We start from the raw sequence: 288,358 nt of genomic DNA on the forward strand, positions 1-288,358 counted from the left end.
AGCCAGTCAGCTGTAACTGTCTGCAGGAGGCTGATAGTTTTTTGTTTGTTTTTTTGAGTTTCCAATGATTTAAAATACTCCAGGGAGATGTATAATTTGTAAAGAAAGCTCCCCAAATGTGAATTATTGGGCTTTGGTTCATTGTATGGATCTGGAATTAAATAGTTAAAGCTATGGCATGTTTCAGAGGCACCTTGTTATTAAATTATAAGGTACCTTATAACACACAGGAAAGTGATTACTAAAACACATTTGCCTTCCTATGCAATGTGTGTATATTTAAAAAACCTCGTCATCTGCTCTTTGAGTTGTAAAATCTCTTTCTCTTTTCCTTCTATCCATGCAAGCAAAATCACTGTTTTTCTGAATGCTCAGAGGCATTTAGCAGTGCCCTGCATCATGGAACTGTTCCATAACAAAGGGACCTTTTTATTGCATTTGCTAGTAAGATGGTTACTTCGAAAATGTTATGAAAAATGCCTTGAGAGCATCATGTGGCCATGAAGGTGCCCCCATAAAGGGTTTCTCATTTTCCATTTGTGTTTTAAATTTCTTGCCCGAGCTTTGCTCAGTATCCTCTTCTCTGAACTTGAACTAGCAAGCTTTAGGAGCTATAGAAACATTTTAGACCATATTTCTAGACATTGCATCAACAAGTGAAAAAGAGGGAAAATTTGACCCATTACAGGCCATATTTGAGGTTTTGGGTATCTCCTCTCCCTTCAAATAATTGCAGAGAACAGCAGAATGGATACACAAGAGGAATAAATATATTAAGCTTCATCTGGTTAACGTATAGTTAAGAATCTGAGATACTGCATTTCAGTAAACATATATTTTAGTAGTGCACTCTTAAGTGCACTACTAAAACCCTGTGGTGATCACTAGGAGTGTAACCTCTTTATTGCCCCACAATAAAAACATAAAAAGCCTTTGAAAGGGAAATTAGTCATGAGTGAAAGATAGTAGGGTTCTGAATTTGGTGCTGAAGGACAGTGGCTATTTTCCTTGCCTTCTACTAGATTACTGGATAGAGAGAAATTTCTCACTATTTCAGGAGGGTTGGACCCCATTGCCTGTTATCTTCTTTCATCAGAACTGGTTGCATGACTTTATATAAGATACAATAAAATATCAGAAATAATCTGTTCGTTTTCATGAGTAAAAGAAAAACATTCAGCCATTGCAGTTCACTATAATGTCTATTCTACAACATTTCTGAGTTATACAAATAGCCAAATATCTGGATAAACTTGTTTCTTTATATTTTTCCCCATGATGCATCAAGGAAGTTCTGCCATTTGGGAGGAATATTGCATTTTGCAGAATAGATGCCTCTGTGTCTACCACAAGGACCCGCCAGGCTGAAGAAGGAGACATATGCAGTATGGAGCTATTTTATACTGAGAGACTGGCAGCTGGGCTCTTTGCATCCTCTGAGGAATGAAGGAAAAATGCTTTAAGACTTGCAGGTCAAATACTAACTGGTTGGGGGAAAAGGTCCAGCAAGAGACAAACCAAGAGGAGAAGAATGGATGGACTAAGGCAGTGGAAGGAAGAGTTTCAAAGCACACACAGAAGAAGCAGAATGCAACAGATCTGGGAACATGAAATATTTTTGCCAAAACTTTGGCAAAGAACAATTTGTGATCTGTAACCTGTCAGGAATGTTCTATAATGAAGCCCCCACCCCAAGATTTCCTGATGGGTCTTCGTGCTATTTTACTGTAAAATTTCACAAGCAATATTCTAGCAGTGGGACTTCTCCCTGCTTTTCCTTCCATTATAGCAGCTTGCGTGTCTGAGATTTCTGGATGATATAAAGGGCCTGCCTAATTACCAAGATTCTGAGCCCACCATGTTCCTAAGGGAAAAAATGTTTTCCTAAATCAGGCCCATACTGCGGTTTTGATTCTAGCACATAGGGTGAAATTAAATGCAGCTTAATATTTGTCTCGTTACAGTTTGATAACTTGCTGAAAGTGCCCAACGACCAAATTGAATTTAGGCAGCAAATCAGGTCTGTAAGCACATTACAAAAATGAACACAGTGGGCACTGGCTTATGTCATTATTCAAATGTCTGGCGGCACGTCAAGCATGGACGTTTGATTTGCCCGTAATATATTGGAATTTGATAAGCATATTAGCCACTGCTGCATTTACCATATCTTGTACGGCACATTACAGACTCCATGTACAAATTGCTAAACAATTATTGTAAACCGCTCTGGCCAGATCTGGTATCTGATGAGCGGTATATAAGAAATGAGAAATAAAAAATGAGAAATAGATTACTGATAAGAAAAAGATCATAATAGTAGGTTAGAGGAGCCTCAGTAGCCTGTCTCTAGCTCAGGGGCATTTAGCTAGAACCATTTCATCCTATTGTTGTAAGGCTGAGAGGAAGTGGTTTAGGGTAGTTAAAGACCAGCAAACACAGGGCAGGAGAGAAGTGCTGTATAACTTCTACTTTCACTTCCTGCCTACCCCATTACTTCTAGTGTTGTGGGAAAAAACAACATGACTGGAATGACCTGAAGGTTAGGAAGGTGAACAAAATTTACCTTCTGAAAGGCACATTTAAAACTGCTCACTAAACCGTTTTGAGAGCTGAAAGTGGTACCATTAGTCACAATACTAAGCTGTTATTTGGAAAAGCACAATGCATGAACGGCTTTGGTAGACTTATTCTTCTGAACATTTTCTCTGACAGAATAAGACTAGATATAAAAATCATTTCTAGAAAAAAAAACCTGGCAAGCCTTTAAAGGCTATGTTACAAAATCAGAGAAATACTCACCAGAAAGGCAGACTTGAATTCCTAGCTACCTACTGCATATTTTTGCAAGACAATGTGAAATTATTCCCCCCCCCCCCAAAAAAAAAAAAAATCAGTCTGATCAGGAGTACCTCAGCTTCAGCATCAATAACGTGTGGGCTGTAAGATGCCTGACTTATTTTGAAATAAATATAATCCTTGGGTATGGTTTGAAATAAATATAATCCTCGGGTATGGTTTTGGTTTATACTAAAATTTCTCAGGCACGCTCTATCCCCACTGCATCTGAAGTGCCTACCCACACATAACATGGTACAATGTGTTTCATCCAGAATCTAATTACCACCATTCCCCATCCTTCACATCATAGATCTGGGCTCACGTTGCTTTAAGCCTAACACCCACAGGCTGAAACCCCTACACAGATCCCTCCTCCACCCATCAAGAGCCACCAAATGTTGGTTGATACAACTGCCTGGCAAAAAGTTCACCCTGGAACAAGAACATTCCTCCTCTACACTTGCTACATCTACAAGAAAACTAACTGTAATCATGACCTACTCACAGATGAATATGCAGACATCCTGTGCCTCACAGAAACCTGGGCACAAGATGCTGTTAACTCCTAATTTAACCAAATCTGTTCCCCAGACTACATCTTTGCACATACCCTATGCCAGTCAAAAAGGGACAGGGAGTAGCCATCATGTCCAGAAAAATCCTTAAGCCTAACACCAGTCCCAACATGAAAACTTGTTGATATTGAAACCATTCTCCTCCAGATGGACACTCACCCCAAGTGGGGACTGTTTTTACTATGTCACCCACTATCAAGTAACCATAATGCCCTATATGACTTCCTTCAACTAATATAGGAAATTATCTTAGAACTCTGGTACTGGGTGACTTCAAATACATGTTGACGAGCTTCACCTTGACCTTCTGCAAGTGTTCCTTACCTCCTTAGAAAGACAGCTAATCAACAAATCAATCCACAGGGCTGAACACATCATTGGCTTGTTGCTGGCATTGCTACAGTTACTTAAAGAATGTGAGATGGCAAATATATAAACTACCTAAATCTCCTGATCTAATCACAAAATGGTAGGTTTGATATTCAACTAACCCCTATTCACAAACCAATCCAGGAAAAACCTACAAAACTGGTCTGCCCAACATCTTGATCCAGAATCCTATTTGCCTTAAAGGGTCTACCTGAGGGTACCCAGTCTACTACAACCCTAGTAGACGCTTGAAACAATGATGTAAAATCCACCTTGGGCCCCTTGAAAAACAATCACCACTATGAATTCCAAACCATCCCTTTGGTTTACACAGAATCTGCTTGAAATGAAAAGAATCAGAAGAAGACTAGAATGGAAATGGTGGAAATCAAGACACAAGATGACAGAAATGATTGCAGAAGACACCAGATAGCCTACAACCAAGCAATCACAGCAGCAAAAAGAGCTTACCATACCAGATCAACCAAGCAGAAAACTCACCTACAGAGCTATTCCGAACCAAAAACAATCTCTTGTAATCTCAGTCACTCTTTCTTACTTTCATTGTACTGAGGCTTACTTAAATAAGCTAGGCTCATTTTCACAGAGCTCACCTGTATCCAAACAGAAATGGAAAAAATGCCAGCACAAAAACCAACACTGGTAAAATAGACCCTGTCATGACCATCTTCTGCTCATTATCAGTAGAAACCACTAATTCCCTACTGTCCACTCTCAGACCTACCACTTACTTGGAGGACCCCTGTCCATCCTGACTTATTAAAGATGGACTGCTCCACCGCATCTGGCCATAGCAAACACTTCACTCACGGAAACCAAAATTCCAAGCTGCCTAAAAAGAGCAATTGTGAAACCCACCCTGAAGAAGACTAACCTGGATACCACTGACCAACTACTAACCAATCTCAAACCTCCCCCTCCTAAGAAAAATCATTCAAAAAGCTATGCTATCACAGCTATTGGATCATCCTGCGCATTAAAAACATCCTGGATCCCTTCCAGTGAGGTTTTAGGCCTCACTACAACTCAGAAACTTTACTCTTATGCTAGTGTACAAACTCTGACACTAAAATAACCAGAGGAAATCAGCTTTACTCATTCTTCTGGACCTTTCCTCAATGTTTGACACTGTAGATTATGATCATCTCCTGAGTCCTCACCCACGGGCCGATACAGTAAAAATCGCGGGAGAGTGGGCGAGTGCCCGCTCTCCCGGCGTGCGCATAGGACACTCTTCTGTGCGCACGATACAGTAAAGTAATTTATTTAAATTAGGGTTCGTGGCAAAAAGAGGGGCTAGGGACACTAGCATGTCCCTAGTGCCTCTTTTTGGACAGGAGCGGCGGCTGTCAGCGGGTTTGACAGCCGACGCTCAATTTTGCCGGCGTAGGTTCTCGAGCCCGCTGACAGCCAGGGGTTCGGAAACTGGACGCTGGCAAAATTTAGTGTCCGGTTTACAACCTGCGAGCCAGGGCCCATTTCAATTTTTTTTTTTTTTTTTTTTTTTTACTTTTTTTAACTTTTGGGGCCTCCGACTTAATATTGCCATGATATTAAGTCGGAGGGTGTACAGGAAAGCAGTTTTTTACTGCTTTTCTGTGCACTTCCCCGGTGCCGGCAGAAATTAACGCCTTCCTTTGGGTAGGTGCTAATTTCTGAAAGCAAAATGTGTGGCTTGGCTGCACATTTTACTTACTGTATCGCACAGGAATACCTAATAGGGCCATCAACATGCATTTGCATGTTGATGGCCCTATTAGGTTCGGGGGGGGGGGGGGGGGGTTGGACACGCGTTTTCAATGTGCTACTACCCCTTACTGAATAAGGGGTAAAGCTAGTGCGTCAAAAACGTGCGTCCAATCGCGGGTTAATAGTGCGCTCCACCGGAGCGCACTGTACTGTATCAGCCTGCCAGATAAGTTGGATTGGTTTAACCCTCACTTGGTTCACGTCCTACCTCTAAGACTGCACCCAAACTATCTCCATAGGAACAGCTCTTTCTGAAACCCACTCATTCTCCTGCAGAGTACATTAACACTCCATCCTCTCATCCACATTATGACCCTGTCTTGGGTTCACTAGAAAGGAGTTTTTGTCAAGGTGAAGTTCCTTCCATCAGAGGAAGGTCATGACAAGTTCAATAAAGTAACATAGTTAAATAGTAATGTTGGCAGAAAAGGACCAATTGGTCCATCCAGTCTGGCAGCAAGCTTCTTCTAGTAGAATCTGCCAAGTTGTGCAGGTTATCCCAGTGTTTCTCTTAAGGATAGTATCTGCCACTCCATGCAGTTATATCCAAGCTTTATGAAAATGGTAGTAATATTTACAATCAAAACCAAACCACTGTCAAACCCATAACAAAATTACTGCTAGCAACATTTTTACTGGATGAGGAGCCTTCTTGAAAATTCAGACAATGCTGCTTGATGTGCTTTGCTTTTGGACTTGGCCGTAGGAACATGTGCTTTTCCCCTTATGTTGTGCAGTGGAGAAGAGCTGGAAGCTGGAGACAAAAATTATGCTGGAGAGTTGAGGCGTGGTTTCTGCTAGCAGTAACTGAGAGCCAGCCAGAAGGACCAGGACTCCAAGAAGGAAGGGGTGTCTATCCTGTCTGGGGAAGCCCACAGTTGGAGAGGTATTGAAGATGTCTGAGGATCTGTGAATTTTAGCCCAAAGCCTTTGGGTTAACAGAAAAGAGAGAGAGAGCTGATTTGAATATGGATTCTAAAGAGCTCAAGTCATTTAGAGACTACGTTTTTCTTTTTTTTTTTTTCTTTTTTCTGCTTAGACTGGATGCTGAGTTTTGTCTGTGTTTCTCCCACTGGAACTTTGAGTACTTTTGGACCTTGTAATAAATTCTATTTTGCTTTGGAACAACCATTGGGTTATACCTAATCCCTCTGTATGAATTCATAAGGAATTGCCACATCACCCATTATTCCTACATGGATGACATCCATCTCCTAATCTCTTTAGTTAATAACCAAGATGAAACCATGTTATGGCCACCGGTGGTGGCAAGCCGCGACCGGAGCCCCTCTGTGCGTGCTGAGCCTATTTTGCATAGGCTCGGAGGCGCGCGCAAGCCCCGGGATGCGCGTAAGTCCCGGGGCTTTGCAAAGGGGGTGTGTCGGGGGCGTGTCGGGTGGGCAGCACAAATACAATATGCATACAATATGCCCGGGGCGGGGCGGGAGGCATGTCGGGGGTGTGACACCAGCCCGGGGGCATGGTCGAGGCCTCCAGAACAGCCCCCAGGTTGGGTGATGGCGCGCCAGCAGCCCGCTGGCGCGCGCAGATTTACACCTGCTTTCGGCAGGTGTAAATCTGCCAACAAAGGTAGGGGGGGTTTAGATAGGGCCGGGGGGGGGGGGGTCGGTTAGGTATGGGAAGGGAGGGGAAGGTGAGGGGAGGTGGAAGGAAAGTTCCCTCCGAGGCCGCTCCGATTTCGGAGCGGCCTCGGAGGGAACAGGCAGCGTGTGCCGGGCTCGGCGTGCGCAGGTTGCACAAATGTGCACCCCCTTGCGCGCGCCAACCCCGGATTTTATAAGATACACTCGGCTACGTGCATATCTTATAAAATCCAGCGTACTTTTGTTCGTGCCTGGTGCACGAACAAAAGTACGCGCGCGCGTAAATTTATAAAATCTACCCCCTTTCTTTAACTAAAGTTGTCAAGGAACTTATTGATTTTTCCATGGATGACAAAACCCGCCATATTTCTTCTAAGGTAATCTTGGTAGATTTTAACAAGGGTGGATTACAAACTATTTGTATATCCCGTCGCTCACCTCCTACCTCCACGGGTTTAACTCTGTCACTTGCTTGTAGCTGTGCCTTGATGTTAAAATCCCTGGAGCCCTCAGGTGTTGGGCTCTCCGAAGGTAACGGCGTAACTTCCCCGTCCCTTCTCTGGGTAACTGCCCCAGCCTCAGCAGATCTTGTTTCCAATACGGCCTCCGTCAGGGGCTCTAACTCTGCTAGTTTTCCAAGCGGGGCATCCGGAGTTTTAGGCGCACCGGGACTCAGTGATGTTTCAGCCAAGGGGCTTGGCGTCTGCTCCCCGCTGTAACCCCAAGCGGCTCCTCCTTCCGGCAATGGCTGCGTGAGTCCAGCGAAGATCTCCTCTATCTGGGGCTGTCTAGTATCATGAACTGGCGTAGAGGTAGTGTCTTTTATTTTAGCTTTTCGTTTTGTGTGTGGCATATTGTACCACACACACTAAGAGAATCTTCCTAAAGGAAATTTAGAGGAAAAAGACGCCTCCGGAGCTCGATCTAACGCTGTGCACTAGGGATGTGAATCATGAGATCGATCGTCTTAACGATCGATTTTGGCTGGGGGGGGGGGCATCTGATTGTTTTAGTTTTTTAGGTTAAAAAATAGTTTTATCGGGGGAGGGGGGAAGGCGGGAAAACCGGCACACCAAAACAACCCTAAAACCCACCCTGACCCTTTAAAATAAATCCTCCACCCTCCCGAACCCCCCCAAAATGTTTTAAATGACCTGGGGTCCAGTGGCGGGGGGGGTCCCGGCGTGATCTCCCGCTCTCTGGCCACGGCTGTGTTAAGAGAAATGGCTCCGGTGGCCCTTTGCCCTTATCATATGACAGGGCAAAGGTAGCGCCGGCGCCATTTTGGTTCCTGTGACCCGACATCACGAGTGCAGGAGATCACTCCCGGACCCCTGCTAGATCCCCAGGGACTTTTGGCCAGCTTGGGGGGCCTCCTGACCCCCACAAGACTTGCCAAAAGTCCAGTGGGGGTCCAGGAGCGACCTTCTGCACTTGGGCTGATTTGCCAATATTCAAAATGCGCCGGCGCTACCTTTGCCCTCACTATGTCGACATAGTGAGGGCAAATTGGTGCCGGCACTACCTTTGCCCTCACTATGTTGACATAGTGAGGGCAAAGGTAGCGCCGGCACCATTTTGAATATTGGCAATACGGCCCGAGAGCAGAAGGTCGCTCCTGGACCCCCGCTGGACTTTTGGCAAGTCTTGTGGGGGTCAGGAGGCCCCCCCAAGCTGGCCAAAAGCCGATTTGCCAATATTCAAAATGGTGCCGGCACTACCTTTGCCCTCACTATGTCGACATAGTGAGGGCAAAGGTAGCGCCAGCGCATTTTGAATATTGGCAAATCAGCCCAAGTGCAGAAGGTCGCTCCCGGACCCCCACTGGACTTTTGGCAAGTCTTGTGGGGGTCAGGAGGCCCCCCAAGCTGGCCAAAAGTCCCTGGGGGTCCAGCGAGGGTCCGGGAGCGATCTCCTGCACTCGTGACGTCGGGTCACAGGAACCAAAATGGCGCCAGCGCTATCTTTGCACTGTCATATGGTAAGGGCAAAGGGCCACCGGCGCCATTTTTCTTAACGCAGCCATGGTCCGAGAGTGGGAGATCGCACCGGGACCCCCCCCCACTGGACCCCAGGTAATTTAAAACATTTTGGGGGGGTTCGGGAGGGTGGGGGATTTCTTTTAAAGGGTCGGGGTGGGTTTTAGGGTTGTTTTGGTGTGCCAGTTTTCCCGCCCTTCCCCCCTCCCCCGATTTACGATTTTTGACGATAAATCGGGGGAATTGTTATTGTATCGTGGCTCTAATGATTTTTGACGATTTAAAATATATCTGACGATTGTTTTAAATTGTCAAAAAACGATTCACATCCCTACTGTGCACTATCTGGCGGTCATTTTGGTCTCGGTGAGAACCGACTTCTTCCTAACTGTATGGGTTCCTCCCTATATTCTGGTGATGCTTTGGCAGTGGTATGTGTAACCAAAGGCTGAGAGAAAGTAGGAGCCAGGGAAACCATTTGCCGGGGTCGTCTTGCTTCCTTTGCGCGCTGTTGTAAACGTCGGTCGATACGGCCTGCCAAGTCAATGAGTGCGTCCAAATCCTCAGGAATCTCCCGGCCTGCTAGTTCATCCTTGATGCGGGGAGACAACCCTTCAAGGAATATGCCCCGTAGACAGTCAGGATGCCATCCTAGTTCGGAGGTTAGGGTGCGAAATTCTATCGCGAAGTCAGCCAGAATACGGGTACCCTGATGCAGATTGAGTTCAGAAGAAGCCGTGGATAGCTGTCCCGGCTCATCAAACACCTGATGGAAGGTCTGGACGAATCTCAAAATGGGATCCCCACGTTCCCAGAGGGGAGCGGCCCAGGCCATTGCTTTCCCATCCAACAAAGAAATGATGAAAGATGTCTTCACCTGGTCAGTAGGGAATTGTTGCCCTTGCAAGGAAAATCTGATGAAACATTGATTCAGGAAACTTCGACACTGTTTAGCTTCTCCTGAAAAGCAGGAGGAGTAGGCATGTGGGAAACTGAAGTAGAGATACTTGGAATCGTTGGTGCAGGAGTGGCCGCCTCTGCTCCATGAGCAAAATCGAGACGACGGACCAGGTGTTCCACAATGGTGGTTAACGCCTCCAGACTCTGCTGCTGTTGTTGCTGTTGTTGTCGTTGCTGCATAAGCTGTTGGGCTCGGCCTGGAATAGCCTGGAGACCAGTCAAATCCACTGGATCCATGGTCTTTGCAATCTGTTATGATAGTGGATCCTTGGTCCGGGACGAGGGATGACACCCACCAGTAGCGCCTAGGTGTGCTCGTCTCCAGAAGGTGGAATGTACTGCAGCACAATCCCGCAAGAAGTCCCAAGGTAGGCGGCAAGCAACAAGGTCAGAGTTCCAGGCAAGGGTCCAAGGCAGGCGGCAAACGACACAGTCCGAGTTCCAGGCAAGGATCTAAGGCAGGCGGCAAACAACACAGTCCGGGTTCCAGGCAAGGGTCTATGGCAGGTGGCAACAACACAGTCCAAGTTCCAGGCAAGTATCTAAGGCAGGCAGCAAACAACACAGTTCGAGTTCCAGGCAAGGGTCTAATGCAGACGGCAAACAACCCAGTCCGGGTTCCAATCCGAGTCGAGCCAGGAGACAGAGAATCCAAACCACAGGTCAGGGCAGGCAGCGAATGACGAGGTCCAATTCCAGGCAAAGGTCCAAGACAGGCGGCGAGCAGCAAGGTCCAATCTAATCCGAGTCAAGCCAGAAGACAGGAAAACCAGAAGAACAGCAGACTACCACTGAAACCTGTTGCAAAGGCATCTTCCATTCTTCAGAGGTAGTTTAAATCCCCCTGGCTGATGATGTCATCTTCCGGGGCCGGCCTAGTCTTGGCATCACGGCCCCTTTAAGAGGCGGGGCTTGCCGCGTCCTTACCAACGCTGCTCCACGACGTCCGGAGGCAGTCGCGCCATGGCCTATGCGCTGCTGCCCGCCATGATCGGGACCCTGTGCCAGCAAAGTGGAGGAGGTAGGGGGGCCGGTAAACGCGGCCGGGACCCACAACAGTAACACTGTTCAACATATACATGTTGCCTTTATGTAAATTAGTAGCAGGACTTGGGATAAACTATTACATCTACGCAGATCAAATTTTAATACCAATTAAAGATTCTATCAAAAATTAATTGAAATTATGGAATACATATCTTTCTTCTATTAAACAAGTTTTATTGCATATGAGTCTCTGTTTAAACGAAACTAAAATGGAAATATTATTAGTATATAATAAACTAAATGAACATATCAACTACAAAATCAATGATCTAAAAGGTAATCAAGCAATAGGTAATCATGTAAAAAATTTAGGAGTGATTATAGACTCTGAACTAAGTTTTAAAAATTCTATCACTTCACTAACCGAAGATGGCTTCTTTAAGCTTCACATACTTAAAAAACTCAAACCACTCCTACATGCTAACGATTTTAGGACTGTCCTACAAGCACTGATTTTCCTGAAAAAAGACTACTGTAATGCACTATTCTTAGGCCTTCCAGCATCCACTACCAGACCTCTTCAGATCCTTCAAAATGTGGCTGCAAGAATTCTAACAAGAGCTAGAAAATATGATCATATCACACCCATTTTGAAAGAACTACACTGGCTACCAATCACCTATCGAATACAGTTTAAAATACATTAATGCATAAAACATTGTATAATGGAAAAATTGAATGGCTTAATGCCACCCTACATTTTCACACACCACAAAGAAACTTGCTTTCATCAAACAAAGACTATTATCTATACCATCTCCGAAATTGGCCCACCTAAACGCAATAAGAGAGCGAGCTCTTTCTTTAGCAGGTTCAAAACTATGGAATTCCACACCAATAGAATTGAGAGCTAAGGCAAATCCATTGACTTTTAAAAAGAAACTAAAAACCTGGCTATTTCAGCAAGCTTTTCCTGATTGAATAATGTCTTTCTTTTCTTTTTAATATTTTACTATTTATGATTATTGTTTTTGTATTTCTAATATATTAACTATCAGGCCGATTTAGTACGGTGCATTCAGGCTAAGCGCACCGTTATCCCCCTTTTGGACGCGTTTTCCACGTGCTATTATTACCGCTTAAACATTAAGGGGTAATAGCGCGTGGAAAACGCGCGTCCAACCCCCCCCCCCCCCCCAGAAACTAATAGCGCCCTCAACATGCAAATGCATGTTGATGAGCCTATTAATTAGTCCCACGTGATACAGAAAGTAAAACGAGCAGCCAAGCCATACATTTTACTCTCAGAAATTAACGCCTGCCCAAAGGCAGGAATTAATTTTGGTAGGCACCGGGCAAGTGTACAGAAAAGCAGAAAAAACTGCTTTTCTGTACACCCTCCAACTATATGTCCCATAAAAGAAACTGGGAAATGCATCCATCACTCACATGATTCCTGACTTCCGGTAGTTACAGGAGGAACATTAACTGCATACCATTGTTTGGGGTCCTTATGTATGTAAATCCCTATTTTAACTTATCCACTTCCCATCTCAAGGGGAAATTAACCCAATCACCTTGTAATGTACCAGAGAAATCTAAGACCTCTGACTTGTTGAGGTTGAGGTTCAGTCCGGAGTTGCCATACCACCTGAACAAATCTAAGGTCCTCAGTAAAAATTCTCTCGCTTTAGGAAGGAACAATAAAATATCATCTGCAAAAAGCAAAACTTTGGAGAAGGGAATATTCCCCAATTTACCTGCTTCATCTGTCAACTTTGTCAAAAGTTGGACCAGAGGTTCGAGTGTTAATATAAATAACATTGGGGAGAGTGGGCACCCCTGTCTAGTACCTCTAGTAAGTGAGAAGGACTCAGATAAACAATTATTTGGTGGCAGGGTTAGAATATGACCTGGATGGCATCAAGAATATGGCCTATACCAAATTTAGGGAGAATAGTAAGAATTCCCAGGAGACCCTATCAAAAGCCTTTTCGGCATCAAAACTGATGAGCACAGGGTATTGAATCCCCAGCCTCCTCCAGCTTTCTAACAACATTAAAATCCTTCTAACATTTAGTCCAGCCCGTCTCCCAGGAACAAATCCCACTTGCCCCTTGACTATAAGATAGGAAAGAAACATCTTAAGCCTGTTAGCAATCACCTTAGCGTAAAGCTTGATGTCTAGGTTCAACAAAGAGATAGGGCAATATGAAGAAGCCAGAGAGGGGGGTCTTTCCCTGGTTTAGGTAGTACTATTATGTTGGCACTTTTGAGGGAATCAGGCATTGACCCCCCGTTGAACCATCACATCAAACAAATTTTAAGTGCCAAAGATGATTGCTGGGGAAGGGCCTTATAACATTGTGCAGTCATCCCATCTGGTCCAGGAGACTTCAACACTGACAATTCCCCTATGGCCTGTTGGATTTCTCCTACTTGAAACGGCCTATTCAAAAGCTCTATTTGTTCCTCTGATAGTGAGGGAAGGTTAACCATACCTAAAGAATGGGCCATACTCTTAGTGTCACCCCTCTCCGCTATATTAACTTTTGGTAATAGTCTCTGAAAGCCCTGCATATCTCCCCAGAGGAAGTAAGCATCTTACCATTGTTGGTCTGTATATGTGTAACAAAAGCTGCCTACTGCTTAGACTGTACTATGTTTGCCAACATTCTTCCCGACTTATTGCCATATTACAAAAATGTATGCTGCAAATTAGTAAGAGATGAATTAGCTCGCTGAAACCAATCATTTAACATCTTAGAGGTTGTCCAGTATTCTTCCTTTACTTTTGTGGAACGATCTCTTGCTAAGCGCCTATGCATTCATTGGAGGGACTCTGTAAGATGTAAATTGTCCTTATCTAATTCTTTTTGCTTGCATGCTATGTAACTAATTATCTCCCCTCTCAATACTGCCTTTGCCGTCTCCCATACAGAATAGGGTTATCCATGAGGGGGCGATTATTGCTCTCATTTTCTGTCCATTTCTCCACTATGATTCAAATTGTTTATCTTGGGACAACCATCTCAGCAACCTCCACAGGCTTATCCCCTAAATTGACCAAGGGGGTCAATTCATATATCACAGACCCATGATCTGATATTGTGATTGGGTTAATTTCTGATCTGATTAACTTTGAAAATATAGATTGAGAGAAAAGAATATAATCGATCCTTGTTTGGGTGTCATGGGCCCTAGCAATGTGTGAAAAACCTACTTCTCCTGGGTGGAGTATGCACCAGGCATCCACACTTGTAACTGTTTACAGAGAAAGGGAATACCTTTGTGAGACCCCAAAATTGAGGCAGGAGAGGCAGCCTATCTAATAATACTTCCCTAATCCTCCATTCAATTTCTCATGTTATTGTTCTATGTAAAGCCTGTTGCGATATTATGTTCAAATGTGAACCGATGGGATGTTCCCAACGACCGTCGGTATATAAAAATACTAAATAAATAATATAAATAAATAAATAAATAATACCCCATTGACAATACAATTAAAGTCTCCTCCTATTGTTAAGGGTGCTGATCCCAAGGAAACTAAGATAGAGACCACTTTGGTAAAAAATTCATGGTCATATCCGTTCGGAGCATAAATTGGTGCTAATCGCACCGGTTTCCCGAGACAAGCCCACTAATAGCGACCATGGGGATCTATACACGTTTGTTCTACCTGAAAGGAAACCAACTTGTGAAGTAAAATCGCCACCCCACACTGTTTTGAAGTTCCCTGTGCAGCAAAAACCTTTGCGATATTAAGACAGAGGAACCAAAAGGTTTAAAAAAAATAAAAAAAACCCCCATTAATGCTCAATTAATGAGCGTCCGTTTTCCTAACCTGTGGCTGTGCATCGGTTAGGAAAAGGGACGCTCATAAAACTGAGTGTCCGTTTTCCAAATCTGCTGACAGCCACCTCTCCTGGGCGCCCACTGCCAAGGAAGCGCTAGGGGTGCACATTCATCCCTAGTGCCTCCTTGGCAGCACGATCCATCAATTAAATATTGAATCACGCACCCAGGAGAGGTGCCTGGGCACCTCAACACTGAGCACCCGTTTTCCGCACTCATTTATTGCATCGGTCTCTTTCTGCGTGTATGTATACATGAGTACAGGGGCAACCTGCAAAATTTCAAAGCAGACTTCTGCACATATGTCTGATTGAAAGTTTGGTTTAAAGTCCGTGAGACAAACTACCTGCAGACTTTAGCCCTATATTGGCCTTCATAAAATTACTTTCCCTGTATCCTTGAGCCATGCACTTGCTGGCACCAGAAGACAATATTTCTTAACATTACTATAGTGGAATTTATTATTTTCTTAAGAAGCCAATTTTGAAAGACAATACATTAGCATCAAGCTTACCTAAAGATCTTAATTGCAGCATTGATGTTCTCATCTGACTTGTGTAAGGGGGTTCTCAAAACTGATTCTGTTATACACACACACACACACACACACATCCCAAAAAGCTATAAAAAGTTTTACAGTTTCACTTTATTGCAGATCTTACAGATCATACAGCCTATGGTATGTCTTTAACCCACTTTACAGACACCAACACGCCACTGTCTGGTGTCGATTTTCATGGTTCATCATGGAGACGAGATGGGTGGCAATGAAATTGAAAGAGTTTCTGTTAAATTTGCTCTCTTTGAAATCCTTTCGATCCAAAATGTGCCAACCTTTTAACTGCCTGACATTAGCCTTTTGATCTGTATGTTGTACTGATAATACCATTCCTTAATCCTCTCAGTCTCAAGGGAGAGGAGCCTACTCCTAAACCTAAGCAACTGTTTCAGGCTGGCTACAGCAATGCTTTCAGCTAGTGAATTCAGCAATGACTCTTGAAGTGAATAATGCCGAACATAGGTGTCTGATGTATCTAAACATTAGATGGAAATTACAATGATACAGTACACAAAAAATAAATCATTATATGTTAAAGCATGTCAAATGTTTAAAGGCTGGTTGAATTGAGAATTATACTTATTAGAAAGTGTAAAGCTAAGGGTCAACAAATATGTTGAAGGTAGTACTTTTTTTTATAGGACTAATTCAGTGTCTCTCTGACAAGCTTATTTCTACCCATTCCAGTACACTAAAACGGCAACCACAATATATAGTGGAAAGTTTAGGAGTTTGGTTTATATATAATTATGTATATCTAATTGATTGGAAGAGCACAACAGTTTGTTTTTGTATCGTGTGGTTGAAATCTTCATAAATTGAAAATGTAAAAAAAAAAATATATATATATATATAAATGTATATAAAATATATTAAAGATGATTCTTACTCACAAAATCTGTTTGATGATAGACAGCAGCATAGTTAAATTTAGGTCCAGTTTTAAGGATTAGTTAAAAAAAGATGTACCCTTTTACATTCACACACACATAATTAAAAATATATAGTTTTTCCAAAAAGGTTGACTCGAAACTTTCTCAGTTTCTATTAGGGATGTGAATCGTTTTTTGACGATTTAAAATATCGTCCGATATATTTTAAATCATCAAAAATCGTTAGGGCCACGATACAATACCAATTCCCCCGATTTATCGTTAAAAAATCGTAAATCGGGGGAAGGGGGAGGGCAGGAAAACCGGCACACTAAAACCCCCTAAAACCCACCCCCGACCCTTTAAATTAAATCCCCCACCCTCCCGAACCCCCCCCCCCCAAATGCTTTAAATTACCTGGGGATCCAGCGGTGGTCCAGAACGGCGGCGGTCCGGAACGGCCCCCTCAATTGAATCCTGTTGTCTTCAGCCGGCGCCATTTTGCAAAATGGCTGCCGCAAAATGGCGGCGGCCATAGACAAAAACGATTTGACGTTCAGCTGAACGACCTCCTGCAGTCGATCTCTTGCCGGTGCCATTTTCCGTACGGAAAACGATTCGCGGGAAGAAATCGCTTCCTGAACCCCGCTGGACTCCCAGAAACTTTTGGCCAGCTTGGGGGGGCCTCCTGACCCCCACAAGACTTGCCAAAAGTCCAGCGGGGGTCCAGAACGACCTCCTGCGTCGAATCGTTTTTGTCTATGGCCGCCGCCATTTTGCGGCGGCCATTTTGCAAAATGGCGCCGGCTGAAGACAACAGGATTCAATTGAGGGGGCCGTTCTGGACCGCCGCCGTTCTGGACCACCACTGGATCCCCAGGTAATTTAAAACATTTGGGGGGGGGGGGTTCGGGAGGGTGGGGGATTTAATTTAAAGGGTCGGGGGTGGGTTTTAGGGGGTTTTAGTGTGTCGGCTCACGATTTTAACGATTTTCACGATAGTTTACACACCCAAACGGCAACAATACGATTCCCTCCCCCTCCCAGCCGAAATCGATCGTTAAGACGATCGAGGACACGATTCACATCTCTAGTTTCTATTAATACTTCATAATAACAAAACAAATTCTGCAAAAAAAATGCTGCAAATCAATTAAGCCTATGAAATTTTGAAACAGGGCAAGTTTTACCCCAGGCAGTAATGTATTTATTTATTTGGGGGTTTTTTTTGGGTGTTTTATATACCATCATTCCAAGATAAGATCACAGCAATTTACAATCTGTCCCAGGGCGAAAGCGTGGAATAAAATGTAGGAGCGTGCAAAGGAAAAATGTTTTTCATTCTGCTTTTTGTTTTCTTTATGATTTCTTCTATTTTTCATTTTGTTTCTTAGCATGCACTATATGGTTTTACATTAAATGTTGTTTTTCTGTATTCTTCAGATGGAAAAATGACACAAAATGAAAGAACAATTGTTGTCATTTCCCTGTCATTTGAAAATGACAGAACATCTTTAATAAAATGGCATCTGCTATGAGGCTCAAGCTTTAAACCTGGCCTGAAGAGCATGTTACTGTTAGTTATATGTGAATTTTTACTTGATTCAGTTAAACTGAGGTCCATGAGTAGAGAAAGATAGAGCACCTCTCTATAAAGTCAATATGACATGCTTTATATATACCACTGAAAGTGAGGATACTTTCAAGTCATTTACAAATTAACTCCTCTTGTTGGCACCTTTCATCGATTCAAATGATAGAAATTCATCAGTCCTATCAAATTTGCAGTTAATTCCTCTGACTGTGTATGTAACCCTTCCCAAACACACCCAGAGTTGAAATTAGGGCCCTAATGTGAATTGAAAAATGAAACTGTTAGCTGGATAGTGGGCCATGTCCCGAAATACCCACACAATCCCCAAACTAGACGTACAAACAGTTATCCAGCTATCTTGCGTCTAGTCAGCACAGTGAGTGGGACTTTCAAAGCCTGCTATTTGCTCTACTGGACATTTCAGCAGCTTTTGACACCATAAATCACACCCACCTCCTTGCCCGCCTAACTGACATTGGCCTTTCCGGCACAGCCCTTAAGTGGTTCTCATCCTACCTCGACAATAGGAAATTCACCGTAAAAATAGGCAATGCTGAGTCCTCCCACTACGCCCTCGCCCAAGGAGTCCCCCAAGGCTCCTCCCTCTCTTCTAACCTCTTTAACATTTACCTCACCCCCTTGTGCAAACTCTTATCAGAACTTGGCCTCAAATTCTTTCTCTATGCTGATGATGTGCAAATCATCATACCCATTCAAGGCTCCCTATCTGACACCCTTGAATCCTGGGGAAACCATCTCGCTGCCATCAACTCCTTACTTACCAACCTCCACCTTGCTCTAAACACTGCCAAAACTGAACTCCTCCTCATATCCCATCACCCCCCTACTAATCCCGCACTCTCAATTGACTCTGCTATCAAGATTCCTCATGCACAGCCCTGCGCAAGGAACCTGGGGGTCCTAATCGACCAACAACTGAACTTCAAAAAACATATCAGTGCCATACTCAAAGAGGGTTTCTTCAAACTTAAAGTCTTAAAAAACCTGAAACCTCTCCTTCACGCTAGTGACTTCCGCACTGTCGTCCAGGCTACACTGGCATCCAAGATGGATTACTGTAACTCCCTCTTTCTTGGCCTACCCTACTCCTCCTTAAAGCCCCTCCAAATGCTACAGAACACTGTAGCCAGAACCCTCTCCAACGCTCAGAAATACGACCATATTTCCCCTATACTGAAGGACCTACACTGGCTCCCTATTCCCTCCCGCATCCTCTTTAAATCCCTGACCATTATACATAAAGCCTTATATTCCCATCACTCCAACTGGCTGGCAGATCCCCTCCAATTTGCCTGCTCGAATCGACCGACAAGGACCACTAACAAAGGGTCCCTCCATGTGCCATCCCTAAAGAAAGCACACCTCACAGCTACAAGTGATCGGGCGCTGTCCATTGCTGGACCTATGCACTGGAACTCACTCCCAACCCACCTCAGACTTGAACCTTGCATCACCAAATTCAGAGCCCAGCTCAAAACCTGGCTATTCAAACAAGCCTTTCCCCAACACCCTTGATGAATATTGAATTGTGATGGATCATGACCTGAATTTGACTATGACCTTGTTCTTATGACATTATAGTTCACTTGTTGTTTGTTCCTATGCTTCTCTGCTCTCCTTATGGTTTTTTGTACCCCTTACCCTTCCCCTGTTACTTGTAATTTCCGTTGCTTTTGTTCCATGTAAACCGAGGTGATGTTTCGACTAACATCGGTATAGAAGACTTTTAAATAAATAAATAAATAAATAAATAAATAAATAAATAAATACAATGGCTAAAAGACCTCATGTAGTAAAGTTTGAAAACACCACTCCACGCATGAGGAATATTTTTACTAATTGTCCAATTATTTCTTTATATATCAGGAATCAGTATCAGAGATAAATGTGCCGTTACAATCCCCAGGCTCTTGCCTGCAATGGGCTACAACCAGTATCATCAACAGGCACCAGATTTTACGTCATTTACTGTTTCCTATATCGCACTTTATTCAATTTAAATACAATATTCTTCTTATTTTTTATTTTAAATCTTTACTACTTGTATTTAAACACTTTTGCCAAAAACTTCCACCATAATTAGTACTTTGAGCTTTGAAGATTTTTACTCTACAGGCTCTCACGTTTTTTATTTTGCCTGCTGCAGTTTTACTTTTCCCGCTGTGTTTTCTTCATTCAATTCACCCAACATTGACAATGTTTCGGCGTCACCCGATGCCTTCTTCAGGGGATACTTCTTTATCTATGATTAAAAAAACATAAATCTCACCAACATTCCTTTTAAAAAGCTTTTTAATTTTTAATCAACCCCAGCAGCACAACTCACCCTTTAACTATAGCCCACAAGGCTTAATCTCACAGCTCCTGCATCATGACGACAAACGCTCATTTTCCCCACCAGAAGACCAATGTCTTAAAGAGCAGCGCCTCCTCACTCTGAACCAATCAAAACACTTTTACTACGTCTATCTGAACACTGACCAATCCACTTCTTTGTTTAACCCTGACGGCTGTACAGTCCCTAATTTAAAGATCTATCACTGTTCGCTCTGGAGCAACCATGAGTTCACATCACCCCCTCTCGTTCCACCTTGCATAACCTCCAAAACTGTGGAGTACAGTTCTTCAAAATCATGTCCCTTGTCTAAACAATGTTGGACCAACGGAGCTTAAACTTTCTTACATTTTAAAGCACTCTTGTGCTCAATTAAACGTGATTTTAGTTGTCTCATAGTTTTACCTATATATAGTAACTCACACTGCGTATATCAATTTGCTGGACTGACACATCGTTCTTATTTTTGGTTTATAGCTTCATTTGGATAGAGACAGTCCTATATTTGGATAGAGACAGTCCTTCATTTGGATAGAGACAGTCCTATATTTGAATGTGCTTGTGCACACACTGAACACGATTGGCAAGGAGAGTGACCAACTTGCTCCAAGTTTGGAGTCACATGCTCTTGGTAAAAAGAACGGACCACTTGATCTTTAATGTTACTGCCTCATTGAAAGGCTATCGGTTTCTCCTTGAACACCGAATAAAGATGGAGTACGTGCCAGTGTCTTTTAATGTTCCATGCTACTTCATAAATGGCCAGTGAATATGCTAGAACACAAGTGAGATTCTGTCAATTTCCTTTTTGTATTGGATTCAACAACAAATCTCTATTGTTCCAACGTGCTCTTTTCATCGCCCTATTGATCACTTTTAAAGGATATCCTGTTTGTACAAATTTCAGCCTCATATCCTTTGCTCTTATTTTATATTCTTGCATTGTGGAGCGTAAAAGTCTAAGCCACAAAAATTGGCCGAATGGGATGCTATCCTTTAAACGCCAGGGATGGCAGCTGTCATAATTCAGTAGGATATTGCGGTCTGATGGCTTGCAATAAATTGTGAAAAAAAACTGATTATCACATAAAGAGATTTGAATGTCCAGAAAAGGCACTGTAGTATCTCCAAAATGATGAGTAAACTGCAAATTAGGATCACAAGAATGTAACCAATCCATAAACTGCACAAATTTATCCTTGCCACCATTTCATTGAACAAGAATATCATCAATGAATCTTCTCCAACATAATATATCATTCTTATACAGTGACTGTTGTATCCAAATCTGTTCGAAATGTCCCACATAAAGACTGGCAACACTTGGTACCATCTTGGCCCCTATTGCTGTGCCCCCTATTTGCTGATAGTAAACCTCATCAAATAAAAAAAAGTTTTCTTTCAAAGCCACAGTGGCCAGATCTACAACAAATTGGACTGGAATCCGTGACCCAATTCCTTCTAATATTAATCTCTCATGGATCACACGCAACGCTACTTCCTGAGGGATATTCGTATACAGCGATACAATATCAATGGTCACTAGTGATATTCCTGACAAAGGAAGATCTATCTCTTGCAAAGTTTTGATCAGATCACCCAAATCCCTAATATAAGATGGTAACTGCGAGTTACCATTTGGATAATTAGTAAAAAATATTCCTCATAATTCTGAACTTAACCAGATAAATGATGCTCAATATTGATTTCAAAATGTCTATATCATTCAAGCCTTTAATTGTCAGTTTTTCCAAAAGATCCCATTAAAACATAGAATATGATAGGGGATAAGGACCAGAAGATCCAACTAATCTGTCCAATTTACTTCCTGGTTCAGTGCCAGACCCTCGTTGGTCTCTGGTTTTCTCCTCACTTCTTCTCAACTAAGGATCTTGCCTGTTTTTTCCAGGCTTTGTTTAATTCCATTACTGGTTTTGTTTCCTTCATTTTTCCTGGAAGGTCATTCTGTATGGTTTATGGTTTATTCAAATTTATATACTGCGACGACATAAATTTCATATCAGTTTACAATAAAATGTACATAATCATATTGTCATACTGTATATCAGAACTTTGCCATTGGATTTTTTAATCATTTTTATCCATGACTTAAATATGCAGTAGCGATTCCTATAATATCCTGACAATAGCTGTTAAATAGCAATAAAAACAGATGATAAATTCAGTGCTATGGACATTGCCAATATTCAAACATTTTTATTATACTTGCTTAAAGCAAGGATGGCCAACTTTGGTCCTTGAAGGTCATAAAAAGGTTTGTTTTCCAGGACAGTCAACCTATGCAAAACTAGTAAATGATGCACAACAATCAAACCTTTTCCAATGGAAAGGAAGCTGTAGGAACATGATTTGAAACACCAAGTGGAAGAGTCAGGAGCAATGTCAAGAAATATTTCTTTAGGGAAAGAGTGGTGGATGCCTGGAATGACCTCCTGGAAGAGGTGGTGAAAACAGGAATAGTAATGGAATTCAAAAGGGCACTGAACAAACACAGAGGATCCCTGCTGGCTAGAGAATGGAAATGAAGAAATTGGGTAACGTCTAGTAGAGATGTGAATCGTGTTCCAGATCGTCTTAACGATCAGATTCGGCTGCGGGGGGGCTCGAATCTGATCGTTAAGATATGTGAATTGGAATCGTTTCCGATTCCAATTCACATTTTTTTAGGAGGCCCGCACCGCAAAAAAAAACAAAACACATCCGACCCTTTAAATCGACCTCCCGACCTGACCCATCGCTAATTATTTTTTTACGGAGGCCCGCGCCGCAAAAAAAACAAAAAAAACCATCCGACCCTTTAAATCGACCCCCCCCCCTCCCGACCCGACCCATCGCTAATTATTTTTTTACGGAGGCCCGCGCTGCAAAAAAACCAAAAAAACCCATCCGACCATTTAAATCAACCCCCCACTCCCGACCCGACCCATCGCTATTTTTTTTTTACGGAGGCCCGTGCCGCAAAAAAAAAAAAAACATCTGACCCTTTAAATCGACCCCCCCTCCCGACCCCCCCAAAACCTTTTAAAGTTACCTGGTGGTCCAGGGGGGCCTCGGGAGACCTCGGGGAGAGATCCAGGGGGGCCTCGGGGAGAGGAGAGATCCAGGGGGGCCTCAGGGAAAGATTTCCCAGGCATCACCTGTTCTAAAAAAAAAAAAAAAATGGCGCCGATGCCCCTTTGCCCTTACCATGTGACAGGGTATCCGTGCCATTGGCCGGCCCCTGTCACATGGTAAGAGCACTGGATGGCGCCGGCCATCTTTACTCATCAGCTGATGAGTAAAGATGGCCGGTGCCATCTTTAAACATGGCGCCAGCCATCAGCTCATAGTATAATTATGGGCTGTGAGTAAAGATGGCACCGGACATCCAGTGCTCCTACCATGTGACAGGGGCCCCCTGGATCTCTCCTCTCCCCGAGGCCCCCCTGGCTCTCTCCCCGAGGCCCCCCGAGGACCCCCTGGACCACCAGGTAACTTTAAAAGGTTTTGGGGGGGTCGGGAGGGGGGGATCGATTTAAAGGGTCGGATGGGTTTTTTGGGGTTTTTTTGCGGCGCGGGCCTCCGTAAAAAAATAATTAGCGATGGGTCGGGGAGGGGAGGGGGTCGATTTAAAGGGTCAGATGGTTTTTTTTTTTTTTTTGCTGCGCGGGCCTCCGTAAAAAAAAATAGCGATGGGTCGGGTCGGGTCGATTTAAAGGGTCAGGGTGGGTTTAGGGGCTTTTTTGGTGTGCCCTATTTAATGATACAATACAAATGCCCCTGACGATAAATCGTGGGCATTTGTATTGTATCGTGCACTCTAACGATTTTGGATGATTTTAAAATTATCTGACGATAATTTTAATCATTCAAAAACGATTCACATCCCTAACGTCTAGTACACCTTGGGGGCAGCCTGCATGGAATGGCAGTTGCTAATATCCTTAAAGGAAGTATTGGGGGAAACCTGCACAGAAGAGCAGTTCCTACCCTTAACAAAAATCTTGAGGATAGCCCGCATGAAGCGGCAGTTTCTACCAACACCAAAAAAACATTTCTGAGAAGATTTTATGGACTGTATTGATCCATATTGCTAACATTTAGATGTAATATTTCTGAATGGGGGTAACCTGCATGAAGCAGCAGTTACTATCCTTAATAGAGGGCATGGAGGGGGAGGAACCCTGTACGGAGCGGTTATTACCACCCAAATGACTTGCTGGGCAGACTGGATGGACCTTTTTGGTCTCTGTCTGCCGTCATTTACTATGTTACTATGTTATTTAAATGGCCATCAGAATCTACAAACATACCTCACATATGTTGTGTTGTATGGCAATACTGGAATGTAGATTTGTTTGTTGGCCCTTAGGATCTAGAGTTCACTGTTCCTGACTTAGGATAATAATAATATTCACAGTTTTCATGATTGTGAAGTCTTTACCAAATTTTTTCTTGGCTCATCCAAATGTTTGGTGAGCTTACTTTAAAGGAGTTGTAGTACCTATACTTCTTGGTTTGTGTTTTATATTATAAATTGCACACACTGAGAGGATAACTTTAAACCTAGCATGCGCATGCCCATATATGCAGATATATGGATGCATGCATGCATGCATACATATTGCATATCGTGCGTGTAAATGTGAGTGCACTATATAAAATTCACTTAAATCTACCCAACAGCATGCTCATGTATCTAAAAGATTGTAGAGCATATAGAAAGACATGATTTAATGGAACCCAGTCAACACGGATTTACCCAAGGGAAGTCTTGCCTAACAAACCTGCTTCATTTTTTGAAGGGGTTAATAAACATGTGGATAAAGGTGAACTGGTAGATGTAGTGTATTTGGATTTTCAGAAGGCATTTGACAAAGTCCCTCATGAGAGGCTTCTACGAAAACTAAAAAGTCATGGGATAGGAGGCGATGTCCTTTCGTGGATTAAAAACTGGTTAAAAGACAGGAAACAGAGAGTAGGACCGAATGGTCAATTTTTGTCAGTGGAAAAGGGTAAACAGTGAAGTGCCTCAGGGATTTGTACTTGGACCGGTGCTTTTCAATATATATACAAATGATCTGGAAAGGAATATGACGAGTGACATTATCAAATTTGTGGATGATACAAAATTATTCAGAGTAGTTAAATCACAAGCAGACTGTGATTAGGGGTGTGCATTCGTTTTGAACTTAAATGTAAAACGCAACTTATTTTTTTTTTAACTTAAAAAAGTGATGAGGTGAAAACGATCGGATTTCCAACTTATTCAACATAGCTATGTTGAATACGTTGGAAATCGCGATTGTTGATCCTAAATAAAAATTTAAACCCCTCATCCTCCTTAATCCCCCCCCCCCAAGACTTACCACAACTCCCTGGTGATCCAGCGGGGAGTCAGGACACCATTTCTGAACTCCTTTGCGAGGAGCACGTGACATCGGCGCCACGTCGGAGTGACGCGGCGTCACGTGATTCCCCGCGGGTTCACTCCGGGACCCTCGTTGGGCCCAAAAGGAACTTTTGGCCAGCTTGGGGGGGCCTCCTGACCCCACCAAGCTGCAAAGGAGTTCAGAAATGGTGTCCTGACTCCCCGCTGGATCACCAGGGAGTTGTGGTAAGTATTGGGGGGGGGACTAAGGAGGGTGAGGGGTTTAAATTTTTATTTGCACGTATGGACATAGACTCAACTTATGGAATTCTCCATATGTCCATATTGACTGCAAATGGGACCCCCTTTCGACTTATGGACTTATGAACATAAACGTTTGCTCTGCACATCCCTAACTGTGATACATTACAGGAGGACCTTGCAAGACTGGAAGATTGGGCATCCAAATGGCAGATGAAATTTAATGTGGACAAGTGCAAGGTGTTGCATATAGGGAAAAATAACCCTTGCTGTAGTTACACGATGTTAGGTTCCATATTAGGAGCTACCACCCAAGAAAGAGATCTAGGCGTCATAGTAGATAATACATTGAAACCGTTGGCTCAGTGTGCTGCAGCAGTCAAAAAAGCAAATAGAATGTTAGGAATTATTAGGAAGGGAATGGCTAATAAAACGGAAAATGTCATAATGCCTCTATATCGCTCCATGGTGAGACCACACCTTGAATACTGTGTACAATTCTGGTCGCCGTATCTCAAAAAAGATATAGTTGCAATGGAAAAGGTACAGAGAAGGGCAATCAAAATGATAAAGGGGATGGAACAGCTCCCCTATAAGGAAAGGCTGAAGAGGTTAGGGCTTTTCAGCTTGGAGAAGAGACGGCTGAGGGGGGATATAATAGAGGTCTTTAAGATCATGAGAGGTCTTGAACGAGTAGATGTGACTCAGTTATTTACACTTTCGAATAATAGAAGGACTAGGGGGCATTCCATGAAGTTAGCAAGTAGCACATTTAAGACTAATCGGAGACAATTCTTTTTCACTCAACGCACAATAAAGCTCTGGAATTTGTTGCCAGAGGATGTGGTTAGTGCAGTTAGTGTAGCTGGGTTCAAAAAAGGTTTGGATAAGTTCTTGGAAGAGAAGTCCATTAACTGCTATTAATCAAGTTTACTTAGGGAATAGCCACTGCTATTAATTGCATCAGTAGCATGGGATCTTCTTGGTGTTTGGGTAATTGCCAGGTTCTTGTGACCTGGTTTGGCCTCTGTTGGAAACAGGATGCTGGGCTTGATGGACCCTTGGTCTGACCCAGCATGGCAATTTCTTATGTTCTTAAGATGCACAGCATGTATTTTCAACATAGCCAATAAGTCGTGCTTTAACACTTATCTGGCTATCTTATTTAGCCGGATAAGTAGCGGTTCTTGAGACTTATCTGGCTATCTTACTCAGCCGGATAAGTAGCGGTTGAGACTTATCTAGCTAAGTGGCAGCAAATCTCCAGAGAAGTCAAAATTTATCTAGAGAAGTGGCACAAATCTCCTATACATGAGTATTTATGTGTAGATTTCACTCGCGTATTTTCCTTAGCACATGTCAACTTTTACGTGTGTAAATCATCAAATTTTGTAACATGCACATGTGAAGGAAATTTCCAGTTTTACCAGTTAGTCCACAGGTTTGCCCAGTCTATCCCCAGGTCATCAAGACTCTCCTGGTTCTTCAGCCTGAACTCCCCCCAGTTTACTTTAACCCCTCACCCAGTCAGTATTTGGCTATAAAGAATGTTATTCTCAATTACGCCAGATAATTAGCAAGTGTAAATATGCATAGGTAACAGGTTATAAAATAGCAACTTATACGTGTATATGTTGGCTTCATCCCATAATGCCCCTGGCCCGTCTCTTTTTTATATGAGCAAATTTATTTGCACACTACTTGCACGTGTACATTTTGTTGCGCCCCTGCCTGCGGTACCCGTGAACAGAGCCTTACCTCCACTGCCCCTCACAGCTCGGAGCCGCTGCTGCCTTCGTGGTTGGAGCCGCTGACGATCAGGCCTCATGCGGCCTGGAAGCCATCGCTGCTATTTCGGGCCTGCCTGCCCCTGGACGCCACTTCCCTCACGGGCAGGAGGCCGCCCTCTAGGTTCTTCGCAACTGGGTGCCACCTCCAGCCCTGCCCTCTGACCTGGCAGGGATGCTGCATACGTTGCCTGCCTCTGGGCCCTCCTCCTATGCGGCTAGAATGCCGCCAACATGGCCTGCTTTCTCCTGCTCTGGAGGGCCACTCTCCAGGGTCCTGCAGCCTGCCTCTGGCCTTTCTTAGGCACTCAGCCGTGCCTCTCTCCTCCTTTTAAAGGGCTAGCAACAGGAAGTGGCTGCAGCCCCACCGACTGTCAGTCTCCGCTCTCTTTCTAGGTCTGCACTATAAGAGGGCCTCGCTCCATTCCTTCATTGTCTTCACATCTATCCAGATGCTCCTGAAGAGTTCTCTTCAGCCCGATGCCTGTTCCAAGTCCTGAGGTCCGTGATTCCAGATCCTGATGTCTGCTCCATGTCCTGATGATCATGACTCTGAATCCTGATGTCTGTACCATGTCTTGATGTCCGTTCCATGTCCTGATGTTCGTGACTCCGAATCCTGATATCTGTTCCATGTCTATGCTCCGTGAGTCCATTCCTGAGAGATGTCCATGAGTCCATTCCAAGATGTCCATGAGTCCATTCTAAGATGTCCATGAATCCATTCCAAGATGTCCATGAGTCCATTCCAAGATGTCCGTGACTCCATTCCAGAGAGAAGTCCATTCCAGAGAGACGTCCGTGACTTCATTCCAGTGTCTCCATTCCAGAGTGACATCCGTGATTTCATTCCAGCCATGTCTGAGATTTCTCTCCAGTCCTGTCTGGCTTCCTTGATGTTCCATGTTTCCTTGATGTTCCAAGTCTCCTTGTGTCCCAAGTTCCATCATGTATCTGGTCCTAATGCTCCAGGTCCTGTAGGACCCATGCCACCGGAGATTCCCTGTTTTTAGTCTAAATTGCCAAGCTCGAAGGTTTTATCGTGTTTTCCTAGTCCTGACTCCGGAGAATCCGAGGGGTCGCTGCAACCCTGCGCTAAGAGACTTCCTGAGCCTGTCCTGTTCTCCTTGTGGTCCGTGACCTGTCATCTGGCTGTGTAGGGTGCGATGGAGATACTGTGGTTTGCGACCAGCCCCACGTGCTGTGTAAGGCGTCCGAGGGTCTGGCTCATCCCTCCTTGTTTCCTGTCCTCATCTCCACGTCCAAGTCTCCAAGTCTTCATGTCTACATCCAAGTCTCCATGTCTACGTCCACATCTACGTCCAAGTCTCCAAGTCTACGTCCAAGTCTCCACATCTGCGTCCAAGTCTCCATGTCTACGTCCAAGTCTCCACGTCTACGTCCAAGTCTCCACGTCTACGTCCAGTCTTCCAAGCTCCGTCCAGCCCTGCTCCTATGCCACCCATTCCTCCACACACACCTCACCACGGGTGCGTCTCGTGTCCCGACCTGAGCTGCCCCATGGCCCAAGGGCTCTGCTCTCCCATGAGCAAGTGATGCATGCCGAGCCCACACCATCGACTCCCAAAGGCTGTGCTTGCAACACGTTTAAGGTTTATAAAATAGCATTTACACAAAGATGTGCTATTTGTGCCTGTATCTACTAATTTGTACATGAACAACTCTTTGAAAATTAAATTTTAGAAATTTACTATTAGTATTTATAACATGCATGATCAAGCACAAAAAATAGTATAGAAATGTAACTATTATGTCTAATAATTAATGGAAAAAAGCTTAAAGGAAAGTATTTTACACCATCTTAAATCTTTATATAAAAAAATAATTTGCTTTGCCTTGATGAAGAGAATAATGTTCCCAAGTGTTAGTCAAGTAATGTATTAAGTTCTTCCATCCAATAAGAACGGTATCACATTACATTTTTTATTTATTGACCTTTGTTTCTGAGCAAAGAAACACTGATACTGAAAACCCCCTGCAAAAGAAGAGTATGATAGAGAAGTTCCCTTGAAACCTGTTCTATACTCATCAAATAACCAGTTAACCTTATTTTAGCTTTAATTGTGCCTGCCGCATCAAATGTATGCTTTTTCCTGTTGTTAAGCAGTCTCCAAGACAATTACAGATGACTAAGAAGTTATGCAGTACTTGCAGAGGGCAACTCTGCAGTGGGTGGCAATATCATTAATTTAATCTGATCATCTTTAAGTCAACCTACCTTCAAAGAGCACATTCTTCTAACTAGCTGCTACTTTAAAGCAAACCATGGCCAACTTTAAAAGCCGAAGACAGGCATTTTTTAAGAAGCAAACTCCTGGCACGTTTCCTAAGCACATATTAGATAATGTATCATTGTTGTAGCCTATAGGCAGGATTTAGTTCTGTTCTGGTCAGGCAAGCTATCCCCTTCCAATATGGGCAGATAAGATTGAAAACAAGATTGTTGTAATATGGGCTGTGTGAGATCCGTCAGAATTTTTTTTTTTTTTATTTGAAGAGAGAAAGGTCAACAAACAAGTTACAGGTTTATTGGACTAACTTAACTTCAGGCATTTGAGACTGGTTTTCCAGAGATAAAGTCCCTTGGTCAGGCCAGTGCAGGGAAATCAGCAACACTAGAGCTGGTTGTCTGTTCCCATGCTCTCTGCAATTTCCTCTACCTCTTTCCTATTGAAGAAGGCTGGAGGAAGTTGAAAAGGAGACAGATTTCCTGGGAAATAAATCCATACATTTTGTTATTTAGTAGTCTTTCCATTAAACTTCTAATACTTCTATTTCAGCATAAACAAACCTTTCTGTAAAAATGCATAAAACTGCTCTTCTGTGGTCCTCGGTGCTCATCAAGTGTTTTATGGGGGTGTTAAAAACTTGCTGCTCTTTTAACCAATCACCTTTTTATTGTTCTAAGTTCTAATCAAACACTCTAAGGAGCCTGTGAGAGAAATTAGCAGGCCTGTATGTAGCTTCTGTGTGGGAAGGAAAGGGGAACACGTGGGACTGTCTGATTTAAACATAAATGAAAGCATATTTGTAGCCTTTACTTGCACAGAAAGATCTCTTGTTAACAGCTCTACTGCTCAAGGAGGCATTTCAACTTGTTATTGGCAATCATGGTGATATGCTCAGGCCACTTCTTAGCCTGTTTACTAAATTCTGCAGGACAATAATACCATTTTATCATTGCAATTTGAAATATAGTGGTTGGCTGTGATGAGAGCTCGCACATGAAGAAATTGTGGCTTACAAGCCAGGTAGGTTCATGGATTCTGATTCACGCATCACAGGTTTTGAATTAATTCATCTTTTCTGGAGGACTCCCCATCAGAGCAAACCAGAAACCACAATACCAAAGGGAATTATTATATTGCAGAGTATCAAGTAAGCTCTCAGTGGTGGTGGTGTGAGGAGACCTGTGTATCACTTGGGAGAGTGATTCTAAGTAGGGGGAGAAACATCTGTGCAGTCCCAGGGAATCCCTCTTTCTTGGTGGATAGAGATGCAATTCCCACCTCCCCACCCTGTCACCCTAAATGATGGGAAATGGAGATTGAACCATGGTAGTCATTGAGATTTACATTTCCTGTGAGCATTTAGATCCAGATCTTATTTGTTCAAGCACCCTTGGTTATAAAAGAATAAGATTAATTTAAAAAAAAAAAAAAATCATACCTGCCTCTATTTATGAAATACTCAACAAATCAAAAATAATAAATATGCTATTTAAGAAGGAATATGGAGCCATTAAAATGATACTCTGCTAAGTGGAACAAGGAACAGGAATGCTTGTAGACGAGTCTACGGTACCATATTTATGGGTCAAAGAAAGGTCAGTTAGGCCTCAATGTTCCTGCTTTTTTTTTTTTTTTTTTTAGCACTGACAGCCCTATGGCCAATGGCCATTATTTGTAAGGTTTTCAACAATAAGGAACTGGAATATGGACATCCTTTGGGTTTCCAATAGGCATAGTGCTGAGCTTTAGCCAATGGTATTCCCTCAGTGTGAGCAAAGGGTTAAGTTTGGGAAGCACTTTGCTCTGCAGTTGCTCACTACTCCTTGGTATTCTGGGTAATTACTGGGGCTTAAGCTGGACCACACCTTAGATAAACCTGTAATGCTGGAGGTTTCTGCAAACATTTTCTTCTCTACAAGCTGTGGCTTGCCTCTCACATATATTTGCGCTCTGTTTTCAACTTGCTATTTTTTTCCCCCTTTGGCTAGTTTGTACATAGCAGAACCAACAAATCTGGTTGTGTTGATTTAGTTCCATACCTTGTCGTCGTTTGTGTGAGACAGCCATGCCCGAAATGTTGGTAACTAATACCGTCAGGGCCAGGTCACTTGATTTTTCTATGATAAGAAAAAAAAAAAAAGAAAAGTTCAATGGAAGGTGAGAATTCAGTTTGTCTGAATAAATTTGCACCCACGTTCCCTGAAACAATCACATTTAGAGCAATTAACATCAGGTGCAGCACATATAAAATGTCCTGAGGATTTTCCCCTTTCCTCCCCTCCCCCCAACTATAAATAAAGGTTCAATTATGTACTTGCAAACCTAAACTTTCAAAAGAGGAAACAAGTCATTGAAGCCTTTCCATAATCTAACCCTGGCAAAATATAAGAAATGAACTGAAACACAGAAATTCAAGTTTACCAACTGTAGTCTTTAATGTAAATGGCACTAAAGCAGATTAGTAAATGCAGTCTCCAGCATCCCACAACACACATATGCAACTCTTCCAAGAAGCAAAATGCACATGCACATCCAAGCAAGCTTCAGACTATGGTATGCAGGCTTGTAGCACACTGATGTACCCTCATCCTCTGCTTTCTCTCAGAGTAAGTCTGGTAAAGTCTCCTGCAGCCGGAAGCTGGTTGGCAGGCTGCAATTTGCAAAATATCACACATCCCTGATTAACGTTAGTGAGGACATTATAAAGCAGAGGCCCCTTTGTAGAGAACGAGAACCTTACAGCTTTAATAGAAATGATCTCACACCTTATTTTATTTTGAGCCAGTAATTTTAATACACAGTATAGTGACGGTTCAACATTCTTATGATGCAGTGCAATAGACCAATGTTTTTTTTCTTTATAGAGGACAATTTTTCAAAACCATCTATGTGGGTAAATGGCTGAAGATTGGCCATCCTCTAACCATCAAAGAGCAGGGTTCTGCAACGTGCACACTCTTGGCCACATTTAGAAGGAGTCATTTCCCCATGGGAAAAAAACCTTGGTAAAAGTGGCCCTACAGGTGATGCTTTACCTGTTTATTACAAAGTGCTTCAGAAATATTGTGAAGTGTTTGGCCATGGGTATGGCCAAGCATCTCGTCTTTCCCAGTCTGGAAACATAGCGCACTATGTAACCATGTGCAAGTGTATACTGCATGAAGTCAGATTTGGTGTAAATTGAAGCCAATGCAGGGAGATGATCTCTAAGAGGTAGATTATAAAAGCCTTGCGTGCACGTAAGTAGGCCACATGGGAGCTACGCAAATTTTAAATAGCCAGGAAGGACGCGCATACATTCATGTACGCACATCCTGAAAAAAATAGGCGGAAACGGGCATGGGCATTCCAGCACTGACACGCGTAACCCCTAATTTTCATCAGCCATCGCGTGTGTGTTACACATGTAACTTTGCTACAGCAGGCATAGGAGTTGGGTGAACATCAGGGCGGGGGAGGGGGGAGGGAGAGAAAGATAAAAAAGTTTTGTATAAGGCATAACCTGACCCTCAGTATATGAACCATTGTAAGGGGGCACTTAGATTCAGGGTGAGTTTTCGGGAGGTGGGTTGAGTATTCAGAGGTATTCGTTGTAAAACTGACATCATTAAAGAATTTTAGACTTTATAAGCGATGAAAATTCTAACAAGAGGAGTTAATTTGCATACTACAGTCTCTGCGAGCTGCATTGTACCAATCAACTCCTTTTCATCAGGCGTTTTCTTTGGGTCAGTTTTGTTCTTCGCCCTGGACTTTCTTGTGGCATGCTTCAAGGGTCTGTTTTGTCACCTTGGTTTTTTTTTTTTTTTTTTTATGTTTTATGGCATTCCTGTGTAAGTTTTTCACTAAACAAGGTGCACAATATTATTTATTTGCAGTCAACATGCAGATCATTTCTTCGATATGTAATAGAGGGCTTGAGGAGCAAGATAAGATTAATAGGTGTCTTGAGGAAGTGTGACAATGCTGTTAAGAAATCTGAAATCCTGTTAACTGAGATTCAGGAATCAAATGAAGAATTTTCCATATCCTTAGCTGGGCAAACGTTTCCTGAAAGACATTGTGTGTGAGAAATGGGAATCAAAATGAATTCAAAGTTGACCATGCAGTCAAAGGTGGCCTCAGTGATGGCCGCAGCTTTTTACCATCTGCATATGGTTAGATAAATCAGGACATAACTTACTCCTAAAGATCAGACTGTTATGAATCTGGGCCGCGGTTGGCCACTAACAGCCCCCCTCTCACCTCGTGGCCCGCTCTGTTCCGCGGTCGGCCGCATCAGGGTCTTCTCTCGGTGTCCTTGCCACGAGGAAGACGCTGGCTGCTCTCCCTGCCTGGCTCCGCCCCCTAGATGCGCATGCACGCGTCTCTCTCCTGGATTTAACGGGGCTGTGGCGGGAAACCTCGGCCCGGCCCCTAAAGACGCATCATCAGCTGGGGACTATTTAAGAAAGTCCCAGCTCACCTCTGCTTTGCCTTGCAACGAGGTTCGCTCTCTGGAGTTGTCTAGTTGCTGTTCCTGCTTGTTCCTGTTCCAGTGTGTTCCTGACCCCTAGTCCTGCTTGTTCCTGCTCCAGCTTGCTCCTGATTCCTGTTCCAGCTTGTTCCTGGTTCCTGCTCCATTCCAGCCTGCTCCTGTCTTCCGTTCCGTCTTGCCTAGACCAGTTCCTGCTCCCCTTGGCTCGTCTTCCTGGCTCCTGACTTCAGTACGTCCTCTGGTATTCTGCTTCACTGCCTGTCTTGACCCCTGGCTTGTCTCTGGTTCCTGCTATCTTCCGCCAGCCCTGACTGTTGGTCCGTCTCCATGTTTTGCTCTGTTGCTGCCTGCCTTGACTCGGACAGTCCTTTGGACTCTCTTTCCAGGAGACCCCACCTAAGTCCAAGCAGCCCGGGTTCCCAAGGGCTCCTCCCAGGGGGTCCTCGGGCTTCCAGTGGTGAAGTTCCTGCTGGTCTCCTGGCTTCAGTCTGCTTCCCAGCTCATGACTTCTGGAGTTCTCCTCAGACCCTCATCCCCAGGTGACCGCGTCTAAGTACAAGCGACTCAGATCCCCAAGGGCTCCTCCCGGGAGGACCTCGAGCTTCCAGTGATGAAGATCCTGTTGGTCACCTGGCTTGATCCGCCTCCTGGCTTCCACTTCCGCTGTGGGCCTTCCCTCAGCGCAGCTTCTTCATCTTCTAGCTGGCCCAAGGGTCCACGTTCGTAACACAGACAATGCTTGTTCAGGCATTACTTGTCAGTACTTTGGAATGTTGCAGTGTGGCATTTGAAAAATTAACTAAGAAATTGTTGGAAGGTTTTCAGCTTTTTCAGCATACATTAGTCTGATTGGTGGGAAGATCACAAGCTAGGGAGTCATAAGAACATGCCATATTGGGTCAGACCAAGGGTCCATCAAGCCCAGCATCCTGTTTCCAACAGTGGCCAATCCAGGCCATAAGAACCTGGCAAGTACCCAAAAACTAAGGCCGGATTTTAAAAGTGTTACGCGCATAAGTTATGCGCGTAACACTTTTAAAACCCCCTGCGCGTATCTTATAAAATCCCGCGTACATAGATTTATAAAATCTACCCCTAAGTCTATTCCATGTTACCATTGCTAGTAATAGCAGTGGCTATTTTCTAAGTCAACTTAATTAATAGCAGGTAATGGACTTCTCCTCCAAGAACTTATCCAATCCTTTTTTAAACACAGCTATACTAACTGCACTAACCACATCCTCTGGCAACAAATTCCAGAATTTAATTGTGCGTTGAGTGAAAAAGAATTTTCTCCGATTAGTTTTAAATGTGCCTCATGCTAACTTCATGGAGTGCCCCCTAGTATTTCTATTATCCGAATATTCATCATGTCCATTGTTGCGGGCAGGGATGTAGGGTGACTACTAAAGTTGGTGGTGCTCCAGAAAATTTGTGGCTGACATATGACTGAAAAACAATCTCAGCATTTTCTCCAGACCACAAAATGTTAATTGGATGTTTATGTTATCTTTTTCATACAGTTCTTACATTAATTTTAGTATTAGAAGACCATCAAGGGGATGAGGGCTTGAGAACCATCGGAGATTGGGGATGAGATTTGAGAGCTCTAGGGCCACTGGGAGAAGTTGATGACAAATAATTAAAACTAATAAGGATGGAAAAATTCCTCACGCTCTATACCTGGGAACCTTTGATTTCCAGTCATGCTGAGCTTGTAAGCAGCACAAACTTTCTTCACACACACATACAAACACACATACACACACACAAAACTTAGACAGACTTCCATTAACTCACATACACACACACACACACACACACACACAAAACCAAGAAGGAGAGAGGTGGGATGCTGGTGGGCACTAAATGCCAGCACTCAAACAGCAACAACCCTACTTATGAAAAGGCAACACTGCAAATTTTACGAGGCCCTAAAACACCAATACACCTCCTGTTAGGAAAAAAAAAATAAACCAGACCCTATAGATCCCTATAGAGAAATTACATGCTAGCTGAATACCTCACTTTGGTCACACATGCAAAACACAGACAGACCTTCACCAAATTCTGAATAAAGAGACCACAAAGTAGAAATAGAAACATGCAGACCAATATTGAACTGGAAACCACTACAAGCCAGACTCTGCAGAGCAACAATGGAAAAAAAATGAAGCATCATTCCTCATAAAATATCAAACAAAATCAAGAAATATGAAACATCAATCATAATACTAAGTAAAGTCATATTAATAAAAATAATAAATATTTTAAAGCAGGTGACAAATAGAACATCCAATAATGAAAAAATCATATACATTTTTTAACATTTCCCAAACACTGCGCATTTGCAAATGACAAGGATAAAGGAAGTCATGATCCAAAAATCATCCCTCTTTATGAAGGGCTACTATGATCTGTGAGCTAAGGTATTGCTTGTCTCCTAAGGGAAATGATGGGATAGCCTTTTCCTCAAACCCCTCAGGGTCATACAAGGAGATTGGGGGTAGCACTCTGGATTGGTATTTATATTTGTGTGAGAGATGAGAGTGGGTGTGTCTGAGAATGACTGTGAATGTATGATAAGGGGGTTCAATCTGTGGTGGTTAAAAGAAAATTGAATGAGTCGTTTACATGTTGTTTTGGAGCTAATATGATTGAACTTGCTGTTTCATTTATGCAATGCTGTATGTATAATTACTCAATAAAAGGAATTAAAAAATAAATTCACAAACACCAATAATATATTTCAAAACAGCAGACATATCAAATAACACCCAATAATTAAAACTAATAAGGAACTTTTGATTTCCAGATGCCCTGAGATCGTCATAGATTAGTGAGGAGGAAGGAGTGTGTTGCTGCATACAGACTTACACACACATACTGATTTGCTGACACACTCACATGCTGTCCGTCACAGACACACAGGTTCTCTGTTAGTCACATGCTTACCCAGACATATGCTATCAGTCACACACTCACAGACATTCTCTCACACACTTGCCTCAACAGACACACACATACTTTCAAATACTGCCTCGCTGTCACACTCACATGCTGTCTATCACAAATACACAGGTTATCTCTCACTCACATGCACACACATACTCTCTCTGTCACATGCTCACAAACACACATGCTCTCAATCACACACTCACATACATATGCTTTCACACACACCACATACATGCTCTCTGCACACATGCTCTCAATATTCACACACGCATTCTTTCACTCCCTCCCACCTCAGGAAGCATATAAGCCAGCAACAACGTCCTCCTTTATTCCCCACGGCCCAGGGCTTGTTGCTCTGCATCCTGCTCCTATGTGCGTACAGCCTGGCTCCATCTGTTGCTGCTCCTCAGCCGCTTGTGGGATGGGCTCCGCTCATAGCCCATTGAATGTCGCCACTCCACTGCCGCAGGCGGGATGGGCTCCGTTCACAGCCCACCGGGTGTCCTTGCTCCTTGGCCGCTTATGTACCGGGGTGGGGAAGAGCTAGAGAAGAGGTAGTGTCAAAGAGGTAGTGCACTGCACACCCTGTTTCAAAGTTGGTGGTGCCTGTGCAACCCTGTGCACTATAGACTCTATGCCTATGGTTGCAGGAGATTCATTGGTTGCCAGTTGTATATTACATTACATTCAGAATACTTACATTGGTGTTCACATGTTTAAAAAGTCTATGGGTCCAGTCTATCTTTTGGTTTTGGATAGTCTGTTGAAATATGTACCTGCAAGAATGTTGCAGTCTTCACAACAGAAGTTGTTATGTGTTCCACAGAAGTTGTTATGTTTTCCAGATGTGCATGATGTATATCAGCAACAATCAAGGTACAGAAAGTTTTTTGGTGGTGGTGCTAAAAATTTGGAATAGCCCCCAGATGGAATTATGACTAATTACAGACTATTATTACTGTTCTGTCCCCAGCAGTGGGTACATGTTTGTATCTGTATATACTGTAGTTTAACTGTGTTTAGTGCAATCCTTCCTTCTGAGGATTCTTGATACTGAAACACTTTTTGGAACCCATGATAAAAGTCTATGAACCTTGCCTTTAAGAGGAGCCTTTGCCCTTAAGGGAAGCTCCCTCCCCCCTCCACTTTTTCTCACTATCGGAAGAGCCTGAATGCCCCTCAATCTAACTTGAGTCTTCCTAGGTGCCTTATAGGCTCAAGGGACTGCCCTTCTTGCTCCCCCTGTGTCACATGGTTCTTAGGCTCGCTGCCATTGGACCTTGCCCCCTGCCCCCAGCTTTTGGAGGAGTTTCCTTTAGCAGCTCTCAATGAAAGTTCAGTTCACCCCAAGCTTCCTTCCGAGCCACCAGTGCTCTGTAAAACTTCCTGAAATGATCGAGTTTTTACCTTTTCTTTTACTGCCTTCTTCTGAAGACTAAATCAGCCTCATATCCCTCATGCTTCCTACCTCTACCATAAACCAACTCCTGCAACATAAAGGCCTCCTTCTCCCTCCTCCTCCCTCCTGCTACCCCATCTCCAATTATCAAAGATCTTTGCCTTGGGGCTTACGTTTGAGATGCAACAATTGTAAGTAGAATCTACCTGTACAATAAATAATTTCAAACTTAAAGAATCTGTCTTGAGGACTGATTGGAGAAAAAGTTTAGCTGTCTGGATGGCAAACTCGGATGTCTGCCTGATCCAGAATAATTACAAAAAAAAAAATTAAAGCATAGCTATTTTCTGCTACTTTTAATTAATTGAGGATGAGTAATGAAAGAATTGACACTGTGGACTGGATTTATGGATGGGGAGTTGTGGTTTTAAACAAGGATTGGAGGGATTAAGAATTTAAATTAATTGAATTGTAAGAAATGTGTCTGTTTTATTTTCACTCTTGATTGCATGGCTTTATGGATTGCAAGATCCAAGACAGTTTGGTTTAACCAAAGGTAAAACTTGTCATATGAATCTGATCAATTTCTTTGATTGGCTAACCAAAGAGTTGGATCAAGGGAGAGCTCTAGATGAAGTGTACTTGGATTTCAGTAAAGCCTTTGATTTATTTCTGTACAGGAGGCTGATAAATAAATTGTGTGCCCTTAGTATGGATCCTAGAGTGATTGACAGGGTTAGAAATTGGCTGAATGGAAAGCAACAAAGGGTAGTGGTAAATGGACTTTTCTCCGGGGGTGTTTCTAGTGGTGTGCTTCAAGGATCAGGTCCTTGCATCAGTTCTTTTCAACATTTTTGTGAGTGATATAGCAGAAGGATTATTGGGAAATGTTTGTCTTTTTGCCAATGATACCAAAATCTGAAACAGGGTGGACAGTGAGGAAAGTGTGAAAGACATGAGGAGGGATCTAGCCAAGCTCAAGGAATGGTGTAAGGTCTGGCAGCTAAGATTTAATGCTAAAAAATGCAGAGTTGTGCATTTAGGATACAAAAACCCAAGGGAAAGATACAGTATTGGAGGTGAAATTCTTTAAGCACAAAAGAGGAGTGGGATCCAGGGGTGATTGTACTGATGATCCTAAGGTGGCCAAACAGGTGGATAAAGCAACGGCAAAAGCCAGAAAGATGCTTGGCTGCATAGGGAGAGGCATGGTCAGTTAAAAAAGGGAGGTGATATTGCCCTTGTATAGGTCCCTGATGAGACCTCACTTGGAATACTGTGTACAATTCTGGAGACCGCAGGTTGGAGTCAGTTCAGAGGATGACTACTAAAATGGTCAATGGTCTTCATTCTAATTCATATGGGGATAGACTTAACGATCTAAAAATGTACACCATAGAGGAAAGGCAAGTTAGGGGAGATATAGAGACATTTGAATATCTCACAGGTTTCCATGCACAGAAGGTGAGCCTCTTTCAACAGATAAGAGGACCTAGAATGCGGAGACAAAAACAGTATCTGAATTCAAGAAAGCAGGGGATAAATACAGGGGATCCCTAAGGGAGTGGTGGGAATTATAAAACTAAATTAAGTGGGTGAACGGGCAGACTAGATAGGTCTTTTTCTGCTGTCATGTTTATGTTGTACATCACTTTGGATCATTTCTTGAGAAATGCGATTCATAAATTGAAATAAATAAATAAACAAAGAGAATCGGTTATTGGAAAAGCCCTTTATTAAATAATGCCCGACTCTGGCCGAGTTTCGCTCTTTTACATAGAGCTGCCTCAGGGGCAACTGAAAACAAATATAAAAACATTTCAAATTGCACATCAAATTAAAATCAATAAACAACATATATAGGTGTACAAACACGACAAAATAAAACATACAAATGTGATTAAAAACATAATGGTACGCAGAAAATACGTGGAGTAAGACATGTAAAACCATACTATAAAACACTATGGGGTAGATTTAAAAAATGTGTGCGATTGCGTACTTTTGTTCGTGCACCAGGCGCGAACAAAAGTACGCTGGATTTTATAAGATACGCATGTAGTCGCGCGTATCTTATAAAATCCGGGGTCGGCGCGTGCAAGGGGGTGCACATTTGTGCAACCTGCACGCGCTGAGCCCAGCGCGCGCTGACTGTTCCCTCCGAGGCCGCTCCGATTTCGGAGCGGCCTCGGAGGGAACTTTCCTTCGCCCTCCCCCCACCTTCCCTTCCCTTCCCCTACCTAACCCACCCCCCTGGCCCTATCTAAACCCCCCCCTACTTTTGTTGGCAAAGTTACGCCTGCTGAAAGCAGGCGTAACTTTGCACGCGCCGGCCTGCAGCCCCGCTCCGTGTTCCGGTCCCGGGGGCTGGTCCGGAGGCCATGGCCACACCCCCGGAACACCCCCGGGCCGAAACCACGCCCACGTCGCTGCCCCCGAAACGCTGCGTCATGCGCGACACGCCCCCAAAATGCCGCGTCGCTCAGGACACGCCCCGACACACCCCTGACACGCCCCTTTTACAAAGCTCCGGGACTTACGCGCGTCCCGGGGCTTTGCGTGCGCCGGCGGCCTATGCAAAATAGGCACGCCGGTGCGCGGTGCGCGTAAATCCAGCCAGATTTACGCACACATGGCATTTAAAATCCGCCCCTATGTATATACATAGACAATGTGATACTGGAGAGGTGGACTTTGTGTTGGGAAAACAGTGTTCTGATCATGCAAAAGAATCAGTCTTGATTAAAAAGTAAAAACATGTGAAAAAAATAAATAAAAGAAAAAAACGAAAAAAGAAGAAAAAAAGAAAAAAGAAGAAAAAAGGAAAAATGTATAAATTGAAATGCTTACTCAATTCAGGCAGGACTGAGAATGTACCTGCAGGGCCAATGTCACAGTACCATATATAAGCACCTAATACCTATATAGAATAAGTTAATTATATTTTTAAAAACCTAACTAAAAATTAAAAATTAAAAACTTCAAATTGAAGGCTTCCTGCAAAATTGATTATTTACCTGTCACGTTTTGGAACACTGCTTTCTAAGAGCAGCTTTTATTAAAAGCAACCTCAACTGAGAAATGCTGATTTAGTGCATTGAGCGTGGCTGAAAAAATAAATAAATAAATAAATAAATAAATAAATAAGATATTCAAAACCTAAGACCAAGAGTAAAACTGATATTGGTAATATTACAACTATAAAAATGCATAATCAATTCTGAATAGCTGATAAAAAATAACTAAAATCATAATCACAAAACATCACCATAAAAAAAATAATTACACACGTAAAAACTATACACAGGTTTCTTAATATTATCACTAACGTAAGCCCAAAGTTCAAAGTTAAAAATTAAAAAACAAAAAAAATAATAACCAATGCACAGACCACAATTTATATTATAAAAGGAAAATTGTTTCTATTATAATAAAATGTGCTTATAGAGCACTACTAAAAAATATTGCTCTAAGAGGAACAACATAGTGGGCTGAATTCGGCATCAAACTACAGACACACACTTGGATATTAAAAAATTCAAAACTGTGCGTGGGCTGTATTATGACCATATCCACAGTAATTTATAAAATAAAAACCACAAATTAGCAATTGCCTATAGTAAAAAATATAAATGGTATAATAAATGGGATTTATTCCAAAACCCTTTAAAAAAACTACCAAAGGTCCAATTGAAAGAGACAACACAATATGGCCGGCAGGAAGCCTTCAATTTGAAGTATTTAATTTTTAATTTTTAGTTAGGTTTTTTTTAATATAATTAACTTTTTCTATATAGGTATTAGGTGCTTATATATGGTACTGTGACATTGGCCCTGCAGGTACATTCTCAGTCCTGCCTGAATTGAGTAAGCATTTCAATTAATACATTTTTCCTTTTTTCTTCTTTTCTTCGTTTTTTTATTTTATTTATTTTTTTCACATGTTTTTGCTTTTTAATCAAGACTGATTCTTTTGCATGATCAGAACACTGTTTTCCTAACACAAAGTCCACCTCTCCAGTATCACATTGTCTATGTATAAACATAGTGTTTTATAGTAACGGGCGGATTTTAAAAGCCCTGCTCGCACGCCGGCGCACCGATTTTCCATAGGCCGCCGGCGCGCGCAGAGCCCCGGGACGCGTATAGGTCCCGGGGTTTTTGGAAGGGGGCGTGTCGGGGGCGGGACCCGATGACACGGCGTTTCGGGGGCGGGACCGGGGGTGTGGTTTCAGCCCGGGGCGTTTCGGGGCGTGGCCGCACCCTCCGGAACCGCCCCCGGGTTGAGGTGTGGATTTACGTCTCCCTCCAAGAGGCGTAAATCCGTGGATAAAGGTAGGGGGGGTTTAGATAGGGCCGGGGGGGGGGGTTAGGTAGGGGAAGGGAGGGGAAGGTGAGGGGAGGGCGAAAGAAAGTTCCCTCCGAGGCCGCTCCGATTTCGGAGTGGCCTCGGAGGGAACGGTGACAGGCTGCGCGGCTCGGCACGCGCCAGCTGCCCAAAATCGGCAGCCTTGCGCGCGCCAATCCAGGATTTTAGAAGATACGTGCGACTACGCGCGTATCTTATAAAATCCAGCGTACTTTTGTTTGCGCCTGGTGCCTAAACAAAAGTACGCGAACGCGCTTTTTTAAAAAATCTACCCCATGGTTTTACATGTCTTACTCCACATATTTTCTGCATACCATTATGTTTTGTTTTTTTTTATAATTTATATCTTTATTGAGTTTTCAAAATTAATACATGAAACAAATGATAATCTCATTATAATTCAACCTAAACAATATTAATTCAATAATTCTACCTATTTTTTAACAAAACAGAAACAATTACCCAATCATCTGCTAGTAAATAGAGGCTCGGAAAATAAAGGGAGTATATTAGGAAACAAAAGACAATTTCTTATAATAACATCATCCACAGTGAGTTCTGATTACATTTTACTATTCACTAGAAAGTGGGGAAGATGTGACTACTCTCCTTTGCTCTATGAAATTCTTTAATTGATCTGGTGAGAAAAACACAAAAAGATCCTGTTCCTTTTTTAACATACATTTGCAAGGGAATCTAAGAGTATAGGAATAACCCAAGGAGATTGCCTCCTGCCGGAAAACCAAAAATTCTTTTCTTTTCTGCTGGGTAGCATAAGACAAATCTGGAAAGATTTTTACCACATTATCCCAAAATGATATGGGATAGGCGGAGAAATATTTTTTCATTACCTTATTCAGGTCTGATAATTTTTGAAAGGTAATTAGTAATGCCCCCCTGTCTATTATTCTCTCAGAATTTTCCAGAAAATTGGAAAGGTTACCTTGAAATGGTAACTCCAAAGTATTCACCGCCGGATTTTTCTTAGGTAAAAAATAACACAAGTTAATTATAGGTAATTCTTCTATAGGAAATAAGAATACTTCATGAAATAATTGATGCAATGTCTCCATTGGCGTTTGTCCTACAATCCTTGGAAAATTTAATATCCTTAAATTTAATCTTTTGGAGTTATTTTCATAGGTTTCTAATCTTCTGGACAGATATTCTCTGTCTTTTGCTACCACAGCATGAAACTCCTGATTCTTTTTCTCTAATTCTTCTAATTTCTGGATTCTTTCGGTGGATTTTTTAACCTCCTCACGAATATCTTTAACCTCCTGAGAATAATTCCCTGCAATACCATCAATCTTTTTCTCTAACCCCTTCATATTACTATTCATTTTAGTCATCAAGTCCCACAACAGTTCTAGTGTCACCACTTGAGGAGGTGTTATGATCTCAATTGCCTCACCTCCGGATGCAGTACTTAATCCCACAGTCTCGGCTATCTGAATTGGTCGAGCCTCCAGAATATCTGTTGGCTCAAGATCAATTCCTTCCGCTACTGGAGGAGTCTCACCTTGGTTAACCAAGTATAACCTGGTCCCGGTAGTTGTCATCTGCTCTGCTACATCCCCCGGGGAGGTCTCACTTCCTCTCTGCGGTGGTGGCCTCAGATTTGGGCTCAGCGACGCCTCCTCTATTGTCTCAGTGTTTTCTCCCATTAACACTGAGTCTGCAGTATCCTTAGTTGCCGGATAGGTCAGAGCTGCATTGGACATATAGCGAATTATCTCCTGCTGGATAGGAGATAGGAGAGGTGCCGGGGAGTAAACCCTTACCCTCCCCTTCCGTTTTGGAGGCATGAAGCTTAATTACAGTCGTTACAGGATTCGCTAGACGTACCAAACACTGTGGTTTTAGAGCCTCTATAACAGCCGAGTGAAGCAGAGGGTCCGGCCTAACCGACCTGCACCGGACTAAGCCGGACAAAGCCGCGCACGCCCCTTAGGCGCGCGCAGCTTTGGTGGTGCGCCGGCGGCTGCGGTGCGCCGGAAAAGCGCCGCTTTTGTAGGCGCTGAGTCCCCAGTAATGACGTCAGTAGGGCGGGAAAAGCAGATTTTTCAAGCGTCTCACCAATTAACTCTCCTCTGCGCTCAGGCTCGGCTGCAGCCTGAGAATCGCCAGGCACCGCTTTTGTAGGCGCTGAGTCCCCAGTAATGACGTCAGTAGGGCGGGAAAAGCAGATTTTTCAAGCGTCTCACCAATTAACTCTCCTCTGCGCTCAGGCTCGGCTCTACCATTATGTTTTTAATCACATTTGTATATTTTATTTTAAGTCTTGTGTTTGTACACCTATATATGTTGTTTATTGATTTTAATTTGATGTGCAGTTTGAAATGTTTTTATATTTGTTTTCAGTTGCCCCTGAGGCAGCTCTATGTAAAAGAGCAAAACTCGGCCAGAGTCGGGCATTATTTAATAAAGGGCTTTTCCAACAACCGATTCTCTTTGTTTCTACTGCTACACAGCCAACTGGATCGGCTTCCGCTTTGCTTCTTGAATAAATAAATAAATCTGTTGTGGGCTACTTACTAGGTAGTGGACCAGCCAAGGGCTATGGGAAAGGTATATATTGTTGGGGGTTGAGGGGAGTAGAGTGAGAAAGGTGAATTTTGGGTACAGGAGAGATATGATGATGATGGTGATAGTGGGAGGGGGGGAGGGAGATATTTCTGGCAGGGGGGCAGACTGGATAGGAGTGGGGAGAAAAAGAGACGGGGGGGGGCTATTTTTGGTCAGGAGGAGAAAGAAAGGGGAATGTTTACATAGCAGGGGGAGAAAGAGAGAGGAGGGCTGTTTCTGTGCAGGGGGGGGAGAGAGAGAATGGGGCTGTTTCTGGGAAGGGGTGATGAGGAGAGGCGGCTATTGCTGAGCAGGGAGTGGTGGAGGGAGATGGAGCTATTGCTGGAGGAAAGAGAAATGGGGTGTTGTTGGGCAGGTGAAGGGGGAGAGGGGGGCTGTTGACAGGGGAGAAGGGGCTATTTCTGGGCAGAGGAAGAGAGAGGGTAGGGATGTGAATCGTGTCCTCGATCGTCTTAACGATCGATTTCGGCTGGGAGGGGGAGGGAATCGTATTGTTGCCGTTTGGGGGGGTAAAATATCGTGAAAAATCGTTAAAAATCGTTAAAAATCGAAATCGAAAAATCGAAAAACCGGCACATTAAAACCCCCTAAAACCCACCCCCGACCCTTTAAATTAAATCCCCCACCCTCCCGAACCCCCCCCCAAATAACTTAAATAACCTGCGGGTCCAGCGGCGGTCCGGAACGGCAGCGGTCCGGAACGGGCTCCTGCTCCTGAATCTTGTCGTCTTCAGCCGGCGCCATTTTCCAAAATGGCGCCAAAAAATGGCGGCGGCCATAGACGAAAAAGATTGGACGGCAGGAGGTCCTTCCGGACCCCCGCTGGACTTTTGGCAAGTCTCGTGGGGGTCAGGAGGCCCCCCACAAGCTGGCCAAAAGTTCCTGGAGGTCCAGCGGGGGTCAGGGAGCGATTTCCCGCTGCGAATCGTTTTCGTACGGAAAATGGTGCCGGCAGGAGATCGACTGCAGGAGGTCGTTCAGCGAGGCGCCGGAACCCTCGCTGAACGACCTCCTGCAGTCGATCTCCTGCCGGCGCCATTTTCCGTACGAAAACGATTCGCGGCGGGAAATCACTCCCTGACCCCCGCTGGACCTCCAGGAACTTTTGGCCAGCTTGTGGGGGGCCTCCTGACCCCCACGAGACTTGCCAAAAGTCCAGCGGGGGTCCGGAAGGACCTCCTGCCGTCCAATCTTTTTCGTCTATGGCCGCCGCCATTTTTCGGCGCCATTTTGGAAAATGGCGCCGGCTGAAGACGACAAGATTCAGGAGCAGGAGCCCGTTCCGGACCGCTGCCGTTCCGGACCGCCGCTGGACCCGCAGGTTATTTAAGTTATTGGGGGGGGGGGTTCGGGAGGGTGGGGGATTTAATTTAAAGGGTCGGGGGTGGGTTTTAGGGGGTTTTAGTGTGCCGGCTCACGATTCTAACGATTTATAACGATAAATCGTTAGAATCTGTATTGTATTGTGTTCCATAACGGTTTAAGACGATATTAAAATTATCGGACGATAATTTTAATCGTCCTAAAACGATTCACATCCCTAAGAGAGGGCGGCTGCTGCTTGGTGGGGTGAGAAGGCCACTGCTGGGAGGGGGAGGGAAGGTTCTGTTACTGGGCAGGGGGTGGAGAGAGATAGGGGGCTGCTGCTAGGTCGGGGTGGGGGAGAGGGAACAGCTGCTGCTGTGCAGGTCTGAGCAGGGAGAAAGGGGGCTGCTGTTGGGTGGAGGCGGAGGAGAGATAGGAGGCTGTTGCTGGAGCTGCCACAAGTATGTCAGCAGGGAGTATGGGGGCGTACTTCTAAATATCTGCCCTGGGTGTTCAAAAAGCTGATCTCAGAAGAGAAATAACTTGATATGTCCATTAACAAAATTAATCTAAGAAGCCATGTTTTCACAAACTGAATCCATTGTCGTGAATATTTATAATTTTTTTGTAATTTTTTATTTATTTCAGCTATTACGCAGTGTTTTTTGCCCAGGGCACCATACAACAGTGAGCTAACAGAGAGATGGAAGCAACACAGCGAAAAGGGAGAAGAGGAAGGTGGGCATTAAGGAATTCCTGTTGGATCAGATAGGTTTGCTCATTCCTAGTAGTTGAGTAGGAGGGGTCTCGTCTAGAATATCAGTTTTGATATTGCACTAATGATTAATAAACTGTTGTTTTTACATTTAAATTAGTGGCATAGAAAATATTTTAATAACAGTTGGAAGGATGCTGAGAGAATTCGATGATTGAACAAAATGAGATGGGGAAAATTGGCAAACGTATTTGGAAAAAAGGCTTCCAAAATAGACGAGCAACATATAAACTACAGGGGGAGCTTATAGAAACAGGAAAGGAATTAGGCAGGCACCTGTATAGATAATAAACAGGTAAGGCATGCAGTGCCAAGAAGAAACAAAACTCTTTTAAAAAAGCAGTCAGAATTTAAACATTGCATGCTGACAGATAATGCTACTTGACCTGATGCATCATGTTTTAGCCGTGTTGGCGTGCATCAGAGGACACAGTTAACACCTGGTTCTAACTGGAATGCTGGATTAAGGGAGAAGTGGCAGCCCGAGGACAAGAAGGCATGCCAGAAACCATGTGTACCAGTCCAATTAGCTACCTAATATTAAAAATTGTGTCCTCTGATGTAAGCAAATATAGCTGAACTGTGATGGGTGTGATAAATTAGATATAGTGGTGTGATGTGTTTTGCAGACTAACAATGTGTGTGCTTTGTTCCCGACAGAACAATTTTTTTCTCTGGTAAAAATCTGTAAAAGCCATCCGACAGATGTAAGTTTTTTTTGTTTTGGTGATGATTTGTTTTCCTTACTAATTTTTATTTTTTTTTTTGTAACTCTTATATGAGTCATCATGACCACAACATTATGTTCCATACAGCATATGTCTGACCTAGGATTCTGTTATCAGTGCCTAAAAATGGAAATGGATTTAAAAAAAAAAAAATCAAAATGCTTTGAAGTTGCTACTTAATAAAAAATGTTATAATTTGAGATACTGGAGCAACATTCACATGGAAGAAAACAAAGGAAGCACGATGAAGTACAAAGGAAGCAAGAGGATTCCAGAGAACAGTTATACGTGTTACATTTACATGTGTAACTCCTTTGAAAATTACCTCCTAAAATTTGCCGATATTTGTGTGCAAATCATATGCGTGTAACTCAATTTCACGAAAAATTTGTGCTCATTTGATGTTCAGCCCTATCTGCCACACTATTCAACATATACATGCTGCCGTTATGCCACCTGCTAGCTGGTCTGGACATCTCACACTACATATATGCTGATGACATTCAATTAATACTTCCAATTAATGACTCAATTGAGAAAACATTAACCTTAGCCAACATGTATCTAGATATAATAAAACAGCTCTTAAACCAGATGGAATTAGTTATTAACATAGAGAAAACAGAATTCCTACACCCAATCACAATCAATAACAACCAAAAAATACAACTAGCAGAGAAAGTACGAAACCTTGGAGTGATTATTGATACGGAACTCAGTATGAAACAACATATATCTCTAAAAGTAGGAGAAGGTTACGCCAAACTTATGACTCTCAGAAGACTTAAACCACTACTAACACCAAATGACTTCCAGTCAGTACTACAAGCATTAATTTTTTCAAGTACCGATTACTGTAATGCCCTTCTACTAGGATTACCCCACACCACGATAAGACCTCTACAGGTATTACAAAACACAGCTGCAAGAATTTTAACCGGTAAAAGTAAAAGAGACCATATCACCAAAACCCTAAGGGGTAGATTTAAAAAAAAAAGTGCGTTCGTGTACTTTTGTTGGCGCACCAGGCGCCAACAAAAGTACACTGGATTTTATAAGATATGCACATAGCCGCGCATATCTTATAAAATCCTGGATCGGCGTGCGCAAGGCTGCCGATTTTGGTCAGCCAGCGTGCGCCGAGCCGCGCAGCCTGCCTCCATTCCCTCCCCTCCCCTCACCTTCCCCTCCCTTCCCCTACCTAACCCACCCCCCCCGGCCATATCTAAACCCCCCCACACCTTTATCCATGGATTTACGCCTCCCGGAGGGAGGCGTAAATCCACACGCGCCGAGACCCAACCCGGGGGCAGTTTCGGAGGGCGAGGCCACACCCCCGGAACGCCCCAGGCCGAAACCACGCCCCGGGCCCGCCCCCAAAACGCCGCATCCCGCCCCCAAAACGCCACGTCGTTCGGCCCCGCCCCCGACATGCCCCCTTCAGAAAACCCAGGGACCTACGTGCGTCCCGGGGCTCTGCGCGCGCCGGCGGCCTATGCAAAATAGGCACGCAAGGCCCTGCTCGCGTAAATCCGGGCGGATTTACGCGAGCAGGGCTTTTAAAATCCGCCCGTTTGTATATGTTAATGGCTTACTAGAATTCCTTACCTCAGAAGAAATTTTCACGATAAATTTAATTAAAGAATGGTCAGACCAGGGTACATCACCAATGTTAAGTGAATTCAAAGCCGAAAGCTTAGCTGAAGTATTAATGAAAACAAGATCTAATATATTCCCCATACGGTGAGTAGAAGCTTGAACCAATTGAGACCACCCTAAAGATGATAAGATTTCAAGAAACAATTGGACTTGACTATCCTGAGTAGCATGGTTAAAAGGTAAATTGAAGTCACCAAGAATCAAGAACATTGACTTAACAAACTCAGAAACAGCCACAACCTCATGGCTCAACATTACCAAAGACATAGCAAATAAAATAAACCCTACCATCATAAAGTCAATAAAAAACCCAAAACATCACAATCAATGGTACAATGACAGCATAAGATCAGCCAAACACGAACTCAGGAAAAAGGAGAGATCCTGGCTCAAGAATAAAACTGCCCCATTGCTCAATGCATACCGATCCCAATTAGCAAATTATAAAAAACTTATCCATAATGCAAAGAAAGACTTCTACTCAACCAAAATAAATAAATACCATCAGAACCCCAGAATGCTTTTCACCAACGTGCAAAACCTCACCAAACCACCAAATGAAACAAGAATACCTTCCAGCATAAACAAAAGCAACAAATTTGTGGAATAATTCACTGATAAAATAAAAAAACTAATAAACAACTCCAACACCACCAATACACACACACAAACCCCAATATCATCTCTGAAAATAACAACAACTTGGCATAAGTGTGACCCCCACCTCCTCACTGGAAATCCAAAAAATAATCAAAAAAATGAATCCAGCAAACCATCCCATTGATAGCATCCCCATACAAACAATCGTAATTACAAAGATATTGTTATGCTCTTCCTCTTCTTCATCTCTACCCTCACCTTCTGATCTTGCCTCTATTATTTATTCAGTTTATCAACCCCTTCTTGCTACCATTACTCCCTAATGTCTATTAGGGATGTGAATCGTGTGCCACACGATTGAAATCGTGTGGCAGGAGAAGAAAATCGTGTTAGGCACGATTATTTCGTTGAAAAATCGTTAAAAATCGTTTTTTCCGATTAGTGCGCACTAACGGGAGTTAGTGCGCATTAACAGAAATTGATACAATTTGACACTTTTCAGGTCAGTTAAGGTCAGTTTAGGAATGAATATGTATTCCTATTGGCTGCCCTCTTATTTATTCATGTTACCAAGGTTCCCACTGACAGTATATTGGGGGTGGGAAATGGAAACAGTTGGTAGCTTGACAAAAAAAGTAATGTGATCAGTCAATGTGACTAGAACTTGTGCCCTAACCCTGATACCAGGGGTGTTGTGATCTTCCTGCACACAGTGCCCTAACCCTGGCACCAGGGGTGTTGTGATCTTCATGTACACACAGTGCCCTATCCCTATTAATACCAGGAGTGTTGTGATCTTCCTGCACACAGTGCCCTAACCCTGGCACCAGGGGTGTTGTGGTCTTCCTGCACACAGTGCCCTATCCCTATTAATACCAGGAGTGTTGTGATCTTCCTGCACACAGTGCCCTAACCCTGATACCAGGGGTGTTGTGATCTTCCTGCACACAGTGCCCTAACCCTGGCACCAGGGGTGTTGTGATCTTCATGTACACAGAGTGCCCTATCCCTATTAAAACCAGGAGTGTTGTGATCTTCCTGCACACAGTGCCCTAACCCTGGCACCAGGGGGTGTTGTGATCTTCCTGCACACAGTGCCCTATCCTATACCAGGAGTGTTGTGATCTTCCTGGACACAGTGCCCTAACCCTGACACCAGGGGTGTTGTGATCTTCCTGCACACAGTGCCCTATCCCTATTAATACCAGGAGTGTTGTGATCTTCCTGCACACAGTGCCCTAACCCTGACACCAGGGGTGTTGTGATCTTCCTGCACACAGTGCCCCTATCCTATACCAGGAGTGTTGTGATCTTCCTGGACACAGTGCCCTAACCCTGACACCAGGGGTGTTGTGATCTTCCTGCACACAGTGCCCTATCCCTATTAATACCAGGAGTGTTGTGATCTTCCTGCACACAGTGCCCTAACCCTGACACCAGGGGTGTTGTGATCTTCCTGCATGCAGTGCCCTATCCCGCCTGCATTACTAGTGAGAGACTTGCTTCACAGACAGGGGGGAGCTTCCTGACCCTCACTCCTCCCCTCCCCATGTCCCAGCCAGTGAATGGTGTGTGGGTGAGGGGGGGGGGGGAGGATGGTGAAGGGTGAGACAGCTCCTTCCCTGCATTACTAGTGAGAGGCTGGCTTCACAGACAGGGGGGGGCTGCCTGACCCTCACTCCTCCCCTCCCCATGTCCCAGCCAGTGAATGGTGTGTGGGTGAGGGGGGGGGGAGGATGGTGAAGGGTGAGACAGCTCCTTCCCTGCATTACTAGTGAGAGGCTGGCTTCACAGACAGGGGGGAGCTTCCTGACAAAAATAACAAAATAATAAACAAACAAGTTCTAGTCACATGAGTGATGATCATCACGTTACTTTTTTTGTCAAGCTTCCAACTGTTTCCATTTCACATCCCCCCAACCATTACCTCAGTGGGAACCTTGGTAACATCAATAGATAAGAGCACAGCCAGCCAATAGGAATACATATTCATTCCTAAGTGACCTTTACTGACCTGGGAAGTGTCAACACTTTGTTTCATTTTCTGTTGGTGTTCGTGAGTTTCCAGTTCCATTTCCCATCCCCCCAACCATCACCCTCAGTGGGAACCTTGGTAACATCAATAGATAAGAGGGCAGCCAGCCAATAGGAACACACATATTCATTCCTACTGACCTTTACTGACTGGAAAGTGTCAATTTGTATCATTTTCTGTTAGTGCGCACTAATGGGAGTTAGTGAGCACTAACTGGGAGTTAGTGCGCACTAACTGGGGTAGGGTAGTGTGCACTAACTGGGAGTTAGTGCGCACTAACTCCCGTTAGTGTGCACTAACACGATTTTAACGATTTTTAACGATAAATCGTTTAGAATTTCTATTGTATTGTGTTTCTATAACGATTTTAAGACGATATTAACATTATTCGGAACGATAATTTTTAATCGTTGAAAAACGATTCACATCCCTAATGTCTATTGTAAACATTGCCCTCCTTTATATAACGGATCCGGGCAGTTTGAAAGGCGCCAAGCCAGCAGGCGCTTGTGATGGGGAGGGCTACCCACCAGTGTGATCACCTTGTAACAGCTAACATCCAAGGTAAAAAGACAAAAAAAATTGAAAAAACTGCCTTTGAAACTGAGAAGAGATTCTGTGGGGAAAGCCATGATTCTGAGACCCTGCCCCCTCCCCTGACATCATCGCAAATGAATCCGGGCAGTTTGAAAGGCACCAAGCCAGCAGGCCCACCGCGCGCCGAAGGGGTGCAACAAAGGGGCACTCCCCTTTGTGCAACCCTTCGTGCAACCCTTTGTGTTATTTGTTTAATATGGCTCCTTGTTATACCTTTTGGTTAATTGTTAAGAACTTTGATTTTGATGATTTTATTTTTGTAATCTCTTAGCCTCAGGAACAAAAATTTTAGATTGTAAAGCCCTTTTAGGGGATAGTGAATTACCTATTGTACCTTATTGTAAACCGATGTGATATCTCTTTTGAAATGAACATCGGTATATAAAAATCGTAAAATAATAAATAAATAAATAAATATAATTGCCTCCTATATGTATATATATATTGTATATATTGTTAATATTGTTGTATATGTATATAATATATATATATTATATATATTGTTCATTGCCTCCTTTATATATATATATTTATAATGTTACAATAATGTCTATTGTAACATTGCCTCCTTTATATAATCAATCTTATACCTGGCTCCCTTTATAAGCCTTTGTAACCAGTTATTATTCCATGTTCCTTGTAAACGTTTGCTGTTCCATGTTCAGTGTAAAAGCTTCACCTTGTTTCCTGGTGTCATTCTCTTAGTTCTATGTGAACCGATACGATGTGCAAATGGATATCGGTATATAAAAACCACTAAATAAATAAATAAATAAATAAATAAATAAACTGATCAACAACCCAATAACTAAAACAATAACGGACATAGTTAACCTCTCTCTCACCAAAGGGAAATACCCTGAATGCTTAAATCAGCAATCATTAAACCATTAATAAAAAAGAACAACCTAGACCTGGAGAACATTCAAAACTACCGACCTATATCAAACTTACCTTTCATTGCAAAAATCATAGAAAAAATCGTTCACTCCAGCTCTCTGACTACCTTGAAATGAATAACATACGTCACCCCTTGCAATTTGGATTCAGGAAAAATTTAAAGCACTGAATCATTACTCCTGTCACTAACTGACACATACTTCGAGGATTCAACAAAGGAAGAAGTTACATATTAATCCTCCTGGATTTATCAGCCATCCTTCGACACAATCAACCATTCCATCTTACTCGACAGATTATCCAAAATAGGAGCAATTGGTACTATACTAAAATGGTTCTCCTCCTATTTATCACAAAGAAGTTTCCAAGTAATATTCAACAACAACCTATCAAATAAAGTAAACCTAATCACAGGAGTCCCACAAGGATCTGCACTATCAGCAACACTCTTCAACATATATCTTCTACCAATTTGTCATACACTGGATCGCCTAGGTCTGACTCATTTCCTATATCCTGACGATATCAAATATTGGTTCCAATATAGAATACGCTGAAGAAACTAATGATAGATAACCATCTATCTCTCAGAAATCAAACAGTGTCTGTCCAACCTAAAACTCATAATAAACATTGAGAAAACCGAAATTAATCATCCTAGACAAAAAAAACCGACGCACCCATGCAACCCACTCAAAACAGAAAACCCAAAAACACTAATATCTCCTGTTAACCATGCTCAAAACCTAGGAATCACCATGGACAAGAACTATCATACAAAACCCACATAACAAATAAATAAAGGAAGGATATCACAAATTACTTACACTCAGATGTCTTAAACCTTTCCTGGCACAGGATGATTTCAGAAAGTCCTGCAACTACTCATATTTTCCAGTCTAGATTACTGCAATGCCCTACTCCTTGGCCTACCATTAGCTACCATCCGTCCACTCCAAATCCTACAGAACACAGCCGCCAGAATCCTAACAGGGTCAAAGAAACACAAGCATATTACTCCAACCCTCATTTCTCTACACTGGCTCCCAATAAAATACAGAATAGACTACAAAGTTCTAACAATCCTCCATAAAATAATCACAGGACAGCAAAACTACTGGCTGAGCAAATCCATTGAAATCCATGCTCCAAAATGGAACTTACGCTCAACAAACAAAGGCCTCCTCAAAATCCCTTACACAAGAACCACTCATCTGAACACAACCTGTGAGAGAGCTATATCCATCGCCAGCCCTGCACTATGGAACTCAATACCAACCAAAATAAGAACTCACCAAACATCAAAACTTTTAAAAAAAGAGTTGAAAACCTGGCTTTTCACCAGAGCCTACTCAAACTCACTCAATCATCACACTACAAGATTCCCACCCAGCCCCAACACCAAGAAGATTTTCCACATCCTTCGATCAACATAATAACCTCTAAGGCAATGGGCAACTGCCCTACCATCATATACAAATAACTTCTTAAGTATAGCTTGAACCGTAAATACCTGCTGTAAACTGACCTAACTGGACAAACCATCCAACATTTATACTTTCTTGTCCACTGGCGGAGACTCACCTCAACTATAAAACCCATTCTACGCCGTACGAGAACTTTTTTTTTAGTATGTAATAACTAACACACAACCTGCTGTAACTATTGTTACCTAATATGATCACTGTAAAACGCTCTGAGTTAACTATGTTTACCTAATATGATTACTGTAAACTGTTCTGATGGCAAAACCAAATGACGATATATATAAAACATGTTAATAAATATATAAATAAAACATGTTATTTAAATCAGCCTTTGCTAGCAATAATTGTTCAAGAACAACGAAACATTAGACTGTAAGAGTTTGGGAGGACAATAAACTAAACAGATAGAAAAACCTGAAGTATATACCAAAAGTAATTCCTGGTGTAAGGATCCACTAAGATTTTGAGATTAATATTCCATGAATTTTATAGATGATAAGTAACCTGCCCCCTCGACCTTTTAGGCGAGGTTGTGAGATAAAGGAGTAACCTGGGGGACACATCTGGTTTAGAATAACTAAATCAGAGTCAAGAAGCCAACTTTCTGTAATACAAAAAAAATCAGGTTTTTCTATCTCAATCATGTCAAACTGAAATTTTCTTTTAAAAACTGAGCATTAATATACAATATTTTAACATCTGAGCATGAGGGAATGGAACCGACAGTAGAAATTGACACATGTACAAGACATGCAAACCTATGAGAAAAATCTTTTTTTCGAACAAATTTAGAAAGATCACCGTAAATACCCCTACCTGAAATAACTGGAATAGGAAATGAATCAATACCAGAAGTAAGAGAATCACTTGCATTTACATTAAGATATCGATTAAATGCACTCCTCTCGCATGAAGGAGCGCAAAAAGGAGCTCCTTTGTCTGCTCCTTCGTTCGCGTGTGCGCCTCCAGCGTCCCTCACGGCTCTTCACCCCCCCCCCCCCGTTCTGGTGACATCATTGGGGGCGTGGCTCACAGCACGATCGGTTGTAAACAGGGTTGCTGAAGGTGGGAGCAAAGTCCTGCTGTTTTCTAACTCTCCTCTCACAGAGGGGCCAGAGAGAGGAGAAAAGCCTGTTGGTCCGGGGAGAGGAGGAAATGCTGGGTCTGGAACAAGGCTTCCTCCGGCATCCCTCACCGGCTCTTCACCCCCCCCCCCCCCCCATTCTGGTGACATCATCAGCCATGAGGGTCGGCGTGTGGAAGCAGGAGGCTGACGTTCTCCCCAGAATCGGAGCTGCATATAGAAAGGAGGTGAGGCAGCAGAGGTCAAAGCTGCCTGAGATCCGACGGCGCAACAGTCCAATTGTGTTGCAATCACTAAATTGAAGAAAAAAAAAACTGCTCACAAAAAAAAAAAAAAGGCGTTCTGGAAGGGACAGAGTTGGGGCACAGTTCGGATTCACATGAGTACTTTAAATTATAAAAAAAAAAAAAGCAACATAAATCCACACGTACAACTTACCCCATGCCAGGAGCTGGTATACCTTTGTGCAGGGAAGTTTGTATGAGAGTTTTCACAGCTAGTTGGGCAGATGGGCCAAACTAGATAGGTTATACCATCAGGTTTCTCTGTTTCTATGAATGTATGCATATTTTGAAAAATCTGTGAAAGTCTACGGGTAGAAAGTCTACTCCCATCTTTCAAAATTACTCTCTTTAAGGATTGATGCCCCTACATGTAAATTAGTTAGACAAGTTAAGACAAGAACAAGAGTATTTTCTGTGGTAGCTCCCACACTGTGGAATAAACTTCCGGCTAACATTAGGAAAGATTTAAACTATCTTCACTTCAAAAGAGAGTGATCCCTGAGATAAAGTTCACTGGATATTCCTTATAACAGACTTTTATGTGGTTTAGCATATAGATTCTGTAATTGGTGAATATTGGGTGTGGGTTTTGTTTGTCTGAGAGGTATGATTCCATTATGTGGATTTTATTTTATGTATGATTTATAATTATATTGTATTGTTGAGATATGATTTCATTATTTTTATTTTTGATATTGTTTAATGCTCTGTTGTGAGGTATTCTTTTCATTTTTATTATGTATTCAATTAAGTTTTGTACACTCTTTTGGATGGCCTTGACAAAGCTGGTAGGATGATTTAAAATGCTTTAAACAAATTGATGTTATCTTAAACTAGGAGTGTAATGTAATTTAAGTTGCAGGATTTTTGGTAGACTTTTAGTGAACTTATGTGCAATGTTTCTATCCATATAAATGAACTGGGTAGAAAAACTGTGCAGATTTTCCTGCAAAAAAGTTGTGGTATAGTTTTCTTTTTTGCGAAAATGTGCCTGTGAACACATTTTTGCCACACTAAATTTTGCTGAATTCAGAATTCATGAGCTCCTTTGCATGATATTGCATCACAGCAGTTCATTAATTTGGAATTATAGAAAGATTTTGCATGTAGTAGACTACATACAAAATTTTATTATTTGCAAATGCACAAAAATTTCAGACACTTTTTATGCTAAATGCCATAATTGTGCACATACTTGCAAATTACTCATACAATTTCCGCATTTAGCATGTGAAATACTGTTTGCAAAGTTTTGCATGGTTTAGTACTCTGGCATCTGGGTATGACCGCATGCCTTGTCGACAGAAGGGCCATTGCATTTAGAATGCTGTTGCCTCACCTGCACATATATCCAAGCTCACAAAAGGCAAACTATACTCCAGATCTACATATCTTACCAAGTTGTACCACTGTCTCATATGACTGGGATACATTACAAGCTGGCAAGGTATGTTGCTTCCGTTCGTACACCATGGTCTCTGTGAACAGAGGACATTTCTCAATTTTCAGGATTGCTCATTTGGCCTCAAGTATCCTTTGGCTACCCAGTATTACACTTACACATGAAGACACTTGGGAAGATTTTCTTTCCAGAACAAATTGGTAGCCTGTTGAGGTTCTGCAACTACATCACCCTTGGCCTTGTTCTGAACTTCTCCACTTTCCTGATTACTCATTTAGTGTCTTTGTCATCATTACAGAAGGAAAAAGAGAAAGTGAGCAAACTAGACTAGTCTACTCTGCTCAAGAACTGATTTATTACTTAAGAGCTGATACTTTCATTCCCCACTTGAGTACCCTAATGGAGGGTAGAAGACACTAAAGGAGGACTTCTTTATTACAGCAGAGAATAATGATACTTGTGATGTTTATGCCCACAGGATCAGCTCATCATAAAAGAACTAGAGCTACAGTTGTGCTCATAAGTTTAAACCCCTGGCAGAATTTATAAGATGTGCAGCATTTTAAGAAAACATGAGTGGTTATTTTTTAATGTGTTTCATATTAAACTATTATGCATCACAGAATAGCACAATCATTAAACAAGCCATAGCAATAAGGGAAATAATAAAATGGTCCTGTTCAAAAGTTTGCATACTCTTGAATATTTTTGTTACGCTCGCTGCCCTTGGCAGCTGCGCGGTGTGACCCTCTCACCTCTCTACACAAGCTTCAGGCTCCAGCTCCTCGTCACTGGTGGCAGTGGGCCGCCGGTCCCGACCTCAGACTTCCACCAGCGCCTCCGGCCCTGCTCCGCTTCCCGGGACTTGCAGCATGGATACCTCCATTCTTCAGGCCCTCTCCTCAGGGTTCGCAGAGAGAGACGCCTCTGGCAGCACCACGCCCCTTCCCTAGGAGCGCACGCGCACCAGTGAAACCTTTGAAGGGCCCGTGGCGGGAACCTGGCTGCGGACCCGGATGTTGACATCAGTTCCCTCAACATATAAAAACTCAGGCAGCGCTCCTCAGTGTTGCCTTTGCAACAGGTCTCCTCTGTTTCCTGATCAGGTCCTGAGTGCTCTTTGCTTCTTCGTGTCTCCTGATCGTGTTCCTGTGTCTTCGGTTCCTGGTTCCTATGTTCGTCTTGTCTTCGTCTATTGGATCAACTACCTGGTTCTGACCTCTGCTACGCCTGACTTTGCCTGCCTTCTCCAAGCCTGACCTCTGCTATGCCTGACCTCGCCTGCCTTCTCCAAGCCTGACCTCTGCTACGCCTGACCTCGCCTACCTTCTCCAAGCCTGATCTCTCCAAGCCTGACCTCTGCTATGCCTGACCTCACCTGCCTTCTCCAAGCCTGACCTCTGCTATGCCTGACCTCGCCTACCTTTTCCAAGCCTGATCTCTCCAAGCCTGACCTCTGCTACGCTGACCTCACCTGCCTTCTCCAAGCCTGACCTTTGCTATGCCTGACCTCGCCTGCCTTCTCCGAGCCTGACCTCTGCTACGTCTGACTACACCTGCTTTCTCCGAGCCTTGACCATTGCTATGTTTGACCTCGCCTGCCTTCCCCGTGCCTTGACCCTTGCTACATTTGACCATTGCCTGCCTTCTCAGTGCCCTGACCATTGCTACATCTGACCACGCCTGCCTTCTCTGTGCCTTTGACTATTGCTACAAACGACTTTGCCTCAGACTTTCTTGAGTACAGAGTTCCACTTTCCTTGCTACACCTTCCAAGTGCTTTCCAAGGAGGAGGAGTAGCCTAGTGGTTAGAGCAGTGGGTTACGAACCAGACCAGGGTGCGAGTCCTGCTGTTGCTCCTTGTGACCTTGGGCAAGTCACTTTACCCTCCATTGCCTCAGGTATAAACTTAGGGCCTCATTTTCTAAGTATCGCAGGCCTGCGATACTTTAGGGAATGAGGGGCAGGGGGCTGAAACGGGGGCAGGCCTGCGCTAGCTGACAGCGATTGCACCGTCGTGGTGCGATTGCTGCCAGTTTCGCACCCAATAGCGTCACCATAGAAGGTGTAGCTATTGGACGTGAAAAGGGTCTTACCTTTGCGGAGTTGGCCCCGGTGACGCCCCGACTCCTCCTCTCCCGAAACGTCCCTTATCACGTGCGATCCCTCTGGAAAATGAGGCCCTTAGATTGTAAGCCCTCTGGGGATAGGGAAATACCTACAGTACCTGAATATAATCCACTTTGAAGTGCTGTGAAAAGTGGAATATAAATAAAAAAAAAAAAAAGTGCTGCCAGCTTCCATTCAAGCTTGACAGTGATGCCTCTGCCCCAATCCTCTGGACACAGACTATTAAGGCTTTGCTCAGGCACATTCAGTTCATTCTTGTCCCTTGGTGCTTGAATTTCTGTTCCAAGCCAGGGATAGGATCATGCTGGCTGCTGTCTCTGGGCTGAGCCATTTCCTACCTGTACTTAACCTTGAAACCCTCCTAAGTTCTGCTGGCCCCGGCACCCAAAAGCTCAACCCAAGGGGAACGTGGCTGGTATAGGTGAATCTCCAGTGGCCTCCAGCTTTAGCCCACTCTGCCTGCTGACGGTGGGGACCCATAGGCCTGCTGACGGTGGGGACCCATAGGCCCTATGGGTTGCTTCAACCCCACCTCAGCCCAAGGATCCACCTCCTTTGCAACAATTTTGGCTGATAATACACACTCAAGTTGACACACATAAGCTGAGATGGCAATGAAGGGTAGGTATCCACATCTGTGCCTTGTTTAATTGTAATTAAGGTATGTGTACAAATAGTCAATGAGTTTCTTAGCTCTCGAGAAATCTTTGTGCATTTCATTGAGGGCTACACTGACTTTGGCGGTTACTGAAGCATAGGGAAAGCAAAAAATTGTCAAAAGATCTGCAAGCAAAAGTAGTTCAACTTTATAAATCTGGAAAATTATATAAAATAATATACAAAGATTTGAAACTGCCAATCAATACTGTTCAAATTCTGATCAAAAGTAGAAAATTATGAGTTCTGTTAATACCAAGGTAGATAACGTTCTCTTAAATCAAATTGATCACCCCAAATATGATATTTTTCATTTCCCCAGAAAAACGTAAAGGAGGGGGGTCTATTAATAATCTGTAAAAAAAAAGAGCTCAAACTTAAACCATACAAAATTGATATCTACCCTCCCCCCCCCTCCCCCCACGAGGTGGCAGTACTAAAATCTACACAACTCAATATAGGCAAGGTCTATTGCCCACCTGGAACACTCCAAAAGACTTCTCCCCCCCAATTGAAATTTTCAAAAAAGTGTTTCCATCTCTTTAATCCACCCTAATCATATGTTGTGAATCTGCCCACATGCCGCAGACTCCCCACCTACCTGCCATAGTCTGACACATGTGGCAGACTCCCCACCTACCTGCCATAGTTTCACGGCAGTCCGTCGCTGCTGCCATCCCCTGCAGCCCGGAGGCCACAGCAGTTCCTGCCCTGCTCGGCAGGGCTGGTCCCGCTGCTGCTGAAGTCACCCCTGTGGCATGGTACCGCCGCTGAGATCCCTCCTGTGCAGCCAGGGGAAGCCGCTGCTGTCCCGTTGACATCCGTGGCCTGGAGGCCGCTTCTGAAGCCTGCCGGTCTGCCTCCATGGCCAGGAGCCACGACGTCATCGCTGGGGTCCTCGTCCGTCGGCAGGAGGCCGCCCTGAAGCCTGCCTGCTCCTTCCGGCGCTGTTTCCTCCATGCGGCTGGGTGCCGCTGTCCAGGGTCCTGTCTCTTCTTCCTGCTTCCTCTTAGGTGCCGGCGCATTCCTTTTCACTGCATTTAAAGGGCCCGCGGCTGGATATGCCCCGGGCTCCACCTGATGACAACTTCCTGCTTTAGCCCTATAAAGGGGTTCCTCTTCAGTCACTCCTGGCCTTCAGATCGGGTTCCACAGTTGTCTGTGTCTTCTGACCACTCCAGGTCCTCCGTGGTCTTCTCCTGCTTTGATGGCTTCGTCTTCATGTTCCTGATGTTCTTTGTCCAGGTCTTCAGTCGTCTTCATGATCCTGATGTCCTTCGACCGGGCCTCCAGATGTCTTCAGGTTCCTGATGTCCTTCGTTCGTATCGTCTGATGTCCGATGTCCTTCCTGATGCCTTTGTCTTCGCCTCTGCCTCCATGACTTGGTTCCCTGATGTCCACTTTCCTGGCATGCCGTTGTTGTGGTCCGCAACCAGTCTCACGGGTGGACTGTGTAGGGCACCTCACGGTACAAAGGTCATCCTCATTTCCGCAGTGCAAACCTCCGGAAGACTTCTGCTTCAGTCCTAGGTTTTTAATCCTTGAGAATCGTTGAATCCTGTGCTTGAATCTTGACCTGGTCTTCGGAGCCTATTGTAATTCACGTCCGTCTGTCTGGCGTGGTCCGCAACCAGTCCCGCGGAGTGGATTGTGTAGGGTGCGCCCTGGTGCAGGCCTCTTCATTATCTTCGTCATGTTCCGGTATCAGCTTCCACTATCCCTCCTGGAGTCTGCTTCAAGCCCAGCGTGGTCCGCGACCAGTCCCACGGGTGGACTGTGTAGGGCGCGCTGCATCGCAGTCTCGACCCAGCACTTTGATCCTTGCCTTCGTCTACAGTGCCTTGATCCTTGCCTTCATCTCAGTGTCCTCGCTTGAGTCTTTGTCTATAGTGTCCTCACCTGAGTCTTCAGTCCAAAGTCTTCTGTGTTCTAAGGACTCCGTCTGCCCTTGTCCTCTGTCCGGCCTGCCGCCTCTTGCCGTACCCAGTGGCAGGTCCAAAAGGGCTTGGAATGGTCATAGGACTGTTCATCGATCAACATTGCGATGTTGGTCTTCCTGGGGTGAGCCGGTCCGGTAGAGGGACAGACCTTGTCTCCCTCATCTTCGCTTCAGCTTTGCCCTGCTTTCCTTTACCCATGCTCGCACCAGCTCACCTCCCACGGTGTGTCTTGGGGCTCCTCCCTGAGTCATGCCGTGGTCCCATGGGCTCACAACACCTGCTTAAGAAACGACTGTGCCCTCGGTTCGTAACAGCAGCCAAGGCCGCGCTTGTAACAGGATCCGAAGGCCTCCAAGCCCTCGTAATGTAACAGGATCCGAAGGCCATGAGCTCAGTGAGCTGTGCCTGATGGGCTCCAGTATTCTTTGGCTTTTTGGCCTTGATTTTTGCCTGGAAATTCATTCTTCAGTTTCTGGACTTTCTTCAACTTGCTTTTGCCCAGAGAATTTTTTGCTCTTAGCTTCCTGGACATTTAATGCTTGCTTTAGTCAAATTTTTGTTGTTGTTGTTGTTGTTGCTGTTTCTCCGCTACAGCTGTCTGGTTCCCATGACCTGCAGGAGGTGCCTGCATCCAGGCCGTCTCTGTGTTCTTGTCCTGGAACTTACTCGACTGGCAGGAGACGCCTGCCACGGTTCCAGTGTTCATCTCCATTCTTCCACTCCGATGTGGTCCAGCTCCCTTGGTTTCATATGACCTGCAGGAGGCGCCTGCACCCAGGTTCCACATCCAGATCCTGCCGTACAAGATAATGGTGCTTGCTTTGAGTTGACCTGCAGCCATTTTAAAAAAAACCAGAGCAACTGGGGATTATTCGTGCCCATGGAAGCCCCCCCCCCCCCACCCTGACGAGTTAATAAGAAGGGGATGGAGGGGGGTGGGTGGATAGTTAGAGGGAATCCTGGGAGCCTTTTATTTTTGCAGGTTTCAGGAGGAGGGATCCAGAGTGGGTGGCTTTTTTTTTTTTTTTTTAAGATGTATCAACGGTGACAGTGGTGGCTTCAAAACAAAACAAAAGAAAAATGAACAACATTTCATTCATCTTTCTTTCTTTTCATTTCAAAAACAAAACTTAGAAGATGTAAGGTATAATAGAATGGAATATTACTGGTGAGAAAAATGTAGGGTGAGAAAGACTGCAGTGAGAATATTGTTACAGAAAATGGTTGCAGTTCCACAGTGATAAACACTTGTGCTAATGTGCTGGACCCATGGAGCTCATGATTCAAAATATGATTCAAAGCAGGTACAGAATTAAAAAATGCATTGTCTTATTGGACTAAGAATTAGCATAGAACTTTGTAATATAATCACCATCTTTAGAAAAATGAAAGCACAGTATCTGCTTCTGATGCTTGAGAAGTGTTGAGTATTGAGAGAGAAGACATTTGCCTTCTGTGGAATAACAACTTTTCCATGTCAGAAAGGTTGAACAGGTACAGTTTATAATTAAAAAGGGAATAAAGTTATTAGTTATAATACTCTGTGAGGTGACAGCGAGGGCAAGAAGAGGGCAAGGACGGGGTTGTGCCTCTCACTCTCCAGTTGTAGACTCTTCCTTTCAGCAAAGCTGAGGCGGAGCTGGAGTCCGCAATGCCACTCCCCCGCTTGCTTCTGTCTCTTCTTCAAATGCATTCAGAGTGGATAATAGCCTGGAAACCACTTCTAACAAAAATTTCAGCAATGCACCAAATATATCCCCTCCCTCTATCGTTTTCATACACTTTCCTTTCAGAAAACAAACAAAAAAAGAAAAACGACAATGGTGTACTCATTTACCAAAAAAAAACAAAAAAAAACCCCCATGTGCTATTGAGAGTTAAAGCTCTCTGTGAATTGAGAAGAGAATCCTATTCACCTGCACGGAAATATTACCTCATGATCAGGCAGGTAAAGGCACGGTCAGTGACAAAACAGAAGCAGAGTAAGGGGATCAAGCTTACAGCCTGACATTTACTTCCCTTTGTCCCTTGTATTGGTTTTATTTTGTTTTTAAAGATCATATAGAGAATGTTTAAAGGAAGTGAATTCATATCTCCAAATATTCATTGACTGAAAGTGCTGGCTGTTGTTGATGGTCTCCTAATATGTTTTAGTCTGCTTCTCACAGCACAAATAAAGAACAGACAGTTCCACCTGGCTACAGTCAGAAAGATAAATAAATAAAGCTCTAAATTAATGGTGCCTTGCTCATACCAGGCCTGATAAATCTGCCACCAGAGGAAAATTGTGTCATTAAGGGCCTGATTTTTTTTTCTACGAGGGTAAGTCAGTAAGTAAGTCACAAACATACATGGGATTAATATTCATGAATTTATTTAAATGCAAAAGATGAATTATTTACTGTGAAATTTAACAGAATATAGTCACAGTTTTTCTGGAAAAACCAACTACTTTTCAACGTAATCGCCGCGAACATTTATACATTTGACGCAGTGTTTGAAAAGGTCCGTCAAAATCTTCTGCATAAAGTCTTTTGGCTGGCATCGTAACCAGCGCTTCACCTCTTGTTCCACTTCTTCAATCGCTGGTGAAAAGTTTACCACCGAGATGGCTTTTCAGTTGCCAAACAGTGAAAATCGCTGGGTGCCAAATCTGGACTGTAGGGTGGATGTTCAAGAACTTCCCAGTGCAGGTTCACAATTGTCTGACGAGTCTCATTCGAAGTGTGTGGTCTGGCATTATCGTGAAGAATCAGCACTCTTCTTTTTTCCAGATCTGGGCGTTTTCTAACAATAGCTCCTTTAAGCTTTAATAGAGTAGCACAGTAGGAAGCCGAATTAATAGATTCACCATGCTTCTGAAAACTGGTTAAGAGTATCCCATCTCAGTCCCAAAACACAGTAGGCATCACCTTTCCTGCAGAAGGCACAAGCTTGAACTTTCTCGGTGTCGGTGATAGTGGATGCTTCCACTGCATGGAATCGCGTTTCGCTTCTGGTTGATAGTGGTGCACCCACGACTCATCACCAGTAACAATACGTGCCATCATTGATTCACCTTCATTTGCATAACGGCAGAGATTTTCTAAACAGACACCCATCCGGTTGTTCTTATTGTCTTCGGTCAGCTGTTTGGGAACCCATCTTGCACAGACTTTGCGAAAGTTCAATGCATCGTGCACTAAGGAATATGCTAATCCGTGAGAACACCCAATTTCTTTGGCAACTTCGTTAATTGTTACCCTCCGGTTAGTGCGAACCATCTCTTCAACCTGCTTCACAGTTGCCTCTGTCGCAATCTCTACAGGTCGACCAGGTCTGGTTTCGTTGTTCACATTGGCACGTCCTTGTGCAAATTTATTGGTCCAGTTATAAATTGCTTTACGCGAGAGACATTTCTCTCCATATACTGGATACATTTCTTTATGAATGTCTTTTGCCACTAAGCCCTTAGCCCATAAAAATCGGACAACAGCACGTTGTTCTTCGACCGTACAATCTGCAACACGGCAGCCATTTTCCTTGTGTACACAACCCCTGCGCATGCACAGTTTAAATATCTATTTGTGTACATAAGCACTTCTAAGGTGCTGCCATCTATGGAATATGACATTACAGATATATGTTTTATTATCTTAGTAGAGAGATTTGTAACTTACTTACTGACTTACCCTTGTAATTTTTTTTCTTTTTATTATTATCATAGGCACAGAATGGGAGAAAAGCCTTGGTAAGCCAAGCCCTACATAAGTCATGAGGGTAACATGGCATAATTGCCTAGACATGTCTTGTACAGTGCAGGTCTGCAGGATAATATTCTTGCTCCTTGCATTATTATTAACTTATTATTACTTTGTTCTTTCACCGCCTGTTAATTGTAAACCGGCATGATGCGATATTCATCGCGAATGCCGGTATAGAAAAACTTAAAATAAATAAATAAAAAATAAATAAATCTGCCCACTGTTTGATGAATGTCAACATGCAGGGCCATCCTTATGCATGCAAAAGTTGCGCAGCTGGAGGGGGCTCCCCACTGCCGTCGCACCGCACAGACCTAAAGATGGCTCCGTAGTGTGGGCCAGTGGCAGGAGGAGGGAGATGGGTCGGGTGCATGGGGTCCACCTTTTCCCTACACTGGCTCCCTCCCATAGCTGGAGAAACTGTGGAGGACCATCCATACTGTAAAGCACTACCAGACAAATACAGCATTGTACAGATACGCATAAGAGATAGCACAGCAAGGTAGAAAGTGCAGAGTTGGGAGTTGGTGGTGGAGCTGAAAACCAAGAGATAAGAGCAAGTTGCCGGATGAATGGAATTCATGGGAGAGAGAAGAGAAGAAGATAGGTCATGAGTGAACGCATTTATGTGCGCGTAAGAGAGATGCTTGAACTGTATGCGGGAGCGGACAGGGAGCCGGTGTAGCGACTTGAGAAGAGGAGTTACGTGGTCATAGCGACACTGAAGGAAGATAATTCGTGCAGCTGAATTCTGAATAGATTGCAGTGGAGAAAGACAGTCCAGCGGAAAGTCTGGATCATTCATGGGTCTGGCTGCTGGGAATAGATGGTGGTGGCAGTTTGTCAGGCCTTGCAGGGTCTGCGATAAGCCTCACATTTCATTACTGCTCCTGTCCTACTCCAGCCTAAAGATGGCCCTGCTAACGTGTTTTTTCATTTTTGGCTGCCCTTGTCAGCTTTGCATACTGAATCCTAATGGTTAGAGGGATTGGGTGGGGAACCAGGGAAACCTGACTCTCTCAATGACACTGCTTGTGACTTTTGGTAAATGGCTTTATCTCATTTTGCTCAGGATCCCACTTTGATTAAAAGCTCCCTGGATCAGGGACTTAAGTACCTGAATACTTATTAACATTATCCAGTATTTCTTATGTCCCGTAGTGCTATAAATATTGGGGTAGATTTTAAAAGAAGCATGCGCAGCCTACATGTGCGCCCGATTTTATAACATGCGTGTGCAGGTGCGCGCATGTTTTAAAATCGGGGGTCGGCACATGCAAGGGGGTGCACAATTATGCACCTTGCGCATGCCGAGCCGCACTGCCTTCCCCTGTTCCCCTAACCTGACCTTCCCACCCCTTCCCCTAACCTTCATCCCCTAGCCTAGCCCCCCCAAAAAATTATTATCTTGGCTTTTGTGCCTGCCTCTGGGCAGGCGCAAGTTGCACGCGCCGGCAGCTTGCCAGCACGTGATCCTTCGACACAGCTGCAATGGCCGCTCTGTCAGAGGCCTCTGGCCCCGCCCCCACCCCGCCCCAGCCCACCCCTTTAGTAAAACCCGGGACTTACACGCATCCCGGGGCCTTTTTAAAATAGGCCCAGTGGGGTAGATTTTGAAAAACTGCGCGGTCGCGTACTCTTGTTTGCGCAGCAGGCGCAAACAAAAGTACGCTGGATTTTATAAGATACGCGCGTAGCCATGCGTATCTTCTAAAATCCTGGATCGGCACGCGCAAGGCTGCCGATTTTGGGCAGCCTGCGCGCGCCGAGCCGTGCAGCCTGCCTCCGTTCCCTCCGAGGCCGCTCTGAAATCGGAGCGGCCTCGGAGGGAACTCTGTTTCGCCCTCCCCTCACCTTCCCCTCCGTTCCTCTATCTAACCCACCCCCCCGGCCCTATTCAACCCCCCCCTACCTTTATCCATGGATTTACGCCTCCCGGAGGGAGACGTAAATCCACGGGCACCAGCGGGCTGCTGGTGCGCCGAGACTGGACCCGGGGGCGGTTCCGGAGGGTGCGGCCACAGCCCCGGAATGCCCCGGCCCGAAACCACGCCCCCGGGCCCGCCCCCAAAATGCCGCGCCCCGCCCCCAAAACGCCGCGCCGTTCGGCCCCGCCCCCGACACTCCCCTTCCGAAAACCCCGGGACCTACACGCGTCCCGGGGTTCTGCGCGCGCCGGCGGCCTATGGAAAAAGGCGCGCCGGCGCACAAGGCCCTGCTCGCGTAAATCCGGGCGGATTTATGCGAGCAGGGCTTTGAAAATCCGTCCGAATGCGCGTAACCCTTTTAAAATCCGGCCCATTATTATTATTGTTATATTATTATATTTCCAATGGGGCATATGCTAATATAGTCCCCATTCTTTTTCTTGGCTTCTGTTGGCAAGTATGCCCCATGGAAAGCATAATGCATCTGTCTATTTGTATGCTTCAATTCTGGTCATCATTTTTTATTTCATTGCTATGGTTTGCACATACTAATGCAAAAAAAAAAAAAAAAAAAAGAACAATCCATAGATTTTAGTTTAAAATTCATTCTAAATTTCTCATTGGTAAATGTGAACAGAAACCTTTGCAGTTGTTCGCAAATAGCATTTGAAAAGAAATAGCATTTGAAAAGAAACCCACTTTGCCAATCATGGAAACTAATGTCTGCCTAAATCTTTCAGAAAGCCCTCGACCTAGTGCTCTTCAGTAAGCTAGGTCAGCCCAGGTTTGTCAAAATTTCTATTGTTCTTAAAAGAAGTCTGATGAGGCAGAAAAACCACAAAATGCTTTAATGGCTAGTCATCTGCTTTAGATCTTTACTATAAGATAAAGGTAACAATAAATCGAGGTGAATGACTACACCAGAATGCATGTATGTACACACTGAAAAAAGATTAGTAAAAGAATACAATAAAAAGGCCATGAGGACACTATTGGGCAGGCCAGATTTTTTTTTTAAATCTTGCTAATAATGAGGAAGGTTCATCATCTATATATTGTGCAGTGCTTAAAAGCTATGTACAGCTTGCAGTCAAATTCATTCTCTGGCTCTTATCCATAATAACTTTTGCTGCCCAACCATTACAAAAAAAAAAAAAAAAAATGCACTAAGCAGCCACTGTGTACATCTCTCCTGCCACCACTGGAAGCAGCTAGGGTCAAAATAGGTCGCAAATAACATCTCATTGTTAAATAGCATCTTATGGGTTTATGCAGGTCACATGACATCATTTGGAACCTTACTGCCAATGCAGACCAATAGGTTGCAGTGTGACTACGATGTGAGGCGAGACTCTTGCTTTTATGGCCATACCCATAAAAGCAGGGGAATGTTAGGGGAGAGTTTCTTAAAGATTTGTAAAGATAATGCTTTTAACCATAAAATAAGTATCCAACACAAGATGAGTACTTGCAGTGATTCTGACCCAAATAATGCTTATGGCTTAATGGATTATTTCTTTTAAAGAAGAGTATACAGCTTGGGGTAGATTTTATAAATGTACGGCCCGCGCGTACTTTTGTTCACGCACCAGGCGCAAAACCAAAAGTACGCCGGATTTTATAAGATACGCGCATAGCCCGCGCGTATCTTATAAATCCGGGGTCGGCGCACGCAAGGGGGGGCACATTTGTGCAACCTTACGCGCGCCGAGCCTGCGCGTGCTGCCCGTTCCCTCCAGAGGCCGCTCCAAAATCAGAGCGGCCTCGGAGGGAACTTTCCTCTTCGGCCTCCCCCCACCTTCTCCCCTCCCTTCCCCTACCTAACCCACCCCCCCGCAGCCCTATCTGCACCCCCCCCCCCACCTTTATCGTGAAAGTTATGCCTGCTCCAGGCAGGCGTAACTCTCGCATGCCGATTGGCCGCCGCCGCGCAATTCCCCAGCCTGGGAGTGATTTTGAAGGCCTCGGCCACGCCCCCGAAATGCCCCTGGGCTGGCAACTCGCCCTGACATGCCCCCGGAACACCCCGAACATCACGCCGCCCCAACATGCCCCCTAGCAATGCCCTGGGACTTACACGCATCCCGGGGCTTGCGCGCTGCCAAGACTATGCAAAATAGGCTTGGCGCGCGCAGGGTTTTTTTTTAAAGGGTTACGTGCATAACCCTTTTAAACTTATGCGCGTAACCCTTTAAAATCTACCTCCTTATTTTTTGCTTTTAAAGAAAAGTATTTAGCTTATTTTGTAAAAGTTTATTTCCATCTACTGCCTTTATCCATCAAAACCTGCCATTCCTCTGATGGTACCACCTTAGGGGTCTTTTTGCCACTCTGCCTAGATGCCTTATTTATTTATTTATTTATTTATTTTATTTTATTTGTGTACCTTCATTCTATAAGCAATCATGGTGGTTTATGACAGGGATAAAAATCTAAATAGACAATGGTTTATAACAGAAACAATTTACTTAGAAACAACATCTAAATTAAAAGTTACGAATTACCTATCCAGTATTCTATGGTTTTTTGTATGTCTCTCAATTTGCATTTCTACTTTCATAGGTAAGTTTAAATAGCCATGTTTTGAGATCTTTCTTAAACAACTTGAAATCACTGTATATCTGTATTCATATGTATAGAATTCCATAATTTTAGGCCCTGCTATAGAGCTAATTCTCTCTCTTACTTCACTTAAGTGTGCAGTTTGCAGTGATGGCATGTTTAGGAGTTCCATATTGGCAAATTGTAGATTACGTTGAGGGGTATAAAGACATAAATATGCACTTAACCAGTCTGAATTTTCTATGTTGACAATTTTATAGAGTATATATAATACTTTATATTGTATTCTGAATTTAAAAGATAACCAGTGTAGTGAAATAAGTATTGGAGTAATATGATCATGTTTTCTGTTGTCCTTGCAGTGGCATTTTGGAGTAATTGCAAGGATCTTGTTGTGCTTGCTAGTAAATCCTAGTAAGAGTGCATTATAATACTCAAGATTAGAGAATATTAAGGTTTGAAGTACTGTACAAAAGTTCTCATGGCTTAGTAACGTTTCAAACGCCATAGTAGATATAATTTATTATATCCATCTCTAATTTTATTGTTAATCTGTTTCTTCATAGTAAGGTTACTATCCGGTATTATACCTGAGTCCCGTGCTTGATCAATCAATTCTATTTGATCGGGATCTATTGCAAAGTGTATAGGAGTTTTTAGCGGGAACTTTCCTATTAATAGAAATATTTCTGTTTTTTGTTTCCTAAGTACCAATTTCATATGTGTTAGTAAGTTATTATAGTTCCCCCCTCACCTTCGCTTGCTAACCAACTCTCCCTCTGCCCCCTCTCTCTAACCTTTGCCTCCTGCCAGCCTTCCTTTCCTGATTTTTTTTCCCCCCTAACAACTACCAGCAATTCCTAGGAATGCTTATTTATTGAACCTTGTATATTACCCTCTCCTTTGTTACTGTTTGCTCATTCCTCCCCCTCCCATTTATTGTTTACACCCAGTTGAACTGCTCATCTAAATTAGCTATTTTTACCTCGTTACTGTGTTTAACTGTTCTTTTGTTCACTGTAAAGGCAATGCCTATTCCCTGGTTCCAAGTTACTTGTAACCGACACGATGTGCAAACGGTTGTTGGTATATAAAACTGTTTAAATAAATAAAATAAATAAATATTGCTGAGAAATACACTTCTAGCAACTTCAACAAGTGGTTCAATGGACATTTCACAGGAACTAGAAAACTAGACATTGTCAGCGTAGATGGAATAAATTATGCCTGGCCTGTATAGCAATCTACATAGTAGCAGCATGTAGACGTTATAAAAGGGTAGCTGACAGGGAAGACCCCTGCAGCACCTCTGTATCCATGTTGATTGTATTGAGGAAATTACCAATTCTTACCTGAAAGGAATTGTTTTGTAAAAAAGAATGTGAACCAGCAAAAGTTTTGTCAACTAATCTAATTTCTGTCATTCTTTGAATCATGATATCATGATCTATGGTATCAAATGCAGCAGACAGATCTAGTAATAAAAGTATGTATGATTAACCTGCATCAAAACCCTGTAAGGCAGTATCTGTCAATACTAATAATGTTTCAGTATTATAGTTCTTTCTAAAACCAAATTGAGTTGGAAATTATATATTATTTGATTCAAGATGTTCAACCAATTGGGTGTGCACAACTTTTTCAATTATCTGCAATAAATGGTAGGGTTGAAACAGGTCTAAAATTATTCAAGATGTTAATATCCATGCTTTTGTTTTTCAGAATCGGTATGAAAGAAGCATATTTCAGTGATGATGGAATCTCACCAACCATTAATGATACGTTTACCATGTTTGTAATACATGTGAAACTGTTTGCATTATTGTCTTTAATGATTTATGGGGATCGTGTCCAGTGGATGATTGACTCGGTTCATATTTTTTATAACTTACTAAATTTCTAACTCAGACGTGGTTTTGAATGATGACCAATAATGGGGTTGTTAAGATCGTGGTTTTGTGGACCCATGGCCCAAGGTGGAGGTTGGTAACTACCTGAGGGGAAGGCCCCACAGGTCCTCACCATCGAGAGGAGAGGTCAGCTGCAGCAGGAACACGACTATAGTTCAGTAAAGTGAGAACATCCTGCGTCACTGCCACGTGATCGCAGGTACCTGCACTGAGATATACTGAGAGGTATCCCGAGGAGCGGGACAGAGGCACAGTTCGAAGGAGTCACAGTACTTAGGCAGGACTGAGGATACGATGTATCAGAGAAGGAAGCTCCAAGGCAGAGGTGCGCTGGCAGGCCCCGGGGAGTGCGGAAACAGGATCTCTGAAGGAATAATGCGGAGACTGTCTCGAGGGGCGGGACAGCGCAGCAAGAGAGTCTACAGTGTGATGACGTAGGGGCTGCCCCGAGGAGCAGGGAAGCACAGAGTCAAGTCTCTGATGTAGTGATGTAAGCTGCCCCGAGGAGCAGGAAGCATAAAGTCACTGGTGTAATGACATAGAGACTGCCTTGAGGAGCGGGGAACTGTAGAGTCAAAGCCTCTGATGAAGTGACGTAGAGGCTGCTCCAAGGAGCGGGGTAGCATAGAGTCAAACTCTCCGGTATAGTAAGATAGAGACTGCCCCGAGGAGCTGGGTGTTGAGTCCATCAGTCGCAGACGGCTGTGACCACTCTGCCTCACCTCTTTTTTGCCCTTCTCCTCCTCCATGGGTAAGATGGCTGCCTCTGGTGCTGAGTGCCGAAACCCTCGGTGTCTCCAACTCAGCATGGGCATCCCCGTCCGCCATGCTCCTTCCCGTGGCCTCCTAGGGCGCGCATGCGCACGCTGCCTACGCTTATCTACATGTCATGGCGGGAACCTTGGGGGCGTCCCCACCGCATGACGTCAATACCTCCAGGTATTTAAGCCTCCGCTCCTTTCCTAACAAACGAGTTAGCAAGGACTTCGGTTAACTACTCTGACCGCTTCTAAGCTGCATGCTTAGAACTCCTCGCTAACCCTCCAGGGTATCTCGCTCCTGAAGAAGCTCTGGGCTCCCGCTCCTCAAGGGCCTCTCGCTTTCAACTACTACTCCTCGAGGGCCTCTCGCTTTCAACTACCCTATAGGGCTCATCATCTTTACTCATCAGCCCTATAGGGCTGATGAGTAAAGATGGCCGGCGCCATCTTTAAAGATGGCGCCGGCCATCCAGTGCTCCTACCATGTGACAGGGGCCGGCCAATGGCACGGATACCCTGTCACATAGTAAGGGCAAAGGGGCATCGGTGCCATTTTTTTTTTAGAACAGCTGATGCCTGGAACGGGAAAATCTTTCCCCGAGGCCCCCCCTGGATCTCTCCTCTCCCCGAGGCCCCCCTGGATCTCTCCCTGAGGCCCCCCGAGGCCCCCCTGGACCACCAGGTAATTTTAAAAGGTTTTGGGGGGGTCGGGAGGGTCGGGTCGATTTAAAGGGTCGGGTGGGTTGATTTTTTTTTTTTTAGCGGTGCGGGCCTCCGGGCTAAGGGGGGGTCAATTTAAAGGGTCGGGTGGGTTTTTTTTTATCGGGCCATCAGAGCCATTTTAATTAGTGGCAGCCAAAATGGCGCCGATGGCCCGAGAGCGGGAGATCGTGCCGGGACCCCCCCCCCCCCCCCCACTGGACCACCAGGTAACTTAACATTTTGGGGGGGTTCGGGAGGGTGGGGGAGGGTAAGGAATTGGTTTTAAAGGGTCGGGTGGGTTTAGGGGTTGTTTTGGTGTGCCGGTTTTCCCGCCCTCCCCCAAATAATTCCCGTGCCCTATTTAACGATACAATACAAATGCCCCTGACGATAAATCGGGGGCATTTGTATTGTATCGTGCACTCTAACAATTTAGAACGATTTTAAAATTATCTGACGATAATTTTAATCGTTCAAAAACGATTCACATCCCTAGTGCACACCAATTTCAAGAATTTGGAGTACCTCAGTACTTTATTAGACACATCTATCCAACAGAGGAGTACAATTCACTGCTAAATTTTGGAGAGCTTTATGTCAAAAATGTGACATCGCCTTGGACTTAACCTCCGCTTACCACACTCAGTCTAATGGTCAGACTGAAAGAATGAACAGAACACTGAAACAATTTCTGTGATCTTATGTCAATTCAAGACAGAGCGACTGGGCTGAACTACTGCCTTGGGCAGAATTTGCTATCACTCACATCCTGCTACTTCCACGGGGTCTTCTCCCTTCCAACTCGTCTATGGACAACAACCGCTTCCTCCTCTGCCAATTCCATTATCAGTGGCTTCTCCTGCCACACAGGCTACTGCAGCAGAGTTATCTCAACTTTGGAAGCAAATGAAGGAGTTACTCCTCAGAGCAGGACAGAAAGCAAAAAAGATCTACGATGCTTACCATCGAGAGGCACCACAGTTTCAGCCAGAAGGCAAAGTCTGGTTGAGTACCAAGTTTCTCCGTCTTAAACTACCTTCAGCACGTTTTGCACCTCGCTACATTGAACCCTTTTCTATCCTTCGGCAATTGGAAAATCTAACATACAGTTTGAAACTACACAACGTCTTCCATGTCTCTCTGTTAAAACCGTTGATGCTCTCCGAGTTCTCTAAAAAGACCCCAGAACCAACTAATCTGGACACCGAGGACGATATCGAATATGCTGAGGATGACATCTTGGATGTCCATAAGAGAGGCAAGACATGGGAGTACCTCATCCCCTGAGAAGGCTATGGACCAGAAGAAAACTCATGGGAGCCTCTGGCCAACATCATGGATAAGGACATGGTACGTCAATTCCACCTTGCACACCCACGAAAACCTAGACCACCAGGAAGAGGTCCTGGAGGGGGTCCTTTGAAGGGGGTACTGTTGCGTCTGTCAGCACTCGGCACTGGAGGCAGCCATCTTACCCATGGAGGAGGAGAAGGGCAAAAAAAGAGGTGAGGCAGAGCGGTCACAGCTGTCTGGGACCAACGGATGCAACAGTACCCCCTGGAGCCGGTGCAAAAAGTTCAGAGATTAACAGTAGAGGATAGTGGTCTTTCAGGGTGATCTTGTTCAAACCCCCGTAATTGATGTAAGGGCAGAGTGATCCATCTTTTTTCCCTACAAAGAAAAAACCCGAGCCGGCGGGAGATTTGGAGGGTCCAAATAAACCCCTTGGCCAGGTTCTCGTGGATGTATTCAGACATGGCCTGAGTTTTGGTGAGCAATAGTGGGTAAATCCTTCCCCAAGGAAGCTCGGTGTTGGGTAGAAGATTAATAGCGCAATCGTATGCTCGATGCGGAGGCAGAGTGTCTCCGGCCTTTTTAGAGAACATATCTGCATAGGACGAGTAATGTGAAGGAAGGCCAGGAAGTGAAATTGAAGTACTCAGGCATGGTAGAGGCGAGATGGGATCCAGGAAATTGGTATGGCAAAAGGATCCCCAGCGAGAAAGCTGTAAGGTGGTCCAATCAAACTGGGGGGGTATGTTGCTGTAGCTATGGTAGGCCTAGAGCCATCAGATGTATGGGCCTTGTCCAAAATGTGGAAGGAGATGGACTCCACGTGCAGGGAACCAGTGCGGAGAAGAATAGGAGCTGTGGGGTGAGTAACTTGACCAGGCAATGGCTCTTCATGAATGGACGAAAGAAGTAGAGGAACTGGGGAGCAGATGGTGGGAATCTGGAGGTGCTCCGTCAGTTGATATAAGATAAAATTTCCACCAGTATCAGAGTCCACAAGAGCCAAGGTTTGGAACTCTTGATTATCCAGCTTGATGGATACAGAAGGTCAATGGAGGAGAAGGGGAAGTCAGGCCTAGGAGCAGTCCCTCCTGCTGAACCTAGGCCTGGGAGTTTCCCAGACAGACAGGGCATGTGGCTAAGGCATGACTGGGACTTGCCACAGTATAAGCAGAGACCTGATTGCTGATGACGACGTTTGTGAGGCGAAAGTTTGCTTCTGCCCATTTGCATGGGTTCTTCCTCAGGTTTGTTTTGGAGCGCATCTAACCTGGGTGAGGAAGAGCATTTACGATGAGATGAGCTGGATGTAGATCCTCTGGAGGACCGGGTCTCCCTTGAACGTTCCTGGAGGCGTCGGTCAATTCACCCGGCTAGGTCGATTAAAGAGTCCCAGGATGAGGGCAACCCTCGAGCTGCCAGCTCATCTTTAATTTGAGAGCTCAGTCCTTCGAGAAAAATGGAGCGGAGACAATCAAGGTCCCAATGGAGTTCAGATGCCAGTGTCCGGAATTCTATGACATAATCTGCCAAGGACCTGGTGCCCTGAAGGAGATGAAGAAGCATGGATCTGGATGCAGATTTTCTGCCAGGATCATCAAAGACGGAGCGAAATAAGGCAAGGAAACCCGGGTAAAATCTCGGCATGTTCCCATAGAGGAGATGCCCAGGCCAAGGCCTTACCATCCAGAAGAGAGAGGATGTAAGTGGTCTTGGTAATCACATCTGGGAAATAAGCTGGTTGCAGGCAAAAGTGCATGTTACATTGGTTCAGGAACGCTCTGCACAACAGGGGATTCCCAGAGAATCATGGAGGTGCCGGGAAAGGAACGGTCATTTGAGGAACCGGCATGGAGGTAGAAGCATTGAGCTTGGAGGAAGTTGTGGTTGCTGTGGTATCCAAGCGGAGGATGCTAGTGCTTCCAAGGTTTTTTGTTGCTGCTAGTGCTTCAAAGGTTTTTTGTTGCTCGATGATCTTTTGCGCCAGGCCAGGAATGGCCTGTATAGATGAGACCTCTTCCGGGTCCATGGACTTGGCAATCTGTTAGGATTTGTGGGTTTCGTGGACCCTTGGCCCGAGGTAGAGATTGGTACTACCTGAGGGGAAGGCCCCACAGGTCCTCACTGTCGGGAGGCGAGGACAGCTTTAGCGGGAACACGACTATAGTTCAGTAAAATGAGAATGTCCTTCGTCACTGCCACGTGATCGCAGGTGCCTGCACTGAGATATACTGTGAGGCGCCCCAAAGAGCGGGACGGAGAGCCACAGTTCAAAGAAGTCACAGTACTTAGGCAGGACTGAGGATACGATGAACCACAGAAGGAAGCTCCAAGGCAGAGGTGCATTGGCAGGCCCCGAGGAGCGGGGAGCATGGAGACAGGATCTCTGAAGGAGTAATGCGGAGACTGTCCCGAGGGGCGGGAGAGCACAGCAACAAAGTCTCTGGTGTGATGACATGGGGCTGCCCTAAGGAGTGGGGAAGCGCAGAGTCAAGTCTCTGATGAAGTGATGTAGGCTGCCCCGAGGAGCAGGGACCATAGAGTAATATCACTGGTGTAATGAGCGGGGAAGTGTAGAGTCAGTCTCTGATGAAGTGACGTAGAGGCTGCCCCGAGGAGCAGGGTAGCGTAGAGTCAAAGTCTCAAATGTAGTAAGGTAGAGACTGCCTTGAGGGGTGGGGAAGCATAGAGATGGGATCTCTGAAAGGCAGTGCTGAGGCAACCCCGAGGAGTGGAGAAGCAAGTCGGCAGGATCTCTGGTGAATGCAGGAGCTACTCCTAGGAGCGGGGAAGCCTGGAGACCAGGTCTCCCGAAGAAAGTGCAAGCAGGCTCCTGAGGAGCAGGTACCCGAGCCAGAGTCCAGATCAGCTGGTAGAGATCCAAAGCAGGAACCACGGGTCTGGAGAAACAGGAAACAAGTACCCGAGAGGTGAAGGAACTCGTTTCCAAGTCACTTTGCATAGGCCAAAGGAGGTGCTTAAGTATCCCAAGTAATGATGTCATCAGTTGGGGACGGCCCTGAGATTCCCACCAATGGGACGGCCCTGAGATTCCAAGTAATGATGTCATCAGTTGGGGACGGCCCTGAGATTCCCACCAATGGGACGGCCCTGAGATTCCCACCAATGGTCCTAGGAAGGCCCGGAGTCTGAGCATGGGCTGGCAGCGTCTCAGCTGCCATGTGGAGCAAGGAGGACCAGGAACTGTGTGGCGACAATGGCTGGCCAGAGCTGCAAGTTCCCCTGGAGTGGAGGGCCAGGCATGGCAGGATGTGAGTTGGGTCGGCTGCAGCTGCCCATGGCTGACAGTCATAACAGAGGTATCACTTCACAGGCTTGTAAGGTTATTCTGGACTCTTAATTGTGTAAAGTTATTTGTTATTTTTCCACTTTTATCACTAAAAAAGTTTGCAAATTCATTACGTTTATATAAGGAGATCTCAATTTCATATGTTTGTGAGTCTGAATGATCTTTTGTTAAATTTTTCACCACAGAAAACAGAAGATTGAGATTGAATTTCAAATCATGGATTTTCTTGGTATATACTGTTCTATACTTAGTTCTATATAATGTTCTATACTTAGTCAAGTGTGTTCTGTACATTCCTAAACTCTGTGGGGAAGGCATTTTTCACCATATTCTCTTTTTTTCTAAGAGATATCTTGAATTCTCTGATTTCAAGGGTAATCCGTGGCATATTTTTCCTTTTCTCAGGGATAGTTTTTGTAATGACAGGACTAATTAGCAATCATCAATGTTGCGTCAATCCAAGATTTAGCTGCTATATGAACGTTGTCATAGAATATTTTGTTGAGAGCTCCAGGTAACTTCTCTGCTAGGTCTTCTGTTTTCATAGCCCATACCCCAGATGTACCAGCTTGGGGGTCTTGCTGCCACTCTGCTGAGCTGCTATCTCTGGAGCCTAGAGTGGCAGACCCAGAGGAGCTGAGGCAGACAGAGAGGTATATAGATGAGACTTTCAGGGACATAGCTGCTAAGTTCCAACTCCAGTCTGGCAGCCCTGGTGCTGCCTTGGAGGAGGAAGGTCTCCTGGTTGGAGATCATCAACCTGGTGCAGCAGGAAATGATCCTGTAGCAAGGACCTGCTCTCCAGATGATGCATTGTACTCTCGCACCGAGGATATGTCTCCCAGGGCTACTGCCCATGACGGAAGGGTTAGGTCTGTCATCATAGTTGGTGATTTGATTATTAGAAATGTAGACAGCTGGGTGGCTGGTGGGAGTGAGGATCACTTGGTAACTTGCCTGCCTGGTGCGAAGGTGGCAGACCTCACGTGTCATGTACCAAAACAGCACTAAATGTCAGTACTCAAACAATGGCAATTCTACTTATGTAAAGGCAACACGCAAATATTACACCAGACTCTAAAACATCAATACACCTTTTATTAGGAAAACAGAACAAATCAGGCTGCTACAGATCCCCACACAAAAAAAATACAAACTAGCAGAATATCTCAGATTTGACTTCACTGTAAAAGAAAAAGTCTGGGTCCCATTGTTTAGGTTTGGGCTTGAGCCTAGGCCTAGGTCGGACCCCGGGGCTCAGCCCGAGGATGAGTCCCATCAACGAGGCTCAGGACCAGACCTTCTGGTGTTTTCTTCTTCTGTCAATGAACAATGATGCTCTGCGGTGGAAGGATGAGCTTCAGTGATATCACTAGGGAGCCTTCCGCCCAACTGGACGGCACCATATTGGTGTGTGGCTGTACACTTCAATTGCTATACACCAATATGGTGCCGTCCTGTTGGAAGGAAGGTCTTTCATCGACAGAAGAAGAACGATAACACCGTAAGGTCTGGTCCTGAGCCTCTGAGCTTGGACCTAGCCATGGGCTTGGCCCCGGGGTTTTGGCCTAGTACTAGGCCTGGGCTTTGACCGGGCCTCAGTGTTAAGCCAGGGCCTAGGACTGAGCATCTGTGATGAGATCTGAAAAGTCTTATTTGACTCTGTGAAATCTTTTATTAGTAACAAAAACAATGCCAATAAATATCCGGAAGCAAACACTACTTTAGAACTCAGTTCTGACTGACAATTTTCCTCATACACAACTTCTACTACCTTCAGCTCCTCCAGATTATATCTGGAATGAATTTGAAATTGAAACAAGTACAGAAATCCTAAATATTATTACTAAAATGAAACCCTCCACACATCCATTATCACCTTGTTCTACTGAACTAATCAAATTAATAAAAGACGACATAGCACTATTCATCGCAAATATTCGGGTTGATACAGTAAGGCCGCGTTAGAAAGAGTGCGGCAGTGCCGGGCGCACCCTCGTTTGCCCCACGCACTGTTCTGATCACATACCGCTCGATACTCTATTTAAATTGCTTGCAAATGCAAGCCGCGTCTGCAAAGCGTTAGGCCCGCGCAACCGATTTTGCTGTATATGCGCTTAATACAGCGCCTATACAGTATCCTGGGTGCGCTGGTGCCTGTCATTTCAAATGACATTTGAAATGACAGGCACCAGGAAGTGGATCCCAACTTTAATCCATGAAAACCTAAAAACCTAAAATCCCCTCCTCCCGAGGCGGCTCGACATGTGCCAACTTACCTTTTGTTGTTTTTCAGCCCTTTCAGCCTTCTCTGCCGTCCTCCAGAGGGGGGGCAGCCGGCGGCGAAAGCGACTTGCAGCAGTGTGTCCCCCCCCCCCCCCCGGTCCCGGTTCTCCTGGCTCTCGATGATGTTCTAGCAGGTACTCCAGCTCGACTTCTGGCTGACAGCTACCCCCTCCTCCCCCCCCAAGACTGCTGAGTTACGGCCTTGAAACCAAAGCGAAGCGTACTTTCCTGGGCTTGAGCGCCATCATGCCCGCCCATCCCTGTGCTTTCATTGGCATGAGCGCCCAAATTGATGGGCGCTCATGCCAATGAAATCACAGGGACGGCCATGACGTGACAGACTGCGGGTTCCTTTCGTAGCCCAGGCCGGTGCCAGCCAAAGAAAGGGAAAGGAGACCACGGCCCACAACTGGACCCCAGATAGGTGGCAGCAGGAAATAAAAGGAGACAGTGGGCTACCTCCAGCGCTCACGTCACCAGCGGCCAAGAAATTAAAAGAAGAGCGCGGGTGCAGCCAAGGGGAAAAAAAAAAAAGACGTCATGCCCACCCATCCCTGTGCTTTCATTGGCTTGAGCGTCCAAATTGACGGGTGCTCAAGCCAATGAAAGCACAGGGACGGGCGGGCGTGATGTCACGGCCGTCCCTGTGCTTTCATTGGCATGAGCACCCATCTATTTGGGTGCTCATGCCAATAAGGGGGGGGGGGGGGTAGCTGTCAGCCAGAAGTCGAGCTGGAGTACCTGCGGGAACATCGTCGAGAGCCAGGAGAACCGGGACCTGCGCGGGGGGGGGGGGGGGGGGCCGCGCCGCTGCAAGCCGCTTTTGCCGCTGGCTGCCCCCTCCGGAGGACAGCAGAGAAGGTTGAAGGGGCTGATAGCAACAAAAAGTAAGTTGATAACATGTCGAGTTGCTTCGGGAGGAGGGGATTTTAGTTTTTTAGGTTTCGTTTTGGGGGAAAGTTTGCTGTCTACCCTTACCCCTGCCTCTAATGCAGGGGTAAGGGTAGGCAGTAAATGAGCAGGTTAAACGCGCGGCAAAACGGCAGGGTAAAATAGCGATAGTCGGGGCGCGCGTTACTGTATGGGAGGGAATAGCTAATTTGATCGTTTACATCTGATATACATGCCGCGTGCGGAAGGGGTTACCCGGGGATTTAAAGAGGCGGTGAGGATGGGTTAAAGGGGATAGTGTATCGCAGGAAGGGCTAACGCGGCCGGAAAGTGAGTAGAAAGCGGGTTAGAAGCAGGGTAACCGCGGCCCCACTTTACTGTATCGGCCATTGTAAATTCATCACTGACTTCAGGTATTTTTCCAAAGTGTTTGAAAATTGCAATTGTTACACCAATTTTTAAAAAAATCCAAATATTACTAGTCCAGAACTCAAAAACGTCCATCCAGCCTCTTCTCTGCCCTTCCTTGTAAAAGTCATGGAATCAGTTATTTTAAAACAACTTACAAATTACTGAGATACACACTCCATACTTGATCAATACCAATTTGGATTCAGACAAAATCATAGCACAGAAATGCTTCTGTTATCGAGCACTGACATTATTCATCGAGGCTTTGACCAAGGTACATCTTACATCTCAGTTTTCCTAGACTTATCAGCAGCATTTGAAACTGTCAATCATGAAATATTAATTAATAGACTTGCCAATATAGGAATTTCAGGCACTGTAAAATCTTAGTTTAAATCCTACCTCTTCAATAGAACTCAGTAAATACATATAAATCATACATTTTCCTATACATTTCCTCTGAAAACAGGAGTATCTCAGGGATCTGCCCTTTCAACCATTCTGTTTAAAATCTACCTTATTCCGCTTTGTCAACTGCTTTCTACTCTAGGTGTAACCTATCGAATATATGTAGATGATGTTCAATTTTTCTTCCCCACACATACAAATTGGAATTCCACTGCTCAATTCCTACATCTTTGTCTTTCATCAATTAGTAAATGGCTGGTTCATAACAGATTTAGTCTCAACCTCACAAAAACAGAAATTATGATACTTGGCCACTCAATTTTGTGATACTCCAAAAAGTTTCACATATGACAGTATAACTATTCCAATTTCAAACAATATCTGGATTCTTGGTATTATATTGGACCCAAAGTTATACATGCAATCTCACATTAAAACTGTTGTAAAGTCCTCATTCTACAAATTACGATTACTAAGATACATTAAACCATTATTAAATCCATCTGATTTTTATACCATACTTCAATCCCTAATATTAACAAACATTGATTATTGTTAACTCTCTCTATGAAGGACTAGCATTAACTACAATATGACCTTTACAATTAATACAGAATGCTGCAACAAGGCTATTGTCAAACACAAAAAGAAATGAGCTTATCACCCCAATATTATTCAATCTATACTGGCTCCCAATAAAATGGCGGATAAGATACAAAATCTTTACATAGCATTGTCCACAATAACAACAGTGACTGGCTATCAGCCAGCCTGCACATATACACACCAGTAAGAAATTTAAGATCTAAATATCAATTATTACTAAACACTCCATCACCGAAATCCACCAGCTTAGTTATGACACGAGAAAGGGTTTTTTTCTATCTCTGGACCAATCCTCTGGAACTCAAGGCCATCCACTCTACGAATTATGGCAGATGCTAAAGAGTTCAAAAAGGCATTAAAAAGTTACTTATTTAAACAAGCTTTTCCAGATTTATGCAAGAATGCATAAGACTACCATACCTTGGATTGGATGATTTATTTTGCATATTAATGTCCACATTTTGATTTATTTTATTTTATTTTAGTGCAATTGTATTTTATTTCTAATTTATTTTAGGTGATTTATTGTCCTTTTATCATGTTTAAATTATTATATATGTTTTGTTGTAACCTGCCCCGAACCTTGAAGGGTGTGGGATATAAATTCTTTTAAATAAATAAATAAATAAATAAATAAATAAATCAATCAATCAATCCAGCCTCGGGCCAGGCCCTGATGTCAGGCCTAAGCCAAGTAACAAGGCATGGGGTGTGCTGCCAAATGTTCAATGATCTGGAGGTTCTTATGACAAATGCAGATATCAAGATGTGTGCAGGTTGCATTCAAAAATTCTATAGCTATTTTCAGTACTTTTCACAATTCCTCTGTTCCCCGACATGGGTCCATGTTTCACCGTGGCTTCATCGGGAGGAACAATACTGTAAAATAAAATAAATGTTGAAAGAGCATTTAAATGAACCAAGCAAACAGGTAAAACAATAGACCAAAATGGCTACAATGAATCAGAAAGTGTACATACCATACTGCAATATATAATTTGAAAGCGTCTGAAAAAAATAAAACGTTAAAAATTTAAGAAATTGAAACCAAGAGTCTGTGAGATCTAAAGACCTAGTGAAGTTGCATAATACATTACTGGGACTACTGAATAGGAATAATGTAGTCTAACATTGGATAAGTATAGAAAACTTTTACAAATGAGGGTACATACTACTTTTACATGTAGGTCACTATTGCTGGGTAGAAAAATCTAAAATGAGAAACAGGAAAGGACCAGGTTGAAAAAACTGCAAAAGATGACATACCCTCCCTGCAGGGAGAAAATCACTATGTGAGAATTAACTGACCTTTGCATTTTATCATGGTTTGTATCTTATTCTGTTCTAGGCTATCTTAAACATGTAGGTATCTGCTTAAGGTTAGTGTCTGAAAAATAATGAAGATGGGTGAGTTAAACACAACGGTGTAATATCACTAAGCTTAGCCTCGAGGCCCGAGCCAAAATGAGAGGACCTGGCCTTAGGCAGGCACTGTGTCGGACTCAGGTTTAGGCATTGGGCCTAGGCCTAGGCCTGGGCCCTGTCGACAGGATTTGGCCTCTGTCTGGGCCCTAGTGTCAGACCCAGCCCCGAGCTTCAGCAATGGAACCCAACTTCGTCCAGGCCCTGGCATCAGGCCTAGGCCTAGGCCTGGGCCCTGTCGACAGGATTTGGCCTCTGTCTGGGCCCTAGTGTCAGACCCAGCCCCGAGCTTCAGCAATGGAACCCAACTTCGTCCAGGCCCTGGCATCAGGCCTGGGCCTAGTCCCAGGTCTTGGCAATGGGACCTGGCTTTGGGCTGGGCACCGGATATAGGACTGGGTCAAGATCTGGTCTCACTGGAGGCTCTTTTTTTTTTTTTTTAAATGCAGGTATTTTCATCTGAGGTTAATTTTCAGTTCATTACATTCAGAAGCATCAACAAATGGACTCATTCGTCGCGTTTTACTAATTCATTTAAAACTAATGCAAATCCCAATTTTGCTACTGCTGTTAAACATTGGTTGAGATTAGGGACTGAATACAATTGGCCTGAACCTATTTTCATGCAAAGTTGAATGTTATCTGCAAAAAGATGGCATTTGATACTGAAGGATTAGATGAATTTAAACATTGAAGGGGACTGTACCCAAGCATTGTACCTAGAGGTACTCTACGGGTAAGGTCTTTTGGTGAGGAAGATATATTGTGCCATGTGACAGACTGAGATCTGTTCTTCAAGAAGGATTCAAACCATTAGAGGTTATGCCTTCAAAATGCTGATTTCTTGAAAAGATACAAAGAAGGGTAACAGAAAGATTACAAAGGTTGAGGCTCTTCAGCTTGGAAAAGACAGTTGAAAAGGGGATATAAAAGTTTATAAAAAGGTGAAGGGGTGAAATGGATAAATGAAAGACACTTATTTACCTTTTCAAATAATGCTCAAGGGGACACTCCATGAATAACCAGAAGATTTAAAGCACTCAGCACTCAATCAAGCTAGGGAATCCAATGCCGGCAGACATGGTCAAGGTAACTAGCATAGCAGGGTTTAAAAGAGGTTTGGACAATTTCCTGGAGGGAAAAGTCCATAACCCTTATTAGCCAGGTAGACGAGGGTAAGCCATCTCTATGCTTGCGAGCGGGAAACAAAAAATAGATCTACATTTTGGGATCTGCCAGGACTGTCCACTGTCAGACAGGATGCTGGGTTCAACTGACCACGATCTGACCCAGCAAGGCGTGTTCTTATTATTCTGAGCTTGACACACTCTCCAAGAATGCAATGTCATGTAAAATATCATTTCCTTTGCAATAAAATTTCAGCCATGCAAACAAATGGCAGGCTGATGGGAAGAGTCAGGCTGATAACTGTTTAAATCAAAATAATACCCCAAGGGTATCATGTTATATCTTTATATCATTTATTTTCATCTACACTGGTAACCAAATGATTTTCAAGTATATAGCTTGTGATTATTATTTATAGCACAGGACACAATCATAAAACATTTTAATATACATTATATGGATAGGCTATGTTAAATTCGCACTGCAATTCTAAGGTAATACTAATAATTTTGATCCCTGTTTTCAAGAAAACAGAGGTATAATTTCTTTCCATTGTGCCCTCTGTATCTGAGCTTTTCCAGGGTGCCTGAGTGGTAAGTATTTTAGCTTGGAAATGTGTACAGACTTCATAAAACAAGGCAGTACAGAAATGGAATGCAACAAAGGGGTCATTTACAAAGCCAGAGGGGAAAATACTACAGAGAATTACCAAGCTGCAGTACTCAGTACTGCAATTTAGGAAATCATGCAGTATTTCCCTTGGCAGTAAAATACCATGAAGAAAAGTATCACGGGTTAGTGGGACCCAAATGTGCCATTTTGTTAAAGAGCCATAGCTGCCCGAATGATCACCCCCCATGTGTTGAATATCCTTCCCGGATGTGGGCGGAGCAAGTTATGCCCTCCCTCCGCCCATATCCGGGGAGGATATTCCACAAATGGGGGTGGAGTCTGCAGCCGATGCCATTTTGATTCAGATGGCACATGGTCTGGAGCCAAGGGGGCGCGCCAGTCTCACCTAGAACAACAGATTTTTAAAGGTATGCCTGGAGTGTTGCAGTCCCGGTCGCTAGGCTAGCGACCGGGTCCTTACCTTTCTCCTGCCTCCCCCGGTCTCGCTGCAATCCGTTGCTCCTGGGGCCTGCAGGGCCGCATGGCAGCGTCTCTCTCCACGTGGAGACGCTGCCGAAGGACGATTCTGACTCCTCCCACTGCCAGGCAACGCGCGCGCGTGAGCAGGGGGCTCTTAAAGGTCCAGCACCCGGAAGTGCTGAACCGCCCTGTTCCTGACGTCAGACGCTGGCTGGCTATTTAAACCATCGTCTGACTTCCTTGCTTTGCCTTTGCAACGAGGTCGCTCTCCTGAGTGCTTAGTTGCTTCCCAGCGTTGCTTTCAGCTCTGGTTCCTGCTTGTTCCAGCCGTGCCTTGCTTCCAGCTCTGGTTCCTGCTTGTTCCAGCCGTGCCTTGCTTCCAGCTCCGGTTCCAGCTTGTTCCAGCCGTGCCTTGCTTCCAGCTCTGGTTCCTGCTTGTTCCAGCCGTGCCTTGCTTCCAGCTCCGGTTCCAGCTTGTTCCAGCCGTGCCTTGCTTCCAGCTCCGGTTCCAGCTTGTCCCAGCCGTGCCTTGCTTCCAGGTCAGGTTCTGTTTGGTCCTGCTGTGCCTTGGCTCCAGCTCTGGGCTCCACTTGCTGTCTACATATCCTGACTCCAGCTCCGGTTCCTGATTCTCCTTTGTCTTCAGCCAGCCACGAACCTTGGTCTTCTTCACGATTCTCCTTTGTCTTCAGCCAGCCATGAACCTTGGTCTTCTTCACGATTCTCCTTTGTCTTCAGCCAGCCACGAACCTTGGTCTTCTTCACGATTCTCCTTTGTCTTCAGCCAGCCACGAACCTTGGTCTTCTTCACGATTCTCCTTTGTCTTCTGCCAGCCTCGAACCTTGGACTCTTTCACGATTCTCCTAAGTCCCAGCGACTCGGACCCCTACGGGCTCCTCCTGGGGGGGTCTCGGGTTTCCAGGGTGAAGACGCCACCAGTCCGCTCCAGCTGAGTACCGCCTCCCGGCTTATTAACTCCTGTGGACGCTGTCCACCTCAGCCGGCCCAAGGGTCCACTATTGACTTTACTCATAACATAACAGTTTGCAAAGGCCATGGACTCGGCGGACTCCGCTCCTATGCAGGCCATCCCTGGCATGGCCCAAAGAATCCAGCAGCAACAGCAATGTCTGGAAGTCTTGGCTGCTACGGTGGATCGCCTAGCCAGTCGCTTGGACGCCAATCCTCCACCGCTGGCACCACCCCCGCCTCCACTGGCGGTTCAAGCTCCCGCACAGACTCAGCTTCCAGCGCCTACTCGATACTCCGGGGATGCCAGATCGTGCAGGGCGTTTTTGAATCAGTGCTTCATCCGCTTCACGTTGCTACCAGGGCAGTTCCCGTCTGATGCCGTCAAGGTAGCATATATTTTGTCTCTGCTCGATGGGAGGGCTATGCTATGGGCCTCTCCCATGTGGGAGAAACAGGACGCCATGCTGCACAACTTGCAGGATTTCGTGACTCACTTCAAACAGACTTTTGATGAGCCAGCTCGTGCTACCACTGCTACCACTGAAATTCTACAGCTACGACAAGGATCCCGCTCTCTGGCGGAGTACGCTATTGAATTTCGTACTCTGGCGATGGAACTCGGCTGGCAGGATGACTGTTTGCGGGGTATTTTCCTGGAAGGTCTTGCAGGTCGTATCAAAGACGAGCTGATGGCTCGCGACCTGCCCCTCACTCTGAACGGGGTGATAGACTTGGCCGGGAGGATTGACCGGCGATTGCAGCAACGAGCTAAGGAGGGTCGAGTTCCTCGTCGGCCTGTCTCATTGGCACCCTCCTTCTCCAGGTCTCTGACTGTACCTCACAAGACACCATCAGCCTCCCACAGCTCCTCAGAGGAACTTATGCAGCTTGGACGGGCACCGCTAACCGAGGAGGAGAAGACACGACGCCGCACTCTGGGCCTGTGCTTATACTGCGGCACTAAGGGTCATTTCCTGGGTCAATGTCCTGCGAGACCGGGAAATGCTCGAGTCTAGGGAGAGATGAGGAGGTTCCCCTAGGCTATGTTAATGCTACTCCTCAATGTACAGTTCCTATAACGCTGGAATATCCAGGTGGCTCCTTGCAGACTCTAGCTTTCATTGATTCCGGAGCCGGAGGGAACTTTATCTGGAGAGAACTGGTACACCAATTAGGACTACCTACTAAGTGCCGGATACCTCCGTTACGGGTTACCTCTATCCGGGGAACCCCTCTACCTGGATCCATTTCTGAAACCACGATGCCTCTCACTTTACGGACGGGAGTGCTTCACACTGAGACAATCTCCTTTTTGCTACTGGATAAATCGGTGCACCCTGTGGTCCTGGGACTCCCTTGGTTGCAACAACATGCTCCGGTGATCCATTGGGACTCTCTCCAAATTGCGCAATGGAGTCCTTCCTGTTTCCAGAATTGCCTGGATCCCGTTCCTAGACCGGAGATATTACTCTCTCACTCTGCCCTGGACCTTCCTTTGCCGTACCAGGATTACGCTGACGTGTTCTCCAAACAAAAAGCTGAACTGCTTCCATGCCATCGGCCCTTCGACTGTGCCATTGATTTACTACCTGGTTCCACTCCCCCGCGGGGTAGGGTATACCCTCTTTCTCTGCCAGAAACCCATGCAATGTCAGACTACATTACGGAGAATCTTGCCAAAGGGTTCATTCGCCCTTCGCACTCTCCTGCAGGAGCAGGATTCTTTTTTGTGTCCAAAAAAGATGGCTCCCTCCGGCCGTGCATAGACTATCGAGGTCTGAACTCCATCACTAAGAAAGATCGCTATCCCTTGCCTCTGATCCCAGAACTGCTCGATAGACTTCAGGGGGCCAAGATCTTTACAAAATTGGATTTACGTGGAGCATACAATTTGGTTCGTATTCGTCCCGGTGACGAGTGGAAGACAGCGTTCAACACGCGAGATGGACATTACGAATACTTAGTAATGCCTTTCGGCTTATGTAATGCCCCTGCTGTCTTCCAGAATCTGATGAATGAGGTACTCCGAGAGATGCTTCATTCTTTCGTCATAGTGTACCTTGATGACGTTCTGATCTATTCCCAAGATCTCTCCTCCCATCGCCAACACGTCAAACAGGTCTTACAGGCTCTAAGAGACAATCATCTATACGCTAAATTTGAAAAATGTCAGTTTGAGCGCGAGTCGCTTCCGTTCTTGGGATATATTGTTTCCTCGTCCGGTTTCCAGATGGACCCAGAGAAGGTGGCGGCCATTGTCAAATGGCCTCGCCCGTCTGGCCTGAAGGCGCTACAGCGATTCCTTGGATTCGCCAATTTTTACAGGCATTTTATACCACATTACTCCCAGAAGGTAGCTCCTCTCACGGCGCTTACTCGCAAAGGGGTTAACGCTCACGATTGGTCCACTACCGCCTCGGCTGCCTTTGAAGACTTAAAACAAGCATTCCTAGACGCTTCCTGCCTACGACACCCAGATCCACAACGACCCTTCATCCTGGAGGTCGATGCCTCGAATCTGGCTGTTGGAGCGGTGCTCAGTCAACACGATACTTCGGGCAAATTGATGCCATGTTCTTACTTCTCTAAAAAGTTTTCGCCTGCTGAATGTAACTATGGCATCGGAGACAAAGAACTCTTAGCCATCAAGTTGGCCTTCGAGGAGTGGAGGCAATGGCTGGAGGGGGCTAATCATCCGGTGACAGTGTACACTGATCACAAAAATTTATTGTACTTGGCCCAAGCTCAACGACTAAACTCGCGGCAAGCAAGATGGTCACTCTTCTTCAGTCGTTTCAATTTCATCCTCAAGTTTCGACCAGCTGAGAAGAACGTTCGAGCCGATGCTCTATCTCGTACCTATCAGCCGGAAGAAGAGGACGACTCTCCACGAACCATCCTGGATCCTGCCTGTGTTCAAATAACTACCACTTCCATTGCTTCCTCAAATAAGACTACCGTTCCTAAGAGGCTTCGGAGGAAAGTCTTGTCTTGGGGCCATGACTCCTTGACCGGGGGACATGCTGGTAGACTAAGAACATTGGATCTTATAAATCGTTTCTATTGGTGGCCTGGTCTTCGACGTGATGTTTCCCTTTACGTGAATTCTTGCCCCACTTGCGCCCTGCAGAAACCGCTTAATGGCCCTCCGAGAGGGTTTCTACAACCGTTACCTATACCCACGGAACCCTGGACACATATTGCTACTGATTTTATGGTGGAACTCCCGCCTTCGCAAGGCAAGACTGTGGTATGGGTCACGGTGGACCGCTTCTCTAAAATGGCTCACTTTGTGCCTTTGCCCAAATTACCTTCCGCCACTGAACTGGCTTCTCTGTTCACACACCATGTATTCCGTATTCATGGTCTGCCTCAGGACATTGTATCTGACAGAGGCCCTCAATTCACAGCCAGGTATTGGAAAGCCTTATGCAAAAAATTTAAGATCCAGCTGAGTTTCTCCTCCGCTTTCCACCCGCAAAGTAATGGGCAAACCGAACGCATGAATCGTTCATTAAAGTTGTTCCTACGAGCGTTCATTAACCACAAACAAGATAATTGGGTGGAGCTTTTGCCTTGGGCAGAATTCGCCTATAATAATCAAATACATACGGCGACGGGGAAATCCCCTTTTCAAATTGTGTACGGTAAACAGCTCAAACCACCGTTACCTCTACCAGTACCAACCTCCTCACCAGCTGCTCAATTGACCGCGGACCAATTGAGTAAACTTTGGTCCTCTACTCAACACCGACTTCAGAAAGTCGCACGCACTTCTAAACGCTACTATGATCGACACCGAAAACCGGCATTCGCTTTTTTCCCAGGCGATCGAGTGTGGCTTAGTACAAAGAACATTCATCTGAGGCAACCTTCCAAGAAGCTCTCACCCAAGTTCTGTGGTCCTTTCCGCGTTGCAGAGCGGGTAGGGCTGGTCTCTTACCGTCTACGACTCCCAACCACTTTACGCATTCATGATGTCTTTCACGTCTCCCTCTTAAAACCAGTGATTCTTTCCAGATTCCACCCCAGGCCTCTTGAGGACGCTTCCATCACTACGGATGAGGATCCTACGTTTCAGGTACGAGAGGTCCTGGATGCTCGCTTCGCCAACAGACGTTGGGAATATTTGCTAGCCTGGGAAGGTTGTGGAGACGAAGACAATACGTGGGAGCCCTGCCCGCAACATCTTGGACAAGACTCTTCTGCAGCAATATCATCTGGACCATCCTGACAGGCCAAGCCCTCTGAAGAGGGGGCGTAAAGGGGGGGGTACTGTTGCAGTCCCGGTCGCTAGGCTAGCGACCGGGTCCTTACCTTTCTCCTGCCTCCCCGGTCTCGCTGCAATCCGTTGCTCCTGGGGCCTGCAGGGCCGCATGGCAGCGTCTCTCTCCACGTGGAGACGCTGCCGAAGGACGATTCTGACTCCTCCCACTGCCAGGCAACGCGCGCGCGTGAGCAGGGGGCTCTTAAAGGTCCAGCACCCGGAAGTGCTGAACCGCCCTGTTCCTGACGTCAGACGCTGGCTGGCTATTTAAACCATCATCTGACTTCCTTGCTTTGCCTTTGCAACGAGGTCGCTCTCCTGAGTGCTTAGTTGCTTCCCAGCGTTGCTTTCAGCTCTGGTTCCTGCTTGTTCCAGCCGTGCCTTGCTTCCAGCTCTGGTTCCTGCTTGTTCCAGCCGTGCCTTGCTTCCAGCTCCGGTTCCTGCTTGTTCCAGCCGTGCCTTGCTTCCAGCTCTGGTTCCTGCTTGTTCCAGCCGTGCCTTGCTTCCAGCTCCAGTTCCAGCTTGTTCCAGCCGTGCCTTGCTTCCAGCTCTGGTTCCTGCTTGTTCCAGCCGTGCCTTGCTTCCAGCTCCGGTTCCAGCTTGTTCCAGCCGTGCCTTGCTTCCAGCTCCGGTTCCAGCTTGTCCCAGCCGTGCCTTGCTTCCAGGTCAGGTTCTGTTTGGTCCTGCTGTGCCTTGGCTCCAGCTCTGGGCTCCACTTGCTGTCTACATATCCTGACTCCAGCTCCGGTTCCTGATTCTCCTTTGTCTTCAGCCAGCCACGAACCTTGGTCTTCTTCACGATTCTCCTTTGTCTTCAGCCAGCCACGAACCTTGGTCTTCTTCACGATTCTCCTTTGTCTTCAGCCAGCCACGAACCTTGGTCTTCTTCACGATTCTCCTTTGTCTTCAGCCAGCCACGAACCTTGGTCTTCTTCACGATTCTCCTTTGTCTTCTGCCAGCCTCGAACCTTGGACTCTTTCACGATTCTCCTAAGTCCCAGCGACTCGGACCCCTACGGGCTCCTCCTGGGGGGGTCTCGGGTTTCCAGGGTGAAGACGCCACCAGTCCGCTCCAGCTGAGTACCGCCTCCCGGCTTATTAACTCCTGTGGACGCTGTCCACCTCAGCCGGCCCAAGGGTCCACTATTGACTTTACTCATAACATAACATGGAGGTTGAGCTACAGTGGGTCAGGGAGTTTGGGGGGGGGGGAGTTTGGAGCCTGAGGGGGTTATTATTGTAAAGGTGTGGCATTGGAAAGGGGGAGGGGAATTTGCCACACGAGTGCACTGTTATTTCTTTTTACTTTAAGGCTGCCTCTAGAGGCTTGGGGTGGGGCAAGGGTCTCACAAGACTCCTCAGGGGGATTTTAAGGCATTGGGGGGACGAGTTGTTCGACCCTCTAGGAGCATTGGGATGCACTTTACTCTCCCTATTGCTCCCAAGGAAAGTTAACGACAACTCCTGAGTTGTGTTATGTTTAAGGATGGATGTGAACCCCTGGGCTGAGATGAGCGATGTCTCCACCCACAGGGAGGAGCCCTGTGAGCCTCACCATCAGCAGGCACCTTCTCAGTGACGTGGGACACATCTAGGAATGAAGACTTTATTAAATAGAAAGGAAGAATTAGTCTCCACAGAAATGGAAATGTTCGTACAGTCCTGGGCAATGGGAATTACCCAGAGTGAGACACAGCTGAGAAGATCCGGTAGTGGCCCGCGAAGCAGGGTATGCCGAGGATGTCTGTACAGTTATAAGTTGAAGAACTGGTAGCGATGCCGGAACCCGGAAGTGGCTCCTATAGATGGTATGTAGGTATCCTACCACAGAAGGAAGGCGGTAGTGGCCCGAGGATCGGGGTACACTGTGTGGAGTCTTCAATGTATAGTAGAAGTCAGTAGCAGTACTCAGTAGGAGGTTCCTGGAGCGAGATAGAGACCAGAGAGCAGGTTCAGTAGCAGTCAGGCAGGAAGGCCCTCCAAGGAGTGGATAGCCGGGAATGCAGGGGAGCCCCCGAGAAGTGGGTACTCAGAGCGTCCGTATGCCAAGACTGAGTCAGGAACAGGAAGTCCTTGAAGTGGAGAATTCAGCAAGACGGAACTCCTTGCTAACTCGAGGAAGGCAACGGCAGGTCAGATTAAATGCACTGACGGGTTGACATCATCGGGTGGGGATGCCCCCGAGGTTCCCGCCATGACTTGTTCAAATAAGGCCCTTGCACAAGCGTCTAGGTAACTCTGGGTCCAAGATGGCGGTCGACAGCGCCCACGCTGTCCCGGGAACATCGGAGAGGTCGGGGTGGACTGGTAGAGACTGCAATTCTTCCCAGACTTGATGGAGCGGGGAAAAAAGAGGTGAGCATGAGAGGTCGCAGCTGTCTGCGACCGACAGGCATAGCAAGTTGTAGCTAATTTCCAGGAAAATAATGCAGCTTGCAAATTGCCAGGCATGCTACATTATTTTATTTACATAAAATTGCTTAGTAGGAAAATAGTAGTTTGAGATCTATCTAAATGTTTGGGTACCTGCCAGATACTTGTGACTTGGTTTGGCTGCTGTTAGGAAATAGGGCTTGATGGACCCTCGGTCTGACCCAGCATGGCAACTTCTTATGCCTTTAGAAAGCATTTGCAAGCCAAGCAGCTCATTACCATTTAAGTGACATTTGGAGTAAAATAACATGCATTATTGAAAATACCGTGTATTATTGCCCCGCAAAGAACTTACCACATGGTGACCTCCTGGCTTTAGTAAATAAACCTCTCAAACCCAGCAAAGTGCCAAGAAACCCACACTTACACAACAGAACTAATTTCCCAGCATCTGCCAAAACAGAAAACTCTTAACACAGAGATGTTGGAGGGAAAAGGGGAGCAAGTTCTTGCTCACCCATTGAAATACATGTGCCTAGTTAGTCTTTAAGGGGGAAAAAAAGTTTAATTTTTTATCTCATCCCTCTCAAGAAAGCACTAGAAAACAATGTTGCTCACCCAACAATTTGCTGAGCATTCACAGGTTGTAGAAATGCCAGTGGGTACTAGAGCTAGCTATGCTGGTTTAGGTAGGGTAAGATAATATAGTAATATAGCAAATGACAGCAGTTGCAGAGTAAAATGGTCTATCCAGTCTGCCCTGTTGAGCTTCATCTAATTTGGATACATGCAAATGTAATATATCTTATGCAACAGAACACCAACTCTCCCATATCTCTTACATAGCCTCTCAAGCCTTTTTTTTTTTTTTTAACTACTGTCCTTCTCATCTGTCCCAAGCATGACCAAAATCTGCTATTGTGAGGTGGTGGCAGCTGTTTTTCTTTATTGACAACACATTAGTTTCTTTATTCACAGCTATAGTTTGTGATGAGAGAGAATGCAAAAACAACTTCAGCAACTGTACTGCTCTCACAAAACATGCTCTGCCTTCACATGGGTTGCTGAACAGCTAGTTAAACCTTTTTCCCAACTTCAGATACCAAATCAACTCAGTTCATGATTACCAAAACATTTACTGGAATGATGAACAATACAGCACTCAGTGAGAATGAGAAGAAATCATAAGTAACCACACAGACTCTTGAAATAGTTACAGCTGATGAAGATTATCTGGAAGCCCCAGTTCAGTCTGCATGAGGCAAACTGCTGTTGAAATACAAGCTGTGGATGCTTTTTTTTCATATTTTCTATTTTCTCTCCCTTTCATTTGTGACTAATTTTGTGGCTTGTAACCTTTTACAGATTTTTGTTTGTTACCTATATTTTGTATTTGATTGTGCACTATGTTTTTTTCTTTCCTGGGTTAAGTGTTTGCTTGACTTATATGTTTTGTAAAATTGCAATAAATAAAAAGAAAAAAATGATGCTTTTCTCAGGAGCTTGTGGCTAAGGATTGAGAATGAGCTGCTAGCTTGCCAAAAGCGTTTTCCCCTAATGATAATCCCTCCAGGTAATAAACTGTCTCATGCTGTCATGGGTTAGGGGACCAAAAAAAAAAAAAAATAGGGAGAAGAGCACAGAAAAAGAAAGGGCAGAACAGGAATAGATCCAATTAGGAAGTTCAAAACATTCAAACATTCAATGACCAATCAGGATAAAGAACTTATACCCTGCAGAAAATCTAAGCTAAGCAATATCCCAGGGTGGCAGCGCAATAAACATATAAATACACTGTAGAGAGAGAACAGCAACATTGCTCATCTTTACCAGTTAAATTATTCCACAATGGGCCCTGTTCAAGTTCCAGGCAAGGGTAATAAAAGAGAGAGACACACAGAAAAATGTAGGAGGGGATACCTCCTTAATGAAATAAAATACTAGAAACCTACCAATCTATAGACTTCCTGCCTTTCTCTACTAGGTTGACTGCAGGAGCTCTCTGTTGTGATGGTGCAGAAAAGGTAAAGGCGGTTTAATATAAATAAATAAATAAAATGTTACGCGCCCCGCCCGCGGCCATCCCACGCGCGGGCCTGCTCACCTTCATGGTTCCACAGCGGGTCCCGGGATGACCTCCCTCGCGGTAGTTGCCAGTCCTGCCAGGCCCCGGTGTCCTGCGGCGGTTGTCGCTGGGCCTTCCACTGCACGCTGGGCCTCACGCCGAGGTTCGGCGTTCTCGGCCATGTTAGCCACGCCCATACGCGCGGGTGCGTGCGGATTGCCCGGACGCCTGTAGGGCCAAGGGCGGGTCTTAGCTCCGCGGCGCGCCCTGATTGATTCCCCAGTATAAGGAAATTCTGTCGCTGCTTCCTTGCCTTAGCATGTGGTGCAGTGCCTAAGGTGAAAAGACCTTGATCTGAAGGTTGTGGGTTCAAGTCCCACTCTGGTGCTTCCAAGAATTGATTCCAAGATCATGGGTCCCAGCCCACACATCCATGAATCCAAAAACACTTATTCCAAGCTGGTGGGTCCCAGCTCCCACTTCAAGAATTCCAAGAACATCTACTTTGACTGCAACCAGAATATTTCTGCCTTGTTTAGCTGCTTGCCCTGGACCTTGATTCTGTCTGTGATGGTTCCATCTGGTCTTCTGTGTTCCCGCTGATGGCCAGAGACATGGCCCGGCAGGATGGAGATTGAGCACTGGGTTGGTTTGTTCTAAGATTGCCTCTGTGTTTGTTCCTGTTGCAGGATTCTCCTGAACTGTTGCTGCATCCTAGTTCCTGTGTTTGTCTGTCTACCCAGGTAGTAATCTTGGACTGTCTTACTGGTACTGACCTCAGCCTGTTCCTGACTGGCCTGCCACAAAGACCACAGCCTGTGTCTGACCTCTGGACATTGACCTTTGCCTGCTTGACCTCAACTCCAGATTCTGGCTCTGTTCCTCACCTTGTCATCACCAACTCTGTTCTGGTTCTCCCTGATCCAACCAGCAGCCACCTTTGAACCTGATCGCACTCCCCCTGTCTCTGTGGGCACGTCGGACTTTCACTTTCTTAGGAAACCCTGCAAGGCCCACCTATGGCCAAGCGGCCCAGGTCCCTATGGGCTCCTCCCGGGGGGGATCTCGGGCTTCCAGTGGTGAAGCTCTTCCTAGCCTCTGTGTCCTCCAGTGCACTGCCCCCTGGGGGCAGTTACGTCCTTTTCCCTTTCAGGAGGCATTCCACCTCTGCCCCAGGACAAGGGTCCACCCCTGAGTGCATCAGGTTGCCAAGGCCATGGACTCGGTGGAGTCTCCCTCCTCCAGGGCCCTACCAGGACTGGCCGCCACATGAAGCAACATCATCAAGCTTTAGAGACGCTGACCTCTTTGATTGAAGAACTGTGCTCTCAGCTACAAGATATAGCAATGGCCAACCCGGTGGGCCTCTCAGCCACTATGCTTCCCAAAGCAACCCTGGCACTTCCTGCACCCCCCAGGTATAATGGAAATCCACACTCCTGTCATGGTTTCCTTACTCAGTGCTTTATGTAGTTTGCACTACAACCCTCGTTGTTTTTGAAGGAGATCACTAAAGTCACCTTCATCCTGTCCTGTTTGGAAGGGAAGGCTCTGGCGTGGGCCTCTCCCTTATGAAAACGTTCTGATCCCATCCTCTCCAAGCTATTTGACTTCATTACCCTTCCAGGGTTACCTCCGCAGTATTCTGACTTCAGCGATGTGTTCTCTAAGCAGAAAGCAAACACCTTGCCTCCATTACACAAGTTCAACTGTCCTATTGAACTCCTGCTGGACACTTCGCCTCCCAAAGGCAGAACCTATCCATTGTCCCTGCCTGAGACTCAGGCTATGTCGGAATATATTAAAGAGAATCTAGAGAAAGCCTTTATCCATCCATCTGATTCCCCCGCAGGAGCGGGGTTCTTCTTCATGAAGAAAAAGGATGGTGGGCTACGTCCCTGTATCGATTACAGGGGTCTCAATGCGATAACTCATAAGGATCGATATCTGCTACCCCTCATTAGCGAACTGTTCGATCACCTAGAAGGGGCACGAATTTTCTCCAAACTGGACCTGAGAGGTGCGTACAACTTGGTATGCATCCAACCTGATGACATCTGTAAGACAGCGTTTAATACCAGAGACGGCAACTACGAATACGTGGTAATGCCTTTTGGGCTATATAATGCTCCAGCCATCTTCCAACCCCTCATGAATGAAATCTTCCTAGATTTCCTGTATAATTTCGTAGTCGTGTACCTCGACGACATTTTAATCTTCTCTAAGGACTTAGAATCCCACCGTGAACACGTCCGTATCATTCTCAAATGTCTGAGAGAGAACCAACTGTGCACAAAACTGGAGAATTGTTTGTTTGAGCGGAATCGCTTACCCTTTTTGGGATACATCATCTCTGATCATGGATTCTCAATGGACCCAGAGAAACTTCAGGGAATCCATGACTGGCCTCAGCCAGTAGGCCTTCAAGCGCAACTCTTTCTAGGCTTCACCAATTATTACCAGAGCTTCATTGCGAATTACTCTTCCATAGTTGCCCCACTCATTGCTATGACTAGGAAAGGGGTCAACACCCGAGTTTGGATACCCAAAGCAATCGCTGCCTTCCTGAGGATTAAGGAAGCCTTCAGCTCTGGCCCTTGTATCTTTCATCCGGATCCCAAACGTCCCTTTGTTGTGGAGGTCGATGCTTCAGCAATCGGCGCCGGAGCCGTTTTGAGCCAACACTCCCCCACAGTTAAGCTAACTCCCTGCTCGTTCTATTCTCATAAGTTTTCCCCCACGGAACAATGTTACACCGTGGGTGACCACAAACTCCTTGCGGTCAAACTAACGCTTCAAGAATGGCACCCTAGGTTGGAAGGGGCACAGCATAAGTTTACCATCTTCACTGACCACAAGAACCTCAAACATCTTAAAGAGCTCAACTTTTGAACCCCCGTCAGGCTATATGGGCCTTATTCTTCGAAAGGTTTGACTTCAACCTATGCTTCTGTCCTGGTTCCAAGAACCTGCGTGCTGATGCGCTGTCCAGATCATTCGAGCCTGAGGACGTCCCGGAAGTTCCTAGCTTCATCATTGACCCTGCTTGTATTTCCCTTGCTGCAACTACCACAGTCCCTTTTGGGAAGACCGTCGTTCCCCAATGGCTACGTGAACGCGTCTTAAAATGGGCTCACGACTCTAAACTGGCAGGCCACCCTGGTCGTGCCAGGACACTGGAAATGCTGCGAAGGCACTATTGGTGGCCTACAATGGTGCAAGATTCACAAAACTATGTGGACTCATGTCCCATTTGTGCCCAGCAAAAGCCACCAACAGGGAAACCTTGGGGCTTGCCCCAGCCCCTTCCAGCACCTACCGAGCCTTGGTCCAGCATTTCGATGGACTTTATTACTGATCTACCTCCTTCCCAGAATAACACGGAGATTTGGGTCGTCATCAACCGCTTCTTGAAAATGGGTCATTTTATCCCCTTGCCGGGTCTTCCTTCAGCCCCGAACTGGCAAAGCTCTTCCTGAAGAATATCTTTCGCCTCCACGGACTCCCCAAGGAGATTGTATCCGATCGGGGACCACAGTTTGCCGCCAAGTATTGGTGTTCCTTGTGCCAAAAGTTTGACATTTCTCTGAGTTATACGTTGGCCTACCATCCTCAGGCCAATGGGCAGGCCGAAAGGACTAATCGGCCCTTGAAGACATTCCTACGCTCTTATGAAAATGACCAGCAAAACAATTGGTCGGATCTCCTCCCCTGGGCTGAGCTGTTGCACAATACCCATGTCGCGGCAGCCACCGACACATCCCCATTTGCAGTAGTTTTTGGACGGCAGCCCCGATTGCCTCTTCCTGTTCCTCTGACGGTTCCGCCCCAGCGGCTCAAGCCATGGCTCAAAACATTCGCCAAGTGTGGACCTGAGTAAAGGAGCGACTTTCACGAGCTGCTGAAACTGCCAAGCTTACTTCTGATCTTCATAGACGACCCGCTCCACTCTTTCGACCTGGCCAGAAAGTGTGGCTGAGTGCTCGACACATTCCACTGAGACTTCCCTCTCACCGTCTGTCTCCAAAATACATCAAACCATTTCTTGTGATCCGATGAGTGGGAGCTGTTTCTTATCAACTCCAGCTACCTCGTTCAGTGGGTATCCACGACACGTTTCACGTGTCATTGTTAAAGCTGTTGGTCCTGTCCTGGCCCTCACACAAAGACCCTCCTGCTCCGCGTATCTCTGCAGAACTTGACACTTCTCTCCAGGTAAGAGAGGTCCTCGATGTCCGGCGATGCCGAGGCAAGTGAGAATACCTCTTAGCTTGGGAGGTCCATGGGGCCAAGGAGAATTCGTGGGAACCCTCCCAAAACATCCTTGATAAGGTTCTTCTGAGGACCTTCCATAGATTGCACCCTGAGAAACTACAGCCGCGTAGGGGGAGGCCTAGAAGGGGGGGTACTGTTATGCGCCCCGCCCATGGCCGTCCCACGTGTGGGCTTGCTCACTTTCATGGTTCCACAGTGGGTCCCAGGATGACCTCCCTTGTGGTAGTTGCCAGTCCTGCCAGGCCCCGGCGTCCCACGGCGGCGGTTGCTGGGCCTTCCACTGCACGCCGGGCCTCACGCCAAGGTTCGGCATCCTCGCCATGTTGGCCACACCCATGCGTGCGTGCGGACTGCCCGGATTCATGTAGGGCCAAGGGCGGGTCTTAGCTCCGCGGTGCACCCTGATTGATTCCCCGATATAAGGAAGTTCCTGTCACTGCTACTTTCGCTTAGTATGTTGCGCAGTGCCTAAGGTCAAGAGACCTTAATCCAAAAGTTGTGGGTTCAAGTCCCACTCTGCCGCTTCCAAGAATTGATTCCAAGCTTGTGGGTCCTAGCTCTTGCATCCATGAATCCATGAATCCAAGAACACTTGATTCCAAGCTTGTGGGTCCCAGCTTCCACTTCAAGAATTCAAAGAACATCTACCTTGACTAGAATTGGAATATCTCTGCCTTGTTCAGCTGCTCACCCTGGACCTCACTCCAGTCAATTGGTTCTGTTCCTGCCAGAGATGTGGCCTGGCAGGATGAAGATTGAGCATTGCTTTGGGTCTGTTTGTTCTATGATTGTCTCTGATCCTAGTCTCCAGATCCATTCCTGTGTTCATCTGTCTACCCAGGTAGTTTCCTGACCTGCCTGTCTTTGGCTTCTGTTTTGCTGACCACTCCTTGTACTGACCTGTGGACATTGACCTTTGCCTGCCTGATCTCGTTTCCAGATTCTGGTTCTGTTCCTCACCTTGTCATACCAACTCTGTTCTGGTTCTCCCCGTTCCAACCAGCAGCCACCTTTGAACCTGATTGTGCTGCCCCTGTCTCCATGGGCATGCTGGACTTTCACTCTCTTAGGAGACCCTGCGAGGCCCACCTAAGTCCAAGTGGCCCGGGGACCTCCGGCTTCCAGTGGTGAAGCTCTTCCTAGCCTCTGTCTCCTCCAGTGCTCCGCCCCAGGGGTGGAGCACTGGAGGAAACATTCCACCTCTGCCCCAGGACAAGGGTCCACACCCGAGCACAACATAAAACTCTCCATTTGGAGATTACTCTGTTTCCCTATTGCCATATAGTTGTTAGTCTATGCTAACTGTTCTCATTTTTTCAATAAAATATATATGTAGCCCCTATTTTAGTGGTCACTATGAAGGCAAGGGACACATTCAGTATTAGGGCTTAGTCCTTGCAATGTCCCACTAAATACTGGCATGAATTATCCAAAATGGGGGAGGAGAGCCCTCCAGGCCTCCAAGACATAGTATAAATGTCTCTTGAGTGGATGTAAGCTTAGGCTTTTAGCCTCTGTAGTGATGTCCAAGAGACAGGCTGAAGTAAAGCAAGACAGACCAGTTGCCTTAGGTAGGGATTATTATTCACACAATTATCTTGATAAAAGAGCCAACTCTGGCCGAGTTTTGCACAAGGCTGCTTCAGGGGCTTTTGGGGAGATAATGTTATGTGTGATTTTCCAAGATGTAATTATGGAAGATTGTGCTGAATGAAATCACAGCGGATTAAACTTCAACCATATGATGTGTGCATCTGTATTTCAGTTAGCAATCTACTCCACCATTGTTGGCTGCTTTTAGAAAAAGCTTTTTCTCCCCGAAAGTCCCTGAAGCAGCCTTGTGCGAAACTCGGCCAGAGTTGGTCTCTTATCAAGATAATTGTGTGAATAAATAATCCCTACCCAAGACAACTGGTCTGTCTTGCTTTACCTTTGCTGTCTGACTTTGACAGACTGTTATATATCTGCTAGGGAGTTAGCAATCTGCTAGAGATTCCGCTAGGGAGTAGCAATCTGTTACAAATCTGGTGTTAATTAGACTGCGAGCTTGTAGTGTCTCAGATATCGTCTTGCTAAGGAGTAGCAATCTGTAATGACTCTGATATAGTAGTGGGTGGATCCCTGGGCCGATGGCAGATGACTACGCCCCCGGGAGGATACCCCGAGAGGGACCACCGACTAGGCTTGAGTATGGAGACAGACACACATTAGTTCTTTTATTAAACAGGTTATTAGAAACCACCAGAGGTGGCAGTAGTGAGCTGATATGCCCGGCAGGGCTGTAGTCCCTCAGGTACTGGAACAACGATCCCAGGATGGCTGAGCTGTTGAGAAACTGTAGAAAGTGAGTAGGCAGAGTAGGCAGAGTTCATGAACAGAACTAGATGACAACATTCACATAAGGTCTCAAGTAAGCTCAGGAGCTGGAAAGGATTAGGCCCTCGAGAAGCGAGTACCTGGTTCCAGGGAAAGCTCTGAGAGAGCGATGGTAACTCACAATTGTTTGTAGCAGTGATAGCTTCCAGGCCGTAGAGAATCTTCAGAGTGTTCAGGAACATGGGCCCTCGAGGAGCGAGTACCGGTTCCTATCTGTAATCTGAAAATAAAGAAAAGAGCGAGGCCCCCGAGGAGCGGGTACCTCTGGTAAGCCTGAGGAGGCAGAGTAGCTTGGATAGGGAAACCTTGTCTGTAACCTTATCCCTTCCCTTGCTAACTCAGGGCCTCATTTTCTAAAGTATCGCAGGCCTGCGATACTTTAGGGAATGAGGGGCGGGGGGCCGAAACGGGGGGGCGGGTCTGCGCTAGCCGGCAGCGATCGCACCGTCGCGGTGTGATTGCTGCCGGTTTCGCACCCAATAGCGCCACCATAGAAGGTGTAGCTATTGGACGCGAACTCGGGCGCGAAAAGGGCCTTACCTTTTCTTCATCTGCGGCGTCTTCGCGGAGTTGGCCCCGGTGACGCCCCGACCCCTCCTCTTCTAGGGCCGACTCCGCCCCCATTTTGGTATCGCGTGCGATCCGGATGGAAAATGAGGCCCTCCGTTTGTTAGCATTTACAAAGACCTTTAAATATTGGAAGCAGATGACGTCATCTCAGGGGGAAGCCCCTGAGGTTCGCGCCCTTGCTGGTACAAGAGTCAGGACGCGCGCGCGCGCCCTAGGCATCAGGACAAGATGGCGGAGTTGCAGCGTCGAGCCGGTCCAGGGATGCCGGAGGGAGACGGCATGGATACGCCGCGGCAGCAGGCCATCCATCAGACCCAGAGGGAGTCGCCACAGAGGTAAAAAGGACGGAGTGAAGACGTCGAGCAGCGACGGTCGCAACACAGACCACCTTCTTGTGGGATCTTCCCTTCAAGAGACAGGCTGGACACATGAATAAGTTGTTCCAAACTAAAAAGTTTTCTTTTCAGCTTGTTCAAAGGTAATTCATTGATACATCTATAATCATGCCAATAAATATGTTCCAAACTTAGTCTCTTCCCTGGAATCCTGTGAATGGAATATAAGGCTTTCCAGGGGGCACTGGAATGGGTTCTCCCCTTTGAAATACCTGTGGTCCTCTGACTGAAATCTCCAAACTTCTCCTTGGCAAACTCCACTGCTTAGTCCCAGGTCCCCTTTTCAGCTCTGCATTACAGTTAGTATCCATTCCTTTTCTCCTCAGCTCTTTTAGACAGTGCTGGGAATGATCCAAAAAATACTGTGAAGCATGGCACAAATCTTTTTATTTTCCTTCTCCTCATTCCTCTGCAGCATAGGAAAGGGTGGACAAGAAGCTTTCCTCCCAAACGAAAATCACCAAACACCAATAAGAACACAGAGATCCACTTCCTAACCACTGGGTGTAGGTCAGAAGATGTGGGGTTTCTCTCTTCCTAATCTACTCGGCAAAAGGTTGTAGCCAGTACTGGTTAAGGAACAGGGGATGCATGAGTTAAAATTCCAGTTTATCTTCGCTTGTGCGCTGATTCATGATTGTATAGGCGCTGTTGCGGCGGGGACCCTTTCCTGGCAGTCAGGAGACACCTCCCAACATGATGCAGTCATTCCCCGTTGGCATCATGGCTGCACACCACAGCACAGTGTGCGAAACAGCTGGGCGATGCTCCTCCCCTCACGTTGACACCTTCCCGAGGGGCCCTGTGCCAGCACGGGAAAATTAGTATTTAGCCCGGCATTTCAGCCCTAGCAATGCCTCGGCTACAGGCTTGCTTGTGCTGGTGCCTTTTCTTGGTGATTCTGCATTCCCTCGAGACCTGGACTGTTTTCTAGACTTCCCTGCCTATTGCCTGCCTCTGATCTGGACTGCCCATTGGATTTGTGTGTCTGCCTCCTGTCTCTGACCTGGACTGCCCACTGGATTGGTTTGTCTGCCACTTGCCTCTGACCTGGACTGCCCTTCGGCTTTGTGTGTCTGCCGCCTGCCATTGACCCGGACTGACTATTGGATTCTGTTTGCCTGCTGCCTGCCTCCGACCCGGATTGAGTATTGGATTCTGTTTGCCCGCCGCTGTCTCTGACCTGGACTACGTATCGGATTCTGTGTCTTAAGCACCTCAGCCAAATCTCGGTGCTGACTTAACTAAGGTAAGGCTGTTACACTATCACATGGGTCCACGAAACGTAACAGGCGTACGCATGCTTGTTTTAAAATTTGCTTGATAGATTTAAATATTGAGGCCAGATGAATTCTCTGACTTCAGAGTATCAGACCCATCAGTGTATAATGCACTTCAGAAGAGATTTTCTCTTTATCATTATGAAAGACATTTTGCTTCGAGAGGGTAATTTCAATAGTGTACCTAAGTCAACACATATGTGCATAAGTGAACACACATAAAGTTACATCTGTATTTTATAAACTATGGGGGACCAGATTCACAGTTCATAAAATACGCATATCTCCGCTCCCTTACATATGCATGTACGTGCACAAGTATGTGCATACTTTTTATGCATGGAGTAAGTATGTATGTACTTTCCGTGCATATCATTTCTGTTTGTAGCAAAGTACGGAGATACTGGCAATTACAACCCTACAGATATCTGTATCCTGACAAGTCTCATAGTGGCGGAGGAGGGCCTGTTCTTCCTGATCCCTGGCATTAGGAGGAGGTAGGGGAGGATGGCACACTCCTGGCTGGCCCTCCTTTGCCAATTTGCTGTGCCACCTGCCCCCCATGAGGTAGGAACTTTCAAGGAGGGAGACTCAGGAGCAACTGTGTATATGTAGGGGCTAGGTGGGTGCTGTGGGAAACTAAGGGGGAAACTTGTAGGCTAGTCTGCCTCAGATGGTGGATTACAAAGGAAGGAAACAAAGGCTGTTCAGGAGTAGTGAGGCAGCAGAGAGATATCTTGCCCTAAAGTTACCTAAATCCTTAGTGAATGTGCACTTCTTAGATAGTACACATCATGGCTCATCAGTATTACAAATTAAGTAGAGGTTGAGGTGACAGTTGGTTGCTATTGATATCTGTCTCATCTCTTGCATTCACTTACGCACGCAGATCCAGTAATGCAAATGCATTTGAAGGTTATCCTCAGAGAGCCTAACTTTCAAACCTAACTGCAGTACAGCATTTGCATGTGTAAGTGGATAATGAGGAGATTAGTGCTAGTATTTTATAAACTGTATGGAGCGAGCTGCGCAGTTTATAAAATATTGTGTAGTTCTGCTCCAGGACACATGAATATTCTAATGCAAAAATATGCATACTTTCTCTATTTTATCTATTTATTTATTTCTTTTGTATACCGATGTTAGATTGAGATATCAAATCGGTTTCCAGATAACAGGTTGAATAGGGCGAGAACTGCCCTATTTTACATTGTAACAAGATAATTAAATTAATTAAACAATTAATAAATTAATAAAGTTAATAGATGAAACATTGTAACAGTTGAAATATAAATAAATGAGGGTATAGAGTTATGGCATATAGCCTATATACAATATGTACATTATGACTTAGTTACGAATAGAGAGGGAGACAGGGAGAAGGGAGGAAAGGAAGGGGGAGAGGGAGGGAAAGGTGGGGGGAGAGGTGGTGAAGGGGGGAGGGGAGGTTTTGCGATAGTGTAGGGTAGTAGTCAAGCGGGGGGTCTTTCAAGAACATGTATTTTAGGATGTTGGGATTCAGGAGGGAAGGCTTTCAAGAACAGCCATGTTTTGAGCTGTTTTTTAAAGACTTGAGGTGAGGGTTCATTTCTGAGATGTGTGGGGAGGGAGTTCCAGAGGGTAGGGCCAGCTATTGTAATGGCTCGTTTGCGTGTTGTATTGAGGTGAGCATTTTTTAGATTTGGGATGGAGAGGAGACCTGAGTTGGAGGATCTGAGAGATCTTTGTGTGATATAAGGTTGGATGGTGTTGTTTAGCCAGACCATTTTGTTGTTGTTTATTTTTTTGTGTATAAGGGTGAGAGTTTTATACTGGATTCTTTGTGTGATGGGGAGCCAGTGGAGATCTTTGAGAGTGGGTGTGATGTGGGAGGATTTTCTGTGGTTGGTGATAATTCTGGCGGCGGAGTTTTGTAGGATTTGGAGGGGCTTGATGTGTATTTCTGGTAGTCCAAGCAGGAGGGAATTGCAGTAATCGAGTTTTGAGAAAATAATTGATTGCAGTACTGTTCGGAAATCATGCAGTTGGAGGAGAGGTTTGAGTTTTTTAAGAGTTTGAAGTTTGAAAAATCCATCTTTGATTGTATTGGATATGTGTCGTTTAAAGTTGAGTTGGCTGTCGATGGTTACTCCTAGGTTTTTTGTGGATGGAGTGAGTGAGGTTCTTGATAAGTTTGGCATCCCCGTGTTGTTTGAGCTTCCTGGGTTGTTTGACATCCCCGTGTTGTTTGAGCTTCCTGGGTTGTTTGAGGGGGTGCTCACAATGGGGGAAGCGGGACGGTCGTCCTGGATGTGAATGATTTCTGTTTTGGCTTGGTTGAGGCAGAGTGATAGTTGGGATAGCAGTTGTGATAGTTTTGAACTGAGTTTGTTCCATCTTTCCATGGTGAGTTCAATGGATTTGGTTATGGGGAGTAGAATTTGAATGTCGTTTGCATAGACGAAGAAGGTGAGGTTGGCATCTGAGAAGTATTTGCATAGTGGGAGGAGGTAGATATTGAAGAGGGTCGAGGATAGTGAAGAACCTTGAGGGACGCCATGGGTGAAGGGCACTTGGGCGGATTCAGATGAGTTTGTCTTGACAATGAAGGATCTGTTAGAGAGGTATGATTTGAACAAATTGAGAGTAGTGTCTTGCAGACCGATTTCTTTAAGCCTGGTGAGGAGTGTTCTGTGGTTGATGGTGTCAAAGGCGGCTGATATATCGAGAAGGATCAGGAGGAATGTTTTGCCTCTGTCACGACCTCTGAGGATGGTGTCGGTGAGAGAGAGGAGGAGAGTTTCTGTGCTGTAGAATTTTCTGAAGCCGTGCTGTGTTGGGTGGAGAAAGTTGTGGGCGTCAAGGTGGTCTGTGAGTTGATTGTTGACAGTTTTCTCGATGATTTTTGCTAGGAATGGGAGGTTGGAGACTGGTCTGTAGTTTACAGGATCTGATTTGTCGAGTTGCGGTTTTTTGATAATTGGTTTGATGATGGCGTTTTTGAGTTTGTCTGGGAAGATTCCTTGCTCTAGAGATAGGTTGATGATTTGGGTTATAGGTTTGGTAATAATCTCTTTGATAAGTTTTAGGGTTTTGATGGGGATGGAGTCTACGGGGTGGGAAGCTGGTTTGGTTTTTTTGATGATGGGTTCAATTTCTGTAGATGCTACAGGTGTGAATTGGGTCCATGAGTGGATGGGTGGAGGGATGTTTGTTGAGTCGTTGTGGGATTGGGGAATCTTGGCAATGATGTTGTCGACTTTGTCCTTGAAAAATTGAGCTAGTTTGTCACTGGAGATGTTGTTGGAGTTAGGCATTGTGTCATTCTGGATAGGGTTGGTGAGTTCTTTGACGTATGAGAAGAGGGTCCTCGGGATGAATTGGTATTCATGAATTCTAGATGTGTAGAAATTGCGTTTTGCTGTGTTAAGGTCAGCTGTATATTTGTGTAGTAGAGTTCTGTATTTGTCTTTCAGGTTTGTTGTAGGTGTTCGTCTCCATTGTTTTTTGGTTTGTCTCAGTGTTCGTTTGGATGTTTTCGGTTCAGGGGTGTACCAAGGAGCATTTTGTTTAGTAGATGGTCTGATTTCCTTTTTTATTGTGGGGCATAATGTGTTGGCTATGTCAGCGTTGATGGAGATCCAGGAGTTTGTAGCTGAGTTGGCATCATGTAGGTTAATTGTTTTTAGTGCTTCCGGGAGCAGCTCTGCTAGGTCTTCACTGGAGCAAGGTTTGGTGTATTCAATGAAGCAGGAGTCTGTTTTCACTGTGGTTGATTGATGTTGAAGCTTGGCTTGAATGAAGTAGTGGTCGGACCATGGAGTTGGAGTTGTAGTGGGTGGTTCAGTTGCAGATATTTTATTGTTAATGAAGATCAAATCAAGGGTGTGCCCAGATTTCTGAGTGGGGGTGTTAATGATTTGGGAGAATCCAAGGGCAGTCATGGTGGAAAGAAGCATTTCGCAGGTGGGAGATGGTGGGTGGGTGTCAATATGGAGATTGAAGTCTCCTAGTATGATGGCTGGTTCTTGTAGGTTGATGTGTGTTGTGATGGCTTCGACCAGGGGGGAGAGGTTGTGCTGTAAGCAGCCAGGTGGAGCGTAGAGGAGAAGTATTTGTAGATGTTTCGATTTAAATAGGTTGGTCTCGAAAGGAGGAGGTAAGTTTAGAGGAAAAGAGGAGAATTTAAGTTTTTTGTGGCCAAGGAATAGTAGACCACCTCCTTTTCTTTTGCTTCTAGGTATGGAGAATATGTTGTATGAGTTTCTGGGCAGTTGATTGAGTAGGACTGTGTCAGTGTGTTTGAGCCATGATTCAGTTATACAGAATATGTCTGGTTGGTAGGTATTTTATAAACATAGTCATGCATATTTTGTGCGCAAAAAAAATAACATGTACGCATAATAACCCTGATATATATATAGAGGCAGGTATTGTATAAACTATACATGTGCACTGTTTTGAAAATGCTTACTTGCACATATACTTGAAATCACTAGTTCGCCGAAATCTCTGCCAGTTCACCCAGTCTGTCCCCATTCACCTAGACCCTCTAGTACTTCACCATGAACCCTACCAGTTCATCCAGACATCCAATTTCACTTAAGTGAGTCAATTAGCACGTGTAAAAATGTATGAATAAGGGCAGTAATGTATACGCGTATATTTTATATTTATTTGATGCACTTGTAACCCGCAACATCCAAAACCATTTTGATTAATACAGAGCAAAAAATATCTCTTACGAAATAGCAATTACTGCACATACTTCTGAACTCCACCCTGGATTGCCCCTTTCCATCCACTGGTATGTGCAAAATGGAAAATACGTGCATGCTCTCGATGCTCATAAAATAAATAGCATATACACAAGTACACGCTGCGTATGCGTGTATGCACTATTTTTACGCGCAAAACCTTTTTGAAAATTTACTCCTTATTGCTCTGAGAAACTTCACAACATTCCAGATATATTCAGCTGGCTAGGAACATGGCACACATTATCAGCACATTCATCATTTTTGCACCAGCCACATCTTGAGAGCAATTTCAGTTAGCAATATACAAATATCTACCAGTTCAAGGTGTCAATTCAAAAATAGCCCAAATAATGACCTTATTGAGAAAGGCCTCTGTTGCCATAGCTTTAATATCCTTCCATATTTAACATACGTTAACCAGAGATTCCCAAACTTCTTCTGGGGGACCCCCCAGCTCCTCAGGTTTTCAGGATATCCACATGAATATGCATGAGATAAAATTAGCATGCCATGGAGGGAATGATTGCAAATTAGAATATACATTTGACAAATATTAAATAGATAAAGAGCTATGTCATCTTTTTAATACAGACACTAAGAATATATAGCACATTGAAGAGCACCAAGGATTATACATGCAGAAATGGGGAATGGGCACACATACCTTTATGAAAAGTACGTATGTACATGCATCTCACATAGATTTTTTTCCCTTATTTTATTAAAGTGTGTGCATATAAATAATGTGACAAACAATTCCCAACATGTACATAAGAATATAAGATATGCCATACTGGGTCAGACCAAAGGTCCATCAAGACCAATATCCCGTTTTCAACAGTGGCTAATCCAAGTCACAAGTACATGGCAAGATCCCAAACATTAAATACAGCCCAAGCTACTAATGCTGGTAACAAGCAATACTACTGGGGAAATTCTGCGCAAAAAAATAAAAAATTCTGCAACAAAAAATTGAAAATTCTGTGCACACATTTTCTAAATTCTGCAAAATTCTGCACATTTATTTTTCAAAATAACACAATATTTTTTGCAAATTATTCTGCATTTCAGTGCAATGAATGTCCCTGGCAACCTGGCTCATTTGCCAGCAGTGTCAATTGCTGCTGCTGGCAGATGAGCAAGCTGGCAGGGACTGCTGCAGTTGTTGCTAACCTCTCCACCTGAGTATCCCTGCTCACTGACTCTCTTACATATCAGACATATGCTTTCTCTCACATGTTCTGTCTCCCCACATTCAACTCTCTCTCTCTCTCACACACACACACACACACACACACACACACTCCCAGGCAGACACCTACCCACTGGCTAACAACAAACACAAGGGCTCAAACATACACTCTCAGGGCCAGGGCCTCTTCTTTAGCCCCTCTCTTTCCCCCTCCCCCCTCCCCCCTCCCCCTTCTTTCTCTCTTTCCCCATTCTCTCTTTCTCTGTCTCCCTTCCCCTCTGTCTCCCTTCCCCTCTGTTCCCCTCCCTTCTCTCTCTCCCTCTTTTCCTCCTTGCTTGCTTACCTCGAGTCGCCGGTGCCGTGCTGCGATGCCCCCACTCTCCGTGCACCACCTGACTTCCCCTCTTCTCCTCCCCTCTTCTCCTCCTCTCTTTTTCCCCCTCTTCTCCTTTCCCCCTTCTCTCTTTCTCCCTTCCCCCTCCCCTCTGTTCCACTCCCTTCTCTTTCTCCCTCTTCTCCTCTCTTTTTTCCCTCTTCTTTCTCTCTTCCCCCTTCCTTCTCTCTTTCTCTTTCTCTTTCCCACTCCCCTCTGTTCCCCTCCCTTCTCTCTCTCCCTCTTCTCCTCCTCCTTGCTGCATGCTCCTCAAGCTGCAGGTGCTGTGCTGTGATGCGATGCCCCCACTCTCCGTGTGCCACCTGACGTCGCTGTTCCAGATTGGCCGCTGTCCGTGCGCGGCATGCTTCCGATTTTTTTTATCCTTTTCCGGCGTGGGAGGAAATCGTGAGGGTAGCGAGGGAGGAAATCGCGAGGGCAGTGAGGGAGGAAATCTGTGCGGCGGCGATGAAATCTGCGTGAACTGCGACGAAATCTGCGCGGCGGCGATGAAATCTGTGGGAACTGCAATGAGAGAAGAAATCTGCAAGGTCAGGGAGGAAATCTGCACGAAGGAGGAATTCTGCGCAAATTCTGCATTCCGCGGTAGCGCAGAAATCCCTGAGGAGTACAAGCAATAGCTGTTCCTTATTAATTAATAGCAGTTTATATATGTCTCCTCCAGGAACGTATCCAAACCTTTTTTAAACCCAGCTACACTAACTGCCTTAACCAGATCCTCTAGCAATGAATTTCAGAGCTTAAAGAATTTTTTACAATTTGTTAAAAATGGTAACTGCAGTCGACGTAGAGATGTTGATTTTGTCTGTTTTCTTAATTTAAAAATTTAATAAAAATGTTTAAAAAAAAGTGCTACTTTCTAACCTCATGGAGTGCCTACTAGTCCTTCTATTATCTGAAAGAGTAAATAACCAATTCAGATTTACCCGTTCAAGTTCTTTCATGATTTTGTAGACCTCTATCATATCCACCCTCAGCCGTCTCTTCTCCAAGCGGAATAGCTCTAACCTCTTTAGCCTTTCCTTATAGGGGAACCATTCCAAGACCCTTATCATTTTGGTTGCCCTTCTCTGTACTTTCTCCAGTGCAACTATATCCTTTTTTAGATGCGGCGACCAGAATTGCATACAGTATTCAAGGTATGGTCTCACCATAGAGCCATACAGAGGCATTATGACATTTTCCGTTTTATTCACCATTCCCTTTCTAATAATTCCTAACATTCTGTTTGCTTTTTTTGACCGTCACAGAACACTGAAACGACGATTTCAACGTATTATCCACTATGATGCTTAGATTTCTTTCCTGGGTGGTAACTCCTAGGGGCAGATTTTATAAATCTGCGCACACGCGTACTTTTGTTCGCATACCAGGCGCGAACAAGAGTACGTGGGATTTCAATAGATACGCGCGTAGCCGCGTGTATCCATTAAAATCCGGGGTCGGTGCGCGCAAGGCTGCCCAAAATCGGCAGCCAGCGCGCGCCGAGCCGCGCAGCCTGCCTCCGTTCCCTCCGAGGCCGCTCCGAAATCGGAGCGGCCTCGGAGGGAACTTTCCTTCGCCCTCCCCCCACCTTCCCCTCCCTTCCCCTACCTAACCCACCCCCCCAGCCCTATCTAAACCTCCCCCCACCTCTATCCTGAAAGTTATGCCTGCTGGAAGCAGGCGTAACTTTGCGCGCGCCGGGCCGGCTGCTGCGCTCCATGTTCCGGTCTGGGGGCTGGTCCAGGGGCCGCTGTCACGCCCCCGGAACGCCCCTGGGCCGGAACCACGCCCCCAGACACGCCCCCGAAATGCTGCGTCCCTCCCGACACGCCCCCGAAATGCCGTGTCACTCCCGGCACGCCCCCCCCCCCCCGATATGCCCCCCGACACGCCCCTCCATGAAGCCCCGGGACTTACGCGCGTCCCGGGGCTTGCGCGCGCCGCTGAGCCTATGCAAAATGGGCTCGGCGCGCGCAGGGGGTGTTTGGGGTAGGTTTTCGGGGGGTACGTGTGTATCTTACGCATGTACCCCTTTGAAAATCTACCCCCTAATATGGAACCTAACATTGTGTAACTACAGCAAGAGTTATTTTTCCCTATATGCATCACCTTGCACTTGTACACATTAAATTTCATCTGCCATTTTGATATCCAAACTTCCACAATCTGCTTGAGGTTTAACTACTCTGAATAATTTTGGTCATCTGCAAATTTGATCATCTCACTCATTGTACCCCTTTCCAGCACGGATCCAAGTACAGATCCCTGAGGCACTCCACTATTTACCTTTTTCCACTGTGAAAACAAGACCATTTAATCCCACTCTCTGTTTCCTGTCTTTTAACTAGTTTGCAATCCACAAAAGGACATGGCCTCCTATCTCAGTTTTATTAGAAGTCTCTCATGAGGGACTTTGTCAAACGCCTTCTGAAAATCCAAATACACCACATCTACCGGTTCACCTTTATCTACCCCTTCAAAAAAATGTAGCAGATTTTTGAGGCAAGACTTTCCCTGAGTAAATCTATGCTGACAGTATTCCATTAAATCATGTCTATCTAAATGTTCTTTTTTGCCTGGCACTAAAGTCAGGCTCACTGGTCTATTGTTTCCTGGATCACCTTATAGACCAACTAATCACAATATCCAGTCCAAAAGTAGCCTTGCATATATTTTACGCATGAAAGTAAAGTAGAACTGACTTATATAAGTCTTTATTTACATGAGTAAGTCCGTCAATATTAAAACATGCGCGCATAAATGAAATTAACCATTTTGCCAATAAGTCCTCTAGTTTACCCAGTACTTCTGCAGGTCAATCTGCTTGGTTCTTCAGCCTGAACTGTCCCCATTCCACCCAGACCTCCCATCCTGTCAGTAATATGCAATGTCACCTTCGCCAGATAATTATCAGGTGTAAAAATTCACAAGTAAATTGGAAAATAGCAACATGCGCATAAGTATTGACCTTGGCCTGGCATGCTCCTAGATTGCCTCTTATCTACATGCATCTATGTGCACGTGAAAGTAAAAATACGCGCGAGTTTTCGACTTTTATAGAATATGGAGTATGCGAGTAAAGGCTACTTAAGCAGGTATATGTTAAGTTTTATGCACGGAACGTTTTGAAAATTCATCTTTATGTGCATGCAGTTTCTGCAAAACTGATGGAAAGTGAGCAATGTCATAAAATTCTGTCATGGTTTGCTATATATGAGCAGGAAAAGAAATATATTGATTTGATCTCCTGAAAAAAGCACTAAAAAGCTATGTAATACAGAGCACAGGTCCCAACTCTGTGGATACTGTTGGTTTTGAGCATCCCCAATACTGACCAAACTCATTCACTGTGACCAGGGAGGCACAATATGTGTTGCATTTAGCACTCTCAATCATTTTCAAAAGTCAGCTTCCATGATAGAGTGAGGTGGCAGACTGGCTTATTCCCATTGTGACCCCAAGAGGGGTCTGGAAGCTGCCAATGGCAAAAAAAAAAAGCAAGGGCAATAGTGACTTTGAGATGGATTGGAAATGCATGACCTCTCTGTGTGGAAGACCAGTACCTTTCACAGATATAAAATGATTTCCATATTAACCCTGAACCTGTGAATCCCTTAGAAGAACATAAGATATGCCATACTGGGTCAGACCAATGGTCCTTCAAGCCCAGTATCCTGTGTCCAACAGTGGACAACCAAGTAGCTAGATCCCAAGCTACTAAGCCTGAGTGATAAATAGCAGTTTATGGACTTCTGCTCTAGGAACTTATCTAAACCTTTTTTAAACCCAGTTACACAAACTGCCGTAACCACATCCTCTGGCAATGAATTCCAGAACTTAATTATTTGTTGAGTGAAAAAGAATTTTCTCTGATTTGTTTTAAATGTGCTACTTGCTAACTTCTTGGAGTGCAGCCTAATCCTTGTATTATCCAAAAGAGTAAATAACCAATTCATTTTATCCATTCAAGTCCTTTCATGATTTTGTAGACTTCTATCATATCCCCCCTCAGACATCTCTTCTCTTCGTGGCCCATAGGCTGCCACCGGTGTTTCCTGGTGGCAGGTGCCACCCCCGGACATCCTCTTCACGGCTGGACACCGACGACGACATTGGGGCCTGTTCCGCAGCCCTCCTCCAGCTTCTGAGCTTCACTGATGGCTGCAGGTCACTGTCCAGGGTCCTGCTCCCTGCTACAGCTCCTCCTAGGGGGCAAGCCTGCGGTTCTCTTCCCTATTTAAAGGGACAGTAAGGGTGCGGTACCCTGGGCCCCACCTGTAAGGTCCTCCCAGAGAGTTAACTCTTAGCCCTACAAAAGGGCTCAGTTGCCACTTCCACTTCGTCTTGGAATCGGGTCGTCTACAGCTCCTTATCCAGTGCTTGATCCAGATCCCATGTCCTGGTTGACTGCACCCTGAGACTACCGTTCCATCCGGTGTCTGAGGTGGCTGGGGCCTAGATCCGGAAGAACACTCGCTCAGGTTGATCCTTCGCCAGGTTGTCACTCTAGTGGCTCTTGTTCCAAGTGCCTTCAGTTCCAGCGTCCTTGTGTCTTCAGTGTCTCCTATGTCTCCGGTTTCCTCGTCTCTCCTTCCAAGGTAGTACCTCTGGACTGTCTTCTCGGTACTGACCTTTTGCCTGTTCTTCGACCATCCTTGCCTGCCGCCTGTCCGGACCTATGCCTGTGACCTGACTAGGCTGATTGCCTTCTGGAACCAGACCTTGCCTTGGCTAACTATTCTGGACTGATCTCATGGTTCTGACCCTTGCTTTCCTTTTGGACTCTCCTTGCTGGCCTCCTGTGACCTCCGGCCTTCCTCCTTGGACAACGACCACGCACCAGTGTGGTAGTGGGCACTCTCCCGAACTGTCTCTTCTGAGATCCTGTGAGGTCCTCCTGAGACCATCTCCTTCTGTACTCTACCCCTGGTGGCAGGCGCCCTCCGGGTCCGACCCGAAGGCCGTACCAACTCTGCCCTAGGCCAAGGGTCTACTTCATGCCAACACTTCAGCCTTTCCTCATAGGAGAGCTGTTCCATCCCTTTATCATTTTGGTCATCCTTCTCTGAACTTTATCCAGTGCAACTTTATCTTTTTTGAGAAGCGGTGACCAAAACCGCACACAGAATTCAAGGTGCGGTCTCACCATGGAGCGATACAGAGGCATTATGACATCCACCATTTTATTCGCCATTCCCTTCCTAATAATTCCTAACATTCTGGTTGCTTTTTTGACAGCCACAGCACATTGATTCTCTGACAGGCCCAAAAGCTGGGTCTTGGGCCTATATATCCTCTCCATGAGGTACCTACTGTTCCTCTGTTGCCTCTACCACTGCTGATGCAGATTCCATAGAATTCACACATTTACAGCATTCATAGCAGAAGTGTTACCCATCACCAGCACACTCAGACCCACCTCCCAAACACCAGCCACACACACTCTTCAAACACATCCACACATACTCTCCTAAAACAGTTACATATACCCTAAGGCATGCAGACACACAAACAGAGGAGACAGACACAGCCTCAGGCACACTGATTCACAGAGAAGACACTGACAAATACACAAGAAATTACAAAAAGAATACAGAAACAGCATACAGTTTATGAGAACCTGTCATAATGATTGTATAAAAAAACAACAACCCAAAACAACCTCAAAACAACAAAAAACAATCTCATATAACTCCCTCCTATTTCCATTATATAGGACTAACCAATCCAATCCGTCCACTAGCTCCCAAAAGACAAGTGAGGTTTAAATTTTGTTGGTTAAATAGCAAGTGTAAAGACGTGTCATGTTTGATGGTGTATGAATTTAGTACATTTATAAAATACATAAATGTACTTGCATGTGCTTGCCAATTACACTTCGGAATGCCTTGGTGATGCCTTGTTTTATGCATAGACTGGTACACATGAAAGGTGACTTTCCCATGTGTACCCTGACTTTCCCACGTGTACAAACCCGTGTTTATATTTTAAAATTGCCTTCAGAAAGTTTAGTACTACATATTCTGGGAGGAGCATGGCCTTCTTCCCCTCAGAGAGGTGAAACCTGTCTCACAGAGATTTAGTTTGTATTGCTTAATTACCTTTTTATAAAATCACTTCCTCCTGGGGGTGTTTTAATGAGACTTGACTAATTTTTGTGTTACTATTATGACTGCTACCAACTTTATCTTGAGTGTATTAGCTGGCACTGATGATTTATGAGCCTCAGCACCCTTGATCTGTAGGGCAAAATGATTTCCTCTTGGAACTGTTTTTATGTGTAGAAAAGTTTCTCAAACTCAAGTGGACTTTTATTAAGTGAAGCTCAGAGGTGTGCAGGAAATTTGGTATTGATACACAGGCATCTCTCTGTGTATCATGCTGCAAGGTGACCAATATCTCATTTTCTGCAAGAGGAGAAAGAATGCCATGGGTTCAATATCCCCATGAAGTAAAAAGTCATGGGATAGGAGGCGATGTCCTTTCGTGGATTACAAACTGGCTAAAAGACAGGAAACAAAATAAGATTAAATGGACAATTTTCTCAGTGGAGGGGGAATGGGCAGTGGAGTGCCTCAGGGATCTGTACTGGGACCCTTACTTTTCAATATATTTATAAATGATCTGGAAAGAAATACGACAAGTGAGATAATCAAATTTGCAGATGACACAAAATTGTTCAGAGTAGTTAAATTACAAGCGGATTGTGATAAATTGCAGGAAGACCTTGTGAGACTGGAAAATTGGGCATCCAAATGGCAGATGAAATTTAATGTGGATAAGTGCAAGGTGATGCATATAGGGAAAAATAACCCATGCTATAATTACACAATGTTGGGTTCCATATTAGGTGCTACAACCCAAGAAAGAGATCTAGACGTCATAGTGGATAACACATTGAAATCGTCGGTACAGTGTGCTGCAGCAGTCAAAAAAGCAAACAGAATGTTGGGAATTATTAGAAAAGGAATGATGAATAAAACAGAAAATATCATAATGCCTCTGTATCGCTCCATGGTGAGACCGCACTTGAATACTGTGTACAATTCTGGTCGCCGCATCTCAAAAAAGATATAGTTGCGATAGAAAAGGTACAGAGAAGGGCGACCAAAAATTATAAAGGGGATGGAACAGCTCCCCTAGATTGAAAGACTAAAGAGGTTAGGACTGTTCAGCTTGAAGATAGAAATGTTTAAAATCATGAGAGGTCTAGAATGGGTAAATGTGAATTGGTTATTTACTCTTTTGGATAATAGAAGGACTAGGGGGCACTCCATGAAGTTAGCATGTGGCACATTTAAAAATAATCGGAGAAAGTTCTTTTTCACTCAACACACAATTAAACTCTGGAATTTGTTGCCAGGGGATGTGGTTAGTGCAGTTAATGTAGCTGGGTTTAAAAAAGGATTGGATAAGTTCTTGGAGAAGTCCATTACCTGCTATTAAATCAGTTGACTTGGAAAATAATCACTGTTATTACTAGCAACAGTAACATGGGATAGACTTAGTTTTTGGGTACTTGCCAGGTTCTTATGGCCTGGATTGGCCACTGTTGGAAACAGGATGCTGGGCTTAATGGACCCATGGTTTGACCCAGTATGGCATGTTCTTATGTAAGGCATTTGTCTGCATGCGTGATTCAGGAATTTTGCTGGAGAGGCTCCTCTGAGCAATTCAATTAATATTTGGACAAAAGAAATAAAAATGGGAAATACTGTAAATAAGTACTGTTTATTAAAGCTAATGACATCTTTTTTCTTATGAAAGCCAGATCATTCTGTATTACGTCAATATAATCTACAGTGTAACACGTCTCTCCAAGAGCAAAAACTAGAAGAATAAAGTCATTTTTAGAAAGAAAATGCCATTGTTACAAAGCCAACTGTCAGTTGTACAGACATCAGCTTAATGATATACAGTATGTCATCACAATTATCTCTGTATATTTAATGTATAATAGATGCCTTAATTACAGCATGGAAATTTAGACCTATGTTGCAATAAACCAGCTCTTTGCCCTACAGGCCAGGAATGTAAAAGTTTAGCCTTGGTGAAAAAAAAGGATTAACCTATTTCACTAAATACACTCTAATACCTTAACTATAATCTCTCCTTCTGTGCCTCTCCCAATTTCTGATTAAGAGTTTTTGGAGGAAAGTGGTAGATTTCTTATTCATACATATAGGTTTATGATGGATACGGTCTCATTAATGTATTACTTGCAGAGTAAGATTTCTATTCTCAGAAAATTGAGCTTAGGATGCTATTGTTATGGCCGCCAAGGAATTCCTATGAATGGAATAGACTAGAGAGAGGGAGCATATGGTAAGTATAATATGCTAACTGAAGGCGTGGACCCTTGGACTGAGATGGAGTTGGTGCAACCTGCAGGGAGGAGACCTGCAGATCCCCACCATCAGCAGAAGGATTTGCATGAAGCCGAGGCCCAACTGGAGCTTCGCCTTTTCCAGCCCATGTTCCCCTCGGATTAAATCTTTGAGTGCTGGGGCTGGCAGGTGGGGTCCTCTGCTGATGAGGTCGCAGGGTTGGAGCGAATGTAGTGAAAGTGAATCTGGAAGCAGGCAGTGGTCAGTGGCAGGTGGTGTTCAGGAATGTCCAGGAGGCAGGCAGTGTTCAGTGGCAGGCGGCGTTCAGGAATGTCCAGGAGACGGAAGGTGGTCAATACCGGGTATCTGTGAAGAAGACAATGCTGGAAATGAAGACAAGGATCATAGGAACTGAAGACGCTGAAGACAAGGACCACAGGAGCTGAAGATGCTGAGGACAAGGACGCTAAAGCAACTCACACTACTGATCAGTAGGGAGATCCGTTGCTGAGGCGAGGACTTTAGTGAAGCAAGGGCCTTGTATAGGCCAGAGCTTGTGAGATCATCAGTGGGCACTGCAGGGGATTTCCCACCGTGGGTCCTTTAAAAATGGTGATGTCGGGCACGTGAATGCCTAGGGGAGGCCAAGGAGAATGTCGGCAGTGTTCTGCCACAAGCCACATTGGGATCATCTGTCCCAATGGAAAGTGGGGGCCTGCTGCGCAGCTGTATTGGGGCTCCTTGGCAGTGTCAGGGGATGATGGCAGTGGCTTGGAGCCAAAGGTAAGTGTGGTGGTTTGTTGGGGGGGGGGGGGGGGGGGGTACTCACGGACTGCCAAGCGCAACAGTCTTGCCTTAGGTACATATTAGAAGAAACTCTTTTGCAAATAATGCCCTTACTGATTCACTACAAAATGGATTTCTGCGTTAATGTGCAAAATACATGTTATTTATTGCAGTTCCCATTATTTATAACAGGGCCTATTAACTATATAATGCACATTTTTGCACTTTGGTGAATCAGCTTAGCTGGCAGTTAGCGAAGCATCAAAGTCCATAAATGCCTGATATGAAGGATTAATGGCAGGAAAAAGAAAAAAACATGATCTCTGTATGAAGCTTGGGTAAAGTCTCCTATGAACTATGGAGCACAGTTATGGCCATCTTGCTACAGTGAGGGTATGGATGAGACTGACAAAGAGCAGCACCAAACGTCATAGTGTAGCCTCCTACTTCAGTGTTAGGGCAGACTTGGTGCAGGGGGTACACTCAGTCCCGGGACTAAGTACCAGCTCTCTTGCACCAGTCCTTTCCATTTCGGGGTGTAGAATCTCTCGATGGAGGGGGAGGCTTATCCTTCTGGACCCAATGAGTACAGGGGAACAGGGACCCAATTTTGATCCAGTCACACTCCCGCTTTCTGCTTTGTACTCATGGTCCATTGATTCAGATGGTAGATGCTTTCTCTTGGAAAAATGAGGCAGGATATTGGAGGTGGTATTCAAATAAAATTTACTGTAACAAAAATAAACTGTACAATTTAGAAAAAAACAAAGTCCACGAATCTTCCAAAAAGAAACACATAAAGTCACAGTGCCTGGTCTCTGCTGATGTTCTGTGAGACAGTAATCCCTATGAGGTAGGTACTTCTGAAAGACCCTCACACTTAGGCAACTGGAAGTGGGCTTCTGGCATGAAGACTAAGGTCTCAGTCTCTCTGATGGTCCTCAAACTCTGGATCTTGAAAGGCAAAGTCCCAAAATACAATCAACTGCTTCTCTCAAAAATGTCTCTTCTTTCTCTAAGCCCCCGCCCCTCCGGAGTGTATTCGTAGCGACCCTCCCGCTGTGGTGGCAGAGGCAGCGTTGGTATAGCAAATGCAATGGGTATAGCAATGGTGGTATCAGAGGAGTCACAAACTGTAATTGCCCAGAGGGGGAAAGGATAGAAAAGGAATTCTCCCCAGTATTAGGAATAGGGGCCCGGAACCCACCCAGCAAGTCTCCCAGGGGAAGAGAGAGAAGGCAGAACCCAAATAGAAAAAAAAACCTTTGAATTCAAGCAGATAAAAGTTTTACAAATTCTGAGCTATGACTCAGATTTATTATCACAAGTTTAAACAGTGAGAAACAAGTAATGGAAATACCATAAAGGTACTGTAAGCTTTCCACAGTTAACACAACTTGGTTTTCTTTTAATTTCCAGTTAACAAGTTTTTTAAATGAAGAGAACCGGTTCTTCTAACAATCAACTAAGTATGTTTTGAGTATTAACTGCTACACTCTCTATAGGAAGAATTTAGTAATTAATGCTACTATGAAGAAAGTGGATCTTTGTGTCCCAATTCTGTCTTGCAGGTGCAGCAGGACAGAATCAGCACTCTAACTGCAGGTAAGTAGATAACAAGTGTTTTGCGTTGTTTCCTTTCTGTGTTGTTTGACTCTATGGGGCAGACTTTTAATCTTACGCGCGCGCAGGGTACATTTGTGCGTGCTACCCGGCGCGCACAAACGTACACCCGATTTTATAACATGTGTGCTCTGCCGTGCGCATGTTATAAAATCCGGAGTTGGCGCACGCAAGGGGGGGGGTGCACACTTGTGCACCTTGCGCGCCGAGCCCTAGGGGAGGGCCTGATGGCTTTCCCTGTTCCCTCCGAAATCGGAGCGACCTCGGAGGGAACTTTCCTTTCACTCCCCCCCCACCTTCCCCTCCCTTCCCCTATCTAACCCAACCCCCCCCCCCCCCGCCCTATCTAACCCCCCACCCAACTTTATTGCAGGAGTTACGCCTGCCTCTTGCGCACGCCGGCCAACTGGCCAGCGTGCCAATCCCCGGCAAAGCCGCTGTGCCGGAGGACTCGGGACCGCCCCTGGACCACCTCCCCACCCCAGCCCCGCCCCCGACCCGCTCCTTTTTTCAAAGCCCCGGGACATACATGCGTCCCGGGGCTTGCGCGCACAGGGGTAGGTTTCAAAGGGTTACGCGCGTAACCCTTTGAAAGTCTACCCCTAAATGTCTATTTAACCCTTTTCTCTTTCTCTGTGTCTTTCCAGCGAACTCTCCAGTCCCTGTGAACTTCGAGGCTTTTGTACTGCATGTTCTTCACTTATGTCTCAGGCACAATTACTTGTGACAGCTGCTGCAGTGATTCTGTACTCTCTTTCTTTATGACGCGGAAAAAAAATGTTTCAGTCTAGATAGGCTTTGTGGCAAGTCTACACTTAGCTGACTTTATTTAGGATGAATCTTCGTACCCTCTGCCGCTGATAGGGGGCGTGGCTTGCTGCAACTTTGTTATGGGCGTGGCTTGAGTGCCAGAGGGTCCCAGATGTTGCTCCCCGACTATGATCCTCGTGCTGTATTGGGTACGTTGTCTCTGGAGCAGTCAGAAACCTATCTATATCCTCTTTATTTGTGATAATGTAACTTTATACCCTGATTTCTTCTTTTTCCTCCTCTCTATCCGTTTTTAATGTAAACCGATGTGATGTCCACACGAACTTCGGTATATAAAAGTGTTAAATAAATAATAATAAACAAATAACAAAATAGCATGCTCCTCCACTATACTAGTCGTGTTTATCTTCCGTCAGTGTTTATTCACGGCAGCTTACAGGAACTGGGCTAGTTGATTGTGGAAAACCAAAGATAATTAAATATCCTTATTCTAGCTAGCACAGAGGAATTAAATTCAGATGCTCACTCGTGTATGGTGAGGCTCATTTTCACACCTTCTTTCATTCACTTCTCACACTATTACCACAGTGCGCTGAGTAAATGTTCAGATGCTCATCAATATGTAGTCACAACCAGTGGCTGTATATTTATATATGTAATCTGAGAAGGTGCAACCAAGTATTTTCATATCGGGGATGTTATAAGTATTAAAGCACTATATTTAGTATATATATGTATTTCAGTGTACTCTGCCTATATTATAACCCTGCTGCAGAGTGATGACTCAGTGTCAGATAAATAACCTCTCACTTTAGAAGCAGCTCTGCTGTTTGTCACCCCTTTCTTTTCTCTTAACTTTCTCAGTGGGTTCGGTTATAAGCTTTGCTATAAGCAGGCTTACAGTTTCATATATCCAGTAGGGATGTGAATCGTGTCCTCGATCGTCTTAACGATCGATTTCGGCTGGGAGGGGGAGGGAATCGTATTGTTGCCGTTTGGGGGGGTAAAATATCGTGAAAAATCGTTAAAAATCGTTAAAAATCGAAAAATCGAAAAACCGGCACATTAAAACCCCCTAAAACCCACCCCCGACCCTTTAAATTAAATCCCCCACCAAATAACTTAAATAACCTGCGGGTCCAGCGGCGGTCCGGAACGGCAGCGGTCCGGAACGGGCTCCTGCTCTGAATCTTGTCGTCTTCAGCCGGCGCCATTTTCCAAAATGGCGCCGAAAAATGGCGGCGGCCATAGACGAAAAAGATTGGACGGCAGGAGGTCCTTCCGGACCCCCGCTGGACTTTTGGCAAGTCTCGTGGGGGTCAGGAGGCCCCCCACAAGCTGGCCAAAAGTTCCTGGAGGTCCAGCGGGGGTCAGGGAGCGATTTCCCGCCGCGAATCGTTTTCGTACGGAAAATGGCGCCGGCAGGAGATCGACTGCAGGAGGTCGTTCAGCGAGGCGCCGGAACCCTCGCTGAACGACCTCCTGCAGTCGATCTCCTGCCGGCGCCATTTTCCGTACGAAAACGATTCGCGGCGGGAAATCGCTCCCTGACCCCCGCTGGACCTCCAGGAACTTTTGGCCAGCTTGTGGGGGGCCTCCTGACCCCCATGAGACTTGCCAAAAGTCCAGCGGGGGTCCGGAAGGACCTCCTGCCGTCCAATCTTTTTCGTCTATGGCCGCCGCCATTTTCGGCGCCATTTTGGAAAATGGCGCCAGCTGAAGACGACAAGATTCAGAGCAGGAGCCCATTCCGGACCGCTGCCGTTCCGGACCGCCGCTGGACCCGCAGGTTATTTAAGTTATTTGGGGGGGGGGTTCGGGAGGGTGGGGGATTTAATTTAAAGGGTCGGGGGTGGGTTTTAGGGGGTTTTAGTGTGCCGGCTCACGATTCTAACGATTTATAACGATAAATCGTTAGAATCTGTATTGTATTGTGTTCCATAACGGTTTAAGACGATATTAAAATTATCGGACGATAATTTTAATCGTCCTAAAACGATTCACATCCCTAATATCCAGTCTGGCTCTCACTGCAGCACACCACTACAGTAAACTAGACCTTCTCCTGAGACATACTCTGGCTCTCCTAGATCAGTTTAATTTGAGAGAACATACTTCTTTAGAAGAAAAGTGCATCCTCCTATATTATGAGAGCTGTAGCCCTCTCCTTCAGGCCGATACAGTAAAGTGTGGCCACGGTTACCCTGCTTCTAACCCGTTTTCTACTCACAATTTGGCTGCGTTAGTCCAACCTGCGTTTCACTATCCCTTTTAACCCATCCTTACCGTTTCTTTAAATCAACGGGAAACCCTTTCCGCCCGCGGCATGTATATGATATGTAAACGATCGGATTAGCTATTCCCTCCCATACAGTAACGTGCGCCCCGATTATCGCCTTTTTAACCTGTAGTTTTGCCACGTGTTTAACCTGCTAATTTACCGCCTACCCTTACCCCTGTGTTAGTGTGGAGCGTCAGGCAAGCCCCGGCAGAGAGAGACAGCAATAGGCAGGCTCCGGTCAAAATCGACTCTTCATGTTATTAAAGCAAATGTGAATAAAGTGCAACAAAAGTAAACTTACTACATGTGAATGACAAACAGTCCTCTCTCCCCCCCTCCCGAGGCACGCAGCCAGCGGTGAAAGCCGCTTCCAGCAGCCCCTGCCAGCGAAGGTGGATGAACGCACGCCTATACGTGCAATTTGGGCGTTCAAGCCAGCGAAAGTGCATGACCGAATGCCATGACGTCACGGCGTTCGGTCATGCACTTTTGCTGCCTTCAGCGCTCGCCTGTATGTTCAATTTGGGCGCTCAAGCCAGTGAAAGTGCATGACGAACGCCGTGATGTCAGAGGTCACGGCGTGCGCCCATTCACCATCGCCAGCGAGGGCTGCTGGAAGCCGCCTCTCGATCCGCCCCGGGCTGCTCTCGCTCTCACCGCCAGCTGCCCCTGGGAGGATGGGAGAGAGGACTGGGGCTGCCCCGGAGACCAGCACTCATGTATAGCGCCTATACAGTAAAATGGATTGCGCTTCATGGACATGCATTGGACGCGGCTTGCATTTGCATGCCATTTAAATACAGTATCGAGCGGTATGTGATCCAGACTGTGCGTGCGGCAAACGCGGGTGCGCCCGGCACTAACGCACCTCTTTCTACCGCACCTTACTGTATCGGCCTGCTTGTTAGAAAAAAACAAGATCACTTATTATTATATATTTCTTCAAAGCAAGCCATAACAGTAGCATATACAGCAATATGTAGATACAGTAATTGGAAAATCACTCACTTTATCCACATTACATTTGCCAAATTTCCAGTCACCTCTTATAATGCTATCAATGGCTAATGAAAATTCAGCGTGATACAGCCAAGTTAATTTAATATTGATGATTAGAGGTGTGAATCGTGTGATCGATCGTCTTAACGATCGATTTTGGCTGGGGGGGAGGGAAATCTTATCGTCGGGTTTTTTTATTTTAAAAAATCGTTAAAAATCGTAAATCAGGGGAGGGCGGGAAAACCGGCACACCAAAAAAACCCTAAATCCCACCCCGAACCTTTAAAAGAAATCCCCCACCCTCCCGAACCCCCCCAAAATGTTTTAAATTACCTGGGGTCCATTGGGGGTTCCCGACACAATCTCCCTCTCTCTCTCTGGCCACGGCTGCGTTGAGAAATGGCGCCGGTGGCCCTTTGCCCTTATCATGTGACAGGGCAAAGGTAGCGCCGGCGCCATTTTGTTTCCTGGCTCCCAACGTCACGCCTGCTGGAGATCGCCCCCGGACCCCCGCTGGACCCCCAGGGACCTTTGGCCAGCTTGGGGGGGGGCCTCCTGACCCCCACAAGACTTGCCAAAAGTCCAGCGGGGGTCCGGGAGCGACCTCTTGCATGCGGGCCGTATTGCCAATCTTCAAAATGGCGCCGGCGCTACCTTTGCCCTCACTATGTCATACGGGCGACCATAGGGCCATGTGACTGTATCTACATGTACTGTATCTACTGTATCTACATTACTGTATCTACATGTACTGTATCTACATGTATGACATAGTGAGGGCAAAGGTAGTGCAGGCGCCATTTTGAAGATTGGCAATACGGCCCGTGTGCAAAAGATCGTTCCCGGACCCCCGCTGGACTTTTGGCAAGTCTTGTGGGGGTCAGGAGGCCCCCCCAAGCTGGCCAAAAGTCCCTGGGGGTCCAGCGGGGGTCCGGGGGCGATCTCCAGCAGGCGTGACGTCGGGAGCCAGGAAACAAAATGGCGCCGGCACTACCTTTGCCCTGTCACATGATAAGGGGAAAGGGCCACCGGCGCCATTTCTCAACGCAGCCGTGGCCAGAGAGAGAGAGGGAGATCGCGTCGGGAACCCCCAATGGACCCCAGGTAATTTAAAACATTTTGGGGGGGTTCGGGAGGGTGGGGGATTTCTTTTAAAGGTTCGGGGTGGGTTTTAGGGTTTTTTTGGTGTGCCGGTTTTCTCGCGCCCTATTTAACGATACAATACAAATGCCCCTGACGATAAATCGGGGGCATTTGTATTGTATCTGCACTCTAACGAGTTTGGACGATTTTAAAATTATCTGACGATAATTTTAATCGTTCAAAAACGATTCACATCCCTATTGATGATTAAACTGCCTACCCTGAACCTTACCTGGAATTTACCTTATTTTTAAAACAAATATCACACTAACACAGTCACACATTTATTTATTTATTTATTTAGAACTTTTCTATACCGATTTTCCAGTAACAGAATTACTGATCAATTCGGTTTACATTTTGAACAATAACAACAGTGACAAGTAAATGTCTTACAAGGAACAGGAAGAAAATAACTTGGAAATAAATATGTGGGTTGATAACATAAAAAGTACTATATACTAGAGATGTGAATCGTGTCCTCGATCGTCTTAACGATCGATTTCGGCTGGGAGGGGGAGGGAATCGTATTGTTGCCGTTTGGGTGTGTAAACTATCGTGAAAAATCGTTAAAATCGTGAGCCGGCACACTAAACCCCCCTAAAACCCACCCCGACCCTTTAAATTAAATCCCCCACCCTCCCGAACCCCCCCAAATGCTTTAAATTACCTGGGGATCCGGCGGTGGTCCAGAACGGCGGCGGTCCGGAACGGTCCCCTCAATAGAATCGTGTTGTCTTCAGCCGGCGCCATTTTTCAAAATGGCCGCCGCAAAATGGCGGCGGCCATAGACAAAAGCGATTCGACGGAGGAGGTCGTTCCGGACCCCCGCTGGACTTTTGGTAAGTCTTGTGGGGGTCAGGAGGCCCCCCCAAGCTGGCCAAAAGTTTCCTGGGAGTCCAGCGGGGTTCCGGGATCGATTTCTTGCCGCAAATCATTTTCGTACGGAAAATGGCGCCGGCAGGAGATCGACTGCAGGAGGTCGTTCATCGGGGGTTCCGGACCGCCGCTGAACGACCTCCTGCACTCGATCTCCTGCCGGCGCCATTTTCCGTACGAAAACGATTCGCGGCAAGAAATCGCTCCCAGAACCCCGCTGGACTCCCAGGAAACGTTTGGCCAGCTTGGGGGGGCCTCCTGACCCCCACAAGACTTGCCAAAAGTCCAGCGGGGGTCCGGAACGACCTCCTCCGTCGAATCGTTTTTGTCTATGGCCGCCGCCATTTTGCGGCGGCCATTTTGAAAAACGGCGCCGGCTGAAGACAACACGATTCTATTGAGGGGGCCGTTCTGGACCGCCGCCGTTCTGGACCACCGCCGGATCCCCAGGTAATTTAAAGCATTGGGGGGGGGGTTCGGGAGGGTGGGGGATTTAATTTAAAGGGTCGGGGGTGGGTTTTAGGGGGTTTTAGTGTGCCGGTTTTCCTGCCCTCCCCTTCCCCCGATTTATGATTTTTTAACGATAAATCGGGGGAATTGGTATTGTATCGTGGCCCTAACGATTTTTGACGATTTAAAATATATCGGACGATATTTTAAATCGTCAAAAAACGATTCACATCCCTACTATATACAAAGCCTAAAGGTGGGTAGAGGCACTAAACAATGGCGTGGGACTGTCAAGAGGGAGGGTATTGGGTTTTGGAGTGCCAAGGAGTTGGAGTTGGTTAGAAGAATTCTTTTGGTATTCCTTGTGGTATTTTTGGGGTATTCTTTGGGGTTTCAAAGAAGTTCCAGAGCTGAACTTGGATAGTTCTTGTGAAATTCTCTTGTTGGTTGTTTAAAATAAATTGAAGTTCTTATATAGCTCTTTTGTAGGATGAATGAACATAACCTTGAGGGGTCCTTGGCAGATATTATTCAGCAAGCTGATGTTATGGAAAAGCTTGATGGAAGAGCCACGTCTTTAGTTTTTTTTTGAAAATAATGGGGCATTGTATTGATTTGAGTTCTGGTGGGAGACTATTCCAGAGTTTGGGACCAGCTGTGGAGAATGCTCTTTTGCTTAACGTTGATTTCATTGGTGGAGTCTGGAGGTTGTTTCTGTAGGCTTGTCTCACTGATCTAGTAGATGTGTGGAGTTGTAAAGGGATTTTGAGCTCAAGTGGTGTTAATAGTTAATAGTTAATAGTGGTGTTAATGGACATTAATAGTGACATTAGCACTGGAATATGACAAAGAGTGGCTATTTCATTTAAGCCTACGTCATAGGGATGATATGTTTTTGGGTTGCAAGATAAGAGTTTACCCAGAAGTTTCGCAAGAAACACAAAAAAGAAGAAAAGCCTTCCTGCTATTAAGATTTCAAGTTTTGCATATAGAGGGGGTATTTTACTTAAAATGTCCCTGTAAGTGTGTTATAAAACACTGTAACAATACATATATTTTCTTCGACCCACCCCAATTAACCCAGTTCTTAGTAGGGAAAACTATACCAACTAAGCTGTCTCTAATATTGAAACTGTAAGTCCCCCATAGTAAATATGATCTTGGATCTCCTAGAGCTATTTGGAATAGATTAAGATTTATTCTTATATTTTCTTAGAGTTGTGTATAACCTGCCCCCCCCCCCCCCCCTCATATTGGGGACTTTACATACAGAGACTTTAATTATTTAATTCTTATATTGGAGATTTCCTTGTACTGATGATTTTGAAAAATCTCTGTAATTCTTAGTTCAAGATAGCATTCTTGATGAATATCTTTAAAAGCATAAATAATAATTAAAAAAAAAAAAATATATATATATGTAGAGGGTCCTCTTTCTCCATTTCTGTTCATCTCCAGAGCAGAGCCTCTGAAACCCTACAGAACGCTTCCAAAAACATAGGATGTATTTAGTTAGGCATCTCTGCCTTGGCCAATATGGATCTTCAGGTCCACCTTTGGCACTCTGGGGTACATTTGACAAATTCTGAGACCTTAGACCACCTTTGGCTGCCAGGAGAAGCCCCTCTAACTTAGGCCCAATGCTTATTTTGTCACAATTTTAACTTTAAAAGTGGTCTGGGACCCCCCACCCCCAAAAAAATTTTTTTTGATTTTAGTAAAATTCAATTGAGGCTATAAATCCAAGGCGGGAGATCAGGCAGGCTTTCCTCACCTACACGCTGCTTTATTTAAAAAAAAAAAAAAAATTCATTGCTCAGATCCATTTTCATAAACTTTTAAAATTTCTTCTGACCTTTGACCAGGAAGTACCTCCTCCAGGTCCCTTCTGGTTGATGACTCAGAATTGTCAATTCTCCTGCAGCTTTATTGCACACACACTGCCTCACTGAATATAAAAAATTCATAGCATTTAGATAGAACCATAACAGCTCTCTTAGACAGATTTCTAGCAGCTCTCTCTCTCTCTCCTTGCAGGAACTCAGATTACAGTCATGTGAGCCATAACATTCCCAACCATCAGACCCCCAGCAACACAGGGAGGGGAGCAGGAGCTCTTACATCTGCCTGCACATCTTCCCCATGCAGCAACATACCCAGTGAGAGAACTGGGGGAAAAAAACATGCCACATCCCAGCAATGTTTTCTTAGAGCCCAGGTTTCAGGTCAGTAAAAAAAAAAAATCTTTACCCCCTTATTTCTATATTGTATAAATCTGCCTGGCAACAAGCACCAAAGGTCAGGTAAGATGCTCATGTTTCCCAAGCCCCAGCTAAAGGGAGAGTTGCATCATTACTGACACTGACAGACAGCACAGAAGGAACATGTGCAAAAGAGGAACCAGTGTGTGCCAGCCTGACAACAGATAGCAGAGAGCATGAAGCAGTTTGCCTAGGTGTCGAGGTAAAATGCAGAACTAGAGCTGGCACATTTGTGGTCATGGTCCATGGTAAATGACAAATTACAAAGAGGTCTGGGTAATGCATGATGGAAGGGGGAGCAATGGAAGGGTATGGAGCCTATAGCAAGAATACTGTATATAAGAAACAGATGTAATAGCTGGCTCTCTGAAGGAGTTTGGAGAGCAGTCAGACACTGCTCTCTGTATAACTGTTCTCTTTCTTTTCACCAGAACCTTGTAAACCAAAGACAAATTTCCTTTACAATAAAGATTTCATTATTGGCCATGTTTGGTTCTCCTGTCTATTGGTAGTGGGGACTAAACTCACAATATTTTAAACCTCTGATTACATTTCAAACAGATGCAAAAGCCACCTCAGTTCAGCTAGGCATAGGGCAGGCAGAGCACCCAGACTCTCTTTCCCTCAGGCAAGGGGGGGAGAGGGGCCTTCCTGAAATTGGAAACATCCAAAAAACCCAGAAAAACTTCTCTTCTGAAAAGTTTACCTCTTCCACAAAAACTCATCCCTTTTCTTCTCCAAGCCAGGGGTGCCTAGCTAGGGACCATTGTCAACTTCTACTCAACTAAAACACCCTCTCTCTTTTGCATATGATCAACTCCAATTTATAGGGCAGAGCTGACCAATCCCAGTCTTGGGAGCAGGAAACTTTTGGGGATGGTCTAAAAAACTGCAAGTCCCTAGTATTGGTCAAAAGGGTAAAACTTATTATTAAGGGATCGGAATATCCCTTACAATAGTACGAGCAATGATCATGTTCAGGAAAGACTAGAAAGTCATTGCATGTTCACTATGATATTCACTATGACAATAGGTCAAGTAGGATAAGGTACCATTATATTATATTTAAGAGGACCATGCAAGCATTTATACAATATATTTAAAGTAGAGGGGCATTGTAGGACCAGAGGACATAGACTAAAACTGATTAAGCATAATTTTACATTAAAATTAAGTGAAGCATTTTTAAAGTTGATTTACAAAGCTGCAGAAAAGCCTACTCTTGGATTTATTTGAGGCTTCTTCCATAGACAAATGCTAACAAGATTGATACATACAGGGATGCATAAAGAGTAAAATGGTTTATCTACAAACTTGGAAGTCAACTGAACATGATGGACAAATGAGGGTAATTTTCAAACAGTCCAAAAAGCGATAAAGACTTACATGTGTAAGTTTGCTTTGCAAACACTTGGGTAATTAGCCGAGTATCTCACATGACATTGCAGAGAATTATACCTGCTCTTGGAAGATGTAACTTGTACGATGTAATTTTACGAGCATACTTTTTAAAATAGAAAAGTATAAATCCCAACTCTGCTCTCCAGAATGCCTCTCTGCAGTTCATGAAACAGTATGCATGGAATTGGCTTATGTGCATGCTTTCATGCAAAATGAGCCCTGGTCTATTTTAGTAGAGCTATTTATGTGCTTAAAAGTGGGCTTTATGTATGAAAATACTATAGTTTTAAAAATTCAATCCATTCAGTCTAGTTATATCACTATAGTGCAGGGCTACTCAACCTAGTCCTCAGGGCACACCTAGGTAGTCAGGTTTTCAGGATATCCACAATGAATATGCATGAAATAGATTTACATGCATTGCTTCAACTGTCTGCAAATCTATCTCATGCATATTCATTGTAGATATCCTGAAAACCTGATTGGCTAGGTGTGCCCAAGGACTGGATTGAGAAACCCTGCTATAGTGGCCAAATAAAAATGATAAACACAAACGAAATCATTTTTTGATAGAGGTTGTTACTAGCATTAGTCTATTTTATCTAAAATTGGATCTAAACCTGTTGGGCAAACTCAGTGAACTATGTTGGTCTGTATCTGCTGTCACCTACCGTGTTACTATCATAGATCCTGTATTAATTATGAACATACAGACAATGTGGTAGTTTATATTAGGGGTGTACACAGTCAAAATTTTCATATTTGGTTAATTTGGGAGTCTTTTTCCATTTTTTGTTTTTGTGTTTTATTTTATTTGTATATTTATTATTTATTTATTTGCAATTTCCCTTATAGTCCGCTTCTTCCTAAAACAATTTGTCCAGAGCAGATAACACCCTTTACAATCATCAAATTGCAAACAATAAAAACATAAGACATAATCTTAAAAAAATCACAGAGAACAAATTAAATCTGAGCTCATACAAAGCTAAAACTTTGTCATTATAAACTGACTCAGGCATGTGCCTCTCCAAATAACACGGCCTTTACCTGTTTTCTAAAACTCTTCAACCCCTGCATCACTCTCGCTTTTATTGGTTGCCCATTCCATGCCGAAACCACCCTATGTGAGAAAGCTCTAGACCTCATACGCTCATATCTACATTCACTGACTGAAGGAATCTCCAGCAAGTGCATTCCTTCTGAGCACAGTGGCCCCACCGGGATTTAACCAACTGACTCGCTCTCTTAAAACACAAGGTTGATCACTCTTAAGAAGTTTAAAAATTATTACTAATAATCTAAATCTTGCCCTCCATTTTATTAGTAACCAATGTAAGTCCTCTAGTGCAGGAGTAATATGTCCCGTACGTGACAAGCCATTAATGTTGGACTAACTGTAGCACATAAATAAGTTTGACTGGGAAGCCCATATATAGAAAAGCTACAGTGTGGCTCAAAACTAATGAGCGAAAACATTTTGCTGGTTGGCCTCACCAGTTTTTTTCTATTTAATTTTAAACAAATCCTGCAACCTGTTTGTCAAAAATGAATTAAAATGGACATTTTCAGTTATTCTCCCTCAGTTTTGGTTTGTTTGACATGAACTGAAAACAGGCTTATTCATCCTGCTTTAAACATTCATTTCAAATGAATGCATATCCCTAGTTTATATCCATCCTCAGAGTAGCATTTCAAGGTCTGTGCTCCATGTAACATTCCCTTCCTGTTGATCTTACAAGTTGGTAGACTTACAGGAATAGCTTAAATTGCCAATTAATGACCTAAACATGACAAAAAAAAAAAAAAAATTAAGAAAAGCCACCTGGTAAAGGAAAAGGTTCTGTCTAGCCCTATTTTGGGATTGAATCTAGCTTTCTCTGGCTCCCATCTCTGCCAGCTCAGGGAGTTCTTGTGATGGATTAGTGCTGATCTGTACAGATTGCTCACACCTGCAATTCAAACTAAGCCCCCGTTCCGCTCTGTGCAATCAGGCATGCCCAGGTAAGACCATCAGCTTCCAAAATGACATGCAAACAGACCCAGCTGACAGGTCTGACCAGACACCTGGGAGCGAGAGACAAGGCGGAATTACAATATTAAACCGGCACCTATAAAAGTTAAAAGAGCAATCATTTGTTTAAGAAGTCCAAGCCATCCTAGACAAGAAACTTTGCAGGAAGTAGACTTCAAAGCTTGCTAATGGCCACATTGAAGCTGCAGAGTTAGCAGAGCACTCCAATGAATATTTTGCTTCTGTTTGCTGTTATTTAAAATACTGTTTATTAGAGCTGTTTAATTTATGTTACTTTAGAAAGGAAATATTTTGCAAAGTTTGTCGATGTTTTAAGGCAGAGGTTCACCAGCGTTTCCCCCTCAGGTCCTATAAATTGCTGAATTCTTCTTGCAAGGAATTTATAAAGGTTCATGGGCAGTATGTGTATATTCTTGCAGTTGTAGAAATATTGGACAATGGACAAAGGTGGGGGTGCAGAGAGTGGGGAGGGGGTGAGAGTAAAATATAAACTTCATATGGCAGCTAAAACTTTTAGAATTGCATGTAGGTTCAGATAGTAAAATGTTGAAATTTTTGTACCCCAGTTGGCAATTTGCTTTGACAAAGTACACAAGATTCATTACAAACTTGTTCCTCATGCACAGGTGAGCACATTATTCCAGGTCTGCTTTTACATGGCATGACGTTCTCTATATTGTAATCATGGCCTTGCTAACCTGTGTGTAATTCAGAGGAGGGCAAAGAAATTATGCCCAGAAGTAAACCTCCATTGGGTAGAGTTGCATATCCCCCTTCTCCCCTCTTGGTCTGGCCCAAATTGCTTTCTGACCAACATGAGAGAAAAGTGTCTCCAGCTGGTATCTATTTATGCCGCTGAGGAATTTTGCAAAATGTAGTCCAAGAGAATACAAAATATACAGATAATGCATTTATTTATTTATTTTAGATTTATATTCCGCTTGTGCATTGTTTCATATTTTTGTTTTATTTTTTGTTAATTTTGGAATAGGAAAACATTTTTTTTTCTGTTTTGCATTTAGAAACATTTTTGGTCCAGTGTACATTTAGTAAAAATCTTGCTGTGCTCTGATTCATAAAACTGATTTTCTTGCTATTTGACTGTAATAGCATTTTATTTCAGGTGGGCTAGGCTAAGGTGATGTGATTAGTGCTAGCAGCAATGCTATAGCTGTGCTTATCAAGACGACAGGCAATACAAACCTTGAGTCCCCTTAATATCAGTGTTTCTTTAATTAAAGAATTGCCATCATGCGGAGTCATTGTCTAATTTAGCACTAAAGTGAAAAATAGGATGAAAATATTTTGATATATAATGTTAAACACAATTGTAGAAGCATAATCTATTTCCTAGCACATATTTAGATACTGGGAGCTGTTAAAAGTAATTTTTGGCTGAATATATAAAATCTGATTATTTAGCTTTTGTTTCAGATATTGTAATGGATTATTTTAGAGTAACACTAGATAGTGATCATAATTACACAATATTAGGAAACTACTTTCTACAAATTGTCAGATTCCCATTGTGTCACCAGTGATTTATCCTAAAATTACTGACTGATAAACACAATTATTTCCTGTGGCCTTCTGGGTGCACCCTACAGAGCCAGCTGTTATCTCCCCGGATGGAGCTCTCCATCCCTAGTTGGCTCTCTTCTTCTTATCAATCTAAACTAGTGTGAGGGTCTATAGATGCAGGAACAAACACACACACAAAGGCTTGATTTACTAAGCTTTTCTTCCCCAGAGTTACAGAATGGGATAAAAAAAAGAAAAAGAAAAAGCCTGAATCAGTCATTAAAAAATTGCACCAGTTTATAACCATACAGGACAAATAGGTATCCTGTAAAGGCTTATTGCTAGCATTTAAAGACAAGTTTACTTTTTTTGTTTTAATTTGTTCCACTGTTAGTCAGTTGTGTGATGTTTTTCTGGTCTCACGGTCCAATTTGGACCACTGCAAAAGTTTGCAGGAACGTATGCATTGCCCCAATTTGTGCTAGCACTCATGGCAGTCTCAGGAACTGGTATGCAGCCCTGGTGCACTAGGATGAATAAATGATGTTGACCTCAGACATGCGCCATAGAAGGTACAAACTAAACTATTACAGGGATCGAATGGGTAAAGGAGGAGAAGAAGGAGCTACAACACTACGGTAGAAGCAATTGTTTGGGCCAGAATTTTGTTTGGATGGTAATAGAGGAAAGATTATAATAATGTATGAACATAAGCTAGTAAAGGCCTGAACAATTCTGAACCCAAGGGAAAATCTAAAAAACCTAATGCAGAGCCTTGGGGAACTCCAGTATTAAGTTCAATTTTGTCAGATATGGTGTTACTAACATGTACTTGATAGAACCGGTTGTTCAGGTAAGATGAGAACCATTTTAATGTGATCTCTGTTAGGCCTATTTCTGCTAATCTATGAAGTAAAATCTGATGGTTTACAGTGTCAAACCCTGCGGACAGGTCTAATAGGATTAAAAGATATGCTTGTCCGTTGTCCATTCCTCTTAGAACTGTATCTTATAAGGAGAGAAGTACAGTTTCGGTACTAAAATGACGTCTGAAACCAAATTGTGTGGGATAAAGTATATCATTTGAGTCTAAGTGTATAGTAAACTGTTTGTAAACTATCTTTTCTATTAATTTTGATACGAAGGAGAGATTCGACACTGGCCTATAATTATTCAACATAGTTGGATTGAGATTTTTTTTTTTTTAATAGGTCTAAGGACTGCGCCTTTAAGTCTATCAGGAAGATGGCCTTCACTAAGCGACTTATTAATAATACAGGTAATGGCTGGTAAAATTGTCTGAGCTATCAGTTTCAGGTCTGCAATCGGGATAGCGTCTAATGGGTGATTAGCAGGATTCAGTGCTTTAATTAGCTGTTCTACCTCAAGAGTCAAAATGTCTTCAAAGTTTGACCATTTAGGAATGTCTTTTTCACAGAGGGTAATAACCAGCTGTTTAGTTCCATCTAGGTTATTCAGTAATTTATCTATTTTATCTTTGAAGAAATAGTCTATTTCATTACATCTTTCTTCTGCAAGTTCTAACTTAGACTGGGAAGTGTCAAAGGTTAATTTATTCACAATGTTAAATAGGGATTTCTGATTATTGGAGAATGTTTGAATTTTCTTCCCATAATACTCTGGGAGAAAGAAAAGCAAAACTCGCCCTGCATCAGGAAAAACGAACTATGTTCAAAATCCAAATTAAATGTCTTCATGATTCATATGAAATAAAGAAGTATAATTAAATAAGCTACATAGACTTTGGAATCATTTTATCATTTAATGATTGGGTACTTGCTAGGTACTTGAAGCCTGCACTGGCCACTGTTGGAAAGAGGATGCTGGGCTTGATGGACCCTCGGTCTGACCCAGCATGGCAACTTCTTATGTTCTTACCAAACACATTCAAAGTTCTTAAGTGCTATGTTTCTTTTTTTTCAATTAAAGTAAATAATTTACAATTCCATATCCAGCTAGTAATATAGAAAAATAACTTGTCATGGAAAATACAAACATAAAGCAAAATTAGCCTTCAATTAGGAAGAAGAAAATAAAAATCCCTGTACAAGTTAACGCTAACCCTCAAAAATAAGATATTCAGGTTAAAATGTCAAAAGGAAAACAAATAATACTCCGTTAATATAAGGCAAAAGAAAATACCCCAAACAACTCATATTATCAGCTACTCCAACATAGTATCCAAACCCACTTAAAACCATTCATCTAAATTGGTAAAATATTCAGAGAGTTTACCAAGACTTCTCCAGCAATCAACCTATCAGACACAGACACAAAGATTCTCAAATACTGGGCTAAGATTCTGAAATGTTTTTATGTTCTGGTTTGGGCTTGTAACTGTTAAGTTAATATAGTGCTCATTAAGGTGCGGATTTTAAAAGGGTTACACGCCTATATTACGCGCGCAACCGCGAAAACCCGCTCCTGCATGCACCGTGCCTATTTTGCATAGGCCTGGCGATGCGTGCAAGCCCTGGGACACGTGTATGTCCCAGGGCTTGAATAAAGGGGTGGGGCATGGGCGGGGTGGTCCGGGGGCAGGGCGGGACCGGAGCCTCCAGTAACAGCGCCCATTTGCCGTTGTACCCGGGATTGCGGGCCGGCCGTTGGCTGGCGAGCACAACCTATGCCTGCCCAGAGGCAGGCACAACATAAGATAAAGGTAAGGGGGGGGGGGGTTTAGGTAGGGCTGGGGGGTGGGTTAGGTAGGGGAAGGGAGGGGAGTGGAAGGAAAGTTCCCTCCGAGGCCGCTCCAATTTCGGAGTGGCCTCGGAGGGAACGGAGAAAGGCTGCACGGCTCGGCACGTGCAAGTTGCACAATTGTGCACCCCCTTGCGTGCGCCAACCCTGGATTTTATAACATGCGTGTGGCTGCGTGTGCATGTTATAGAATCGGGCGTACATTTGTGCCCGCCAGGTTACGCGCACAAATGTATGTCTGCGCGTCCCTCTTAAAATCTGGCCCTAAGATTCTGTTTCAGACCATTTTATTTTGGCAGCATAACTTCCATTTAAAGGGTTGTTTTTTTAACTGTAGGAAGATTAATTATATTGGTAAAAGATTAGAACTGGAGCATAAGAATGTATTGATATTATAAAATATATCATGCGTGTTTTAAGAAATATCTATTTTTCAGGAGATCCTTGTTCAGGATTGATGTTTGCCCAATAGCTTGACAATTAAGTAGGCCCTACTTTACATTTCTAAAGGATGATTAAGACAATCATTAGTACTCTGGCTGAGTTATATAATGTGTTTAACAATTGACAGTAAAAAGAATTCCTCTATTAGCAAAGCATTCAGGACGTGCATTTGTTTGTAAACAAAATGAAAAATTCAACAAAACGCCCTTATTTGGTTCATTTGCAAATGAAATGAAAAGAAATCTTACCAAAATTAAGAATTTGTTTTATTTCGGAAAATGGCGCATATTATTGTTAAATAGCATGCATTTGTCCTGAGAAGCACATAGTAGCGCCAATGTAATAAGATATGCATGGCTGCACACACATTTTTGTGTGCATCACTCCCAATACAACAAGGAGTGTGTATACAAAATTAGCACTCCTCCACTTTGAATCGGGGTGGGTTTTTGAGAGGTGGGTTGGGGTTGGGGGGTGTTGTTACAGACACATCCAGAGGTATTTATAGTAAAATTGACATCAGTAAAGAATTATAGTCCTTATAAGTGATGAAAAGTCTAACAAGAGAAGTTGATTTGTATTCTACACTGCTAGCTGCATTGTACAAATCTACTCCTTTTCATCACTTATAAGGGCTACAATTCTTTTCTGATGTCAATTTTACTATGAATACCTCTGAATGTGTCTGTAACAACACCCCCAACCCCAACCCCAACCAATTGCTGAAAACCCACCCCAATCCTAAGTGCCCCTCTAAAGTGGCACCTATATATAGAGTATCAGACTGACCCTATACGGAGGTGCGCGCTCTCTCTCTTTCTCTCCACTTGTAAAGACTGTAGAAGTTTGCACATTCCTTTTAAAATGTACCAGATTATGCTATCTGTGCATAAAATAGAGTTGGTGTACATTGTTGAGTAGAAAACATGGTATGTGGGCGTAAAATTTGTGCACCTAAAAGTTGTGTGTAAAAATTGTACACATAAACCATGTTTTCCACACATGCATCATTCTTTATGCACAGAAGTCACTATTTTTGTGCACAATCATGCATGTTTTCTACACACATTTTCAGGTTAGTGTGCTTTATTAAACTCCTGATGTACTAGCTTAGTGTATTGGGAATTAAATTATTTTTTGACACGTGTTAAAAAAAACTGGGTATTGAATTTCAGCATAGAGTTTTAATGCACAGCTTATTACATCAACCCCATAATTTGCAAATAGCATGAATTATTGCATTATTTCCCAAAACTAATGAAAACAAACAATAACAAAAAAAGGAAATGAAATCTCCCTCCCAAGAAAACAAAATTTAATTGGAAGACTCCCTGAAATGAAATGACTAGTGCAGGTTGGCTTTAAAACTTTGATTTCACCCCTAATTAAATATTCCTCTCTTTGACTTTCCATTTATTTTCTGTTTTATTTTGTTTGTTTTTAGTCACTAAATTGAAGAATACATGAGGGTAAAAGAGATAAATAAGTCTGTAGGAACAATCACAAAAGAAAGATTTAGGCCGCATTGGCTACAATGTCGGAAAACAGTCTACAAATAGAAGAGAGAGATCAAATGAGGAAACAGAGAGAGAGAGAAATAAGAACATAAGAAAATGCCATACTGGGTCAGACCAAGGGTCCATCAAGCCCAGCATCCTGTTTCCAACAGTGGCCAATCCAGGCCATAAGAACCTGGCAAGTACCCAAAAACTAAGTCTATTCCATGTAACCATTGCTAATGGCAGTGGCTTATTCTCTAGGCTTGCAGAAACTACAGTGATGGACTACAATCAAGGCTGGGGAAATTACTGGACCTAGAGGAGGCAATTGTGCGGGTCTTAGAGGACTGTGCTATTCAGTACTGGAGTTTATTAAACCTTCAATTTGTACTCACTATTTCCATGCTCATGCCTATCTGTTCGTTATTATATTTCTGTTGTTGTATCTATGTGATTTGAAAAAGAAACAGTTTTAAAAAGAAGAAGGATGCGATGAGGGCGGATGCAGGCCCAGCGGTTTAATCTCTCAAGAAGGTTTTCAAGTGAGCAGTGTCTGAAAAAGCATAACAAATATGATACTTAACCATATACTTACAGGGAAATCGGAGAAAAAAAGAAGTACCAGGAGGAAACATATGTTTACATATTCTTTAAAACGGTTAATTGTAAAATCTGTTATTAATATATTTATGCTGTTTAATTTTGTATAAACTGTTTTATGTAAAGCCTGTTGCTAAAATTAATGTTGTCTGTAAACCGAGGTGATGTATCATCACTGTAAACCGAACCGATATGTACTTGTACATGATCTTCGGTATAGAAAAGTATTTAAATAAATAAAATAAAAATATATAAGAATCTTGAAATAAATAAATAAATAAACATCCATAAACTGGTATTAATCAAGTTGACTTAAGCGGTAACTTTCAAAGTGACACGCGTGCGCACATGTGCACGCATTTGCCAGCAAGCACGCATGAATGCGCCGATTTTATATCGTGCACGTTTATGTGCGCATGTTCTAAAATTGGCTACCTGTGCATGCATGCATGCACAATTTTATATCGACGCGCGCATGTGTGCGTGAATGCTGTCTTGGGCGCGTGAGAGGATTTTAGTAGATGCGCGCGGTAACACATTAGGCCTATTTCCCAGTTCCCTCCCAATTCGCCCCAGTGAAAAAAAGGAGTTTCTAAACCCCCTAACTAGCCTCTCTTTTACCCTATTAACCCCGACCCTTAAAACCCTGCTTTCTACCCTTTTTTTTTTTTTCTACTTATACGTAGCCCATAGCAGAAGCAAATTACATGGTTGTGGGATCCCGGGCACACGCTAATGTGCGTAACTGATTGCATACTGCAGTCCCAGCTCACCCATGCCCTGTCCATGCCCTGCCAATGGCCCACCCAGACCATGCCCTTGTCTCGCCCCTTTTTCAGCAAACCTTTTTTTTATCTGTGTACCAGGAGATATGTGCATGGCCGCGGGCCTTTTAAAATCCGCGTGTGTCGAGTCACACGCATATCTCCTGGTTTTGCTGTGCGCAAGCCTTTGAAAATCTACCTCTTAGGGAATAGCCACTGCTATTACTGGCATCAGTAGCACGGGATCTACTTAGTGTTTGGGTACTTGCCAGGTACTTGTAGCCTGGATTGGCCACTGTTGGAAACAGGATGCTGGGCTTGATGGACCCTTGGTGTGACCCAGTAAGGAAACTTCTTATGTTCTTACCTGCTTCTTGGTCTGTGCACAAGAACAGTTTTCCTTTCCCCAGAGTAGATCTACCAACATCTGGGAAAACTTGTATGTTTTGATTGAATAATGAAGCATCCTAATTTTGAAAGAAAAATGTTAACATCCAGTCACAGTCTAGATCTAAGGTAAATGATGTCAGCAGGATAGCATGGGACACCACTTCCATCTGTGTCTTTTCCAATCTTGCAATCATGCCTAGAATGTCTGATGAAATCTGACTAATCTGGAATTGACCTCCCAGCCTTTTCTTTTTGGCCAGCTCGTAACAAATAGTGCACCTTTGATATTAGTGGGAGGGCTTCTGGTGTTATTTTTAAGAACACCACTCTTACTTTTTTCTTTTTTTTTTTGCATGGCCCCAGCACTCTCCATTATGCCCCTGAGCTCTACTAGCTGGCAGGACAGAATTTACACAGAAATAAAGGTCAACAAATAAATCATAGGTGATACTTTTATTGGACTAAATACCTGTGTGCTAGCTTTGGAGGGCTAGATTTTCTTCATTAGCATTTAGTCAATTAACTCACAAGTTATCCAGCTAAGTGTAGACTTTTGAATATTTCAGCCACTTAGGGGGTCATTTTCGTGCGTATTGCACGCAAAAAAAGTCCCTTTTCACGTGCGATAGCTAGCTCGGGGCGGAGTCAGCCTCGGAAGAGGAGTTGTCGGGGCGTCGTCAGGCTGGACACGGCGGAAAGATCGCTGGCTGCGAAAAGGTAAGAACCCTTTTTGCTGCCAGTAGTGCGCCCAATGGCGCCACCTTTTTACGATGGCGCTATTGGGTGCGAAAGCCAGTAGCGATAGCACCGCGGAGGTACGATCGCTGCCGGCTTTCGCAGGCCCGCCCCCCATTAGCGTCGGGATTCACTATTCTCTGCCTGAATCCAGGCCTTAACCAGCTAACCTTTAGCTGAATAATGTAGGGGGCATTCCCGGAGCATTCCAGGGTGTAGTTAGATTAGCTGGATAAGTTATGTAACTAATTCTTTTTTTTTTCTTTTCTGAATTTTCTTTTATGAGGCTCGTATTGTGGACTTGAAAGGTATTGAGCATATATATATATAATCATGTTCTGTATTGTTTCTTCAGTATTCTTGTTTTCTTGCTTAATAACCTTGATCTGTGTGGCAAAACTTGGTTGTTTTGTTTAAAAATGAATAAAGAAAAAAATTATTAAGAAAAAAAAAAGTTATGTAGCTAATTCTGATATTCAGAGTTAGCTAGATAAACCAACCAGCAGCTGAATATTACCCCTAATAGCTTGTGAAAGTGCCTCCAAGGTAAGCTATTGGTTTTCTACCGTTTTGACTCTAACCTGCATAGTATGGCGCTCTTGTGCTGACCCTCATCACCATCTCAAGCAGGTATCATATAAATGTCTGTAAAATATGAACACAGCACAAACAACTAAAGTGTGTGCCCAGTGAAGGCAATTTTTCAAAGCAGGCTATCATAGGTTATCATAAAAGGAGCACATTTTCTTTTCCAAATAGAGTATAAAAATACAAGGAAGCTAAATTAGGACAAAAAAAGAAAGACTTGGGGCTTGAACCAAAAGCAGTAAAAAAACACATTCAATAATCAACCAAGTCTGTATCTACTACTACTATTAAACATTTCTATAACTCTACTAGGCATGGGCTTTATAATCTAGTTGAGTCACACAGACAAGACAAGCAATTTTCGAATAATCACTTGGGGGACCATTTTCAAAACTGAATTTAAAAGTCCGCTGGTATTTTCAGCTGCGGATTTTGCACCAATTTTCAAAGAGAAAATATCCCTTGAAAATGGCCAAGGAAAATATACCAGCAAAGATGTGCATCAGCTTTTTCTGAAAATGCCTTGCACCTTATTCTTCCCCCTTCTCCCCCCCCCCCCCCCCCCCCCCCACGACCTAATCCCGTCCTGGGAATGCCTCCATGAAGATGCGTGTAAAAACACATGCATGGTGGCACAATAAGCCTCCTTCTACCTGCATATAAGGTGGATAATTTTCAAAAATCCCTTTTACACGGGTAAATGGCGGTGTCTTAAATATTACATGAAAAACATGTTTAACGTGAGAGGGCCAAGAGCAATGTTGTTTGATACCTACTGTTTTTAGGATTTTGATTCATATTATGCTGGACGCAGGCCGTTTTTTAGGCTGTAAAGTAGAGTAGCACCAGTCAAAGCCATTTTAACTTGTACCTCTAATCTAATAGTGACTGCGTATTTATTTGCTCTAGACACACTGCTTCTTGTGTTCTCTCTGGAAAGAGGAGAGAGAGACAAGTTCCATATTAAATAGGAGTAACTATTCCCACCCAGGTTGGTGGTGTCATACCTGGATAAGCCATGCCAGTTGTCACTAATGCTGGATGAAATGTATGTGAATGGAGTTTTGGAGTCATCAGAGGGACTTAAGTTTTGAAACAAACAGAAACTATTCCGTGCTTAATCCTGGAGTAGCTCCACAGTGTGAATGAAAGAGGGAGCAAAGCCAGATTCACTGATCCAGAACTGAGTGGTGGAGTAAAAGGCTTTAGTGTGTTTCAGCTGACACTATACAGCATTATTATTATTCCTTAGAGATTTACACTGACCCATGCGTCTGTATTTACACTGGAAAAAACAATAGGAATGCAAATAATTTCTCAGGTATCGCGGCATCAAATACACATCACGTACCCTGTCTTTTCAAATAAAAAAATGATTATAAAAAAAAAATAACTAGATGTGTGTACTATTAACCCGCTTGCCGATCATAGTGATAAATTAGAAGTTTCTAAAATTGGATGATCAGTTCTCTAAAAGTGCCCCGTATATTATGGCTGCTTGTGACACTGAAGGTGAGAACTTGTGACACTGAAGGTGAGAAAAATGATTGACATTGGATTTCATCAGGGAGGACATGCACTTCTTGTCGTCTGTGCAGGTATTCTGTGGGCACCGCCTTCCTTCTCTGGGCACCGACACTGGCGCCAATGAATTCGCAGCTTAGAGGACATTTCCATTTACAAGGGTCAAGAGTGATTCGGCCACATAAATTGCCTACCTGAGAAATCACCCTTCCACACTGACGGGAGGAGAACGTCACATCTAGAGGGCGTTTTCAAATTTTCCTGTGCTTTTTCTAGCCATGGGGAAATTTCAAAGCAAAAGCATTGTCAAGTAAATTTTCAGAGGGCTATGCATGTAAATTGCGGGGTTTACGCATGTGGCGGGGCCTTGTGTGCACCGCGCACATTTTACAATGAGCCTGGGCACGCTTGTGAACCCCGGTACACACAAAAGTGCAGGCCGAGGAAAAGGGGCAGCCCATGGGGGCGTGGCCTGGGTGGGGAGGGGCGGGGTCAGGTTGGTCTCAAGCTTGTAGATCTGGATTGGATTTCTATCCTACTTTTTCAAATGATGTTCAAGGCAGTTCGCAGGCTGCATTATTCACATTCAGGTACAATAAGCCCCTTCCCCAAAGAGCTTACAAACTAAGGCCTGGATTTATCAAAATGCCCTAAATTTTGCATGCGATAGGTAAAGGGATGTGTTTTATGGTAATAAGCAGTTTTGAGAGTGAGAGAGACTAGCCAAAATGCCCTTATACTAGGTAGGTATTTATATCTCTATAGGAGGCCTACCTAGTAACTCGAGGTGAGCTTTAGGTATTAGTGTAGGGGTTAGGGGCCACTTTGACATTTGTGCAATGTTCTCTCAACTTAGAATGGTGGACTCTCTACCTGGGTATGTCTCACTTTGAATGTCAAAGTGGCCCCTAAGCCCTACACTAATACCTAAACCTCACCACGAGTTACTAGGTGGGCCTCCCATACAGATATAAATACCTATCTAGTTCTGAGCACATTATGGATAGTCTCTCTCTCTCTCTCTCTCTCTCTCCCCTGGATTGGGAAATGTAGGACATGTGATTTTAAAAGCTGCCTACATGCACATGACTATCTCACTTGGGACAAAAAAGGAGCAGTCCAGTGCCACATAATTTTACTTCTGCTCTGGGGGAGATGTAAGTTAAAAAAAAACAAAAAACAGGCATCTGTGAGGGGTCTGGGGTAACTGGGGGGAGGGTGCAGGCTTAAGAATCAGGGAGTTTCGAGGACCTAGCTCTAGACTGGGCAAACTGGTGGACGAATTGGTGAAACTGGTCATAGCATGGACACACGCCTGTTATAAATTTTCCTCACTTGCACGGCTCAAACCTGACTGTGCAAAATTGGGCTCCTAGGCTATTTTATAACGTACACGCATATGTTATAAAATTGCCACATCTCTAGGCGTGCTCTGATGCACACGTGTACATGTGCGCCCGTTTGAAAGTTACCATCCCTGTGGATTCCTGAGGGAACAGGAGGTAACGTGACCTGGCTGAAGTATGTCAGTGGGAACCTTGCTTTCTTGCCTATTGCTCTAACCACTAAGCCATATAGGGCTCTTGAGATTTTGCCAGGACACTGCCTTCATTCCTGGTGAAGGGAATCAGTTGTGGGAACATATGGAAAGCCTTTGGAGGCCACTTTTATTATGTGGCCTGAATAATTTTGCTCAGTGTCATTAAAAAAAAAAAAAAGAGATGAATAATTTTTTTGGGCTGCATGAGAAAAAAATTACAAATGGTGAACAGGCGAAACTTCTGCCTTGCATCTTCCCTCCCCCCCTCCCCCCCCAGTCCAGGCCTCGGCCCCAGTCTCATTCACTCAGACAAGCCCCCTTTCTTGCACACACTTAGGTTCCTTGTCTCATTCACACAGACCCCCTTACACAGACTCCCTCCCTCTTTCTCACTAACACCATTGCTCTCTTGTTCACACACAATCTGTCTCACTCACACACACAACAAAGAGAGATGCCACTCGTGGCTCGCCAAGACTCTGCTTCTCTCAGCCACAAGTAGGATGGGTGCTGCTGGTGGTCCGCCGAGTGTCTGCTACTCTCGACTGTGAACAGGATGAGCACTGCTCATAGCCCGCTGAGTGTCTCCATTTCTCAGCTGCCGAGTCTCTGCCGCTTGCGGCCCACCAAGACTCTACTCCTCTCTGCTGTTAGTGGGATGGGCTCTGCTTGCTGCCCTACATGGCTGCTCTTTGCTGCCCCCTAATGGCTGATGCCGTAGGTGACTGCCTAGTTTGCCTATTGGGACACGCCAGTCCTGATGGTGATGAATATCCTTAATATTTTACCTCTTATGTGCCTCTTAAATAGGGCAGAATCAAGATCATAGCGTTCTAAATAAGATACTATGTAGTCCAATGATGACACGTAGTAAGATCTCTAATAATGTGACCAATTGTGTTTCCCTGAAAGCACAGCTGTGGTTTCTCAATAGACAGTCCAATTTTCAATAGTCTGATTTCTATGCGCACCAGTTCACTGGCCACCTTCACCAGTTCATCCATATCTTCACCAGTTAACCCTGAACCTCCAGCACCTCATTCTGATTCCCCACCACTTAAAACAGACTTCCCAACCAAACATTGTTGACAAAAGTCAAGTACAATTTCATTTCCACGACCAGGTAATTTACAATACATGTGCATAAAAATACTTCTTGCATGCGTATTTGAAATCACCAGTTTGCCAATTCCTCTGCCAGTTCACCCAGTCTGTCTTCCATTCACTCTAGCATTTCATCCTGAACTCCACCAGTTCACTCAGACCTCCCACCCAAAAATTTTAGTCAACGAGTCCTATATCAATTGCACTAGTTAATTATCAGATGTAAAATAGCACAAATAATTGGATAATTAATATGCAAATATCTCTTATATAATAGCAATTTCCATATGTGCCTCTTGATCCTGCCCCGGAACACCCTTAGACTGCCACTTTTTTGCACAGGTAAATGCGCATGCGAAACGGAAATATGCGCATACTTTTGATGTTTATAAAATAGTAGAGATGTGAATTGGAACAGGAATCGGTTCAGATTCCGGTTCCGATTCACATGGTAGGAGCACTGGATGGCCGGCAGGAGATTGCTCCCGGACCCCCGCTGGACCACCAGGGGCTTTTGGCAATTCTTGGGGGACCCTCCTGACCCCCACAAGACTTGCCAAAAGTCTAGTGGGGGTCCGGGAGCGACCTTCTGCACTCGGACCATTGGCTGCCAGTATTCAAAATGGCACCAATAGCCTTTGCCCTTACTATGTCACAGGGGCTACCGGTGCCATTGGTCAGCCCCTGTCACATGGTAGGAGCACAAGATGGCGCCGGCCATCCAGTGCTCCTACCATGTGACAGGGTCCGGCCAATGGCACGGATACCCTGTCACATGGTAAGGGCAAAGGGCCATCGGCGCCATTTTGATTAGTGGCAGCCGACGGCTCGGGAGCGGGAGATCGCTCCAGGGACCCCCACTGGACCACCAGGTACCTGTAAAAAGTTTTTGGGGGGGTCAGGAGGGTGGGGGAAGCTAAGGTATTAGTTTTAAAGGGTCGGGGTGGGTTTAGGGGTTATTTTTGTGTGCCGTTTTTCCCGCCCACCCCCAAAATGATAAGAGAACCCCCACGATCAATATCGTGGGGTTTTCCTATTGTTTTGGGGGAGCCCCCGATTTCTGACTATTTTGAAAATATCATCCGATATTTTCAATCGTCCGAAGCCCGAATCACATCCCTATAAAATAGCATATATGCGAATATAGGCTACTAACATGTGCATATACTAATTTTCTGCATGTAACACCTTTGAAAATGTACTCATGACCTGTACTTACTAAAATACTGCTGTGTGCTCCCGATACTTTAATTCCAAGTTCAGCTTGCAGATTGAGTGTAGAGTTCATCCATCTATTATAATGTTCCTGTTTTCACTTGTGTTCCACATACCTTTAGTACTAATGGGGGTGAGACAATGCCGTTTCATGGGCAACTGATTGAGCTGTTTGTTGTCAACATCCACAAGAGACTTGTTGAAATTCTGGTTGTATTTGGACATGATGGAATTCAAGAGAACATGGAATGTTTGCCAAGGAAGCAGGGCAAGGGCCTCTGCAAAATGTTTTCACTTGACAGTACTGACTGAAGAGGTTAGGCAGCCTGAAACTTTATTTCGTCAATGAGAAGAGGAAGCCATCCATCTAGAGTTCCGTAAACACAGTCCTGCCTTCTATGTACAGCAACAGAATTTCATATTTGCCTGACTAAACAGGAGGAACTCCAGGGAAGATTCATGCTGCTCTTTGCTTATAGGCACTATATTTTCCCAGCCAAAATGAATGATATAATTTCGCAAATGTTATGATACAAATCAACATTTTAAAAACAATATAGCTGCCTTGAGTGTCACATTAATGGAAGATATGAGGGAGGTTCTGCCGATGCAACTCTCAATATTTCTATATGAACTCACCAGTATTGGCATGGGAGTTCAGGGCAGCTTTAAAACTTTCTGTCCCAGCATGCTTTCTTTTCTGAATGGATTCAAAGGTCTGTAGGAGAAGAATGATCACAGAGAAAGGAATGATTGTACAGAAATAAGTGGGGGTTTTTTTTTCCCAGACTTTAACTAAACCTCATCCAATTTTGTCAGTCAGGGCAGGCAACTGAATGCAACATTAGAGGAGGTAATTGCCTGTATCAGTCAACAGCTTTTAAACTGCAGCTACTGAGTCTTACAGTAAAAACAGACACAATAAAACACTGTACTGGGTTAAACGCACAAGACCTTTCTTCACATTCTCTCTCTGTACCGGCTGTCATTATCAGCTGCTCAAGCCACAGCAATTTTCAATGACCAACCTAGCTTGTCAAAGTTTATTGTTGTCAGGGGGGGTGGGGGTGGGAAACAATCTCGTCTTAGCTTTTTATCACATACCACATTGAAGATGTATTCTACCTTGTCTCAGCAAACTAAGTCGTAAACTGTATTTACTGAACATTTGATCAGTTATAAAATTCAGAAGTCACTTTACCTCAGTTCAAAGAAATAAACTAATAAACTCAGTCTGACGGTAAAAAAAACAAACCCATCTTTCTTGAACCTTTCATCTTATTTTACATAATGCAATAAAACTTGACCTGTATCCATGTAAGCAAATATTTTTTTTTTTTATGCAGAGATAAAATTTTATTAAGCTTTGACTTTAAATCACTTTCTGCTCATAAACACAGGGAGAGTAATTTTCAAAGGGACTTCATCAAGTGAAGTAGGGGTTCCCCCGCAGAAATGGACCTTGGGGAAACTGCACGGGGAATGCTCGCGTAAAATTATGCACATACACTCTGTGTGTGTACGCCTTTGCCCACACAGTGGAGAGACATTGCAGAGAGGAGAGTCTGAGCAGGATTGGGGCTTATGGGCACAGTTTTTTGATTTTAAGAAGTAGACATGTAAAACCTCTTGGCAAAACAGCTCGCACCAAATAGCGGGCGTGATTCACCTAGGTTTGCGGGGATCGTTGTCCACGCATAAGTGTGCGCATACTTTTGTTTGGAAAATGAATGCAAAGTCTGCAGTTCACAAGTAGGCGCAGCCTTTGCACTTGCTGAAAATGCCCCTCTGTACAGATCATTACTGTATTGTCCTTGGATAATTGACATTGTTCCTATGAGCTGCCGGTGTGTAGCATAGCTTCAATGCAACTGTAACAATCAAAGCTCTTTGAACTCATAATCACAATTATGATTTTATTTTTCAAAACTGGTTTATGAAATGCATGCAAAATGGTTTGAAAAAGATGCAAAAAAACAACAACAGCAAAACGAATGAATTGCAAAATGACATTAGTGTACAACGTTTGGCAGAGTTTTGTTCATTGCACAAGTCTATGACTTTCACAGGCATTAGCCTCAAAGGGTGTGTCCCATGAAATGTGCTTTGCTTGGTATTCTGAAAAAGGTCTTCTTTTCAAAATGTATTATTTAATAGATTTATTATTTGTGAAGCGGGATGTTAAAAAGTTTTCCCTGATATCCTACTAGCTGGCCTTAACCTATGGCATTATATAAGAGAATAATGGGGGTGCAGCTTTTGTGGCTCTGTGTTTGGAAGGGTAAATAAACAGGCCATGCTCAATAGTCTTCAGCTCGAACTAAAATGCCATAGTAATTATGAAATGGGATTTTTGTACTATTTCTGAAAAAGCTATAGGGAAGAACTGTTTATTCTTACTTTAAAATGTAGTGAAAAGGGAAGCTACTCATATGAAAATAATTCACTATTCTGTTCCTTATAGTTCTGAATAAGAGGTGGACCTTACAGAGGCAGGCAAATTATTTCAAGAGGATTGCAAAGTCAAGAAACAAGATTCTATCCACAAATTTTCACAGATATATGAAAAGAAACTCGGAGTGCTGGACTACTGGTTCTCATTTTCACAGAGGTCGAAAGAGGTTTTTGACATTCCTACTATAAAAATTGTTCCAGAACATTACCTCAGTGGCAAGAAAATTAATGGAGACTCTACTGAGGGAAAGGATGGTGAAGTATCTCGAATCCAGCCAGTTGAAGGATCCAAGACAACACAGGGCATGACAATTCTGTAGCAAGACCACTTGCCAATGTGAAATGTTGCTAGTGCCTTTGCTATAAATTGAATTGCGTCAAAGCTGTTCATCTTTTCTTTTTCTTTGATCAAATTTTTTGTTTTTTTTTCTTTTGCAGATAAAGCTCAATATTACAAATTCTTAGTCACAAATATAGATTATACTTCTTTCTCTATTATGGATATACATTTATTCCATATGTTTATTCAAAGAAGCAGGCAGCAGAGAATTTTGAACAACCAGGCTTTAAGCTGTCTTATTTTAAATATTCACTGTATATTTTTACATTTCTATTTTTATACACTACCTCTTATTGAGGTTTGTTCACCCAGATAACAAAAATTCTAGGTAGTAAATGTAAAAATCTATATACAGCAAATTGAATACCGGTGCATTGGTGCACATGTATGCACGCATGCCGGCTCGTGTCCAGAGATGCAGCCATTTTATAGCATATGCACATATATGCGGGCATGGTATAAAATAGGCTGAATGTGCATACATGTGCGCACAGTTTTATATGGATGCACACATGTGCGCACAAATGCCACCTGTATCACGTAAGGGGGCGGGGGCTTTAATAGAAATGCTCACCAATGCAATTACCAGTTAAAGCAATTTGTTCCCAGTTTGCCCAGGTAAGGGATGGGATTCCTAACTCCGCTATTTAAATAGCCTTCCCCTTTTAATCCTGACCTTAAAACCCTGCTGACGTGCCTAGATTTTTTGTTTTAGGACTTACACGCCATCCATAGCAGAAAGGTTTATGCTATGTATACTCAGCATTTTATGTATGTTTTTACTTGTACATCACCCAGCCCCGTTCAGGCGATTAATAAATTTGAATAAAAGCTAAAGATAAAGAAAGTAAAGTTACGTGGTAGGGGACCCTGTCGTGTGCCTGTGCGCGTAAGTTTTTATGCGCTGGTATCATTCATGAATCCAGGAATGCACACGCCCTGCCCAGGCCACGCCCAGGCCTTACCCGTTTTGGACTTTTTCATTTGTGCGAGTACTGGGAGATACGCGCATAGTCGGGTGGCTTTTAAAAATCCGACCGGTGTGCTGGTATTCACATATCTCCCGGTTTTGGTACACATCGGGCTTTTAAAACTCACCGAACAGTACATATTTAAAATAAGACAGCTTAAATCCTGGATGTTCAAAATTGTCCACTGCCTGCTTCTTTGAATAAACTTATGCAGTAAATGTATATCCATAAAAGAGAGAGAAGTATAATCCACATTTGTGACTAAGAAATTTGTAATATTGAGCTTTATCTGCAAAAGAAAAAATTTGATCTAAGAAAAAGTTAGACAAGATGAACAGCTTTGACGCAGTTTAGCAAAGGGAGATCATGTCAAACCTGATCAACTTCTTTGATTGGGTGACTACATAATTAGATCAAGGGCTTGCAGAGGGACATGGTGGTGTTCAGTAAAGGTTTTGCTATAGTCCTCATAGGAGGCTCATAAATAATTTGAGCAGCTTGGGGTGAATCTCAAGATGGTACATTGGATTAAACACTGGTGGAATGGCAACAAATAGAATTGATAAATGGAGTTTCCTCAGAGGAAAGAAGGATGAGTAGTGAAGTGCCTTGGTTGTGCAGCCAGTTTTGTTCAATATCTCTATGAGCGATATTATGGGCAGGGAGGGGTGGAGGGCGCACTAGATGTTTTCCTTTTTGTAGATAACACATAAGATCTACAACAAAGTTGACAGCCTGAGGGAGTATAGACAGCGTGAGAAGAGATCCAAGAAAGCTTGAGGAACTTGAACGTACTAATTGCTTTGTGTAAGTTAAAAAAAAAATCAATGCAAGTTCTCCTCTTAGATCCAAACAGGGGTAGTCCAAACCAGAATAAGTTACAAATGTGGCTTCTCAATGAATTATCTACTGTTATCTGAAGTACGCATTTAAAACTATGAATACTACAACTAAACTATGAATACTACAACATTTTACACTCTGACCATAAACTTTAGCCTGCTGTAACACTCTTTGTAGCTGGAAAAGTGTGAAATAAATAAAAGACAATGATAATGATGGTAACGATTTGAAGATGATTTTTCGGTTCATACTGATGGGCCTTCTGCCAGTAATGAAAACTGTGTCCAGAGTTCAAACCCTGATTAGCCACAGTTAATCCTAGCAACATCCTTTTCGGTCAACTCACAATCAGTAGAGACAACTCTGTAGACTGGATTAGATTAGAAATTGAGTAAAGGAAAGTCTTGACATTAGAAACATTTTAATTTTCACTTATTAACTTTTCATCCTCCCAGCCGAAATCTGTTTCCTGACAGAACTTACCTAGAAATCAAGGTCAACAAATATCCTGTAGGCAATAAAAATATATTCAGTTAATCCAATAAAAAAGTATCACCTACAAGTTATTTGTTGACCTTGATGTAGTCTTATCCAAGTGAGTGGACTAACATGGCAAGCACATTACTCCATTCACTGACAAATGCTAAAAAACTGCAAGTGATCATAGAAACTGAAATGTGATATAAACATGAAGACGATATAATAAGCCAAGATAAGATAAGAAATGGCTATAATTACTGAAACACAAATGAAATCATTTGAAACAAGCAGCACAGTGGCATCTAAAGGGCAAAATATGTACTGTAAATACTTTCTCCATTCATAAAATGAGAAATGCTATGATGTTATCTCCATCCAAGAGAACAAAAGCAAGTAATTTTGAAATAATGCTTTGTAAATGTTTGAAGTTTATTATACCCAATTCTTTCCACAAGCGTGCGAGAGAGCTGGAGTCCCAGCAAATACCTTTAATGGTGCCAGCTCCTTTGTATTGGCTTCAATTAGCTTATCTACAATTATATAAGCAGGTACACATGACAGTCTAGGAATAAAGGTATTATGGGAAAATGAAGGTTGTTTTACTTTGAGTGTAGGTCTTAGTACAAAACAGATTAAAGCTTATCCAGATATAGCAAATAATAGATTGACTAATTCTATTGTCTGTTTTCCCTAAATTATTTTATTAGAAGGAACATATTAATTATCATGAAAGCAAACTCTTTCTCTGTGGGTTTTAATGAAAATTCCTTTGTAGAATCATGGCAGGATTTCCCACCATTTTTCCCTTTCTGATGAAATGAACTCCCTGCGGTTGGCCAGCAGGACAATCTAATTTTAGCCAATCAGCTTGCGAGCTGCCATTTACCTCACAAAGGGAAAGAAAAGGTAACTGCTGCCATGGCAACCATTGGCTTTGCTCTCATCGTATTTGGATCCTTTCGCATAATGAAAGACACTAGCTTGCTTTTTAGATGATTAATCTTTTTCCCCTGTGAACCCACTTGAGCACATTAGCAAAACAAGTATGATAAATTTGTTTATCCCAAGACAATCGTTAGAAAATTACCTGCAAAAGTAATTCTCATTAGGGCCAGGTTTATGAATGGCAGACCATATGGTGGATGAAAGCAGCAAGAAGTGATAACCATCTCTCTCACCTACAGCAGGTTGCAGGTTTGTCAGGTTGAAGTTTGGAAGTTTTCAACTAAATCAGTTAAGCAGATTAGAAATTTCAAAATTGTATGGCAGAAATGAAATCATTAAGCCAAAAGCAAAGAAAAATAAATACTTGAGAGCCATGAATATTTATGGTGCAACTATTGCTAAGCATTGCAGCCAGGGGCATTGACAGTGCTTTGGAAAACATGCTGGAAATGCACTGGCAATGAATTGTACAATGGTTGCATTACTATTATAATGCCTTGACGTGGTTTACTTTGCTGCTGCTCTCTGCAGCGTACCCCACACCTTGTTGAATTCTGTTATTGTTCTCTCTGCCGCCGCTACTAGGAGGTCGTTCCATTCCATTGAAAACGATTTTCTTCCTATGTATTATTTATACCTATGTGCTATTTGAATGCCTCCCCCTTACTCTGCTCTCCTCTCCTCTAGGATATGCATAGTTAGGTCCTTAACTCTTATCTCATAGAAGTTTTGGTAGCCCTTCTGAGGACCACCTCCACTCTCTTTATGTCTTTTTGGAGGTACAGCTTCCAAAACTGAACACTAGCTCAGGGGTGGCCAACTCTGGTTCTGGACTGCCACAAACTGACTAGCTTTACAGACTATCTACCATGAATATGCATGAGATAAATTTGCAAACAAAGGAGGCAGTGCGTGCAGATCTCTCTCATATTGTGGATATCCTGAAAACCTTGCCTGTTTGTACCTCTCGAGACCAGAGTTGGCCACCCCTGCTCTAGGTGGTCTCTCTCCATTCTGAGCAATATGAGTTTGCAAACTTTGATAATCTGACCATATAATCTTTACTGAACAAGAAAAGAATACCATGTTGGAAAGCAGTTAGGTTGGTGCTTTCTGGAAACTTGTTGTCTCCAAAAATGTCAACTCACAGATTCAGGATGTTTTGCTTTTCTAGGTTTTTGTTTTGTCTTAGAAGTTTCCTCCTGATCCTACAAGTTTCCAGATCAGTTGGAACCGGCTTCTACTGGGCTACAGCACCATGAGCCTATACTCACAACTATATGGTTTATTTTTCCCTTCATTTTTTTATATTTCTCTCCAAATGCTGCCTAGCCATTGCAGCATCAGTCCTGGGACAGGCACTACAAAAGGCAGCTTTTTTCAGAACCTGACTAACAAGGACCCTAAATTTAGAAACATAACGACAGAAAATGACCATATGGCCCATTCCCATTTGCCTATCTGTCCAATTAATTTAGCATAATTCTCATAATTTCCTTAGAGATCCTCTATTTATCCTATGCTCTGAATTCAGATACTGTTTTTGTCTCCACCACCACCACTGGGAGGCCATTGCACGCATCCACCACCACCACTGGGAGGCCTTTCTATGCATCCGCCACCCTCTCTGTAAACAAATTTTCCTAAGATTACTCCTAAGTCTACCCCCTTTCACCCTCATCTCATGACCCCTCCTCATTTAAGAGCTTCCATTCCATTGAAACAGGCTCATCTCCTGTGCATGGAAACCTTGGAGGTATTTAAATGTCTCTATGATATCTCCCCTATCTTGCCTTTCATCTAGGGTATACATGTTTATATCTTTCAGTATGTCCCTATATGCTTTAGAACAAAGACCATTGACCATTTCAGTAGCCACACTCTGGACTGACGCCATCCTTTTGAAGATGCAGTCTCCAGAATTGTACACAGTATTCAATGTGAGGTCTCGGCAGGGATTTACACAGGGGCAATATCACTTCTTTTTTTTTCTGCTGATCATTCCTCTCCTTATGCAGCCAAGCATCTAGCCACTAGGTGTCGCCATTGAGCAAAAGTTGTGATTGACTCCCTCCCTCCCCTGGGGTTGAGAACACTGCCTGCATGGAGCCACTTGAGTTGGTGAGCCTAGGAAGTAGAAGCCTGATCTGGAAATCAAACCCAAGTCTTCTGCATGGCAATGCACAGAAGTTGTCAACTTGTCTCGGAGCCACCAGACCAGCACAGATTGATACTGTGTCACCATTAAGGATCTATTCTTTATTGGGCTTGTGGTTTACCAATTGGTTCCTTCTGTTTACATGAAGACATACCATCATCTAACCTTTCATCTGTCCTCTCTCTCTCCTTTCCCCATTCTTCTCTTTTTTCCCTGCATTTTTTTTCTCTCTCCAATGCCACACAAAGTTTCCAATAAAAACCAACAGCACTTGCAAAACAGTCTCAATAACTCAGTTAGCATCTAGAACAGACCAAATTACCAATATTAAGGAGAAACGTGTTTAAAATGTCTGCTAATCTCCTATTTAGCACTTTTCTCTGCTCTAGCTGACAGTAAATTAGGTGGCTGCTGTGTTGATCATTACAAAAGAATGCAAGTAACACCCTCCTCTGTTTACAGTATGAGTAGGTGAGGAATGAGTGAAGTGGAGAGAAAGTTTTAAATAGATGCATATCTTTTACCCCCAAAAAAAGGAAGGACTTTTCAATGTTACTCTGTTGAAAAGGACCAGAACCTCATCGGATTTCAGTCATTATGCACAACCATGCTGGACCTTCCCTCCCTTACCCTCCCCCCCCCCCCCCAACAAGTTTGGAGGAGATCGATGCACATTAGAGGTAATTATCATGCCTCTAGAAAGGAGAATGGAGTGAACCAGCCCTTAAGCCCTTTTTACACATGTTGAAAGAAAAGCCCTAAAAATGATATCCCTGGAGACAATAGAGCAGTAATTTAGGAATAATATCAACGGAGAAAGTAGAATAGAGTCATGGAACATGGAAGATGATATTCTGAGGGCCATGATGGCATTGCTGCTTTACTTCTGAGCAAATTGAGTTTCTGATGAAGCTTTTGTTACCGTTTTGCAGTATACAGAAGAATATGAATGAAATAGCTACCCTCATGAATAAGTGAAATAGTTTGATGCACATCCTGTTTCACATCTCCAGCCATAGAATGGATGTATTTGACATCCTGGATATCATAGAAGATGCCTTGTCTGTGTAAACTCAAGGGCTCCTGAGAGGTTAATAAAAACCTACCACATTGCTTTACTAGATAACTACTTCTCAGCTCTTGAGTTTACCTTATAGCACACTGTCAAATACTGTCAGAGAGAGAGAGTTAATTATTTACTACTTAAAGGAGTTGTACAAAGTAAGATAACATTGTTTCCTTGCAAGCATTTTGACATGATTTAAACATCAAGGGGATCATTTGCAAAGCCATTTGCATGCATAAAACCCAGTTCTAAAACTGACCCAGCTCAGTACATGTAGCAGTACGGGCATAACCCAGATTTCTGCATACTCTTTGCATGTACTGAGCAAAAGCGTTCCAGGGGCCAGAGCCGGGGCAGAATTGCACATTTATTTTTTTATGTTATAAATTATAGCTTTGCACGAGTGTATGCCTGCCCTCGGCCAATTGGTTGAGCAAAGTCCGCACGTAAGCTGGCTTTGAAAATACTTGGAGGCCAATGTGCACGCAGACTTTACCGGTTATGCGGGCTGTTTGAAAATTACTCTGTAAAAAAAAAAAAAAAAATCCTATCCCATGTTATCATCTCTCACATATTTAAATGCAATCTCTTTAATAAACATGGGGAGAATAATTTTCAGCAGCCTGCTTATGGCTAAAATCTGCAGGAACAAAGTACAGCCTCAACTTCAGCTCCAGTCTAGCAACCGCCCCCAAGGATGTAGGGAAGAGATCATGGAAGACATCCCTGAAGGAGAAGCTGCATTTTGCTCAGGGTATTCACTGCAGGAAAGATATCAGTTGAGAGAAGCAAATGGAGCACCTGAGAAATGCTGGTATGCAGCATCAGCTACTAGGGATGTGAATCGTTTTTTGATGATTTAAAACAATCGTCAGATATATTTTAAATCGTCAAAAATCGTTAGAGCTGCGATACAATAACAATTCCCCCGATTTATCGTCAAAAATCGTAAATCGGGGGAGGGGGGAGGGCGGGAAAACTGGCACACCAAAACAACCCTAAAACCCACCCCGACCCTTTAAAAGAAATCCCCCACCCTCCCGAACCCCCCCAAAATGTTTTAAATTACCTGGGGTCCAGTGGGGGGGACCCGGCACAATCTCCCACTCTCGGGCCACGGCTGCGTTAAGAGAAATGGCACCAGTGGCCCTTTGCCCTTACCATATGACAGGGCAATGGTAGCACCGGCGCCATTTTGTTTCCTGTCACCCGACGTCACGAGTGCAGGAGATCACTCCCGGACCCCCGCTGGACCCCCAGAGACTTTTGACCAGCTTGGGGGGGGCCTCCTGACCCCCACAAGACTTGCCAAAAGTCCAGCGGGGGTCCGGGAGCGACCTTCTGCACGGGCCGATTTGCCTATATTCAAAATGGAGCCGGCGCTACCTTTGCCCTCACTATGTTGACATAGTGAGGGCAAAATGGCGCCGGGACCCCCCCCCCCCCACTGGACCCCAGGTAATTTAAAACATTTTGGGGGGGTTCGGGAGGGTGGGGGATTTATTTTAAAGGGTCGGGGTGGGTTTTAGGGTTGTTTTGGTGTGCCGGTTTTCCTGCCCTCCCCCGATAAAATGATTTTTTAACCTAAAAAACTAAGACGATCAGATTCCCACCCCCTCCCCCCTCAGCCAAAATTGATCGTTAAGACGATCGATCACACGATTCTCATCCCTATCAGCTACAGAAGTAGCACTCACTGGCACTGGCATCAGGGGAGGGTGGCAGTACTACCCTGGGGACCCCCTCTGCCAGTCAAAGTAAAATCCAGAGGAAAGGGGTTGAAAAGGGGAAGAATTTTCTCTAAGCTCATCCCACAGCCCCTTCCAGCAGTTAGGTGGCAGGCCAGCAGCCCCCTGCCACGAGGGAGCATGCAAAGTAGTAATGAGGAGCATTGGGGAAAGAATTGTCCTGGATGACCAGAACCTGCAGATAGTGGAGAATGCGGGCTTCAAGCATCTGCTGCACATGTTAGCCTCCAGTTGCAAAATCCCCTCAGGGACTACATTTTCTAGGCAGGTTATCCCCACCCTAATCAACCAGTGCAGTAGTCATATTCAGGCACATCTAGCCAAGACATAGGGAAGTAGCATGCATTTCACCAGCGACATCTGGACCAACGTGAATGCTGCACACATTTACCTCTCTGATAGCACTATGGTGGGACCTAGCTGAGGCAGGGATTTGGTAGGGACCGAGCATCGGGGTGCATGCAGAGGGGCTGTGCTGCTGCACACACAGGTGATGGATTAGCCCCATACCTCGTGCAATAAGCTATCAAATAGCCCACAGAGGCAGGAGTCTCCAGGCAGCTTTCTTTGTGACAGACAGTGGTGCAAATATGACAAGGGCAGTGGAAGAAGGGGGCTTTCAGGATATCCTTTGCTTTGCACATCTGCTGTACCTGGTAGTGAGGAAGGCCCTGGGACTGGGGCCCAAGGATCATGGAATCTATTCCTAAAGGACCTGTCGGAGAGATGAAAGAAAATCAGAGGGCATTTCTATCAAGGTGTGAAGGGTGGGAAACTTCTCCATGAGAAGCAGGAAGAATCTAAGGGTAGGCATCCACTGGAACTCTACATATATGATGCTACAGACTGAGGTTTGTGAAACAGTAGACACCCCTTTGTGATCTTTCTCTGAAAACAGAGATAGGTGCGGACCATCACCTGGGACATCCTGAATGGGTAGTGATGAGGCAGCTGTGAGAAATGTCAAAGCCCTTCAAGGATGCCGTGAAGGATCTGAGTTCCAGAAGCACCACCCTGGGCAGAGTCAGCTCTAGAGTAAATATTCTAGAGAAATTTGAGGGTTTCCATAAGCAAGGGAGAATGGAAGCAAAGACGTTGCAGTTTCTGGCTTGCTTTTCCCATCTTTGCTACTGGGAATCATTGGTGCTTGTCCCATGCCTTCTTGAATTCCTTTACTGTTTTTATCTCTACCACTTCCACTAAGAGGCTGTTCCGTGCTTACCTTGAAGAAATATTTTCTGATGTTACTCTTGCATCTACTCCCTTGGAGCCTCATAAGATGATCTCTTGCCGTAGAATATTCTTTTCTCTGGAAAAGGTTTGCTTCAGATATACCAGATTACATCAAGAATGAGCACGTGAAGTGGTTGTCTTAGATATCAGCAAAGCTTTTGATATGGCCCTGGATAGAAAGCTCAAAGTGGTGGACTGGATTACAAAATAATTGACTGACAGATGACAGCAAGTTGTGGTAAAAGGAACCTATCCTTAGGAGAGAAGATTAATAAATGGAATGCCTCAAGGATTGGTTATGAGACCTATTTTGTTCAATATCGTTGTGAGCGATATTGTGCAGAGGTTAGAAGGGAAAGTTTGTCTTTTTGCAGATGACCCTAACATTTGCAACAGAGTGGATACTCCTGAAGGAGTAGAGAGAATGAGAAGCAATCTAAGAAGGCTTGAGAAGTGGCAGCTGGGATTAATGCAAAGAAATACAGTGTCATGCTTTAGGAGTGCAGTAATCCAAAGGAACAGAATGTGATAAGGGTTGAGGCACTGATGTGTGTGCCCTCCAAGAAGAAGTGGTGAAAACAAAGCAGAGTAATGGAGTTCCAAAAACAAGCATGGGATAAACCCAGAGGATCACTGGTGGCTAGAAGATAAAAACGAAGAAATGGGGTAACCTGTGGTAACTTTAGGCGTAACATTTCTGCATGGGGAAATCTACAGGGCGAGGCATACAACCCTAAAGACTTTTATAGAAACATAGAAATGACGGCAGAAGAAGACCAAACAGCCCATCCAGTCTGCCCAGCAAGCTTCACACATTTTTTTCTCATACTTATCTGTTTCTCTTAGCTCTTTGGTTCTATTTCCCTTCCACCCCCACCATTAATGTAGAGAGCAGTGATGGAGCTGCATCCAAGTGAAATATCAAGCTTGATTAGTTAGGGGTAGTAGGGGAAGTAACCGCCGCAATAAGCAAGCTACACCCATGCTTATTTGTTTTACCCAGACTATGTTATTCAGCCCTTATTGGTTGTTTTTCTTCTCCCCTGCCGTTGAAGCAGGGGAGAAGAAAAATGGTGGCCCATCCAGTTTCTGGGCAAACTGGATGGGCCACCATTTATTTTGTTACTATGTTTGTGCATTTATAGCTTTATGGTATTTGGATGTCATACATATCTCTCCAGTCTCTGCCCTTGTCCCTTTTTCTCCATTGCTAAGGCCACCTCCTAGGGTTCAATCGAGTAAGCACAATGGAAACGATTAGTCATACAGAATCCCCATAGCAGTTGATCTTAAAGCAGTAGTACTGTACTGACAAGCAATAACAATTGTTCAGTTATCAGGTAAATGAATAAAAATCATTGAGATGTGTTTTTTCTATCTGAATTTAATTTGGAGGTTGATTTTCAAAGCTGTTTATGCAGGTAAAACAGTGCTTTACCTGCAGAAATGGATTTTTAGAAAATTGCCCCTTCATATAAGCGAATGGTAAGGAGGGAACTGCGTCTTCACTGAGCGACGGCTGCATTGTACGACCTGGATGGCACAAACAAATCTGCACGGAGCAGCAGTTGCAACTTTAAAGGATACACAATGGGACTGGGGTTGCACGTCCCGTTCAAGCTTGGCCCACACCCGGGCCTGCTCAGTTCACTGGCTCCTCCATGGGTTCCCGGTCGTCCTCCTCTGTGGCAGCAGCGAGCACCACTAGGCCTTGGCGTCCCGTGGCGGCGGTCGCCGGGCCTTCCACCTCCAGCCAGGCCTTATGGCAGGGCTTGGCATCCTCCGTGGCATCAGCCTCACCCAAAGGCACACGCACGCAGACCGCCCGGCCCCTTAAAGGGCCAGGGGCAGATCTCAGCTCTGCAGCGCGCCCTGATTGAGCGTAGTATAAAGGAAGTCTCTGCCATCACTTCCTTACCTTGGCATTGGGTCCTTACCTGGTGTCATGTGTCGTCTTACAGCTCCCTGTTCTAGGGATGTGAATTGTTTTTTGACGATTTAAAATATCGTCCGATATATTTTAAATCGTCAAAAATCGTTAGGGCCTCGATACAATACCAATTCCCCCGATTTATCGTCAAAAAATCGTAAATCGGGGGAAGGGGGAGGGCAGGAAAACCGGCACACTAAAACCCCCTAAAACCCACCCCCGACCCTTTAAATTAAATCCCCCACCCTCCCGAACCCCCCCCAAATGCCTTAAATTACCTGGGGGTCCAGCGGCGGTCCGGAACGGCCTCCTGCAATTGAATCGTGTTGTCTTCAGCCGGCGCCATTCTGCGCCGCCATTTTGCAAAATGGCGGCGCAAAATGGCGGCGGCCATAGACCAACACGATTCGACTGCAGGAGGTCGTTCCGGACCCCCGCTGGACTTTTGGCAAGTCTTGTGGGGGTCAGGAGGCCCCCCCAAGCTGGCCAAAAGTCCCTGGGGTCCAGCGGGGGTCCGGGAGCGATTTCCTGCCGCGAATCGTTTTCCGTACGGAAAATGGCACCGGCAGGAGATCGACTACGACCTCCTGCAGTCGATCTCCTGCCGGCGCCATTTTCCGTACGGAAACCGATTCGCAGCAGGAGATCGCTCCCGGACCCCCGCTGGACCCCCAGGGACTTTTGGCCAGCTTGGGGGGGCCTCCTGACCCCCACATGACTTGCCAAAAGTCCAGCGGGGTCCGGAATGACCTCCTGCAGTCGAATCGTGTTGGTCTATGGCCGCCGCCATTTTGCGCCACCATTTTGCAAAATGGCGGCGCAGAATGGCGCCGGCTGAAGACAACATGATTCAATTGCAGGAGACCGTTCCGGACCGCCGCTGGACCCCCAGGTAATTTAAGGCATTTGGGGGGGGGGGTTCGGGAGGGTGGGGGATTTAATTTAAAGGGTCGGGGGTGGGTTTTAGGGTGTTTTAGTGTGCCGGTTTTCCTGCCCTCCCCCTTCCCCCAATTTAGCTACGGACCGCCGCTGGACCCCCAGGTAATTTAAGGCATTTGGGGGGGGTTCGGGAGGGTGGGGGATTTAATTTAAAGGGTCGGGGTGGGTTTTAGGGGGTTTTAGTGTGCCGGTTCACGATTTTAACGATTTTCACGATACTCTAAACACCCAAACGGCGACGATACGATTCCCTCCCCCTCCCAGCCGAAATCGATCGTTAAGACGATCGAGGACACGATTCACATCTCTACCCTGTTCAGGTGTTCGTTGGGACCCTCCTCCAGTTGACCGCTCCCTGGGACATCCGTTCTGTCCGGCGTCCAGTTCCGCAGTGGCTGGGATCCAGATCCAGCAGGCACCTCATTCAGGTCGATCACGCTGTGATATCTAGTTTGCCTCTGCGTTCCAGTCTCTGTTTCCAGTCTTGTTCCAGTTTCATTCCAGTCCTGTTCCAGCATCCTCCTGTTCCAGTGTCTTCCTGTTCCTGCGCCTCCCCAGGTAGTACCTTTCGGACTGTCTTCTCAGTACTGACCTCTGCCTGTACTTGACTATGTTGATCACCGCCTGGATTTGACCTTTGGCTGTTTCCTCAACCATGTCTGCACGCTGCCTGGAACCGACCTCTGCCTGAACTTTGACCACTTCTGCATGCTGCCTGGAACCGACCTCTGCCTGACCATCAACCACGTCTGACCGCTGCCTGGAACCTGACCTCTACTTGCCTCAATACCCACGAACTGATCTCTGGAACTTGACCTTTGCTTTGGCTGACTACCCACAGACTGACTACTGGTATTGACCCCTGCTTTGGCTGATCATGCTACCCTGACTCTGGCTCTGATTCTAGCCATTCATTCCGAGACTCTCTTTTGGCCCTCTCTGGCACCCTGGACTCGTAGCCTGAACATCGACCGCGCACCCTTGATCGTGGTGGGCACACCCCTGAACTCTCTCTCAAGGAGATCCTGCGAGGCCCACCTAAGTCCAGGCAGCCCGGGTAACCAAGGGCTCAACCCAAGGGAACCCCGGGTTGCTAGTGGCGAAGCTCCAGCTAGCCTCTGTCTCCTTCTATGCTCTGCCTCCTGGTAGGCACTCTCTGGGTCCGACCAGGGAGCCTACCAATCCTGCACTAGGCCAAGGGTCCACCTCCTGGTGCAACAGGTTGCCAAGGCCATGGACTTGGCGGAGTCTCCCACCATATGGACCATTCCGGGTCTAGCCGCAACTATTCAAGAACAAAGTCAAGCCATTGGCTGCCAGTATTCAAAATGGCGCTGATAGCCTTTGCCCTTACTATGTCACAGGGGCTACCTGTGCCATTGGTTGGCCCCTGTCACATGGTAGGAGCAAAATATGGCGCCGGCCGTCCATTGCTCCTTCCATGTGACAGGGGCCGACCAATGGCACCAGTAGCCCCTGTCACATGGTAAGGACAAAGGGCCACGGCGCCATTTTGTTTCCTGGCAGCCAACGGCCCGAGCGTGGGAGATCGCTCCCGGGACCCCTGCTGGACCACCACTGATTTTCGGCACGTTTTGGGGGGTCAGGAGGGCAGGGGGGGGGGGGTTTGTAGTAAACTAAATTGTAAGGGTTGGGGTGGGTTTTTCGTTTTTGAAGAAAATCGCCAAACCAAAAAAAAACCAACCCGTTGGAAAATGAAGTTTTCCACGGGTCGCCCGAGCCGAAGCCAGAGCCGACATGCAAAAACTAAACACATCTCTAATAGAGACTCTAGCATCTTAAGTAGAAGAACTCCGCTCTCAAATGCAGGATGCCATAAGGGCCAATCCCACAGGCCTGACTTCGTCCCTGCTACCGAGAGCATCACTGGCATTACCATCTCCTCCTCATTTCAATGGAGATCCACGCCTCTGCTGGGGCTTCTTAATCAGTGCTTCAAGCAATTTGCCCTTCAGCCATCTCTGTTCCTGAAGGCATCAACAAGGATAACCTTTATCCTCTCTCACCTAGAGGGAAAGGCCCTGGCATGGGCTTCTCCACTTTGGGAGTGTTCTGACCCCATTCTCACACAACTATCCCAGTTCATCACTGCCTTCAAGCGAAAAAGATCCTGGTCGTCAGGCAGTTGCGGGTCATCATCTTCTCCACCTCTTTCAAGGCTCAAGATCCCTCTCTGAGTTTACGGTGGAGTTCTAGCCACAGAACTGGGATGGCAAGAGGACTGCTTCCAGGCACTTTATCTAAAGGGTCTATCTCCCACTCTCAAAGATGAACTCGCTGTCCGTGAGATTCCTATATCTCTAGAGGACTTGATTTCCCTCGCTGGGAAAATTGATCATCGCTTCCGACAACGGCACCATGAATTTAAAGCATCCCAGCCTCCTGCTCAATGCCCAGCATGTGCCCCAAGCCCTCAGTTGAAGGCTCTACTGGCACCACCTCCATCCACCGAAGAACCCATGCAGGTCAACTGTGGGTGGTTGCCACCCAAAGAGTGTCTTCAGCGCAAAAAGCAGGGCCTTTGCCTTTACTGCGGTGCTTCTGGTCATCTGAGGCAATCCTGTTTGGCCCGTCCAGAAAACTTCAAGGCCTAAGCCTGGCAGGGGTCTCGAGCTTGGCCTCTACTGTCACCAGCCCCCAACTGTTACTTCAGTTTCCCTCTCCTTGAAATCCCGTTCCTTCCCTATCACTGCTCTGATTGACATGGGAGCCAGTGGCAGCTTCATCATGGACGATATTTTCAACCTCTTAAAAATTCCTGTGCAACTCCTAGAGGTGCCTCTCCACAACGCATCTATACAAGGGGAACATCTCCCCGGATGCATCATGCATCGCACAGTAGCTTTCCGCCTCACCATGGAAACACTCCACGAGGAAGAAATATCCTTATTCGTCTTGAAACACTCCACTCACCCGGTGGTTGGCTCCAAACGCATGGACCTCAATTTGACTGGCAATCCCTCCAGCTGGTCCAATGGGGCCCACAATGCCAGAAACATTGTCTAAAGCAAGTTTCACCAGCAGTGACCGTCTTGACCACCACCCTTGCCGGCCTTCCGGCCCAGTATTCTGACTTCAAGGATGTATTTTCAAAACAAAAAGCAGACACACTACCTCCACTCCAAAAGTATAACTCTCCTATCGAACTCCTACCTGGCACTACACCTCCCAAGGGTAGGACATATCCACTCTCACTTCCGGAGACCCAGGCGATGTCCAAATATATCAAAGAGAATCTCGAGAAAGGGTTTATCAGACCTTCTGACTCCCCTGCAGGAGCGGGCTTCTTTTTTGTCAAAAAGAAAGATTGAGGACTACATCCCTGTATCGATTACTGGGGCTGAATGCCATCACCCGCAAGGATCGCTACCCACTACCCTTTATCAGCGAGTTATTTGACCGTCTACAAGGAGCCCAGATCTTCACGAAACTCGATCTACGAGAACGTACAACCTTGATGTATCCAGCCTGAGGACATATGGAAGACCGTTTTCAACACCAGGGATGGTCACTACGAGTATATAGTGAGGCCTTTCGGCCTCTGCAATGCCCCTGCAGTGTTCCAATGCCTGATGAATGAAATCCTCTGAGACCTACTCTATTCATTCATAGTCGTATACCTAGATGACATCTTGATATTCTCTAAAGACTTAAAGTCTCATCGCGCCCATGTCAGAACTGTTCTCCAATGCCTCAGAATCATCTGTATGCGAAACTAGAGAAATGCATCTTTGAGCAGAGTTGTCTTCCCTTCCTTGGATATATTATTTGCAATCAAGGATTTACAATGGATCCTGAAAAGCTTCAAGGGATTCGTGACTGCCCTCAGCCGGTAGGCCTCTGTGCCTTACAAAGATTCCTTGGATTCACAAATTATTACAGGAGCTTTATCGCCTACATTAGCCGCTCCACTCACTGCGATGACCAAGAAAGGAACCAACCTCCAAGTTTGGAGTCCTAAGGCTCAAGCCGCATTACATGACCTAAAAGAAGCCTTTTGTTCAGGTTCCTGCCTACGACACCCCGACCCAAACCGCCCATTTGTCATTGAAGTCGATGCATCCGCCATCAGAGCTGGGGTGGTGTTGAGTCAGTACTCATCCAAAGGTACATTGGTGCCATGTTCTTTCTACTCTAATAAATTTTCGCCTGCGGAACAGAACTACACAATTGGAGACCGTGAACTCCTAGCCGTCAAACTGGCACTCCAGGAGTGGCGCCCTTGGCTAGAGGGTGCCCAACACAAATTTACTATATTCACGCATCACAAGAATCTGGTGCACCTTAAAATGATGCAATTATTAAATCCAAGACAAGCCCGATGGGCACTTTTCTTCAAAAGATTCAATTTCGAGCAGCGCTATCGACTGGCCTCAAAGAACTTCAGCGCAGATGCCAGACACCCCAAGACACATTATCGATCTGGCTTTTGTGTCCCTTGCGGTCACCACCACAATTCCCGCAGGAAAGACGGTTGTTCCACGCCGCCTCCATTGGGCTCATGATTCGAAGATAGCGGGACATCCTGGTCATGCCAGGACCCTGGAGATGTTAAGGCACTTCTACTGGTGGCCCAGCATGATGTCCGATTCCTTCTACTGGTGGCCCAGCATGGTGTCCGATTCCCGCAACTATGTTGACTCATGCCCAGTATGTGCACAGCAAAAGCCCCCTATAGGTCGGCAGGTCAGCCATGGGTTCTCCAACCACTTCCAGTCCCCACTGAACCCTGGTCCAGCACATCAACCGATTTCTTCACTCACCTGCCTCCTTCCAAGGCAACACTGTCATTTGGGTCTTCATCGACTGCTTCTCCAAGATGGCATACTTTATTCCTTCCTTCAGCTCCCAAGCTCGCCAAGCTGTTTCTGAGGCATATCTTCCGACTGCACGGCCTTCCAAAAGAAATAGTATCAGACCGAGGTCCACAGTTCGCGGCAAAATACTAGCAGTCCTTATGCCAAAAGTTCAATATTAACCTAAGCTTCACCTCGGCCTACCACCCTCAGGCTAATGGCCAAGCCGAATGAACTAACCATACACTTAAAACATTCGTGAGGTCCTATGTGAATGACCAACTAATTGGGCCGAATGGCTTCCCTGGACCGAGTTATCACATAATTCACATCTCACAGCAGCAACCAACATCTTTCCATTTTCGGTAGTATTTGGGCGACAACCACGACTACCCTTGCGAGTACCCCTCTCCGTGCCTTCGCCTGCAGTGCAGTTTACTGCACAGACCATCCGTAATGTATGGAACCAAGTACAAGAGTGTCTGACCCAAGCTGCAGAGAAATCAAAGAAAATCGCTGATGCCCATCATAGGTCAGCTCCATTCTTCCGACCTGGCCAAAAGGTATGGCTAAATGCCAAAAATATCCGGTTATGTCTTCCCTCTCATAGACTGGCACCCAAGTATATTGGGCCATTCCCAATACTCCGTCATGTCGGAGTGGAAACCTACCAGCTACAACTGTCGCAATCCATGGGGATACATAACACCTTCCATGTATCCCTGTTAAAGCCTCTTGTACTATCTTGGCCATCATGCAGAGAGCCTCCTCCACCACAGGTCTCCAGTGAACAAGCTGACACCCACCAGGTAAGAGAGGTCCTCGACATCCGTCGGCGTCAAGGACGCTAGGAATACCTACTCTTTTGGGAGGGGATATGGGGCCGAGGAGAACTCTTAGGAGCCCTCGCAGAACATTCTGGACAAGGTACTCCTTAGAGCCTTCCATAGGGTACACCCAGACAAGCCTTGCCCGAGGAGGGGGATGCCTAGAAGGGGGATACTGTTACGCGTCCCGTCCGTGCTCGTCCCACACCCGGGCCTGCTCGCTCCTCCATGGGTCCCGGGTTGTCCTTCCCTGCAGCAGCAGCAGCAGCGAGTACCACTAGGCCTTGGCATCCTGTGGCGGCGCTCGCCGGGCCTTCTAACTCCAGCCAGGCCTCATGGCGGGGCAAGGTATCCTCCGTGGTGTTGACCCTGCCACTAGGCACGTGCGCACAGACCACCCGGCCCCTTAAAGGGCCAGGGGCAGATCCCAGCTCCGTGGCTCACCCTGATTAAGCGTAGCATAAAGGAAGTCCCTGCCATCACTTCCTTGCCTTGACATAAGTTCCTTACCTGGTGTCATGTGTCATCCTACAGCTCCCTGTTCAGGTGTTCATTGGGACCCTCCTCCAGTCGACTGCTCCCTGGGACACCCGTTCTGTCCGGCGTCCGGTTCCACGGTGGCTGGGATCCAGGTCCTCGTTTGGGTCGATCACGCTATGATATCTAGTTTACCTCTGCGTTCCAGTCTCTGTTTCCAGTCTCATTCCAGTCCTGTTCCAGCGTCCTCCTGTTCCTGCATCTCCTCAGGTAGTACCTTTCAGACTGTCTCCTTGGTACTGACCTCTACCTGTTCTTGACTACGTTGATCGCCGCCAGGATTTGACCTTTGCCTGTTTCCTCGACCACGTCTGCATGCTGCCTGGAACCGACCTCTGCCTGACCATCGAACACATCTGACCACTGCCTGGAACCTGACCTCTGCTTGCCTGAATATCCATGGACTGATCTCTGGAACATGACCTTTGCTTTGGCTGACTACACGGACTGACTTTTGGTATTGACCCCTGCTTTGGCTGACCACGCTATCCTGACTCTGGTTCTGATTCTAGCCATTCATTCTGAGACTCTCTTTTGGCCTTCTCTGGCACCCTGGACTCATAGCCTGAACATCGACCGTGCACCCTTAATCGTGGTGGGCACACCCCTGAACTATCTCTCAAGGAGATCCTGCAAGGCCCAACTAAGACCAGGCAGCCCAGGTAACCAAGGGCTCAACCCAAGGGAACCCCGGGTTGCTAGTGGCGAAGCTCCAGCTGGCCTCTGTCTCCTTCTGTGCTCCGCCTCCTGGTGGCAGGCGCTCTCTGGGTCCGACCAGGGAGCCTACCAATCCTGTACTAGGCCAAGGGTCCACCTCCTGGTGCAACAACTTGGGCTTCGGTTGCAGGTGGGAATTTGATCTACTTTGGGTAAATGCACATAAAATCACTGCTGGGCAAACTGGATGGGTCTTTTGGTCTTTATCAGCCATCACTTACTTTGTTACTATATGCTGATAAAAGTATGCACAAGGTGCCAGCAAGTACGTGTTTTAACCTGTACTAGGGGAAGGTGTTTGGAATTCAAACATATATGCATATTTCAAGTCATGAAAATCACCCGGACAGCAAAGCACGTGTAATGTACATTAGCAATTTTTCTTAGGCAATTTTCAAAGTGGGAGCATGTGCGGACGTTTGTTTTGAAAATGAGAGCAATATCCATGGGTTAAAAAGTGTCTGCAGACTCTGCAGAGACATGTCTGGTCTAGAAATCACCCTCTGAATGCCTATGGTTAAACGCATAAAAGCTAGGAGGTTCTTGGCAGTACCCATGCCTTAGTAAGTCCTCCCAGTAGGCAGCAGTGCTGTATTCGCATATGTACAAAGTACGAAAAAGTTTCCCCAAATGAGATGCCTGTCCACAGATATTCTAATACAATGTAAAAATGCAAATGAGACTAAAGGCCTGCTGAAAAAAAAAAATGGGACTCTGAGGAAGGAACGGAGCTGGGGATGCAGGCAAGGAATCTAACCTAGACGCTGCTGCAAAGAGGTAATCGATTACCGCAGGGCCTCAGACTTGAAAAGCTTTGCTTGTCATAAAGATATGTCAAATCCACAACAATCAGGTTAGTTCAAAAATTCCCAATGTGCCTTTGTACCCGGTCTGGCTTGCCACCAGCGAAACAGGACACTTTTAACGGGCCCGGTCATCAAAGGCAGCTCCCCGACAAAGCACTTAATGATTCTAAAGTCCCATCTTCTTTCTGGGAAAACGATGCTGCCAGAAAGTATCGATCTGTATGCAATTATTTTTCAGCTGACCCTCATTCTTACCATGATTGCCAAACCCCCTCTGCACCGCCGCCACCACCACCACCACTTCCCAGCGTCCAGTCCACAATTATCAGCGCGTTTCCCACTAAATGCTTTAAGACGAGGAAGAGGAAGCCCAGACATCTTGCTGGTGGAAATAGCTGGAAAGGATTCAGAAAATGGAGAAAAGGGGAGAGAGAGAGAGAGGAGGCACAAGTTCTGGGTAGGATGCCCTCCGTACTGAAGGATTTCCAGCAGTAGCTGTACCTTTCACCGATAATTTAGCGATTTGATAAGCCAGACTCCTGCATGTCCAGCATTAAAATTCATCGGTGTTTTTTTTTTATCAATAAACAAAGCAGATAAGTGATGTCAAGGTGTCAGGGTGGAATATGAAGATAAACATTTTACGGGCCCTCATAAATTTGACAGAAAAAAATGATAAATGAAACAGTATTTGTCTCTACTAATTTCTCTTTGTAATGTGCTGTCAGATCACCAATCAGACATACTGTTGGGTTGATGTGCCAATTTTAGGGCTGACCTAACCCGCAAGTAAGATTTCCCCCTCCCCCAATAACATTCTGTGCACAATCCAACCTACCAGGTGCAAGGCATTTCAGAAAGGTTTACACTTTGACACTTTGGGGGCAATGATCAAAAGTTTTTCCACGGGTGAATACGTGCTCACTCGCATAACAAGAAGGCTTCATATTGCCCTGCCTTTAATGTGGGTAGAAGACCCCACGCTGCTTCCACACAGTGCACAATTACAAAAGTGCACACAGTGCCTACACCGCTCAAATGTGCAAAGGGAAACTGCACCGGGACTTTCCCTTTCGAAATTCCCTTGCAGACCCATGGTTACCAAGTGGAAGCTGCCAGCCAAGTTTGACGATTTGCCCTTTCCCTCTCTCCAAGGCCAAACATACTCTAGATTTTTTCTCACTGACATATACCTTAAATGGCATTAAGTCCTGAGTGAAAGGCTGAAAATTGGAGAACATCAGTTCTGGGTTGTTCTATTCTGAACAGAAAACTGGCAATCTTAATTTTACTATTATTAATCATGTTTATAGCACCTCCAGGATACACTGTACAGAGACCACAGTACAGTCCCTGCTCCCTGGAGCTTACAATGTAGGCAAGACACACAAACAAGATACAAATAAGATGCTTTGAATTAAAACAATAAGGCTGTGACTAGGCAGAATTAAACCAGGTGGATCATAGGTGGGATTAAATGAGAGACAACTTTAATTGAGAGAAGTTGCAAGGAATGAGCAATTGCTCTCCCCTAACGGCAGCGGGCACTCAGGAGAGGTGGGCTGTCAGCGGGTTAGGAAAATGGGCGCTCGTTAATTGAGCATCGGTTTCCCTAACCTGACCACTGGCACTTTTTTTTTGTTTTTTTAACTTTTTAAACCTTTTGGTTCCTCTGACTTAATATTGCCACAATATTAAGTCAGAGGATGTATAAAAAAGCAGTATTTTCTGCTTTTCTGTACAACGTTTTGGGCTGTTTGGAAATTAACACCTGCTCTGGGCAGGTGCTAATTTCTGAGTGTAAAATGTGCAGATCAGGCGCACATTTTTTTTTAGATCTGGGGTGAATAACTAATAGCCTCATCAACATGCATTTGCATGGGATGAGCGCTATTAGTTTTGCTGGGAGTTGGACGCACTAATCCCTTGATAGCATAAGGGACTGTGGACACGCGTCCAAATCGCACGTCCAATTACAGGTTAAACAGTGCCCCAATGTATCTGTGAGGGTGAGGGACAGGCAGCCTGTGTATGTCAGAGGGAGTGTGTGAGAGAATGAATGTGTTATTGTGCATGTGTGTGAGAGAGAAGATAACATGTGGGTGTCCCTACCTCCCCCAATCCATGACAATCTCAGGGTGACTGAAAATCAGATCCCAGATATGGAGAGCAGATTTTTAAATCCTTATTAATTGTAATTATTGGGTATAATTTGATGATTCTGCTCTTTTGAATTTTTTTTTTGGGGGGGGGGGGGAATAGAACATTTTTTACTTGGATTTTTTATTCTTCAGATTTTTGAAAAAATTTTTGGGTGTTTGGGAAATTTTTTATATTCTATTCATTAACTGGTTTGGAATATTCTTTTTTTTACTTTATTTTTATTAAAGTTTAACATGATTTCAAATACAATCATATTTGAACAGAAAAACAGGGGTTATATTGCTAACCATAGATAATTATGGAAATAAAATAGGAAACTAACACTGCAATCATCTGTTGGTAAACATTAATATAGCAGGGGGAAGAAAAAGGTCTAAGGGCAAAATAGGCCAATCAAATCAAGAAAATTAAAATAAAATTAAAAAGAAAAGACAGCATTCCTGATTAGCAGTACCCACTCAAATAATCCTCATCTTAAGTATGTTGAGGGGAAGCCATGCGCCTAGCCTCAGTAAAGTCCCTCAGTTGTGCAGTGTCAAAGAAAACCTATCTAATTGTATTCATCGCCGTTATACATTTACATGGATATCTAACAATGCAAGAAGCCCCCAAAGCTAACACATCTGGTTGCATAGCAAGAAATGTTCTTCTCCACTCCTGAGTAAACCTAGCTAAGTCAGGAAAAACCCAGATCTTCTCCCCTTTGAATCAGTGGCATACTGAGGGTCTCCAGCATCTGGGGGCCAATGCTTTTGTGTGCCTCTCCAGCACCCCCCTCCCCCATCCTTCTTGTACTAATGCTTAAGGCCACAGAAAATCAGTGGCGTCTCTACACAGAAGAATTTGGAGAGGGAATGGAGCCAAAAATGACATTTCCTCATCACACCCACCTCCATAGCATGAACCCCTGCTTTAAAATTGACCTTAAAAAATGTCTTAATAAGAAAGTCCAAAGGGTCTTCTGAGTAATTTTAAAAAGCTGGCTAGTTTCACACTTCTAGTAAAACTACTATTAAAATTATTTGATAGCCTCATTCAACTAATTCTATACGGCTATGAGAGTGAAGTCTGGAATGTATACAGGAAGGAAAGCAATGTCAATATAAATCCTGCACCTCCAGTTCTGTTACACACTGTGCATCCACTGAAATTCCCCAAACAATGGAGCTTGGATGTTTCTCTTACAGCTCATCATACAAAAAAGATATTTTCAAATTCTGGTGTCACCTCACAGTAATAACAGCACAAACTCCTTCCACTGCCAGACATGTTATGAACTAACACAAAACCCTGCAAAAAAACTATACAGCAAACCTATAATAACAGTAGTAACACCAAGTACTCAAACAACAGGATCGCTACCTGTGAAAAAGCAGAGGTAAATATTACACTGGGTCCCAGAATACCAATACACCACCTAGGGCCTTATTTTCCAAACGTATCGCACGCGGTAAGGGACGTTTCGCATGCGAAATGTCCCTTTTCACGTGCGATACCAAAATGGGGGCGGAGTCGGCCCTGGAAGAGGAGGAGTCGGGGCATCACTGGGGCCAACTCCACGACGATGGCACGCACAGCGAAAAGGTAAGGGCCTTTTCGCTGCCTATTTCGCTCCCAATAGCTACACCTCCTATGGTGGCGCTAATGGGTGCGAAACCGGCGCAGGCCCGCCCCCCCGTTTCGGCCCCCCGCCCCTCATCTAAAGTATCGCAGGCCTGCGATACTTTAGAAAATGAGGCCCCTACTGAGGAAACAAAACAAATCCGACTGCTATAGATCGCTACACAGACACTACATGCTAGCAGAATCTCTCATCATGGCACACGCACAGAGCAGAGACAGACCCTCACCAAATACAGAATAAAGAATCATAAATTAGACCAGCAATATGCCAAAAAAAAAAACTGAATTGGAAACCCCAAGAAGCCAGACTCTGTGTAACAATGGAAAAACAGAACTACCATGCCTCATAAAATAAATAAAATCAAGAAACATAAAGCATCAATTATAATAGTAACACCATACTAATAAAAGAATATTTTAAAACTACTGATAAATAGAAAAATTTCTGTTAATTAAAATCATATACATTTTTTTTTAAATTTCCCAAGCACCAATAAAATATTTCAAAACAGCACATATATCAATTAACACCCAATAATTAAAACTAATAAAGAGTAAAAAAAAAGCCCCTGCTGTCCATACCTGGGAACTCTTGATTTCCAGTCACCCTGAGATTGTCGAGGATTAGGAGGTTAGGGGAGCCACAAACTTTATCCTCTCTCTCACACATACTCGCATGTCCATTCTCTCTCACACATAGACACACATACATGTTCTTAAACCCACCATAACCTCTCTCTCTCTCACAGACACTGACATACTCTCAGGTGCTAAGACCCTCTCTCCCTGCCCCCCCACCCTCCACACACAAGTTCTTACGCCCCTGGATTCTCTCAATCACACACATGCTCTCACTGGCTCCCTCACATACACACAAACATACACACTCAGCCAAGCTCCCAATCATTCTCTCACACACACACACAGACCCCCAGGCAGGCTCCCATACACACATACTGACCCCCAGGCAGGCTCCCATTCATTCTCACACCACTCCCTCCCCACCCCCCAGGCATGCACACATTCATTCTCACACACACACACACACACACACACACAGAACTCCAGGCAGGCACCAATTCATTCTCTTCATTCTCACACACATACACATACACATACAAACAGGCAGGCACCTATTCGCACACAGAGAGACTCCAGGAAGACACCCATTCATTCTCACACACACACACACACACACACACACACAGAACTCCAGGCAGGCACCAATTCATTCTCTTCATTCTCACACACATACACATACAAACAGGCAGGCTCCTATTCTCACACAAGACAGACCCCAGGACGGCACCCATTCATTCTCATACACAGACACACCCTCAGGCAGTCACCCATGCATTCACACACATACACCCCCAGGCAGAGTCCCATTCATACACATGCACACACTGAAGGCAGACCCCCCTCTTTTTCTTTTGCCAGCAACCTCAGAGTCTCTCTTGTTCCTCTGCTGCCACTGTCACAGCTGCCACGTGGCTATTGCGGAGGTGCTGATCGCTGCTACTGGCACTGAAGTCCATTCTGCTGCCTCCTCTGTGCAGGCCCCACGGTATTAAACATTTGCGGGCTTCCAGTTCCTCCATGCTGATCTCGTACACTGCGAGACTGGTATAGAGAAAGTGCTACTCTTGCACATTCCCAAAGATAACATCTGCCAATCACTAAATATTAATTAATTTTTTTTTTACCTTTGCTGTCTGATCTTAGTTTTCTAACCAGTTGGTCAAAGGCTTTTTTTTCCACCTTCCCTTTCTTGGTTTTTTGCCAATTCCTTTTACAGGGTATTTTTTTTCTATTTCTTTTCACTCCATCTGTCTTCTAACCTCAAACACACGGTCAGGTTCTCATTCTCACATGCTTTCTCTCTCACAAACACACTCAAGCTCTATTGTCACATGTTATCTCTCTCACACATAAACACATACACACAAGCTCTCACACTCACATGCTGTCTCATGCACCTACAGCTCTCACACTCAAATGCTCTCTCTTATACATGCTTACCACTGGCACTCTCATTCCCACATGCTGTCTTACTCAAACACAGGCTCTCACTGTCACAAGCTGTCTCTCCAAACATTCAGGTCCTCACTCCCAAACACAGTCTCTCAACTCACTCTCACACACACTCACAATCTCTCAACTCACTCTCATACACACACACACACACACACACTCTACAGGTCCTCAGCCTCTCTCTCTCTCCTCTAGGCCTCCTCTTCACAGGCTGCCGTGGGATGTGCTCTGCGGCAGCCCTGATCTTCTCGGGCCTCCCACGATATGGGATCCGGAAGGGCCCTGCAACCGGGTCTCCTCCTCTTCTTGGGCTGCCGTGACGTGGGATTCTCAGCAGCCCATAAACGCTGCTCCTCTTCTGCATGCGGCTGATGCTCCTCCTCCTTCCTGCCTGCGCGGTTCTGGCACCGTTTTTCTTCCGAGGCCGCACAGGCTGGAAGGAGAAGGAGCACCTGCAGGTTTGGACGTGACCTTTTTCTTCGGCCCCGTCAATGTTTCTGCTGTGTGAGTCTGGCACACAGCACAGCAGTAGTTCCCTGCTCAGCCGCCAGTGGGATGAGGTCCACCAGCAGCCGCATGGGCCTCCATGTTGGCCATCAGCGCCTCCCTATGGCCCTGTGCCCGGGGGCATTGGTCCCCCCCTCGGTTCGCCACTACTTTGAATAGAGCTTCACGTTTACAAAAAACCAAACAAAGAATATTGTTTCTGTCATTTATAAACACAAAAGAGACTAGTAAAGTAGTTCTGTTATGAGGTAGCAAAACAGAATTCTCAAGGAACTCAGTTAAATTCAAAGACGCTTCTTGCTGTGTTCTGTCCATATATTTCTTAGTAGATGGTAAACAAAAGACTTTTTGAATTGGAGGATAAACCAATTTGCTGAATTTGCAGAACCTTTTTCAAATAAAGCAGGAACATTTCAAGAGGAGAAAGTAATGAAATTTGAGGAAAATTCAAGATTCGTAAATTCAAATTCTTTGAAACGTTCGCCAAGCTTTCTAATTTACGTGATACCACAGTAGATGCCACTATTTGTTTGGCTTGTAATTCTTTAATCTCAGAAATCGATGTCTCCAAATTAGAGATAGAACCTTCACATCTGTTGTTCTTGATTCAAACATTTAGAGTGAATATCTAAAGTTATGGTGACCAGAGATGAAACAGACTTCTCAACTGATACCAGGATGCTCCATAAACTATACAAAGTCACTTGGGAAGGTTTAATCAAAGCAGATCTAACCTGAAGATTGTTAAATGCATCCTGAATCTTCTGTGAACCCTCAAACTATCCACCTCCTGAAATGGCTGGAACTGCTCAGCTGCTTTAAGCTGTGGTCCCTCAGCAGCAGCGGAGACACAAACTCCGCCTGACAACATCGGAGAAACACCAGAAAACTGCAACTGCTCCGGCGATTCTACTCCGAAGGAGGCGGCGAATCCAGGTAGCTGCGGCGATGACCGAGCAACCGGGCTGAGTGAGACTTCAGCAATCGACAGGCCAGCAGCCCCACCGGCTAAGTTAATGGTCGACATCGGCCAGGGTAGTGCGGGTGTGAACTTGGTCATGGTAGTCTGCCGCATAGCTCCAGTGGAGGGGTAAGTTCTAACAGCCCCTTTCTTCTTCCCCATGACATCAAGGGAAAAGGGAAAACTAGAAGAAGCAAAGTTGAGAGAGGAAACGCTGTAGCTCAAAGTACACACATCTAGTCAGGATGCCATCTTGTACACTCCCCCTCCACTGAAATATTCTTTTTATGAATATGACTTTACTATTATGAATAATGTTTTATATTTCTTGATTTTATTTAATGTTTAATGAAGAATGGTAAAGTTTCTGTTTTTCCACTGTTGCTCTGCATGTAGACTTGTTGTGGGTTCCAGTTCAATTCTCCTCAGCTCGTTTTTGTTTATACTTGTTCTGCATATGTGACCGAGGTGAGGTATTTTGCTTGCATGTAATTTCTGTGTAGGGATCTATAATAAGAGCTTTAATTGGTATTGTAAGGCCTGGTGTAATATGTGCAGTGTCGCCTTTTTATAGGTAAGGTTGTTAGGTTGTTTTGATATGGGAGTTTTACTATATTGTAATGGTAATTCTGTTTGTTCATGGCTTTCTGAGGGCCAAGCTCACTTCCAATACGCATTACAAAAAGTCTAATTCCACAGAGCTCCAAGTGTCTTATTTGCAAAGTGTTTTGGTAGGCACCACAGGTGTGCATGTAAATATAATATGCATGTTGTAAGCAATATTTTTGTATCAGGAGACTGTACTCTTGAATGTTCTTTTTCATGTAAAATTTATCATAAATGCATAATTTAATTGTGTGTGTCTGTAAAGGATGTGGGGGTATGTGGGGTGGCATGTGTGCAAGGCTGTAAAGTTTGCCTAGAGTACCTCATACCCTTCCCTATACATAGGTTCTGGGATGGGGGTGGGGTGGGGTGGGGCATGTCAATTTTAAAAATATAGATTGAAGGATGGAGCTGGGCTTTATTTAATGGGCCCGAGGCAGACACTGAATGAATTGGGGGGGGGAAGGGCAGCACAGTAATTTTTCACACGGCAGCAAAAAAACTAGCACAGGCCCTGGGAATGAGATCCCCTTAAGAATATTTATAGAGAAAGATTGGGGTGAGTCACCACAGAGCTTCAACAAAATTTAAAATAAAACAAAAGCAGAGACATTAAGAAGGTCATTTTCAGACACCTCTCCATGCCTAAAACACAGTTTTATGGGCAGAAATAGGGTTTTATAAAACTGTCTGCCTGATATGTGGGTAAACATGCATGTGTATGCCATGTTCATGCGCAAATTTACCTGGACTCTGCATAGCCTTTCCCAGGGGCTGGGTTGGGATGGAGATTTTACAAAAGTGTCACATATTTTTCTGTTTTAAAATGTGCATGGATAGGAAGTGGAAATTATTATGCAATTACTTTTGGTGGGATAATTTTCACAGCATATATATATATATATATATATATATATTTTTTTTTTTTTTTTTTTTTTTTCCTTTGAAACCTGGTGTAACTTATGCATATATTTGCCACACAAGTTAGTTCTGATATTAGCCCTCTATAGGGGGTAATTTTCAAATGCATTTCCACACATAAAAACACTGTATATGGGCAGAAGTGGAGTTTTATAAAAGCATGTCCAGAATCATATTGTTTTATGACCATAAAGTAATCCAGCTGTAAAGCAATACTGCTGTGAAAGAAGCTTCATGACAGTCAGCCTTGTTTTATGGCCATATTGCTTTAGGACCAGATTACTTTACAGTCAAAAAAAGAATATGGTGCCAGCCGGCAGGGCAGGCGTGACCAGAGATCGCTCCTGCCTCTTGCTCCACTGAAGACCAACATAATTGCAGGGGGTGGGGGTCAGAGGGGTCTGGTGAAATGGTGGCAGTGGAAGGGGAGCTTGGGGAGGCCTAGACTTATTTGTGATGGGGGTGGGAGAAGTGGAGGGGACCAGGCAAGGCCCCAGTCAGGCCTGGTAGCAGAGGGAGGGCCCGGAGAGGCCCCCCTCTTTTGTTTTTGGTCTTGGGGGATGTTTGATAATGAACTAAAAATGTTTAGATATTTTCGGGGAAGTCCATTTTTAGTTTGTTCCATTCTAAATGAACTGAAAACCAGCCATTTCATTATTAAAAACACTTTCATTTTAAGCAAAAGCACAAAGCCAACTCATGGGCAGACATCCCTTCCAGAGGATGGTTTTCAAGCTGCGTGCAGATGTGTAACTTTTTCCCTGCAGACTTTATTTCAATTTTCAAAGGGAAAATGTTCCTTTTGAAAAGTGGCTCGGAGAAATTCCGCACACAGATTTGCAGCTGTCCTAGTTTCAGAGAAATTCTGCATTGCGAGCTGCAGAGGTTCCCTGCCTGTGCATCAGTGCGCTATCCCCTTCCTGCTCCATCCTCCCAGGAATGAGTGTAAAGGCACGTGAGCTTGCATCTGCCAAGCAGGTAAGCAATGGGAAGGCACAGAGTCCATTTCCATATGTAAAACACTGCTTTACCCACAGATATGCCTTTCAAAATGACCCTTCCTTGTTTAAAACAGTATAAACAGCATAAATGTCATATTGCCTCTGATTCGAGCCATGGTGCGATGTCACCTTGAGAACTGTGTGCACTTCCGGTCACCCCATCTCAAGCAAGTCATAGCGAAACTAGAAATGGTGCAGAGGAAGGCGGCAAAAAATGGTGGCGGAGGTGGAACATTTCCCCTTTGATGAGAGGCTACGCAGGGTAGGGCTCTTCAGCATGGAAAAGAGACAGCTGAGAGGGGACACGATAGAAGTTTATAAAATCATGAGTGGAGTGGAACGGGTTAATAGAGGACAATTATTTACCCTTCAAATAATACTAAAACAAGGGGAGACTCCACGAAACTAACAACCAGCAGATTTAAAACAAATTGTAGAAAGTCATTTTTCACTCACGTCACAAGCTGTGGAATATGTTGTCAGAGGACGTGATAAAGGCGACTAGCACAGCGGGGTTTAAAAGAGGTTTGAAAAAGTGCATAACACTTTCTGGCCAATACAGTACAGTGCACTCCGGCAGAGCGCACTCTTAACCCACGTTTGGACGCGCGTTTTCGACGCGCTAGCTTTACCCCTTATTCAGTAAGGGGTCGAAAACACGCGTCCAACCCCCCTGAAACTAATAGCGCCCACAAAATGTAAATGCATGTTGATGACCGTATTAGTTATTCCCGCGTGATTCACTAAGTAAAATGTGCAGCCAAGCCACACATTTTACTTTTAGAAATTAGCACCTACCCAAAGGTAGGCGTTAATTTCTGCCAGTGCCGGGAAAGTGCACAGAAAAGCAGTAAAAACTGCTTTTCTGTGCACCCTCCGACTTAATATCATGGCGATATTAAGTTGGAGGTCCCAAAGTAAAAAAAAAATTTAAAAAATAAAAAACAAAATTTAAAAACGGCCCGCAGGTTGAAAACTGGAAGCTCAATTTTGCCGGCGTCCGGTTTCCGAACCCGTGGCTGTCAGCGGGTTTGAGAACCGACGCCAGCAAAATTGAGCATCGGCTGTCAAACTCGCTGACAGCCGCCGCTCTTTTTACCGCGGGCCCTCATTTAAATACTGAATCGTGCGACTTTTACTGAATCGGCCTGTAAATTAGCCAGGTAGACTAAAGAAAGCTATTGTTATTCCTCAGGCCGATACAGAACGGTGCGCTCGGCTGAGCGCACCATTTAGCCCCGTTTGATCGCGCGTTTTACACGCACTATTATTACCCCTTATACTGTAAGGGGTAATAGCACGTGTAAAACACAGGCCAGCCCCACCGAAACCAATAACGCTCATCACATGCAAATGCATGTTGATGAGCCTATTAGTTATACCTGCGGGATACTGAAAGTAAAATATGTGTGGCCAAGCCGCACATTTTGCTCTCAGAAATTAACGCTTGCCCAAAGGCAGGCGTTAATCAGGGACAACACTGGGAAAGGTGTACAGAAAAGCAGGAAAAAACCACGAAAAAAAAGCAGAAAAAACTGCTTTTCTGTACACCCTCCAACTTAATATCATGGCGATATTAAATCAGAGGTCCCAAAAATAAAAAAATTTTTAAAAACTTTTTTAAAAAAAATCTGCCCACGGGTTGGAAAACGGACACTCAATTTTGCCAGTGTCCATTTTCCGAACCCTTGGCTGTCAGCGGGTTCGACAACCGACGCCGGTAAAATTAAGCATCGGTTGTTAGACCCGCTAATAGCCGCCGCTTCCGCCAATAAAGAAGTGCCAGGGACGCGCTACTGTCCCTAGCGCCTCTTTATTAGCGCCAGCACTAATTTAAATACTGAATCGCGTGCCCAGGAGAGGTGCATGGGCGCGCGTCGGGAGAGCGGGCGCTTGCCTCGGAGCGCCGGCTCTCCCACGGAGTTTATTGAATCGGGCTGCCTGGGAGTGAGTAACAGGAATTAGATCTGCTTTATGGGATCTACCACTGTCAAACAAAGGATGCTGGGCACAAGGGATCTTGCCTTGGTCTGACCCAGCTTGGCATTCTTATGTTTTATGTTCTTAAACATGGAAAGCATATGTGAAAATAAAAGAAACATGGTATATGGATGATTTAGGCCTGGATTTACCTACAGACCAATTTGACCTGTGCTATGGATGATTATTTATTGGTATTTTATTTATTTATTTCGATTTTTATATTCCGCTTTTCACACTTTATTAAGCACTTCAAAGCGGATTACATTCAGGTACTATAGGTATTTCCCTATCCACACAGGGCTTACAATCTAAGGGTTGGATTCATTAGGGATGTGAATCGTTTTTTGACGATTTAAAATATCGTCTGATATATTGTAAATCGTCAAAAATCATTAGAGCCACGATACAATAACAATTCCCCCGATTTATCATCAAAAAATCGTAAATCGGGGGAAGGGGGAGGGGAAGGGGGAGGGCGGGAAAACCGGCACACTAAAACACCCTAAAACTCACCCCGACCCTTTAAAATAAATCCCCCACCCTCCTGAACCCCCCCAAAATGCCTTAAATTACCTGGGGGTCCAGCGGGGGTCCGGAATGACCTCCTGCAGTCGAATCGTGTTGTCTACGGCCGGCGCCATTTTGCGCCGCCATTTTGGCAAAATGGCGGCGCAAAATGGCGGCGGCCGAAGACAACACGATTCGATTGCAGGAGGTCATTCCGGACCCCCGCTGGACCCCCAGGTAATTTAAGACATTTTGGGGGGGTTCGGGAGGGTGGGGGATTTATTTTAAAGGGTCGGGGTGGGTTTTAGGGCGTTTTAGTGTGCCGGTTCACGATTTTAACGATTTTAACGATTTTAACGATATTTCACAAACCCAAACGGTGACGATACGATTCCCTCCCCCTCCCAGCCGAAATCGATCGTTAAGACGATCGAGGACACGATTCACATCTCTAGGATTCATCATTCTGCAAATAATGAATCCAGCGAAAAAGGGGGCAGGGCGGGCCTGCGAAAGGCCGCAGCCGTTCGCACCACGACAGTGCAATTTCACCAGCCGCAGTGCGGCCGGCTGCAGCCTTTCACACAAATAGCGCCACCATAAAAGGTGGTGCTATTCGCCGTGTTACTACCGGCAATAATGTCCCTCACATTATCGCTGGCAGCAGTGCCGTGGCCGACTCCTCCCCCTCCTTGCCCCGACTCCTCCCCTCCCCGACTCCTCCCCTCCAGCTTATTTGCATCCTATCGCACGCGAAAAGGCCCTTTTCGCGTGTGATAGGGGTTTATCACATGCGATAAGGCCCTAACACATGCGATAAATGTTTAGAAAATAACCCCCTAACTTTGTACCTGAAGCAATGGAGGGTAAAGTGATTTGCCCAAGGTCACAAGGAGCAACAGTGGGACTTGAACCCTGGTCTCCGGTTCATAGCCGGCTGATCTATCCACTAAGGGTACATCTATCCTGTCGTGTCCATTCTGCTCCCCTCCCCCAGACCCCCGATCCATTCCCATCACCTCTCTCCCGCCTTTCACTTCCAGTTCCACACCCCTACCCCCAGACTTCAGAGCTCCAGCTGCAGCAGTGCTGGTCTCACAAGGCAGTCTGCACCAGGTCTCGCCCCTGCACCGAAGCCCCGGAGGGGGCAGGGAGCAATATGGTGCCTGTAAGCATGAGGGCTAAGTCCCTGTGGGCAGCACTGCCAGAACTGGAGCCAGAGGAAAAGGATTACAGATCTGGGGTGGGAATAAAGTTACAGGTCTGTGAAAGTGCAAGGGAACTGGAGATCCAGGGACAAAAGGGGAATAAAAAATCCATGGGGGAGGGAATTGGAACGCTAGTTGTGTATATGTGTGTTGGATGGAGGGGTGGGGGAAGGGTCCTTTGCAAAAGAAAGCAGATGATCCTTTCTGCTGTCATAGTCCCTTTTCTTTGCTTAGAGATCTGGGGGGGGGGGGGGGGGGGTGAACAGGGGAAGTTCAGAAGTTAGTAGGGAGTGTGAATCAGAAGGTCCAGGGCAGAGGAACGTGAGGGCAGTATGGCACAAACAGTGCCTAGAGTAGCCACAGCTGAAATCCGTCTCTGGCAATATTATAGAGATAGGTAGTAGATATGGCAATACAAAAGCAAAATTGTGTGGCTGTCATGGTAGTCCAGTTGGTCACATAGGCTACTTAGCTTTTATGCTGACCTGACTTGATGAAGGGGCGTAGCTCTTTAAGCTAGTCACAATGGTATTTATTCCAAAAAAAAAAATATCATCTACAACTGATTTGTAAATCTTATATGCATACCTGGGAACTTTTGACTTCCAGCCAACCTGAGATTACCATGAATTAGTGGGGGGGGGGGGGGAACGGGGGAAGGACAACTGCACAGTGGGACCGGATGCTCACAAATTTGCTCTCATAAACACTCTTACATGTTCACACTTACTTTCACTGCTCATTCTCTCACATCCTCACATGTGCATTTACACCTTTACTTCTGCCATTCTCCCACCAAAACACACACACTCACTCACGTCTCTCCCTCTTCCATACTCACATGTCCACTCACTTTCACACCCATGCTCACTTGCACTCAGCTCTCTGCTACTCACCTACATACACTCTCAGATCTCTTCTTCCTACACAAGTACACACTCACTCACTCTCACAGACCTGCTCATTCATTCTCTCTCCCCCCCTTTCAAAACACTTTAGCAACTGTAGTCTCTAACTTGGGCTCCTGGAGCAGCAGCAGCTTCTTCCTTCTCCTCCTGTGCTGCGGAAGTGGATGCTGCCTGTTTCTTACTCCTTGTTTGATGCACCGGCAGGAAATCGCAATGTCGATTGGCCAAGGCAAACAGGATGGGGCGGGCAAGTGGCTGGATGCAGGAAGCAGGCTGTGCAGGAGCAGGTGGTGTCACGAGGAAGCAAAGTTAAGAGTTAAAAAGGTCTGGAGATGGTAGAAATCACTGTCGAGTTCCTCCTCTTTCAGCCGCGCAAGACCAATGACGATCCTTTCTTCTTTCCGGGTCCAAGCAGATTGGTTTTGCTGCAGCACCCGGAGATTTCCAGTATTGGCCCGGAGACCCGGTAATTCTTTTAGAATTCCGGAGTCTCCGGGACAAATCCGGAGAGTTCCCAGGTATGCTCATATGTACGTCTTTCTAGAGCAAATCTGATTGATGCGTATTTATAAATTGAGTAGTGGCACAGTCAGTAAGAGCTCGCAATTCTTTGCTATTGGAGTTTTTTTTACTGGTGTGAAAAATTCCGTTTTTTAATCCACTATGAAAATTAATCAATTTCACATCAGTAAAAACAAAAAACCAAACAAACCAAAACTGATTCTCATCCTTCTATAGTTGCATTCGTAAATGAGTACAAATTTTAAAAAGTACACCAGCAGATCCCCAGTGAAATGTTGCTGAAGGAGAGTTTGCTTGCAGGCAGTTGTGTTTTTTCTAATAAGATGCAAGTTTCGGTGACCATATGAAAAAAATATGTGCTTATACTGAACTCATGGGTTTCATGAAAACTAGAAACATTTGAAGGGAATATTTTACAATTGCTATTGTGTAGCAGTTTCAGACATTCTAGCTGTTCATGTGACTAACCATACCTAACTGGATAAGAAATCCGGAACAAAACCTTTATAGGGAAGAAAATTCACCTCGGATGGGGCTAATTACATTCACAGTAAAATCTGGAAGGCCTCACAGAGAGAGGTAATTTTGTAACTTTGAGTGTGCAGAATTATTTCTTGAATATTTACTCACTTTTTTTTTTTTTTTTTAAACAAAAATATGCACGTTAAGTCCAACCTTGCACCCCTGCCCCCAGCCCAAGCTCCAGCAATACCTCCGGTCAGTCTGGGTAAAACTCTGTGCAAACGTGACATACTCACATAGGTTTCCTTATACATTGGGTGGTTTGTTGTTTTTTTTTTTTTTTTAAGAACAGGCTATTTCTGTGAGTAAAACACTGTTTTTACCTGTGGAAGTCCCATTCAAAATTACCATCCCTGAGTCTCTGTTGACTAAATAATAATAATAATTGCTTTGTGTCTGTAAAACACTTTCGACACAATGCTACATGAGTACCCTTTATTATTCGCACTGTTAACAGTGCCAGCAGAACTGTCCAAATATGGAGCAGGAAAATCTATGGGGTAAATTTTCAAAACTTTACATGCATAAAAATTAGCATGTGCACACATATTTGAAAATTGTTGCAATATACGTATAAGTGCATTTAACGCTGGTAAATGGCTTTTGAAAGTTGTTACATTTTCCTTTGAAAATTACCCTGCTGGTCTTGTTTTGGAAGCTTATGAGGCCCATGTACTAAAGTGCAATTTTTTTTAGCAAAAGGGTTTTCTTGGGAGAAAAATAGCATAAAATGTCCACAAATGCACGAAAAACTAAAGTGCACATTTTTGTGTAAAATTTTTCACGACAACCTCTTTTGCAAGAAATGTCACAATAGCCAGTTTGTCACGCGCAGTCTGCTAAGCATAAAAGTTTAATCAAATTCCCCTGAAATGAGGTGTCACAATGCAAAATTACACAAAGCTGCTCATTATTTATTTATTTCAAACATTTCTAACCCAGTAGTCCTAAAAATGCTGGCTCCTAGTAGCTAATAGCTATAGATGCTAATAAGCTTAGAGCTCATTAGCATTTTTAGCAAAATTATGCAAAATGGCTTCTAACCTATGGTAAATAATATGGATTAGTACTTGTATGTATGCCATAGGGCAAAACCAGGACTGGATTAGCATGCCAGTAATAATTGAAGCCCCTTGGCAATTCTGTTCAGAGCTGGAAATACTGAAGCACTCTCTACCTTATGTTTTTTCATTACATTTGTGATTTTGTATACCACCTTGGGAGAACTTTTGCATATTCATGAATTAATTTGCATGTGTTTGCATATGAATTGGCTCATTTGAATACCCATGTTGCACTGTTATTTTTTTTTGTGGGATGCGTAACGCGGGTAACTTGTAATTCTGCGCATTTTCTGAGGTAACACATTTAGGGGCGGATTTTAAATGCCCTGTGCGCATAAATCCGGCCGGCGCGCCTATTTTGCATAGGCCGCCGGCGCGTGCAGAGCCCTGGGACGCGCGTAAGTCCCGGGGCTTTCTAAAAGGGGCGGGGAGGGGGCGTGTCAGAGCGTTCCCGAAATGATGCAGCGTTTCGGGGGCGTGCCGCAGCATTTCGGGGGCGGGCCCGGTCGAGGCCTCCGGACCAGCCCCCGGGTCGGGTGACGGCGCGCCAGCAGCCCGCTGGCGCGCAGATTTACGTCTGCTTTTAGCAGGCATAAATCTGCCAACAAAGGTAAGGGGGGGTTTAGATAGGGCCAGGGGGTGGGTTAGGTAGGGAAAGGGAGGGGAAGGTGGGGGGAGGGCGAAGGAAAGTTCCCTCCGAGGCCGCTCCGAAATCGGAGCGGCCTCGGAGGGAACAGGCAGCCCGCGCTGGGCTCGGCGCGCGCAGGTTGCAAAAATGTGCACCCTGTTGCGCGCGCTGACCCCGGATTTTATAAGATACGCGTGGCTAAGTGCGTATCTTATAAAATACAGCGTACTTTTGTTCACGCCTGGTGCGCGAACAAAAGTACGCAATCGCGCAATTTTTTAAAATCTACCCCTTACTGCGCAGTGTAGCCTTAGCACAGCTTAGTAACTGACCTTCTAAAATGTGCACCTGAAATTATAAAAGATGATGTGACCCAGCTAAACACAAGGAGCATCAGTGGGATTTGAACTGTTTCTCAGCCTGCTGCTCTTATCACTAGGACACGCCACTTCGCTCTGAAAATAAAATAATGCCATTTTTAAGGAGAAATAGCTGTGGTGCTGTATTTCAGTATCTATGACATCATATTTCCCTTCATATATTGTACAAAGAATCACCAAATTGTTCTTTCTTAGTATTGTCTATAATTTGGGGAAAAGTTCATTTCTGGCATGCCGGGCTCTTCTCTTGTTTCATCCGTATTTTATTTTGGGAAAACAAAACCTAAAATCCATCCAAGCATCCATTTATCTGAAAAATGGGTTGTTTCAAAACCTGTAATGCTTAAACCCAACAAAACGGTCATGTCTTTTGGACTCCTGTCCTGGGATTTGTAAACTAGGAGTCCAGATTTGTGGCTTGTGGTTTCCGGTTTGGGGATTTGGGTGACAAAATCATGAATTATTTCAATTTTTGCTGGCAAATGTGTTGAATTGCAGGGCTCTTCTGCGCTCCTTTGCAGTAGGTTTATGGAGAGCACGCAACCTAAGTTGCTCACTATACCATTTACTCTCCCTCTCTCTTATATAGCATTTTTGTCATTATAGGAAAATTAAGCTGAAATTTGTAATCCTAACTGGAGAGCTGCTGTTCTTTTTTTATTTTTACCATTTCATCTAGTGATTTGTGCATGGGGTTTTGTGGCTCATGAGTGAAGGATTGAAGCAAGGTTATGATTAATATGAAGTGGCTCAAAATTGTCTCTGTTTCTGATTGCATAATCTTTAATGATAAAATCTTTAAAAATACAGTGAATTGGCTTCTCTCCATTTTATCCTTCTGTTTTTGTAATATCCCTGGCAGGTGAGTCACTGTGTGCAGGAAACAATGGTAAGATAAATCTCTCATGCTGCTGTGGCAATCATTTTTTTTTCTCAGGGGCAGCTAACAAATGGCAGAACCGAGGTAATGAGCCCCACATTTAGAATGTGCACTGAAATTCAGCGCACAGTTTCTTAACACAGGCGCTAAAAAATAATTTAATTCCCGAGGCAGTGAGCAAATGGTATGCGAATGCATCGGGAGTTACCAATGTGCGCAAATGCAAAACTTTGCTTACAAACCCGAGTTAATACGCTTGCTCAGCACAGGCTAATCACACATTTTAATTCAGCTGGCTGGGGGGGGGGGGGGGAGTCTCTAAGACAGGATTTATGTTTTGTGCATATATAACGTATACCAAAACACATGCTTTGTGCGTGAAAAAGCATGCTTTCTGTGCAGAAATCCCTACTACAGGTTCCAGAGCCAGAACTCCCATGTTTGTCCATAGACTAACATTAGCACTGTTTCTAAAAACAGTATAGCAAATCAATAAACTAAGCTAAACTATTCTACCTCTGGCTAGGAATAAAATTTCCAGCACTAAGAAAACCCAAGTTAAGCCATCGCACCTAGGGATGTGCAGGGAAAAACAATTCAATTTCGTTTTTTGGTTCACTTTTGGGAGGTTTTTTCCCATGAATTTTGGTTTGTGGGTTGTTCGATTCGAGTGAAAAAAAACGAATCAAGCAATTAAAAAAAAAAATGGCTAAAAAAGAAAAACTAGACCTCCCTCTCTCCCCCCCTCTAGAAAAATGCCAGGGCCAGGATCCCCCCTGCCCCCACTTACCAGGTCCAGTGGGGATCCGCTGGCAGTGACTAGGCCGAAGCCTTGAACTTGTGTAGACTGAGGCTGCAGTAGGTAACCATGGCCTCAGAATACTAAACGCCGACACCTCAGCCTAAGCCAGAGCCCAAACCCAGGCCTTATGCCAGGCCGGACCCAGAGACCAGGTCCTGGAACCAGAGCCTCGGCATAGGCCAGGGCCCGGACCCAGGTCCAAAACAGCGACCTGACCCAGAGGCCAGGTCCCAACACCGTGGCCTCGGCTTGGACCCAGGCTTGACGCAATTGCCTTGGCCAGGAGGCCAGTTCCCAATGCCTGGGGCCGAGGCCCAGGGTCAGGTCCAGGCCTGGTAGCTCTGCGGTCCATTGTCTTCTTCCTTCAGCTTTTCAATGCCAAATGATGGGTAGGCCACAAGGCAAAGCAGAAAGTCTGAGTAGGACACAAGACAAGCGTGGCCAGGTCAAGGGGCTGGGGTGACTCAATGAAGAGGCACTGAAGGAATGGTCAGGCTGGGTTAAGTAAGGCTGGAACTGCTGCATCAGGTGATCAGCAAGGAGCTGGCTAGGGTAGCTATGAGAGAGGCTCACTGATAACCTCTGCTGGTGGGGAGGCTGCATAGCAAGTGGAGCCATGACACTTTTTATGATGGGTCACATGCATTTTTTCTGATGTCAGCCAGGAAATGAATAGTAGGGATGTGCAGCAGGGAATTTATTTAGAACATTTTATATACCGGCATTCGTTGTGGACATCATGCCGGTTTACAATCAACAAGTTAAGTTTGGAAAATTACATTATAATAGGGAAGTTCGAACTGGGAGGGAGGTAACGATAGGCAGCTAAGAAAAGACAGGGTGAATAAAACAAGGATCCTCACGGTGAGGAGAAGGGAATATAACAAAAAACATAGTTCCTCAATATGAGGAAAGGGAGTAGACGTATTGTGGTCTACATTGGTATTCGTCGGGACCCAAATCTGTTGCATCTGTTCTCGGGGGGACCCTGATCCGTTCATCAGTTACATATGTATTCGTTTCCCAAAAAAACCCCCATCCCAACCCTTTAAATTTAATTTACTAGAACCCCCCACCCTCCTGATCCCCCCAAGACTTGCCAAAAGTCCCAGGTGGTTCAGCGGGAGTCCTGGAGCGATCTCCTGCACTCAGGCTGTCGGTTGCCGGTATTCAAAATGGCACCGATAGTAGGGATGTGAATCGGGCTTCGGACGATTGAAAATATCAGACGATATTTTCAAAATCGTCAGAAATCGGGGGCTCCCGATAAGAGAACCCCATGATTTTGTTCCTGGGGTTCTCTTATCTTTTTGGGGGAGGGCGGGAAAAACGGCATACCAAAACAATCCCTAAACCCATCCCGTCCCTTTAAAACTGTTCCTTTAGCTTCCCCCACCCTCCCGAACCCTCCCAAAATGATGGATGGCCCGCATCATTTTTAAAGATGGCGCCGGCCGTCCATTACTCCTACCATGTGACAGGGCCTGGCCAATGGCATGGATACCCTGTCACATGGTAAGGGCAAAGGGCCATTGGTGCCATTTTTATTAGTGGCAGCTGACGGCCCCGAGAGCGGGAGATTGCTCCCGGGACTTCCACGTTTCACCAGGTACTTGTAAAAAGTTTTGGGGGGGTTCAGGAGGGTGGGGAAAGCTAAGGGAACAGTTTTAAAGGGTTGGGTGGGTTTTTTGTTTATTGGCTCAGGCGCAGCCGATAAACAAAATTGTGATCGGGCCGCACAAAAAAAAATTAACGATGTGAACCGGAATCAGAACCGATTCCGGTTCCGATTCACATCTCTAGCCGATAGCCTTTGCCCTTACTATGTCACGGGGCTACTGGTGCCATTGGTCGACCCCTGTGACATAGTAAGGGCAAAGGTTATCAGCGCCATTTTGAATACTGGCAGCCGACGGCCCGAGTGAAGGAGATCGCTCCAGGACCCCCGCTGGACCACCAGGGACTTTTGGCAAGTCTTGGGGAGGTCAGGAGTCCCCCCCAAGACTTGCCAAAAGTCCCTGGTCGTCCAGCGGCTGCCAGTATTCAAAATGGCACCGATAGCCTTTGCCCTTACTATGTCACAGGGGCTATCGGCACCATTTTGAATACCAGCAGCCGACAGCCCGAGCGCAGGAGACCACTTGAGGACCCCCATTGGACCACCAGGGACTTTTGGCAAGTCTTGGGGGGGTCAGGAGAGTGGGGGTTTATTCGTTAGTGATACGTTGTATTCGTGGGGGTGCGCCACACATTTCGTGACCCCCACGAATACAACGAATATGGCATATACATTGCGGATTGCCGATATGTTGCAAACAAATGCACACCCCTAATGAGTAGATCTTTTTGTGCATTTGAACATTTCCATAGTTTATGCGCCAGGGATGTGCATTCACTTGGAATGAAACTGGAAATTATAAGCAAAATGTTCTGTTTCATTTTAATTTGTTTTTAAAACAAAATGAAAAATAACCTCCCAGGTTATCCCTGGCCTCAAACCCTCTCTCCCTGAAGTTCAAAATTTATTCCTGAGTCAGAAGTGATCACTGGTCACTCCTGCTCTGCGCCTGCCGCTGTTGGAAATGGTGCTAGCAGATCAAGAATGGTACCATTGCTAATTTTTGTAGTACAACATCTTATTGGCCTGAGTCTGGCAAGTGCCATTTTGTATGACAAATGGTGCCAGCCTTGATCTGCGGATGCCATTGCCAATAGCAGCAGCAATGGGGCAGATGCAACAGGATATTGCTCTCGCCCTATGAAGAAATTTTCAACAAAGGGTAAGAGGGTCTGTGGGATGAGGCAAGGAAAGGGAGAGAGCCCAGGAGTGGATTTTTGGCTACAGATTTTTTTTTTAATTTTGTTTAGTTTTTTGTTTTGTTATATTTGTTTTTTAATTGTATTTGTATTTTATTTTAAAGAACCAAACCAACAAAGGAAAAGAAAAAAAAAAGAAAAAGAAACTTAAAACAAAATGAAAAAAAAAGAGTCTGCACCCTCTGCTATTAAGTACCAGAGAACTATCCTGCCATCTATAACTAACTCTGAAAGGGCTAAGCAATCATCTGGAAACCATTATGATCATTCACAGCCACTTACAAAACATAATCTTTGGTTTCTAATGGGCAGGCATTGATTTATTGTAAAAACAATTCAGTGGCCTGAGTCTTTAATAGTAATTCTTCCTGCCTTTATAATACAAAATCTAGCGAAATGCTGGCACCAAGTCAGTACCAGATAGATTTTCATTTCTTTATTTGAAAGAATGTGTATAAGAAATCTAAAAAACTAATATTTGCCAATGCTTTAAATATAACTTGAAGTTTATTGCAGTAGTATGCCATAAGGTACAAACTATACTTTCTATGCAATCTTCTTTTGCATAAACAAAATCATTTAACCCAACAGGAGGAGAATATGATATGAGACATTTTAGAGAGGTTTCCTTTATCCAAATACTTGGAATCTGTAAAGGATAAAGATTTATTAATTGCCACAGAAAGTCATAGGGTCTTACAGTACTCAACACCATTGCTGCCGTATTGTTGCGTTTGGACACTAAAAGGCCCGAGTATCTCCTTTTTTTCCTCCTCACCAGATTAAAAGGACTAGCATTTGGGCAGCTGCTTATGTGGGTTGCATGTTGCATCATGCCAGCACTCAGAGATCCTTTTAAATGTCTGAACTTCTAGACAGACAAGTTACTAAAGCAAACACCACCAAAGCAATTGGCAGGCCACACACGTGTAGGACACCTACGTTCCAGTCATCAACACATGTCAAAAAGGTTTAAGATGGGATAAGACCACAAGAACTGTACCATTAAAACTACTTGGCAAAAGCAAATGAGAATTTCTTTCTTTCTTTCACTTCCTTAAATAATTGTAACATGATACCTGTAATACCAAAACCATAAAGTCAGTCAAATCCAAATTCTAATTCAGCTAATTTGTACATGAATATATCTCATAAAAGATTGCTTTATGTGTATGTCCTCTTTTGAAATACCAAAAGATGTGATTTTAACAGGGAACTCGTATTCTCAAACTTCAATACTTTAACCAGATAATATAATTTAGAATCCCAGGGGGTCCTGAGCTAGCTTGAGAGGGTTCCAAGCAACCGGCAGACAGCAATGCCAACATGAGGGGGCAAAATGCACCGCTGTGCACTGCCAAATAGTCCAAAATATAGCCGGACACCCACAAAAAGTGTTGCCATGGACTGGGCATGCCGCCAAGTGGAAGGAGGAAACAAAACACTCATTGGCGTCTGTTGGTTGGAATCCATGGTTCAGAAGACTGGAATATTATTGTGCTGAATATACATATATATTTTTTTCTTTTTCAATTTTGTCATAAACAATGCAATTTTAAATTAATCACCCATCCATGGCAGTTTTCCTTGTTCTGGATGTCTCCAGCTGCCTTTTGGACAAGTTTAGGAGGACTCCCTGCTCCTGCTTGGAATATTCGGCATTGGCTGAGCACAGTAAATGATATCAGCAAGTCCTCAAGGCCATGCTGACATCACTGTTGCACAGCCGCAATACAAAACAGGCACTCCGGACAGCAGCTAAGTTCCTTTTCACGGCAATCCATCTCAGGTGCACACTGGGGTCTAAATTTGTTGGCTAGACAGGTGGCCACTTAAAGCAGGCCGGACAACATGTCGCCAGGAATGCAAAGCGTTGCCATCGCGCTGGTAGCATAGTGCAGATATAAGTTTGAAAATAAAGTTTTGTCTTCAGAATATTTAGAAAATTGTACATTGTTAATGTGCATATAATAGATTAAAGCTAGTTTTTTGCTTCTTAGGATGTTAGGCAAGTGGGACCTCATTAGATTCTACTCAGCCTGGCAGTCTTCCTGTCCAGTACTTCCACATGCTCCAAGTAAGATCTGCCTCAGGGATGGGAGAGCTTTCTCACAGATCTGAGTATCTAACAACAAAGCCTCTTCCCTACCGTGTCTATTTTTAATACAGCACTCGGGGCCTACAATGAAGATGTAAAACATTTTTCATGCCCAGAAACTATATCATCATCATCGCCATCAGGACTCGGCTGTAAGTTTCCCCACAGGTCAATGGACAGAAGTTCCTCAGGTGATTACTCTTCTCATATAACAGTAACACAGTGAGTGATGGCAGATAAAGACCAGAATGGTCCATCTGGTCTGCTGCAGCAGATGTTTAGTAGGGATGTTTTTGACCTGCCGCAGGAAATTTCGTATTTCCGCGGTTTGGGCCCTTAAAATTCGGGGAGACCCACATTTCGTTTTAGTGTGCACTAGGAGGGTTAGTGTGCACTAACTCCCATTAGTGCGTGCTAACATTTTTCGTTAGCGCGCACTAAACCCGAAAACGTTTTCCAGAAAATCGGGAAAAGTTCCTTCGGGTTTCGGGCTCCCCAAATCAGGACGCATGCACATCCCTAATGTTTAGCAATAATTATAAACTGCATCATCACAATCGGAAACCATTCTGGAGATATCGTATATAGCAGCCTTTACCCAAAACGACTCCAAAGTGCTACACAGCAGTCATAGTGGAATTGTTGGGTTAACAGAGGCACAGAAATGGTCTGAGAAAATTAGGTATGATAAAGTTATATAAGGACTATTAATCTCAAAATGTAATTAGTGAGATTCTGACAATCTTAAAAGATTAATTGAGAGCTTTCAAATATTAAAAAAAACCCCAAAAAAAACAAAACAATGAGAGAAAGAAATTAAATGCAAAAACAATTGCTCAGTAGATTTTGACAGAAAGAGTGCATGAAAGAAACAAACATTGAAACAATAAAATGCAGGATAATAAAGAGAGCACAGAAAAATGGAATGTGTTAAAAACAGCAACATCAAATTTGGTAGAGATGATGATCTGGTTTTAAGACAAAATCTTTTGGGATTACAATGCTACTACAATTCTTTCTTCAATTGTCAGACCTTTCCTCTTGACACTTTTGGAGGACAGGGGCCCTCGAAGAGATGTGGTTGAGCTACTTGAAACTTAGGTTTCCGAACAAGTTGATGAGCCTGTAAAAATGTCTAAAGTCTTGTCACGCCGTCTTTATGAATTGCTTTTAAAGAAAGTCGGTAGCAGATCTGAAAAACCGCTTGAAATCGTTAAAATCTATTTCATGGAATCAACAGATTTGCTCTAGATTTTTGTTTTAGAAGTCCCAAAACAGCTTTTTCTGATTTATTTGGGGATTTTTTTTCTTTTTCCCTAGTTCCACTTTGAAAAACACTTCAGATTTTCCCAGCAGATCTGAGAAGAACCTGAAAGTTCCAGTAAGGTCAAAAAGGGTTACAATTTCCACTTTCCATGTGTAGGGAGACCCCCAAAAGGGGCGCTCTTCTCTCTTCTCTCTTTTTTTTTTTTTTTTTTTTAAGTCTGAAGACTATACAAGAGGCTCTGGGTGAGAGAGACCTGGGGAATTTCATGTGCACATGAGGTGTGAGCCCTGTAAATTGTTCTGATAATGGGATTATAGGGAAATGGTGTACATGTTCCCTTAAAGAGTTGGGGGGTTTCTGATTGGGTGACCAAGTTTGTGGTAGGAGCTATAAAAATGGGAACATCTGGTAGGTTTTCGCCCCTTGGTTCTTGACCTTATCAAAGAAGGGTGGTTAATAAAGACCTCCAGTAAGTGACTTGCTGAAGTAGAAGGAATCCTCCCTAGTAGGAGTGGGACCCGGCCCTTTAGTGGCTGTTCCCTTCAAGGGGAGAGGCCTGTGGCCATGCAGTGGGTTTCTTCCTCCTCCCAAGGTGAAGGAGAGACATAAAAAGGACGCAAAAGGAAGAAGGGGCCATTCTTCCCACTGAGGAAATGGGCCAGGAGTTTGGGAATGGAGTGAGTCCTAGAACAGGATGTGTTTGATGCACAGTGGTCCAGGGAACCTGGTCACATGGGATTCAGAGGGGAAGGTCTATGACCAGAAGATGAATGAGTAAATCATGAAAACTGGAGATGCGTTTGGTCCCTATTGAATGTGACTGTTGATATGGGTCTGCTACAGGGTGAACCCCACTCCTTAACCAAGTCTGGGATGGAAGTGTGACTTGGGAGGAATTGAGAGTTCTGACCATCTCTTAAGGATGGTCTAAGGCAAGGAAATCATATGGAGAAAAGAGATAAGAGGAAGGAATGCACTAGTATTGTCCTAGAAGTTCATGATGCCATGTATTATGCTGACGGAAGCCCATGAATTTCTGACTTATTCAGTGACAAAACTGCATTCTTGTTTCACATCCATGTAAATAGTTGGATGGCTGGTTCATCCAGAGCATAAGGTTAACAGTTTGGAAGTTCTAAACTTGGCGTCTTCTGCACTCATTTAGCCAGCCAAAGGGGTGAAGCAGGGGATCAGAGTTCATGGAGAGGAGTTGACAGGATTCTCCCTGTCCAGTCAGTCCAAGAAGAGAAATGATGTTATACTCTACTCTAGCTGTTACTATAAAGTCCACTTCTCCATCTGCATGACCAAATTAATAATCCACCAAGCAAATTTGGAAGGGATGACCTTCAGCTACAGAGAGACCCCATTCCATCATTCTATGTACCCTGTTAGGGGGCAACTCATGGTTGACCATCTCTAGAATACCTTAGTAGTACCGGTACCTTTATTTATTAACAAATGTTAGCTTCTCTACCCAGTTACTTTGTTTGTTTCCTTTTACTGAATTTTGCTTTGGCCAGGTTAACATGATACATTCTTTCTATTTAACTGGAAAACTGAAGTACACATTCTGTAAGGTACAAAATGCCAAAGAGACGGGTTGTGCTGTGTCCTAATTAAAAAAAAAAAAAGTTTGATTTCAAGTTCACTTTTGCATTAAAAGGCATTGAAAAATCTTGGACGAACTATAAAAAAAAAAAACCAACACAGCCACACGATTGTATGATTATTTGTAAGGAGATTTCTTTTACCATTTTTGTGGAATTTCCTAAAACATACTAACATATACAGGTGTGAGAAGCCCAATCACTTTCGGATTAGCTGTTCTTCAGAAAACCCAGTAATGATCTGAAATCTGAGGCTCTACTTGAACTTTTCCTACTATTTCAGTAATTACTGCTCTGCTAGAAATTGGCCCCTTTCCTGCTATTACTCAATATGCACTTTCAGTCAGAGAAGGTTAACACCTGAATTTGGATTCTAATTAGCACCTAAGGTAGACTTTTTTGTTTAAAGCTTATTAAACCAGGGATTTTTCCCAGCATAAGATTTCACCGGCCTACACAAGTAAACACGTTACACGGATCGGTTGATGCTTACGGGTTGCCTTGTGTAAGATGCTGAGGTCAAAGGTCACATCAAGATCAACATACCAAGGTTTGGGCGGAACATATCTTGCGATAAAAATTAATGGACCGGCAAAGGGATCTATGAACTGCACATGCATGCCTGGCTCAAGCACGCATGTTTATTTGTGGAGCCATTTGTTCCTTCTCTGGAAGGATGCATGGGTTCTTAGGAGGACATCATTCATTCCACTTGATACCGGGGGCGAGTCCCTGACTCGCTCTCTTAAACCCTGGCATGGATTCTTTGACAGGGAAAGGCCTAACATCCAAGGCCATTGTAAATGCAAACAATACCAATATTTTGGTATGCCAAAATAAAAAGACTTTACAAAATAGTTATTAATTTGCAAATGGTACAGTCTTTCAGCAGAAAGAGTCCTCCTAACAGGCACTGCATTTCCAAAGGGTTTGCTAATCTTTTCCTGCACACCCTCCTGGGATTCCTTCACCCCTTTTGCTGGGTGTAAGGCTCCTTTGTATGGATACTGGGTTCCCTGACACTCAAGGACCCCTTTGGTACCTGATTCTCCAAATGCTTGAGTCTCTCTTTTATATTTCTCTCGCTCCTCGTCTGGATGCCTTGATCTCTGGATCAGAGCACCGGACAGATGGCGCTCTCCTTTTCTACTTTCCATACTGCTGGCTCCAAGGCAGGCTCCTGACATTCGTGTATCACTACTCCTGTCTAGATCTTTGTTCACACACAGAAGTCAGATCCAGAGTAATAGATTTACTCCCTCAGGATGAGCAGACTCTCCACTCAATGGCTGAATCTCTCAGGAACAGCCTACTTCCTGAGGGATTCAGGAGGCACCAGCAAAGGGAATTTTCTGAGTGGCCCTCTATATTAATTTCTGGATTCTGGAGACATTGTAATGATGGCAGAAAATGACCAAATGGTCTGTTCATTCTGCCCAGGAAGTTTCTTATGGTAGTAACCGCTGCTCTGTGCAGGCCACCCCCAAGCCCTATGCCAAGGGTAGTAACATTAACAATCAAAACCAAGCAACTGACAATCCCATAACGAAATTACTGCTAGCAACATTTTTACAGGGTGAGCAGCTTTCTTGATAATTCAGACAATGCTGCTTGATGTGCTTTGCTTTTGAACTTGGCCGTAGAAGCAGTCCTGTGCTTTTTCCCTAATGTCTGTTATCATTATCCCGGACCGAAAAAGTCAGGATCCAGCATTGGCTGTCGTCGGAATCCAAATCCCCTGTTTTCACCCTGCCATCAAAGCGGAGAGCGATGCTGCAGTTGCGTCAAAATCATGAAAGCTAATTAATTAAGGGTGGTAAATGGTAATCCCCATGCCTTCTGTCAGGGGTAGTAGCTGCCACTCCATGTAGGTTGCTTCTCTCCAAACTGCAACTCCTCACGACTGACCGGAATATTCTTGAGCTTCTCTAACCAAACTCCTGGGCTCTACCATTGTAGCTACTAGAGGAGAGAGATATAGCAAATAGCTCAGTCCATTCTCACAATGCTGACATTTCCTCCAGTGGGAGGACCATAGGCTCTTTAATGTTTCTTTCACACCATCCCTTTTACTCTGGCTGCATTTTCAGTCTTTATTCTGCCACACATTTCTTTGCATGGAAGTGTTGAGCACCTTCAGAGTATCGGTTGGTTTTCAGTACTCTGAGAGAATTCAGGTTGAACTGAAACTAGGTGGACCGCTGCCTGGTTCAAGTCCATTGGGAAACTCCAAAGTGCTGGAAAAATTTGAAGTGGATCCTTGAGAATCTGAATGTTATGAAGCAGATTATAAAAATCAGATTAAATCCACATTCATATTTATATATACTTACATATTTATTTATAAGATCTTGATGGATTTTCTATGCAACCTATTTTTCAAAATTTTGCACATAAGAACATAAGAAATTGCCATGCTGGGTCAGACCAAGGGTCCATCAAGCCCAGCATCCTGTTTCCAACAGAGGCCAAACCAGGCCACAAGAACCTGGCAATTATCCAAACACTAAGAAGATCCCATGCTACTGATACAATTAATAGCAGTGGCTATTCCCTAAGTAAACTTGATTAATAACCGTTAATGGACTTCTCCTCCAAGAACTTATCCAAACCTTTTTTGAATCCAGCTACACTAATTGCACTAACCACATCCTCTGGCAACAAATTCCAGAGCTTTATTGTACGTTGAGTGAAAAAGAATTTTCTCCAATTAGTCTTAATGTGCTACTTGCTAACTTCATGGAATGCCCCCTAGTCCTTCTATTATTCAAAAGTGTAAATAACCGAGTCATATCTACTCGTTCAACACCTCTCATGATCTTAAAGACCTCTATCATATTCCCCTTCAGCTGTCTCTTCTCCAAACTGAACAGCCCTAACCTCTTCAGCTTTTCCTCATAGGGGAGCTGTTCCATCCACTTTATCATTTTGGTTGCCCTTCTCTGTATCTTCTCCATCGCAACTATATCTTTTTTGAGGTGCGGCGACCAGAATTGTACACATTATTCAAGGTGTGGTCTCACCATGGAGCGATATAGAGGCATTATGACATTTTCCGTTTTATTAACCATTCCCTTCCTAATAATTCCTAACATTCTGTTTGCTTTTTTGACTGCTGCAGCACACTGAGCCAATGATTTTAAAGTATTATCCACTATGATGCCTAGATCTTTTTCCTGGATGGTAGCTCCTAATATGGAACCTAACATCGTGTAACTATAGCAAGGGTTATTTTTCCCTATATGCAACACCTTGCACTTGTCCACATTAAATTTCATCTGCCATTTGGATGCCCAATCTTCCAGTCTTGCAAGGACCTCCTGTAATGTATCACAGTCTGCTTGTGATTTAACTACTCTGAATAATTTTGTATCATCCGCAAATTTGATAACGTCACTCATCGTATTCCTTTCCAGATCATTTATATATATATTGAAAAGCACCGGTTCAAGTACAGATCCCTGAGGCACTCCACTGTTTACCCTTTTCCACTGAGAAAATTGACCATTTAATCCTTCTCTCTGTTTCCTGTCTTTTAACCAGTTTGTAATCCACGAAAGGACATCGCCTCCTATCCCATGACTTTTTAGTTTACGTAGAAGCCTCTCATGAGGGACTTTGTCAAACGCCTTCTGAAAATCCAAGTACACTACATCTACTGGTTCACCTTTATCCACATGTTTATTAACCCCTTCAAAAAAATGAAGCAAATTTGTTAGGCAAGACTTCCCTTGGGTAAATCCATGTTGACTGTGTCCCATTAAATCATGTCTTTCTATATGCTCTATGATTTTGATCTTGAGAATATTTATTTTTTAAATAGTTATTTTTTAAATAGACTTCCAGCTTGTTAGCTGATTTTTAACACAGCGATTGTTAAACTGATAACGGGAAAGGCTTAGAAATGCTAGTCTGACCAGAAATGGGAGCAACAGTAAGAAAATCCAGAAACCAAAATAGAGATAATATGCTTATCATATTCCTAGCACTACTGGACGTACATAGTGCTGAGCAAGGGTGACAAGTATTCAGGTATGAGAAATCCCTTCCCCAAAGAGTTTAGAGTCTGTGTGGGTGCCTGAAGCAATGGGAGAAAAAGTGACTCGCCCAAGGTCACCGGGAGGGTGAGGGGGAGCAGCGGACGTTTGAACCTCGGCTTCCCTGCTTCCCAGTGCCTTGGTCTAACCAATGGACCCCCAGAATTTGTGAAGTCAGAGCTCAGAGATTCGAGACTAATTTTTACTTAATCCGTCCGTCCCTTAGCTTGTGGTTCTGCTTGAGGCCTGTGAGTCATGATGGGGAAAGAAACCTTTTTGGCCATATGCAAGGATTAAAACTTTTCAACAAGTAAAGACAGCTAAATTAAAAACAATAATAATAATCATAATCATAGCTCTACCTCCCAGCCTGTCTAGCAGCCCTGAGGGCAAAACTGATGACTTTGTTTTGGCCCAGCATTTTTCTCTGGCTTCTTTTGGCTTGCTGCTCGGTTGGCATCAGCTTCGGTTGAACTACGGTGCCATGAGCTTCCATTCACCTGTGCCCGAGGTTTTTGTCCTGTTTGATAAACGCCTGTCAGTTGGAGCAGAGGGAAACAGTCTGCCAGGATCCTGTGATTTTCAACGGGCGGGAAATAAGGCGAGCAACACCTGCAAATAGCGAGGCATGCTGGGCTTACTCATAAGAGCCTAAGACGTGGCACGCTGGGCCCAAACCATGGTCGATCGAACCCAGCATCCTGCTCCCAACAGTGGCCAGTCCGGGTCCCTTGAAAATATCTGGGGAGGCCCCTTCGCTGTTGCTCACTCCCAGAAATGGACAATCCCCCAAGTCCACCTGGCTAATAATTGCTTACCGTCCTAGCTCCCAGAAATGTTCCCTTAACCTTTTTTTTAAACCTAGCTACCTCCTCTGGCAACATATTTCACTAATTGAGAGTTGAGTGGCGAAAAAAAAAATACTTTCTTTAACTTTGTTTTAAATCTACTCCCACTTCTAGTTTCCTGGGGTGTCCCCCAGTTCCTCTTGCTTTAGGCTGGTATAGATTTATTCAGGGTGGAGGCTTTGGGGAAGTAATTAAAAGCTTAGGGCTGTGAATAATTAGTTGTGGGGTGGAAAGTGGGCAGGCAAGGGGGCAGAGAAGAGCCTGATAATGAAGGAGACGGACCAGATGTTCTGGCAACACCCTGGGCCAGTTCTGGAATCTGTTTAGATTATTGCAAAGCCTGCTGGGAAGACACAGGGGAAGGGATTGAATTTATTTATGTCTTTTATTTATATTCCACTTTTCACTGCACTTCAAAGTGGATTACATTCAGGTACTGTAGGTATTTTCCTATCCCCAGAGGGCTTACAATCTAAGGCCAGGATTCATCATTCTTCGCAGAATGATGAATCCTGTGAAAATGGGGGGGCCTACGAAAGCCCGCAGCCTTCGCCCCACGGCGGTGCGCCGGCTTTTGCACCAAATAGCTCCACCATGAAAGGTGAGCTGGGTGCTAGGCTGAGCATGAGAATCCAGGATGCTCCTCTACCCTGGACGATGCAGAGCCAATCAGGAAGAAAACAAAAACTAAGGCTGCATAAGACGAGGCCAAGTTTCCATGCCAAGCGGCTGGGATATCTCCGTGCAGCGTAGACGGAAGTAACTGGGCAGACTGGATGGGCCATCTGCTCTTATTTACTGTGTTACTTTGTCACCTCCTACTTGCTTGTAATATCTTTTTTGAGTTCTGGCAGCTAACTTTCTCAGTGTTGCCATACACTGAATAATGACTAAATATCCTCTCCTTTGACAGTAGTTAATTGGGAAAATCTAATATTTACCTCCTGGGGGCCAAAACGGCAGCAGATAAATAGAACCCTCCCATAATACTTGTAAGGGAAATACGCTCAAAACATGTCTAGGAGCAAGGGACATAGAGAATGAAACATAATTATTAATATAGATGCTAAGTTACCCATTTTTCCATCTACCTTATTTTGAACTACATAGGTATCCACTCCTCTTACAACATACCTCAGATATGGTACAAAATGTGCTTATTTTATACTGTCCCCCAAAAAAGAAATTAATATGTTTGATTCTGATCCCTCCATAATTATTATGACTTTTCCGGCAAAATACGGAATCCCTGATTTGTTTTATTTTTCTCCTTTTGCCTTAAATCCAAGGACAAACAGCTTTATAACGCTGGCTGGAATTTGCAGCTAAATATGAATATTTTCTTTGCTCTGTATTGTGACCTAGAACATCAAGTATACATTATAGCATGGATCAGAAAAGAGGCCTAATCTCATGCAACACAATGCGTCAAGTTATGGCACATAGCAAAGGCATGCTTTAAAAACAAATGTTGGCACGGGTGCTGCAGAGGGTGCCCAAATATTCAGAATACGTGCAGGTTGGCAGGTGCTCCCATGCCTGAAGGTTTCCTCAATTCCCACCCAGTAAGCAGTACAACAAGCACATCCTTAGTTTTTAAGCTTTCAAAATCCAAAGCGGTGCTCTTAAACTAGTTTTCAACAGTGTGGCCACGCAGGCCTGTTCAGAAATGTGCCATCGCTGGCCTGGCATTTTCACAGCAATTAAACCAGACTCCCAGGTAGTCTGTCCTGATTTAAACCTGCAAAGCACAAGCACTTTTCTTTCCTTTCGGGTGAAACGTGGTGCCTCTGGTGATTGGGTAACACAGATTCAGCACAATGGGTGCCCTCCCGAGGTTTCTGGCACACCCCAATGGCATTCTTGGCCGTGCCTGCTTTTTATTTGTTGTTGTTGTTGTTGTTTGGACACTCTGGAGCAACGGCCAAACCATCTGGAGATCAAGAACGCCGATTTGCTCACCAAGATTTTTTTTTTGGATGTTTGGCGAAGAAGCCAAAGAGCGATAGGCTTTGTCCCGAACAGTAAAACTCCCCTCCTCACAGCTCTTTCATGTCCCTGCTTTTATTATAATTCTGAGCATTCTATAAGAACGATAAAGAATAGGTGAAATCAAATCCATTTTGTTTTGCAATAAGGAGAGAGACTGATATCTCTACAGCCTTGAAGAGACAGACAGAGAGGTTATTCTCACCATTTGCAGCAAGAGAAATAAACATTTATGTTGAGTATAATATTCCAGGACCCTAGTTTCCTGCACCTCAGTGGATACAAAATTTGCTTGATGAAATCAAATTGAGTCACTATTTTTCATTATTGAACAGAAAGTATGAAAATGACTTAAAATGGTGCAGAATTAAAAAGTTTCTTCTGCAGCAACAAACAGCTGTAGCAATGATATATAAACACATTGAGCAGGCAGACAAATCGTAATCTTCTTAATGAGGTGAAAAAAAACCCTTTTTGCCTTCTATGAAAAAGCTGCAGATGAGGAGCATTAGTGCGTGTAAATGCCTGAAGAGAAAGCAGGATTTAAAATTAATCATTTTTGTGATGGGTATGCATGGGGCACTTAACGTTAAACATCAGTTGATTGTGGACAGGTGAAGGCAGTCAGCTTTTGCTGGGGATCTGCACTGAAACAGTGTGTTAAGCAACCTTCTCTCACACCCACCATAACAGAGATAAAAGGGAACGGCAATCCAGTGAGGCCTGACAACATTCTGCATAAATGCTTAAGCAGCTGTGATAGCAAGCCTCTCAAAATCTATTGAAAAAAAAAGAACAACAACACCCAATACTTTCTTTCCATGAGTGAAGTTTTATTATTTAACACACACGTTTTTCTTTTTTACCTATTTTACATTGCACACAGGGCTCAAAACTGGTACAGAATGTGGAAACGGTGCCCCAGAAATCCCTATGCCATGCCCTGGCTGCTGCAGAAATCTAAAGCCTTGACTCTTATTTGCCAGCTGTGGGTCCTACTCACTAATATTTCTTCCAGCAATAAGCACCAGGCCATGAAGCCCCCAGTAGGCCAACTGGATTGCAAAATCCGACTCTTGTTGTTGGATATGGTTTTACTCATCACTAAGACCTTATAAAATGGCTGAAAAACATTGAAAAGTCTTCCTTTCCCTCTCTTCCTCCCCCCTGAAAGAAAAACGAGCAAACCCAAGCAGCATCTTGGGAAGGGGGCTGAGGTTACGTTTTGCTGTACAAAATGAATTCGTCAGCAGGATCAGAAGACGCTCTGAACTCAAATTCAGATTTAAAATGAAGACAGTGATTTTTTTTTTTTTTTACAAAAGAAAAACATTTTCCAACCTATCAAGAAGAAAAGTAGATGCTGGAATGTCATCCTTTAATGTTGTGGTTGGAAGGAATGTTAATTTACTTGCAGCTAAAAGCACGTTGCCTGTACTACATGGAGCACAGGTAAATCAGGGCTGGAATACTGCTCATGACAACCTGATGGAATGAAGAACTGAGTACTGAGAAACAGTTTCTAGTAGCAGGGTAGGTTCATGTGCTATTACTCATAGGAAACTGGAAAACAGCCCAGTTTAAAGCTAATTATTTACTTATACCAAGAAGCATTATTGCCCAGCCTGTCTGAACTTAAAAATCCATGTAGGGTTTGAGCAATTGGTTAATAAGTGCATGCCTCACGCATGACAAGCTATCTGTACAGCAATAGACAGACCTCTTTGGGTGGAAATAGCAAAGAAAAGAGAGGCACAAAATAAGAGCGAGGGAGGAAAGGGGACAGGGAGTCTCAGTTACTGCTTAATGTTGAGTCCCACTGGCTGCACTTAGGGGGTACATGTACCTGATTCTGGAGGGAGCCATGGCCTGTGGTCACCCTCCCCGCCCATCCATGGACCATTACTGCACTGGTTAACTGGGGAGTTATAACATGAAAGTTAGCAAGTAGCACATTTAAGACTAATCGGAGAAAATTCTTTTTCACTCAACGCACAATAAAGCTCTGGAATTTGTTGCCAGAGGATGTGGTTAGTGCAATTAGTGTAGCTGGGTTCAAAAAAAGTTTAGATAAGTTTTTGTTATAATGTAAACCGGAGTGATAAGTAATTCTGTTACCTGAACTTCGGTATAAAAAAAGTTATAAATAAATAAAAATAAATAAATAAATAAATACGTTCTTGGAGGAAAAGTCCATTAACTGCTATTAATCAAGTTTACTTAGGGAATAGCTACTGCTAATAATTGCATCAGTAGCATGGGATCTTCTTATTGTTTGGGTACTTGCCAGGTTCTTATGGCCTGGATTGGCCTCTGTTGAAACAGGATGCTGGGCTTGATGGACCCTTGGTCTGACCCAGCATGACATTTTCTTATGTTCTTAAAGGAGCCCACTCCCCGGGGTGGACATGTCTCCAGTCCACCCATACGCGTAGATCTAGAAACCCTACTCCAGCCCTTGTCAGAGTCATCATGTCTCCCGAAACAATTATTATGGACACACACACACAATGATCTTTGGAAAGTAGGCAAACAAAAATAAGAGAAAATGAAGGGGAATCCTAAGATCAACTTTGGGGGTGTCTATGGAATTGCACCAGGAAGTAAATTGGACAGACAAGATGGGCCTAATGGTCCTTATCTGACATTATATTCTCTGTTTCTCTGTCAGGAGGTATTAAATAAACCATTGTTATTAAGAGCATGCTGTTTGCACTAACCGAACTTTTCAAGGCTCAGCCGTAACAGGATTGGTTAGTTTTCATTGCTCATCACGGCTTTTCTCTGCGTGAGTTTCAAAACCGGTTCAAGTTTATTCTTGTTGCAGTGCTAAGTATTTCATTCAGGTGTGGTAAGGGTAGAACGCATGACAATCATGCACTTTCCCTGACCTCTTCTGAAATTTCCTGTAAACAGATACAATAACCAAAAAGTAGTGCAGTAATATAATGCTATTACCTCGGAAATTCTGTGCTGCCCTGTCTAGGAATGCTTTTACTGCTACCTTAATGCCGTAAAATAATAATTAAAAAAAAAAAAAAAAAAAGATGGAACACTGGGTAAGGTATCAGACAAGATTATAAACTTCTTCCGTGACCCCTGTCTGGGTTTCACTCTCCTTTACAAGGGAGAGCTCTCCAGCATTAGGAGGCTGAAAAGGAGGGGGTATAGCAGGGGAGTGATGGAAGGACGGGCAGGTGGGGAGTTAGAGGGGAGGAATAGCTGGAGTTCCGGAGAGTGTGTGAGGCTGGGCTCAGAGACAGGGAGAGAGGGATGATGGTGGTGGTGGTGGGTATCTCCACGGGTAGGGAGGGGAGGGCGCCCAGCTGGTCCGCTGGACAGAGCACTTCTCTCCGGTAAGGACAACAGGGCCACCAGAAGGATAAGGATTCCTCTCCAGTGGGGGGAACGATCTGACTGGGGAAGCTGGAAGCCAGAATGTGTGTCGTAAAGGAGAAGAAGCTTCCTGTGTTTCCCTCAGGGCATGAAGGAAGAGGCTTCAGTGGGAGCCAGAGAGAAAAACCTCTTCTAGTACTCAGGTAACATAAGAAGAAAGTGAGTGTCTAAGCTGCTGTTCCTGCTATCTGTACTTTGGCTGATTTTTTTCCTTTTGCTTGAAGTTCATTCAGATACATCCTTTTTTTTTTTTCTTATTTTGGAACACAGACTGTTGGGTGGACTGGTTTTGTTTGGTGATCCCTGGGGTCCTGGCCCCTGCTCTTACCAGATGCTGTACCAGTGGCGCTCTCATATGAGACCCCCACCCCTTCTTTCTGGTAGCAGTGCTTAAAGTCACAGAGAGTCACAATAACATGAACACAAAAGGAAACTTTAGGAGGCTGCCACTTCTGGCCTTTATGGGGGAAAAAAACATTTTTCTCTGAATATTTCTATATATTTCTTTTTTCCCGGGCCTTTGCAAGTCGTCGAGGACTCATTCCGTCGCACTGGACGTCCCCTCATGCAGAGAGGCTCTGTTCATGTATAGAGACTGTTCAGTCATGCAGCATGTCTACCAGGCAGCAGTGGCCAGGGCTACGTTGACAGAGCCATTCAGGGGAATGAAGTCCTGTTTTTGGCCAGCTGCTGGAAGAGGAAATAGCAGCATGGCTGTAAGTTCCAGGTGATGAGCTGCAGCACGAAAGGGATTCAGGGAAGGTGGGGGGTAGGGGAGAGCTGCAAAGCCAGAGGGGGGCTCAGTAGGGAAGCATCATCAACTCAAATGAGTGACCCTTAAGGCTGCACAGTGGAGAGGAAGCAGTGTCACTTAGGCACACACAGATGCACAACTTTCTCTCTCTCTCTCACACACATGCACAAGCAGAGTCCCTCTCTAACACACACACACACACACATACACACACACACACACACACACACACGTCTTCTATCTCTCTATTTTCCCCCCTCCACGAATGACCCCAGAACTCTCCCCACTATTCCCAAGCCTGACCCAGCATTCTTACCCTTCCCTGGACACAGCACACCCTCCCTCCCCCACCAGTTCCAGCGAGGCATGGGCAGAGAGGGCCAGTGGAAGGAATGCCACTCAAGAGAGAAGAGCCCTTTGCTTTCTTCAGCTCCTTCCCTCCCAGGCAGGGCACATGGAACAGGAAGGGGAGGTGAGGGGGCAAGGTTGGAGCACACTGAACAGACAAAAGCAGACCCACTCTGCTTCCTAATCCAGACCCTCCCTTCCACTTGCTCCCCATCCACTCCTATCCTGCAGGAAAAGGGGAGGGGGTGAGTTTGTAATGGACAGAGGAGAGCAAACAAAAGTAAGAACCACTCTGCTCCCCAATTCAGCCGGTCCCCGCCTCTATTTTTCTCCAACTTTCCAGGGAACAGGATGGAAGGGATAAGATATCCCAGGCATAAGCACATACCCTGAGCAGCAAGAGCACTGATTGCTGGTGGTGACATCCAGGCCGGCCAGTGCCCTTCCATAGCCCTCCCCTCCTTGGTACAGAAATGCAGTGCACTGAGTTGGCCAGTACTCTGAAGTTGTCCCCACAATGAGGGGGTGGGGAAGGTAGACACATCTTCTTTGCATAAACTGAAGACAAAGTTTCTATAAAGACATAAGGCTGATACAGTAAGGTCACGCGGAAAACGGGCGCTCAGTGTTGAGCGCCCGCTTTCCTAACGCGCGCCAGGCCACCTCTCCTGGACGTGCGATACAGTATTTAAATGAGGGGTCATGCTAAAAAGGAGGCACTAGGGACAACAGCGCGCCTCTAATGCCTCCTTAGCAGCGGAAGCCCAGGAGAAGTGGCTGTCAGCAGGCTTGGAAGACGGACCCTCAATTTTACAAGCTTCCGTTTTTCCTAACCTGACCGCTGGCACTTTTTTTTTTTTTTTTTTAATCTTTTGGTTCCTCCAACTTAATATCGCCCCAATATTAAGTCAGAGGATGTACAGAAAAGAAGTATGTTCTGCTTTTCCGTACACTTTTTTTTGGGACGCACAGAAATTAGCGCCTGCTCTGGGCTGGCGTTAATTTCTGAGCGTAAAATGTACAGATCGGGCCCACATTTTTTTTCTGTATCTGGGGGCAAATAGCTAATATCCTCATCAACATGCATTTGCATATGATAAGTGCTATTAGTTTCAGGGGGGGGGGGGGGGTTGGATGCGCCTTTTGGATGCACCAAACCCCTTAACCGCTGTTAAACAGTGCGCTCAGCTGAGTGCGCTTTACTGTATCAGCCTGAGAGAGAGATCCATATTCAGTAAGCTGCTAAGGGGACAAGTTAATCGGCTAAACTTAGCTGGATAACTTGTCCCACTGAATAATCTCACCTAAAGTCGTCTGGCTTCACGTGGCCAGATAACTATAAACCTAACCTGTCAGATTTTTTTTTTTTTTCAAAATCATTTTTTATTAACAGTGAGAAATTGTTATAGTTAGTGAGGTTTGGGTGGACCCTTGGACACTGTGGCAGCTGACCACGCCCACGGGGGGAAGTCCCATGAGGGGCCACAGGTCAGGCTCAGCTCTGGACACACAAACACAGATATTTCTTTATTTAGACAGTTTGAGAAGCCACCAGAGGTGGCAGTAGTGAGTGGAAGATGTAGCCCGGCTGGGCTAGGGTTCCCCAGGGCGCTGGAACAGCGGTTCCTCCGGTAGCAGTGCTGTAGTGGAGAGGACTGAGAAAGTGAGTACAATAGAACATTCACAAGAGTCCCCAGTATGGAGAAGCCCCGAGATAAGGAGAGCTGGCCATCGAGGAGCGAGTACCAGATCCCTGGAAGCAGAGAGACTTGTTGGCAAAGTACTCACACAGCGATTCCATGTAGGAGATGGCACTGGCACTGGAATGGAGGCAGGCCCTCGAGGAGCGAGTACCTGGTTCCAGGGAAACAGCTCTGAGGAGTAGATGATAGTAGTACTCACTGGTGGTGTCTGTAGCGAATTCTTCCAAGTAGAAGAGAAGATAGGTGCAGGCAGCGAGTCAGGGAACATGGGCCCTTGAGGAGCGAGTACCGGTTACCTGACAATGACCTGAAAGAAGCAAAGAGGCCCCCGAGGAGCGGGTACCCCGTTAGCAGAAAGAGTCCAGTGGAAGTTGGAAGGCAGAGTAACTGGGTACGGAGAGCGAATCCCATCCGTAAGAATCCCCTTGCTAACTCAACGGCTAGCAATAAACAGTAGGCTTAAATATCTGGGCAGCGTGACATCATCACAGAGGGACGCCCCTGAGGAACGCGCCAATGAGAAAATAAGAATGAGGACCGTGCGGCACATGCGCCCTAGGGTACCTGGAGAGCATGGCGGGATGCAGTGCCCAAGCAGGTCCGGGGACGCTGAAGAGGACGGCAGGCGGACGCTGCGGCAGCCAGGTGTCCGTGAAGAGCAGGAGGAGTCACAGAAAAGGAAAGGTAGGCAGAGTGAAGCCGTCGGGCAGCGACGGTCGCAACAGAAATACAAACCATTGTGTCAGCGATCATAAGATAGCAAACAATAACATAGGCACAACAGAGCTCCATTCAAACGCAAGTCATTGCATTCCCACTTCTTTTCTCCCATTTATTTTGTCCCCCCCTGCACACATAACCTTCTGTTCTCCCAATTTCACTCCCACCTCATTCACTCCCATTCGTAGAGCCTCATGTCGCTTCCCACTCAACCAGTTCTCATCCCCAATCTATCCAATCACTCATCCTCATACAAATGGTCTCCCTCCCCCCCCCCGAGACCAGGGAATTCACTCCCAAACTTTAGTATAGCCAACATTTAACAGTCCAGCCTGTATATCTGAGGGCAACAGTGCAAAACATGCATGCCAGCACTCCTCATACGATTTTTCCCATTTATGGCTTCCGGAAAGGCAGTCCTGTCGCTCTAATTGCATGAGCGATGCCATCCTGTGAATCCAGGCCACCCAAACCGACAGGATGGTGCGGCAGGCCAATAGAGTAGCCAATTGTCCAAACTTTGCCTGAGGGAGGTTACAGGCCGGTAGGGTACGAAAGGTGTGCGTTATCAAAATGCTTCCGAAGATACGCGTAGCAATGCCTGTACATTGAGTGATAGTTTCCAGCACAGTGTTCCAAAACAACACAAGTGACTGGCAGTACAGGAGGCGATGTATAAAAGTCCCTTCCTCCTTGCCACACTTTATACATAACAGGGAATCTGTGAGACCCATCCAGAAGCGGCATACGTCATCATAGTAAGTCAGATGAAGAATTCGAAATTGTAATTCTCTAAGCCCCACATCTGGATTGTGTGCATGTAGGGCTTTAAAACAGGTCATAACATACTCCGGTGTTATTTCCTGGGCCAAGATAGTGGACCACCATCGCGCCAGCGGCTGCAAGTTCTCCTGAGTTTGAAAGGACTGGCCCAGTTGTTTCCAGCCAGCTATAGTGTTGGTGAGGCATGTCATATCGAAAACTTTGATTGCAAAATCAGTTTCCGCTGCCAATGCATCCGCCGTCCACAGAAGGGACTGCAGGTAGTGACGGGCCTGCAGATAGGCAAAGAAGTGGCAGGGTGACAAGCGGTAATCCTTAGCCAGCGTTTGAAAGTCCAAAATGGCATGGGATTCCGGATCATACAGATGAAAAATGAACACCACCCCACTTCTAGCCCAGCTTTAAAAAATGCCGCTGCAGTCATGCCCAGGTAAAAAAATCAGAATTGCCCAATAGCGGTAATAACAAAGATGTTGTGCCAGTTAAGCCACGAAATTTCTGCAGCCACCCCCAAGCACATATACACGGGTACATCAACTGTCTGGGGAGGTCCATTGTGCGCAGTTGTGAGGGTCATAATTGCAGCAAATAGAGGGGTGACCATGGCACAGTCATTCAGCTCAGCAAACCCTCCTCACAATAACAATATGTGTCTGGCAGCCACTCTCCCACAAATCTTAGTTGGCAGGCGACCCTGTATAGCCGAAAATCCAGCAGACACATCCCCCCATATTCAAGGGTGGTGTATTTTATGCGGGTGGTCTTACCCCACCATAGAAACTTTGAAAGGCAGGATTGCATGCGTTTTAGATCTCTGATGGAAGCCAGCAGGGAAGCATGTGCACGACAAAGGATTTTAGGGACAAGTACCATTTTCACCAGTGCACACCTGCCAAAGAGAGAGAGTGGGAGCGAGCTCCATGCCAGTAATTGCATTTGAACTTTAGTAATTACTTAGCCTAGATCCCGTGGGATCCATACCCCCCAGATAACGGAGCTTTCCCGGGGCCCAAGCAAACCATTTTGAATACTGGCAGCAGATCGCCTTTGCCCTCACTATGTCACAGGGGCCGACTGTTGGTACCTGTGACATAGTGAGGGCAAAGGCGATCGGCGCCATTTTGAGTCCTGGCATCGGATGAACGGCGTGCAGGAAGTTGCTCCCGGATCCCCGCTGGACTTTTGGCAAGTCTTATAGGGGGTCAGGAGGCCCTCCCAAGCTGGCCAAAAGTCCCTGGGGGTCCAACGGGGGTCCCGGAGCGACCTCCTGCACTCCGGCTGTCCGATGCCAGGACTCAAAATGGCGCCGATAGCCTTTGCCCATACTATGTCACAGGGGCTACCGGTGCCATTGGTCAGCCCCTGTCACATAGTAGGAGCACAAGATGGCGCCGGTGACCATGTGACTGGGGCTGACCAATGGCACCGGTAGCCCCTGTGACACAGGCTATCGGCGCCATGATGAAACCAGCACTGAGGGTGTGAGAGTGCAGGGGATGGCTTCTGGACTCCCCGCTGGACCACCAGGGAGTTTTGGTAAGTCTTGGGGGGCTCAGGAGGGTGGGGGTTGTAGTTAATTTTAATTTTAGCTGGGACACGAATATAAATCGCTGTATTAACGCATTGGGGCCCCATACGGCCGAATGCAAAGCATTTGCTCCCCGACGAATCTGAATCACGAATGCAACGTATGGCGTCCCTCTGCACATCCCTATGGGAAGGGTCCCCCCCAGGAATGTTGCAGCGCAGGGTCCAGAGCCAAAACCTCAGATTTAGAAAAATTAATATTCAGCTCAGCGATTGCACAGAATTGCTCAAAAATACGAATGATAACCGGTATGCTGCTGCGAGGTCATCCCACAAACAACAAAATATCATCAGCAAAAAGTGCTATTTTTAATGGGTGATTGCCAATGCTAAGTCCCCAAAAATCCTTCTCCCCCCCACAACCAGATAGCTAGAGGTTCCACTGCTAACACAAATAGAAGCGGGGAGAGGGGGGCACCCCTGCCACACGCCACATTGTAGATCAAAGGGGTCCATGAGGGCACCATTTATCAAAATACAGGCGCTAGGGCTTTTGTATAACACCTCAAGCCATGCCACAAACGATCCCAAGAAGCCATATTGACACAGGGCCCAAAACAGATACTCCCATGATAGCAAGTCAAAAGCTTTCTCGGCATCTAAACTTAAAATCATTGCTTCCGCCGCAGGGTGGTAACTAAGGGCCGCAATAAGGTGCCGCACATTCCGCACTCCCTGTCGCCCTTTAACAAAGCCTGTCTGATCAGGGTCAATTATAACAGGTAAGATCCCATTTTAGCAGGCTGCAAGTACTGCTGCTAAAATCTTAACATCTACATTAAGCAGTAATAAAGGCCGGTACGGCTATAAGAACATAAGAACATAAGAAATTCCCATGCTGGGTCAGACCAAGGGTCCATCAAGCCCAGCATCCTGTTTCCAACAGGATGCTGGGCAAGAACCTGGCACAACAGGCCACAAGAACCTGGCAATTACCCAAACACTAAGAAGGTCCCATGCTACTGATGCAATTAATAGCAGTGGCTATTCCCTAAGTAAAATTGATTAATAGCCATTAATGGACTTCTCCTCCAAGAACTTATCCGAACCTTTTTTGAACCCAGCTACACTAACTGCACTAACCACATCCTCTGGCAACAAATTCCAGAGCTTTATTGTGCGTTGAGTAAAAAAGAATTTTCTCCGATTAGTCTTAAATGTGCTACTTGCTAACTTCATGGAATGCCCCCTATTCCTTCTATTATTCGAAAGTGAAAATAACCGAGTCACATCTACTCGTTCAAGACCTCTCATGATCTTAAAGAGCTCTATCATATCCCCCCTCAGCCATCTCTTCTCCAAGCTGAACAGCCCTAACCTCTTCAGCCTTTCCTCATAGGGGAGCTGTTCCATCCCCTTTATCATTTTGGTTGCCCTTCTCTGTACCTTCTCCATCACAACTATATCTTTTTTGAGATTCGGCGACCAGAATTGTACACAATATTCAAGGTGTGGTCTCACCATGGAGCGATATAGAGGCATTATGACATTTTCCGTTTTATTCACCATTCCCATCCTAATAATTCCTAACATTCTGTTTGCTTTTTTGACTGCTGCAGCACACTGAGCTGACGATTTTAAAGTATTATCCATCTAGCACCTTGTGGTAGCTCCTAATATGGAACCTAACATCGTGTAACTACAGCAAGGGTTATTTTTCCCTATATGCAACACCTTGCACTTGTCCACATTAAATTTCATTTGCCATTTGGATGCCCAATCTTCAAGCCTTGCAAGGTCCTCCTGTAATGTATCACAGTCCGCTTGTGATTTAACTACTCTGAATAATTTTGTATCATCCGCAAATTTGATAACCTCACTCATCGTATTCCTTTCCAGATCATTTATATATATATATTGAAAAGCACCGGTCCAAGTACAGATCCCTGAGGCACTCCACTGTTTACCCTTTTCCACTGAGACAATTGGCCATTTAATCCTACTCTGTTTCCTGTCTTTTAACCAGCTTGTAATCCACGAAAGGACATCGCCTCCTATCCCATGACTTTTTAGTTTTCATAGAAGCCTCTCATGAGGGACTTTGTCAAACATTGTCTGAAAATCCAAATACACTACATCTACCGGTTCACCTTTATCCACATGTTTATTAACCCCTTCAAAAAAATGAAGCAGATTTGTTAGGCAAGACTTCCCTTGGATAAATCCATGTTGACTGGGTTCCATTAAACCTTGTCTTTCTATATGCTCTACGATTTTGATCTTGAGAATAGTTTCCACTATTTTTCCTGGCACTGAAGTCAGGTTCACTGGTCTATAGTTTCCCGGTTCGCCCCTGGAGCCTTTTTTAAATATTGGGGTTACATTGGCCACCCTCCAGTCTTGAGGTACAATGGATGATTTTAATGATAGGTTACAAATTTTAACTATTAGATCAGAAATTTCATTTCATTAGGGAATAGCCACTGCTATTAATTGCATCAGTAGCATGGGATCTTCTTAGTTTTTGGGTACTTGCCAGGTTCTTGTGGCCTGGTTTGGCCTCTGTTGGAAACAGGATGCTGGGCTTGATGGACCCTTGGTCTGACCCAGCATGGCAAGTTCTTATGTTCTTATGTCTAAAGTTATCCGGACTCGTGTGGCTGGATAACCTGCCAATTAACCGGATATCTTCAAAAAATATCCGGTTAGGTGGTGCCTCTTTAGTTAAATAAAAAACAAAACCCTAAACTGCAGCCTCCTGGAGTAACACCACCATTAATTTTTTAAACCCCTGCTGCCAGAGGCCCCCCCCCCAACCCCTCCAAAATTAAAGGACCCCCTAATAATTATGCCAGCCCTCCCCATTCCTCCCACTCCCTGGAGAATAACAAAAACAAAATTTCTCCTCCGCCCAGTCTCCTTCCCCAACCTTCCCATGCACCCAGTACCTTCATCTCCGCCCCATGCCGGGCATCACAGTATGATGCTCTCCTGGGTGCTTCCAGCTTAGCTTTGGACGGACATCCTAGAAGCGTGAGCTATCAGCGTAACTGTGCAGCCTGCTATACAGCTGTCTCACACACCTATACCCGAGGAGAGGCAGGGCGAGCATGTGGGGGGAGAGACAGATGCTGGGCGCAGAGAGCGAGAGAGGGAGAGAGGGAGGGAGAAGCAGAAGGAAGGTGGTGGGGGAGGGGGAGAAGGAAGGTAACAGGGATGAAGATGCTGGGGGAGGGATGGAAGAGACAAGGGGCATATGCTGGGGAAAGGGAGTAGGGACTATAGGGGGGAGAGGGGAAAGGGAAACGAAGGCAGACAGGCACATGGGTGGTATGAAGCGGGGGGTGGATGCCGGAGACAGGGGAGAAGAAAGCAGGTGTGGGTGCTAGGGATGGGGGGATGCAGATGGTGGATGCTGGGGATTGGGGAATATAAAGAAGTGCAGTGATGGTTCAGACCAACGGTCTACTGAGCCCAGTATGTCTTCCTCTGCAGTGGCCAATCCAGATCACTTGGAAGACCTGACAAAAACTAATGAGGAGATGCAATTCCTGTTTCCTGCTCTCAGAAGTAAGACCTGCATACTCAGCTAGTTATCCGGCTAGAATTTAGCTGGATAAGTGGGGGGCATTCCAAGGAGAAAAGATGTTAGCCAGATAAGTTATCCGGCTGTCGCTGATATTCAGCTCCTCTGGGGATAGGGAAATACTCACAGTGAGGGAATGTAATCTGCTTTGAAGTGCAAATAAGCAGAATATAAATAAATCAAATCAACATTAGTCGGATAACTTATCCAGCTAACTCTGGTCAGGCCACAGACCTATCCTAAAAATAACTGGATAAACTTATCTGTCTATTTAGCCAGGAGCGACCACATCACTGAATAGACCTTGCTAGTCAGGGGATAAAGCTGGCTAACTAGCTGAGCCACATAGCAGCTGAAAAAGAGCCCCTTACTTTTTAAAATAAATTTGTTTTAAATTTGCTTCCTAGGCCTAGTACTATTTGAAAAGAGAAATAATCATTCTGTATTAACTTGTTCCATTCCACCCATAATTTGAAAAACCTCTATCATTTCTGCTCAGCAATCTCTTCTCAAAGCTGAAGAGCCCTAACCTGCTTAACCTTTCTTCGTAAGGGAGACGTTTCATCCCTTTTATCATTTTGGTTGTCCTTCTCGTACCTTTTTTAGTTCCACTATATCTTTTTTAAGATCGGGCATCTGGAACTGCACACAATACTCAAGGTGCAGTCACACCTAAGATTTATACAGAAATATTATGGTATTCTCAGTTTTATTCTCTAATCCTTTCCGAATAATCCCTAACATTCTGTTTGCATTTTTAACTGTTGCTGAGCTAGACTGGAGGATTTCAGCAGGTCCAAGGTCCTTTCCCTGATGGTAGCTCTTAATGTACATATAGTTAGGACTGTTCACCTCTCTCCGAGGTACATTACTTTGCACTTTTCCACATTTAAATTTCATCTACCATTTAGATTTCCAGTTTCCCAGTCCTGCAAGGTCCTAACTGCAATCCCTCATGGTCTGCTTGTGTTTTAACTCTTTTGAATAATTGTGTGCCATCTACAAATCTGATCACCTCACTCGTCGCTTCCTCTTCCAGATCATTAATGAATTTGTTACCACTGGTCCTAGCACAGATCCCTGAGGGCATTCCATTTTCTACCTCTCTCCTTTGGGAAAGCTGATCATGTAGTCCTACGCTTTTTCCTATTTTTGAATCAGTTATCCATTCACATCAGGACATTGCCTCCTATCTCATGACTTTTTAATTTACTGAAGAGTCTTTCATGAGGGACCTTGTCAAATGACTGCTGAAAATCCAGATAAACCATGCCGACTAGCTCACCCATATCCACATGTTTAAATCTTCAAAGAATCTACTAGATTGGTAAGGAAGTCTTCCATTGTTAAATGCATGCTGGCTCTTACGCATGAAGCCAAGTCTATCCGTTTAAGGAGGAAGAAGGGTGGATGCTGGGGACAGGGGAAGTGGAAGGTTGTGGGATAGAAGAGAGGAAACCTGAGAGATACATGAGAACTGAAAGATGCATGAAAAGTTTGGGAGGAGTGAGAAGAGATGGTAATGAAGAGAAAAGAGACAGAAGCTGAGAAGAGAAAGATGATGAGAATGAAGGAGAAAGACAGAGCTTGGGTCCCTCATGGTGGGCTATTGGCAGCAGTAAGTGACATGTGCCCAGTCGGAGGACACACACCTTGGAAAAAATTAGAGGGAACATTGTGTGGGTAGTTTCTCTTTAAATGTTAGCTTCGGCAAGGACCACGGAAACACAAGTGTCTGTGGATAGTGTACCTCCTTTATTTGTGGGCATTCAGGAATTTGAAAATCAAATCCCCATGCATACTTTACCTCCCCTGCCCCCAGTCCCGATACCACCTCTTTTTCCCACAGCTAAATCTAGCACCTTGTGAAACTCACTGGCTAGACTTAGCTGCTGGGGGTGGGGATAGGGGTGACATTTTCAGCCCCTGAGTTTTACCTGGGTAAATCCCTTTGAAAATTGTCCTCATTTTCAAAGCCATTTACGCTCATGACACCCAGTTATATACATGGCTCTACTAAAATGGCCTGGGGTTCAGTTTTCATAAAAATACGCGTGTAATCCCATCCCAAAAAAAAACTAATCTAATATGGTTTGGCCTGGCCGTGGACTACCAGGGCCTGCCAGAGTTTGTCTGGCTCCCTCCCCCCATTTAAATGTTCAAGGGCTCGGGAGCTCCTTCCTTAGCCCCATTTACCCCCTTCCTGGGTCCTGCATGATAAAGGGCAGGAGCAATTCCATTTAGTCCCACCTGGATCCCAGTCATGTAAAAATGGCACCGTCCACCTGGAAGACTATGTCAAAATGATATCCCTTCAGCCCCTTCCTCTGGTGTGGCCAGCACCATTATGGGTAAACAGCTGTACAAATGCACAGGCCTGGTTGAATTGGCTTAGCTTTCGGACTTGAAGTAAGGGTCAAAGGGCCTGAGGAGGACGTCAGAAAGGCCTGGGAACCAAAGTCACATTTTGCAAGATGAGAGAGGGTTTCCAAGGCCATGGGAGGCTCTTTTTATTTTATTTTTATTTTTTTTTAAATGCCACAAATACAAAATACCCCAACCTTTTCAGGTATTTTTGTAGGAGGCCATTTTTGGTTTGGTTTGGTTTCATTCATTGCATTTTTTTTTTGCATTTGTTTCAAATGAATGCCCTTTTTATTTAGAATATTGCTTTTCCAAGTTCATTATTTTTTTTATTACTGTAATCCTCTTTGGGCAGCCACTTGGCTGGGAAAGTGAGCTAGACATGTTTTAAATAAATAAAATAATAAATAACATGCTCTAAAACAAAAAAAGAATATACATGAAAAAAATAAACAATATAAACAATATCAAATTGCAAACACCATTCACATCCCTACAGTGCAGTAAATGATTAAAGAAAAAAAAAAAGACCTACAGGTAAATCTTGGATGGGATGAAAGTTTCTGCCTGCTGAGAAAAGGAGAACAGTAGCCTGCAAAACAGAGAAAAATATGATACTGTACAGGGTTCCTTTTTGCTGCAGTGGGTGCCAGAAATTACTCTTCCTGCCTGCCCTGAAACAAAATTTCTCTGTTTGCTCTGAAGCAATACAAACTCCTTTTGCACAGCAACATCATCTGGCGCCTTCTTAAACAGCTTTGCCCTTTCTTGCATAAAGTGGATGTTAACAAAGTAGTCCATGCATTAATTACTACTAGACTTGACCTTTCTAATTCCCTTTTGATTGGGTGACCATCTAAATATATTCTCTGTCTTCAATTACTTCAAAGCACTGCTGCTGTTTGCATTGTTGCTAGCTGTGGTTACAGGGAATCTGGGTCCCTGGGTTTTGCCAAACTTCATTGGTTGCCTGGGTCATATCTTTAAATATCACCTGTCTGACGTTCAAAGCCTTTCAAGATTATTTACAAAGCCAGCTTGCATTTTATACTCCTACAGTTTATTTTGTTCATCACAGGATGCTCTGCTCTCTTAGAAGAGCACGCCTTTAAAAAGGTCCAGCTATTGCTTTTTCTTGTATTGCTCCTTGACTCGTGGACCTCCAGTTATTTGCAATTTACGGTACAAGTAATATTCTTTTTATTTCTGAAGCCTTTGTGTAGGTTTCAGTCACTGTTTTCTGTTTCTCTTGTTCCTGTGGAAGTCCATATGAAAAATTATCCAGCATAACTTCCAAACAACTCCACGCAGGCCAATAAACATGCACATATGGGAGCGTGAAGATATGCTGTAGCCTTTTAGAACCTGCGTCCATCTGGTCCACACAGGTTATAAAATATGTCTATGTCCACCCCCCTCCAGCATACTTGCATATGTCTCAGTACATGCAGTGCAATGCATTGGAAGCACATACTTTTTCTGCCTGTTTTCTAAACATATGTGCAGATATTTTACGCATGAAAAAAATATTACTTGTTCGTACGGAACCCTGATTTGTATGCAGAAGTAGGTATATTTTAAAATATGGCCCATACTTGAAATCACCAGTGTGTCGATACCTGCACCAGTTCACTCAGTCCATCTCCAGTTCATTGAGACCCTCCTAGTATTTCACTGAGACTTTCCATCCAACAACAGCTGGCAGCAGATGAGCCTGATATAAATTGTACTGGATAATTAGCAGGTATACAATTGGAAGAATAAGTTTCCTAATGTACTCGCGTAGATCTCTTATGTGCATACTTCTTGGGGATCCCCCCAGAACGCTTCTAGACTGCCCCTTTTTTTGCACAGATAAATATGCATGCGAAACTGAAAATAGCATATACACGAACACATGCTATTTATGGGCATATGTGCTAATTTTACGCATGTAACTCCTTTGAAAATTAACTTGTTAGCCAGGATATTCAAGAGCACGGTCACGCCACTTAAACTTATCCGGTTAACTAACAGTTATCTGAGTATATTATCTAGCTAACTAGTCCTGCTCAATAAGTAGCTTGTCCCTATTATGCCCCCATTCTGGCTGAAGGCAGCTGAATATTCAGACGCCACCACTTAGCCAGATAAATCAGAGCTTATCCGGCTAAGTGGAGCTGAATATGTGGCTCATAGTTTTTAGTATTTTCTGATGAATTTTATTGTTTGATATTTGTTTTGTTTATTCATTTTGATTTTATTATTGTCTCATATTGCTCATGTTATTTTGGACAAATGGGCACATGCTAAATATAAATTTGATTAAATAAACATATAAATAAATTATCATAAATGCCCTATTGGACTACAATATCTCTGCCTAGGGTCCAAAACAAACTAAAACAAAATAAAAACGAGAGAAAACAGAAATCCATTGGAGATCGTGCTTGGAAGACCCATGTGGCTGATCTGGTTTCCTGATTTCGGGATTGATTTTCAAAAGGATTTCCTTGTATCAACCCCAGTTTGATGTGCATATAAGGCCTTTTGAAAAACAAATGAGTGTCTATGTTCTGAAAAATACAATTTAATGCCTACTTTTGTGCACAACAGCATGAGGCATTCCTTGGTGTGTGTGTAGGGGTGTTTGTCAGAATTGGGAAGTGCGTACTTTCGATTTTGAAAACTCGGTTTAAACTCTGCGAGTGCAAAAACCAGGGTTTTTTTTTTTTGGTTTTTTTTTAAGTATCTTCCTTATGGATATGCTTTTAATTGCCCCGACTATGATACCTTCAGGCAGTAGCTGGGTGAGGGCAGCTTTCAAAGATATTTACCCAGGTAAACTGCTCTCCTCTGCTTCCAGCAAATTTGCCCTCCTCTCCCCCAGCAAAAACATGCACGTTATTTTCAAACAAAATGTTTGCCCTGCAAGAAAATGCAGGTGCAGCATCTGCCGGTACTTTATGCCCTTAGCAGGAAGTTTCTGATGAGCTTCTGGGTACACAGGTACAAAGGTAGCCACAGGCTTTGCAGAAACCTGAGCTGTCTGAAAATCACGCCCTATAGTCACACCACATATCTGCTCCACAAATAAGTGACTTAACATCTAGCATCGCCTGGGTTCAGATCTGAGGTGTATGTCTCTTATTTTTTTTGTTCCTAGGTCTGTGAGTTAAGCTGTCAAGCACGCTGACTTGTCTTGTGGATCGCATGCCTACCTCAGGCTAAATGATGATAAGTGAAATTGCAAACACAAAGATCACTGATGACAGCTGAGGAGATAATGAAATTAATATTGCAAATGAAATCACGTAACGTGAAGTCATCCCTACCAGACCTGGGAATTTAATCAGTTGTGTCAAGTTGTAAAGCATGTTCAGTGACATTTCATGCTGATTTCTGGAATGTTTAACGGCAGAGGAACGGGGTGCCAGGTAAGCCTCAATCAAGCGGTCTTTGAATGATGTGCTCTCTTCTAAAGCTAAGCAGAACTTGTGGCACACCAATATTGTTGGCTGATGCACTATTCTGTGGCATGCAAAATACCCATTTCATTTACTCGCTACATGCTCTGACTTTTACTATGACAGAAACACGATGCTATTGCACCACACCATTCTCTAACCCCCAAAACAGGCCTCAGGGAATTAAACTGATTTTCTCAATCTTTCTTGGGTCAAAGAAAGAATGAGCACTTCTGCTTAGCCAGCTTGATAGATGTGCTTTACGATAGGCATAATTTTCACCCAAATAGCCGTAGATGGGCAATTTAGCACTCGTGGCCAAGTGAAAAAGTGCACCATCATCCAGAACACAGCAAACAACATCACTAGCTGAGATGTTAAATGGGTTATTTTAAAATGTAAAACAAAATATTTTTATTATTTATAATCTATAGATAGACACAGGTATGACCCTTATGTTAACATCTATCCAACTTATTAATAATCTCTACCTTGTTAAGCGGCAAGGGTTGAAAAAGGAGTGTGATTTTTGATAAAATAAATGATATTAAGCCCTAATTAGGTTTTATATCTCATTATCAGCAAAGCAAACTCCCTCCACAGCAGGTACATTGTGATGAACCACAAAACTCTTCCAAAAACACTCAAACCTTTTACAAGAAACCTGCCATACCACAATAGCAGTAACACTCAGGACTCACAGAGCCACAACTCCACCTATGCTGGTTACCTTTACCACATCCTCTGGCAATGAATTCAGCTTGATTGTGGATGGAGTGAAACTATACTTTCTCCAATATATTTTAAATCTGCTACCTGTTAGCTTAAAGGAGTGTTCCCTTAGTCCTAATGTTATTTGAAAGGGTAAATAGCCATTCCATATTTACCTATTCTTCTGAACTCTGTGATTTTATGCGCCTCAACTTCCCAAGGGTTTTCATTCAAAAATAGGTAAAAAAATTATATATATAACCTTATAAATAAAAAATAAATAAATAAAATAAATAGATTACTATTTTTAATCTAACAATAACCATATAACATTTTAACATTTGTTTGATTGCCTCACTTTTATTTATTTTTTATTAAATCAAATTAATCCTGTGGAAAACATCCTGCTTCCCAACCTGGTAACCCCGTCTGGCAGTACCTGTCAGAAAGATAAGATCGCTAAATGAATTATAAAGAGGGAGGAAGAGCCAATCACTCCTAGTCCATCTTGCTGTGATTTACATCAGTATAATTATATCTTCTGTTGCTGTGGGAAATTGACTGCACCTACAGGGAAATACTTCTGTTACATAAGAAGTTCCCTTTTTAATTACTGCATGACACAGCCCTGCTATCTTTGGACCAATTACTACATTATGGGACAGAGCGACGATTAATAGAAATCCTAGCAATAATAGTGGGAGGTTTAAAATCTTGATGGCACTACCACACACACCAGAGAACATTTTATCTATTTTCAAGTTTTTATTGCTTATTCATATGATTTGTCAACTAAATTATTTCATTTTTATGTTTTTTCGTGCCATGGGAAAATTAGCATATTGCCCTATTTTTATTTTTGTAATGATGTCTTTCAATTTATATTCATAGTTAATCTGAAACGCCTGAAATGTTGGTGGCTAGCCTGGTACATTTTTATGTTTTTTTAATAATTATATCTTTATTGAGTTTTCATTTAATATAATGAAACATATGGAAATATAAGTTTCCAGACAATAAACAAGATAACTATCAAATAAATATTAAAAAACCCCCAAAATAACTCTGCCAAACACCATTTAAATATATAGTAGGGCGAATATTTCCTCAGGAAAATGCATAGCAACATAAAGAAAATATAATAAGGAGTACCTTGCAATTCCAATTTTATTGCCTATTTATCCTCCCCAATTTATCGAAGATTCCAACTCACATTCTGCACTTTTATTCACAATAAATGTCTCCAAACGCATAGGATCCATGAAAATGAACTTATTAGCCTGAAAAGTAATAAAATACCTACAAGGACATTTTAGAAATAAAGAGGATCCTAGAGCCAACACTTTACTTTTCAAAGACAAGAAATGTCTCATCCGAGCTTGGAAAAAACTAAATCCTTATCTTGTTCAGCACAGAATGAGACAATTAATGTAACCCTATTAAAAATCAAATCAAATGATTCTTCCAAAAATCTTATAATACCTGGACTGTCTACTGAGACAGTATGCCTAACCTGATCATCATTATCTGTATTCCTCTGTCAAGGAAAATAGAATAGCTAAGATCTCTTTTAGATATTTTTTAAACATTTCAACTGCTGAAAATAACCTAGCACATGGAAAGTTAACAAATCACAAATTCCTAGCTCTAAATAAAATTTCTAATGACTAATTCATAATGCATAGACAGACTATCTTTAATATTAGCTAGCTCAGCATTTTGTAGTAATGGAACCTGAGAGTTCAGGGCAGATGTAATTTTCTCAAGTTCTTCCAGTCTCTTCCCCTGTGATTCAAAAGTGGATCTAGATTCCACTGCAAAAGAGCTGAACTGCGAGATAGGTTGTGACATATTTTTATACAGCTTAGCTATTAACCTTCAAAGGTCCGAAAGAGTTATATTAGAGGGCTCTGGAATATCGTCTCCACTGCCCAAGATAGTAATAGCTGTTGGTTGTTGAGTATTTTCAGATACAACAGGAGTCATCATAGGTACTGCAGAAATCAAAATGGGAGATACTTCCCCAAGACTAGATCTTCCCAAGTCTCCCGCTATTGCCTCTATATCATGAAGAGATTCTGGCTTTACTACAAGCCATATTTTTTTTTTCGAAATCCTCTGCAATCTTCCTGGAAAGACACGGATCAACGTCCGTGGACTCGATCCCAGAATCGCAATCAATTGTAATCAACTTATCACGCTTTCATCTATCAGCTACACTAAATTCAGTTCTCCAGAGAGGTCTTTCTTTCATTCCATATCATCACTATGATCCGATTAAAACTAGATGTCAACTGTATCAATTCTTCAGAAAATTACAAATATCTTTATATTTTTCACAGTGCGATACAGGTTGTGACCTCTCAATTGTGGCACCCAAATCTCAGTGGCTCCCACCAGGCACTATTGATCCTGCCATCAAAACATTTATTGATTGATTCTTGGTGATTTGCGGTTATTAGAACAACAGTCATCCTCTCCAAAATACAATTTATCCAAAGAAGAAAATATGGCATTAAGATCCATGCACGATGAGAAATCTATTATCATTAAACAAGCGGATAAAGGAGGCGCCATTGTCCTCATGAATAAAGAAGATTATATACAAAAAGTCATGATTCATCTCAGTGATTTATCCAGTTATGTTCCACTATTGCAAGATCCCACTCTTACATTGCAAGATACAATATTGACTATTTTGGATGAAGCAACTATCCAAGGTTTTCTCACTCAATGAGAACAAAGGTTCTTAATGAATGACTCTCCTACAATACCAACTATTTACATGGTACCTAAGGTCCATAAAAACATCACTGACCCTCCGGGGCGACCCATTGTTAGCACTGTGGGTTCCATTTTAGAACCATTGTCAATATTTGTGGATGTCTTTTTGCAACCCTTTATTCCTCAAGCAGCATCTTTCTTAAAAGATACCAAGCACATGCTTAAAAATTTACAATCCATTCATCATGTAAAAGATTCCATTTTGGTTACCTTGGACATCCAAGCCCTCTACACCAATATACCTCAAACAGCAGCTTTACAAATAGTGTTAGACACTTTGGAACAAAGACCTAGACCACAGATGTAGATGTAGTATACTTGGATTTTCAGAAGGCGTTTGACAAAGTTCCTCATGAGAGGCTTCTGGGAAAAGAAAAACGTCATGGGATAGGTGGCGATGTCCTTTCGTGGATTGCAAACTGGCTAAAAGACAAGAAACAGAGAGTAGGATTAAATGGACAATTTTCTCAGTGGAAGGGAGTGGGCAGTGGAGTGCCTCAGGGATCTGTATTGGGACCCTTACTTTTCAATATATTTATAAATGATCTGGAAAGAAATATGACGAGTGAGATAATCAAATGTGCAGATGATACAAAATTGTTCAGAGTAGTTAAATCGCAAGCAGATTGTGATAAATTGGAGTAAGACCTTATAAGACTGGAAAACTGGGCATCAAAATGGCAGATGAAATTTAATGTGGATAAGTGCAAGGTGATGCATATAGGGAAAAATAACCCATTCTATAGTTACACAATGTTAGGTTCCATATTAGGTGCTACAACCCAAGAAAGAGATCTAGGCGTCATAGTGGATAACACATTGAAATCATCGGTTCAGTGTGCTGCGGCAGTCAAAAAAGCAAACAGAATGTTGGGAATTATTAGAAAGGGAATGGTGAATAAAACAGAAAATGTCATAATGCCTCTGTATCGCTCCATGGTGAGACTGCACCTTGAATACTGTGTACAATTCTGGTCGCCGCATCTCAAAAAAGATATAATTGTGATGGAGAAGGTACAGAGAAGGGCTACCAAAATGATAAGGGGAATGGAATAGCTTCCCTATGAGGAAAGACAAAAGAGGTTAGGACTTTTCAGCTTGGAGAAGAGACGACTGAAGGGGGATATGATAGAGGTGTTTAAAATCATGAGAGGTCTAGAATGGGTAGATGTGAATCGGTTACTTACTCTTTCGGATAATAGAAAGACTAGGGGGCACTCCATGAAGTTAGCATGTGGCACATTTAAAACTAATCGGAGAAAGTTCTTTTTTATTCAATGCACAATTAAACTCTGGAATTTGTTGCCAGAGGATGTGGTTAGTGCAGTTAGTATAGCTGTGTTTAAAAAAGGATTGGATAAGTTCTTGGAGGAGAAGTCCATTACCTGCTATTAATTAAGTTGACTTAGAAAATAGCCACTGCTATTACTAGCAACGGTAACATGGAATAGACTTAGTTTTTGGGTACTTGTCAGGTTCTTATGGCCTGGATTGACCACTGTTGGAAACAGGATGCTGCGCTTGATGGACCCTTGGTCTGACCCAGTATGGCATGTTCTTATGTTCTTATGGGGGCACCATGGCTCCCAGCATAGCAAATCTATATGTTGCAGCATTTGAAAGAAGGTTTTTGTATGGAGCACCTGAATTTGTTAATGTTTCCCATTGTTATCATTATATTGATGATGTCTTTTTTCTTTGGAATTCTGATGAACCTTCTCTCAATACTTTTTTACAATGGTTGAATTCATTAGACAGTCACTTACTATTTACCTTACATTATGATTTTCAAAAAATTGAATTTCTCGATATTCTAATTATAAAAGAAGATCAACATCTTACATCTAATCTTTTTGTGAAATCCTGTGCCAAGAACACCTATTTACATTTTTCTAGTTTTCACCCCTTTCATCTACGCAAAAATGTACCTATCAGTCAATTTCTCCGGCTGCGTCGTTTATGCTCTCATAAAACAGACTCAAATTATGATTTAGAAATTTTTACAATGGGGTTATCCATTTAAATATGTAAAAAAAAGCATACAAACGGGCTTACAATGCAGAACGTGAGTGGCTGCTTCTTGATAATAAAGAGCCAGAGGAAACTCCCCTAACATGCGTGTTGCCTTTTTCTATATTTTCATCACAGATTTCTAAATTGACTTTTCACCATTGGCCTATTTTAAAAATGCATTCCATCTTTAATAATTTTCCTACAATTGCTTACAATCGGGGAAAAAATTTGAAGGATCTATTATGTCATTCTTATTTGCCTGTTTCTTTAAATTCTTCTGTAAATGACACTATAGGACATTAGACCTGTGATAGATGTTCGTTTTGCAGCCAAGCCATTATTGGCCCTGATTGGACAGATCCCCACGGCAACATTTATTTTTCTCATTCTCATACCGACTGAACTTCAACCAACGTGATCTATGTGTTACAATGCCCGTGCTTACTTCTTTATGTGGGAAGAACTAAACATTCCATCAAGACTAGACTTACTGAACATCGTAGCTGCCTAGTCACTTCCAAACTTCAAGCTCCGATTGTTTCTCATTGTGTACAACATCATCATTCATTTCATGAAATCAAATGGCGGGTAGTTGAATTAGTTCACAAAAATCCTAGAGGTGGTAACACCAAAGCCGCGCTCAATTACAGAGAGCAACACTGGATTTATAAATTAAATTCAGTTCATCCCAACGGGTTAAATCTTGCAGTTGAATGGTATACACTCACCTGATACTGTTTACATCATCAATTCATATTGATTGCGATTACCTACGTCATCTTTGCGTATATATTAAGTCAACACTTCCGGCGCTGTTACAGGAAATGAACGTGGAAACACCATGTTTTGAATTCTTTAATCTCAAAGGACTACAAATACAGTAAATGTCTGGCTGATTTTTTAACATCCATGTGTTGCCCACCAAAGGTAATTTTTAGATTGTTGTGATTCTCCATATTTATCTTGAGATAACATTGGTTTTATCTCTTAGACACTGATCTTTAGCCCTTGACAAAGAACGGGAGCGTTCAAATGAAGCCTATTATGACTGGTCAATATTCATATAGAGGTAGATCTTCAAAAAATACGCGCGCGCGAACAAAAGTACACCAGATTTTATAAGATACGCGCGTAGCCGCGCATATCATAAAATCCGGGGTCGGCGCACACAAGGCTGCGCAAAATCGGCAGCCTGCATGCGCTGAGCCGCGCAGCCTGCCTCTGTTCCCTTCGAGGCTGCTCCGAAAGTGGAGTGGCCTCGGAGGGAACTTTCCTTCCGCGTCCCCCCACCTTCCCCTCCCTTTCCCTATCTACCCCACCCCCCAGCCCTACCTAAATCCCCCCCTACCTTTGTTGGGCGTAACTTGTGCGTGCCGCCCTGGCATCCCCCGGCACAGGCCGCAGTGCTGGGGGACTCGGGACCGCCCTCCCGGCCCGCCCCCGAACCATCACCACGCCCCCGGACCCGCCCCGGACCGCCCCCTGCCCCCAGACACGCCCCCGGACATGCCCCCTCCCGCCCCTTTTAGGAAGCCCCGGGACTTACGTGCGTCCCGGGGCTTTGCGCACACCAGCGGCCTATGCAAAATAGGCGCGCCGGCGAGCGAATGCCCTGCGCGCGTAAATCCGGGAGGATTTACACGCGCAGGGGTTTTAAAATCTACCCCAAAGCGTCTAATCCATAAACTTGCAGTACCCTTGGTATCCTGTTATGTTATATCTGTATTCTGCCACAGTACTTCAAATCATTATTATTGGGATTCACGTGATTGATTGTTGATTCACTACAAGCCTTACATCGCAGGAGAAAGTACCCACCAGTTGGGGAGATGGACAGCTTGTGCCAGGACTCAGGAAGCCACCCAAAGAGAACCCTGAACCCCCTACTGCAGTCACGTAATTGGAATCTCACCCAGTCTCTGCAAATGAATATCCATAAGGCCTGGAACCACAGCAGATCCAGGGTATGAGGTGAAAATCTTGTATTTCCTTTTGCTCCACATTAGTACAAAGCCGTGCACGAGCTTTGGCAGTACACAGGTGGCTATGCGCCACAGTGCTCAGAATTTATCAGGGCAGTCAAGCTCTCTTTGATGACATCATCGCCAGCATCTCAAGATGGGGAGGAGCAGCTCACCATAGTCTTCCCTCAACTGGAACCGGGTTGACAAGTCTCCACCAGCATGATCTCACCAGGTACTCCTCAGCTTTGGAGCATTCCCCACCTTCCTGCTGCAGTGCTCAGATTTTATCAGGGTAGTCAGGCCTTCTTCAATGATGTCACAGGCAAGCATACATATCTAGCAGATGTTTTCCAGCTTAGCCTGTGCTCCTTTAGGTGAATTTTAAAAGCCCAGTGTGCGCTAAAACTGAGAGATAAGGGCACAAGTCAAGTCAGTGTGTGCTGAGTGCATTTTAAAATCTGCTCGAGTACGTGCACATCTCCTGCTACATGCACCAATAAAAGGTTTACAAAAAGGGGCGGGGGGTGGCGTGAGCATGTAGGGGCCCAGCCAAGAGATGAGTGCCTAAATATTTACGCGCACTGGTGTGCCGAGGCCCCTCGCCGCGTAACTTTACTTCTGTTGTGGATGATGTGTAAGTTTTAAAACTAAATATTTAGGCAAGTCAATGGGGTTTTAAGGGTCAGGCTAATGGGGGGGGAAGGGAGGCTATTAAATTAGGGTGTTTGGAAGTCCTGTCCCTGAACTGAGAGACCTGGGAATGAACTGGGAAAATGGTGAACGCCAATGGCGCTTGTCCCTGTAAAATTTCCCCACTTGCATGGTAGATATGGGATTTGCGCGCACATGCGCGCGCTTCCATTTAAAAATGAGTGCACCTGTATGTGCGTCCAGGCTACTTTATAACATGTGCACATATGCGTGCGTATCTTTTAAAATGAACGCGTTCCTGGGTGCAGGCTGACGAATGCATGCACATGTGCGCCCGCACGCCACTTTCACATTTACCGAACATGTGAGGGGGGGCAATTTCCATGAAAAATCTTAAAAGCCAGTACAAGAAGTTTAAATTTAAAAATTAACTTCACAGGTGGCCAATGCAATTTCAGGAGAAGGGGAGCAGCTGACTCCCATCTAGACCTGCCCATGACAATTCCTGCAGGTATGCTTTGAACTATTTGGAGCCTTTGAATCATAGCACCAAGAAGGCCCCAATAGATAGCGTTACAATAGTCTATTACTGTTATGACCAAAGCACATACCACCGACATTAATGCTGTAAAACTCAAAAAAGATTTTAATTGCCTCATCAACCATAGGCGCCCATAGGCTCTTCGTAACACTGCACATATTTGACTTTCCAACGTCCAGTTAGTATTCAACATCACCCCTAAGGATCTCACTTCTTTGTTTGCTATACCTGTAACACCTTCAATTTGAAGCTGATATTTCTCCAAAGCTGTTCTCACTTGCAGAATTTCTGTCCTTTTAGAATTTAAAACTAAATTATTCTCTCAACTAAATACTAACTGCTAATATACAATTCTCGAAATGGGCAAGAACCAAATCTGGGGCAGATCCCGTAGGGACCAAATTTTGAACGTCATCCACATATATAAAAGGGGAAAAGCCAAAAGTCCGAATGATACCTCCCAATGGTGCCAAATATATATTGAATAGTAAGGGGGATAGCGAAGATCCTTGTGGAACTCCGCATGTTATTTTGCATAGCTGTGAACAAGTCCCTTGAAAATCTATCAACTGCAACCTTGTTATGATTGGCAGTCCATGTGGCAACGCCGCAAACCACTGCTCTCACTTGCCTCTCAGACGCCGGCCTGGCCTCTCTTCTTCTAAACATGGCAGTCCACTGCACTCCCCCACTCTCCTCAGCTCGGAGCCCCACTCCTCTCTGAGACTGACTGCCGTGCCACTGCAGCCTGATGCAGTCCATGGCAGGATGCCGGGCCTAGCCTGACTTCCATGACACCTGATCACCAGCCCCTCCTAGGCGCGCATGCAGCTGAATCCCCCACATTTAAAGGACCAGTGACGGGAACAGCCAGGTGGCTCTCCCTGATGACATCACCCAGCCAGCCCTATAAAAGACTGAGGCCAACTCCTATCCAGTGCCTCGGCAAAAGGTCGTCTCGCTTTGAGAAGTGCTTTGCCTCCTCATTCCTGATTCTTGGTCCTGGCTCCTGTTCCTGCTGTCTGTTCCTGGGTTCCTGTGCCTTGTTCCTGTGTGGCAGTCCAGTTCATCTTGAGTTCTTGCCTTTGTGGCCAGTCTCCCCATGTCTGTCTTCAGTGTATCCTGCTCCTGTGGTCCTCCGTCTTCCTCTTCATTCTCCATCCCCCTGGATTGGACTTCTGGCTTGACCCATTCCTTTTATAATATGCGTACGTCGGCGCGCACACATGTTATAAAATTTGATATCCATGTGCACATGTGCACTGGATTTTAACATCCATGGGCGCCTGTGTGGGTGACCTGCAACTCGTGTGCACAGGGGTGGAGAAATTTCAAAAGTATGCACGGCGAACGTGATCAGGCCTTAGCCTAGTTCCCTCCCAGTCCGCTCCTTAATTGGAGCGGACTGGGAGGGAACTAACCCTATCTTTCCTCCCTCTTCCCCTCTCCTCCCTGACCGCTAAACCTACCCTAGCTTTCTCCATTTTTTTTAATGTTAATACTTTCTGCTCCTCGCGAGCAGAAGTATCTTCCATGCACCAGCCGGCTGCCGGCGCACGCTTCTGGCACTTCTGCATGTAACAGGGGTTACACGCGTGGCCTGACCCATTCTAAAATGCATGCAGTGCGCACAAGGCCCAGCCACACGCGTAACCCCTGTTTTTTATGCTTACCCCTCTCCCTAATGGCATTTTAAAATCAGGCCATTAGGGAGAGGGGTAAGAGGAGGGGGTACTATTATGACTGGCGGCAAGGCTGGGGCTGTCGTTAAAACACACATATATAGGGAATCCTATGACATCATTCTAAAGATTCAAATACTCATGTACTCATATAACAATTTATTATCATTAATATTATTTGGTTTAAAGGAAACTGTTAATGCAGCACATATACATATACGGTACATCATTTTTTTTAAATACATACATGTATACCAGGTTGTACATGCTTTTGCATTATTGTTAATGTAAGTATTAATGTATGTATTTAAAAACATGATGTGTATGTATATGTGCTGCATTAACAGTTTCCTTTAAACCAAATAATATTAATGATAATAAATTGTTATATGAGTACATGAGTATTTGAATCTTTAGAATGATGTCATAGGACTCCCTATATATGTGTGTTTTGATGTAATAAGTAGGGGGCCCGTACTCTCTTAGTTTGTGGGGACTGTCGTTGTCATCTGCCTCTTAATCCCTTGTTACTTCAGGTACCCATGTAGATTTTTAAACCTTTTTGGGCAGGGATTTACCCAACCTGATAAAAATGTTGTAAAGTTCCTTCAACTACAATTGGAAAGGCAGCTTAGAAATTCAAAATATTATTATTATTATTATCACTATATCAATAAATCTATCTCATGCATATTCATTGTGGATATCCTGAAAGCCCAACTGGCTAAGGGTTACTCAAAGACAGTTTTGAAAAACCCTGGTATATAATTTACATTGCACTTGGGTAATGATTTACAGTGATATATTATTGTTTCTCCCCATTATTAGTGATAATAATCCATGTGGATAATTCTCCAAAAGTCATGTTCAAAGCCTCTTTAAATAACTAATATTAATCTGAAAAGTATTGTAGATTTCATTTAATAATTTATTCTGCATTTTAATTAATTATTGGAGTAGGATAATTGTCGGAGAGATAATATTAGGCGCATGCTCTATGAATGAGCTCTACAACCCATAATTAAGAAATTTTCCCCGTGGAGCTCAAATTGACTTTTGTGTAAAGCAGAAATGATCATCTTAGCACATTTTACTCACTGATGTAGGAAGTATTTCTAAGCTATCCAGTTGATCAGTAGTAGCAACAGGCAAAAATCAGTTATCCAAATTTTACTTCTTGACATAACTAACATCTGTTCATAGAGCTAGAGAGAAACTCTTTCCATTTGTAAAGAAGGAAAAAATAAAATATAGAGCAACAAGGGAATTCATTTTTTTCCTTTTATTTATATCTTTCACAAATTAAATACAAGAACACTCTTGCAAAGAAAAATAGCAATCAATCAGATAAAAGAAAAAAGGAGAAACTATAACAAAGAGAACAAAAATGATTGATTGCATTCGCAAACCACAAAAAAGGAGGAGATCAGAGGAAACTAAGGAGAGTACAAGGAAAATAAAACAGAAATCTCTTCATAGAAGACTGTAGAAACCCTTGCATCATAAACAGGATCAGACTCCCATTTTATTTATTATATGCCAACATTGGATGTCAATTGAGATATTACACCGGTTTACATGCAGATACTGTAGGTATTTCCCTATCCCCAGAGGGCTTACAATCTAAGTTTTTGTACCTGTGGCAATGGAGGGTAAAGTGACTTGCCCAAGCCCAGCAGGAGCAATAGCAGAACTTGAACCCTGGCCTCCTGGTTCATAGTCCACTGCTCTAACCACTAGGCTATTCCATTCCACCAACCCCAAGGTTCAAGATACAGAAGGCCCAGCTTTCCCAGGAGCTCTGGGATTAATAAAAAAAACAAAATTTAGGAGGGTTAAAAAAAAACTTTTCAAAAACTAAAATCACCATCCATTTGCAAGGATATCTATGGAAAAAATGAGCTCCCAGATCCATAGCCTCTTGGCACATTCCTAAAAATGTTCTCCTTCGTTCCTGGGTAGCTCGACAAAAGTCAGGAAAAATGTTAACTTTGGACCCCATAAACAAAATCTGTGCAGATCAAAGAATAGATGAAAAGCCTATTGAGAGGTAAATGTTACTAGGCTCATGGCCTGATGTGGTTCACTTACAACCATAGCTTCCAGAATGGCAGAAATATCCAAAAGAGCAGTCTCTTGCTGAGATAGTGCCAATCCAGTCTCTGTTCTTCTATTATCAGGAAGGTAACAAGTCTTCCTGATCTTAGGCATAGCTCCTAATGAAATACCCAGATTGTGTCACATGTAAGATTTAAATAATTCTGGAGAAATCATGGAGAGCCCTAGGAAATTCAAAACTCATAAATTTAACAGCTTAATAGCATTCTCAAGTTTTCATTTCTGTGGTGGATCACAAATTTATCTTGTAAAAGTATTGACTGCACATCAGATAATTTCTCAGTCTTTTGATTCAAATTTGTAATCTGCTGAGTCTGGGCCAAAATGAATGATTCTTAGGACTGCATCCTACTATTCATGTTATTAATGGAAAGAGTCAAAGAGGTCAAAGAACACTCCATTGAAGATAGGACAGATAATATTTAGTGTAATAGAAGAAGGCTTGGATGTAGGAGTCCTTACAAGTGAAGCCAACACAGATAAACCTGAGTGCTGAGAAACCTCAGGCACTGGAGGTACAGTTCTTCCTGAGATCTTAGCCCCATGCTACTCGCCTCAGGACTTCACTCTGCATCTTCCTCTGGCTGTTGGCTCCAGATTCCATCCCGGTCAGAATCTGGCATCGATGTTCCTTTGGCTATCACAGACCCCTCTGTGCTGCTCTCCAAGCCATTGCCAGTGGAGCTCCCAGCTCAGACTGATGATGCCATTACCAAGACCACCGGTGAAGGAGGAATCCTGTCATCAGGACTCAGAGAAACCTCCTGAAACGCCTCTGGCCGCTTCTCTGCTCCTTCAGATGCAGCGACAAGGAGACCCTCTCCCGACACCAAACGAGGACGAGAGAAAGAAGTCCAGAATCACACCTTGATGAGTTGGGGCTGGCTGAGGAATAGGACAAGGAACACTCCACAACCTCCCCTTGCGCTTCATCATTGTCAAATGGGAAAAGAAAAAGTAAATCGTATAAAATGAAATCAGAGCATTATCCAAGCCCCTCTGAGCCAGTCTACTCATGGGTCCATTGTGGCCCTCCTACACGGGAATTCTTGTGGGCCCAATCTGGTGTTCATGCTCTAGTAGTGAAAGCCTTCCAAAATCTAGTAGTGAAAGCCTTTCCAAGCCTTGATTGAAATCCTCACCCAACATCACAATCACTTCATCAAAAAATGGATTTTAACAAGAAACCACTAACTTCTCCATCATCTCCATTACCGTGTTATTAATGTCATTAGCTATACAGTTATACTATACTGGAATCGATTCTGCTACCCTGTAAATATTACATTGGAATCGATTTTGCTACACTGTAAATATCTTACTGCTCAGTTATCTGCCCCCTTTTTCTTTTCCAGATCCAAGTTATTTACTTCCCTGTTTTATTGTAACTATTTCACTCTCTTAACCATGCTCTTGTTACTGTGATTTGAGTTCTCTATACCTTACACACATTGTTAAATGTAAACCGCTTTGATATGACTCCTGTCATGAAAGCCGGTATAGCAAATAAATACATAAATAAATAAATAAATAAATAAATAAATAAAATCTCCAAAAACAATATACTGGAAAAATGAGCCTCATCTATTCCTTCCAAACAACCCCACTTGCATGAAATATTGGACATATATAACTTAATTGCTTTATTTATTTCCAGTTATCTCTCTGCTAATTGTCAGTATACTCCAGGAGACAGAATAAAAAGATAATAAATACAGCTAGCAATAAATACACAATGGGGTTAATTTTCAAACGGTTTCTATGTGTATAAGTAGCCATGTACATGTGTACACAATACTTTGAATACATAACAAGCATGCCACACTTGCAGTGTCACCCATAAATGTTAACAGGGAGAAAAATGGGTGGTTTAGGGAGTCCAGAAATACATGCACAAGTTGCTGTTTTGTAAGCAGTAAGCAGTATACACTTTTTTCACCTGCTAATTAATTCTTGGAAATGAAATTTCATGTCTTTTCTCTGCAGTTTTTGGGTGAGAGGTCTGCATTAAATGATGGGGTAGAGTCATAATGAAATGCTAGAGGGTCTTGGTGAACTGGTGGCAGTGGCGGTGAACCGTTGATTTACGCGCGTAGGGGGGGTTACGCGTGCCGAGCCTATTTTGAATAGGCCCGGCAATGCATGCAAGCCCCGGGATACGCGTATGTCCCGGGGCTTCAAAAAGGGGGCAGGGCCGGGGCCGGAGCCTCCAGGCACAGCAGCCATTTGCCGCTATGCCCGGGATTGTGGGCCGGCTGTCGCCTGGCGCGTGCAACCTATGCCTGCCCAGAGGCAGGCGCAACTTCTAAGTTAAAGGTAAGGGGAGGGTTTAGGTAGGGCTGGGGGACGGGTTAGGTAGGGTAAGGTGGGGGGGTGGAAGAAAGTTCCCTCCGAGGCCGCTCCGATTTCTGAGTGGCAACGGAGGGAACAGAGGAAGGCTGCGCGGCTTGGCATGCGCAAGGAGCACAAGTGTGTACCCCCTTGCGCGCGCCGATCATGGATTTTATAACATGCGCGTGGCTGCGCACGCATGTTATAAAATTGGGCGTAGATTTGTGCACACCGGGTTGCACGCAGAAATCTATGCCCACGAGTAAATGTTAAAATCCGGCCCAAAATATATGAGTAATTTTATAAAATGGGCAGAGAAAGTATGCATTTTCCCGCATTGCAAACATATGCATGTAATGAAACACGTGCGTAATTGCATGGCGGAAATATGCTGTGTTTCATAAACTATGGGGATCTTGCCACACAGTTTACAAAATACTAGCATAAATCTCTTTGGGCCTACTTACACATGCATTTGATGACTTATTCAGCTATTAGTAAATTAAAATAATAGAAACATAAAATGATATCCAATCTCACTTATCAGACCTCAACAGCAGCTGTGCATGCCACTGTTGCTGGTGCCTTGCAGGTGTTCGTGCCTATTTGGGTTGCTTTGCCCCTCATCTCAGTAACGTAGGCTGTTCATGCCACTGTTAGTGCTCTTTGACCCTCTTTGGGTGCTTTGGGGTATTCGTGCCACTATTTGTGCCAATTAGTCCCTTTCATTGTGGCTCCGGGTGTTCATGCTATGGTTGCTGGGAGGTGTTCATGCTGCTCTTGGTGTTTTGGGATGCTAATGGAAAACCTCAGCGTTACAAAAACTGGGTTGCCTTGCTTCCTCCATTGACTTTAATGGAAACGAATGAACTTCTGATACAAAATAAAGAAAATAAATGGAACCAAACAGAAAATCTGAACCAAACAAAATGAATGAAGCAGAAAAGTTAAATAGTTTAATATTATCTTCACACGTTTTAAAATTACTTTTTCATTATTGACGAAAGCATTGGGTATGATGCACTCTCAGGCAGGGACGGGGTATAGGATTTTGCTGCCCCTGGGCACTTTTGGTGCTTTCACAACCCCCACTTTCTGTAAGGGGCTGTTAAAGGGTAAAAAAAAGGCTGTTCCCTGCTGAATGAGATTCAGAAGAGCTGGAAGGCAGCAAATCTTAGCCAGCCTGCTGCCACCCTAGAAAGGAACCTAATGAGTGCCTATTGACAAATCCAAGGCTGCTCTCAAGCCACTGGTAGGAGCTATGTAACTGCAGAAAGCAATGAGCATAAGTGGCAGAAAAACTGTGCTCTCATTTTCATAGTCCCAAATCAGGGCTGGAAGAGATGATAATAGTTACTTTACACTAAGGAAGCTTAAAAATGACCTTATTAGTGCCAGCAGTAAGGTTCAGATGCCAGGGCAAGTGTATTTCATATGAATTACAGGCTCAGAGATGCAGTCAGGCAGAATACTAGTTGCTCTCCATAACATCATGGGAACTAATGAAAGAACCTGGTTTCCTGGCTGAAACAATTAAGTAATCAGCTGCCTTTGGTTACCCCTAACAACTTGCACAGACAAGGAGATTACTAAGTAAACACACTGCAAAAATGTCTCCATCCACAGCCAAATGACATGCATTCCCAGGGGAGTCACTGCCATTTACTTTTTTTTTTTTTTTTTTTTTTAAAGAAAGTGGGATTATTGAAAATCTGGCTTTAGGTAAACATTTACTTTACTGTTTTCACTTGCTATAATGCATTAACATATAGACCTAAAAATGCCTGCCTGGAAGGAAGGAAGGAAGGAAGGAGCACTATCCCTTGCTAGAGGGCCGCCTCCACGACACCTCACCCACCCACCTTATTTTCTGCTTTTCTTCTTTGTGAGTCAAACTTGGTTATCTCTAGGAGCTGGGACTAAAACTCCTTCTCCCGTCCTGACCACCATCACCACCACCCACACCCACGCATTCTCACCTCCAGTTCAAGCACGACACAAATCCCCACAAGAAGAATTGGCAGTAAAGGCTACAGCTTTATTAGGGTAACAATCAACGTAACCATTAAAAAAACTCGTACCCAAGCCATGGTAGTGGACACCAGGGCTGTGCCCCCAAATTTTGCTACCTGCCGTGAAAACCAAGCAAGGGGGCCACCCGTCTGGGCATAAGCACGCCCCTTCGTTTTTCGTCATAAAGGCATTCCCTTGGCAGCTGACAGCTGGCCCCTTACCCTTACCCTGATGAAACACTCACACTGCCCATCAGAGAGGTACCCGCCCTTGCTGTGACAATATAAACAACGACAAGGCTAGCTAATTGTGTACTGTCTTGTCAAGTGAAAACTGAGTCTGTGCAGGGACATGCAAAATCTATCTAATATCCGCTGACAGGCTACCTAACAAGATTAAGCTAACTTGAACCCCCCCCCCCCCCCCCCCTACCCACATCAACCTTGGAACAAAATGTTAAGCAAAGTATTAGAAAATTTATGGGAGCCTTTTCATTTAGAAGGCGTGGGAAGGTGGGGAAAAGAAGGCGCGGGCAAAATGATGTCACCGGCTGCGCCGTAAACGTGTCGGCGCACCGGAGAAGCGAGGGGCGGTGAGGGAGGCCTGCATTGCCTTGCATGCAGCTGTGGGAGGAGGGGGCCAAGCGAAACCCTGCCCCAGGTTAGTCGAGGGGCCTCCATGTCCGAGTCACAGGACCCGCGTATTTCTTGCAGCTCTATCCAATTAGGGTAACCCCTGAGTTGTCCCCACCTTTTAACACACCTTTGAGGTATTAAATCTCTGGCTCTCCCCATACACTTGTCTATCTGTCTGACAACGGGATGATAAGTTCCATGAAGCAGGAACTATCTCTCAAGTAGGTCTGTACGGCACTGCATATGTCACTGCATATGTCAATCTATAAATGAGGGTAGTGGCATTACTGTACATGCTTAAAACAACACTGTAATAAAAAAGGGCTTAATGCAGTTGGCACTTGGAGCCCCCTTTATCATGCTAAGGAGTGGTAGGGGTAGTCAAAGTTTCCAGAAGTTCCTCTTTTTTGAACCTTAGTAAACTCTGGTGGTGGTGCTACTGTGTTGATCCTTAGTGGAACCTCACGAAAGCACCATATTAAGGCAAGTAAAGTATGAATTTAGAATGAAGAAGTGAAGAGTGGGCTTGGGATGGTGGAGAGAAGATTTTTTGAACATTATGGGGCGGATTTTAAAAGCCCTGCTCGCGTAAATCCGCCCGGATTTACGCGAGCAGGGCCTTGCGTGCCGGCGCGCCTATTTTCCATAGGCCTGCCGGCGCGCGCAGAGCCCCGGGACTCACATAAGTCCCGGGGTTTTTCGAGGGGGGCATGTCGGGGGCGGGACCGATCGGCACGTTGTTTTGGGGGCGGGACGTGGCGTTTCGGGGGCGGGCCTGGGGGCGTGGTTTTGGCCGGGGCGTGGTCGCGCCCTCCGGAACCGCCCCCAGGTCGCGTCTCGGCGCGCTAGCGGCTCGCTGGCGCGCGGGGATTTACTTCTCCCTCCGGGAGGCGTAAATCCCCCGACAAAGGTAGGGGGGGGTTTAGATAGGGCCGGGGGGGTGGGTTAGATAGAGGAAGGGAGGGGAAGGTGAGGGGAGGGCGAAAGCGAGTTCCCTCCCAGGCCGCTCCGATTTCGGAGCGGCCTGGGAGGGAACGGAGGCAGGCTGCGCGGCTTGGCGCGCGCCGGCTGCACAAAATCGGCAGCCTTGCGCGCGCCGATCCTGGATTTTAGCAGATATGCGCGGCTACGCGCGTATCTACTAAAATCCAGCGTACTTTTGTTTGCACCTGGTGCGCCAACAAAAGTACGCGAAGGCGCACTTTTTAAAAATCTACCCCTATATGGCAGTAATAAACGATACATACATTTTTATCCCTAATGAAAATATAAGAAATAAAATTTTAAAAAGAGGCTTAAGACCAGAAACAGAAATCATCGGGAGTCCAGATGCAGGCTGTTACCCACTGCTCGGCCCCCTCACCTCTTTCAAAGTTATTCAGCATCTGGTCCCTCGTCTCTGGTGGCTGTGGGCCACTGGCTCCGTCCTTGGGCCACCCCTGGTGCCTCTGGCTCTGCTGCAGCTCCTGATGCTCCGTGAAGAGACGCCGCCCCAACCAGCACCACGCCCCTCCCTAGGAGCGTGCGCATGCACAGCTAGTCTTTAAATAGGGTCCGCGGCGGGAACCTGGCCACAGCCCCAGATGATGATATCAGCAGAGCTCTGGTATGTAAGCCCGGGCTCCGCTCTCTCAAATTGCCTTTGCAACAGGTCCCCTCGCTAGTCGAGTACTCATTGCCTCTTCAGTTCCTGGTTCCCGATCCTGATTGCCTTCATTCCTGTTTCCTTGTTCCTGTGTTCCTGTTCCTTCATCTCTCCTTCGGATTGCTGACCTGGTATGACCTCTGCACTGCCTGACTACTCCGTTGCTTCTCTCCAGCCCTGGACTTCTGCTTCATCTGACCATCCTTTTGACTCTCTCCTCATCTAGACCTCAGCCTTGCTTGCCACCGCTTCCAGATTGCTGCCAGCCCTGATCCCAGCTTGCTTAAAGATGCCTCTTCAGCTTTTGACCTGGACGTGGTTCATTCAGGCTTTGGCCTGCTCTTGTTCGGGTGCCCTCTGTCAAACTGGTCTCCGGGACTCTGCCTCATCCAGTTCAGACTGATACCTACACTAGTTGCTGCCTCTGGGCTGACTTTGATCCACCCATCGATGACTACTGACGGAGGCCACCTAAGTCCAGCCGCCCCGGCACGCAAAGGCTCAACCTGTGGGGAACGAGGTCTGGTACTGGTGAAGCGCCAGCCGGCCTCCGTCCATTAGACCTCTCTGCCTGCCAACGGTGGGGACCCATAGGATCCCTCCTACAGGTAGCATCAACCCCACCTCAGCCCAAGGGTCTACCTCCAGCACAACACAGGAAAACTGATATTGTGGAAAACTGAATTAATACTGCTGATATAAAGCAAAGAGTTGGAGGCTTTCTAATGGCTCTGAACAAAAGATGGCAGGGAGGGTGATTTTCAAAGGGACTTCTACATGTAAAGTTTAAATGTACATTTATGAAAAAGCCTTTAGAAATTGTTATGCATGTAAAATTACACTCATGCACACGGAAAACATGCACTTTTACATGCAGTGGGGAGAAGCATTTCAAAGGGTGGAGTCTGGGCGGGGTTGGGACTTATGCGCATATAGGTGAGTTTTAAAAGCCCAGCGCAAGCCAAAACTAGGAGATACATGCACGAGTTGGGCTTGGCGTGCACTGAGCGGATTTTACAAGGCGCCCATATACGCATCTATCTCCCACTACGCACACAAATGAAAAGTTCCGAAAAAGGGGCAGGGAATGGGTGTGGTCTGGGCAGGGCATGGGCATGCCTAGATTTCAATTTCAGTTTTGCATGCAAATACTTACTACTTCCCATCCCCTCCCAATAGGGAGGGGATGGGAAGGAGGGGGGTTTATTTGCGGGAGCACTCTGGAGTTGAATACTATGTCCTTCTTTTTTCACATTTATTGGATGTTCCTTTTGTAAGCACAACAGATAGTATTTGTTCAGTTATTGACTTGACCAACTGAGGTATTTTGTGTTTTGAATTATGAGCAATAGGATTATTGTTAGCATTATTATTGCTTTCTATAAAATAATAAAAATGGTTGAAAAAAAAATACTTACTTGCACAGGCACATGCCAGGATCCCCTGCCGTGTAACTTTACTTCTGCAGTGGATGGCATGTAATTCATAAAACAAAAAAAGCTAAACAGATCAGAGGGGTTTTAAGGATCTGCCTTAACAGGGGGGGGAAGGAAGGCTATTAAACTAGGGAAGTTTGGAAGTCCTATCCCTTAACTGGGTGAACTGGGAATTAACAGGGAAAACTGGTAATGGTGTCGGCAAGCGTGTCTTTTAAAATCCCCGCACTTACGTGGTAGAAGCAGTATTTGCATGCATAGGCGCACTTCCACTTAAAATTACATGCACATGTGCGCGCGATCAGGCTATATTTTAACATGAGTGCATATGTGTGCATATATTATAAAATGACTGCAACTCTGGGTGCGGGCCGATGAACGTGTGCCCATGTGCGCGTAGTCAGGCTATATTTTAACATGTGTGCATATGTGTGCATATATTATAAAATGACCGCATCCCTGGGTGCGGGCCGATGAACGTGTGCACATGTGCGCGCGGTCAGGCTGTATTTTAACATGTGTGCATATGTGTGCATATATTATAAAATGACCGCATCCCTGGGTGCGGGCCGATGAACATGTGCACATGTGCGCCCGCGTGCCTGTTTAAAAGTTGCCATCCCTATTTTTGATTTTAAAACAAATGCACATATATTCTCTCAGCAAAACTACATGCACCACACAGCAGGTGCAATTGCGTGAACGTAATTTTTGCCAGGATAATTTTCGAAGCAGAGTTACGTGCATAAACTCACTTTGACAATTGCTGCAGCTTGCCTGCGTAACAGCCTGCAAATCTCTGCGGCCTGTTATAAAATTACTCCCTGAGTATTGCATCATTAGTCTTGCTACGGTTAAACTTGCAGAGCTGCAAACTTTTGAATTCCCTGAAGAGAGGCATTTTAGAGGGTACTAACGGACAGGCCTTATCACCTCACTTATATGACGGTAACTTTCATAGTGGCGCGCAGGCACACGTTTGTGCGTTCGATGGGCCGTGCCCAGAAGCGCGGCCATTTTATAACATATGAGCATATATGTGCGCATGTTATGAAATAGCCTGACCGCATACAAATGTGCGTGCAATTTTTAGCGGGCGCGCGCCGGTACGTGCAAATGCTGCTTCTACCGCGTAAGTGAGGGGATTTTAAAAGACGCGCGTGCTGACGCCATTACCAGTTTTCCCATTTCATTTCCAGTTCGCCCAGTTAAGGGTTAGTGAAAGGGTCGCCAAATGTTTCTGACGGTAACATTAGGACTTCCAAACCCCCTAGATTATTACCCTTCCTCCTCCCCCCCCCAATTAGGCCTGACCCTTAAAACCCCGCTGATCAGTCTAGATTTTTTTGTTTTATAAATTACACATCATCCATATCAGAAGTAAAGTTACATAGCAGGGAACCCCAGCACGTGCCAATTTAAAATTGAAATCCTGGAAAGCTCTTGCCACACCCCTTTTCTGAACTTTTCATTTGTGCACAAAATGGCAAATCCACTCAGCTCGCGCAGACCCAACATATTTGTGCATTCCCTAATTTCTACGCCCATCAGGCTTTTAAAATTCTCCTCTAAAAGTATTGGACGAGAGAACATTAGAACAATAAAATGACACCTCCCTACTGATCTACCCCCCCCCACCACCACCACCACCGTCAAGTCACGATCACCCTTCATTCCTCACCTTCCAGTCACGAACACCCTTGATCTCCCATCTTGATTTCCTCTACCAAATCACTAACCCCTCTGGTCCCCATCTCCTTTCTTCTGGCCATTCAGCAATTATTGACCAACATGCAGGCCCCCCCCCCCTCCCCCCCCAGACTCCCTGTTCTGAATCCACCATCTGTGCCATTATTCAAATGGATATTGAGCTGACAGGAAGCGAGAGACTCTCCTGCTGGTCAGTTTGGGGAGGGGTTTTTATGACCACTGGATACTCATTAGAAATGGAGTGGGGATGGAGGGGTTAATGACTTGAGGGAGTTTGAGAGAGGTGAGTTAGTGGTGGTCATGGTGGTAGGCAGGGTTGGGAGGGGAGATGGGGGATTTGGGGGTCAATATCTGGACAAAGTTAACTTTACTCAGTCTGCTGCCACTGAATATCATCGACCACTGTGATGCTATATTTTCATGTCAACATTTTCATTCACTAAAACAAAATGTTGACTGTCACGCATTCATTATAATGAGATTGACGATAACAAGCTCACATGCTCTGTTGAGTGGGACTCCACATATTTATTCCATAGCTACTTGCAATAGCATCTTGATTAAAGCAATGTAAAATGGCTCAGAAATACATCATGTGGTTTTGTATGATGGTTCAGAGCAGGGATGCCAACTCTAGACCTCAAGGGCTGCAGACAGGTCACGATTTCAGGATAGGTTATGTAAGTTACCGTGGTTCCCAGACCAAATAAATGCAATATTTGTATTCTGGACATTCTGAAAACCAGGGGTACTTACAGCCCTGAAGCACTGGAGCTGACCATTCCTGCTTTAGATCAGCATTTCTTTGTATCAAGCTATTCTATTGGCCCAGATTCTGTTATGGGATGTGGAATAGCGCCACTAATCCACGAAGCAGGGAGAGGTTTGGGGCTTTTATAAAATGCATATCTGGAATCTGGTAACTAAAATGGAAAATAAGCAATGCAGAGGGTACCAAAATGATTCTTAATTAAATATGAAAAGGTCAAATACCTTTTTCAATCAAAGAAAATTACTTTTCCCTTTATTTTTACAAGAATAGTTTCTTTTGGAAAAAAATGTTCAGCCCTATGCATTATTTAGATATGAATTTTTTTTTTTAAACTGGCATAATTCAACCATTGGTAGTTCTATCACAGCACTAACTACCATGACAAAAAAATAGCATTTTCCTGAACTACAATGTTATGCTGAAAAGATAAAGGAATATCATCACATGAATAAAGCTTGCTGCATTATTCTTCCAGGTGAATCTCATGAACCCATAAGAGTTTGTGATCCCCTTCTGGGTGCTGCTACCCTCCTTATAAATTTGGCAGTTACATAATTCCCTTGTGGGCAGTTACATGACAGACTTTAATTTCAGGCCCATTGTACTGATTTATTTCCCTCTTAGGCAAGCTTTGTTTTCATGAAATAATTTACCAAGGGGTTCTCAAGAGACCCATGGCTTCCCTCTAGGTCATTATTGCCTGTCAATAGGGGTCTTCGTTTTCAGTTCTTTTTCTAATTTTGCCTGGGAATTTCAATGACATGACAGAAAAAGTCAGTGAAAAAATACTTTGCTATAACATGCAGAAGAAAAATTATTTGAAAAGTCATTTTTCCACTGATTTTATTTTTTACTCTTAACATTGAGATTACCAGGCAAAATTCAAACTGAAACGAATGTCCTTACCTATCGAATTAAAAAAAGATGTATTGACAATTTTTTTTTTTTAATTCTTTAAACTGCTCCTGGTCAATCGCTGTGAACTTCAGGGAGCATATGCATTAACAAGTTGAGTCACAAATTACCTCATACTCATTGAGTGGTTTATATTTGTATTTGTATTTATTAAAATTTATTAATCGCCTAACACTTAAAAAGGCCTAGGCGATATACAAAAATACATACATATTAAAGCAAAAAACATACAGTGAAAACAAAAATGTTAGTTTCACAGAAACCAAAACAATAATACCAGATATTATTGGTGCATATGATATTAAAACAACTCTGCAATTTTACCATTAAAATCACAATGTTAGTACATCATATGAGCTGTGATGACACAAATGACATCACTAACAACTACATGAACTGATAAGACTCCATTCATAGAAATATGGAATATAATGTAAGATTAGGACAATAAAGTCTATGTACTGTTTTTAATTTCTGTCACATTGCCTTAGTTCCTAGAAGATCTCTGCCTTCTGCATCACTCCTTCCTAACAGGGCCGGTAACTTTAAAAACAGTCGCATGGGCATACATGAACACGCATATGACGGCACACGCCCATGAACGTGGCCATTTTATAACATGCGCGCATATATGTGGGCATCTTATAAAATCGGCTGGATCCGCGTAAATGTGCGCGCCATTTTATATGGATGCGTACGTGTGCCGCTTGTACTACATAAGTGGGAGGGATTTTAATATGCACAGACATAATTACCAGTTAAACCAGTTCATTCCCACTTTGCCCAGTTACAGGATAGGACTTCCTAACACCCCTAGCTAACTAACCTCTATTTTACCCTACCAGTCCCAACCCTTTAAACCCCACTGACTAGCCTAGTTTTTTTGTTTTATAACTTACACACCAACTATAGCAGAAGTAAAGTTATGTGGTAGGGGACACTGGCGCGCACTGGTTTCCATTTAAATACCCGGAACACCCATGCCCTGCCTAGACCGTGCCCATTCCCCGCACCCTTTTTTGGACTTTTTCTATTTTGCATGTACCACACCCATGGACGCTTCTTAAAATACACGCATCTCTCACGCTGGCCCGAGAGACACATGTTTCTCCCTGATGTGGTGCTCATAGGACTTTAAAATCTACCCCTAAGAATTTTCTGTGGTTATCACATGCCTTATTTATTTATTTGTTTGTTTATTTGTTTGTTTTTACAATTTATATACCACCCATCAACATTTCTGAGTGGTTTACAGATTGTTTTGCTCAGTTGAACTGTTCCAAGGATCAAAATGGTAATATTCCAGCACCATTGTAAAATTCTTCAAACAGCAACCATCCCTACACTGATCAGATCTGCTAAATTAGAAAAAAAAATCACTAAATGAAAAAACTGAAGACCATTTAATAAGACAATCAATGGTTTAGTATGAGAGAAATTTCACGTGTGCAGAGGATACCTTAGTATTTTTAAAGAATGACAGCTCCATATTGAAACACTGTATTCTAACACTCAATGGAGACAATTTTGAACATATGTTCTCTTGATTTAATGCTACTGATCATTGAGACTATGAAGAAATCTGCCAAGTCTATCCATGTGAAGGCTGATTTCAAACTTCCTTCTCAGAAATACAAAGTAGCCATTGATCTTTTTTTCTTAAAATTGGCTGATTTTATTTTATTTTATTTTTATTAGTATTTAAAAAACATTTAAAAATGAACTAATGTAAAGAAAACATGCAATATGTTTGAAGATATATTTACTACATAAAATAAATACTTGTCAAAGTAAAAATTATTTTTAATCCCACAAGAACATGCTATCACTTAACAGTTGGTACAACTGAAATCTATTAGGAGAGCATCATAGTACTACCTGCACCACTTTTTAAGTGCCAATACAATTGTTTAATCATTGGTCATCACTTAGTGATTGCTATTTTTTGAATTTTTTTTCTATACTGCAAATAATATTTTCATTAAAAATCTCTTGCATAATCTTTATGTGAACAGTTCAGTTCATTTGCTTGTTCAAAAAGCAGTGCAATCAATGCTAATGTGGGTGCTTAGGGCCCTATTTACAGTTAGAACTTGTGATGGAGAGCAGTGAAGAGGCAATGAAACACATTCTGACATGCCACACAAGAAGTCATTATTCTTGTTCTCCTAAGTTTTTTTTATTTTTGATCATAAGTAGTTTTTTAATTACTCATAAGTATTCTATAACATTTAAGCTTCAATTTTTGTGCTTTGCTTTTGCTAGACAGACAGAAGCCGCAGAAGGGAAGATGCTAGATAAATTTGTGTGTAAGCAGTTACTAGGCCACAGTATTACACTGTTGGCTCTAAGCGTTTATTTGATCCACATCAACCCCCGTTTTCTTATTTCAATCCAGGAAAAGCAGCTTTAAGATAAATCCCATTACTAAGCAGTTATGCATATGAAGCTATGAATATGAACTTAAGAACAATTTAATGTAATATAAGAAGATTCAGTACCTGGTTGTTTTTTAATAAAACAGAGAATATCATAATCCATGGCACAACTGCACTTAGAGTCCTGTGTGCAATTCTGGTTGCCACATCTCAGAAAAGCTGTAGCAGAAGTAGAAAAGCTGCTGTAATCCCCATGGGCAGAACATTAGTATAGTCCTGGGGCTAAATTAGATGGTATCTCCCCCTTACGTTTTCTCCAGTGGAAATCACACAAAAGAGAACACCTCTTTTCTGTATTGTAAATAAAGAGAAAAGGTTTCCTTGGAGATAGGGGAGAAATGTAGGTGCTACATGATTGGTTGTGAGTAATAATCAAGAATAGTCTGAGAAAAGAAATGTTTTTGGTTTAAGGAAAATTGTGATAAGTTTATGGGTTTTATTATTGAACTGAAACTTACCTGACATTTTTGTATTGGTGAATCCTTGTATCTTCTCTCCATCACCTCCACTGGCAGGGTGTGACATGTGTCCCCCACCCTTTCTATGAAGAAATATTTTCTAATGTTGTGCCTGAGTCTACCCCCCTTTAAGCACCATATTGGAGGTAATTTTCAAAGATGCGGGGTAGTTGCGCATGTAAAGTTAGTATACATGGAGTAAATTTTCAAAAGGTTTTCGCACGTAAGCCGCATGCACTCATATATATGCTATTTTATAAAGGGTGAGACCATGCATCTATTTTCCATTTCATGTGTACAGTTTACTAGGGGGGAAAAGGGGCAAGCAAGGGGCATTCCAGTGAGGGGTTAACAAATATGTGCATAAGTTGCTATTTTATAAGAGGAATATGCGCATATACTTATCTGCACACTTTTATAACTGCTGATTGAACTTATCTGCACACTTTTACACCTGCTGATTCAATGACGCCTATGAAATGAGACTTGCGTCTTATCCGAAGTGTTTGGGTGGGATGTCTAGATGAGCTGTGGGTGGGGGTTCAGCTTGAAGTGTAAGAGGGTTAGGTGAACTGGAAACAGACTGGGTGAACTGGCGGAGGCATCGACAACTTGGTGATTTCAAATACGTGTGCAAGTTACAGATGTGTTTCGGGTTTTGATATTGTGTCGGGCTATGTTCCGGGGCCCCCGCCCGCCCCCCCCCCCCCCATGGAAATTTTGTTTTCCTGCGGTTCGGGGGTTTTTTCTGGGGGGCCCTGATTTTCGGGTTACTGCGCACTATCGGGAGTTAGCATGCACTAACTTATCCCGATAGTGCACACTAACGCGTCAGATTTAGCACGCGCTAACCCAAAAAATGAATTTTTCCAAAGTTTCGGAAAAATTTCATTTGTTTTTCGGTTCTCCCGAACCATACTGAATTAGACAAATTCATTGAAATTTCGTTGAAATTGCCTAATTCGGGAAAAACGAATGCACATCTCTAGTGCAAGTATTTTCAAAACTGTATATGCATGCATACTTTATAAAATACCACCCTTAGCATATAAATCAGGGTTATTACATGAGCATCTAAAATATATGTATGCATGTTTATAAAATCGGTAGAGAAAGTATGAGTTTACTTGTATTAGAAATATTCACACACACTGAAACATGCACACATACTTTTGAAGCAGAGCTACGCGGTATTTTCTAAATTGTGCAGCTCCTTCCGCAGCTTATAAAATTCTAGAATAAATCTCCACAAATCCACTTACACGTGTAAATGCTGTACCAAGGACAGGTTTGAAAGTTGGGCTGCCTGTGTGTAAGTAGTATGTAATATTTTTATTTTTGCATACAACTGTTATATAAGCTATTTTATATACCCCAAAAGTGCATATTTATTTATTTATTTATTTATTTATTTATTTATTCTATCTCTATGCTGATGATGTACAGATCATCATTCCCATTCACAACTCTATATCTGATGCCCTGGAGCACTGGGAAAAGTGCCTTGCAGCTATCAACACACTCCTCACCAACCTTCAGCTTGCACTCAACACGAACAAAACGGAACTCCTCCACATCTCCTCGCATCCCCCCGACCTCCTGCCTAACGACCCTAAACTCAACCTCCTCAAAGCCCAACCTTATGTTAGGGACCTCGGAGTACTTCTTGATCCCAATCTTAGTATGAAAACCTCACATCAATTCCATCCTAAAAACTGGCTTCTTCAAACTCAATGTACTAAAGAAACTCAGACCCCTGCTCTACACCCATGACCTCCGTACAGTGATTCAAGCCACTCTCACCTCCAAACTAGATTACTGTAATGCTCTCCTCTTAGGGCTCCCACTGTCTTCGATAAAACCCCTTCAACTACTGCAAAATGCTACAGCAAGACTCATTACCAACGCACGCAAACACGACCATATTACCCCCATCCTCAAGGACTTACATTGGCTCCCCATCCTGTCCCGTATACATTACAAAACCTTGACCATAATACACAAGTCCATCCACTCCCACAATTCCAACTGGCTCGACCTCCCTTTCACTGCCCCCCAGTCCACCCGAGCCACCAGATCTACCAACAAAGGCACCCTACATGTCCAATCCCTGAAAATGGCTCATCTCTCCTCTACCCGCGACCGTGCTATCTCTATTGCCGGTCCGGCTCTATGGAACTCCCTACCTGACCACATGCGCATTGAACCGTGTGCAATTAAATTCAAAAAGAAACTAAAAACACTTCTGTTCAACCATGCTTACCCAGAATAACTCTTCCATCTCCCCTCGTAGTCCCCCCCCCCTCCAGGGGACTGCCCTCTCCTTATATTAAGGAGACTACCATTGTAAATTATAAATTGTATTCTCTGGTTATGACTTTCTTGTTTTATCTATCCTTCCTACTGCCTATTTATTTTACACCCCCCCCCCCCCCCCCCCGCCCAGTTACATTCTCCTTGTTGAAATGTATTTTCCAAGCTTTAAGTTATTATGTGAACCGGTATGATGTACCCACTAATGCCGGTATATAAAAGTTTCTAAATAAATAAATAAATAAAATAAATAAATATAAGCTATTTTATATACCCCAAAAGTGCATATGTCCTTGAGTGTAAATATTAACAGGTAAAAAAGGGGCAGTTTATGTGCGTTCTTGGATAGGGTTTAGTAGTACATTCACAAGTGTACGTACATACATTATTGAACTTGCCTGTATATTTTTACACCTGCTGAGACACAAAATTGATATTGCACTTGTTTTGTGCTGTAGTTTTTGGGTGGGAGGTCTTGGAGAAGTCGTTGGGGGTCAGGGTGAAGTACTGAAGGGTCTAGGTGAACTGGTAAACGTCTGGGTAAACTGGTGGAGGGGTCGGCGAATTGGTAAATCCAAGTATGTGCAAGTAATTATTTTCATAAGCACTATCTCATAAAATACCTGCCTCTGCATTTGTTGATTGGTTATTACACACGCAATATTACAATTATTACATGCCTTTGAGAATATAGGGTGGTTATATTTAGCTGCTGCTCAATTTTGGGGTGTTCGAGGGGGGGGGTGGCAGGATAGGAGGTGGGGGTCAAGGAAGTGAACATAGAGAACCAGCACTTTTCAGTGCTAGCCTGATAAAGGCTTGATTCACTAAGCCTTTTCCCATAGACACTGCATGGGTAAAAAGCCTTTAGCAAATCAGGCCCTAAGTTAGTCAGCTAACTCTGTGCATAGTCAAGATAACCCAGCAGTACTAGTTGAAAATATTAAACTGATCAAGACTAAGAGCAAAATGACTTTCTGGATCATAATGCTGTGATCAAGGCTCATTTGGTGCTTGATAGTCATGACTCAGGCTTTAATAATGTTCAGTTTAGGTTATATAAATTATATTATCTGGTCCAATGGATAGTCTTATACACAGTACCATTATCTGTCCTCTCTAAATATTGTAAATTTCTATTACTGGGCTTGTTGTCTGCTGGTTTATTTTCCTCATTCCTCTCTCCTTAGAATAAAGCATCAATGGCTCCCCATAAGCATCTTTAAATAGCTCACCCTTCAAATCTCATTAAGAAATGCATTCTTTCTCATGCATTCATTATTGGTAGTGCCATAGGCATGTAAAAGTGCTTCTAATGTTCATACATTTCTATTCATTGGTCTATGACATTGGAACAAGATGTCTCCCTGATATTTCACCATCCTCTTTCCCTCTGACCTTCAGATCTTACCAGAAAATACATCATCTCTACCATGCTTCTCGTTCTCAGCTAAATCTGAAATCATGATCACTGTGTTCCATTGTCTCTATACTATTTAATTTTGTATTTGCCTTCTTCATTTACAATGGCAATGTTCAAACTGCATTTGGACAAAGTTTGTGGTTACAAAGTACCTGTGGAGATTTGTATTGCTTTGGGTAGGTTTTCTTCAGAAAATAACTCACGTAGATGTAAAAACACAATCTGTGCATTATTTTCTGATCTACCCCCAAAACATGCCCCTGTAAACACCCTCCCCCCCAGCTAAAAGCATGAGTGTTTTGGAACATTATACATACATTATACATACATTCAGCCATATTGACGGGGGAGCAATTTTCCGACTGTCAATTTATGTGTCTAAATCACTACTTACCTGCATAGATGGTTTTGAAAATTATCCTCCCCATGAATAAGTAAAATGAGAGAAAGATGAACATAGCACTGAGATCCATTCATCCAGCAACTGGAAATAAGAGAAAAAGATTTTTTATACTTATACGCCCGGAGTAAGGTGATACAGGAAATACTTGGCAGTCAATTTTCAAAGTGGAACCAGTCATCGGGCCTCGGTGGATAGTATCAATTGTAAAATATGAATACATATGTATCTCTATGTGTATATATGTTATTCCAGCAACTGCAATATACTAGACAGGTCACGATGTCCAACACCACCACAAATAGATATCTTTTTAGGAGCGCCAATCAAGTATTTTGGTAAGAATGCTGACTGATATAAACTTAATTTAATTTGTGAGGCATCAGACAAAAGTCCCTATGCCACGTAATCTGAGTTAATGAAATCATATTTAACTAAGGGTGTGTATTTAGACTTGATCTTACCTTAGTGACTTAGCCATTAGTAGGAATTCATTGTTTACTTTCTGGATTCTTATCAGTACTTAGGCAGTGTTTGCATGTGATTTTTACCTTGATTGCTCAATGTGTTTAGTATTATACTATTTTGAACTAAGTTAAAACAGAGCAAGATCACAGACTACTAATCTCAGTTATCTTATCTATTAAAAACTGCAGGATTTCTTTTCTGTTTCAAGATGCAGCATGACTTCATGTATCTGTGCTTGTTGAACTAGACATCTGATTGCAGTTTTATAAAACTAAAACTCAGGGCCTGATTTTAAAAAGCATTTACATGCGTAAAACTGGGTTTTACATGTTTAAATGCATTTTACTCAAGTAAGTGGGCTTTTGAAAATTGCTACAATATATGCCATTGAATTGTCCATAGGATTTACTCGTGTAAGTGCACGTTACTTGAGTAAATGGCTTTTGAAAATTGCTACGATAGTATGTTACATTTACCTGCGCATAACTCCTTTGAAAATGACCTCCTCAGTGTTTAATGTGTTCCATGGTACATACCAATGATATCATTACTGGAAAGGTTACAAGGCAGGTTTTACAAACTGGTCCAATGGAATAAGAAATGCTAATGTGCATGCACAAGGTAGTGCTGGGTTGTGTGCACATTTTCGGCCAAACTTTCAAAACTGTTCACGGCACTCCGTTTGCATGCAAAAGTGGACATGTGGAGATTTAGGTTAGTAGCTTACAAACTGTGCAGTGGGAGCCACACAGTTTAGCTAATACTGCGAATTTGTTCTCCAAAAGTACGCGTATTTGTTCCCCCTACTCCTCATCAACACTGTAGATGCCAAAGCGAATGTACCTCCCTCTGTACTCCTTGTACTTTAATGTAATCCTCTCCCTCCCCTCTCAACACCTCCTCCTCCACCCCCAGCGTTAACTCTACCCTCCACGTCCCCTTTAATCCCCTACCCCCCTTCATCCTCCCCCCCTGTTTTTTGTATTTCACCTTTGCTGGTCTTAACCCCCCCATGTATATTTTGTACATAGAACATTAGTTAGAAATTTATGTTTCCGTTAACCTAGTTACTCAAATAACCCCTTTCATTTTTGCCTTGTATCACGTATTTATCCTGTTCCTTGGAAAGACTTTGTTTCTCGTATTTAACTTGGTTCCTTGTAAAGGCTATGCCTAACTGACAGTTTCCCTGTCAGAGTTTCCAGTTATGTGTAAACCGATACGATGTGCAAACGGATGTCGGTATATAAAAATGCTAAATAAAATAAATAAATGCTGTTGCATGCGCATATATTTGTAATGCAGGAACATGCATGCCTTCTCTAACCAATTTATAAAAAGTATGCGCCTATATATTTTGCATGTCAAATAAGTGTAACAATTCATGCACAATAACTCATTATTTATTTATTTATTTATTTCGGCTATTTTATTATCCACAAACGCACAGAATGGATTACAATAAGAATATTCGTAACACATACATTACAATGTTCAAAACATAACCATAAACAGATAATAACCTGGACTCAACTGATGTCTCTCCTCCACTGGAAAATAAACATCTTTTAAGAACCTTTCTACACGGCTTCAAGAACTCTTTTGATGTAACCTTACAGGTACAATGTTCTTCCATCATGAAACCCCACAACGGAACACATGGGCTCGAACCCTTGCCTGTTTTATAGCATGCACTGATGGAATTTCCTAATGCCCTACCGAGGCAGGTATATTTTAAAGTGTACTTGTGAAAATATTAAATTGTTCATACTTGGAATCACCAGTTCGCCAATACCACCATCAGTTCACCTAGAACCTCCTACCCAAAAATTGTAGACAAAAGACATGTGTGGTTTCACTTCTGCAACTTAATTAGCAGGTGTAAAATCGTACAGAGAAGTTTGGTAGTGTATGTGCATATACCACTTGCATAGTAGAAACTTGCAGATGTATTTATGAACTCCACCCTGAAACATCCTTGGAGCGCCTCTTATTTCCTCTTCATATTTATGCATGATACTGCAAGTATGCATGGACTCGCGAGGTATTTAAAATATATACAAGTGTACATGCTACTTAACATGCTAATGTAATATGTGCATAAAAAAAATGTGTCAGTAAAAGGACCAATCCCCTTTCAGGACAGCCTTCTGAAGAGGGTTTGGTCCTTTCACTGACATGTGACAGTGAATGGACCAATCGGCAGTAAGTGAAGCAGTGAACAAATTAATATTAAGTGCTCTGTGTGTGCAGCTTACCAAAACGGATGCTCAATTTATGAGCGTCCGTTTTATCCTGCAGCAGCTAATTTACCAGCTTAATATGCACGTACAATATACAAGGCCCTGAGCGTGTATATTGTAGGTGTATAATTTACGGCCCCCGCCCAATTTTGTTTTATGTCAAGACTTTTTTTTGCATAGTGCTGCTTTCTGTGGTTCTTGCTACTTAGTATTGCGATGATACTAAGTAGGAGGAACCACAGAAAAGCAATTTGTTTTTAAGTTGAGACTTTACGCCTGCTCTGAGCAGGTGTAAAATTTGACGGGTTAAAAAGTGCGCCTCAGGCACAAGGAGGTTTTTTGCATCTCAGGGTAATATCTAACAGCCTCATCTACATGGAATTTACACGTGATGAGCGCTATTAGCTATGCTCGATTTAGACATACTGATCCCCTTATTGCATCAGGGGTTATTGACGCACATCCAAAATGTGCATCCAGGTGCTTGTTAACCTGTGCATTAGGCACTGCACATGATATTGCATCAGCCTGTAAGCATGTATATGCTATTTTTATGTATGCAACCCCTGCATATCTCTTTGAAAATGCACCCATTTAAATGTGCAAGCATTGCTCCCAATTTAAGGAGTTTTATGCATACAACCCGGTGAACATGTGCACAGAAGGTGGTGCTAATATGCAAATTAGCACTCCTTCATGAAATCCCATGCTAATCAAATCATTCACCATTATCCCCAGATGTAGACAGATGCATAAGCTTTACTCATCTTTCTTAACACTCACGGGCGGATTTTAAAAGTCCTGCTCGCGTAAATCCGCCCGGATTTATGCAAGCAGGGCCCTCGTGCGCCGGCGCGCCTATTTTGCATAGGCCGCCGGCGCGCGCAGAGCCCCGGGACATGCGTAAGTCCTGAGGTTTTTTGAAGGGGGCGTGTCGAGGGCGGGGCCAAGTGACGCAAAAAGTCCAGCGGGGGTCCGGGAACGACCTCTTGCACTCGAGCCATACGGCCGGCGCCATTTTGCAATACGGCTCGAGTGCAAGAGGTCGTTCCCGGACCCCCGCTGGACTTTTGGCAAGTCTTGTGGGGGTCAGGAGGCCCCCCCAAGCTGGCCAAAAGTCCCTGGGGGTCCAGCGGGGGTCCGGGAGCGATCTCCTGGATGCGTGACGTCAGGAGCTAGGAATCAAAATGGTGCCGGCGCTACCTTTGCCCTGTCACATGATAAGGGCAAAGGGCTACTGGCGCCATTTCTCTTCACAGCAGTCGTGGCCAGAGAGTGGGACATCGCGCCGGGATCATCGCGCCGGGACCCCAGGTCATTTAAAACATTTTGGGGGGGTTCGGGAGGGTGCGGGTTTGTTTTAAAGGTACGGGGTGGGTGTTAGGGTTTTTTTGGTGTGCCGGTTTTCCCGCCCCCTGTTTAATGATACAATTCAAATGCCCCTGACGATAAATCGTGGGCATTCGTATTGTATCGTGCACTCTAACGATTTTGGACGATTTTAAAATTATCTGACGATAATTTTAATCGTTCAAAAACGATTCACATCCCTATTGCCCAAATCTCATCTTGGAGTGAGTTTCCTCACTCCGAAGGCCAGCAAATCTTCACAAGAGACCACTGTTCTGTTCGTACGTCTCATGTTGAATGTGAAAGCGGCCCCCAACCCCCTACACTCATACGTAAACCCCACCTCGAGTTACTAGGTGGGCCTCCCATAGGGATACAAATACCTGTCTAGGGAGGAGGCATTATAGCAAGTTTCTCTCTCTCTCTCTCTCTCTCTCTCTCTCTCTCTCTCTCTCTCTCTCTTACTGAAACAGGTTGTCTGGAAACACCATGATAAACCTTTACCAGCCTCTAGCGCACAACATAACACAAATGAAAGAGGTGTAGTTAGGAGCCACGCTAACACTGCAGCTGTTTCACAGCACAATAAATCCTCCCTACTTTACATTTACTCCGCCCCCTGAATACAAAATTAAAAATTTGCATTCGCAAATCACGTTAACGGCTGTTAGCGCGATTTGCGGAATTATTACCCGCGGTAATTCCTTGGAAAATGAGCCCCTAAGTTAGGTATTGGAGAACAAGTATTTCATTGGTTTACCTCTTTTTTTGCCAGTGCATCAATTTCAAGTCATTAAGGATCAGTAGTAGTCAACCAGGTGTAATTTGAAGCTGGTGTTCCTCAGGGGTTAATATTGTTGGCCATCTTATTTAATGTTTATCTTCAACTGCTTGGTCAAATCCTCAGTCAATTGTTACCTTTTTTCAAAGTCTATGCAGATGATATTAAGATATTCTTTCCAGTTCACCCTGAGATTATAGATGCATTAAAACAGATTGCTCATTGTTTGGAAGCAACTAAATCTTGGATGATGACAAATCAGCTTGGTTTGAACTTAGATAAGACAAAAGCAATATGGATTTTGCACAGATCTGTTGCAGGGTCATCTCAGGGTGTGACGATTGAGGGTAATCTGATACCATTGCTGAGTCAGTTAGAAATTTGGAATATCCAATTGATATAGCTATGACTTGCAAGACACATATTCGATCAGTCCTGAAGACAGGATTTTTCAAATTAAAATTATTGAGGCATTTAAGCTATTTTTTACAAGCAATGATTTTAGGATTTTAGTGAAGACGTTTGTGTTGTCAACAGTTGATTACAGGAATTCTCTTTTTTTGGGTTACCTAAATATCTTATATGCACATTACAATTATTACAAAATGCAGCAACACAGTAATGGATGGCAAATTAAGGAAGCATGTCACTCCAATGCTTGCTCAACTACACTGGTTACCTGTAGTACTAAAAAGTAAATTGAATGTTCAACCATTGGTATTTAAAGCTATTGGAGGTAAAGGCACAATTTATTTGAGTGACTTGGTTGTTCAATTATGTGCCTTCCCAGACGTTACATTCTAAGAATCAACTGTTATTAATGATGCTCTCTGTCAAACAGGTTCATTGTTCTACCTCGGCCCAGGGATGTGAACCCTGGGCCGAGGTAAGAGATGACTCCGCCCACAGGGAGAAGCCCTGTGGGCCTCACTGTCGGTAGGCGTGGTCTCAGAGGTTCAGGACACACTTGTAAGAGAGACTTTATTATAGAGGCGAAAGAGCAGAACCCGTGGAGTGGGGACTACAATAGAGATATAGTTCTTGAGCAAGGGGTATGCCCAGGGTGATACTTCAGATGTAATATCCAGTAGTGGCCTGTGGAACAGGGTATACCAGGCAGCCTTCTCAGTAGTGAAGCAATTACCTCTGATGTGCAGATCTGGTAGTGGCCCGCCGAGCGGGGTACACTAGACAGTCCTCTTGGATGATGACGCGATAACCTCAAGTGTGCAGATCCGGTAGTGGCCCGCAGAGCGAGGTATGCCGAGGATGACTGTACAATGATGGTGATGCTGAGGTAGTCAGTGGTACAGAAGCTCAGATGGTTCCTGAAGAAGTTGAGAATCTGTAGCGCAGGGTAAGGTGAAGTGAATCCTGCAGAGGAGAACGTAGTAGTGGCTCGAGGCACAGGGTACATGGCGGGGAATCCCAGCAAGTCGTGGTAGAGTTGAAGTACGAAGAAGGTCCTCACGAGACGTGGCTCCAAGGGAAGTCCTGAGCAGTAGAACAAAAGGCTTCAAGGCAGGAAGGTCCTCCGAGGAGCGGATAGCCTAGGAATGCAGAAGAGCCCCCGAGGAGCAGGTACTCAGAGCTTTCACAGAGCAAGCTAGGAACTGGAAATGAAAGTCCAAGTGAGGTGGATTCAGCAATGAGGAAACTCCTTGCTAACTCGTTAGTGCATAGGGCCGGTCTGCTTAAGTACAGGTAGCGAGAATACATCATCTGGAGGGGACACCCCTGAGGTTCCCACCATGACATGTACATAGCTGGCCCATGCGTGCGCATGCGCCTATGTGACTCCAGAAGCAAGATGGCGGTCAGAAGCGTCCACACTGTCCTGGGAACTCCAGGGAGAACGGCGATGACTGGCAGAGGCCACCACACGTCCTAGCTTTGATGGTGCAGCGAAAAAAGAGGTGAGCATGAGAGGTCGCAGCCATCTGCGACCGACGGGCGCAACATTCATCATGTAGATTCCCATGCCTGGGTCTTTTCTGTAATCGGGCTGATATTATGGAATACATTGCCCATTGATTTATGGCTTATTCCCATAAGTTTTCTGCAAATAGTTAAAGACCTTCCTACTTCAGGAAGCTTTTGTTCATTTAAAGCCAACTTTCAAAACTGCTCATGTCGGACGCACTCACAGCTAAAGAGGAACACGGCAAGAGGGAGTCGGCGGCATATCGCCACAAAGAGAAGTGGCATCCTGCCATGAAGAATGCTGGTGGCATGTTGCCGCATCTGGGGGCCCAGTCAGAAAGGTGAGGCCAGCTGTTTGTGGGGTTAGTCCATGGACTGCCAAAAGCAACATTGATATGCATTCATATTTTTTCCCATCCACCGCTCTTCTCTTTATTATTGGTTGCACAACTCCTACCAAATCTGCTCTTATCTTTAATTTGATGCCTCTTGTTTTCTTGTATTTTCTTTTTTCAGCTTGAGAACCCACCATTGCCTGCTTGCTGGGGCTTCTGGGTGCTACACTTCATGCTCTTCAGATTCTAGAGAACTCTATTGCATGAATAATCTTCCATCTTCCTTGTCAATCCCATCTTACACGATTACCATGCTTTCTTTACCACTGGCATCCAGAACTGTTTTGTCCAAACCAGCGGCGGTGAAGGCAATGGCCATAGGCACCGCTATGAAAAGGCACCAATGAGAGCAGTACAGCCAGCTGCCGACTCTGCAAAAGAAAAGCAGCGCTGCCCTGAAGGCATGGTCAGCACGGCCTGAGTAAGTGGAAAAGCAGCGTGGCCGTGCTGGCAATGCTGCTGATTCTAGCGGGGCTGTGCTGCTTTTCCATTTACTCAGGCCGCGCTGACCACGCTGACGATTTCGGCAGGGCTGCGCTGGAGAGGGAGGAGCGCCCCTGCCGAAAGTAGTCCAATGCTAGCATGTCCCTGTGGCTGGAAGTCGTTCCCTTGGCCATGGGAGCTGAAGAAGGAGATTGCTGCTACCTGCTAGATCAAGGAGGAAGTGAGTGAGAGAGAGAGTATGTGTGCAGTAGAGTGACAGCATGTGTGCTTGTGTGTGGGAGAGTGAGGGAGCATGTGTGGTTGTGTGTGAGAGAGTAAGAGAGCATGTGTGCTTGTGTATGGGACAATGAGTGAGCATATGTGGGAGAGAGAGCGCATGTTTGCATTTGTGTGGGAGAGTGAGAGAACATGTGTGCTTGTGTGTGGGAAGTGAGAGACAGCATGTATGCATGTGTGCGGGAGAGTGAGATAGAGCATGTGTGTATGTATGTGAGGGAGTGACAGAGAGCATGTGTATGTATCAGAGGGAGCATGTGCGTGCACAACTACCCCAGTTACTCTGTGCCTGCTAATCCATGACAATTTCAGGGCACCTGGAAATCAAAAGTTCCAAACTATGGATACCGAGAAATTTTTTAAATCCTTATTTTAATTGTTGGGTGTTATTTGATGTGTCTGTTTTGAAATATATTATTGATGTTTTGAAGATTTTTACATAAGTTTTTATTTATTGAATGTTATTCTATTCATTAATCGTTATGAGTTATTCTTTTTATTGGTTTAGTTTTACTAATTTTGTGAGGAATGGTAATGTTTCTGTTTTTTACATTGTTGCAGTGCATACAGAATTTGGCTTGTTGCAGTTTGTTTTTCTCTGTACATTTTTATTTATACTGTATAGTCTCTTTATTCTGTATTTGAGTGTCTATCTGTGTTTGCATATGTGACTGAAGTGAGTTATTCCATTAGTGTGTAGTTTCTATGTAGGGATCTATAGGAGCTTGGATTGTTCTATTTTCCTAATAGGGGGTGTATTACTATTTTAGGCCTGGTATAATATTTGCAGTATTAACTTTCATAGGTAGGGTAGGGTTGTTGCTGTTTTGAATGCTGGCAGTTAGTGCTATTTTTATATAGAAATTCATTTTACTCGTGGCTCTCTGAGGCTCATGTCCATGCCCAAGGCGCATTACAGTTGTTGCGTGCTCTGGCCACATTGGAACTGCGGCCGGACCTGCTCACCTCGCACGGCCTTCCACGAGCGCTGGCCTTGCCGCTGCTGCTAGCTCCCAGCATTCACGTCATCTAGCGGCTCCTCCCGGGCCTTCAAAGCCCTCTACCTCTCCCGGCTCCTCACGCCAAGGCTTGGTGATTACGCCGGCATCGGGTCTGCCCTTAAGCGCATGCGTGGAACTCCTGGCCATTTAAAGGGCCAAGCGTGGGAGACTCCTCCACAGCGCGCCATGATGACATCACCTGAGCCCTGTATAAAAGGCAGGGCTCAGTCCCCTGATCCCTGCCTTGGCAATCGGGTCGACACCGTTGGTGTGCTAGTTTGCCTCATCGTGTTCCAGTGTTCTCCTGTTCCAGCATCTCCATGTTCCAATGTCTCTCCATTTCCAGTGGCTCCGTGTGTTCCTGTATCCTTCTCAGTTAGTACCTCTTGGACTGACTTCTGGTACTGACATCTGCCTGCCTGACCATTCTCTTGCCTGCTGCCTGGAACTGACCACTGCCTGTCCGATCATTCTCTTGTCTGCCGCCTGGAACCAATCCTCGCTTGCCTTGACCTCAGACTGACTCTGGTATTGACCCCTGGTTTGGCTGACTTCTCCTGGACTGATACTCTGGCTCTGACCCTTGCGCTTCACTCAGACACTCTCTTCTGGCCTTCCGTGACTATTAGACCAACCTGCTTGGAAACCAACCGTGGCCTCCACTTGACTAGACCCGCAGGCGCTGCCTGTCTTGCCCGGAGAACCTTCCTGAACTGTTACCTCCTTGAGGTCTCCGGAGCTTCCAGTTCAGTTCTAGTCCATCCACTCTGCATCAGCCACACACCCTTGCTCATGGTGGGCACACTCCTCCGCTACCTCTCTGGAGACCACCAGAGGCCCACCTAAGTCCAGGCGGTCCGGTTACCCAAGGGCTCAACCTGCGGAAACCCCGGACTGTTATTGGTGAAGCTCCAGTTAACCTCTGTCTCCTTGTGTCCTCCACCTCCTGGTGGCAGGCGCTCTCTGGGTCCAACCAGAGGGCCATACCAATCCTGCACCAGGCCAAGGGTCCACCTCCAGCGCAACAACAGTAGGCCTAATACCATATAGATTCCAAGCGTCTTTTGTTTTTTTGCAGGGTTTTCTGGTTGGTACCTCAGGAGTGCATGTAAATATAATACACATATTGTAAATGATATTTTTACCTCAGAAGACTGTGCTTTGAATGTTCTTTTTGATGTAAATTCTGAATTATAAATGCATAATTTTTAATTGTGTATGAGGAGGGTGTGATGGGGTGGGGGGTGCAAGGCAATAAAGTTTTCCTAGGGCTTCTAATAACCTTGCACTGGCCATGAGCATGGTGTCATGTCTTGTGTAAAGGGGGAGGGCGCAGATTTTCAGTTGGCCACAGGCGCCAAATTGCCTGGCTTCAGCTCTGGCTGAAGAAATGGAGGAGAAGCCCAAGTGTTGCCACCAGAAACTGGGAGAGTGATGGCCGAGAAGAAAAAAAGAGTCTGCAAGCCACCGCCAGAACACAAGCCAGTGGTGGTCAAAGAAAAGATAATGGAGGCCATGGGCCGCTGTCAGAGCCCAGGTCAGTGATGGCAGAAGAATGGGAAAAGGCACAATTTGTGTGTGTTGTGTATGAGGCAGCCTGCTTGTGTGTTGTGTTGTGTGTATGTGTGTGTGTGTGTGTGTGTGTGTTATGCATGTGTGTGAGGCAGCCTGCGTGTTTATGTGTGTGTTGTGTTGTGCATATGTGTGAGGCAGCCTGCGTGTGTGTGTTATGTTTGTGTGTGTGAGGAAGCCTGCATATGTGTGAGGCAGCCTGCGTGTGTGTATATGTGTTGTGTTTGTGTGTGTGAGGCAGCCTGCGTGTGTGTGTGTGTGTTATGTTTGTGTGTGTGAGGAAGCCTGCATGTGCGTGAGGTAGCCTGCGTGTGTGTATGTGTGTTATGCATGTGTGGGAGGCAGCCTGCTTGTGTGTGTGTGTTGTGAGGCAGCCTGCTTGTGTATGTGTGTATGAGAGGATGGTGGGGTGTGTGTGTGTATGAGAGGATGGGTGTGTGTGTGTGTGTGTGTGTGTATATATGTGTCTTTGAGGGAGAGTGCCTGCACAGATGTGTGTGCATGTGTGAGAGTACCTGTATATATGTGTATGTGAGAGAGGTTAAGGTTTGTGCACCCTCCTCCAATCTACGAAATCTCAGGAGGACTGGAAATCTAAAGTTCCCACATATGGAGAGTGGGAGATTTTTTTTTATCCTTGTTAGTTTTAATTATTGGATGTGATGTATCTGCTGTTTTGAAATATTTTATTAGTGTTTGGTAATAATTTAAACATTTTTATACGTGTTTTTAATTGGCTGAATTTATCAGCAGATTTGACATTCTTTTTATTGATATATTTAATGTTTTATATTTCTTGATTGTGTTTGCATTGCTTACAGAGTTTGGCTTCTTGTGATTTCCAGTTCAGTTTTTGTCTGCACGTTTCAATTTATATCTTATGCTCTTTTTTCTGTATTTGGTGAGAGTCTACTGTGTTCTGCTTGTGTGACTGAGGCTTTTGGTATTCTGCTAGCAGGTAGTTTCTGTGTAGGGATTTACAACAACCTGGCTTTAATCTGTTTTCCTAATAGGAGGTGTATTGGTGTTTAGGGCCTGATGTAATATTTGCAGTATGGCTTTTTCATAGGTTGAGTGCTGGCAATTATGATATGCAAGACTTGCTATATTGGAATTGTAGTTCAGTTTATTCCTGGCTTTTTGTGGGCCAAGTCCACACCCAGAGCACTTTACCATAGGCCTAATAACATATGGGATCCAATAAACCACCTTGATTACTATAAGAAAGGTAGTTTATTAAGCCTATTAAACTATTATTATTGAAAGTGTGGGGTTTGGGTTTTTTTTTTTTACAGTGTATGCCTATGTAATATACATGTTGTTGTAAGTTATATTTTTACTTCAGAAGATTGTATTTTGAATGTCTATTTTCCATTTGCAATCTGCCTTTTTAGGGTGGGGAAGTTAATACATTTTAAAATGGAAAAGAATGCATACGTTTTAATTATGTGGGGAGGGAAGGGGGAATGAAAGGCTGTAAGGTTTGTCTAGGGCATCTAATACCCTTGTATCAGCCCTAAGAGAGAGTGTGTCACACACACAGACTTCCACCATTCCCCAACCTCTCACACCCCCAGGGGGGCAGATCCTGGAGAAGGGTGGGAGGCAGACAAGAGGGAATGGAGGAGTCCTATTTCTAGACCAGGAGGTGGGGGCGGCCAAAGGCCACCCCATCCCATTAAACATATTTCCAGCGCCCCTAGTGCGGACACCAAAGACTGAGAACAAAGAAATAAGAGGCCCAAAAACTGAATGGCTAGAGCAGTGGGCTGCAAACAAGGGAAGCCAGGGTTCAAATCCTATTGCCATTCCTTGTGACCTTGGGCAAATCCTTCATCGCCTTCCCCCTGCCCTGGCCCTCTATGACTTCACTTGCACCGGACCATGGGGGGTGCCATTTCAGCCTTCGCCCCAGGCAGCAGATTGCCTTGAACCGCCCCTTCATGCCCAACACATGGGGGTTTCCTTGTGACTGTATCTATGGTCTCACTGCTCACAGTCTCTGTATCTGTGCATCTCTCAGCTGAAATACAGGATCCCGCACCATTCACAGCTTCAGATTCAGATAACTTTATTGGCATGGCAACTTTACATGTGTTGGCAAAATAGTATACAGAATCATATACTCTTCCCTGTATCCCCCTCCCTGAATCAAAAGAAAAAAAAAAATAAAACAGATGGGTAGATTTTAAAAGATTTACGTGCGTAGGTGGCCTTAGGCACGCCTGACCTATTTTCAAAGGCCCAGCCACACACGTAAAGCCCCGGGATGCGTGTAAGTCCCGGGGCTTCGGGAAAGGGGCGGGACAGGCCAGGGGATCGCAAGCTGGCAGGGTGCCGCCGGCACGCACAACCTGCGCCTGCCCCGAGGCAGGCGCAAAAGGAAAAACAGGGGCGGGTAGGTTAGGGGAAGGGGAAGGGAGGTTAGTGTAGGGAGCTGGGAGGGAACCGAGGAAGGCCGCAAGCCTCGGTGAAGCAGGGTGCACAAATGTGCACCCCTTGCATGGGCCGACCCCCAATTTTATAACATGCACACACCAGCGCGCGCATGTTATAAAATTGTATGTCCATGTGTGCGCACCGGGTAGCGCGCGCACATGGACGCGTGCGCACTAGTTTTAAAAATCTACCCCACAGCTTTTTGCTTATGTGCTTTCCTTTTTTTTTTTTTTTGATACTGCAGTTTTGTCCTGCTCTTCTGGGTTTCAAGCTCAGTTGAAAGTAGCCTTCATCTGATTATGGTATCACAGATCTTCATATACAGCTACCTGGGGAATTTCCCCCTACTTTATACTCTCCTCCTTCTCCCATTATGCAAATGCAAGGCCAGTCCTCAGCCAGAGACCAAAAGCCAAATGGTTCACTCCAGAACCAAACTAAGGCGGACCATAAATCTGGCCACTAGGTGTTGCCATTACATAACAACTGACATTCCTTCTCTTCCCAACCCCCCTCCCCCCACCCCCCCAAGGGCTGTGAGCACTGGCTCCGCACCATCCCCTAGCCCTGGCCAGCCTGAGAAGCAGAAGACCTGACTCAATTATCAAATCCATGTCCTGCACGCTGCCATTCTGCACCTGGGCTGGCACCATAAATTTGTCTTAACTATCGTTTCTACACAGTCATATAGTATGTTTACCTTGAAGAAATCAGAAATATATAATGGCATATATATATATATATATATATATATATAAACTATCCAATGGATAGAGATTTCTGTCTCATTACGCATGAGCAAGTGGATGGATTTACATTGCTTATGAGTTTTAAGGGCTACATCTTAGCATTAGAATCTCTTCCTCTCATGCGTATAGGGAAACATTTTTGACTTTAGGTGCAAATTCCATCATTAAGAGGAAAACAATCACAATGAGGTTCTTTAGTGTAAACACTGCTGGTCCTTTTGCCCATGGGATTTGCACCAATAATCAAAGCGAAATATGCCAGTTGTTTTGTTCCATTAATGCCTAAGGAAAAATTATGCGCAGAGACTTGTGGCTACCTTCACCGCGCATAATTTTGCGGCAGAAAATCACACGTTCTGTTCTCCATCTTAACTCCACCCCCAGGAATGCGTCTTCAGTATGTGGATAAAAGCATGCCCATTGTTCAGCAATGCTCAGACCTGCCCGCAGAGCGGGCAATAATCAAACAGACCTTTTCCAAAGGTAAAGCACTAACTCATGGAAATGGACTATTGCACGCACAAAATTGTACCAAATTTCAAAACTGAAAAGTATGTGTGTGAGCATCTAAACCCCATCCAGACTGTGCCCGTAGAATGCCGCTCCACTATGACCATAAAATTACACATATACAGGGGTGTATGTGTGCAATTCTAAGCACATAGCGGGCAGGCAATTTTCAATAGGGTCAGGTCTGCATTTAAAGCACTGTTTTGTCCACAGAAGCCCCTTCAAAAATTACCCTCGCAATGTGTGAATGTCATTTGTTAAACTCTATGCAAAATTGTGAAATAGATGAACCTGGTGCTTTCTTCTTCTATTGTGGATTGCAGCACATTGGGGTACATGTGCGCACACTAGCCGGTGCGCGATCCTCCGGCACAGCAGCAAATGGCCGCTGTGCCGGAGGCCTCTGGCCCCGCCCCAGACCGCCCCTTTTTTGTGGACTTAGACGCATCCCGGGGCTTTACGCGCGTTGCCGGGCCTTTATAAAATAGGCCCGGCGAGCGTAATCCACTGGATTTACGCGCGTAGAGCTTTTAAAATCCGGCCCATTATGAATAGGTTTTATTATACAGTTAGGGCCAGATTTTTAAAAGGTTACGCACGCCGGGCCCTAATTTCAAAAGGCCCGGCGACGCGCATAAAGCATAAGGGAACGGGGGAAGGCAGCGCAGCTCGGAGCGGGCTCAGCACGCACAAGGTGCACAATTGTGCATCCCCTTGCGCGCACCAACCCTGGATTTTATAACATGTACATGCCTGCGCATGCATGTTATAAAATCGGGCGTACATGTTGCGCGCCAGATAGCACACTTTTCAAAATCTACCCCATAGATTTTTGAGCCACAATTTCTGTTCTGCAGATGGTGATCCATGAATCTCTCATCTGTAATTCATTTGGGGTTTTGCATGCAAACATGCCGCTAGAATTGTACAGATGCGCAATATATCAGATACTACAAACTTAAACATAAGCATCTTGAGATTCACAAATCATGATTAATGTTATTAGCAGGTCATTTTGGGGAGCCTTGGTATGAATAACTTAGATCAACAGGCATGCGCCTGTTGATCTAAGTTATTCATACCAAAGTTATTCTCAGGCCAAAGTTATTCATACCAAAGTTATTCTCAGGCCAAAGTTATTCTCAGGCCTAAGTTATTCATACCAAAGTTATTCTCAGGCCCTTGAGAAAGGCACACATATATCCTGTGCCTTTCTCAAGGGCCTGAACTTATTTATTGTAGACCTGTTGAGATCACATGATAGGAAAGTCAATTTGCCATTCATTTTGTCTCGTGGAGTGAAATTTTCACTAAGAAAATAAGAATTGTATGTTAGGGTCAGCAGTTCATGATCCATGAACCTTCCAGTAGTTCAGTTATACTTTTGTTGTTTTTCCAATCCCATTCAGTAATTCGTAATCATGTTTTATGGATGATGATTCAAAAAGTGGCTTTAATTACTTAATTCAGAGCAGTTTAGCTCAGTGCTTCATTACTTATCTTAAAAATGCAGTCCACTCTATGCTTCGTTTAAAAGCTAGAAATGTGCTTTTCTACATGGTAAATTTTTAGAACTTCACCAGTTTTAGTGAGAATCTATTCTTCCTTTTTTCACCCTGTTGTGGCAACCAACTTGGATCCAATTTGTGGTTCTTAACAATTCTATTACTAGAATGTTTCCAAATGAATTTCTTCCAAATCTGGTGCAAGAACTCAGAGCTGGACTCCGACCAGAGCTAGCAAATTACAGCCTAATCTGATTAGTGAGTCAGAAGTCATGAACATTTGAAAGCAGTCCCTTTGCAAGGAATGTGCAAGTGGACCCATAACCCATTTGTGTGTGAACACATATCATAATTTATGCAAACCTTTCTCTGGATCCTCAATCCACTTTACAGTTTATTACTCCAGAGATGAACAGAGACTCACCCCTGGGGTGGTGGCCTTGCAGCAGATTTGTGATACTTGAAAGATTCCCCCTTGGGCAACAGGAGCAGCACAAATATTACCAGTTGCTACTGCACACACATACACACATATATCCTGTGCCTTTCTCAAGGGCCTGAAAAAAGGGTGAGATTTTAGTTTGTGACTTTTAGTCTCTTGGCTTGTGGTCTACACCTGTTTCCAGATCTAAAGAACATGGCAATCTCAAAAGTATAGTTTAAAAATGTTCCTTTTTTTTACCATTAAGTCACCTCGACTTTATCTTTGGAAAACATGTAAATTATTATGAAAAACTCCTTCCAATCAACATATTGACTGTTTTATGGAAGATGTAAATAGATCCAGTAATAAGCCGCGAATACATTTTTTAAAATGTAATTAATTAATTAATTTTGTGGAAGAGATATTCTTACCAAGCACCACGTTTCTAACTATTCGCCTGCCTACAGTTTTCTGAACAGACCCAAGAGAGCTGAATTTCACACGTGAGGGCTAAAATGTGAAATTGCCAAGTTACATTTATCCACCTGCTGCCAAATGGTCTCATTAAACACAAATTCATTTTTGCTGATGGATCCTAAAGACTAATTTGATTTAAACAATGCCACCTCTCACTTTAACTACCTGGGAGAACAGGATTTGAATGGAAACTTTTCTTGTTGTTAAACCAAGTAAATACCATGGCACACCTTGCCACCCTGCCAACGCAATATAAAACGAGCCTAGTACCTATAAATCGGAAGAAATATTGCGCTCTCCAACTGAGAGAAACTACTCAATCCGATACAGCGAATGTTAAAATAGAGTACAGAAGCTGAAACTACAATTCCTTTAGCTTTGTATTTTTTTTTCTATTTAGTTCTAGTTTTCACGGACTGGGGTTTGTTTATGAATGCAAGTGTCCTCCAACATGACAGTAAGAGATTTGTATCGCTTTCATAATAAAGGCACTTCATTTCTTTTCAAATACTTGCATTGGTCATCAAAAGGCTATTAAATGCATCAATACGAATCATTGGGTCATGATTGAGTTTGGCTTTGCGAAATGGCTAAAAACAGGGGTTAGAAGCATATTTTTAAGCAATTTAAAAATCATCTAACTCCCTTCTTCCTCCCCCCCCCCCCCCCCCCCATCCCCATTCCCCTCCATCCAAAGATATCTTAGCTCAGAATGATAATTACTCCTAGTTTGCTCAATGTTGGGGAAAAAGTTGACATAGTGATTAAAGGGAAATAAGGTAAAAAAAAAATAGAGTTACATTATCCTGCTTGAATTCAGCCTGCTCTGAGGCCTAGACCCAGGATTTATTTGAGGAAAGATTATCTTGACAAATTGGATAAACATCTTATGCATGACAGGACGCTGATGGAGAGTCTGTTCTGCAAGCACACCTGGTGATAGTTTGCTTAATGTGTGACCAAGGCGTTCAGCTAACCCCGAGTTCTCCTAGGGAGCTTTGTTTACTGTTTGACAGGTATAGGCAGATCCAAAGTCTAGTCCTTAGTAACCGTTGCTGCAGCCTTTGCAGATGTATTACCTTTTTTTTTTTTTGTTGTTGTTGTTGAATAAAATAACTCCTGGCTAGACTGCTCCTTAAAGAACAGCTTTGGACTTTAACAACCCATCGGACTTAAGAAGGCCTCTGCTCTCTGATTTTGTCTCAAGGCAATGAAAATGGAAAATCAAATAAGAGTACCAAGTCACCACCTCTTCTTGTCCAATTTATGGTGAAGAATCCTTTTGAGAGGACTGATTTAGCATTTTGTATATTAAGAAAAACTAAGAGAAACATCACACATGCTGCAGAACTGAGTTAGGCAGCAGAATGGTAAAAATCTAAAGGTGAGGATCTGCATCCCGTTCTGCCACTGATTTACTAACTAATTTCATACACATCCAATAACACCTTTGACCTAGTCTCTGTTTTCCTTCTGACGTTATAGTGCAATGTCCAACTTCATCAAAAAGCGCACCTCGTGTATTCAAAAAGTATCTTATTTTGAGCGAGCATACTTTGCGAAGGAAAGAAAGCTTATGATTGCTGTGACCCTGTGTGTGTCCCTAATAACTTTTGCGTTTGTGTCCTATGCACACCAAATTTTCAGTATAAGACTGAAAATAAATAAATAAGCAGAACATCTCTTACTATGAGTGAAAAGAAAAAAATGAGGTGTTGAAAACTATCTAATGAATGTTTCTCCATTTAAACTGGTATCAGATAGTTTTGTGTGTTCGGTCAGCCTCCTGCTGCAATGGGCTTCAGGCATGGAGTATGTAAAGTACATTCATTTACCAGTTGAGATTATTGTCCTGTTTGTAAACCCAAAAGGTGCTTAAAAATGTTATGAAATCTTGTAAATAGAGCATTTTACTTTTCTTAAGAACCACCATTAGAAATCTCATTGACTTATAGAATTTGTGCTCTCATACTTCCACGTAAATCCACCCGCTCAAAATCACTCAAACGTGGCTGATGTTTCGATTAGTTTAGTGTCTTCATCTAGGGTCAATTGCTTATAACGATGATGAGATTCTAAAAATTTTCAGGGCATGTAGTGGAGTGGGGGTGGGGGTGGGGGTGGGGGAGGATACATAAGGACGCTGACAAACATGAGGTATTTTTCTGGAGCCACACTGGGGAAGAGTGGATGCATGCATCCTAAAAAGTAGATGCCATGAGTTCTGGGCGCAACTTCCTATTCCATTACCAGGTAGGTAGCTATTTCAAATTCAGATTCCATTCCTTTCATACCTATAGTATTTCATAGGCAACTGGCCACAAAACACGGCAGCACCTGCAGAGCTGTCCATGGGCATGCACAAAGAGAACAACTGGCAAAGCCACTTTCGCATGTACACAGCAGTTTACGCGCGTAAAATGGCTGCCTGCAAACTGCCATCCCTTAACACAGTGAAAGTATTTGCGCTGTCCCACAACATGTGGATGTGATAGAGGCATATTCAGGGATGAGCTTTGGGTGGGTGGGCTTGGAAAATAAAGCACATAGGTGTTGTTTTGCATGAAAAAAATCTTCCTGTACTAAAAAGCTGATGGGTCAGCAAGTATACAAAGGGAAGGTATGAGCAGACTGTCCCTTTGAACATTACTGCAAAGCCTGCTGGTAAAAGGTACCCATGATTGCTTTACACGAAAAAATTACATCGTGAAAATGTTCTCCCATTTTGACAATCTGATCACAATATCATGAGGAGCATCAATTGACCTTGAAATCTATTGCTCCTTAAAATCCCCTTTTGCTTGATTAGCAAATGCTGGCTGCTGATTTGTTAAACACTTATTATCATCTATGTCTCTGGATCACATATAAAGTGTTATTTTCAACTGCGTCATTTAGAGATGTTTGCTTTTGGTCCTGGACTGTAACTTGTTTTATCTGCATGCTTATAAACAGAGGAAGTCTCTAACTTCTGCTGATTATAATTATTACAAATTTTACTTTCTACTTTTGCATAGAGTTTGACAGGAATATACAAACCAATCTTGGGGAGGGCCTCGAGGGAGTTCCAAAGGGTTTTTCCTTAGAGATTTTCCACAATTATGCATGAACAATACTGGGCCCAGTGACTAGTGTAGTATTATACCACCGGCGGATATAGTGAGCTCACTAGTAATTTAAAAGTATACGAGGCCTTGGTACTAAAAAATTATGGGGCCAATATTCAGTGTGGAGTTTCTAGTTATATTTGTCGGATGTACCTATCCAGCTAACTTAACCGGGATAATCAGCAGCGCTGCTGAATATACCTGGCTATCTTAAAGTTAGCCAGAAAAGTATATCTGGCTAACTTTAAGACAGCCCAATGGCACAACCAGAATTACCATATAAGTGAAGCATCTAACTCTGAATATTGGAGTTAGCCACATAACTTATGCGGCTAACTCTACTCCTCCTGGAAAAGCCTCCAGCCCGCCCCCAATTTATGCATCTAGAATGTAGACACATATGGCGATATCATTTGCCATTTTGCTATTTAGACGGATAACTTTTCAATTATCCATCTAAAAGGCTTTTGAATATCGACCTCTATAGAGATACACCACAGGTCTGTAAGATGTAATCTGTGAATAGTGAAACAGAAAAGGGATATAATGCTCCTAGTGCACTTTTTCTTGACTTCATTTAAGTGGATCTAGTAAGTCGATGCTTTTAGACAACTTGGAATCTTCAAGAATTCAAATGGTATTTAGAAACGTGCAAAATTAACCAGTACTCAACTAACTAAACTAACTAGTACTCAATAGTTTCTCAGCAGGTCAGGATTTCAACTGTATAGCAAATAGTACAAAGTTACATATGCTAGGTTTACAAATGCCGACATTTATAGATGTAAAAGATGTGGAATGTTCTAGAGATGTGCAGTCACTCAAAAGGTATTAAAAACACCAATGACATTTTATTGTGTCATTTTCATTCTGAAACAAAACAAAAACAAACTCAAAATTTTTGTTTCATTTTAATGTATGCTAAAATCATTTAGCGCGTGTTAAAATGATTAATTATACACTAATGTTCACAATATACACTGAAACAAGGGTGGCCAACTCCAGCCCTCAAGAGCCACAAACAGGTCTGGTTTTCAGGATATGCACAATGGGGTAGATTTTCAAAGGGTTACTCGCGTAACATTTTTCATAGGCTCGGGGCGCGCCCAAGCCCCAGGACGTGTATATGTCCTGGGGCTTTGAAAAAGGGGCACTCTGGGGGTGGGGGTGGGGGTGGGGGGGGTGGAGGTCCGGGGATGGTCCCGAGTCCTCCGGCACAGCGGCTGTGCCAGGGGTTGGCGCGCCGGCAGCTGTTGCCCCAGAGGCAGGCGTAACTCCTGCAATAAAGGTAGGAGGGGATTTAGATTAGAGATGTGCATTCGTTTTTTCCGAATTGAAAATTTCAACGAAATTGTCCAATTCAGCATGTTTCAGGGAGCCCGAAAAAGATCGGGATTTTCCCATTTTTTTGCAAAAATTTGTTTTTCCGATTAGTGCACACTAACGGGAGTCAGTGCGCACTAACAAAAACTAACAAAAAGTAACAAAAAGTAACCAAATCTAACGGTTTTTGCTAGCGCGCACTAACGGGGAGTTAGCAAGCACTAACGGGGAGTCAGCATGCACTAACGGGGAGTTAGCGTGCACTAACTAAAAATCAATTTTTCGCGAAAAAAAGACCCGAACCAAAAAAACCCGACATTTTCCATGGCAGCCGAAAAACAAAGAACGACACGAACACAAAAAACGATGCACATCTCTAATTTAGATAGGGCAGGGGGGTGGGTTAGATAGGAGAAGGGAGGGGAAGGTGGGGGGAGTGAAAGGAAAGTTCCCTCTGAGTCCGCTCTGATTTTGGAGTGGCCTTGGAGGGAACAGGGAAAGCCATTGGGCATCCCCTAGGGCTCGGGGCACACAAGGTGCACAAGTGTGCACCCCCTTGCATGTGCTGACCCCGGATTTTATAACATGCGTGCACAAATGTACCCCGCGCGCGTAAGATTAAAAATCTGCCCCAATATGAATATGCATGAGATAGATTTGCACGCACCGCCTCTCTTTGTGGGAGAAGTTGGTGTAAAGGGATTCAATATCCATGGTTGACAGAATGGTGTTGTGTGGGAGATGGATTTTTCTTAGAAAAACTATGGTGTGAAGGTAGCTGGAAGTATTGGTGGCATAGGGTCTGAAAATGGAGTCCATATAGCCAGATACTCAGATACTCCTACTGTAAGGGTGTTGATGCTGGAGACAATGGGGTGTCCAGGGATTCCTGGTTTGTGTATTTTGAGCAATAGGTAGAAACTGTCTTGTTGAGGTTCCTGGGGTGTGTCCAGGTAAATCTGTTGGCATATTCCTGTGGGGAATCCCTTCAGGAGATTGTGTAGTTCTTTCTGGTAATCTGAAGTGGGGTTTGAGGACAAAGGCTTATAAAATGTTGTGTTGGAGAATAGTATCTTTGCTTCTTCACAAAGATGGACCTCAAGCTATCAGGAATATCATCCCAGATGCCCCCAGAGCTGATCTGGCCAACAAACTTTGCCATTTTATCCTCACATACAACTACTTCAGATATGAAGAGGTCTTGTATCTGCAAGTCAATGGCACTGCCATAAGTACTCGCATGGCTCCACAATACGCCAACATTTTCATACCAGACTTAGAACAACGTTTCCTTAATTCATACATCCAGAAGCTGCTCCTCTACCTATGATACATTGATGACATCATCATCTGGATGCAAGGAAGCAATTAAAGAATTCCACTAAGAAGTCAACAAACTCCACCCCACCTTCAACTTGAACCTAGAACAATCCACTCAGCAAGTCCACTTTCTGGATATCACTGTCAAAATACATGAAGAACACAGAAGAACCACATACTGGAAAAACATTGCCTGCCATACATACCTACATGCCTCCAGCTTCCCCCCCCCACTACCAGGTCTATTATCTATAACCAAGCCCTATGGTACAATTGCATCTGTTTTGACCCGTCAGAGAGGGACTCCCATCTAGAGAAATTACAACTATTTTTTTAATTACTGTACTCAACCAATGAAGTAAGAAAATAAATCAACAGGGCCAGACAAATACCCAGGAACACTCTGCTACAGGTTGATTTCAAAAAAGAAAATAACAGAACACCTCTGGTTGTTATATATGGCTACCTACTGAAATTACTGATCACCACAAGTGAGGGAACATTTTTTTAATTATACCAGACCTCATAAACAGGCATAGTTTGTAATGCTAAATAGCATATATTCAAGTTTGCCAAATTTTATAATCATAGGTCATTGATTGATCTTTTCGATATACTTTTTGGTATGCTTTCGTGAAACCATTGCACCAATAGTGAAGATAAAAATTGTCTCTTTTTTTATATCAATTACTTTTTTTCAATAACATGGACTTAGCTTAGTAATTGGTGAAGAAACGCCATGTTCTTCTTGCGAGGCTAGTATAGAACAAAGCCCGACACTGGATCCGTGTTTCGGCTCATGCCTTCGTCGGGGGCCGAAATAGCTGTCAATATAAAATGCGCAGTTATTCGAAACATTAGACCAAAAGTAATTTAATACTTATCAATTGTAGCAGGCAAAGTCAGTACACCAACTTGATACGGAGCGGCTTGAGATGGCGGCGGCTGCCGATGATACGTTTCTTCAACCAAAGAAAAATAAAAGCGCGCCTTTACTTAAACGTGCTCGTGGCCAATCATGAGACACGACGTCAATGGTGACGTAGCTGACAACAGGTGGCATTTAAACCAAAGAGAACCATTCCACCGCAATATTGAGACCCTGCGGTTGTGTAGTATTTAATTTAAAAATCCATTGTTGTTCTCTAATATTCAATATCTTTTGTGGATCACCTCCCCTCCCTGATAATAAAATGCGATCTATTACCCTCCACCTTAGATCCACAAACTGATGTTGTTTAGAGAGACAATGTGCTACAATGGGGGCTTGAATTTTTTCAGTTTGTAGGCAACTTTTGTGTTCAATGAGTCTTGTACGTATGGACATTATGTTATTAATTGTCGAAACTACCAGCAAACTAGCTGATACTATGAAAGCCACTTGTGCTGAAACAAAATCTATTTTACAAATTGCTGAGACTTTAGAAGAATATGACAAACATCTCCACGAGCATAATCAAACTATTGAGAAATTCAGAGTGGAAGTCTGTCAATCCAAAATTACAAATCTAAAAAGGGATGAGAAAGATTATGCAGCAGGGACTATATATCCTTGGCAACGGAAAACTGCACCAAAACCCAGGAGAGTTGGCTTTGCCGGCTTTGATGAATCATCTTCCGGTTCCGACGAAGAACCTTCGATCCCCATAAATACGAACATCGTTGATGCAAGATATGACAATGTTAGACCTAATGATTCACGATATAATAATTTCAGATCTACCAATAGAAGGTCCAATCGCCGTTTTTTTCGGAACCGTTCACAAGCTTGGACAGATACGGGAGGTCGGCTGCAGACACGCTCACAGAGCACACTAAACCAACAGTCATAAACCTATCATCCTGTCAGTTGACTCCAGCTCAAATTCAGGTGTTGGAAAAAGGACTATCTTTCGTTCCTTTTTATGCTTACGATCCTTTTCAATCTCGCTGTGATCTATACAGCTTTTTCAGGAAATTACTGATTAAGTTATTTTTTTGTCACCATCCACCGACTATTGACATCTCTGTGGTTGCTCCTAAATCGTCGTGGATACCACCTGGACCACCGGACCCTCACATAAAAACTTTTATGGATTTGGTCTTACATGATTTGGGGATTGCAGAATCTATTCGTGATCCGCCCCGATTCAATTTATCTAAGGAACAACATACAGCACTTATTACATTAAAGAATATGACAGCTGTGACAATAAAACAAGCTGACAAGGGAGGAGCCGTTACAGTTATGGACAGTGTTTATTATCAGGATAAAGTTATGTTACATATCTCAGATACTAATAATTATTCTCTGTTATCTGAGGATCCAGGTCCGGCTCTTCTATTGAAGATTGAAGAAATTGTAGAAGATGCGTTTATGATTGGATTTTTGACTTCAAAAGAAAAAACATTTTTGATTAATTCAGCTTACAGCACTCCCACCATATATATGCTGCCCAAAATCCATAAAGATAATGTGGATCCACCCGGCAGACCCATTGTGAGTACTGTCGGTTCCCTGCTCGAACCCCTTTCGGTGTTCGTCGATAAGTTTTTGCAACCACTGATTCCAATGATAACCTCTTATGTAAAAGACACCAAATCCATGCTTAACATCTTAGCCTCTATACAATTTTCAACTGAGGTAATATTGGTTACCCTTGATATACGTGCTTTATATACCAGCATCCCTCAGCAACAATCCCTTAATATTCTAGAACAGAATTTAGAGACTAGAATGCGTCCTCATCGTATTCCAACTACTTTTTTGTTTAATTTGGCAGAATTAGCACTGAAAGAAAATTACTTTGTCTTCAATGGATGTTTTTATAAGCAAATTCATGGTACTGCCATAGGCACTACCATGGCCCCCAGTTTGGCCAACTTATTTATGGCTCATTTTGAAACAACACATGTATATCCTTCTCCTTTTTTTTCTTATATTTCTAATTGGGTCCGTTACATCGACGACATTTTCTTTTTATGGCATAGCAGTGTCCAACATTTACATCAATTTTTGGATTGGTTGAATTTGGTTGACAAGAATATTTTTTTCACTTTACATTATCATCATTCTTGTATTAATTTTTTGGACATTTTGATCATGAAACAAGATGATCATTTGATTACTTCATTATACAAAAAACCATCTGATTGCAATACTTTATTGCATTTTTCCAGTTGGCACTCGTATAGCCTTAAAATGAATCTGCCCATTGGACAATTCCTCCGGCTACGACGTTTATGTTCTGAGAAACTTGATTTCCATGTACAAGCACAACATCTGACAACTAACTTACTACAACGAGATTATCCATCTCGCATCATTAAGAAAGCATGGAAACGTGCGTCTAATGCACATCGCCAATGGTTATTGCTAGATAAATCTTCTACTTCTGATGAGCATCCGCTTGTCTGTACCATTTGCTTCTCTTCAAAATCTGCCATCATAGCGACTATAATACAGAAATATTGGCATGTATTACAAACACATGATTTTTGCAGAGCTGCCGATAATCACGTATAGCCGAGGAAGAAATTTAAGAGAGATACTTACTCATACATTTTTTTCACCTTTGCATACTGTTATACTGGATTTACCCACTGGCCATTGGCCATGCCATAAATGTTCCTTATGTTCACTTACCTTAGCAGGTCCTGATTGGACGGATATCCAAGGAAGAACATGGTCGGCTAGAACTTATTCAGATTGCCAGACTACACATGTGATATACATTATCAAATGTCCCTGTGACAAATTATATGTTGGCCGCACTAAACGTTCCATACGTACAAGACTCATTGAACACAAAAGTTGCCTACAAACTGAAAAAATTCAAGCCCCCATTGTAGCACATTGTCTCTCTAAACAACATCAGTTTGTGGATCTAAGGTGGAGGGTAATAGATCGCATTTTATTATCAGGGAGGGGAGGTGATCCACAAAAGATATTGAATATTAGAGAACAACAATGGATTTTTAAATTAAATACTACACAACCGCAGGGTCTCAATATTGCGGTGGAATGGTTCTCTTTGGTTTAAATGCCACCTGTTGTCAGCTCCGTCACCATTGACGTCGTGTCTCATGATTGGCCACGAGCACGTTTAAGTAAAGGCGCGCTTTTATTTTTCTTTGGTTGAAGAAACGTATCATCGGCAGCCGCCGCCATCTCAAGCCGCTCCGTATCAAGTTGGTGTACTGACTTTGCCTGCTACAATTGATAAGTATTAAATTACTTTTGGTCTAATGTTTTGAATAACTGCGCATTTTATTTTGACAGCTATTTCGGCCCCCGACGAAGGCATGAGCCGAAACACGGATCCAGTGTCGGGCTTTGTTCTATACTAGCCTCGCAAGAAGAACATGGCGTTTCTTCACCGATTACTAAGCTAAGTCCATGTTAAAAAGTTATTGAAAAAAAGTAATTGATATAAAAAAAGAGATAATTTTTATCTTCACTATTGGTGCAATGGTTTCACGAAAGCATACCAAAAAGTATATCGAAAAGATCAATCAATGACCTATGATTATAAAATTTGGCAAACTTGAATATATGCTATTTAGCATTACAAACTATGCCTGTTTATGAGGTCTGGTATAATTAAAAAAATGTTCCCTCACTTGTGGTGATCAGTAATTTCAGTAGGTAAATTGTGGTGTTACAGTATTCCTTGTTTTGACTAAGTGTAGCTGTTACCACATCTAAAATATTTTGAAGAGAGTCCTTTTTGCATATGTTATATATGGCTGTCAGTTGAAACCACTAAATCATATCATCAAGGATCTACAACTCATCCTGGACAATGATACCACAATTTCACAGACTGTGGATGGCAAACCTATCCTGGCTTACCAGCAGCCCCCCCCCCCCCCCCTCAAATCTCAAATGGATTCTCACCAACAACCACAAATTCTACAACAGTGACACCAACTCAGGAACCAGACCTTGCCATAAACCCAAATGTCAACTTTGTCCACATATTAACCCAGACAACACCATCACAGGACCCAATAACATCAACTACAACATTCGGAACTCATTCACCTGCTTTTCTTCCAATGTAATATTCGCTGGGGATGTGAATCGTTTTTTGACGATTTAAAATATCGTCCGATATATTTTAAATCATCAAAAATCGTTATAGGCGATATTTAATAGGAATTCCCCCTATTTATCTTCAAAAATCGTAAATCGGGGGAAGGGGGAGGGGGAGGGGAAGGGGGAGGGCGGGAAAACTGGCACACTAAAACATCCCTAAAACCCACCCCGACCCTTTAAAATAAATCCCCCACCCTCCCGAACCTCCCCAAAATGTCTTAAATTACCTGGGGTCCAGTGGGGGGGTCCCGTTGTGATCTTCCACTCTTGGGCGTCGGGCATGTTGGTTCCTGTTCCCCGACGTCACGAGCATAGGAGATCACTCCCGGACCCCCGCTAGACCCCCAGGGACTTTTGGCCAGCTTGGGGGGGCCTCCTGACCCCCACAAGACTTGCCAAAAGTCCAGCGGGGGTCCGGGAACGACCTCCTGCACTCGAATCGTGTTGCCGTACGGCCAGCGCCATTTTGCTGTACGGCAATATGGCCGGCGCCATAGTGACATAGTGAGGGCAAAGGCGATCAGCGCCATTTTGCTTAAAATGGCGCCAGCCATATTGCTTAAAATGGCGCCGGCCATATTGCCGTACAGCAAAATGGCGTCGGCCGTACGGCAACACGATTCGAGTGCAGGAGATCACTCCCGGACCCCTGCTGGACCCCCAGGGACTTTTGGCCAGCTTGTGGGGGCCTCCTGACCCCCACAAGACTTGCCAAAAGTCCAGCGGGGGTCCGGGAACGACCTCCTGCACTCGAATCGTGTTGCCGTACGGCCGGCGCCATTTTGCTGTACGGCAATATGGCCGGCGCCATAGTGACATAGTGAGGGCAAAGGCGATCAGCGCCATTTTGCTTAAAATGGCGCCAGCCATATTGCTTAAAATGGCGCCGGCCATATTGCCGTACAGCAAAATGGCGTCGGCCGTACGGCAACACGATTCGAGTGCAGGAGATCACTCCCGGACCCCTGCTGGACCCCCAGGGACTTTTGGCCAGCTTGTGGGGGCCTCCTGACCCCCACAAGACTTGCCAAAAGTCCAGCGGGGGTCCGGGAACGACCTCCTGCACTCGAATCGTGTTGCCGTACGGCCAGCGCCATTTTGCTGTACGGCAATATGGCCGGCCATTTTAAGCAAAATGGCGCCGGCCATATTGCCATACAGCAAACGCGACGATCAATCACACGATACACATCTCTAATATTCGCCTTTACCTGCCAGCAATGTCCCTCAAGTCTACATAGGACAAATAGGTCAATCCCTAAGGAAAAGAATAAATAGGCATTTTTTAAGAATGTTATTATTGTATTTATGATTTTGTTTCTTTGTTTTTAATTTATGCTATGAAAAATGTTGTAAATTGTCTTGAAAGAGATATATCAAGAAGGAGATTAATAGTATTTTTTAATGAAATAAAATAAATAAATAAAGTCTGACATTAGAAATGGCAACATCCAGAAAACAATAGAACATTTCAACCTTTCAGGACATTCTCTATCTTACCTTAAGGTTGCTGTACACCTACAGAGGAACTTCAAAGGAATACTCCAGCTTGAAAATGCTGAATATGAACTCATAAAAAAAAATAACACCATCACCCTAGGTCTGAACAGAGACAAAGGCTTCATGACTCACTACAACTATCTATGAACTTAACTGTAATCATATCATTCTGTCTTTTCACACTTACCTCAGTTGTCAGTAGGCTATACTATAATGCTATTAACACTCTCTCCACACTATGTCCTGCCTAATTCCATGCCTTCTCTTTGTTCTATATATATTTTAGAAAAAAGAAAAATGAGGTACCTATTAGAGATGTGAATCGTGTGCCCGATCGTTTTAACGATCAGGTTCGGATGGTGGGAGAAAAAAATTGGATCGTTAGAGATGTGAATTGGAATCGGTTCCGATTCCAAGCCCTTCAATCATACCCTCGGTGCCGGTGCTGGAGGTTTCAAAATGGCACCAATCGCCTTTGCCCGCCATACTGGCAGTCGATCGCCTTTGCCCTCACTATGTCACAGGGAGCGACGGTCGCTCCCTGTGACATAGTGAGGGCAAAGGCGATCGGCGCCATTTTGAAACCTCCAGCACCGGCACCGGCACCGGCACCGAGGGTATGATTGAAGGGATGGCTCCCGGACCCCCCGCTAGACCCCCAGGTACATGTAAAAGGTTTTTGGGGAGGTCAGGAGGGTGGGAGAAGCAAAGGGGTAATTTGTAAAGGGTCGGGGTGGGGTTTTTTTTATCGGGCCATCGGCGCCATTTTTATCAGTGGTAGCCAAAATGGCACCGATGGCCCGAGAGCGGGAGATCGCCCGGGCCCCCCCCCCCCCCCCCCCCCCCACTGGACCACCAGGTAACAACATTTTGGGGGCATTCGGGAGGGTGGGGGAGGGTAAGGAATTGGTTTTAAAGGGTCGGGGTGGGTTTAGGGGTTGTTTTGGTGTGCCGGTTTTCACACCCTCCCCCAAATAATTACCGTGCCCTATTTAACGATACAATACAAATGCCCCTGATGATAAATCGGGGGCATTTGTATTGTATCGTGCACTCTAACCATTTAGAACGATTCTAAAATTATCTGACGATAATTTTAATCGTTCAAAAACTATTCACATCCCTAGTACCTATACACCAAAAACTCATGAAAAATAATTCCCACCAAAGGGGAAAAAATGGTGTAAAATATAACAAATCTTTTCACAAAATTATTTTACATTTTATTATCAAACAAGCCGTTAAGCCCGTCACAACGGGCTACATTACATTTTTGTTTTCGGTCCATTTTCGAAAACAGCACCCTCCTACACTTTTTCTCCCTCATTCCCCCTTCCCCCTCAGTCACTCACCCCCTTCCCACCCCTCAGTCTTACTCACTCTCTGTCTCCCACTGCCTCCTTCCCCTCACTCTCACCTCCCTCCCCTTCCCTCAGTCACTCCCACCTCTCTCCCCTTCCCTCAGTCACTCCCCACCCTGTCTCAATCCCATCTCCCTCAGCCCTCCTCCCTTTTTCTCTGCTCCACAACTTCTTACCCTTCCACTTACTCACATCCCTGTCTCTCACCTCTCCCTCATTCTCCCTCTTCCCTCACTCTTCCCCACCCCCTACCTCCCTCCCTCTCAGTCCCTCCCCCTCCCTCACTCAGTCCCTCCCTCCCTCCCTCTCACTCAGTCCCTCCCCCTCCCACTCAGTCCCTCCCCCTCACTCAATCCCTCCCTCCCACTCAGTCCCTCCCTCCCACTCAGTCCCTCCCTTTCACTCCCTCCCTCCCTCTCACTCAGTCCGTCCCTCCCTCTCACTCAGTCCCTCCCTCCCTCTCTCTCCTCCCTCCCTCTCTCTCTCTCCTCCCTCCCACGCTACTGGCCGCCGCTGCTGCCGCTCCTCGTCGTCGTTCGCTGCCGCCGCCGCTCGACGCCACTGCCGCCGCTGCCGCTGCCACCCGACGCTGCCGCTGCCACCCGCCTCTGCCGCTGCCACCCGACGCCGACGACGCCGCCGCTGCCGCTGCCACGCAACGCCGCCGCCGCCGCTGCCGCTGCCACCCAACGCCGCCGCCGCCATGTTTTGTTTTTTTTTGACGCTGGCTAAGACCGACGTCCTTGCCCGCACATGCGCAGTAGAGCTGTGCTCTACTGCGCATTTGCGGGCCGTCGGTCATGGCCCATTTATAAGGTAGATATAAGTTGTTGAAATTATTGTAAAGATTTACAAAAAGGTTTTTTTAAAGACAGGCTAAAATCTCAAACCAACCACAAGAGGTGTACACCACAGTCAAACACACACACATACCAATCATACCACATATCTATTCAGCACATTCATCTGTTACAAAATAATATCAAATGCATTTTTTTTAAATAAAACAGCTAATTTCACCTATCTCAAAAAATAAGTTTAAAGTTGATATGGCTCAAAACATTTTTCTTCAGAAAATTGCAAAACGTCCACAGAAAACGTAGCCTCATAATGTTTTAAATACCAACCGCTAACCTCAAATAGACCAATCACAGAGCTGAGAGGGAGGTATTTATTTTAAGTTACCAATCAGGAACTAATATGATTGCTCTTACAAAAAAAACCCCATTCAGTTTTATTATTTAAACCTTTTGGATTCAAAGATTCTAATTTAAAAATCCATTGTTGCTCGTAGCGAAGTAAAAAAATAATTTTTGTCCCCACCAAAAGTAAAACGTACCTGCTGAATAACTAAAAATCTCAAATCACTGATTTGATGTCCAGCAGCCACCCAATGAGATGTTAATGGAGCCTCAGTGCGGCCACAAAGGATTGAGCTACAGTGTTCAGTAATTCTAATTCTAATGGCTTGCATGGTTTTACCTATATAAATAGGATTGCAAGGACATAAAATAATATAAATAA

The sequence above is a fragment of the Rhinatrema bivittatum genome, chromosome 9 (genome assembly GCF_901001135.1).
Source record: "Rhinatrema bivittatum chromosome 9, aRhiBiv1.1, whole genome shotgun sequence".
Classification (NCBI taxonomy): domain Eukaryota; kingdom Metazoa; phylum Chordata; class Amphibia; order Gymnophiona; family Rhinatrematidae; genus Rhinatrema; species Rhinatrema bivittatum.